Source organism: Chlorocebus sabaeus, chromosome 25 (assembly GCF_047675955.1).
Source record: "Chlorocebus sabaeus isolate Y175 chromosome 25, mChlSab1.0.hap1, whole genome shotgun sequence".
NCBI lineage: Eukaryota > Metazoa > Chordata > Mammalia > Primates > Cercopithecidae > Chlorocebus > Chlorocebus sabaeus.
In genome coordinates this window covers 29,760,838-30,049,195 of record NC_132928.1, presented here as the reverse complement: position 1 = coordinate 30,049,195, position 288,358 = coordinate 29,760,838, and the positions used below count along the sequence as shown (strand labels likewise).

The window sequence follows — 288,358 nt, the reverse complement described above, 5'->3', positions numbered from 1 at the left end:
GGGTACATGTGCATAACGTGCAGGTTTGTTACATATGTATACTTGTGCCATGTTGGTGTGCTGCACCCATCAACTCGTCATTTACATCAGGTATAACTCCCAATGCAATAAATCTCTCTAGTTTACACAATCCTAAAAGTTCTTAAAGGAAGAAACAAAATATTACTATATACATTTAATGTTTCAATAGTGCAGGTTTATTAGGTGTGACTATCTTTAAAGATGTAAACTATTTTCAACCATCTAGTCAGTTCTCCCTACAAATGTTTTAAAGGGTTTTTGACACTGTTGATAATGATTATGAAACCCGAGAAAGACTGAAACATTCCGACAAGCAGGGAGTTACTATTTTACAATTTGTGAAATACATATTATGGTATACAGTTTATAGATTTTTTTCAAAAGCAGTCAAAAATGGTCAAACTCAACCAAGTGTACTAAACACATAATGTTTCCCCAGCAAAAACAATAAGCATATACAATAGAACTCTTTCTGACTGATAAATAGTTTAAGCTAAAACTGAAAAAGAAAAAAATCTAAATTATTTTTAATAACTCTGTACTGAAGGAATTTTTGACAGTCAACATAATCAAAATTAATTGCATATGTTGACATAACTTAAAAGAATTGAGAGCTCTCAACTTTATCCAATCCCATATCTTAAATGATCATCTACTTGAGAAAGTGGAACACATTTTGCTATTTTACTAATTATTGCTCTTGGTTTTCCAAAGCTTGCCATGTCATCAGCATTCAAGTGCTAATTATCTAAAACTAGAAGTTTGTCAAATATATTCTTGCTGTTATGTTAATCTAATATTTTGATTACACTGTTCTTTTGAAGAATAGATTTTAAAGGCAAAATTTTACCCCAAAGTTAAAAAACATGTAAAGAATTGCCAAGTCAGAGATGAAAGTTTCTGTAGTCAACTCTAAATAAGTTACAAAGAAAAATCAATTTCATTTATCAAAATACTTATCACTATAATAAATTGTATTTACTTCTCTAATGTAATTAAATTTCTATAATTATCTTGATATACACTGAAAAATGTAGAAGACAAAATAGTTATGATTTCCAGAAGTTTATAATTTATAATACCTGCTTTTCATTAAAAAAACATAACAGTAATTAAATGAATTATTTTAAGACAAGATGCCAATACTTTTTGCCACAAATATTCCACTCACTGGTCCAATAACATTATCTTCATCCGAGGACATGGCGAAAACTATGAGTCCCCAGTCTCTTATCTGAAACTCTCAGAACCAAATGTTTTTGTATTGTTTTTCATTTTTTAGAGACAAGAGTCTCACTCTGTCGCCCAGGCTGGACTGCGGTGGCACAAGCATAACTCACTGTGGCCTCAAAATCCTGGGCTCAAGTGATCCTCCTGCTTCAGCCTTTCGAATAGCTAGTATTATACAAGCATGCACCACCATGGCTAGTACTGTATTAATTTTTTTGTAGAAATGAGTTCTTACTCAGGCTGGTCTTGAACTCCTGGTCTCAAGTGATTTTCCCATCTCTGCCTCCCGAAGCACAGGAATTATAGGCATGAGCCACCATGCCCTGCCAGGACTGACTGTTTTCAAAATTTAAAATGTTTCTGGGTCAGGCATGGTAGTTTATGCCTGTAATCCCAGTATTTTTGGAGGCCGAGGTGCGTGGATTACTTGAGGTCAGGAGTCTGAGGTCAGCCTGGTCAACATGGTGAAACCTCATCTACAAAAATACAAAAATTAGCCGGGCTTGGTGGAGGGCACCTTTAATCCCAGCTGCTTGGGAGGCTGAGGCAGGAGAATGACTTGAACCTGGGGGGCAGAGGTTGCAGAAAGTAAAACAGTAATATATGATGTAAAACCTACAGAGGGTTCTGGTGCAATATCTTGTAATTAAGCATATTAATATTTTTGCAGTGAAACATCTGAATATTGATAATAAGTGGCCTAAAGACTAGCCACACACAATTTCAGATCAGCATGTACTGCTAAGTGCATTTACTCAAATTTACCTTAAAATGTTCGGTTTTCAATTAAAAGACAATTCACAGACTATAGGGAAACAATATTTGAAATACATGTATCTGACAAAGGACTCATTTCTAAAATGTAAAAGAACGCTAACAAATCAATAATTTTAAAAATGGGCAAAAAAGAAAGCAAAGCCATTTCACAAAACAGAATATACAAATGGCCAGTGAGCAAATATAAAAGCACTCAACATCATTAATCATCAGTAAACACAAATTAAAACCATGATGTGACACCATTTCACATCCATTAGAAGGCCCAAAGTCTGAAAGATCAAGACTGACTGTGCTAAATGTTGATGAGGATGAGTGATCTGAACACTCATACTCTGCTGGTGAGAGTACAAAATGGCATAACTACTTCAGAGAATTATTTTGCACTTCCTTATTAATCTAAATATCTACTCTATGACCCAGTAATTTCATTCCTCGATATGTACCCAAGAAAAATAAAAATATATACTGATCAAAAGACTTAAAATCTCAAAACTTTTTTGAATGAAAGAATTCAGACATAGAAATGAACATGCTATATGGCTGTTTACATGAAATCTAAGAACAGGTAAAACTAATCTCTGATGATAGTAATCAGAAGGTGATTCCTGGGAGAATTGTAGAAAAAAGGGTAATTTAAGGAAACTATGAGGTGATGAAAATGGTTTATATCTTATTTTGAGTGGGAAATAACACAGGTGTATACAGTTGTCAAAGCTCATCTAACTGAACACTTGGGATCTGGTATTTTACATAAATTCTACCTCAATCTTTTTAAAAATCTATTTTCAGAGTTGTTTTTTCACTTTGGAATTGCAGGTCAAGGACTGTGGACCTGTATTAAATGCTTGCTTTTTGACAACTCTTACCTCCAATGGAAGCAGTTAAATACATTCGGCAGCACAGAGGAATTCTGCTCTTAAGGACTGTTGGCCTGAGGATTCAAATCTTAATGATCGTTTAATTTTTCACAGAAAAATCTAACACAGTCTGGTTTGATAAACCAAGGAGGATTACTTCAAAGACAGAAAATACAATTTTGCATTAAAACCTCAAAGTACACCACAGGTTAATAAACCTAGTAGATAATATTTACATCTTAAAGAAAAAACTCCAAATCTTTTCTAACCACCGCATCCCCAAATTGTGTCTTGTTAATTTTCCAGCTGATGGGGAGAGTAAAACAGAGAGATGAGACTTCACTTGTCTCTACTCATTGTTGAGGGGTCCCCAGATGGGGCACCTGCTGTTTATTCACTCCTATCAGGTTTCAACATTCCAATCACATAGCAATGCTAGGACTTGAGGTTCCTTTCAGATTATATTCCATATTGTACAATAAACACACAGCTTCAACAGGAAAATTCCTTCCAGTTGCCAGGTAGAGCACTGGCTACAATTAAGAATCTTTGGGGAAAGACCTGATGAAGACTTCCTAACCAGATGCTGCTGTCTTCATTTAAATGTTGGCTTTAAAAAGGATGAAGCATTCGAAAAGCTAGGATTATCTTTTACGTGATCGTCGATGGCACACACAACTCCAACATTTGCACCTCTGCCTGCTTCTAATCTAGGGAAAATTCAAAACAACTAATATTAAATCTTCAAATTGTGTTATATCTTCCCTCAATTAAAGTTTATTGAGAAAACTCTCCATGTTTACTTCGTATTGTTGTCTTTATTTGGTTGTGATCTACTGGGTGAATGGTAGAAAGCAAGCAAAACTATGCACTTATGAAAAAAACATATTACAAATTATGTTAATTACACAAGTCTTAAGACAATTTACTGTTTTCTCCTGTAAGACAGTGTGGAATAGAAGAAATGACACAAGTTTGGTAGCATGCCAACATGGATTGAAGCAGCCATCTTTCCTAGCCATGGAACCATGGACACTTTCTTGCTACTATTTAAGTCCTAGTTTCCTCATCTGTAAAGTGAGGATGATAATATTAATAATTATTTCAGTAACCACTACAAAGAGTTGCTGAAAGAATTAATGGAGATAATATTTGTAAATGTCTAGTAGAGCAGCCCCATATTTAACTTCTCTAGAAAATTACTGAGCACATTATTTCCATTTGCTTCAATTTTCTATCTGTAAAATGAGGGTAATGGAACCTTCCTGACAGGGTAAAATTAACATGTGTAAAACACTTAACTACTGGCCAATAAAGATACTAATATTAGTACCGATTCTCTCCATTCCTCCCATTTATGATACAAACATTCTTATGTTAGCTCTTGCCGCTTCACTATTGTTGTGAATCTTTACCCATCATTGAGAATTAAGCTCCAGAAATGCTCAAGGTTTGAATCAGTATTGCACTGACTGGCCCCTTAGTCTTCAGAACACAGGAACATGATAATAAAGCTGTTTGATTCAAGAAGGTCAGGGTATAACCAAAATGCAGCAAGGTCTCTACACGAAAGAGTATTTTTTTCCAGGAGAGGGTGGTGAAAGGATGAGGGCTGGGGAGGAACCTGAGAGTAAGGGATCACCTTAACTAGAAGAGAGTCACAGCACTTCTCTGGAGCAGAACTGCCTTTTCCTGATCCCCAATGCCTGAGAGAGTCCTTGGTACATACTACGTGTTCAAGTAATATAAGCTGAACTAAGTATCTTGTTGAAACTTCCCTGATCTGGAAAGAGCTTCCCTGAATCTCCCCAAAAGGCCTAAACATGCCTAAACACCAGTATATTTAGTGATTTGCATTAAGACTCTTAAAGGTATACATACACATTAATCAAGTAATTCTGCTTCTCATAATATACTCTAAGGAGAAAATCAGTTGTGAATGACATTTGTTGTACAAGAATATTTAATGCAGAATTATTTATAATATTACAAAATTAAAAATAAAAATCCAGCGAAAGGAAAGGAGTTACAAAAATTGTGTCAAATGCTCAACATGGAATTTTACAGAAATACCAATAATCATGTTTCCAAAGTTTACTTGATAACTGAAAAATATTTACAGAAACTATTAAGTGAAAAAGCACTTATATATAGAGTTGGTTGTATAAATAACATGACCAGTGTATTTTACCTCCAAAATAAATATGTACATAAATAGATATGTAATTTTACACACAAACATACAAGTATGTAAAGACAGGAATAAATTATTCTAAAATGTGAATGGTGATTAACTCTGGCAAGGCCATGGAAAATTTTTATTTGTTTCTCTTTTAGTTTTATGTATTTTCTAATTTTCTGTAATGACTTCATTTTACTTTTATAAATAAAAACATTCTAAATTGCAATCCATGTTGAAGAGCCAAAAAAAACAACAAACAGCAAATATAAAACCACTTTATAGAATGAAACTTTAGGCCTGGCTTTGCCCTTTTGTACCATGTAACCACAGACTAATTATCTACTGGCTTACAGCTTCCAACTCTGTATTTGTTAAGAAAAATAATTCCTACTATTCAGTATTGTTGATAGGATTAGAGATAACCCATGGAAAAAGTCTAGAATATTACAGTTGTTCAGTGAATAACAGGTATTCTTATTGTCATTTACATTCTGCCTTACATTATTTTAACTTGATTTTTCATATCTATATTAATAAATTATAATCCCCATGAGGACAGCGCTTATCTGTGTTCCCCACAGCACTAGGTATAAAGTTTTATGAAAAGCAAGCTTTCAATTAAGCCCACAAAATTGTAGCAAAATAAAGAACTTGAAATATACTTGAAAAATCCTTCCAGTCAAAGGTGATCATTATCTACAGCCACATAGCATAATACAGGAAGGCTCTCACATACAAAGTTGCAGGTACAGTCACTCACAGTGTTACCTCTTTCTCCAGTGAATTTCAGAATATGATTGATAATGCCAGCCTTGAATTCTTTCTCAAAACCAAACTTGAATAAGTGGCAGGTACTGTACAAAGCCAGCCAGTTCCATCTTTCAAAATATTTACAGTTTAAGACAGAGAAGTTTTAAAATTGGAAGAAAGCATTAAATGCAAATTACATTTAAGTTCTCTCTCCTAAAACCATAAAACACAAATTATTTAGCCTGTGAAAACTAAATGAGATAGTGTATATGGACACATTATAAGTGACATACATGCTATCATTACCAGTGTTTTAAATATATACTCATATCACCCTGTATCTGTTCTTCATAACACTTACTGCTTGTATTTACATATCGTATTAGAAGCCCCTAACCTCAACCCATTCCAGGTGCACGGCATACCAAGCTACACTTGGAGTCTCTGCTCCAGCACTCTGACTTTCATCCCTCCCTTACACTTTCATGCTCTCTCCTACCACAAGGAATGGCCAATACTGTTTTCAGTGCTTCAAATGCTCTTTCCTCTGCCCTTTGTCTTCTTAACTCCTCATTTCTCTGCTCTCGGTTCTTGTGTCACTCTTCAAACAAGTCTTCCTGTATATCTCCAACCTAATGGAATCCCTCTTCTATAATTCAGCAATGCACCAAGTACCTCTCCTTCATTGGCATGGCCAAAGTTATACTTTTTACTAAGAGATGCCTATTAGGCATTCAGCAAACAACTGCAAGAATAATAAATAAGATTTTGACGGGCCTATGTCAAACTAGACTCGGGATCAAGAACAAGATTCAAGTTCTGGCTGACTCAGATACCACTCCTTTTAGCACTATGCTATGTTGTCAGCTATATGATCCTGGGAAAATTATTTAGCTTCCCTTTCTTGTTTTTGGTTATATCAGGAACTATTTTGAAGAGGCTTAAGCCAAATTTATTGGCTCAAGTAACTGGAAAGAGAATGTCTGCAGACTCCAGTCTCCCATATCTAACCTATAACAGCATCTATTTCCATAAACTGCCTTCTTTCCTATTACTATCAATGAACTATATTTTCCCGTTAAGTCTTCCTCCACTAGCACCCTTGATTCCATCCTTCTCTCCCCTATTCAACAAACTTGATCCAGCAATTCTTCCGTGTCCTTATCATCATTTTTTTCCTTCTTTTGAATCATTCCCACTGATGTACAAAAATATGCTATGATTTCTCCTATCTTAAAAAGTAAAATACCTCAAAAAAAATTAATCCATGTCCCCAGTGAAATACCATCTTATTTGCTCCCCTTTGCAGCAAAAAGTTTCCTTTTAAAAAAAAAAAAAAAAAAAAAAAAAAAAAAGGTGTCTATGCTCACTGTCTGCCACTTTCCTCCCACACTCTCTTGAGTGCACTCCAGGCAAGCTTTTGCTCCAGTTAATTCACTGAAACTACCTCTTCAATACTTCTCCTGACAAGGTCATCAGTAGACCCAGGCTGACCCATTTGACATAGTAACCATTCCTTCCTTCTTGATCCATTTTTTTTATCTTGCCTGCCAGGGCATCACCCTCTGCTGGTTTCCCCCCAGCTTTATAGTTCACTCTACTCATCCATGGTCATGTAATCAAATGCCTTCTGCATATGCTGATGAAACTCAAATTTATCTCTCTTAGATCCATTTTCCTAGTTCCAGATTCATATATTTAATTCTTCACCATCATATCTGCTCAGATGACTAACAGCTGTCTTAAACTCAACATGTCCCAAACTGAACTCCTGCTCCACCTACTGCCTTCCCCACCTCAGCTGATAATGATGCCATTCGTCAGTTGCTCCGGGTAAAAAAACTTGATGTCATCATTGATCCTTCTCTTTTGGTCATAATACTATCCAACCCCTCAGGAAATCTTGTTGGCCTGCATTTAAATCCATAAATCCAGTCATTTCTCACATCCTTGTTCAAGTCACCAGTAATTTTCTCTCTCATGAATTATTCAAATAGCCTCCTTACCAGTTTTCCTATTTCTATTGTTGTCCAATCTGATAGTATTTTCCGACAAATCCCTTAAATGTATAAATCAGATCATTTCACTTTACCGCTCAAACCAGACAATGGTTTCACATTTTACAAACATAAAAACAAAAATTCTTACAACGGTTACACAGCCCCACATCATCTGGACCTACCTCCTTTTACCTCTCTGATCTCATCCCCTTCAACTCTTCCCTCAAATAGATTCTGCCACACTGGCCACCTGTCACTAGTATATACCTGGCACACTCAACTGAAGGTCAAGGCACTTGCTGTTTCATCTCCCTGGATCATGATTCTTCCAGATACTCCTTTGCCATACTCCCTCACCGTTTTCAAATATTTGTTCAAAATGCCTACCTTGATTCTCTAATTTAAATTGAAATCTGCCTCCCTCCCTGCTCCCAGCATTGTCTATTTATTTTCTTAACCTGCGCAATTCCCCCTACTCCAAGAGATTTATCATTCTCTAACATACTATGCAATTTACTTAAATATTATGTTTATTGTCTGCCTTTCCCTATTAGAATGTAAGTTCACAAAGCAAACATTTTTAACTGTTTTGAATCCCCAAAACCTAGAACAGTGCCTTGCATTTGAGTTGGCAGGCCCTCAATATCTCTTGAATGAATGGGAATATTAGAGGTGGAATGGGCCTCAGGAATAACTGGCTTCAGAAACAGTACCATACCATCTGTCCAGACTTTCTGCATTCATCATCTCTGTTTTGTTTCCTGTGTCTTTAGCCTCATTCTCTCCTACTACATGTGAATTTCTTCTGCAGTTTGGGGGTGTGAGATGGGGATGAGGCCACAGAGAGCCTCATATTTATAATGTCCCAACTAAAAGTAAAGAGAGAACTTTTCTCTTTTATAGTCAAAAAATCAAATTCCAGGGAAGGCCTCTGACTCACCTGGTCAATGAGCAAAACAATTGGCCAAGTCTGGGTCATAGAGCCACTCTTATTAGGAGTAGAATCTTGTAATTGACAGCCTTATGCATGGGCTAAGTGACATTTCCAAAATGTAACAAAATATTACAAATCTAATGGGCTGGAAATATCAAAAGAGGATTGCTACATTTTCCTATTTCTCTAATTTTTTCTTTTCTATTATCCTTTTCTTAATTCTAGTTTGTTCTCTTTAGTATTAGGGCATATGTTGTTTGTTAAAACCCACGTCTCTAACTGCAATATTAAAAATCTGGAAAACATCACCCCAAGCCTTTAGATGCAGCAAAAAAAAAAAAACAAAAGAGAGAGAGAGAGAGAGTGTGAAGTTGAAAACTGAAGAGAAAACTACCCATGAAAACATTTATTGGTGGTGCATGCCTAGTAAATTCTTCATGACAATCACAAAAATAACATACCTATGAGTCATGTTTACCATGTACAAAATACATGCACATATTAATGATCATACATCCCTTCAAGATAAGTGATTATTAACCACAATTTACAGATGACACATCTGAGAGATAAAATGTTTATTGTCACAGTGTCATGAAGCAATGAAATAATGGATCCTAGATTCAAGCTTTGGTCCTTTGAATACAAATGTCATGAACTTCTTACTATACACCACCACTTGCTCATAAAAATTTTACTAGCAAGTAACATTTCATCTATCACATTAAAGTTTTCACAATGGCCACATTCTTACCCAGCGCCCAACTAGCACCATCAAGAGCAGACAACTCTAGAATTCTCTCCTTGCCAGACTGAGTCCAGTGCTTGGCAAGATGACCAAATGCATGCTTTTATGCCTTCTATAGTAGCTATATGGGAGACATTGATGTGCTAGAAATGAATGGGTATTCTACACTTTCCATCCCATCTTCAAGATCAGTATCCCTAGAAAACATTTTACCTACTGTGCCTGAATCAGTCCAAAATTTATTAAGAAATGAAAATTCTTTCAAAGGTTAAGTAAGGATGGGAATGTTCAGTCATCCTGTCCTATTTTTGTCTTCTTGGCTGCAATGATTCATCATAGTTTTAGGAAAGTGTTTCATGAAAGGTTTTATAAACAGATTCATACTGACTTGGTGTATGAATGAACACCTCCCACTGATTCTGGGCAAGAAAACAAATTTTATACAAAATTATGTACTAGTTTCTAGCTAATGCTTCCCCTTCCTACCCAACAGTGAAAATATAGTCACTAAAGGTGCTGGAAGAAGTATGAGATAGTGATTAGAAACATGGATCCTAAGGTCAGAACACCCCAGTGCAAATTTCAGTTGTCACTTGCTATCTGTACAGCTTTGGACAACTATTTTTCTTGCCACCTCCTCTTTTTTTTAATTTGTAATTTCCATAGGTTTTGGGGGAACAGGTAGTATTTGATTACATAAGTTCTTTAGTGGTGATTTGAGAGATTTTGGTGACCCATCACCTAAGCAGTATACACTGAACCCAATTTGTAATCTTTTATCCCTCACCCCACTCCCACCCTTTCCCCTGAGTCCCCAGAGTCTATTGTATCATTCTTATGCCTTTGCATCCTCATAGCTTAGCTCCCACTTATGAGTGTCTTTAAAACCAGGATTGGTAATAGATCCTACTCCATAGGATTGCTGTGAGTACTCAAAGAATTCTATAAAAAGCACTTAGAACAGTGCCAGGAAAACCATAAATGTTATATAAGACTCTGTTGTTACCATTTTATCTAACTTGTCGTTTTACGGATGAGGAAACTGAGGCAAAACTTGTATAATTCCCCCAAGGTCACAAATCTAGTGTATGAACATCTGACACCTCATTATCCATATGCTTTTTTACACATTATTTTGCCTTTTATATCCTGTCTTTTAATACATGGAAAACCTTCCATTCATTAAGAGTAGATGTTAAAAACAAACTGTACATTACATGAGAACCAACGTGGCTGCCTTGAAGACCTACAATACTTTTGGTAGTAAATAATTCCAGGTGTGTAACTGAAGGACTCTGAGAATGATGCACAAGCCAAGTCATATTTTAAAACTCGCTTATACATCTTGATGAGAGCAATAAGGGACATGTCTTGTTTTTCTGGGATTATGATTTCATTGCTTTGCATGAGTAAAGACCTATTTCTTTCCTTTTCACTTCAGTTAATTTGCTCTGTAAATAGGCATCAGCAGAGCTATACTTAATAAAGTGTGAAACTAAAAATGGAAAACTTCCTATTTGTTTCAACCAAATATATGGGAGAGAAACAGTGCATTCACTAGCACTGGTCATGCATTCGTCAAGGTACAGTGTCAAAGTCAATGTGTGTTACAATGAAGGATGTTGCATTCAAAGGCTGCCCTTGCTATATAAAGCAGGACACATGAAAGCCCAATATACCATCTAGGCTATGAATTACCTTTCCCTTTTCTATTCGCCACCTCCTTCCCTTTTATTTTTAATGATAATGAAACTGAATTAGGTATTACGTGTCAACCTAAGGCATGCATCTTCAGTGTCCTTGCATTTTATCATCAAATACAGTTCATGCCACCTCAGTACACACTTCCAGGCTTGGCTGTTTTCCTGTCTGGTGCAACGCACAAGGACAGAGCAGACATATCAGAGATTGACAATCAGGCACACTGATGCAATGTATATAATGTGTCACATTGACAAGTCACCCCAGGAAACACTAAAGGGCCCAGCCAACACTGTTTTTATTATAGCAATTTTTTTTTTTTTAGAAGAAATCTATGTTCAGACAGATTGATTTGTAGATGATTTGAAGGTAAAATAGTTGCTATCACTTCTGAAGAGATGCCAATACTTGGTCCTTCTATTCTCAAATATTTAGTTATGTATCTAATATATAGCTTATCTTAGAATACTGGCTTAGTCTATCTTAGAATGGTGAATACATTATATGATGGAATGTAAACAATCATAAATCAAGAAAGTTGTCCAGATATCTGTAACCTAAGAACACACTGGAGTTGACCAAAATATTCTTTAGCAACATGTAAGATCTACCTTCATTTTTGTATTCATTCATCTTTTCATCAAGGTTTTCTTTAGACTTCTTTGTCACAATGTGAGGCAGTAGGGATACACTGTCCATCATTCTACCCATGGGGCTCAGTGACTAGTGAAGGGAGTAAATATACTCACAAAATTTCAGTGTAAACATCTTGGAATGTAGTGAGTTCAAACCACATCTCTGAATGACTGGCTAGCTATGAATTACTAACACAGCTTATGTTTTATATAATATAGGCATAAATATAGTATTGAGAGAGTAAAGACTACCTCTGCCTCCAGGAGCATGAGGTGTGAGCGAGGAAAAGACATATGCAATGGGTCTTGAAGGATTATTAGGGAATCAAAAGGAGAAGATAGAAGAAGGGCATTTTAGCACAGGGTTTAGCCTGCGCAAAGGCACAAGAGCCCAAGAAGGTGTGACTTGCTTGGGGCTGAGTGAGAAAATCATGTGTTGCATATCTGCTTATATCGTGGTTAAAAGTTGGTGAAAAAAACACAGCCAAAAGGATAGACGAGGGTCGAAGTTTATTCCATGCAAATCCCTTTTTGCTTTATCTTATGATCATTACAAGATCACCAAAAAGTTGAAGCAAGACTGTGATGTGGCATTTTGGGGAAAGGTAACTGGTAACAGTATAAAGTTTAAACTGAACCAGCGATGGCGTGTTATCAGGAAACCATTTACAAGACAAGTGCAAAAGATGCTTCAAGCCAAAAAAGGGTCAAAGACCAAAAGGAGCAAAGCAGGGCAAACAGAATACAGAGCTGAATTTACAGCGGAAAATAATCTCCTGTTCTCCAAAACACATTTCATTCTTTCACCTAAAAACAACATTATAATAGTGTATTGCCTTGTTCAACCAGTCTTTATTTAGGGATAGAGGAAAAACAGACATAGTTAGAAAGACTGAATGTGAGGATATTTTAGGTAATAGTATTAACCCAGGAAGCATGAAGCAATAGCATCTGATGGAGTGGTATGATAAGATACGTGAATTACACATTTTACAGCAATGTAGTAAAACTAGGGAGAAGGTTAGCAATAACATTCTCACATTTCCAAAATACTTAGTAACAAATATAAGTGGTGGAGGGGGCGGGGCGGTGGAGGGATAACCAGCTTCTGAAGGCTCTGAAAATTGACTCAGGCTAGGCAATGTTGTTTCCTTTGGTTACGGCAAGATTAGAGCAGATCTCACATTCAAACAAGACACGTAGAAGGAGCAACACCCGAAGGGTACCCAATGGCCAGATGTTATCATTAAGTCATTGAGGCAGAGCAGGCAATGACAGGAAAAAGGAGGACTGAAGGAGCCTGCTGTCAGATTGAGAGCTGATTGTCATAGCTTGTCATGGATTAGCCAGGCACTGTTGACCCAGCAGCCATGGTAAATTGAAGTCAGTGCAAAGACCATAAATCTTGCCTTCACATACCATATACGGCATCCTCTTTGCTTCTCAGACCCTTTCAGTTTCTTATGGGTCATAATCAAACTGGAAGGCATTCACTGTAAAAGTGGTTGTGGTGAGTTGAATGGTAGTCCTCCAACAGATATTTCCACTCAGAAGCTGTGAATGTGAGCTTATTTGAAAAAAAAAAAAAAAAAAGAAAAAATAATTTAAAAAAGCCTTTCCACATGTACTTGAGATAACGATCTCAAGATAGGCTCATGATGGATTAAAGTGGGTACTAAATCCAATGACAGTTGTCCTTAGAAGAGAAGAGGAGTACACACACAGTGAAAAGACCCTGTGAAACCAGAGTCAAATATCCAAGTGATGCATTTACAAGGCAAGGAATGCCAACAACTGCAGGCAACCACCAGAAGCTAGGAGAGAGGCATGGAACAGATTCTTCCCCAGAGCCTCTAGAAAAACGACAGCAGCAACAAAACCTTGATTTTGGATTTATGGTCTCTAGAACTATAAGCAAATAAATTTCTGCTGTCTTAAGCCACCCACTATGAGGTTATTTTTTACCTCAGCCACAGAAAACTAATATAATGGCCTTATTCTAATGTTGGAGTTAGCAGTTCCCAGTTGGGCAGTCACAGACATGCTCTGTATTTGGGGTATTCAGATTTGAATCTACCTGACTTGCTCTAAAAGGCAACTGCAGATTTTAATTAGAGGACATAATTAAAAGATTCAAATAGCAGATGGATACTGTAATCCCAGTACTTTGGGGGGCTGAGGTGGGCGGATTATCTGAGGTCAGGAGTTCGAGACCAGCCTGGCCAACATAGTGAAACCCTGTCTCTACTAAAAATACAAAAATTAGCTGGGCGTGGTGGCATGCGCCTGTAATCCCAGCTACTCGGGAGACAGGCAGGAGAATTGCTTGAGCCCGGGAGGCGGAGGTTGCAGTGAGCCGAGATCGTGCCACTGCACTCCAGCCTAGCCAACAGAGTGAGAGTCTGTCTCAAAAAAAAAAAAAAAAAAAAAAAAAAAAAAAAAAAAGAAACTGCTTTTATATAGACATTAGAAAATGCTGCCGGGGGTCCCTTTTGATTTCTTAGAAGTTCTGGTTGAACTAACATTCAGTCTCTAGGGAAGGAGAGACAGAAACGGGAATAAATTCTCGGTCCCATCAGTGCCTGAGCTAGCCACCACAAACCCCTTCTATGACAAGGTTGCCCTCAATTTTACTCTTACATCTATAATGACTCTTATTACCCTTTCCACTTGTGACATTCCTATTTGCCACTAATTGACCAAATTAATCAGTGGGACGGGAAATAATCGCTCACTAGCTGTCAAGCAAACCTTGTCACTTTGTGACTTCCAAGGGCTCAAAGCCATTCAATTCAATTAGCTTCAGTGTTTTACACACAACACTATATAGCCATTTGTAAAATTCCTTCATGTTTTGTTCTTTTTTTCCTGCAACATACAATAACACATCTTTAATAAATACACTAAAAATAGACACAAGAACTGACCATGCTGAAAGCGCTGCTTTTGAAGGATTCAACATCCTCTGCTTTAAAATTATCCACTGTAAAAGTTATATCCTTTCTGAGTGCCCTTTTAATGTCTGGAGGAAAAACCGGATTTTCTGGTTGTCCAAAATGATCAGTAGCTAATTACAGCTAATAGCAGTCAACTTTCACCTCTTCGTGCTAATGGAGGGAAGCACTGATGCAGGCAATCCCCAAATGGCAAATCTTCCATTAAATTTCAGCAAGTAAAAACACAAAAACATTTATACCTCAAGGTTTTTCCCTTAGTTCTTTGAGAAGATGCCTGAAAGTCAGAGGTTGTCTTTTAGATTGTCTAAAGGTAACATAGGTATGTTCCTACCACTCCTTGTACTTCACATTGCAACTATACTTACACCAAAATTAAAATGTAATTCACATCCCTTAGCAGGCACTAGCTGAGAAATGACAGGAGGGAACTCAGAGCGCTGAGATCACCAGGTCATAAAGCCTGTAACCCAAACTTGGATTAACAGTAGTAATCAATAATAACAATAACAACTCCCATTCCTGAGTACGTGTTACGTGCCAAGTACATTACCTGCATTAGTATCTATAATCATGGTAACAACCCTGCAAGGTATGATCTTTTTCATTTTATCAATGGGGAATTGAGACTCAGAGCAGGTATATGACCAACTTTGTGTTATCCAAATAGCAGATGACCTAATATCTTACTCCATTCCGGCTGTTACAACAAAATACCATATACTGAGTGACTTATAAACAATGGACATTTATTTCTCAATTTATCACAGTTCTTAGAGGCTGAAAAAGTTCAAGATCAATGTGCTGGCAAATCTGGTGTCTGGTGAGGGACTATTTCCTGTTTCATAGATGGTGCCTTCCTGCTGTGCCTTCACACGCTGGAAGGGGTAAATGAACTCCCTTGGGCCATTTTTACAAGGGCAATTATGCCATTCATGAAGATTCCACCCTGGTAATATATTCACCTATCAATAGCTCCACCTCCCAATACCATCACATTGAAGGTTAAGATTTCAACATGTGAATTTAGGGGGACAAAAACATTCAGACCATAGCACTGAGGTTATATCCAAATTTAATTTTACTCTAAGGTTTAAATTAAGCTCTTTCACAAGGCTGCTTAAAGAATGGACAACTTTTAGTCATCATTTTCAAATTTCCCTTTTGCAATCACAGCTGTCAGTTGCATGTACCAGTTCTATGGTTTGGATGTTGAACCCCTCCAAACTTCATGCTGAAACTTGATCCCCAATGTTGGAGGTGGGGCCTATTGGGAGGGTTTTGGGTCATGGGAGCAGATCCTTCATGAGTAGATTAATGCCCTGGTAGGGGGTGGTGAGTAAGTTGTTGCTCTGTTAGTTCCCTAGAACTGGTTGTTACAAAGAACCTGGTACCTCCTTCTCTCTCTCTCTCTTGCTTCCTCTCGTGCTGTGATTGCTATATAGTCTGGCTCCCCCCTTTGTCTTCTGTTTTGAGCAGAAGCTACTGGAGGCCCTCACCAAAAGCAGATGCTGGAGTTATGCTTCATGTACAGCCTATAAAACAGCTAGCCAATAAACCTCTGTTCTTTATAAATTATCCACCCTCAGCTACTCCTTCACAGCAACACAAACAAAGATAACTAGTTAAGTCACTTTACAAAATTAGGTGCTTAACAAAAATATCCTAACGTCTCTCCAAAGGACAGAAATTATTGTATGACACATGGCATTTGAGGTTTAGTTACTGAAATGTAAAAGAACCTTGTTAAAGGTTTTTTTGTTTAGAAGTCAACTGACAGGAAAAGATCTGGAAAGACCTATGATGTCATGGCTCTGGTGTCATAATCTTGCTCCTACATCAAACTTACCCACTGCAGGGTTGAGTTCTAAATCAAGATTCTCATCAGACAAGTTTAATTAATGTCTTCTTATTTTGTAGATAATTATTCTCTAGAAATGAACTTGCAAAATAAGTTTAAAAATGTACATTCTGGGGGTAAATAAAGAAAAATTATACTTCCGCAAAATGAAAATTATGATAAAGACATTACGAATTTTTAATATTCCTCAATAAGCTCATTATCCTTGAACAATATTGACACCACTAATAGTTTCATTCCATGATGGTGGTAATAAGATTATTATGAGTAAAGTCCATTCTGATCCCCATACAGATTGAGCCGGAAACTATGCTAAGGGCTGTAATGCAGAAATAGTAGTCAGTGACCACATTCCAATGGAAGAGATATACGCATACACAATAATTATATCCAAAGTATAGTTACTGTTGGCAGCACCACCATTCACCATGTTTCCAACAACAGAAATCTGGAGATATTCTTGACTCTTCCCTCTCTGAAACCTCTACTTTCAGGCCTTCTCAATGTGTTGATAGCTTTACTTCATATATTTTTTTAAAAATTTATCACCTCTCCATCCCACTCTTGTTCCCTTTGGCTACATTCTCATTATCTCTCACTCATATTTCTGTAACAGTTTTCTGTCCAATATTTCTATCTGTAGCATTACTTTTCTCCATAGAATTATGTCTAAAATGAAAATCTATGTGATCCTCATGCTTCTAACTAGTTATGAATGTCTTTGTGATAAGACATTCAGGTGAAAAGAAGTTCAAATGCTGGACCTTTTCATGCATCACATATGCTTGATCTTGGGCATTGCTTATACTCTTTAAGCCTAGTTTCTAATATTTAAACTGTTGCTTTCTTGTCGATCTCAGAGATAAATGAGAATAATGTAAATAAAACAAAAGGCTTATAGCAATCACTCAATAAAAATGAAATCATAATCATCATTTTAAGCTCTTTAGCTTTGCACACACATGCCCTTCAAGGCCAGACTTTCACCTAACTCTACATCCTTATCTCCAACATCTCTTTGCCTTACACTTTATGCTTTAGCAACATAGAAATATCTGTAGTCACCTAAAAATGCCACCATGCCTTTGCCCAGTCTGATGGCTCCACTTGGAATGCTGATTCCATCATCAGAGAATTACCTCACCTGAAGTGACAATCTTCCTGAAGCAACCTATATTTGGTGCCAAAACTATGTGAGAGTATAAAGGCCCTGACCTTTTGGCCCAATGCAAAATAGCTCTAATAAGTAATACTCCAGAGTTCCAAACCAGGGTATTGAAGCTTTGTTGGGTCCACATTTACTCTCACAGATACAGATCCTTAATAACCATCTTGCAACCCAAACTGTCTCAGCATCTTTTCCAGAGAGTCCCACCTGGGATGTTTGGTACTGAAAGTGGAATTTAGGGCCTGGATCCTTCACCACATAGATAACAATGAGTTCCCCAACTCTGATGGTAAGCAGAATATCAGACAGCCCTTAACACAAGTGATGGTCCAGTTGTTAAAACTGAAGATGAATTGGGCTGGTGTATTAGTGGAAAGGAGGTGAGATGGTTTCCAGCATACCTCCATTTAAATCACTAGTCTGGGCCCTGCAGAAACCAATTACTGTAGACTAGAGCTCCACAAACTTTTTTTTAAAGGGCTAATTGTAAATATTTTTTACTTTGTGGATGAAGCAGTGGCACTGAAGATATGTAAGTACTTATATAAACACTTCAAATATAACCATTTTAAAAGGGAAAACCATTCTTAGCTTGCAGGCCATAAAGAAGACTATTAGGTGACCAGATTTGGCCTATGGGCCATGGTTTGCCAACCCCTGCTATAAACTGCTGCAACCAAGTAGAACAAGTAGATGAGTGGGGCCAAAGAAGGATGTGGATACCAGGAGGTAAGAATCACTGGGAGCCAAATGAGGTGCTGACTACAAAATGCTCAAATGTAGCACTTAAATGCAGAAATAAGGAATTTATGTAGAAATATCTTTAGAAAGGGTTTGGCTGACATCATGTTAATTCTAAATATTCATAAATTATATAACTTGAAATTTATGACCACAATGAGATTTTTAACTATTAACAAAACATATAGCATAATTAGAACTTGCATCATTTTAAATCTTGGTTAATGTTTTACATCTTTCCTCTGTAATCCATAGGCCCTGAAGGATTTATAGTATTTTCATGTTTCCTTTTTAAAACAATAACTCATTACTCATTCGTTACCCAACCAACATGGCTGCATATCAGCCATCACTAAGTCCTTTTTTAATTTACATACAATAAAATTCACTTTGTATATTTTATAAACTATTTTGTGAATTCTTAGAAAGGCATAAATTTGTGGAACCACCACCACAATCTGGATGTAGAAGAGGTTTCTCACCTCCAAAATTTCCCTATACTGTCCATTTGTAAAAAAAGTAATTGATTAAAATTAAAGCCACCTTTGACTTCTAGTTATTAACAATGGCTGATTTATTTGCAGCCTCTATAGCTTTGCCTTTTGTGGTATGTCATTCAAATAGAATCATACCATATGAATTGTAGCTTGAATTGTAGTTCCTGTAGTTCCCATGTGTTGTGTGAGGAACCTGGTGGGAGATAATTGAATCACGGGGGTGTTTTCCCCCATACTGTCCTCGTGGTAGTGAATAAATCTCACAAGAGCTGATGATCTGATGGTTTCATAAGGGGAAACCCCTTTCACTTGGCTCTCATTCTGTCTCTTGCCTGCTGCTATGTAAGATGTGCCTTTCACCTCTGCCATGATGAGGCCTCCCCAACCACATGGAACTGTGAGTCCACTAAGCCTCTTTTTCTTTATAAATTACCCAGTCTTGGTTATGTCTTTATCAGCATCATGAAAATGGATGAATACAGTAAATTGGTACTGGTAGAGTAGGATGTTGCTGTAAAGATACCCAAAACTGTGGAAGCAACTTTGGAACTGGGTAACAGGTAGAGGCTGGAACAGTTAGGAGGGCTCAGAAGAAGACAGGAAAATCTGAGAAAGTTTGGAACTCCTAGAGATTTGTTGAATGACTTTGACTAAAATGCTAATAATATGGACAATGAAATCCAGGCTGAGGTGATCTCAGATGGAGATGAGAAACTTGTTGGGAACTGGAGCAAAAGTGGCTCTTGTTATGTTTTAGCAAAGAGACTGGTGGCATTTTGCCCCTGCCCTAGAGATCTGTGGAACTTTGAACTTGAGAGAGATGACATAGGGTACCTGGCAGAAGAAATGTCTAAGTAGCAAAACATTCAAGAGGTAACTTGGCTGCTGCTAAAGCATTCAGTTTTAAAAGGAAAACAGAGCATGAAAGTTTGGAAAATTTGCATGACAATGCAATAGAAATGAAAATCCCATTTTCTGAGGAGAAATTCAAGCTAGCTGCAGAATTTGCATAAGTAACGAGGAGCCAAACATTAATCCCCAAGACAACGGGGAAAATGTCTCCAGGGAATGTCAGAAGTCTTCATGGTAGCCCCTCCCATGGCAGGCCTGGAGGCCTAGGAGGAAAAGATGGTTTTGAGGGCTGGGCCCAGGGTCCCCGTGCTGTGTGCAGCCTAGGGACTTGGTCCCCTGCATTCTAGTCACTCCAGGCATGGCTAAAAGGGGCCAACATACAGCTCAGGCCATGTCCTCTTATTCGTTATAAATGACCCAGTCTCGGCTATGTCTTTATCAGCATCATGAAAATGGGCTAATACAGTATGTAACCTTTCACTGATTTCTTTTACTTTAGCATAACATATTTGAGATTCATCCATGTTGTTCTATGTATCAGTAGTTAATTGCAGTTTTATATTTCACTGTATAAATGTACAATAGCTCTGTTAATAATTTATCAAAGGACATTAATTTCCAGTTTGGGGCAATTATAAATAATGTTGTTACAAATATTCAGGGTCTTGTGTGACCATAAATTTTCTTATCTCTAGCAAAATACCTAGGAGTGAGATTGCTAAATCATATAGTAAGAGTGTATTTGACTTTATTTTTAAAACTACCAAACTGTTTTCCAGAGTGCCTGTACCATTCTGCATTTCCACCAGCAAGGTATGAGACTTCTAGTTTCTCAGTTTGATTTCTAGCCCTTTTTTAAAGCTATGCAAGTAGGTGCTTAGCATTATCATCTTCATGTTTTCATTGATATTTCCCTATTGAAGCTGGTGCTTATTTGCCACCTCTATATCTTCTGTAGTGAAATGCCTTTATCAAAACTTTTATCTATTTTTTAAAATGGATTAGGATTATTTCTATATTCTAAACAAAAATTATTTGTCAAATGTATTATTTATGAATATGTGAATAGCTTGTTATTCTATTATCAGTGTTTTTCAAACAGCAATAGATTTTAGTTTTGATGAGCTCCAATTTATCTATTTGCTTTTTCATTAATCATAATTTCAATATTGTGTCTAAGAACTCTTTACCTAATCCAAGGGCACCAAAATTTTATCCTATATTTTCTTATAAACTCTTTAATAGCTTTAGCTCTATATTTAGGTTTGTGATGTACCTTGAGTTAATTTTTGCATAAGGCATGAGATTCATTTTTTCATTGTATACGTATGGCCTGTTGCAGGAAGTCAGGGACCCCAAACGGAGGGACCAGCTGGAGCTAAGGCAGAAGAACATAAATTGTGAAGATTTCATGGACATTTATCACTTCCCTAATAATACTCTTATAATTTCTTATATCTGTCTTTACTTTAATCTCTTAATCAAGTTATCTTCATAAGCTGAGAATGTACGCCACCTCAGGACCACTATTGTACAAACTGATTGTAAAACATGTGTGTTTGAACAATATGAAATCAGTGCACCCTGAAAAAGAACAGAATAACAGCAATTTTCAGGGAACAAGGGAAGATAACCATAAGGTCTGACTGCCTGTGGGGTCAGGCAGAATAGAGTCATTTTTTCTTCTTGCAGAGAGCCTATAAACAGATGTGTGAGTAGGAGATATTGCCGAATTCTTTTCCCAGCAAGGAATATTAATAATTGATAACCTGGGGAAGGAATGCATTCCTGGGGGGAGGTCTATAAACAGCTGCTCTGGGAGTGTCAGTATTATGCGGTTGAGATAAGGACTGAAATACACCCTGGTCTCCTGCAGTACCCTCAGGCTTACTAGGATTTGGAAAGTCCGGACTGGTAAATTCTAGTCAGACCAGTTCTCTGCTCTCAAACTCTGTTTCCTGTTAAGATGCTTATCAAGACAATGTGTGCACAGCAGGACATAGACCCTCATCAGTAATTCTAATTTTGCCTTCACCTTGTGATCTTTATTGCCCTTTGAAGCATGTGATTCTTGTGACCTACTCCCTGTTTGTACATCCCCTCCCCTTTTAAAATCCCTAATAAAAACTTGCTGGTTTTGCAGCTTGGGGTCATCATCATGGTCCTACCAATATGTGATGTCACCCCCGGAGGCCCAGCTGTAAAATCTCTCTTTGTATTCTTTCTCTTTATTTCTCAGACTGGCTGACACTTAGGGAAAATAGAAAGGACCTATGTTAAAATATTGGGGGATGGTACCAGTATTATTTGTTGAAGAGACTATCCTTTCCTCTTTGTTGTGCCTTCACACTTTTCTCAAAAATTAATTGACCATATTTGTGTAGGTCTATTTCTGGACTCTCTATTCGGTTCCAAAGATATATGTGTCTAGCCTTTCGAAAATACCACATTATCTTGAATACTGTAGATTTATAGTAAGCCAAAATCAAGTAGCATTTCTGGGGAATTGCCTAAACTCTTCTCATGGATATGCAAAGAAATATACAATCCATGAAAAAAAAACTGTGTTTAAAGACACAAACTTTCTTCAACATTTCCTATACTGTAAGTCTGCTTGCCACAGATTCTTTAGTATTTTGTATTCTTTTGCTTTTGCTTTTGACATCTTTTTTTGCTGGGCATAGAATGCTAGGTTGATAATTATTTTTCTTTTGGTACTTTAAAAGTGCCACTTGATTGCTTCAAGTGTGCACTGTTTCTAATGAGAACTCTGCTGTCATCCTTTTCTATTCGTCTTAATTTTTCTTTTTCTGACTGATTTTAAGATTTTCTCTGTATCACTGCACATTTGGGGAAAGTGATACATATTCACTTTAGTATATAGTGATACATACTTCAGATATTTACTCTGAAGTAGTTGTCTTCATGGTTTTATTCTCCTGTTTGCTTGGGGCTAGTTGGGTTCATGGGTTTATAGGTTTTATCAACTTTGGGAAAAATAAAACCATTATTTTTCCAGAAAACACTTCAAAGAAACCATGAGTAAAAGAGGAAGCTTCAGGGCAAATAAATATTTATAACTAAATGAAAATAAAAATAAGATAACAGAACTTGTGGAATGCCACTAAACTAGTGAGAAATTTATATCATTAGATGCCTTTATTGGAAAAGAAAACAGGTATCAGTGAACTCAGCTTTTATATTTAAAATTTTAAAAAGAATAACAATTTAAATGTAAAGGAAGTAGAAGGAAAGAAGTAAATAATGATGAAAATCAAAATGAAAATCATTGAAATTTAAGAAAAAAAGAGTAGAGAAAATCAAGAAAAAAAAGCTGTCCTTTCAGAAGATCAGTAATATTGATAAATCTCCCAGTCAAATAGCAAGAAAAAAGAGAAAATATATAAAGTTATAATATCAGCATGAGAAGAGATATACAAATTCTACAAGTATTGAAATGTTCATAAGGAAAATTATGAACTATTTTATGCAAATACATTTGGCAACTTACTTAAAATAGACAAATACTTTGAAAGACACAAACTATCACAGCTCACTCAAGGAGAAACAGAAAACCTGAAGGTCCCATAGCTATTAAAATTAACTGAATTTATAGTTAAAAATATTTTCACAAAGAAAACCTTAGGTCCAAATGGCTTCATTGATAAAATCTATGAAATATCTAAGGAAAAAGCGATATCAATTCTACATAAACTCTTTCAGAAAACTGAAGAGTATATCTACATTTCAAATTGCTGTAAGAGCACAGCATTAACCTGTTACCAAAGCCAGAAAAGATAGCATAAGACGTTAAAACTACAAACCAATATCTCTAAAGTATCTAAGTTACACAAATTCTTCACAAAATTTTAGGAAATTGACTTCAAGAATATGTAAAAAGAATAATAAATTATAACCAAGTGAGATTTATTCCAGGAATTCAAGGTTAGTTTAATATATTAAAAAATGAACCAAGGTAATGCACAATGTTAACATATTAGAAAAGAAAAGGAAAAAAACATGATCATTTCCAGTAGACATGGAAAAAGATTCGGCAAAATCCAACATGAATTCTTGATTTTTTTAAAAACATCTCTGCAAGTCAAAATAGAAGAAAACTTTCTCAACATGATAAAAACATCTATAATAGCACATATTCCAGGATTACTCAGATCAGAGAATGATGAGATGCCAGGGAAATGAAATATATTCATATATTATCCAGATAATACCACACAAATAGAATATACTTTATGGCATAACAAAGTAGTATAGATACTGCTCATTTAAAATTAGAAGAGAAGTTGCTTTTATTTTTCCCCAAGATGGCAGATTAGAGATTTTTGCATGCCTCAGCCACTTGGAAAGAGAAAGATATGCATAAAGATCAGTTATGTGAGCTTTAATTAGAAAATAAAAATGGGAATCTACTGGATGCATGAATCTACTGGATCCATGAGATCTACTGGATCTCATCCCTGGGACACTGCAGATCCCACAGATGAGAATGGAGACAAAAATTCTCTATGACAGCATCCAGCTGATAAAAGTAAGTAAAGTCCCAATATATGACAGAGGCAGAGAGCCTCCCTCTGTAACTCTTCTTTCCTCTTGGGATCTGAGCAACCCAGGCCAAAAAGAAAGGACTTTGTTTCCCCCTAAGCCCTGGTGCTAACCTGTGAAGAGGCTTCAAAATGCTGAGAAGGAAAGACACTGGGAAAAGCTGCAAGTATTTCCAGACCCAGGACTGAGAGCAGGACACTATTTTTAAATCTATCCACCCACAAAGTCAGTCATTCTTTTGTGACCTGGCAGGTGGCAGCACAGGCATTTTAGTATCAGGCCAAAGACTAGAGTGCTTGCAGTGAAGCAGGGTAGGGACTCCTACAGCCATAATTTTGAATAAAGGACAAAATGGAAATCAATGAAATTTAAGAAAAAAATAGTAGAGAAAATCAAGAAAAAAAGCTGTCCTTTCAGATGATCAACAATATTGATAAATTTCCCAGTCAAATACCCAGGAAGAAAAAAGATATAAATTTAAAATATCAGAATGAGAAGAGACATACAGATTCTACAAATATTGAAATATTAATAAGGAAAATTATGAACAATTTTATGCAAATAAATTTGGCATGTGGAATGTGCCTCAGCAGTAGGCACTGGAATTGTGCTCTCCCTGGTCACAGGTCTCAGTAGATGTAGAGCTGCTACAGCTATGGTTCCTCAAGGACAACAAGACTTACAGCCAAAGCCAGCGTGGCAACCTGGAACTGGTATGCATATGTCATTGCCAGATGCCACAGCCTGTTCTGCTGAAAGTGGGATGCAGTGGGGTCCTCTCCACCCCACACCCAGGCATATCTCCAAACATTTGGAACACCTCCTCACTTGGATCAGCAGCCTGAACTGCCCTCTTTTCCTGTGCAGAGATTGTGGTGCAGTGGGACCCTCTCCATTTTGCACCCAGGCAGATCTCCAGGCATTCAAAGAACCTGCTCACCCAGATTGGCATGCTGAGTCCCCCGACCCTTACTGTGCAAAGATCAAGGTGCAAGGGATGAGGGGCTTCTCAGCTCATACCCAGGCATTTAGAGCACCTGACTACCATTCAGCAGCCTGAGCCACTCCGCCCTTCCTGTGCAGAGATTGTGGTGCAGTAGGCCCTCTACACTCCATACTCGGGTAGATCTCCAGGTATCTGAAGTACTCACTCACCTGAATTAGAAGTTTAGGCTGCCCCAAACCCATGCAGAGAACTTGGGGCTCAGCAAGTCTCCCTCAGGCACACCTCTGGACACTTGGTGGTGTCCCACTGGATTCTCCCTCAGTGCTGGTGTTTGTGCCTGCCATGTGGGCACCTGTAGGTGGGCCTACTCAGTTTGGCTCCGCCAATCTTGCTCCCTGCCCCACAGGGCTGAGCAGGGAGCTCAGACCACTGTGCCCTCCATGGATTAGCCCATTGCCTGAGGCAACAGAGAGCTCCTCTTGGTAAACAAGAATCAAGCATATACCCAACCACATTGGCTGCAGCAGGCTTTTATCCATAAGTACCATCTACTGGCTTGTAGGATGGACTGCACAGCCTAACATAAAACTTGCTGAAAGAAGTGCATAGAGCTGTGGAAGAAAAGCCAAAAGACCTCACCCAACATTCTCTATACTCATACCCCCTAGAGAGTGGGGTAAAGAAAAAGGAAAATTTAAAAAATAATAATAATAATAGTATAGAGAAAGGAAGAAAAAGAAAAAATCCTACCTGCATACAAATATCTTTAAAAATTAGAAGTTCCACTATCTCCAGATGAGAAGAAACCAGTACAGGAATTCTGGCTCCAAGAAAAACCTGAATGTAGTGACACCAAAGGATCGCACTAGCTCTCCAGAAATGGTCCCTAACCGAAATGAAAACTTGGAAATGACAGATAAGGAATTCAAACCATGGATTCCAAGGAATCTCATTGAGATTCAAAATAAGGTTGAAAATCAACACAAAGAAACTTCTAAATCAATCCAGGAAATAAAGAAAGAGGTTAAAAAAAAAAAAAAAAGTCTTAAAAAGAAATAAATCAGAGATTCTGGAATTGAAAGACTCAAAGAAATTTCCAAATACAGTTGAAAGTTTCATCACTAGACTGCACCAAGCAGAAGAAAGAATTTGGGAACTTGAAGACCAGTCTTTCGAACTAACCTAGCCAGACAGAAAAGAAAAATGAATTAAGGAAAATGAACAAAGTCTTTGAAAAGTATGGGATTATGTAAAGCAATCAAACACACAAATAACTGGCATTCCTGAGAAAGAAAGAGAAAAAGTAAACCACCTAGAAAACATATGTGAGGAGACAATTCAAGAAAATTTCCCTAATCTTCCTAGAGAGGTAAACACCCAAATGGAAGAAATCCAGAGAACACCTGCAAGATGCTTTACAAAATGATCAAGGCATATAGTCACCAGACTGCCCAAGATCCATAGTAAAGAAAAAATTCTTAAATCCAGCTAGAGGGAAAAGGCCATATAAACTACAACGGGAAATCCATCAGACTAACAGTAGACTTCTCATCAGAAATTAGGAGACATCGGGGCCTATTTTTAGCATTCTTAAAGAAAACATAGTCCAACCAACAATTTTGTGTCCTATCAAACTAAGCTTCATAAGAGAAGGACAAATAATTTTTTCCAGACAAGCAAGAACTGAGAAAATTAGTTACCACTAGACCAGCCTTACAAGAGATCCTTAAAAGAGTTCTAAATATGAAAATGAAAGATCAATACCTGCTACCACACACAACATACTTAAGTACATAGCACACAGACCCAGTAAAGCAATAACACTACTGAAACTACAAAGAAATCAGCTAACAACTTCATGACAGAATTAAAATCTCATATATCAATATTAATCTTGAAGGGAAATGGTCTAAACATCCCACTTAAAAGGCACAGAGTTGCAAGTTAGATAAAAAATAAATAAATAAATAACACCCATCCATCTGCCACCTTCAAGAAACCCATCTCACACATAACAACACCATCAGTTCAAAGTAAAAGGTTAGAGAAAGATCCTTCATGTAAATAAAAAACAAAAAAGAACAGAGGTCACTATTCTTATATCAAATAAAACAGACTTTCAACCAACAACAGTAAAAAAGGACAAAGAAGATATTACATAATGATAAAGACTTCAATTAAACAAGAAGACTTAACCATCCCAAATATATTAATAAATGGACCCAACATTGGAGCACCCAGATTCATAAAACATCTATATCTAGAACTAGGAAAAGACTCAGATACACACACAATGAATATTGGAGTGCTTCAACATCCCACTAGCAGCATTAGACAGATCATTAAGGCAGAAAACCAACAAAGAAATTCTAGGCTTGAATTCAACCCTTGACCAATTGGACATAACAAATATCTACAGGATACTATACCCATTAACCACAGAATATACATTCTTCTCATCTGCACACAGAACATATTTCAAGAGCAACCACATACTTGGCCATAAAGCAAGACTCAGTAAATTTGTAAAAATAGAAATCATACTAACCATACTCTCAGACCACAGTGGGATAAAAATAAAAATCAATACCAACAAGATCTCCCCAAACCACATAATTGCATGGAAATTAAACAACTTATTCTTTAAGGACTTTTGAGTAAACAACAAAATTTAAAAAGAAATTAATTTCCAAAAATAAATGAAAACGGAGACACAACATACCAAAATCTCTGGGATGCAGCAAAAGCAGTATTAAGAGGAAAGTTTATAGCTCTTAAACACCTACCTCAAAAAGGTTAGAAAGATCTCAAATTAGCAATCTGATATCACATGCCTAGAGGAACTAGAAAAACAAGAACTAACCCCAAAGCTAGCAGATATAAAGAACTAATATCAGAATTGAATAAAATTCAGACCCAAAAATCCATACAAAGAATCAATGAAACAAAAATTGCTTCATTGAAAGGATAAACAAGATCAATAGACTGCTAGCTAAATTAACAAAAAAGAGAGAGAAAATCCAAATAAGTATAATTGGAAATGACAAAGAAGACATTCCAATAGATCCCACAGATATACAAAAGACATTCAGAGACTATTATGAACTGTACACACAAATTGGAAAATCTAGAGAAAATAAATTACTGGAAGCACATAATGTCCCAAGATTGAATCAGGAAGAAATCAAAATCCTGAGCAGATGAATATTGAGTTCCAAAATTGAAGCAGTAATAAACTACCAACCAAAAAAAGCCCAAGACCAGACAAATTCACAGACAAACCCTACCAGACATACAAGGAAAGGTGGTAGAGATTCTACTGAAACTATTCCAATAAGGAAAAGAGAATCTTCACTAACTTATTCTACAAAGCCAATATCACCCTGATACCAAAACCTAGCTAAAGATAGAATGAAAAATGAAAACTACAGGCCAATATCCCTGATGAACACAAATGCAAAAATCCTCAACAAAATACTAGCAAACTGGATCCAGCAGCACATCAAAAAATTAATTTAACACAATAAAATAGGCTTTATTCCCAGGATTTAAGGTTGGTTCAACATATACGAATCAATAAATGTGATTTACCACATAAACAAAATTAAAGACAAAAATCATATGATCATCTCAATAGATGCAGAAAAAGCTTTTGATAAAACTCAGCATCTCTTCATGTTAAAATTCTTTAACAACCTAGGCATCAATGGAACATATTCAAAATAATAAGAGCCATCTATGACAAACCCATAGCCAACATCATATTGAACAGGAAAAATGTGGAAGCATTTCCCTTGAGAACTGAAAAACGGCAAGAATGCTTACTCTCACCACTTCTATTCAACACAGTACTGGAAGTTCTAGCAAGAGCAATCAGTCAAAAGAAAGAAATAAAAGGCATCCAAATAGGAAAAGAAGAAGCCAAACTATCTCTCTTCACTGATAACATGATTCTATACCTGCATAACCCTAAGGACTCCATGGAAAGGCTTCTGGAACTGATAAACGACTTCAGTAAAGTTTCAGGATACAAAATCAATGTACAAAAATCAGTAGCATTTCTGTGCACCAATAATGTTCAATCTGAGAGTCAAATCAAGAACACAATTCCATTTATAATAGTTATGAAAAATACCTAGAAATATACTTATCCAAGGAGGTAAAAGTTCCCTATGAGGAGAACTACAAAACACCACTGAAAGAAATTAGAGGTGACACAAACAAATGGAAAAACATTCCATGCTCATGGATTGGAAGAATCAATATCATTAAAATAGCCATACTGCCCGAAACAACCTATAGATTCAACATTATTACTATCAATCTACCAATATAATTTTTCACAGAGTTAGGAAAACTTATTCTAAAATTCATGTGGAATCAATAAAGAGACCAAAGAGCCAAAGCAATTCTAAGCAAAAAGAACAAAGCCAGAGGAATCTCATTACCTTGACTACAAACTATATACAAGACTACAGTAACCAAAAGAGCATGCTACTGGTACAAAAACGGATAACTAGACCAATGGAAGATAATAGAGAACCCAGAAATAAAGCCACACGCCTACAGCCATCTGATCTTTCACAAAGTTGACAAAAATAAGCAATGGGGAAAAGACCCCCTATTCAACAAATGGTGCTGTGATAACTGGCTAGCCATATGCAGAAGAATAAAACTGGGCCCCTATATTTCACCATATGCAAAAATTAACTTGAGATAGATCAAAGACTTAAGCATAAACGAATCCTAGAAGAAAACCTAGGAAAAACCATTCTGGACACTGGCCTTGGAAAAGAAAGAATTTTTGACTATATACTCAAAAGCAATTGCAACTAAAACAAAAACTAACCAGGGAGACCTAGTTAAACTCAAGAGCTTCTACACAGCAAAAGAAACTATCAACAGAGTAAACAGGCAACCCACTAAATGGGAAAGAATATTAACAAACTATGAATCAAACAAAGATCTAACATCCATAATCCATTAGGAACTTACATTAACAAGCAAAAAACAAACAATTCCCTCAAAATGGGCAACGAACATAAACAGACACTTCCCAAAAGAAGACTACAAGAAGCCAACAAACATATGAATAAATGCTCCACATCATCACTAATCATCAGAGAAATTTAAATCAAAATCACAATGAGATACCATTTCACACCAGTCAGAATGGCTATTAACAGAAAGTCAAAAAACAAATGCTGGCGAGTCTGTGGAGAAAAGAGAACACTTAGACATTGTTGGTAGAATGTAAATGAGGTCAGCCACTGTGGAACACAGTTGAGAGATTTCTCAAATAACTTAGAACTGCCATTCGACCCAGCATTACTGGGTATATTTATTTTTTTAAAAATAAGTTCTACCAAAAAGACACATATGCTCATATGTTCATTGCAGCACTATTCACAGTAGCAAAGACAGAATCAACCTAGGTGTCCATCAACAGTGGATCGTACAAAGAAAATGTGGTACCTATACATCATGCATCATGTAATACTATGTAAGCATAAAAAAGAACAAAATCATGTCCTTTGCAGCCACATGGGTGCAGCTGTAGATCCTTATCCTAAGTGAATTAATTCAAGAACAAAAAAAAACAAATAACACATGTTCTCACTTGTAAGTGGGACTTAAACATTAGGTACTCACGGGCATAAAATTGACAACAATAGACATTGGGAACTGCTAAAAGGGGAAGGCTGGGAGGGGGCAAAAGTTGAAAAACTATTGGGTACTATGCTCACTACCTGGCCGACAGAATCATTTATACACCAAACCTCAGCAGCATGCAATAAACCCATGCAACAAACCTATATGTGTACCTGCTGAATCTAAAATAAAAGTTGAAATTACAAAAACAAATTAATGAAACGTTTAAAGTAAATAAATAGAATTAGAAAAGAGATGGGGCATTTTATATATCTCATTCTATTTTCCTATACTTACATGAGCTGGTCTAGACATATATGAAACATCTTCAGTCCCCTGGATACACATAAGCTAGGGATTTCAATTATCTAGTTAAATGCATGCGCGCGCACACACACACACACACACACACACACACACACCTGGTTCAGATGGTTAGAATCCTTAGGAGAAGGAAGCATCATTGGAGATTAACCTCTAATTTCTACAGCGGGCAGAGAATATTGTTACAGCTGTAACCTTACGGATAGGACTAAGAAAAAAACTTGAGAACCCAACTCAGAAATTATACATATTCTAATACAGTTGAGCCTGAGATCCTGGAACACATTATGTTTTTATTAAGAATTTGGGTAGGATACCTGACTAAATATTTATTTTCTGATGTCTGAAGCATGTAAGAATGAGAACAACATTCAAAACTCAATTAAAATCAAAACAAGACTTAGCCATCAAATCAAAAAAGGTTAATAATGATCACACTGGGGAAGACTAAGTGAAAAACTCTCAAACTCTCTCCCACTCCAGCCAATAAAGTAAATAAAAGATATTACATCTCAGGTGGGATGACAGAGATTACAGCCACCATTAGAGATGCAAAATATGTAAGGATAGCAGTCTTTGTCTTACCTTCACTTATTTCACCAGTCTCTTTCCTACAGAAATCAGATGGCTCTGGGAGAATGACTCTGGACTATTTCCAGCTCAACCCAGTAGTAGTAGCTCCAATCATAGCTGCCATGTCAACCATAGTTATTATTAAAACAGATTTACAAAGCTCCAGGTATTTGATATGAGCCCATTAATTTCACAAATGTATTCTTTTCTATTCCAAATGGAAGAGAGACTCTAAAACGGTTCACATTCACATGGAACAGATAATAATATTCTCTTACGGCTTGGCTCCAAGGCTATGCTAAATCTACTGTCCCTTTTCATAATAAAGTCTTAAGAAATCGGGGCCATCTGGACATCCTGCACAATATCACCTTGATCCCTTATATCAGTGACATCCAGTTGACTGGACAGGATGAGCAAGAGGTGCTAGGCCTCAATAAATTATATGTGGTCCAGAAGGTAGAAAAGAAACCCTGTGACGACTGAGGAAACTATCACTTCAGTGAAGTTTTTAGGGATCTAGTAGTCAGAGTTATACCGGGACATCACCTCCAAAGTGAAGGACAAACAGCTACATTCTACATTCCTATACAAAGAAGGAAGCCTAATGGCTCGTGGATCTCTTCAGACTTTGGAGGTAACATATTTCACTGGAGGAATATACTAATACTCCAGTTCCTAAACCAGTTAACACAGAAGGCTGATCATTTAAGGTGGGACCAGGTTTCAATGGATACAATCTGAGAAATATTGCAACATACAATCGGGAAGATCCAACATTGGGAAAAGATGCAATGTGAGGATTATGGCAAGCATCAGTGACAGAAACACAATGTGTTTCTGGAGCAAGGTACAGCCATCCACAGTGGAGAATTAAATATTTTTTGAGAAACAGTTTCTATCTATTTCTAATCACTGGCAGAAACAGAATATGTGACCGGGGGCACTAAATAACCAAGCCTGTGGAACTTCTCATTGGAAGGTAGATTTTGTTGGACCCAAATAGTCATACAATTGGGTGAACCGAACATTGTAAGAGGGAAGTGTTGCATCAGCAACCCAGCCCAACCACAGCCAGAGGGCACTAGTAAACTGCACAAGCTGTTAGTCCAGTCACCCATGTCACATACCAAAGGTGCACCAGCACCCTCCCTCAGCTCACACTTAAGGCCATATGGGAGTTCCATAAGACCAGCTGAAAAAGGAGGAAGGAGTCAAGCTCTGTTGACATATCAACTGGCCAGATATGTGAGTCAAAGCCAAAAATATATGATGACTTCATTCCAGCCATACTTACAGGTGACCTTGAATGAGAGTGAAGAGAGAAAATTTTCGCAGTAGGTAGACCAGAAAGTGGTGTATTTGTTCATTCATGTGGTGTGGAAGGGAAAGTGGGCCAATGCTAGCATACATGGAGGTTCTTGGCACTGGCCAATAGCCCAATTGTCTTATCAAAGACACAGAAGGAAGAACTGGAAGATCTGCTAGTGGCATATAGAAGTGAAAACAAAGTGTGAAAATCTTTGTGTCATATCTTAATGCCCACCAGAAAACATTCACCAGGGAAGAGGCACTAAATAACTGAGAAGATAACTCATCCAGTTGATATTAGCCAGCTATCATCACTGGCAACCACAGAACAAGGGGCAAATGAAAGTAATAGTCATGGTGATAGACATGAAGGTGATGCATGGGCTTAACAGTATGGACTTCCACTTCCTAAGACTAATCTAACTGCTTCCATCTCTGAACGTCCAACCAGCCAACCATACAGACCAACACTGCATTCTCAGTATGATATTACTTGAGAAAATCAACTGGCCTGTTGGTGGTTAGTGACTGTATTGGTCCTCTTCCATTTTGGGAGTGTCAGAGGTTATTACTCATAGAAACAGATACCTCTACTGGCTATAGCATTGCATTTTTTGCTAACAAAGCCAGAGCCAGCACTATCTTGGGGATCTGGGGTTTTACAGAGTCCATGATTCCCAGCCATGGAATCCCACACAACATAGTGTCTGACAGGGAATCCACTGCACAGTGAAGAAGGTATCAGAGTAGATTCATGATCCTGGTATCGATTGGTCAAATTATTTACTACACCATCTAGAAGTAGTCAAACTCATGTAGCACTGGAACTGTCTGTTGAAAATGTGACTGAAGTGCCAGCTTAGAAGCAATACTTTGTAGGGATTACATTCCAGGATACACTATATACACCAAATTAAAGAACCTCAATATGGTGCTGTTTCCAATAAGAAGAATACGTGACTCAGAGAACCAAAGAGTACAAGCTCAGGTGGCCTCATTTAACATCCCTTCTAAAGACCCATTGATGCACTTTGTGCTTCACATACCCATAACTCTACGTTAGAATTTCTGGTCTTCAAAGGAGCCCACTCTTGCTAAGGTACACACCATGGGTCTCATTGAACTATAAAGCACGACTGCCCCTGAGCACTCTGGACTCATTTAGTCCAGGGACACGCAGGCAGAAAGAGGAATTACCATCATGGTAGGGTGTTTGATTTTGATCATCAGAACACAGTGCTTCTTTCACTCCACAGATAAAGTGAAGAATTCAGGTGGAACCCAAGTGATTCACCGGATTTGCTTAGGACAATCCACTCCCTGCCTATCTAGGACTATGAAAGCGCAACATCCCTGACCTAAGAAACATTATTATTACATAGCATTCAAACCCCTCAGGAATAAGTCTTGGATTATACCATCAACTAAGCCACCAAGACCTACAGACATCAGCCTGATGGCTGAAGTTGGAGAGAAGTTAGAACAGATAGCGGACAAAGGAGGTGGTAAGTACCAATGTCAGCCCTGAGACCAACTACAATGATGGGGGTTGCATTTTCTTATACTCACCTCTCTCCTAGATCTCCCTTCAGGAGGAGAGTCCTACAAGAATCATGTAGGAGCTCCTTTCTCAACTCGGATACAGACATGACACTGTACAGTGGAAATGGTATACGGAGGCAGCCATAGGTAAGCCACTCAGATCTCCCTTCAAGAAAGAAGCTGCTGGGAGGATAGCTAGTTAGTTCCCCAACTCTAGCTGCTGTGCCTTAGGGATCCACCGCAGGATCCACTCCAGGGCCCCACTCTCACTAGGCTGCTCCCAGACAATGCCCGAGCACAGTAGAAGGTGAGGGGAGAACTGGAGTCTGACCACTTCCACCCCTTGGTGGGATTCTTCTAACAAATGATATTGCTCTGGAGCTCCTCATACTCCTGGCCAAGACATTCCTTCTAGAGGTATACTACAGTTTAAGGATCCTCCTATTCCATCCTCCTTTCTTTCCTCCCTCCCTTCACAAGAACTAGGTTTGCATGAAGTTCTGAGGCTCTCCCCTGCTACTCTGCTTCCTCTCCCCTTTATCCTTCATAAGCATTTTCCCCCAATAAACCTCTTGCACTTCTATCTTGACATTGGCTTCAACAAGTACAATAAACATTTTCTATTTCTCAATTCTGGGTCTTGGATACACTGTTTTGTCTCCTAAACATCTATTCTCCCTACCTGACTGGCTTCAACTTTGACCACAGACAACAGATACCACTTCAGGCATCACTTCCTCCAATAAACCTTTCCTGACCTCCCCCACCATCCTCAAATCTATGTTGGATACTCCTGCTAGAGATTCCTTAGTACCATTTACATGCCTGCCTAGCCCTCATCCCTCTGATTTGTAATTTCTTTTTATCTGTCTATATCCCTCCCAAACTATAAATGTCATGATGAAAAGACCTGTATTCTTTCATCATACCTAGTATCTATCACAATGCTTACGATAATTGATTTTTAAGGACTCAATAAATGCTTGTTGAATTAATAACTAGACACAAAACAAGAGAATAAAAACCATGGGGACCAACCAAGAGAGGACCCAGAGATAAAGGACAAAAGCAAAACTTAGAATTCCACTGACTTAAACACACACACAGACACACACACACACACACTCTTTAGACACTTTTAAAAGGCACCCTATAGTTTCAGAAATGAGCAAAGTGAAAGTTATTAAGGGCACTGACCTACTCAGACACAAATCTTCAGAATATTGGAGTTTAGCCATGACATTCCTTTCATTGGCAACAGTTTTTTTTTTGTTTTGTTTTGTTTTGTTTTGTTTTTTGATAAATAGTGATGGCAACAGTTTTTTTTTGTTTGTTTTGTTTTGTTTTTTTTTGAGACGGAATCTCGCTCTATCGCCCAGGCTAGAGCGCAGTGACCAGATCTCAGCTCACTGCAAGCTCCGCCTCCCAGGTTCACGCCATTCTCCTGTCTCAGCCTCCCGAGTAGCTGGGACTATAGGCGCCCGCCATCTCGCCCGGCTAGTTTTTTGTATTTTTTAGTAGAGACGGGGTTTCACCGTGTAGGCCAGGATGGTCTCGATCTCCTGACCTCGTGATCCACCCGTCTCGGCTGGCAACATAGTTCCTGCTGAGGGTGAGACTATCACTGCACAAAGTAACCCAAGCCAGATGATGCCACCAGATATAATCACTCCCTAGAGTCACAGCTTTATTTTGGTCAGTGACAAGAACCACTCTATCTGTGACCAGTTTATGGCACTAACTCAAATGCACAAAGATTTACACCAGCCACCTGAGAACAGCCTAGAAGGTGGTTTCTCTTGGAAGTCGCTCCTCTAGACTTCTCATTTGTCCTTCCAATTTGCTCTTGTATTCATTCCTGTCAACCTGACCCCAGATTCTAAGCTTTATAGCCCACATTTCATACTTGCTTCTAATACTACTGGAATTAATGACTCTCTGACTTCTCTTCTTGACTTTTCTGCCCAGGTTATGTATTCTTCTATGGTCTGGGGCTTTTGTGTTCCAGCTATTTCTGTGTCCATCTCTATTTTGAACAAAGACTCTCCACGGTTGCCCAAAGGAAACACAAAAGACATCCTCATAATTATAGAGAACATTTCATGGGGGGATGGGGGGCAGCAAAAAAAATCATTGTAATAATATTTATTTTAAAAATTTATCATCCAGAAGCCACGGGAATTGCATTCCTTTTTCTGAGTTATAAAGAATTACATGCATGAGTACATAGTAAGGTCTGCTAAGTCAACAATGGTTTGAAGGTAGTTATTATAAAGCCATCAGAAACTGATGTCACTTCAATTGGACACCAAAACTTGACATGCCTGGTAATGTAGCCCATGCAGTAGATTTGGGTCTTAGCGTATCACTCTCAAAAAACCTTAAATTCTCAGGGGAACATGTGTTAAAAAGAGAAAGATTACCTAAATCTATGTAGATTTTCCAGGATACTACACAGCCTGTGGAGCTGAGTAGGCAGCAGAAGCACTTCTTACGTGCAGCTGTGGTACCTCAACATGGAGGGTGAAGTCTGGAAAAGGATATCTAAGTAGAGCTTTCAGGCACACATGGTCTTAAGGAGGTAGGCAAGGCAACTGTATCTGAGGCAGAGATGGAAAACCAAAGATCCAAAGGAAAGGAATAGCAGCTTTATAAAAGTACAAATAAAGGGAAGACCAGGAAAATATTAGACAGTAAATTACAGCCCACAGCCCAATCCAGATGTCAATTTATAGTATTGCAGTAGCCACAGCATAGAGAGGTTAGTGAACTACATTTAACATGTGTGCATTTCATTTTATTTAATGGTTAAGCTCTTTAATTCTTTGTGTCTATGAAAAGTCACAGTCAGAAAATCCAGATAGACTGTATTAATCAGAGCACATAATTCTAGTGGTAGACATGCTTATTCCCAAAGCCTGGATATATTCCTAGAGCTTTTGCAATGCCTCGTTGTCTCGAGGTAAGAAATATGGTTGGCTCAGCAGCATTTGTTAATTTATGTAAGAAGGAAAATGAATCACATATAAACATATGGAAATATCCAAATGCCAATTTTTTTTAGGTTAGTTCTTTGCGTCCTCATTTTCCTTTTAGCCTGGGGTTTACGTTATCAATTTTTAACATTAAACAGACTCCTTGCTCTTAGTTTTCAAATGTGTGTATGTATGTATGTGTGTGTGTGTATGTATATCTATTTCAGACTAAGTAAAATTAGTGTTTTCTTTGGACAAAACACTGACAAAGAACGGGAAATCCTTACTTTAGAATATTGCAGTTAAGGGTCATGAACATTTAAGCAGGAGTTACTGCCATCCAGAGGCAGAAAGCCATGAACAGCCATATCCTATTACAGTTTTACTATAAAGGAAGTAAGCCAAGAAAAATGTGTAGGTTGTTGCAGTTTTGCTCATTAAATCATCAAAGAATGGAAAACTAATACCTAGATTCAAGTGTCACTGGGTTTGTGCTCCTACTGTCATCATGAATGACGGAAAATATTTAGTATTCTTCAAAGCTAGTCATCGTGAAGGAGAATGCAGCTTTCTGTGATCTCAGGCTAACCATTTCCATAGACTCTCCAAGTACAAAAGGGTAAAACATCTTGAAAATAAACTCTTGTATACTTCTTTGAAAATAGTTTTCTTGTTTTGAAGACATATGATACCTCAATGGAGACATTGAAATTAATATTTCTAGTGGCTGATGAAGGCAGCCCATTATCCTTCAGCACAGGTAAAATATCTTATTTCCTGGCTATGAATTTTATGTTAGGACACAAAGATATCCACCATATAAATAGTGCTCAGCAATGAAATGTAGTTTTCAAAAAATATACGCAGTAATTAATTTTAGAAGCATTATCCTGAAAGAGTTTGTGAAAGTGAAAAGAGTTTGTAAAAGAGTTTGCACAGCTGAAAAGTGCGCTGGAATTATACTAAGGGACCTGCTTACTATACAGGCTCAAACTTAGAAAAAATGATGTTTTTCTTCTAACACTCTATCATTTGACATTGCTTTTTGACTGTTTAAGAGTCTGTGTCTACAGCAATCCCAAAGGCCAAATTTCCCCCTGGAAATAAATAAATACACGAATACACAAATACATCAATTACAGAGTCTTTCTGCTTATTTACATTTTTGTGGTAATCCAAACTCAAACCCTGTATCAATTTGAGTTTTCAACAACAGGAAAAAGTAATGACTCCAAACAGGCATTTTACATACCCTTGACAGATATAAGTGTAACTGTTTTGAATACTTTTTAAATTTTGCATACATGTACGCAGACACTTACACACACATAATCACATACACACAGACAATGTGAATGATAAATTCGGTAAAAATATAGTCTGCCTGTTGATCAGTCCTGCTTCAATATTCTAACCAGCTTCTGCCTACCCAAAAGATTTAAGAGTGGAAACCTTTTGAGTAAAATAACTCATAGTGGGATGAGAAAATATTATTAAGTAACTATTTTCATGCTGCCAGAAGTATTTATTGTGCATGTCAGAATATTTTTTGGAAACCTATGTTCAAAGCTGCTAAAGGGGATATGGGTAAAGCTTCACCCATTAATAGTATAAATAATTTTAACTTTAAGGGAAAAAAAAAACAACAACAACAAAGCAAGAAAGCCTACATTTCTGTAGTTGTACTGTGCTATGATCCCTGTCTTAAAATCCTTTTCCACTTTTTGTTTGTCAGTATCTTTCCATTAGACTTCTTGCATGTACAGGGTTCTCAGCGCCCTCTACTGGTTTTCTGCCTCTGGTTAAAACAAAAAGAAGAAAGGGAATAAAGCAGTCATTCAAATCCTGGGCAATTGCACTCCCCTGACTAAACAGAAAGGAAAAAAAGAAAGACTTATCTATGCTGATGTTATTTATCCGATTTCTTGTTGTCTTAATAAATCACTGTCTTTAAATTGTCTATTTATTCCAATGATCAGGTGTGAGGTGGGTTGTTTCCGAGGACTTTCAAATCATTAAGTCTTACTTCAGCTCCATGATAGGAGGTAGCAATGTAAAACAAAGAAAACATATTGAAAACACATTGCAAATAAAATTGACTTATTTTATATAGGCATAAACCATTTATGAGTGGCATAGGACGAGGTTTGATGATACATGCACACTGAATTGTTAACAGTGGTTACCTGTGAAAAGAAGATTGGCATTGGAGGCAAGGGTATGGGGTAAGGGTGGGCATTTTCCCTCCTTACTATACACATGTGCATTGTTTAAAATTTTAACAAAAAGACTGTATTATAATCTCACCACTTCTCACCTCATCTCTTGCTACCATTTCCTTTCAGGCCATTATTACCCCCTCACCAACCTCCTACCTGCTTTCCCAGCATCCTTCTTGATCTCCTACCTGCTTTCCCTGCAGAGAAATCTTCCTAGAACAGTCAGGGTAATTCTTCTGAAATATGATTCACAGTATGCCTTTCCCCGTGCCAAAGCCAGCCAATGGCTCATCATATTTAGAATAAAACCCAGTCTCTTTTGTTCCCCGAATTCCCCCCAGAAGCTACGATAATGCCTGGCCCTCAATAGGTGCTTTTGCAATGAGTATTTTAGTGGATACTAAATAAACAAACAAAACTGTACTAAGGTATTATCGTTACAATCTTTAAAAGAAAAAGTAATGAAATTGGAACAATAGTGAAAACTGGTTGTAAATAGCAGTTCATCTTGAGCAAATTCACTTTACCTTTCTGGATCTTATTTGTCACATGGACTAAATAATGATCCTAGGTCTAAAGTTTGAATGGGCCAAGGTCTCAAGCTGTTACCCCTAGACACAGACATAAACACACTCACACACATGCCAGTTGTGTGCTTATTACAGATGAAATCCTATCTTAAGCTGTCTTCTGATGACATTACACTATACAAATGACAGAATTCTGATATAGGTGACATTGAGCCTTTGCTAAGTGCCAGCATTGTGTTAAGCATTTATAAATTTATTTAGAGCTTAAGATATATGTACTATGCTTCAAATAACCATTGATGTAGGTGCTATTAGTAATTTACAGATTAAGAAAATGAGACATAAAATAATTAAATGTTCCCAAAGTCATATAGTTAGTAAGTTGCACATTGGGATACAAACCTCTTCTGTCTGGTTGCCTCAGCCTAAGTTACCCCAGACCAGTGACAGTCACCAGAGGAATGCCAGATGCTGATAAGCTTTGTCTCACCAGTCTCCATCTGACACTAGGAATGGACACATCTTCCCAAGTTATACAAGAGATGGATGGATATGTGTACAAAACTGGGCTTCTGTTATAAAGGAAAGAGGAAAATGAATGGAGTATGCGCAAACAATAGTGTTTCTTACAAAATGAAAACTTATTAACATCATAAGTATCCACCAGTAACAGAGGGAAAGTGAAGTAAATGATTCTATATCATAAAGATAAAATAGGATGAAGCCACTGAAAATGATAACATTGAACAACAAGAAAAATGCAGATATACAGAAATGCAAAGAGAAAAATCAGAAAGCACTATAATTATAATTATGCAAAATTGTACATGCATATAGACAAGAATGAGAAAAAATGTGTGTTTACTTTTTATTTTTAGACTTCTATTATTCCTGATTTATTATTGTTTGTATAGCAAAGAAGAAGAAATCCAGTAATCAACATGAATTTTGTTGAAAATCTACTCTAGACAAATGATCTAAATATAATACAGCCTTAGCAATAGCCTAAGGAAAAATGTAAAGAATGTTTATCACATACTGAAAATATTGATCCTAACAAAAAGCATATGATTTGTTATATTCCTTTTAATCTTCCCTACCTATCATTTTCTTAGAGTAGAACTTTTCCTTTAACACGTATCATTCCCTTCAATTCCAAAGTCTGTGTCTCATTATGCATTTATCTCATTATACATTTATCTCAAAATTTAACGTTTTTTCTAGTTGAAACCATCCAACAGTTTTTCTCCTGAATTCTATGACTCATTAGCAATTCTGTATATGAGATATTTCACATTCATAGAGTTTATCATTAATGAAGTACTATGAATTTCCAAATATTGTATAGCAATTAAAACTAGATTAAAAGATCACGGGTAATAGAGTTTGACCAGGGGGAGAGGAATAGAAGAAAGTAAGTGGTTTTGGGGTGCAGAACACAGGTGTAAAATTACTTTCCTGGCATTATAGCCTATAAATGTAAAATTTTAATTTTAAAAAATTAAAATCTTCACTAATCTTCACTAAAAATTAAAATGATAGCTGGGCGCGGTGGCTCACGCCTGTAAATCCCAGCGCTTTGGGAGGCCAAGGCAGGCAGATCACGAGGTCAGGAGATCGAGACTATCCTGGCTAACACGGTGAAACCCCATCTCTACTAAAAATACAGAAAACTAGCCGGGTGTGGTGGCGGCGCCTGTGGTCCCAGCTACTCGGGAGGCTGAGGCAGGAGAATGGCGTGAACCCGGGCGGCGGAGCTTGCAGTGAACCGAGATCGCGCCACTGCACTCCAGCCTGGATGACAGAGCGAGACTCCATCTCAAAAACAAATAAATAAATAAATAAATAAATAAATAAATAAATAAATAAATAAAATGACATGATTTTTCTGTAATTGTTAAATTAGATGTGGGTATAGGTGTATGTGAATAGGTGATATGTACTTATCATGTTGTAAATGTTATTTTTGTCTATGTGTGGGTGTCCCACATGCATATCTATCAGGATTTCAATTGATTTAGTTTGGTACTTGGTTGCCATTGTCTCTCTCCAAACCTTAAAATTCAAAACACAGTCAGTAATGTCCACTATTATGTATACACTGATCAGGGTGTAATTTGAATCATATCGATACCAGACAAGTCTTTTCAACTGTACACCGTTTGGTCCAAAGGATTCTAAACCTTTCAATATTGTTGGCAACAAAACAGTGAGAGGATCAAAAACGTTCAACTGGATTTGAAAGAGAAATTCTCCTAACCAGAAAAATCAAATGTTCACATCTCCAATTCAACCATTTGCAAAACACAGTCAATAAAATTAGTCTTTAACAAAATAAGTATTTAAGGAAAAAACTGCTAAATTTAAAATTACATATTGTATATTAAATACATAATATATTAAATATAATTATGTATCATTAACATATTATATATTTAACATTTATAAATTATATATTTTTATATATTAAATATATATTAAATATACTATCATATATAACATTATATATTTAATATTTATAAATTACAGAAACAAAAAATTTAAGTCCTAGAAAAAGAAAATTTTAAGTCAATATAAGAAATAAACAACAGAATTAAACTCCCAAAGATTTTATCATGGATAATCACTATAAAACATAAAATAAATATATTTAAAGTATTTTTCAAACAAAGATCTCTTCAAAAGTACAGAAAGAAATTCCACATGGTCTCACTCATATGTAGAATCGAAAACTGTTGCTCTCATAGAAGCAGAGAGTAGAACAGTGGTTACCAGTGGAATAGTGTGGCTGCAAGGGGATGGAGAGAGGTCGGTCGATGGGTATAAAGTTATGGTTAGAAGGAATAAGTTCGGGTGTTCTATGGCAGAGTACAGTTAATAACCATGTATAATTCAAAATAGCTAGAAGAGAAGGTTTTGAATGCTCTCACTGCAAAGAAATGATAAATGTATGAGGGGATGTATATCCTAATTACCTTGATACATTACACAGTGTACCCATGTATCAAAACAACACACTGTAATCCATAAATATGTACAGTTAAAATATGTCAATTAAAAACAAAATGAAACTTACAAAAATACATAGGTTTATGATACTACTTAGAACACCATACAGGTTATGCAGGGTAGGGGGAAGGGGGCAGGCAGTAAAACAAAATGCAAAAAAAATAATAATAATTATTATCACTGAAATTTAAAATTTGGTGAATGAATTACACAACCAATTGCATACAACTAAGAAAGGAAGCAAGGTCTTGAAAATCAATCTAAATACTAACCCAGAAGACTAGAAACAAAAAGAGTTAAATATAAATAAGAAGTTAATAGACTTGGAGGATAGAACATTACATCTAACTGAGATAACAGAAACAGAATAGAATAAAGGGGCCTTATGAAAAAATATAACTGATAATTTAGATTGAAAAATCACAGTAAATAACGAGAAGAATAAAGAAAAAATCTACACCTAGACAAATCAGGGTGAAACTTCAGCATTGCAAGGACACAAAAGAGAGATTATTAAAGCCCAAAGGTATAACAAATTGACAATAGAAGCCTAAGGACCATAAAAAAATCTTCATACTATTGAAATACAATAGCATAAAATTGCATAACCAGCCAAATTATGATTTAAAAATAAGGATAAAATAAACACTTTTTATTTAATCAACATCTCTAAAGATTTACTTCCAACAGATCTCCCTAAATTGAGTTGCAAAGAAGTACTTCAGAAAAATTGAAAATGATTTTCTTAGAGTAGAACTTTTCCTTTAATACATATCATTCCCCTCAATTCCAAAGTCTGTATCTCATTATGCATTTATCTCCAAATTTAATGTTTTTTCTAGTTGAAACCATCCAACAGCTTTTCTCCTGAATTCTATGCCTCATTAGCAATCCTGTGTATGAGATATTTCACATTCATAGAGTTTTGAGACAGAATGCTTGGGAAGCAAGAAGAAATAAAGCAAAGAAATTAATAATAGTAGATAAGATGGGAAGATGTTGACAATTTAAAGCAATAATACATCAGTTAATTGTGGAGTCTAAAAGAAAGCAGAATTAATACTCAGAACAAAAATGTATACAAAACAATTGGGGCTCAATAAAGTTTAAAAGTTTAAATATCGTATACTGTCCATGAGGAAAGCAGGAAAAATTAACTTCCGATATTGTCAACACATACATACATACTATTAAAAATATAAGAATAAGCACTTTGATAAACCAATTACATGTTAGGTTCATTGACAGTTCTTAATTTTACATAACTCCTTGAATTCATTACTTTGATAATGTTCTCCCATACTTACTTTGTGCTTGCCATGTTACTTTTTGTGGCCAATAGGACAATGGCAAATTTGATGAGAATAGAGCCTTTTAAAGGTAATTGAGTGTTTCTTATTCTTCTTCTCGTCCCCTCCTCCCCCCTCCTGTTCTTCTTCCTCTTCCTCTTCTTTCTCCTCCTCATCCTCCTCCCCCTACTTCCCTCCTCCTCCTCCTTCTTCTCCTCCCTCCTCTCCTCTCCTTCCTCCTCCTCCTCTTCTTCTGCTTCTTCCTCCTCCTCCTCTCTTTCTTTCACTTATCTGCAATTGCTATGAGAACGTGCATGAGTGAGCCTGAAAATATGCCTAGACTAGCTTGCTGGATATAAGATACATGGAGAAGAACAAATTTATTTCAGGTGATATCATCCTAGACCTGTCAGCTCCTTTTCTCTCTCTTCCAAACAGTCTGCCTGTTGACCGTAGACGGATGAGCAAAACTAGCTGAGACTGGCTCAAATCAGCAAATCACTCTGCTTGCTAGAATCATTTAAAAAAAAAGTATCAATAGTAACTAAATTGTATATATTTTAAAATAAAGAAGGTAACTGGATTGTAACTCAAAGGATAAATGCTTGAGGGATGGATCCTATTCTCCATGATGTGCTTATTTCACATTGTATGCCTGTATCAAAATATCTCATGTACATCAAAAATATATATACCTACTATATATCCACAGAAATTAAAAATAATACATAATAAAAGTGTGTTACTTTCATCCACTAAAATTTGGGATAATTTGTTATATAGCAAAAGCTAAGTGATACAACTACAAAAGAGAAAACACTTTCCAAGCTAATAGAGAAAAAAAATTGCTCCTAAAAAAGCAATTTCTGTGAGACAACATCAGAAGTTGTAATGTACATGTAATCTAAAAGAAAAGCATTAAGAGAAAGGAGCCAAAGAAATATTTGAAGTCACAGTGACTGAGAACTTTTCAAAATTAATGACAGAAAACCACAGATCTGGGAAGCTCAGAGAACACCAAGCAGGATGAATACCAAAAATATCACACCTAGTCATAGCATAGTCAAACTTCAGAAAATTTAAAAAGGAAGGAAGGAAGGCAGGAAGGAAGGAAGGAAGGGAGGGAGGGAGGGAGGGAGGGAGGGAAAGAATCTTAAAAACCAGAGCGGGGCCAGGTGCAGTACCTCACACCTATATCCCAGCACTTTGGGAGGCTGAGGTGGGCGGATCACTTGAAGTCGGGAGTTTGAGACCAGCCTGGCCAACACGGTGAAATCCTATCTCTACTAAAAATACAAAAAAATTAGCCGGGAGTTGGGGTGGGCACTTATAATCCCAGCTCGGGAGGTTGAGGCAGGAGAATCGCTTGAACCTGGGAGGCAGAGGTTGGAGTGAGCTGAGATCATGACACTGCACTCCAGCCTGGAGGACAGAGCCAGACTCTGTCTCAAAAAAAAAAAAAAAAAAAAAAAAAAAAAAAAAAAAAAAAAAAAAAAAAAAGATTGAGGGTACAAGGGGACACCAACTAATCTATAGAAGAATACATGTAAGAATTATAGCAGCCTTTTTGTTAGAAATCATGCCATCAAAAAGAAAGTGGGGTAAATTTTTTCAAAGTTTAAAGAGATAAAACATAAGCCTAGAGTTTCATATTTAAGAATTATTTTGGGCCGGGCATGGGGGCTCACACCTGTACTCCCAGCACTTTGGGAGACCAAGGTGGGTGGATCATCTGAGATCAGGAGTTTGAGAGCAGCCTGGCCAACATGGCAAAATCCTGTCTCTACTAAAAATAACAAAAGTCAGCTGGGTGTGGTGGCACACACCTGTAATACCAGCTACTCGAGAGGCTGAGGCAGGAGAATCGCTCGAACCCAGGAGGCAGAGGTTGCAGTGAGCTGAGATTATGCCATTGCACTCCAGCCTGGACAACAAGAGTGAAACTCTATCACACACACACACACACACACACCCCCACACACACACCCACACCCACGCACACAGAATTATTTCTAGATGTCTTAAATCTAAAAATCATCTTTCAAATGTGAAGGAGAAACCAAGATTTTCTCAGACAAACAAAAATTGGATGAATTTATTGCCATCAAATCTTCCCTGCGAGAAATGTTAAAAGTTCTTTAGGCAGAAGAAAAATGATACAGGACAGAAAATTAAATCTACATAAAGAAAGGAAAAATAAACTAACTTATAGAAACCATTTTCTGATTCTAAATTGATCTAAAAGATAAATATTTGTTTAAAGTAATTACAGTAACAATATATTACGTCATTATGAGCATATGGATAAGTGAAATGAAAGAGAGCAATATTATAAGAAGTAGCAAGGAGGAATTGACACTGTTTAGTTATAAGATAGGTGCCCTATACATGAAGTAGTATACTGTTATTTGAAGATGGACTTAGATTAGTTAAAAAGTATATTATAAACTTTAGGACAAGCATCACTTCTTTTTCAAAGAAGTATAATTAATATTGTATAAATAGATAAAATTAATAAAATACATAATAAGAAAAAGAGAAGATTAAAAGGGGGAAGGTAAAAAAACAAGGAGTAAGTGAATGAATAAAAAATAGTTACAAACATGGTTGATATAAACCCAAGCTAATAGTAATATATCATGCTACCAGTAATCAAAGAAAGCTGGAATAGCTATACTAATTTAAGACAAAGCAAACTTTGGACCAGGGAAGATTGCTATAAAGAAGGGCACCGCATGATGATAAAGCAGTCAATTCTCTAAGAAGAAATAAGAATCTTAAATATGTATGCCCCTAACAAGACAACAATAAAATACCTTAGGCAAAAACTGGTAGAACTAAAAAGAGAAATTAGAAAAATCCACTAATATAGTTGGAGACTTCACACACCCTTGTCAATGTTGACAGCTCAAGCAATTGAAATATCAGTAAGGACATAGAAGACCTGAATAGCACTATTAAGCAATTTGATTTAAATATCACTTACAGAATATTCCATCCAAGAACAACAGAATACACATCCTTTTCAAGTTCACATAAAATATTTCCAAGACAGACCACATTCTTGGCCATAAAACACAATGAATTTAGAAGAAAAATCACTCCATAATGAAATTAAATAACCAGTAACAGAAAAATAGAGGGAAATACCCAAATATTTGCAGATTAAACAAAATACTTTTAAATAATGTGTCAATGAAGAATTCTCAAGAGAAACTAAGAAATATTTTAAACTGAGAATATAAACTGTAAGAATTTGTTGAATACAGTGAAAACCGTGCTTTGTGGCAAATTTGCACCATTAATTGCAAAGCTAATGGTAGTGTTATTATTCAATCCAGCAATCATACTCTAAGGTGGGTTTTTTTGTTTATTTGTTTGTTTTCAAGATGCAGTCTTGCTCTGTCACCCAGACTGGAGTACAGTGGCGTGATCTCAGCTCATTGCAATCTTTGCCTCCTGGGTTCAAGCAATTCTCCTGCCTTAGCCTCCTGAGTAGCTGGGATTACAGGTACGTGCCACCATGCCTGGCTAATTTTTGCATTTTTTAGCAGAGACAGGGTTTCACCATGTTGGCCAGGCTAGTCTCAAACTCCTGACCTCGTGATCCACCTGCCTCAGCCTCTCAAAGTGCTGGGATTACAGGTGTGAACCACCACGCCCCGCCTACTCTCTAAGGTTTTTACCTGATTTGAAAGCTTTGGTTCACACAAAAATTTGCATAGAGATGTGCATAAATGTTGTACTCATATGTAAATTATATCTAACTAAATTTAATTTCCAAAATTACTAGATAAAAATTAACTTTATTCCTATACCAGGATCAACTGTCTTTCCAATGGACCTAAATAGAGAAATATACTATGTTCGTGGATTAATATATTCAATATTGTTAAAGGGTCCACAAGCTATCTATAACCCCAAAAAAATGCAATATTAATACAATCTAAAAATACATGAAATGTAGAAAAAATCTAACACAAGATGTGACATATCTTAAGAAATAAATATAAAATTTTATTAAAAGAATTTAAATAAGACAAAGTAAATGATTTATCATGTTCATAGATACAAATATACAATATATTTAAATACCACTTTTCTCAAAATTAACCTATAATTATAATGCAAAAACCCCTACAGAGGTTATTTGAAATTCTGCAAGTCAATTTTAAAATATTCATGTAAGAACTGGGATCAATAGACATAATATTTCTGAAGAAGAAATTGTTAGAATATTAGCCCTTTCGGAAAGCAAACTTTATTATAAAACTAGAACAATTATGATACAGCCACAATGGTATGTGGATGATCAAATCAACGGAACAGATGAAAAATCCAGAAACATCCTTATGCCTATGTATAAAATTGCTCTCCCAATGCAAATTTGTGAAGAAAGGGTAAACTAGTCAATAAATGGAACAAGTATAATTAGTTCTGCTTAAAAAGTTAGATCTCAATGCCCTGGTTACACAAAGATAAATTCCAAAGGTATTAAAGAACTAGATGTGAAAAGTAAAATTTTAACACAAAAAAAAGTTAAAGTCTTTTTGTTCCTAGAGTAAGAAAGGAATTCTTTAAAAAACACAAAGATTATGATCCATAAAGACGACTAATTTGACTGTATTCAAATTTTAAAATGTCTGCTCATCAAATGACACCAAACAAATTGAAGAAATAAGCCATAATCGCGAAGAACATATTTTAAATATATCTAATAAGAAAATAATTTATATTTAGGACAACAAGAGAAAGACAACTTAAAATGATCTTGCAGTAGGAAAATGAACAAAGTGTATCAGTAGGCAATCTACGGTAGAAGAAAGCAAACAGTATACAAATTTAAAAAGATGCCCTCAACCAGTGACAAGGGAAATGTGAACAAAAACCACACTGAGGATTCACTTCACATAGTAAGGTTTACAAAAATAAAGTTTAAAAGTTCAACAATACCAAGGGACATTGGAGAACAACAGGAACAATGCTGGTATGAATGTATATTGATATAAGTACTCAGGAAATGCATTTGGATCTCCTAAATTTGAAGACACATATCCCTTACCAGTGGCTATTCAACTCCTAGGAAATGTTAAGATATGTACAAAGAAAAAGCAGTTCCCAGCAGCATCCAATAAATGGAGACAAAAACATCTACCAATCCATGATCTATTTATTCATAGGTCATGGATAAATGACCTATGCCATACTCTTGCAATGGACTACAATATATAATTGTAAAGGAACTTTAGGATTAACATGAATGAACTTCACAAAAATAATGGAGCAAATTCCAGAAAGACATATATAATCTTTACATAAATTTGTAATGTAGATATATTTTAAATATTTAATTTTAAGCAATCTAACATATTGTTAAGGAATAAGTGGCCATATAAGGGATAAATATACGGGAAAGATACAAAATACTGAGAGTGAATTTCTGGTGGGAAAAGAGGATAATGTGATTGGGTAAGAGATAAGAACACAGAGGGCTTCAATGATATTTGTAGTGTTTTATCTCTTAAGCTGGTATGTGAGTTTATGAGTATATAATGTATTAGTTATATCATTTTTAAAAATATAAGCTTTTTATAAAAATAAAAAGCACAGAATATAGAATCAATGTGTCAATCCCAGCTCCAATGTTACTTAGTTACTTTGAAACAACTTATTAACCTGTCTAAGCCTCAGTGGTCCAATGTAAAATAGTTACAATAATACCTAACTTACAGAGTGATGGTAAGATGTAATGTACTATTGTCACCATATTTAAAGCACATAGCATAAAGCCAAACGCAGAAATCACTTCATAAATGGAAGCTATTATTACCTGCATGTGGCTCATTCCCTGGAGAGTGGTCTCTTGAACCTAATTATCACGGAATCATGTTTATATTGTAATGCACATAGGGTTTTCTCAAGAGGGTACACACTAGTTACCATGTAACTACTTGGGCCTTTAACTCCTTGTCACTCACGTCTTTGGGGAAAAAGTGTACCACATTTAAGCAGTCTAGTGACATCGAGTTAATTTTTGAATATACAACCAAAATTATCAGAGAAATTTCACTTCTTTGTTAATTGCAAAATAAGCAGCTCTCTAGTCAAGAACTAATTCTAAACTAGCATTTAAGCAAAGTAGGTAAATGAGCTATTCATGGAGCCTTAGAGGTTTTTAATAACTTTCCTCTTCTCCAATAAATTAATGTGTGGCTCTTGGGAGTACTTCAGCTTCGCACTGACAGCTTGTAGTTTTTTTTAATTATTGTACCATATTTTCTACAGAAAAGGGACAAACACACCTTCTAAAGATAAGTAAGTCATTAGAGGATATTCTTTTTGCTCTTTTGACCCAATCTAAATTTTTGAGAACCCGATCTGGTTCTCAAAAAACTATCTGATAGTGTAAAAGGAGCAAGGTCCTTTCGCATGATTCATCAGTACTGCCAATTTATGATTTTTTTTGGTACTTGATTTCATTTCTACTTAACGAAGAAAAAAATCTTTTCTTAATATTAGCATGCCAACCACCAAGATATTCTATTTGTTCTTGGTCTATCTAGTCTCAAACAAATATATAAAAATAGTTAAGAAGAAAATGTATTAAAAATGACCCCTAGACACACTACTGTTAAGTCAAACTCCAAACGCAAAAGCAAAGACACTCTTACTGGCCCATGAGTGAACTGCACATGTTCATCTTACCCCTTCCGAATCTACAGGAAATAATAAAAATCTTCAAAAGACCATAAATGTTAACCAGAAAATCTTAATTACTAGTTTCAGTTCCAATATTTTTTTCTTCCCTTCACTTTTCCAATGCTTTGCTCTTCTCAGAAAGAGTGAGACTTTCCGTAGTGAAATTAAGTAGTCTGGCTGGAGCATGAATCCAAACCGACTAAATTAGGAAAAAAAAAATATATACACACACACACACACACACACACAACCTGCACTTCTACTGGCCAAACTGGAAATAATGTCACCTCAGGTGAAGGCCCCTCAGCATGCATATCCCAGGAGGAATGAGACATGAATCCATCCCACCTCACTTCTCACATTCTGCTCTTGATCCAGAGTATCTCTCATTTCAAGGCTGGCTGAGTTCCCTTACAGTCTAATGAGTTTGCCATCGCAGTAGGACAAATATAACAAACAAATATGCACTTAGAAAAAGCAGGCCAGGTGCAGTGGCTCACGCCTGTAATCCCAGCACTTTAGGAGGCTGAGACAGGCGGATTACTTGAGGTCAGTAATTCAAGACCAGCCTGGGCAAAATGATGAAACCCCATCTCTACAAAAAAAATATAAAAATTAGCCAGGCGTGGTGGCACATGCCTGTAATCCCAGCTACTCGGAAGGCTGAGGCAAGAGAATTGCTTGAACATGGGATGCAGGGGTTGCAGTGAGGAGAAATCATGCCTCTGCACTCCAGTTTGAGTGACAGAGTGCGACCCTGTCTCAAAAAAAAAAAAAAAAAAAGAAAAAAGAAAAAGCAGGGATTGTTATATTGGTATTAGAAAGAATACAGACAAGTATATTAAATGTCAAAGGACTCACTATAACATTGAAGATTTTAAAGCTATACTATCTTACTTCGAGGGCTGTATTTGGTCTTTGGGTTGGGGGGAGTACGTAGGATCACTGGAAAAATGAGTGAGTAGAGTATATCTTTATCTCACTCTGGCAAAGATCTTGATGGAGATTAGGTGAACTATAATTACCAAAACTACTCTGCTGAAATGCTCCCCACCCCCAAATTATTCATTCATTGAACAGCTATATGTGCCAGACACAGTCCTAGGACCTGGAGATATGGTAGAGAACAAAAGAGACGCCACCGATCTAATGACATTGTTCTAACCTGCTTAAACTCAGATGTTGAGAAATATACTTCAGGAGTTTACTGCATCCACAGATGGCCTCATGGTGGGATGAGATCAATTTCAGAGTAAGGCCAATGCCTGTGGATAGTAGGAGAGGGCTTTTCTACAAAGGAGTAGAAATTCTGTTAAGAGTTCAGCAAAGTTGTATGCAGATTAGCATAGTTCCAATCAAGAAGTCAACACTCCAAATCTGTTTTTCTAATTTAAAAAAATTAAAGGTCTCTTTACGACGTTTTTTCTGAATGTTGCTGTTTACTACATACTATAAGTTAGCTTGTATTTTGTACATATACCAAAAAAGAATAAGTCAATTCAAAATGTGTGAAATCATTTCATATTCACACGCTATTCTAACAGATAGCTTTCGTTCCTTAGTAGATGCCTTTCGTAACTCAAAATAACCTCTCTCTTTTTTCTGTTTGAAGAATTTTTTTTTGTTAAACATATTGTTAATAGCCAAAGAGCTCAATATTTAATTTCCCATGCTGCTAATGTAATAAAGATGAAACTAAGCAATTTATTTGACGAACAGGATATGTAGAAAATATGTAGCCCTTTGTTAAGGTAACTCATCAGATGTAAGACGTCATGGATTTACTTAATAGCATTACTTTTCACACTGAAAAGAAATAAATGTATGAATTCTCTCTGGGATACTTTGTTATTATGGTAAATCATAAAAAAAGATAAATACAAATATATTTCCCTTTCAGGAGGAAACTGCTATGTTTATTCTGAATTGTTCCTAGGCTAAGTTTCAGATAGTAGTTGACTTCCACTCTCTTTCCTCTTCCTCTTTCCTTGCTATTTTGATATGTCAGAAGATGTTATTCTAAACATTTAGAATAACATTTAGAATAACATCAAAGATGTTATTCTAAAAAGGGGTAGAAGAAAAATAGGCTATTTTGCTACTTGATAGTTGTTCTTACACACACATACACACACACACACAAATCCTTTGGAGACAGGAAAATTGAACATATTGGAGAAAGTACGGTTGATGGATTTATAATAGATTTAATGTTCCCTATCACCTCAGATATATTCCATATTTATGTTGATGTGAACTCAAATATTATTTTACATACTTGATTATACTCAAGGTTACATGATGACTGAATAAGTTTTTTATTGGTCCTCTTTTTGTCTGTTTTTCCTGAACATCCATTATGTAGTAGTTGTGAATTATACACAGACAGATAGATGATAGATACACAGATAGATAAATAAATAGTGTAAACCAAAAATAAAATTCTAAGGCCCTCCAACCCCCTGAATGAACTCCTTCCTTCTTCTCAGCCAGGGCACTCCAAAATTAACCTGAAAGACTGGTTCAGGCCATGACAGGAAGTGGGGTCAGTCATGCCTCACTATGCCCTCCTCCCTTTTGGGATTCAGGATAAGCTGATCAGCATTTAACATCAATGCAGACCTTAAGGCTGATAAGAAACATTTACAATCTATTCTGTCTGAAGTCTGCTACCTGGAGGCTTCATCTACATGATAAAACTTTGGTCTCCACAACTTCTTCTTATAACCCAGACATTCCTTTCTAACGATAATAACTCTTTGAAACTAATTGCCAATCAGAAAATTTTCAAATCTACCCATAGCCTGGAAGGCCCCCCACCTTCAAGTTGTCCTACCTTTCTGGACAGAACCAATGTATATCTTAAATGTATTTGACTGATGTGTCACATCTCCCTAAAATGTATAAAACCAAGCTGTGCCCCGACCACCTTGACTACATGTTCTCAGAATCTCCTGAGGGCTGTGTCATGGGCCATGGTCATTCATATTTGGCTCGGAACAAATCCTCCAAATATTTTACAGAGTATGACTCTTTTGATTGATGATTAGATAAACAGAAGATAGATTTGAACCATGTGAAATCATCATTTTGTAGGTCAAAAAATAGTCAAATGTACATGGAAGTTATCTTATGATTGTTTTTACATGAAAATAAACAGAAATATAGAAGTTCCTTTAGAAACCAGCAAACAGTAAATTCCCAACATCTTTTGAATGAGAAAATTACATAAATAATAGGTGTAAACCCACTCACATTTAGCAAATAAATCAAATAATTTTATCCTAAATTATTTTTAAGACACTAAGCTGAAGGCTATGTTACATACACAACATATTTAAAATCACCTACATTTTCTATACTGTCCAGTTTATATTTGCATTTTAGGGATCCAAAACTATCCTTCAAGTTTAGAAAGCAGTAAGTTTACTACTGCAAATTCCAAAAACATGATGATAGTAAAATGACTGCTCTTCTTTACCTGTTTCCAGTGATAGTAATAATAATATTTTTAATTGAAATTCTAAACTATGCCCCAAATAGGAAAATCAGTTTGCAAAAACAAACAAAAAAAACAGTCTACTATCTAATAATCCTGTGCTTTTTAATCTACTGATTATGGTAGCCTGCATTGTTAAGCCAAAGTTGATTATTGTTCCCAAAGGTAATATATAGACCAGTGTCATATTAGTTTTATAAAGAAAATTTATAGTCAAAGGAGGAGAGTGACTTGTTTCAGATCCTACTTGAATTCTTCACTAACAGTCAGGTTTACTCTCCTGCTTCCAAGAGATTATTTTTTTCACTATGCCACACCAGACAGACAGACTTCTGCAAATGGACTAGAAAAAAATAATGAAGTTCTTTGCTTCTTCAGCTTGTAGAGTAGGTCTAGGAAATCTTAGCTTTTCCTCTAGATTTCCATTTTTAAGCTGCTACATTGTCTTTTTTCAGCCCTGTTTACCTGATTGTGGAATATTAGGCAACATTCATCATGAAAAGAAACTCATAAGTCCTCATTCATCTACTTTGTCTATTAGTTCTTTTCTTTGAAGCAGATGCTGTATGAAGTGGCAATTTGGGAATGTTTTTGAAAATATTTTTTAAGGCAGTGAGATGAATTTTAAGAAAGGATAGATCTCGAGGCCACTTGTTTCATCTACTGTTACTACAAAACTCTTTTGGGTGAATGAAAAAGTGGCCATTGGAAATAATTTCTCTCTCCCCCTCAGTAAGAAGTCCAGTCGAACATCCTATTGATTTCACTGAACTGCCTACCACAAAGATATTTAATGAAGTTGGTAGTCAGAGAGGACAAGCCACAGGATGTGTGCCATAGACCAAATACCTCCAGTGCAACATTGTGTCAGCTCTGTCTCCATCATGAGATGATCTATTTCAATTGCATGTGAGGAACAATGGATCTTGCAGGTAATAGATAACTCCAAAGTAATAACATCCAACAAAAGCAGAACAGAAATCACTTGAGTACCAGCTTCTAGTCCCTGGGATTGAAAATGAGCTTTCATGGGAGCCTAAACCTAAAAAAGGATACATTCTTCTTCTCCAGCATATTTATAAAATTACTATACTTTAAAATGTATGTACGTTGATTCAAGATAGAAAAAGCAATGACTTTTATTATATGTAAACTGTGCAATGCTAAAAGTATACCTGAGATTGATGAGCTGAGTCTCAAAATCCTAGATGTAATTTTCCAGCACATTTGACCAGCTACATACATATATATAAAGAGTTTTAGCAACAGTTTTCACTTCATTGTCAATGATTTTTAAGATATCGACAGAAATAGAGAGGAAATCCTGAAAAGAATGAAATCATTCCAGCAAGTTCTACTTGTATATTTTTAGACAATCAGAACAATTCTTTGAAGGCAGTTTGTGGTAATAATTTTACGCACGTTTCCTATATTGCCTGTGCCTGGAATCCGCCCTGATCTGGCTTCCTGGCTGGCTGCCCTCCTGTAAACACTGTAAAAATGAAATGCTGCCACAAGAAATTGTCTTCAAGGCAGGTCACTCTACTAAAGTCCACGCCACAGTGGCAGTTTGAGTTAGGAAAACAAACCACTTCATCAGATTCTAGAAATTCAAGAAATTACTAGGAAATGAATGTTGAGCCTTTTTTTCCTTTAACTTGGAATAGTAGAAACGATGAGAATGATAAGGATGACTATATATTGAGCACCTACTGTGAACATATTGACAAAAGCATTGAGTTACACATTGAATACATTTAACCTCTTCCTTGTAACTACATTACAGGACTGCTTTATTCTACCAACTTTGCAGGTAAAATTACAAAGTCTGATAGGGGTGAAGATGTTTGCCCAAACTCTGATGTCATGAGGCCTGTCCCCAACCCAGCACATAATTAGCAGAGCTAAAATTCTAACTCATCCAGCAATCAGCTAGCTGACAGGCTCCTAAAGTCAGCAGCAGCAGTCAGCTGAGTCCTGAACAATATAAAGCGTGATAGAATAGTGCTTTCCACGGAGAATGAGTGATTTCTACTGTCATCTATCTTTTAAACCAGTTAGCATGCCTCCCAAGAAGTTGCCTAGGTCTCAACAAAAACTAGAGACAGGATAATAAGAGAAAAGTGTGAAGTGTGTTGACACGAAATCCAAAAAGAATATTTAAATGAATTTTGAAAAATAACCTTTAACCCTATCCAAGTAAATTACATCTATCCTTAGTGAATGTGACTTTTGCTGTCCAGTGACGAGAATAGAAAAAAAAAAAAAAATATATATATATATATATATATATATATATATATATATATATATGACGATTTGAAATAAAGGAAAAAGTGACATGACCATCAGTGCATATAATCTTTGTTTTCAATATAGAATTATGTAATTTTAATCAATGTAAATTTAATCAAAATCAGTTTCTACCAAACACCACCAGTTGAATGATATTTTTTAAATGTCAGTTGAGAGAAGTTCCAAATTATTTGGAAAGCAAATGATAGTTTCAATATCTTGCTTTAGCCATTTATTATTTACTCTTTCATTCCACAAAGAGTTATTGAACAATATCATTATGCTAGCACCTCAGGATAAAATCATGGGCAAACAAGCATTAAACAAGATCTGTGCCTTTAAGGAGCTAAATTACCCGATGATATCCAATTTTTCTTACTTAAAAATGTATATAAAAAGTGTGGGCTGGGCGCCATGGCTTACGCCTGTAATCCCAACACTTTGGGAGGCTGAGGCAGGAGAATTACTTGAGCACAGGAGTTCTAGACTAGTCTGGGTAACACCCAGTCTCTACAAGAAATACAAAATTTAGCTAGGCATAGTGGTGTGTCCCTGTAGTCCCAGCTACTCAGGAGGCTGAGGTCAAAGGATTACCTGAGCCTGGGAGGTGGAGGCTGCAGTGAGCTGTGACTGCACCACTGCACTCCAGCCTGGGCAATGGAGTGAGACCCTGTCTCCAAAAAAAAAAAAAAAAAGTGTGCATTAAGTTCCTTCTATGTGCAAAGTATTTTGTTTTATCCTTAGACCAGGAAGGGGACATATACACAATGCCTATTTGAGATCATATCTGCTAAAGGCATAAAGAAGGAAACCCAGCTGCAGTGAATCAGGAAGAGAAGATGGGGCTGGTATGGAGTACAAATTAAAGTGAGTTATAGACAGTTCAGAGATGGGTTGTAGGCAAGCAAGCCTGTTTGAGACTCTCTACTCTTCATTCTGTTAAATTAAACTAAATTTGGCCTGACACTGCCTCCTTACTTACTTTGAGTTTCTATGTAGCAAACTACAACCTAGTTTAAGAGTATAGTCTTGTAACAAGTAGTTGAGTCTCAGCCAGTCATAAAAGATGAGCTTCAGTCAATCACATGCTGCCAACTATCAGAACGTGTCCATATTGGCCAGCTGCCGTGGTTCACGCCTGTAATCCCAGCACTTTGGGAGGCCAAGGCGGGCGGATCACGAGGTCAGGAGTTCAAGACCAGCCTGACCCAACATGGTGAAACCCCATCTCTACTTAAAAAAAAAAAAAAAAAAAAAAAAAAAAAATTAGCCGGGTGTGGTGGTGCACATCTGTAATCCCAGCTACTCAGGAGGCGGAGGCAGGAGAATCACTTGAACCTGGGAGGCGGAGGTTGCAGAGAGCCAAGATTGTGCCACTGCACTCCAGCCTAGGTGACAGAGCAAAACTCCGCCTCAAAAAAAAAAAGAACGTGTCCATATTAGGCAACTGCCAAGCTGTAAACAATATAGCTGTTTCTGTATGTCACTTGCTCTTTCTGTCTATAGATACTTCCTTCTCATATTGCTGGGTGGAACTCTCTGAACCTCTACTGGTTCTGAGTGTTGCCTGACTCATGAACTATTCTTTGCTCAAATAAATTCTGTGAAATTTACTTTGTCTGAAGATTTTAACAATCCCCGCCTACAATAGTGGTTGATGATGAGCGGCAAAACCAGTTTGTAGAAAAAGTGTAAACGTGGGGTAAGGAAACCTGGGCTTCATCCCACTGCCTCTGCTAATGTACCGTGACATCCAGCATGAGTCCTTTCTCCTCTTTGTGTTCAGTCTCCTCAGATGGAAAGTGAGAGAACTTGGACTAGGTGATCCATGAGTTCCCTTCAATTCATTTAAGCAAGTAAAACTTCATGTTCTATTTTATTCTGAGGAAGAATTACATATGTAAATACACTTTTACTTCTAATGTCAGCGACTTAACTGTCCTTAATAGAAAGATTTAGTAATCTATAAGTGTCATTATCATTTCCAAAGCACCTTTTAATGCTTGTTTGCAAATGGCAAATGAGTTATGTGTGAATAGAGTGTCAATATCAATCATGTAATCTCAGTCTGTATTATGTTGAAAGATGAATGTGAAAGTAAAAGATTCAATTGACTATTCAGGTATTTTATAAATACCATGACTTCCAGAAAGGGCTTTACTCACATGGGGTGACAATGGCAGTCACCTACTTGCTGCAATTTGAGGACTCTCTATTTCTAAATTACATGTGTCACTATATCTGAAATTCTACCTTTGCTGGTTTATTTCTTCCTGTTAAGACTTTGGGATTTCTCATCCAAGACGCAAATGCCCCTAAGAGAGTTCACTGCAACAGGCCATAAGCAGGGAAGACATTAAGGGGAGAAAATATAAAGCATATAAGTTTTGATTACTAGGAGAAAGAAAAAAAAGATGTGAAGTGGGCTGCCTTGGAGACACTTTCTACAGAGAAAATCCTGGGCAATTGGAGGGCCATATGAAAGCATCGGGTATGTCTGAAGGGAGATTTGGCTGTGTCGGGAAAAGAAATGCTGACAGGGTGGGAGAATGCAAAAGACAAATTTTGTCCTCTATCATTTTCCCAGGGGTTAGCCTTGGTGGCAGATGTTTGTCATCTAGTCAATGAAACTAGGGGTGACTGAACTCTTCATAGTTAATCCTGAAACATTTTAATTGTTTAGATATGTTCATGAACATGTCAAGAGTGATTGAAATTAAATGAGATAATGCACATGAAATTATTTGTATCAACTGAAGTATGAAACAGATGTTAGTGTTTTTATTTGATAGGGAAAGCAAGGGCAAGCGGCTTTAGAGGATAAAGGTTAAGGGAAGTAGCTATATAAATATGTAAAATTGTGTCTGCCATCATAGGCTAATTTAGCCCAAAAAGTAATTTTTGCCCTCTCTTAATCATAACATCAATCCCTCTCTTCTCAACAGAAACATGGGATATTTTAGAGAAAACCTTTCCCTGCCTGAACACCGTAGGGAAGTACCACAGAAGACAAGGCTTTTATCAGGAAAAGAGGTTCTAGAAGCCATTAACCCCCAGCATGCCTAGAAGACACTGGGGTTTCACAGGGTAGAATTTCCATTCTATTTCAAGTAGAAAAAAAAAGTGATACAGATTAAGTTTCAAATATCAGCTAGAATTAACCTAATTACCCAGAATCCATTTATACAATGATCTATGAATGACAGCCATTCTGAACTCGCCTTTGAGCTTCCCATTTATGGACAATAAATTGTATGTAAATTTCTATGTGTTTATCCAGCCACGGTGTCAGCAATAATTAGAGAATGATTATAAAACATTACTATTTTCCAAAATTAAGCACGGGATTAATTCTGGCAGTAGTTGAGGACCAATTCTCTATTCTCAACTGTGTGTGATGGTCAGTCTCTGAAGCCCCTTTGGATCTTAAAAGCATAATAAACATAAAGTAGCTCCAGTCTCAAATAGGAAAGAGACATATTCTAATTTATACATGAAAATCTGAATATTTCTCTTCCACGATTTTCTGGTAATCCGAATTTATGCTCATGACAATTGACTCCCCAACATAGTTTCAAGCATCAAATCATATTATTCTAGACTCAACTTCCCTGTTTTTCAAACTTGATTCTCTTTGTTCCTTCTTTTAACATTTTTTTCCGATGATGTAGAAAGAAACCAGGTGTTTGTCCTGATTTCAAAGGAAAAAAAAAAGATAGCAAAAATATTGCACTCCTGCATCCTCATAGAGTCAACACTTTTCACCTGAGGGTGTCTTTAGCACAGAAAATAGCCTGGAGACAGAAGTACCCCTGGGAGCAAAGTTACGGCTGGGGAGGACAGAACACTGAGGTATGTTAGAGAGAGATGCAAGCTCAAAGATCAGGCTTTCTCCGTATTTCTGACTGATTACTACCTAAGTACCCAGAAAATTTCTGACCAGCCATGGACGTTTTATGAAGGTTGAATTACTGGAGTGACATAGCCAAGCAAACATTGTCCCTTGATTGCACAACCACATAGGGTCTAGGTAATCTCTTACCACACCATTTGTGCCATAATAACAAACTAAGCTTGAAGGGATAGGGACCAGAGAAGAAGAATCTTCCCCCAACCATATCCCTCTCTAATGGCCACAGAAGAATGAGAAATGAGAGCCTCATGGAAATTAGAATGAGAGGCAGCTGGTTTAGCTATTGTCATTCCTCTGTCAAGGCTCTTGCTGACCGTGCCTGGTAAAACCAATGCAATAGCCTGTTAAACTGGCAAAAATTAGACAGCTGACAATGCCAAGAAAAGACAGTGATAGGGACGCGTAAGGATCCTTGTGCACTGCTTGGGAAAGTGTAAAATGGTTTGACATTTTTAGAGAGGATTTGGAGCACTTAATCAAAATACACTTTCAAATTCCTCAAGATCCACTGGCTCTGTGTGTGTGTGTGTACATAAACTCTCACATAGGTCCCGAAAAAGGCCTGTATGAGGATGTTTAACTCCAAGGCAACTTGAGTATCCATTATTGGTAGAGTGAATAGGAAAAATATAGTGGATGCCCACACTGATTTAAGCAACAGATTAGATGTACATGTAGTAACATAAATGGATCTTATACATCTAGTTGGGAAAAAATAACAAAATAAAATAAATATTGCAATACCTTATGCATAACTTTAAGATACAGCTACACAAAACCATAATATATATTTAGAAACAAAAATTGCAAATAGATTCATATTTAAACACTCTAGAACAGGGGTCCCCAACCCCCAGGCCATGGACCAGTACTGTTAGGTACCAAGCCACATAGCTGGAGGTAGTGGCAGGTGAGCAAGTGAAGCTTCATCTGTATTTACAGCCACCCCCCATCATTTGCATTACCCTTGAGCTCCACCTCCTGTCAGATCAGCAGAGGCATTAGATTCTCGTAGCAGCACAAACCCTATTGTAAACTGCGCATGCGAGGGATCTAGGTTGCGTGCTCCTTAAGAGAATCTAATGCCTGATGATCTGTCACTGTCTTCCATCACCCCCAGACTGGACTGTCAAGTTGCAAGAAAACAAGCTCAGGGCTCCCACTGATGCTACATTACAGTGAGTTGTATAATTCATTATATATTAAAATGTAATAATAATAATAGAAATCAAGTACACAATAAATGTAATGTGCTTGAATCATCCTGAAACCATCCCGATTCCCCGCCTGGTCTGTGGAAAAACCGTCTTCCACAAAACCAGTCCCTGGTGCCAAAAAGGACTGCTGCTCTAGAAGGCTGCCTGTGGGGGAAGGGAAGAGAATAAAAGTAGGAAATGGGATAAAAGAGAAAAAGGAAGATATGACAATTCTAGAATCATGATAATTTTCCTTGAACTTGGAAATATGTTTAATGTAATCATCTGTATCTGAGTCCAAACAACATTTCATCTATGGAGTTTGACTCATGTATAGTTCTTCTCATTCTTTGTTCTCTTTCTTTATATCGTCTTTTTCTGACATGATATAAAATCACATGCTTGTGACAGGCATTAAAAAGGAGAGGTGCTGGATCCAATATCCTTGGTCTAATGGATCCCCTTGCAGAGATACAGGGCTCCCTACACACACTGGGATATCTAGGTCCAAGCCCAAAATTCGTATAGACTTTCTAAAATCATTGTATTTAAAAGTAGAAAAGTACCAGGTGCAGTGGCTCACATCTGTAATCCCAACACTTTGGGGGGCCAAGATGGGTGGATCACCTGAGGTTTTGAGTTCAAGACCAGCCTGGCCAACATGGTAAAACCCCGTCTCTACTAAATATACAAAAAACAGCTGGGCATGGTGGCAGGTGCCTGTAATCCCAGTTGCTCAGGAGGCCGAGGCAGGAGAATTGCTTGAACCCGGGAGGTGGAGGTTGCAGTGAGCTGCAATTGCGCCACTGCACTCCAGCCTAGGCGACAAGAGCAAAACTCTGTCTCAAAAGAAAAATAAAAGTAAATAAATAAATAAAAACAGAAAAGACTGTAGATATCAATCAAAACCCTCACATCTTATAAATGAGGTAGCTAGAACAACATGACAAGTGATACAGACAGAATGCATAGCACTTAACCCGGTTAGGAGATTCTCCACCATATACTTGTATAACACATTACATATTTGAATTACTCTTGTCTTGTATAATGTGCCACTATTTCATCCTATCTTTTTCAGTGCAGTCACCATATTTCTTTACCTCTCTGTGTCCAACTCAACAAAAATATTTATCAATGAATAGAAGCTAATTCATTCTACAATATTGATTAGGCCACCCTGCTATTGGTAAAGGTATAGGGTCAATAATGGCAAGAACTACTTCCTTCTGCAAATGTGTCTACTGGTCACTGTGAGATCTGGATTCACAGCAGACCTTTACGAAAATTAGGTGAGTCTTGATTACATCAGTGAGTTGGTACCATAATGAAGAAACAAATTATCTAACAGGATTGCTTCACCTCAATTCTCACCCCGAACACAGAAAATTAATTAAACCACAACTCAAGATAGAGTTCAGTATTTTCTACTTGCTAAATCCTTTAATCTAATATGGAATTAACCTCACTGGAGCCTTGTCACACTGATTTCCCTGCAACTAATGTGTCACAATATGACATGCGGGAGGTAGCAAACAAAATTTTGCATACACTCTAGTTATAATAGCACTTGTCATATACCTGCACACCATGTTGGTCCACACCTCTGTGTCTTTGCCGTGTTACCCAGCAGCCAGGAGGTTCCCAAGGCCTGGTTAATTTTTACGCATCTTTTAAGACTCAACTCAAGTATCATTCACCCAGGAAAACTCATTGAGCATGCACTAAATACTCAAGAAGTAATCTGAAGCCAAGCGTGGTGGCTCAGGCCTGTAATCCTAGCACATTGGGAGGCCGAGGCAGGTGAATTGCCTGAGCTCAGGAGTTTGAGGCCAGCCTGGCCAACATGGTGAAATCCCATCTCTACTAAAATACAAAATAATTAGCCTGGCGTGGTGGCCCATGCCTGTAGTCCCAGCTACTCAGGAGGCTGAAGCATAGGAATTGTCTGGATCTGGGAGGCGGAGGTTGCAATGAGCTGAGATGGTGCCACTGTACTCCAGCCTGGGCGACAGAGGGAGACTCGGTCTCAACAACAACAACAAAAAAAAGTAATCTGTATGTTTGTCTCTTATGCTCAGCCCAAAGTTACAAGAATGTAGAAACTGAGTTTTTTTCTATATTCCCTATATTCATCTACCCAATTCCTGACTTATAATAGGGGCTCAATAATTGAACAAAATAGATATAAGAGAACTAAGAAAGTCAAGATCAGGGACCCAACTAGATTTTTCAGATATATCAATCCAGAGGTTACAGTCCAGCCTAGTCCAAGTAGAATGGAGTTTACAACTAATTAATCACAGCCAGTTACAGATTTTTTTCCCTCTCCACTGATACGGTTTAGATCTGTGCCCCCACAAAATCTCACGTTGAATTGTGATCCCCAGTGTTGGAGACGGGCCTGGTGGGATATGATTGCATCATGGGGGTGGAGTTTCCATGAAGAGGTTAGCACCATCCCCTCAGTGCTGTTCTAGTGATAGTGAGTGAATTACCATATCATTTGTTCAAAAGTGTGTAGCACCTCCCCTCTCTCTTCCTCCTGCTCATACCATGTAGGACGCCTGCGCCTGCTTTGCCTTCTGCCATGAGTAAAAGCTCCCTGAGGCCTCCCCAGAAGCAGAAGTTGCCATGCTTCCCGTACAGCCTGCGGAATTATGAGCCAATTAAACCTCTTTTCTTTATAAATTACCCAGTCTCTGGTATTTCTTAATAGCAGTGCAAGGATGAGCTAATACAACCATTCCTACAGCTTTACTTGATTAGTCTTTTTAAAAAGGTTACAGTCTAGGGTAGTATCCTAGGTAGTACCCTAGGATAGGGTAGTACCATAGGTTTAGACAGGCACAAACAGCTCAGTTAAGTCAGTGTAGGGTAGAAGGTAAGCTGTTCTCTCAGGTCAGAATCTGGCAAACGTTCACGGTTCACAAGTGTAAGTTTCAAGCAAGAGGAAGCAGTTACTCAAGTTCTGAACCTAGGCAACAAAGTGTCAAAGACTCAGGCAGGATACCAGATAATAAAGGATCAGAATACCAGGAAATTAGAACTGGCTACAAAGCCAGTAACTCTAGTCAGGACTCTCTATAAGCTTCGGGTCAAGTACAGTCTGGTCTCAGAATATAGGCCAACCCAAGATCCAAGTTGCCAGTAAGTCAAAATAGGTCGCTAGTATGAACAGCAAAGAGATCAAGAACAAACTAGCTTTTCAATAGCTTCCATGTCAATCAACAAGAATTCGTAGGACAAGACTATATCCTAATATCTCTATCTAAAATGCCTAAGATTGGAGCTCTTACAGCAATACAACATAAGCAGAGTATATTCTTATAAAATCTCCCAGTTTGGTTTCAGTGAATGTGTGAAAGTAATGCTATCATTCCAAAACAACTGTATTCACAATCCAGAGAGGGACCGGGCACCGTGGCTCATGCCTATAATCCCAGCACTTTGGGAGACCAAGGCAGGCAATTACCTGAGGTGAGGAGTTCAAGACCAGCCTGGCCAACATGGTAAAAACCTCATCTCTACTAAAAATACAAAAATTAGCCAGGCGTGGTAGCGGGTGCCTGTAGTCGCAGCTATTCAGAAGACTGAGGCAGGAGAATCACTTGAACTCAGGAAGTGGAGGTTGCAGTGAGCTGAGATCATGTCACTGCACTCCAGCCTGGGCAACAAGAGTGAAACTGTTTCAAAAAACAAACAAACAAAGATTTAGAGAGGGCTTTAAGTGCTCCTACTACCAACAACAATGACAAAAATGTAAAGTCACTCATATATTAAGTAGCTTGATGTAGACATTCTACAATGTATATATTTTAAAACATTGTACACAATATTGTACACAATAAGTTCACATGACTTTTGTCAAATAAGTAAATAAATGAGGTCTACAGAGGAAAAATGTTAAATACCTCAGAAGTAGTATTGTCTTATATAAGCCTTCTGATAGAGTTCCAGGAAATAGAATTTTAATTCTCATATGACAAAACTGCTTATTCGACTAAAATGTCAACCTAAAATTTTAAAATGTATAGTTATTGTTATGTGTTAAGATACGACTTTAAATCTTTAGATTTAAAGCTGCAGTTTTATTTATCAGAAAATCAAGTTCAAAAGTAAAATTATAGCTTCCAAAGACGCTAGCTAATAGCCTGAAACGTTGTTATTTTTGCAAAGTCGGTTTTCTCCAGTCACCTCAGTTCGAAACTTGGTTGGAGGATCAGCCCTTTCATCAAAGCCCCATACGGGAAGCTTCTCAGGCGGATGTCAGATGACAGCTTTTCCAGGATGCCAAAGAGTTATATCCTTCCCCGAAAATGTTTTAGGAGAAAAAATTACCTCAATATCAGTGGATAATGTAGTAGCAATGACAAAAAATGATTTAAAAAGTTTTCCAGACTGGGTTTTTTAAAAGAAACTTCCAGAAGCCATCCTTCCCCAATAAAAGTATTCCAATATAAGAGAACTAGCATGGGTATCTCATGCTTTGTTTCATAGAGGAATGGTTTAATGCCCTGTTAGAGCAATCCACTGATACTGCAGCAAGAACATTCTTGAAGACTTCAGATTACAGAGGGTGGGTGATGGGAAAAGAATTTAAGATGTTAGAATGTTTACTGGGTTATCAGAGATGGGAGAAGTGGAATAGGATTTAGGGCAGAGAGTCAGTCAAGTGTGCAGCTTCTTCTTCACTTTTACTTAACTGAATGAAATGAAGAAAGCTAGAGAAAGGCTTTAAAGTTAACTAACAAACAGTAGCAGAACTGGTTTCTTCCAAGGCACCCTTTGAAGTAGACATTTGGGAAGTAGGCATTTAGTCCCAATTCTAAAATTTTGTTTTAATAAAAACATTGTCAAAATGCAATGTGGTGTCCTAGACCAAATCAGGGAATAGGAAAAAAAAAGACATTTGTGGAAAAACTAGAGAAATTTGAGTAAAATCTGAAGTTTAGTCAACAGTAATGTGCAAAAATGCTGGTTTCTTAGCTTTTCTAAACGTACCAGGGTGATATGGGATGTTAACAAGGAAAACTGGGGTATACAGAAACCCTCTGTACAATCTCTGTAAACTTTGTATATCTAAAATTACTTCAAAATAAGAAAGTTTTTTTTAACGCTACGCTACGTTTGTCAATAAGTAGAGGATAGTAAATTTACCATTCTGTATAAAACTTATTTCACCCATGCTACCTTTGAAATGTACATAAAATAAGTTAAATCTCCTAATAGCTAAACTAATAATTCTAACTTGTTTTGGAAGCACAGATGTATAAATGCATCTGGAACTGCTGTAAACTCATTATAAATCAAGTTATAGATGGAAAAGTATTCAAAAATATAAAAATGTAAAGATATAAATTCATATGGCTCTTGAAATAATAATAAATTCAATTAATGAGCATTGTGAATTTCACATTTTAATAGGAAAGTAACTTCTACAAAAGCAATGGAAAAGCTAAGTTATATACTAACTCCATCTGTAGGAATTAGGATTAAAAATGTTGGAAATGCTTAACACAGTATATCATTACTCTATTACCCAAGTGAATGCAGTGGTGCGATTACAGCTAAATATTTTGATGAATGAGATTCACTGATATTTTGTCTATGCATTTCTGTTTATGCATACTAAAGGCACATGTCTATTTATTCACTGTTGTATAATAAAATACATTGAAATATAGATGATCTTCGAATTACAGTGAGGTTATCTCCCAATAAACCTGTTGTAAATTGAAAAACAAAGCAATGAAAACTTCACTATTACTTGCTAAAAAGAACAAATTATTAATTTCAATTTAATAAAATTGTATTAATGGTCAGTGACCCACTGCTCTGATATATTGCGGTAGGGGTGAGAGGTACTGAATAAACATAAAAACATGATACTGAATATTTGTTGATTCACAAAATCTGCAAGAGCTTTTCCTTAATGTATGTCTGTGGCTTGAGTCACTGAAAGAACAAATTTGGTAAGTAAAAATAAATAGCTATATAAAAAATTAATGTGGAAAAGGAAAATCCAATTTTACTTTATAAATTTGCCATTGAAATATTTCTTAAAATGAATTCCTATTCAATCTAAAGGCAAGAAATAAATATGGCAAGATCCAACAGAGTGATGATTAGAAATGCAACAAAAATACAGTAATAGGTATTGACAGACACCACAGGAAATAGTGTCCTCGTAGAGACTCCCCAGGAATCACCATTACAATCCATCCTCCTGTTTGCAATGGGCCTATCTATAATCACTCTAGATAATTAATCTTGTTCCTATTTTTAAAAGATAAATAGAAATGACACTCACACGGACTCCCTCAGTTGTACATTGCAATATTTAGCAAATCTCATTGCTGAAGTTTTTCCTTACTTTAGTTTCCAAGTCACTATGTAATTCTATGAAAGAAAAACAGAGAGGATAGGATTAGGATCTCTAGGAATCTCTTCTGTGTTGGTATAGAGTTATCAGTCCCTCAGAGATTGATGGCTTCTAGATGAATGAATAAAGTAAAGCTTCTGATACTTTGCCCCAGGATATTGACAAACTAAATTCCCCAGTGTGACTCCCATTCTGACCTACCCCAACATATCCCAAACTGGAACAGCAGACCTATGACACTGATGCTGAAACAACCACTGTACTCTTCTTAATGTCACAGTGCTCCCTAATCCAATATACACACTTACAAAATATATAGAAACATCATCAGTAAGGTTGGATATGGCTACCTTTTTGAGATTTGGATTAGAATAGGAATACATTAAGAAAATAAAATCTATTTGTGAGATCTAATATGATATAAACTTTACGTTAGTAAAGTTCCACAATAATACCCCAAGGCAGGTAGCTCATTAAGAAAATATTGTCCCATAAACAATTTATCCATATACCTTATTATTTTTATGTAAGTTTCTTATGGTTTCTTTAAAATATATCTTTCATACTAAGGAAGCTGAGAAATATACTCAGACACTAAAATTAACAAATTACCCTGGATTTGCAATTCAATTAATTGTCCTTTGTGTTTCTTGGCAGGCTCAGAATACTTTGTAAAATTTAGCTCTAACTAATGTTGACAAAATATTTTAGGCCACTGGAAATGTCAGTAATGTCATTTTCCAGGCCAGTTTCAAATTGAAAACATGTTCATACTTTGCACACAGTTTTGTCACACAACTTCTCCTCGGTGAACTCACAGCAATTTAAATATTTTTAAATACAGTTATTTGTGGATACTATATGGCAATTTTTGATCAACTAAGTGAAAATATTTATTCAAAAATGTTTACTTATTTGTATTAAAAATGTTTAAAGCATTAACTTTACGTGGCAAACTGTATAATTTTTTAGACATTACCAAATTATCCTCCCAGTATCCAGGCCAGCCAGTATTTTCTCCATTGTATCCAGAGTTAATAAAAAGCAGAATGGAAAAGTGATCTTGTGCCTTAAATTCTAGCTTAGTGTTATGCCCATAAGATCCTTTTTCATAAGAATAATGTGAATTTTTCATTATAGTGAAACTTGTAGATAGATTGAGCTATCTATAGCTTGAGCCACTTTCTTAAAGAATGAACTTGGTAAGTAAAAATAAATAACTGTATAAAATTCAATACAGCAAGGAAAAATCAAGTTTCATTTAATGAATTTGCCCTTTAAATCTTTACCCAAACAAATTCTTCTTCTATCTAAAGGCAAGAAAAAAATGTATTGAGATCTAAATAGAGTGATTTAGGGGAACAACAGTAAAATAGTAGTAATAGGGACAGAATGGAAGAATGAATTTAGGAATACTTGGCCCCTTGGCAAAACCTGAGTCTTCTTGGTAGATAATATGATTCTAAAATTCTGCCTCTGGATAACAGTTTCTTCCACTCACTCTTTAGTTTTAGTTCTACCTTTGAGAATGACTGAGAAGTTTTTACTAAAATCAAATGCAGTAGCCCCTCCTTATCAGCAGGGGATACATTCCAAGACCCCTAGTGGATGTCCGAAAGCTCAGATAGTACCAAATCCAATTGCCATCAATAGGAACATGTTCCTGTCCATGCCTTTCACCCACAAAGTTGATGCCTTTTCCATCTTAATCACCATGCACTGTGGCTGAAAAGCACAGTTGGACGTGCAACAGCAAAACTAGCACGAACCTCTTTTTCCTTCTTTACAATATCACAGATGGAAGCTCTGTTCTTACCCACAGATCTTGGCTTACTTGATACATATTTGAATAAATTGTTGAATTAAAAATATTAACGAGTGGGAATTGATAGCCAACATGAAAAACTTCAACTGTGGGACACTTGAGTACATATGGAAACTGGGTAGCATAAGAAGGTGTGCTAGGCTTCTCAGGCTACCATGACAAGTTACCACAGACAGGGAGACTCAAACAACAACTGATTTTCTCACAGTTCTGGAAGCTAGAAGTCCCAGATCAAGGTTCTGGCAAATGCAGTTTCTGATGAGTCCCTCTCTCAATGGCTTGTAGATGGCCACCTTCTCGCTGCATCCTCACATAGACTCTTCGTGTGTACACGTGTGGAGAGGGACAGATCTCAGGTATTGCTTCCTCTTCTTATAAGGACACCAGCCCTGTCAGATTAGGACCCTTACAACCTTATTTAACCTTAACTACCTCCCCCTCAAGGCTCTATCTCCAGATATAGTCCCATTGGAGGAGGTTAGGGCTTCAACATATTAATTTTACATGGATACAATTTTGTCCATAATGAAGAAAAGATCTAGATACTAGGGAATAAGATCTTGGATCCTTGCTTGTGTACCTGTGTGGTTGGAAGTTACGGGAATGTTGGAGCAGCAGAGAGTAGTAATGAGAATCTGATAGCACAAGTTATCATGAAAATTAACGTAGGTTTGAGAGAGCAAAAATATGAAAACAATACAAATTTAGGTCTGGATGTGTGAGATGTATCTAATTACAGTAATGTGTATGAGCTATTTATTATTTAGGTAAGTATACAACAATGAAACGATTGTGTATAGTAATAAATCTGTGGCAAATTAACTTTGATATAAATTTCTTTTAATTAAAACCACAGACTATATATGCTCAGTCTTCGTAACTCTACTGTCAAGGAACGCTAGTTATCCGTGTATAGAACAGATACTCAGGATTTATTTTGTTTTATTTGGGTGGTAGGGGAAGAGATCTTGATCTTTAAAATAATCAGAGGAAGTTCTTCATCTCTCTGATGCCAAGTTCTGCCTGGCCACCCTACTGAGCTCCGTGTTTCTGATCAGCTCAGCCTCTGTTTGTTGATCTCATTCACCTGACTGTTCACCAGGCACTGGTAAGGCAACGTTAGAAACCTACTAATTCAATGCACAACTCGATGTTTGAAGTGTCTCTGTTCTATTTGCTCTACTGAGAACTCTTCCACTGACTAAAGCCTACTAATATTTGAAGATTCCATTCAGCTGTTCTCTTATCTAGGAATCTTCACCTGAGCCCCCAGAATAGATCAGATGCCCCCGTTGTGTTCCCTTAGCACTTGATACATAGCTCTTTCAGAATCGATCCCGATATAGTGCAGTCATCTTTATTTTTGTCTACCCCTTACTAGACTGTTTCTTCATTCATTCCACATGTACCCACCAAGCATCTATTACATTCCAGAATTGTTCTGGGTTCTTGGAATGTCTTGGTGAACAAAATATCACAGCTTCCTGACCTAGAGGAACTTACACTCTAGTAGGAAGAGATAAATGTCAAACCACTTTTAAAAATAAGTTAAACACACATTATGATATAGTTTGGATGTTTGTCACCTCAAATCTCATGTTGAAATGTGATGCTCAATGTTGGAGGTGGGGCCTAGTGGGAAGTGTTTGGGTCATGGGGATGGCATGGTGCCCTCTGTACAGTAATGAGTGAGTTTTTACTCTTGGTTCACAGGAGAGCTGACTGTTTAAAAGAGCCTGGCATCTCTCTTGCCATGTGATACACCAGCTCTCCTTTTCTTCTGCCATGAGTAGAAGCTTTTTGATGCCTCACTGTAAGCCTAGCAGATGCTGGTGCCATTCCTGTACAGCCTGTAGAACCATGAGTTAAATACATCTCTTTCCTTTATAAATTACCCATCCTCAGTATTCCTTCATAGCAGCACAAAACAGACTTAACACATATTATCATAAGAGGAAGTTAGAGCAAATAGAGCAGGGAAGGGAATCAGGCACATGTGCAGGAGGTAGGAGTGAAGACAGGGAGCAGTACTGGAGAGTGTGGTTAATGTCAGACATTGATAGGGTGATGTAGGAACACAGACATTAGGACATGAGAGAGTGACCCCAGAGGAAGAGCATTCCAAGCCAAGACAGTAGTCAATGCAAAGTTGTTAAGTAGGAGCTGCCTGATGTTTTCAAGGATCAACAAGTTGGCCAGGGTGGTTGAAGCAAAGGGAGTAAGGGGGGAGTGGTAGGGAAAGGAAATCATGGAAGTGTAATGGGTTTGAAATCATGTGAGGTCTTATAGGTCATTATAAGATTTTGGCTTTTACCCTGAATGAAACAGGCAGCCATCTCAGGACTTTGAGCAGAAACAATGACATGGTAATTTACTTTTTTAAAAAATGAATTCTGGCACCTGATTTGAGGTTAAACTAACAGGATGGAGACAGGAAGCCCTGTTAGAAGACTATTTTAGCAAGAAAAGAGGTGATGGTGACTCAGACCAAGAGTGGTAAGAAGTGGGCAGGTTATACTTTAAGACTTTAAAGACAGAACAGAAAGCATTTCCTAACAGATTGATGGGCAGAGGGAGGAAAAGATAGGAGTCAAGTATAACTGCAAGATTTTTGGATCAAGTAACTGAAGAAAAAAAAAATGAAATTGGCATCAACTGAGATGAGGTCACCAAGAGAGTCCGTGTAAATAAAGAGGTGGGTCAAGGTCTGAGCCCTGCAGCCCTCCAACACAAAATAGCAGGGGAAAAAGAGTAAAAACCGAGGAAAGACCTCAAGAAAGACTGCCAGGAATACAAGAGGAAAAGCAAGAAGGTCTGGCAAAAGCCAAGTCTTAAAAGTCTACTACAGAAGTTCTTCCTGTTGTGTGTATAAGAACATTAACAGGACATAGGAAGAGATTTGAAGTGAAGTGGAGTTGGGAAGGGGAAATGCTTTAGTCTGAATGTTTGTGTCCCTTCAGAATTTATTTGTTAAAACCTAACCCCCGATGTGATGGTATTAAGAGATGAGTCCAGCCAGATGGGGTGGCTCACACCTGTAATCCCAATGCTTTGGGAGGCCAAGGTGGGCAGATTGCTTGAGTCCAGGAGTTTGAGACCAGCCTGGGCAACATGCTGAAATATTGTCTCTAAAAAATACAAACATTAGCAGATTGTGGTGGTGCACGCATGTGGTCCCAGCTACTAGGGAGGCTGAGGTGGGAGAATCACCTGAGCCCAGACAGTAACAGCTGCAGTGAGCTGTGACTGCATCACTGCACTCTAGCCTGGGTGACAGGAGGGAGACCCAGTCTAAAAAAATAATAATAAATAATGACTCCTTTGGAGATGACTAGGTCATGAGGGTGGAACTCCCATGAATGGGATTAGCATTCTTACAAAAGAGGCCCCAAAGAGCTGCCTCGGTCCTTGCACCCTGTGAGGACATGGTAAGAAGTCACCATCAATGATAAACAAGCCCTCACCTGACACCAGATCTCTGGCACCCTGATCGTGAAATTCCCAGTTTCCAGAACTGTGAGAAATAAATGTCGTTGCTTTTAAGTTACCCAGTTTGTGGTACTTTGTTTTACCTGCCTGAATAAATGAACAAAGGAGGAATAGATGGCTTCTCTAACATGGTAAGCTTCTTAGCCTTCTATTTTTCAGCTACTTAACTGATATGTATGCATACGCCTGTGCCACATCTAAATGGTCATAATTAGTATAAAGGCAATTTATTTATGTACTTTACTCTTTTTCTTTTTCTTTTCTTTCTTTGACACAGGTTAAAGTGTCACCCAGGCTAGAGTGCAGTGCTTCAATCACTGCTCACTGCAGCCTTGAACTATCGGGCTCAGCTTCCCAGGTAGCTGCAACTACAGGCGCATGCCTCCATACCTGGTTAATTTTTTGTATTTTTTGTAGAGACAGGGTTTTGCCATGTTTCCCAGTCTGGTCTCATGTAATCCTCCCCAAAGTGCTGGGATTACAGGCGTGAGCCATCATGTCTGGCTGTACTTTACTTTTAGGTTGGCCAGAAAACCTCACTAAATATCTCCCTTATAGATTTTGTAGAGGTCTCCTTAACCCTCATAGATATAATTTTCCTGTCCTTATTCCTTTCAGGTTCTCCAAAAGGAATGAGTTCATCATGTGAAAAATATAATAAGGCCTTGAACAAAGAGAACTCTGAAAAACTAGAAAGCACAGTGAAATTCTAAAATACTAAACAGATACTCACAGATATTTAAGTTAGAAAAAAAGTAATACTGTATCAGTAAATAACAAACTCAGTAGAGGCAATGCACTGAGTTTTGGTGGGACATTTGAAACACTGCATTATAAAGCCCTTCAAGAAAGTGTTTTCAAATTGATTTGGTTAGGCAACCTGTCACTGAGACTGAAATAGCAAATAATAAAAAATAGCAACACCCTGAATTGAGAGACAATATTTAGTGGGATGGCAACAAGGCCAGGAGTGAGTCTTGTTTTATGTAGCATTTTAATTAATTATTGAAAGGAGGAGTGAACATTTACAGATTATATTTTGAGATGGCACTAACTTTGATGATGCTACAAAAATGATTAAGGAGGAAAATAAAATGCAACAGGGCTTGGAAAATTTGGAAGTATTAGCAAGCAAAAGAATAAAGGAGAAGTGAATCAAAAAGAAATTTTAGAAACGTTTGAAGAATAAAACTTTGAAAGCAATAATCCTAGGCATTTTTAACATCTACAGAAGCTAACATAATTTTCTCAGTATAATAAATGTGATGAATACAGAGCTCAGCAGCTCTTGTTTGACCCATTCAAAGATAAAATGTTTATAATTCCTCTTTGGATAAAATAGAATCTAGAAAAAAAAGTTAAAACTTTGCAACACTTTCAACCTTAAACTGATATGTACTTACTAATGTAATAATAGAACTGGGCATGGATTATAAGTATTATGTCAGGTAAAACAAACAGAGAAGTAATGAAATTATCGTGATCATCATGGTGGATGGGAGGCAGGACTAGATTGCAGCTCCAACACAGATGGACAGAGTAGCATGTGGAGATTCACATCGTGAATTTTAGCTCCAAAATGACTGCAAGAACAAACCAGGAAATCCAAGAGGACCCACAGACCCTCTGAAGGAAGCCAACTGCTCCTACAGGACCCAGGACATGCACCAAATACAGTGCTGGTATCCTCGGCTGAGAGACCCATAGATGGTTCACATCACAGGACTCTGTGCAGACAACCCCCAGTACCATCCCGGAGCCAGGTAGACTCCCAGGATGGCTGACCCAGAAAAGAGATAACAATCACTGCAGCTCCGCTCACAGGAAGCCACATCCATAGGAAAAGGGGGAGAGTACTACATCAAGGAAACACCCCGAGAGACTAAAGAACCTGAACAACAGCCTTCGGCCCTAGACCTTCCTTCTGACAGAGGCTACCCAAATTAGGAGGAACCAGAAAACCAACCCTGGAAATAGGATAAAACACAGCTTTTCAACACCTCTAAGAAAATTACACTAGTTCACCAGCAATGGATCCAAACCAAGAAAAAAATCCCTGATTTTCCTGAAAAAGAATTCAGGAGGTTAGTTACTAAGCTAATCAGGGAGGCATCAAAGAAGGGAAAAGCCCAATGCAAGGAAATCCAAAAAACAATACAAAAAATGAAGGAAGAAATACTCAAGGAAATAGATAGCATAAAGAAAAAACAATCAAAGCTTCAGGAAACATTGGACACACTTACAGAAATGCAATGTGCAGCAAACCACATGACACATGTATACCTATGTAACAAACCTGCACGTTCTGCACTTGTATCCCAGAACTTAAAGTGTAATAAAGAAAAAAAAGAAATGCAATATGCTCTGGGAAGTCTCAGCAATAGAACTGAACAAGTAGCAGACAGAAATTCAGAGCCCAAAGACAAGGTCTTTGAATTAACTGAATCCAACAAAGACAAAGAAAAAAGAATAAGAAAATACAAAGCCTCCAAGAAGTCTGAGATTATGTTAAATGACCAAACCCAACAATAATCAATGTTCCTGAGGAAGAAGAGAAATCTAAAGGTTTGTAAAACATATTTGGGGGAGTAATTGAGGAAGACTTCCCCAGCCTTGCTAGAGACCTAGACATCCAAATATGAGAAGCACAAAGAACACCTGGGAAGTTCATCGCAAAAAGATCTTCACCTAGGCACATTGCCATCAGGTTATCCAACATTAAGATGAAGGGAAGAAACTTAAGAGCTGTGAGACAGAAGTGCCAGGTAACCTGTAATGGAAAACCTATCAGATTAACAGTAGACTTCTCAGCAGAAACCCTACAAGCTTGAAGGAATTGGGAACCTATCTTCAGCTTCTTCAAACAAAACAAATTATTAGCCAAGAATTTTGTATCCAGCGAAACTAAGCATCATATATGAAGGAAAGGTGCAGTTGTTTTCAGACAAGCAAATGCTGAGGGAATTTGCCATTACCAAACCACCACTACAAGAACTGCTAAAAGGAGCTCTGAATCTTGAAACAAATCCTGGAAACACATCATAACAGAACCTCTTCAAAGCATAAATCACACAGGACCTACCTATAAAACAAAAATACAAGTTAAAAAGCAAAAACAAAAAACAAACCAACAAAAAAACAAAGCGCACAGGCAACAAAGAGCATGCTGGAATGCAACACTACCTGACATCTCAATACTAACATTGAATGTAAATAGCCTAAATGCTCCACTTAAAAGATACAGAGATACAAATTATTTCATACCCATTCTATTAGCAAAAACTAACCTGCCTACCAATACTTGGCAAGGATGTGAGGACATAGTCTCATATACTTCAAATAGAAACGTAAATCAGTGAAATCATTTTGGAGAACAATCTGGCAATTTCTAATAAAGTTGACAATAGAAATAGTCTATGGCTCAGCAGTTCTAATAATTGATACATATGTTGGAGAAACTCCTATACATGTGTCCCAGACATGAGTCTTTTCCCAACAAGTAAATAATGTTCCCTGCAGCCTTGTTTGTTTGTACAAATTCTGGAAACATTCTAAATATTCATCAATATGGGAATAAATTAATAAACAATTCATAAAAATGAATACTATATATCCAATATAACAAACTAAATGGTGAGGCCAGCTCAGTAGTGGAGACCCTAACCCAGTGGCGCTAGAGGAATTAAAGACACACACATAGAAATATAGAGTGTGGAATGGGAAATCAGGGTGCTGACAGCCTTCAGAACTGAGAGCCACAGAGTTTACCCACATGTTTATTGACAGCAAGCCAGTGATCAGTATTGTTTGTATAGATTACAGATAAACTAAAATGGGAAACAAAGGAATGGGCTGAAACAAAGGGATGGGTTCTGAGTAGTTACCTGCAGCAGGAACATGTCCTTAAGGCACAGATCACTCATGCTATTGTTTGTGGCTTAGGAACACCTTAAGTGGTTTTCTGCCCTCAGTGGGCCAGGTATTCCTTGCCCTCATTCCAGTAACCCACAACCTTCAGCATGGGTGTCATGGCCATCACGAACATGTCACAGTGCTGCAGAGATTTTGTCTATGGCCAGATTTAGGGGCCTGTTCTCAACATATTCCCCCTTTTTGTTTTTGCAAGATGATAAAAGCAAAGGCAGCTTTATCACGGTGAGCTACTTATCACAGGAGTCAGGATCTGCATCTGCAGACTACACAAAGACAAACAACACAGATTAAAAGCACAATCATCATTGAAATCACAGAGCCTCCAAGTGTTTTCATCCATTTTAATGGGTGAACAGCTGTTAATCTGTCTGCAACTCCTTCAAGCACTCCAGTTCCTGGCATTAAGGTCAGTTGTAACTGGGAGGCTTTATATGTTTGTTCTTTTAATTGTGCAATATCCAAAGGCAAGTTTGCAGAGTATCCTTCTAGAAGCTTTTTTATTCTTTCCCAAATTTTGATCTTATTAAGAGCCATTAATAGTTTCCACAAATCCTTATGTTCAGATCCTACAATGGCCCATATCATTTGAGGTTGAGGTGCCACTATACTGCCATGTTTCCAGATAATAGGAACTCTTGCCATACTTCTTATCATTTCTACCATCTGACCGTTTTGTTTAGACCAGCTGAACATAGTGTGGCCATGGCACACAGAATGAGATGTGCAATTTAAGCTAAACATCCCCTTAGGGGACCAATCAATAATGATTCCATAGGAATCGTTGCACAGCACCTTTACCTGTTCTGCAATGCAATCTTCCCAAACAAGTACATTCATTATTTCTGGCCAGGTATACTTCTGTTTACAAATAGGTTTTTGAGGGCTGTATGCCTCAATTATAGGAGATTTAGTATGATAAATACTGAGATCAGAAAGCATGTATAACTGTGTCATAGAGTGACTGCATCCAAGCATTATTGCCAGCCAAGATTGATAAATATGCCCAATAAGTATAAATAAATAAATAAATAAATAAAAGATACAGAGCCACAGACTGGATAAGAACTCACCAACCAACTATCTACTGCCTTCAGGAGACTCACTTAACACATAAGGACTCACATAAACTGAAAGTAAACTAGTGGAAAAAGGCATTTCATGCAAATGGACATCAAAAGTGAGCAGAGGTAGCTATTCTTATATCAGATGAAACAAACTTTAAAGCAACAGCAGTTAAAAGAGACAAAGAGGGATAATATATAATGATAAAAGGGCTTGTCCAACAGGAAAATATGACAATCCTAAACATACATGCACCTAACACTAGAGCTACCAAATTTATGAAACAATTACTAACAGACCTAAGAAATGAGACAGACAGCCACACAATAACAGTGGGGGACTTCAATACTCCACTGACAGCACTAGACAGGTCAAGACAGAAAGTCAACAAAGAAACAATGAATTTAAACTACACCTTAGAACAAATGGGCTTAACAGATATATACAGAACATTTCATCCAACAACCACAGAGTGCACATTCTATTCAATAGCACATGGAACTTTCTCCAACATAGACCATACGATAGGCCATAAAATGAACCTTAATAAATGTAAGAAAATTGAAATTATATCAAGCACTCTCTCAGACCACAGTGGAATAAAACTGGAAATCAACTCCAAAAGGAACCTTCAAAACCATGCAAATACATGGAAATTAAATAACCTGCTCCTGAATGAGCATTGGGTCAAAAACGAAATTAAGATGGAAATTTTAAAAAAGCACATGATCATCTCAATAGATGCAGAAAAAACATTTGACAAAATCCAGCACCCCTTTGTGAGTAAAACTCTCAGCAAAATCGGCATACAATGGACATACCTTAATGTAATAAAAGTCATCATGACAAACCCACAACAAACATAATACTGAATGGGGAAAAGCTGAAAGCATTCCCTCAAAGAATAGGAACAAGACAAGGATGCCCACTCTCACCAATCCTCTTCTACATAGTACTGGAAGTCCTAGCCAGAGCAATCAGACAAGAGAAAGAAATAAAGGACATCCAAATTGGTAAAGAGGATATCAAACTGTCACTGTTTGGGACAATATGATCATTTACCTTGAAAACCCTAAGGATTCCTCCAGAAAGTTCCTACTGATAAAAGAATTCAGCAAAGTTTCCGGATACAAGATTAACATACACAAATCAGTAGCTCTTCTATACACCAACAGCAACCAAGCAGAGAATCAAATCAAGAACTCAATCCCTTTTACAATAGCTGCAAAAATAAAATAAATAAAATAAAATAAAATATAAAATAATATAATATAATATAAAATAAAATACTTAGGAATATACCTAACCAAGGAGGTGAAAATCCTCTGCAAGAAAAACTACAAAACACTGCTGAAAGAAATCATAGATGACACAAACAAATGGAAACACATCCCATGTTCATGGATGGGCAGCACTGATACCGTGAAAATGACCATACTGCCAAAAGCAATCTACAGATTCAACACAGTCCCCATCAAAATTCACAGAATTAGAAAAAAAAAATTCTAAAATTCATATGGAAAAAAAGAGCCCACAGAGACAAAGCCAGACAAAGCAAAAATAACAAATCTGGAGGCATCACACTACCTGATTTCAAACTATACTATAGGCCATAGTCACCAAAATAGCATAGTACTAGTATAAAAATAAGCACATAGACCAATGGAACAGAATAGAGAACCCAGAAATAAACCCAAATACTTACAGTCAACTGATTTTCGACAAAGCAGACAAAAACATAAAGTGGGAAAAGAACACCCTTTTCAACAAATGGTGCTGGATAATTGGCTAGCCACACGTGGGAGAATGAAACTGGATCCTCATCTCTCACCTTATACAGAAATCAACTCAAGATGGAAGAAGGACTTAAACCTAGGACATGAAACTATAAAAATTCTAGAAGAGAACATTGGAAAAACTCTTCTAGACATTGACTTAGGCAAGGAGTTCATGACCAAGAACCCAAAAGCAAATTCAATAAAAACAAAGATAAATAGCTGGAACCTAATTAAACCAAAGAGCTTTCACACAGCAAAAGGGACAGTCAGCAGAGTAAGCAGACAACCCACATAATAAGAGAAAATCTCCACCATCTATACATCTGGCAAAGGACTAATATCCAGCATCTACAAAGAACTCAAATCATTAAGAATAAAACAATCCCATCAAAAAGTGGGCTAACGACATGAATAGATAATTCTCAGAAGAAGAATACAAATGGCCAAGAAACATATGAAAAACTGCTCAACATCACTGACGATCAGGGAAATGCAAATAAAAACCACAGTGTGATATCACTTTACTCCTGCAAGAATGGCCCTTATCAAAAAATGAAAAACAGTTAATGTTGGCATAGATGTGGTGATCAGGGAACATTTCTACATTGCTGGAGGAAATTTAAACTAGCACAGCCACTGTGGAAAACAGTGTGGAGATTCCTTAAAGAACTAAAAGTAGAACTACCATTTGATCCAGCAATCCCACTACTGGGTATCTACCCAGAAGAAAAGAAGTCATTATACAAAAGAGATTCTTGCACACACACGTTTATAAAACAATTCGCAATTGCAAAATCATGGAACGAACCCAAATGCCCATCGATCAACAAGTGGATAAAGAAACTGTGCTATGTGTATGTATACACACACACACACATATATACATATATATGATATATATCCTATACATAGGATATAGGATATATACAGGATATATACAGGTTATAGGATATATATCCTACATAGAATATGTTATATATGTATATATGTGTATATATATCCTGTATATGATATATATAGGATATATAATACACATATTTTATATATATATATCTCATATATATGAGATAGAATACTACCCAGCCATACAAAGGAATGAATAACGGCATTTGCAGTGACCTGGATGACATTGGAGACTATTATTGTAAGTGAAGTAACTCAGGAATGGAAAACCAAACATTATATGTTCTCAATGATATGTGGAAGCTGAGCTATGAGAATGAAAAGAATGATACAATGGACTTTGGGGACTTGGGGGAAAGGGTAGGAGTGGGGTGAGGGATAAAAGACTACAAATATGGTGCAGTTTATACTGATCAGGTGATGGGTGCACCAAAATCTCACAAATCACCACTAAAGAACTTACTCATGTAACCAAATACCACCTGTACCCCAATAATCTATGGGAATAAAAGTAATGAAAGTAAACCTTCAACAACAAAAAACCCTTTATGGTGAAATTCCCCTAGCACTGGAGTTATCAAGAAAGAGAAGTTGGTTAAGTGGTACAAAGATATGGATAGAAAAAATAATTTCTAGTATTCAATAGTACAGTAGGAAAATTACAGTTTACAATAACTTATTATAGATTTCAAAATACCCAAAAGAACTGTAATGTCCCCAACACCCACAAGAAAAGAGAAATGTTTGAGATGATGGATGTAAAAATACCATGATTCGACCACTACGTGCTGTATACATGTATAAAAATATCACCTGTACCCAAAAAATATGTACAACTATGATATATCAATTTAAAAAATTGAAAGAACACTTTATTATAAAATAGGCTTTGCACTGGATTATTTTGCCCAACTATAGTTAATGTAAGTGTTCAGAGCATGTTTAAGGTAGATTAGACTAAGTTATGATGTCTAGTAGATTTGTGTGTTAAATACATTTTTAACATACAACATTTTCTCCCTCCTCCCACCCCCACCAGGGCCCAGTGTGTGTCGTTTCCCCGAAAGGGCCCGTGAGTTCTCATCATTCAGCTCCCACTTATAAATGAGAACATATGGTATTTGGTTTTCTGTTCCTGCATTAGTTTGCTGAGGAAAACTGCTTCCAGCTCCATCCATGTTCCTGCAAAGGACATAATGTCATTCTTTTTATGGCTGCATAGTATTCCATGGCATATAGGTACCACATTTTCTTTATCCAGTCTATTATTGAAGGGCATTTAGGTTGATTCCATATTTTTGCTATTGTGAATAGTGCTGCAGTGAACACACACATGCATGTATCTTTATAACAGAGTTATTTATATTCCTTTGAGTATACCCAGCAACGGGATTATTGGGTCAAACAGTATTTCTGCCTCTAGGTCTTTGAGGGGTCATCACATTGTCTTCCACAATAACTGATAATGGGTTTAATACCTACGTGATAGGATGATCTGTGCAGCAAATTACCATGGCACACATTTACCTATGCAACAAACCTGCACATGTTGCGCAAGTACACCTGAACTTAAAAGCTGGAAATAAAAACAACATACAATATTTTCATCTTTCAGTGGGTTTATTAGGGTGTAACTGCAATGAACGTCAAAAAGCAACTGTTCAATCACATTCTGAGGTACTGGACGTTAAGACTTCAACACATGAATGTGGGGAGGGGCAGAAACACATTTCAGCCCATAACAATGATTACATAGCTAAAGGATAAAAGAATAAGACACTGTAGAAGAAGAAATAGCCATGTAAAAAATAACTAAATATACTCGCGGAAATGAAAATGCAGTCAAGGAAATTTTAAAAACTGTAAATGGAATAGTCATTTAGATACAAAGGAAAAGAAAATTGATGAATTAGAAGACAGATTTGGAAAAATTATCTGGAATGCAGCTAGATATATTTAGAGGAAGAAAAGATAAAAATGAGATTGAGACATCAATGACTGAAGAAGAAATTCTACTATATATATCAGTTAAGTTTCAGGTAGAGTGAATTAAGATAATACAAAGAAATAATAGTTGAAGACATACTGGCTCTGAATTTTTCAAAATTGACAAACAGAAATACTAAGAGTGATGAAGATCAACAGGAACAGAGAAAGAAAAATGAAAAAAAAAATGAATAACTCACAACAAACATTGAAGTGAAAAACAGAAACATTGAAGTGAAAAACAGAAACACTGAAGTGAAATGAAAGAAAGCAATCAGGAAGAAAAACAACCTTAAAATAACCAGCAGAAAAAGACAGATTACCTGCAAAGAAAGAAAAATTCACCTTTCACCTATTAGATTTCCCAAAAGCAATAATGGAAAATGACTTAAAAAGAAAGTCTATCTCCAAAGAGACAAAAGTAACTTTCAATCTAGATTTCTTATACCTAGTTAAATAAGAATTCAAGAGCAAGAGCAAAGTTAAGATATTTTCAGACTACGATAGCATTTCTCACACACAGACTATTCAAAGCTGTACATTAGAAGGAAAATTAATTACTACAGTATAAAGAAACAAAATTAGCAAAGAAATGACTAACTCAAAATGAGTTAAAGACTCAAATGTAAGATGTGTAACTATGAAACTACTAGAAGAAAACACTGAGAAAATGCTATAAGACATTGGTCTGGGCAAAGATTTTTGGGGTAAGACCTCAAAAGCACAGGCAACAAAAGCAAAACTAGACAAATGGGATTTATTTCAAGCTAAAAAGCTTTACAGGGCAAAGGAAACAGTCATCAACAAAGGGAAGAGACAACCCACAGAATGGGAGAAAATATTTGTAAACTATGCATCCGAGAAGGAACTAATAACCAGAACATATTAGAAACTCCAACCATTCAGTAGCAAAAAAGCAAATAACCTGATTTTAAAATGGGCAAAAGATGTGAGTAGATATTTCTCAAACAAAGACATACAAATATCCAACAAGTGTATGAAAAATATCCTCAATATCATTAATAATAGTGGAAATGAAAATAAGAATTATATTGAGATAGCCTCTTACCCAAGTTAAAATGGCTGTTATCCAAAAGACAAAAAATAAATACTGGCAAGGATGTAGAGGAAAGAGAAATGCTATTGATGAGAATGTTAAGCAGGACAGTCATTATGGAAAACAGTATGGAGGTTCCTCAAAAAACTAAAAATAGAACTACCATATAACCCAGCAGTCCCACTGCCATGTATATATAGACAAGAACGGAAATTAGTATACTGAAGAGATATCTGCACTCCCATGTTTATTGCAGCACTGTTCACAAAAGCCAATATATGGAATCAACCTGTGTCCATCAATGGATAAGTAGATAAAGAAAACGTGGTATATATACACAACAGAATATTATTTAGCCATAAACAAGAATGGAATCTTGTCAATTGCAGCAACATGGATGGCACTGGGAGTCATTATGTTAAGTAAAATAATCCAGACACACAAAGACAAATATCACACATTCTCACTCATATGTGGGAGCTAAAAAGTGGATCTCATGAAGATAGACAGCAGTATGGTGGTTATCAGAGGCTGGGAAGGGAGCAGGGGGAACGAAGAGAAATTGGTCAATAAATACAAAAATACAGTTAGATAGAAGGGATAAATTCTTATATTTGATAGACTAGAAAAATTATAGTTAACAATAATTCATTGTATATGTTAAAATAGCTAGAAAAGACTGACGAGATGGCCAAATAGAAACAGTTCTGGTCTGCAGCTCCCAGCAAGATCAACGTAGAAGGTGGGTGATTTCTACATTTCCAACTAAGGTACCCAGCTCATCTCACTGGGACTGATTAGATAGTGGGTACAGCCTAAGGAGAGCGAGCTGAAGCAGGGTGGGACATTGTCTCACCCAGGAAGTACAAGGGGTTGGAGAACTCCCTCCCCTAGCCAAGGGGAGCCCTGAGGGACTGTGCCCTGAGGGTCAGATACTACGCTTTTCCCACAGACTTTGCAACCCACAGACCAGGAGATTCCCCTGGGTGCCTATACCATCAGGGCCCTGGGTTTCAAGTACAAAATTGAGTGGTGGTTTGGATGGACACCAAGCTGGCTGCAGGAGTTTTTTGTTTTATTTGTTTTGTTTTTTTTGTTTTTTTTTTTTTCCATACCCCTTGCTTGGAATGTCAGCAAGACAAAACTATTCACTCCCCTGGAAAGGAGGCTGAAGCCAGGGAGCCAAGTGGTCTAGTTCAGTGGATCCCAACCCCAGGGAGCCCAGCAAGCTAAGATCCATTGGCGTGAAATTCTCGCTGCCAGCACAGCAGTCCGAAGTCCACCTGAGATGCTCAAGCTTGGTGGGGGGAAGGGCATCCGCCATTACTGAGGTTTGAGTAGGTGGTTTTCCCCTCGCAGTGAAAACAAAGTCTCCCAGAAGTTTGAATTAGGTGAAGCCCACCACAGCTCAGCAAAGCTGCTGTAGCCAGACTGCCTCTCTAGATTCCTCCTCTCTGAGCAGGGTATCTCTGAAAGAAAGGCAGTAGCTCCAGTCAGGGGCATATAGATAAAACTCCCTTCTCCCTGGGACAGAACGACTGTAGGAAGGGGCAGCTGTAGGCCCAGCTTGAGCAGACTTAAACATTCCTGCCTGCTGGCTCTGAAGAGAGCAGTAAATCTCCCAGCACAGCACTCAAGTTCTGCTAAGGAACAGACTGCCTCCTCAAGTGGGTCCCTGACCCCTGTGCCTCCTGACTGGGAGATACCTCCCAGCAGGGGTCAACAGGCACCTCATACAGGAGAGCTCCGGTTGGCATCTGGCTGGTGTCCCCTTGGGGCAAAGCTTCCAGAATAAGAAACAGGCAGCAATCTTTGCTGTTCTGCAGCCTCTGCTGGTGATACCCAGGCAAACAGGGTCTGGAGTGGACCTCCAGCAAACTCCAGCAGATCTCCAGCAGAGGGACCTATTAGAAGGAAAACTAACCAACAGAAAGGAATAGCATCAGCATCAATGAAAAGGATGTCCACACAGAAACCCCATCCAAAGGTCATCAACATCAAAGACCAAAGGTATATAAATCCATGAAGATGAGGAAAACCCAAAGCAAAAAGGCTTAAAATACAAAAAAAAAAAAAAAAAAAAAAAAAAAAAACCCAGAATGCCTCTTCTTCTCCAAAGGATCACAACTCCTCACCAGTAAGGACACAAAACTGGATGGAGAATGAGTTTGACGAACTGACAGAAGTAGGCTTCAGAAGGTGGCTAATAACAAACTCCTCCGAGCTAAAGGAGCACGTTCTAACCCAATGCAAGGAAGCTAAGAACCTTGAAAAAAGATTAGAGGAATTGCTAACTAGAATAACCAGTTAAGAGAACATAAATGACATGATGCAGCTGAAAAACACAACACAAGAACTTTGTGAAGCATACACAAGTATCAATAGCCAAATCAATCAAGCAGAAGAAAGGATATCAGAGATTAAAGATCAACTTAATGAAATAAAGCATGAAGACAAAATTAGAAAAAAAAAGAATGAAAAGGAAAGAGCAAAGCCTCCAAGAAATATGGGACTATGTAAAAAGACCAAACCTACATTTGATTGGTGTGCCTGAAAATGATAAGGAGAATGGAACCAATCAGGAAAACGCTCTTCAGTTTATTATCCAGGAGAACTTCCCCAACCTAGCAAGACAGGCCAACATTCAAATCCACAAAATATAGAGAACACCACAAAGATACTCCCAGAGAAGAGCAACCCCAAGACACATAGTCATCAGATTCACCAAGATTGAAATGAAGGAAAAAATGTTAAGGGCAGCCAGAGAGAAAGGTTAGGTTACACACAAAGGGAAGTTCATAAGACTAACAGCAGATCTCTCTGCAGAAATCCTACAAGCTAGGAGAGAGTGGGGGCCAATATTCAACATTCTTAAAGAAAAGAATTTTCAACCCAGAATATCATAGTCAGCCAAACTAAGCTTCATAAGCAAAGAAGAAATAAAATCCTTTAAAAGACAAGCAAATGCTGAGAGATTTTGTCATCACCAGGCCTGCCTTACTGAAGGAAGCACTAAATATGGAAAGGAAAAACCAGTACCAACCACTGCAAAAACATACCAATTTTTTCTTTGTAAAGAACATCAATACAATGAAGAAACTGCATCAACTAATGGGCAAAATAACCAGGTAGCATCATAATGACAGGATCAAATTCACACATAACAATATTAACCTTAAATGAAACAAACTAAATGCCCCAGTTAAAAGACATGGACTGGCAAATTGGATAAAGCGTGAAGATCCATCAGTGTGCTGTATTCAGGAGACCCATCTCACATGCAAAGACACACATAGGCTCAAAATAAACGGATGGAGAAAGATTTACCAAGCAAATGGAAAGCAAAAAAAAAGAAAAAAAAAGCAAGGGTTGCAATCCTAGTCTCTGATAAAACAGATTTTCAACCATCAGAAAAGACAAAGAAGGGCATTACATAATGGTAAAGGGATCAATGCAAATAGAAGAGCTAACTATCCTAAATATATATGAACCCAATATGAGCACCCAGATTCATAAAGCAAGTTTATAGAGACCCACAAAGAGACTTAGACTCCCACACAATAATAGTTGGAGACTTTAAAATTCCACCGTCAATATTAGAAAGATCAATGAGACAGAAAATTAACACGGATATTCAGGACTTGAACTCAGCCCTGGATCAAGTAGACCCAATAGCCATCTACAGAACTCTTCACCCCAAATCAACAGAATATATATTCTTCTCAGCACCACATCACACTTCCTCTAAAATTAACCACATAATTGGAAGTAAAACACTCCTCAGCAAATGCAAAAGAACATAAATAATAACAGTCTCTCAGACCACAGTGCAATCAAATTAGAACTCAGGATTAAGAAACTCACTCAAAAACGCACGACTACATGGAAACTGAACAACCTGATCCTGAATGACTACTAGGTAAATAACGAAATTAAGGCAGAAATAAATAAATTCTTTGAAACCAATGAAAACAAAGACACAAAGTACCAGAATCTCTGGGAGACAGCAAAAGCAGTGTTTAGAGGGAAATTCATGGCACTAAATGCACACAGGAAGGAAAGATCTAAAATCGACACCCTAACATCACAATCAAAAGAACCAGAGAAGCAAGAGCAAACAAATTCAAAAGCTAGCAGAAGACAAGAAATAACTAAGATCAGAACAGCACTGAAGGAGATGGAGCCATGAAAAACCATTAAAAAATTCAGTGGATCCAGGAGTTGGTTTTTTGAAAAGATTAACAAAATAGACAGACTGCTAGCCAGACTAATAAAGAAGAAAAGAGAGAAGAATCAAATAGACACAATAAAACATGATAAAGGGAATATCACCACCAATCCCACAGAAATACAAACTACCATCAGAGAATACTATAAACACCCCTACACAAATAAACTAGAAAATCTAGAAAAATTGGATAAATTCCTGGACACCTACACCCTCCCAAGGCTAAACCAGGAAGAAGTCGAATCCCTGAATAGACCAATAACAAGTTCTGAAACTGGGGCAGTAATTAATAGCCTATCAACCAAAACAAAGCCTGGGACCAGACAGATTCACAGTCAAATTCTACCAGAGGTACAAAGAGGAGCTGGTACCATTCTTTCCGAAACCATTTCAAACAACAGAAAAAGAGGGACTACCCCCTGACTCTTTTTATGAGGCCAGCATCATCCTGATATCAAAACCTGGCAGAGACACAACAAAAAAAGAAAATTTCAGGCCAATATCCCTGATGAACATCGATGCAAAAATCCTCAATAAAATAATGGCAAACTGAATCCAGCAGCCCATCAAAAACTGTATCCACCACCAAGTCAGCTTCATCCTTGGAATTCAAGGCTGGTTCAACAAACACAAATCAATAAACATAACCCATCACATAAACAGAACCAATGACAAAACCACATGATTATCTCAATAGATGCAGAAAAGGCCTTTGATAAAATTCATCACCACTTCATGTTAAAAACTCTCAATAAGCTAGTTATTGATGGAACATATCTCAAAATAAGAGCTATTTATGCCAAACCCACAACCAATATCATACTGTATGGGCAAAAGCTGGAAGCATTCCCTTTGAAAACCGACATAAGACAAGGAAGCCCTCTCTCACCACTCCTATTCAACATAGTATTGGAAGTTCTGGCCAGGGCAATCAGGCAAGAGAAAGAAAGAAAGCATATTCAAAAAGCAAGAGATGAAGTCAAATTGTCTCTGTTTGCAGACGAACTGACTGTATATTTAGAAAACCCATCATCTCAGCCCATAATCTCCTTAAACTGATAAGCAACTTCAGCAAAGTCTCAGGATACAAAATCAATGTGCAAAAATCACAAGCATTTCTATACACCAATAACACACAAACAGAGAGCCAAATCATGAGTGAACTATTCACAATTGCTTCAAAGAGAATAAAATACCTAGTAATCCAACTTACAAGGGATGTGAAGGACCTCTTCAAGGACCTCTACAAACCACTGCTAAAGGAAAAAGGAGAGGACACAAACAAATGGAAAAACATTCCATGCTGATGGATAGGAAGAATCAATATCGTGAAAATGGCCATACTGCCCAAAGTAGTTTATGGATACAAGGCTATCCCCAACAAGTTACCATTGATTTTCTTCACAGAATTAGAAGAAACATTAAATTTCACATGGAACCAAAAAAGAACCCGTAGAGCCAAGACAATCCTAAGCAAAAAGAACAAACCTGGAAACAGCGTGCTACCTGACTTCAATCTACACTACAAGGCTACAATAACCAAAACAAAATGGTACTGGTACCAAAACAGAGATACAGACCAATGGAACAGAACAGAGGCCTCAGAAATAACACCACACATCTACAACCATCTGATCTTTGACAAACCTGACACAAACAAGCAATGGGAAAAGGATTCCCTATTTAATAAATGTTGTTGGGAAAACTGGCTAGCCATATGCAGGAAACGGAAACTGGACTCCTTCCTCACACGTTATACAAAAATTAACGCGAGATAGACTAAAGACTTAAACATACGACCTAAAACCATAAAAAACCTAGAAGAAAACCTAGGCAGTGCCATTCAGGACATAGGCATGGGCAAAGACTTCATGACTAAAACACCAAAAGCAATGGCAACAAAAGCCACAGTTGACAAATGGCACCTAATTAAAGAGCTTCTGCACAGCAAAAGAAACTATCATTAGAGTGAACAGACAACCTACAGAATGAGTGAAAATTTTTGCAATCCATTCATCTGACAAAGGGTTAATATCCAGAATCTACAAGAAACTTAAGCAAATTTACAAGAAAAAAACAACCCCATCAAAAAGTGGACGAACTATATGAACATACACTTCTCAAAAGAAGATTTTTATGCGGCCAACAAACATATGGAAAAAAAAAGGCACCATCACTGGTCATTAGAGAAATGCAAATCAAAACCACAGTGAAATACCGTCTCACACCAGGTAGAATGGTGATCATTAAAATATCAGGAAACAACAGATGCTGGAGAGGATTTGGAGAAATAAGAACACTTTTACACTGTTGGTGGGAGTGTAAATTAGTTCAACCATTGTAGAAGATAGTGTGGCGATTCCTCAAAGATCCAGAACCAGAAATATCATTTGACCCAGCAATCCCATTACTGGGTATATACCCAAAGGATTATAAATCATTCTACTATAAAGACACATACATGCATGTGTTTCCTGTAGCACTACTCACAATGGCAAAGATTTGGAACCAACCTAAATGCCCATCAATGATAGACTGGATGAAGAAAATGTGGCACATATATACCATAGAATACTATGCAGTCACAGAGACGGATGAATTCATGTCCTTTGTAGGGACATGGGTGCAGCTGGAAACCATCATTCTCAGCAAACTTTCGCAAGAACAGAAAACCAAACACCGCATGTTCTCACTCATAGGTGGGAATTGAACAATGAGATCACTTGGACATGGGAAGGGGAACATCACACACCAGGGCCTATTATGGGGAGGGGGGAGGGATGACACTGGGAGTTATAACTGATGTAAATGACGAGTTGATGGGTGCTGACGAGTTGATGGGTGCAGCACACCAACATGGCACATGTATACATATGTAACAAACCTGCACATTGTGCACATGTACCCTAGAACTTAAAGTATAATTAAAAAACAAAAAGAAAATGTAGCACATATATACCATAGAATACTATGCAGCCACAAAGACGGATGAGTTCATGTCCTTTGCAGGGATATGGATGAAGCTGGAAACCATCATTCTCAGCAAACTAACACAGGAACAGAAAAACCAAAGATGCCACATTCTCACTCATAAGTGGGAGTTGAACGATGAGAACACATGGACACAGGGAGGAGAACATCACACACCGGGGCCTGTCGAGGGGTGAGGGGCTAGGGGAGGGATAACATTAAGAGAAATACCTAATGTAGATGACGGATTGATGGGTGCAGCAAACCACCATGGCACGTATATACCCATGTAACAAACCTGCATGTTCTGCACATGTATCCCAGAATTTAAAGTATAATAAAAAAAAAAAAAGTAGCTAAAAGAGAATTGTAATGTTCCCAACACAAATAGACGAAAGTTTGAAGTGATGGATATCCCAATTATACTAATAATTACACATTGTATACATGTATTAAAATATCACATATGCCCCAAAAATGTGTGCAACTTCTATAGATCAACAGAACTTTTAAAGAAAAACATAAAAGTTAAAATGATCATCTTATAAAATGAAAATGAACTCAGTCTGAATTTAACTGACTCTCATACTGTATTTTTAAAATAGATCAAAAAATCTAATTTTATGCAGTTCAGAAGGCATGTACCTAACATAAGCATACAGAGACTTATTCCATATTACACAGTCAAGTTTGTACTGTTTCATATATGTTTTTATTCTTGGTTTGCTGAGCGTAGCGTTTGTATTTATCTAATAGCTTATATATTAGGTCGGTGCAAAAGTCATGATGAAAACCGTGATGACTTTTGCACCGACCTAATATATGTCTAACATTCAGATCTTCTATGTATTATTTTTCCCTTATCTGTTCCAAAAAGTGCTTAAAATTCCAGCTACTTCACCAGTTTTAACAGTTGTTACTTTCCATGTTTTGAAGCTATATTACTAGGTAAATATACAGTCATCATGGTTATATCCTCTTGCTCCAAGAACTACTTAACTGTCTCTCATGTACTCTTTGTCCCTTATGAAATCTTTGTCTTGAATTCCATTTTGTCAGATATTAGGATTGGTACTTCAGCTTTCTTTTGTGTCCTCTATGCTTAGTATATTTTTCTAGTCTTTTATTTTCATTTTTATGTATTTAATAATGTCTCTCATAAACATAATATTCTCAGACATTAATTATTATTCAATCAAAAGGCCTCAGTTTCAATTCATTATTTCAATGTCCTGCCCCCCATATATATAATCTCTGCTGTATTAGGGCTTACTTTTGGCATTTTTTCAAATTTTCATTTACTATACTTATTTTCTCTTTTTTAATCTCAATTTTGTTTTTCTGTCTTCCTCAACACAAAGTTTATGTTTTATGGACTAAGGCGACTGTCTCAGCTCTCATTCTAAAGAGTAGGAAAAAAAGGGGGGGGTGGGGGGGAAGGGAAATGCACGTTCCATGCCTGTTAAAGAAATGACCTGAGAGCTGCACACTTCACTTCCCCTGGCCAGGATTTAGTTGCATGGCCATACCTAGCTCAAGAGAAACTGAGAATTGTAGTTTATAATGAGCATCAATGGCCTAGATAATTGCTCCTTTTCAATAGAGAAAGGGGAAAAGAGATGCTGGCTTAATCACTAAGAGTTGCTGCCACAGCACATCTTGTTAGCTACATAAAAATCCTACTCCCTCCTAGGGAAGAAAAATCCTAGGAACCCATTTAATTACAACATCAAGCTCAAAGCCTAGGATTTCTAGGTAATACACAGTCTGCTTCAACAGGTCCAAATATGATGCTTCATAATCCTGCAAGCTATAAACAAAAACACAAGCTATCTTCCCCCTCTTCTATATCCAATATATAGCAAGATGAAGAAGAAGATGACCACGATAAAATGTTCGTTAGTGAAGGGGAAGAAAGCAGTCACTGGTCCATAGCAATTTTCAAATGTGGAAAGGCAGGAATTTTCAAACTCCCTGACCTGGCAAGAAATTCCTTGGTTAGCCCTTGTGACAGCACATGGTTCCGGTCTCCTGGGGGAATCCCCTGTCCAATGTCTATCATGGCCCCTAGATTTGCCCTCTGGGAGGTTGTTCTTTGTCTACTATGCCCCATGACCACATCTGACATGGGCATTAAAGAGTATGCTCTTGACCAGGCATGATGGCTCACGTCTGTAATCCCAACACTTTGGGAGGCCAAGTCGGGTGGATCACCTGAGACCAAGAGTTCAAAACCAGCCTGGCCAACATGACAAAACTCCAGCTCTACTAAAAATACAAAAATTAGTTGGGCATGGTGGCAAACGCCTGTTATCCCAGCTATGATAACATAGGGAGTCTAAGGCACGAGAATCACTTGAACCTGGGAGGCAGAAGTTGCAGTGAGCTGAGATCATGCCACTGCACTCCAGCCTTTTTTTTTTTTTTTTTTTTTCCTGAGACTCTGTCTCAAAAATAAAAGATAAAATAAAAATTTAAAAAAGAAGAGTATCATCTTGTTAGGGGCTGTGCAGATTTTATAGCCCAATTAAAGCTAGCACAGGAGTGTGTCAGGGATTTCTGTAGGGATTGGGTGGGAAATAATCATAGCTTTGTTGGCCAGGCTTGTGGTTCCTTTGAAAATACAACTTTCTAAAAAACTTAATAGGCTTTCAGTCTACTTTTTTCCACGAGTTCCATATGTAAAGATCTACTGCCAAAAATCTTGCCTAGAGTTAAAAAACAGTCTGCTGTTTACTGGCCTCTAGCCCCTGCCCATCTCCTACCTCTCAGTTTAATGATGACCTTCTTAAGGTCATGTAAAACAGCAAACTTGAGATGATCTTTGCTATTGGAGAGGCTTGACTTGTCTGACCCAGAAATTTTAAACGAAAGGGATTTTTAAAATATGAAATAAGAAGTTATCTGAACATAGTTATCGCCTATATTTCTTGCTACATCCCTAGAGAAATCGTTTCTTTTAAAATTTCTTCCAAAAAACAAGTTTCCAAAATGAACCTTTGTATGGCAAAATAAACTGTCTGAAAATCATTTTTATAATGTCCTCACATTAAATGAAAATGTGATTAGATATAAAATTATAGGAATAATACAGGGTTTTTTCTTTCCTTCATGGCTTTAAAAATATTATTCCTTTTTCTTCTTTCTTTCAATGTTGTCAAGAAATTTGAAGTTAATGTTACTCTTGTTCCTTTGTTCATGATCAGTTATTTCTCTTCAGAACTTAATAGAAGTTTCTTAATGTAATTAGTGTTTTTAAATTTCATTACAATGTGACGAAGTTTGGATTTCTCTTTATTTACCGTCTTTAAAACTTTAAAATCTCTGAAGCCATAAGTCATTCATTTTTTTCTTTCTTTTTTTGAACTTTTAAGTTGAAGTATAACATATTTAATATAAAGTAAACAAGTTGTAAGTATGCAGCTTGATGATATCTTTACATAGTAAATATATCCATGTAATCATCACCCATATCAAGACATAGACTATTCCCAATAACACAGAAGAAAACCTTTCTTTAATTTTTACCATCATTTATTATTGGTCTGTTCTTTATAGAAATGGAACCACACAATATATACCCTTTTGGGTCTGTCATTTTCACTCACCATTATATTATTTCTGAGAAATTTCATTTATCTTGTGAGGGTAACAATAGTTCGTTGTTTTCATTGCTGTTTAACACTTCATTGTATGAATATACTACAATTCATTATACTTTCTTCTTTGATGGAAGTTTGGTACTTTCCAGTTTTAAGCTGTTATGAATATCATTATAAGAATTTTTATACTTATGTGCCAATGCACATATGTGTACATTGTTATGGAGTATGTACCTAGGAGTGGAATTGCTGGGTTGATTGGCTTTACTAAATACTGCCAAACATTTACCAAAATGGCTGTATATGTTTATGCTCCCACTAACCATATATAGCAATTCAATTATAGCAAAATGTTAATATCTACTAATTCTGCATGGTGGATACATAGATGCCTATTAAATTATTGTCCAATACTTGATGTTTGAAAGACTTCACAATTTTAAAAATACGTAAAAACATAAAATTTAAAAGCAATTTCATGAAGAATGTTCAACAGAATAGGGCAATATTATTTTATCCTTGCCCCTCCTCCCACATTCTGGGCCAGGACATAAATAAATGTTAGGGAATAGAAAGAGGTACTAACTAATAAGACTTAGGATTCCTTAACACAATAAGATTCAGGAAATATGTGAAAAGAGCTCAATTTTGACAGAAGGATGAAGTAAAATTTTCTTGTAGATATTCTATCAGTGGGATTTGGAGCTCGTCCCTCAACATCCCACTTTTACCCCAAAGCCTAGAGTCTATTGCAAAAGGCATAGGAGAAAAACCAAAGGGATTCTGGGAGCAACAGGGAAACATGGGGTTAAGGAACCATGCAGGGAAATAAGATGAAAAAAAATTCAAAAGGAAGGGTGTTTTTTAACCCACTGAACACTCAATGAGTGGCTATGAGGGGCTGCCCTAAGGAGCTGATACAAAGATTACAGTGAGGGGTTGAATAAATTAAACTACTATCTAAACCCATTTACCTCTGTGGATCTGCAAAAGGAGTACCTTTGCCTCACAGCTAGAGTAAAGCCCATTTTTGTTTATAATGGTCTCACCATAAGCTTGTCTACAAAAGACTCTTCATTTTTCTAAAGTGGAGTCAAATGGCTACACCTGAGTCAGCACTTCAGCGGGTAAATCCTGGAAATTTGTTCCATAAACAAGCTTCCTTCATGATGCCGGCATGCAACCAAGTTTGGGAACCACTAACATGAAATCTTTTGTATCACTGAATTGGCTCATAGATTTAAATAATTGAAAGTCACTAAACCATGGATATTCCTGGCTCTTTCTTATATATAAAAGGAAAGTTCATTCAGGGGATATGGCTTCATTTGGACCTGAAAACAAAAGGTGATTTTGCTTTATCTACAGTAAGAGAGTGCGAGGGTATTCAGCCCCAGCTTGAGAAAAATAAACTGACCTGGGTCAGCCTGAACAACAGAAGACAGTGCTGCTAAGAGCCTTCAACTACAGAGCACAAGATGTAATGGTTAATCAGAAAAGCTACAGCAAAAGGCTGTATCTTTTCTGCAGTTTTGTCTTCTGTTGACCACTTTATTTTCATAATATTTCCTGGAAAGCTGAAGAGAACATTGAATTTTAAAAATTGACTCTAAAATGGAATGGCTGATTTGTAAAATTGGATACACATTATTTAATATTTCAGAGCATTTGATCTAGTATGGTAAACATTTCCTTCAGTTCCAAAGGTAAGCATTTTATTCCATGTGTTCTCTTTGTTAGGAAATCATTTTCTTTGAGACAAAATTAATTTTTTCTCAAATCAAACCATAATCTCTCTCCCTTCCACAAACTATATTTTTTTCTCTTTTTCCTCTATTTTTCTAAGGATTTAGAAACTACTCTTTTTTATATTTCAAGACATCAGGCTTAGATGCAAATAGTATTTTATGCATACCTTCCCTAGGTGAAGATATTGTATTAGATACTTGTTATTTTGACATATAGTAAAGGATTTAGAAAAAACTAGATGTGTTAAGGGTCATAATCCATATATTATTGATGAAAAAACAAAGATCCAATGAGATTTCATCACATGGCCAAACTCATACAGCTAGTGGAAGAGTCAGGATTCTCAGGCAGGTCTTAGGATGTTCTATCTCTTGCCGTTTTTACAACATGAGGGTTTTTCAAATTGTGTCCTACAGAACCTTAGTATTCCAAAGACATGTTTCAAGGATTCTGCAAATCTTCTATACAAATTTCACATTTAAGTGTTATACATCAAATTTAATATGCCAAAGACTACCACCTATTGACTTGTGCAGTTAGATCCACTCATTTTGTGCCCTACCTAAAATAAAACTTACCCTCATCAGTTTACATTTAATTTTTTTATAAATGTGGTGATCATTAGAAATTTTTTTGATACTGGTATTTCATAAATCCCATAAATAGGACACATGTGCTATATTCAACTAAATGCTAAGCAAAGCTCAGGAACTTCAGCTACATGCATCAGCCTAACGTGAGATGTAGTCTATTGTGAAATAAGAAGTGAATATAGAGCAGGTCTTGTGGTAACTATATATTACGAACAATCAAGGTTTGCCAATTTTAAGTTTATTCTAAATGTCTCTTATTAAAAGAAATTCAATCAGGGGTTAGATATTATTAGTGACTCTTTTTGAGAATTTTGACTCATTTTTTAATACTAAAAGTATCCTATGTCCTTTTCAACCATTCTAAGATTATAAACTGAGCTGTTAAGAAATTATCCTATGCAGCTACTTCTCTGTATGATTCACAATTTTCTTAATATACTTTAATCAGAACAAAACGCAGGAATCAACAGAATGGTGACTCTGATGTTAGGGAATCACTGCTATCCCTAGGCTCCTGAATTCAGCTTCTGTGCTCACAAAAAAAACCTTATTGATTTTTTTATTAAATAAATGTTATTCATTTGAACTCCTAAAAAGACATTTATCCATAAGAAATAGCATTGTTATCTGTCCTGTATATAATAAAGTTTCAGTCAGAGTTTTCTTTTAAAAAGGGCTTCTGCTGCTTTGAAAATTTAAAACTCAGTCTCTTATACAAAGGTGCCATTTGGCAAATAGAACAGTACCCTACCATGAAAAAAAAAATGAACGCTTATTGAATAAAGAGACTACCTTGCAATTTTCAGTTGTAACAAACTGAGGTAAAAATGCATTTTATTCGGTTCCATTATTCTCCAGAGCAAAGTCTTAACAGAAGTAGTATATTCTCAAAGGACATTTTATCTATAGTCTCCTTAAGAGAAAGAGGTAAGAATTTAATTAAAATGAGGATGAATTTATAAAACTGGATCACCTTCGCCAGTATAGCTTTGCATATTTCTTTGTCCACTGGTATTATTTTTCATAGTCAGATATAAAGAAGCTGGTATAATTACCTACGGTGATGCATTTGAGAACAAGGCAGTCAATCCTACTGATGTCCAGAAAATTATTTAGAAATATCTTCTTCCAAAATATAGTATATTATATTTTCTGTATAATGAATAACACAAAATCTACTTATTTCTCAAAGCTCAATCACTGCAGACAAGTCTCATTTTCTTTACCTGTCAAATATATATGATAGCTCCTCTACAGTCAATCTCTTCAATTGTACCCAAATTTCATCCCACCACTTCTCTTAAGGACATCAGACATCACGCATACAATTCTTCATATCCTATCCTATGACATTAGTTACTCCTCTATACTGGATCTTTCTCATCAGGACATAAATATCCTTTTATATTTGTGCTATATTTTTTTTAAAGACCCTTCTCTAATCTTTACTTCCTCCACTCACTATCTAGCTGTCACTTCACATTTCTTTTTCCCCTTTATAGCAAAACTCCTTGAGAGGGCTGTTTGTACCTGCTGTGAAGAGTCATCACTCTTATCAAAGTCGCCATATACCTCCACATCTCAAAATCTCAGTGGTCCATTCTCATCATTTCCTGGATTTCGCAACATCATTTGATACAGCTGATCATCCCTTCTTTCTACACTTGGTTTCCAGGACACTACAGTTCCCTGGATTTCTCCTGTCTCAATGCTTGTTACTTTTCAGTTTGCTTTGCTAGTTCTTCCTTCCTCTCCTTCCTTACTATGTAATGTCAGAGTGCCACAGAAATTTCTACTTTGTCTCCTTTTCTCTATAATCACTCTATTGGAGATCCCATTCAGTCATGGCTCTCATAACAGTCAGAATGGCTATTAATACAAAGTAAAAAAAAACAAAAACAAAAACAAAAACAAAACAAAAAAAAACAAAACCAGATGCTGGCAAAGCTGCAGGGAAATGAGAATGTTTATACCCCCTTAGTGGGAATGAAAGTTAGTTCAGCCCCAGTGAAAAGCAGCTTGGAGATTTCTCAAAGAACTTAAAACAGAGCTACCATTCAACCCAGTAATCCCACTACTGGTTACACACCCAAAGGAAAATAAATTTCAACTAAAAAGACACATGCACTTGCATGTTCAATACAGTACTATTCACAATAGCACATACATGGAATCAACCTAAGTACTCATCAACGGACTGGATGAAGAAAATGTGGTACACCATGGAATACTATGTAGCCATATAAAGGAATGCAATCATTCGTTTGTAGCAACATGGATGCAGCTGGAGGCCATTATCCTATGCAAATCAGCACAGGAACAGAAAACCAAATACTGCATGTTCTTACAAATGAGAACATTAAGTACACATGAACATAAAGATGGGAACAATAGACACTGGGGACTACTATGGAGGGGAGAAGGATGGGAATATGGATTGAAAAACTACCTACTGGGTGCTATGCTCACTATCTAAGGGGATCTATACCCAAACCTCAGAATCACGTAATATACCCATTTAACAAACTTGCACATGTATCCCCTGGATCTAAAATAAAAGTTGAGAATATATATTAATAACGCAAATAATAAAAAGATCAGAAAATTTAAAAATCTAAACACCAATAACTCCCGAATTCATCTCTCCAGCCCTGACCTCCCAAACACAAGACTTAGTTATCCTACCATCTATCTGAAATTTCCATTTGCTTGTTCAATGCACATTTCAACACATCACTCAAGAAACCTACCCCACCTACTATTTTCTTCATTTGCAATGATGGCAACTCCACTGTTTTCAGTTGCTTGCACCAAAAATCTTAGCATCATCCTTGACTTCTCTGTTTCTCTCACATTCTATATCCAATTCTCAGGAAATCATATTGTGTTCCCTTCAAAATATATCCAAAATTCAACCCATTCTTACCACTTCTGGTATTTTTTACCTGACCCAAATTACCATTATCTGTCTCCTGAATTACTGCAATAGACTCCTGACAGGTCTCTCTGACTCTATCCAATGCCACTTCCTCTCCCCACCTGCAACAGACTAGTCTCAGTAGAAGAGCCAGAATGATTATATTTAAAGATATATTAGGTTATGTCATGCCTGTGCTACCAGGCCCTATGTGTTGTGGCCCCATGACCCCTTTGACCTCCCTTCCTACCTCCCTTTATTCACTCAGTTTCAGCCACACTGGCCTTCTTGCTGTTCCTCTGAAGGCCAGACATGCTCCTCTCTCAGAGCCTTTGCATTGGCTGTTTCCTCTTCCTGAAATCCTCTTCCTAGGCTATCACCAACTTCAAGTCTTTGTCCAAATGTCACTATCTTACTTAGTCCTTCTCTTACCTACTCTATTAAAAATTGCAATCAGTAACCCCTCCCTGCCATCCTTCTTATCTAATTTATATAAATACTTTTTTCTCCAGTACTTACCATCTTCTAACATCAACTATAAATACTGAGACTTAATTGTTGTGCTTATGTATTGTCTCTTTATTTTCATTACTGTGTAGGCTCCACAAGGATTATTTTCATCTTGTTTGTTCAAAAGTGCATGGTAAGCACCTAAGACACTGTCTGATTGGCTGGGTGCAGTGGTTCACACCTACAATCCCAGTGCACCGAAAGGCCAACATGGAAGGATCACTTGAGGCCAGGAGGTTGAAACCAGCCTGGCATCATAAGGAGACCACATATAAAAAGTCTGGGTGTGGTGACTCACACCTGTAATTCCCGGCACTTTGGGAGGCTGAGGCAGGAGGATCATTTGAGGTCAGGAGTCCGAGACCAGACCGGCCAACATGGTGAAACCATGTTTTTACTAAAAATACAAAAATTACCTGGGCAGCAGTGGCATGTGCCTGTAATCCTAGCTACTCAGGAGGCTGAGGCAGGTGAATTGCTTGAGCCTGGGGGGACGGAGGTTGCAGTGAGCCGAGCCGAGACGCACCACTGCACTCCAGTCTGGGCAACAGAGTGAGACCATGTGTCAAAAATTTTTTAAAAAAATTAGCCAGGCTTGCTAGAATGCACTTGTAGTGCTGGCTACTATGGAGACTGAGGCAGGAGAATTGCCTGAGCCCAGGAGGTTGAGGCTGCAGTGAGCCATGATCATTCCACTGCACTCCAGCCAGGGTACAGAGAGAGACTCTGTCTCAAAAATAGTGCCTGACTCAAAATAGCTGCTCAATAAATATTTAGTAACAAAATAGGCTCTACTTGCAATAGGCTTAACAACATAATTCTTGATGAATTGAAAAAACAATGAAAATGATCATTAAACCACAGTAAGCAAAGTGGTTCTCAGCCAAGAACGATTTTACCACTCCACTCCTCCCTCTGCCCCTTGCATGGAACATTTGAAAGTGGTCTGAGACTTTTTTGATTGTCACTCCTCAGAGGCTGCTCCCTAGTGAATGTAGGTCAGGGATACTGCTAAACATCCACAATGCACAGAACAGCCCCCACACAACCAAGACTCATTTGGTTCAAAACGTCAATAGTACTGAAGTTGAGAAACCCTGGTTTACATTGAAATTTTGAGAGATTCAAAAAGCAGGAACAGAATATCCAGGAACTAAATATTGCAGAACCACTCTGCTTAGATATCTTATTATGCCGTAAGTTTTATTTTAGTGTCTCCTTCCTTATATTCTAAGTTATAATAGGATCACACACAGTATTGTTCAATCCTGCGATTTGGAGGGTAAACTGCTCAGTTTAACAAGATTAACTGAGTTTCACAGAAATTTGATATATTCACACAGCCAGTTAGCAGAAAGACCTTGATAATGTTTTAAAATCTGAATTAAAAAAAAACCCGTAAATTTTAAGATCTAAAGATAAAATAAGTGTAAGAAAATAATGCTAACAAATAAGATGCCCTACAGCTGGTATGGAGTGAATGTGAGGATGCTGTTTAACAACTCGTTTTCTACAAATTGATCTAGGCCATAAAACTTTTCCAGCATGCCTGCTAGTGGTTTTCAAAGAAATTTAAAAATGAGCATGGCCCCAATCTAATCCAACAATGAACAAAAAAAAAAAGCAATAAAACAGCTGCCAAAAAAACAAACTCCCCTCTATCTCTACCTACTACCCTTTTCCCTTCTCGCCACCACAACTAAGACACTTACATATGACCCACTAATTGTGTACATATGGGAAAAGAATACTCCAAATTTAATAAAAGTACTAACCTAATATATTGTTGGAATAAAAGCGATGATATATTGGAAATGGCTCATGCAGCTAACAAGGGCCAATTGAGCATATTTCTTCCCAAGCTGTGGGCATGGATGGTACGTTGGTAGTTTCCAGTCAGCTATCACAGGAGGATTTATACCATGAAAACTGGCAAATTCTAAAAATCAAGGCCTTTTCTCCCCACAAAGAACTGACTATTAAACATTTCATAGTACACCACTAATTATATTTGATATGATACCATTAGGTTTGCTGAAGCTGTGCTCTCCCAAACTGTAATTCTGAAGGATTCTCTTTAGTCCTGAAGATCACGATTACAAGTAGGAGAATTTTTACTTGAGGGATTCAGCTTGGGTTTCAAAGTTAGATAGCCAGGATTTGAATTCAAGCCTTGAGTAAATTATTTGCTTTCTCTTAGTCCTATTCTCCTCATTTGTAACATGAAGATATTAATATACCCAACAGAGAATGACTTGGGAACATTAAATGAAATACCTTCATGAAGTTCTGAGTTCAGAGGCTGGTAGGTACCTGATGTTCAACCAAATACCTAAGCCCCTGTCAAAAGATGAGAAAGATTGCTGGGGTGTTGATACACACTGATGGCCAACACCATTCATTTCCTCCTCTGTCTGTCTCTAAACCAATCAAATGCAAAAGATGTGGAGACCAAAGAAAAAGTAAATTGTTAAATATAATCGGGGAAATGTTTCAGAATACTAGGGGAACAGTCATTGCACCAAGGACCAAGGGATTCATCTGAACCACAAATGTTACCTCCAGGGCTGGCTGCCGAATTTGTCCAGGGCAAAATGAAAGTGTAGGGCTTATTGTTCAAAAATTATTAAGAATGTTAAGAGAGTTGGGAGAGTTGCAGGGCAGCATTCAGAACACGGGGCACTGTGGGACTACACAGGTTGCATGCTCATAAAGCTAGCCCTGGTTACTTTGTTTCTCATCCTTTCACTGCCCTCACCTCTTCCATCACTTTGCACACACTCCCACACTCATACTTCCTCATTTTTTGTTTTCTGATGCCTGATAAAGATTTTGCAATCTTTCTGCAGCACAGATAGCTTGATATGGCAGTCAATGCTAGGGGAAAAGGACATTCATTTCTGGTTTGTGGTCCTCTCTTCCTTTCTGTTCCTTTTTTATGTTCACTTAAAAACAGTCTTTCAATTGTAAAAGTTCTTACCATCTACTTAACAATATTTTGGCCTATGAATGTAATCTTGAAAACATTTGACATCGCCCATATACAATTTTTGAATGGTGTTTTTAAAATTCATTACATAGCGTGACTTTAACTCAAAAGCAGTATCTGTTTTTTCACTTTTTGTCACTTTTTAGATTCAGGGGCACATGGGCAGGTCTGCTATATAGGTAAATTGCATGTCTCAAGAGTTTAGTCTACAGATTATTTCATCATCCAGGTGATAAAACATAGTGCTTGATGGGTGGTTTTTTGATCCTCTCCCTCCTCTCACTGTCCACCCTCAAAGTAGACCCCGGTGTCTTTCGTTCCCTTCTTTGTCTCCATATGTACTCAATATTTGAGCTCCCACTTATAAGTGAGGACATGCAGTATGTGGTCTTCTGTTCCTACGTGAGTTTGCTTAAGATTATGCCCTCCAGCTCCATCCATACTGCTGTAAAGGCCATGGTCTCATTCATTTTTATGGTTGTGTAGTAGTCTATGGGGCATATATAGCACGTTTTCTTTATCCAGCCTACTGTTGATGGACATTTAGGTTGATTCCCTGACTTCTCTGCTGTGAACAGTGCTGCGATGAACATACATGTGAATGTGTCTTTATGGTAGAATGATTTATATTCCTTTGAGTATATACCCAATCATGGAATTTCTGGGTTGAATAGTACTTCAAATGCAGCATATATTTCAAGAAAAAAATATAAGCTGTGGGGAAAGACAAACTGAGGCTTTGCCAACTATTAGCTGGATGGCAATAATTATAAATTATATTTAAATTACATATAATTTGTTCAAAAATTATAAAGAATTTTAAGACAATGACAGCAGGGCATTGACACAAGCATGGAACCTATTACAACACAAAAAAAATTTCATAAACTACTTGACAATCTGTTTTGTCATTTGTAAAAGTTATGAAAGTTCAGGACATAAAGTTTTTAAAAGTGCCTGGCACATATTTTTTCAAAATTACCTATCACAATAGGTATATAGTCACACTGTTACAACTTAAGGTAACTTTAATATTTTACTTTGGGGTCCCATTGTTTGCAAATAATACTAAAACAACAAGAAATAACACTTTGACTCCTTTAGCATATTTGGAAAGGTGAACATGCTTTCATCTGTGAAACTCTAGCTGTTCATTAAAGAGCAAAAGACAAAGACATATAAACTTACGTCACTAAAGTAACTAAAATTAGTAAGGCTATAAATGGAGCAGCACAATCAGAACTATTTATCTAAGTATCACATCATTTATCTAAGTAAACAACTTGTGGTACCTCTCTGCCTTATTTTCTTCATCTATGCAAGTGAGAAAATTGGACTAAGAAGCTTAAAGCTTTTGCTTTCCCTCAAGGAGCCATATTGAAGAGGGTGAGAACTCAGACAGGGTGTCCCAAATGGGCACTATTAGGTTGGTGTAAAAGTAATTGTGGTTTTTGCCTTTAAAATAAAATGGCAAAACCACAATTACTTTTGCACTAACCTAATACTTCAGTGGAGTTACTGGGTTCCAGGTTCTGGTCCTCATGTTTTTATAATCAGAAACTCTTTTACGAGTATATCCTACCAGTTAACCTCCAAGAGATTTATTCAGGCAAACTAAACTCGAAGAATCTAGTTTTATAAACTAGAACACCAATTATTCAATTACAATAAAATAAGTAATGCCAGATTAACAGTCTTTGATCATTTGCTCAGAGTGTTTCTTCCTGGCCGATCAGTTTACCCAGAGACTAAATTATAGGTGAGAAGTTTGCTTGAAGGGCCCAGAATCAGAATATAAGAGTTCAATTGTCATTAACAAAGGTTACCTATGTGACTTGGATTGCTTCTCTTCACACTGGGGTATGGAAGAGGAAAAAATATTTTCCTCCAATAATTAATGTTAGCTTTTTGGAACTAGAAGGACATCTCTTTTGTGCCTCCCTGAACACTACTTACTATCCTATACATAGCTTTTTCTTTTAACCTCTGCATAGAATGCTGTCCTTCCATTAATAATCCTTTTATCATGCAGTTATATTGTAATGTAATTGATTAAGTCATCTTTTTGTTACATCTCAGGCAGTGAGCTATACTCCAGTCACACGGGTTGACCTGGGCATTTTAATCCCCAAATTTACAGATCATCTTCTGGAGAAAGATAGTGTCATAGAGATGTACAGAAATTCAGAACACTTATGTTGGGATCAAACAGACTTGGCTTAATTACTAAGCAAATTTAGATAAGTTAAGTAATCTCTCCAAACCTCAAAATCCTCATCTGAGGCCGGGCACAGTAGCTCACGTCTGTAATCCAGCACTTTGAGAGGCCGAGGCAGGTGGATCAACTGAGGTCAGGAGTTCGAAACCAGCCTGATCAACATGGAGAAACCCCATCTCTACTAAAAAATACAAAAACTAGCCAGGCGTGGTGGTGGACACCTGTAATCCCAGCTACTCAGGAGATTGAGGCAGGAGAATCGCTTGAACACAGGAGGCGGAGATTGTGGTGAGCTGAGACCATGCTACTGCACTCCAGCCTGGGCACAAGGGCAAAAATCTGTCTAAAAAAAAACAAAAAACAAAAAAAACAAAACAATTTTCTTTTTTTTTGTAAAATAGAAATAATAACACCTACTTTTTGGGTTTGTTGAGAGGATAAATGAGATTATATATATAAAAGTTCAATATCTGGCCCAAAGTAAGGGCTCAACAATGAATATATATAGCCATCAATACTTTCAAACATTTTTCACCGTGTTTTAGCCAACATCCATCTTCCAAGTTGGCCTTTATATTCTTTTGTCTCAAAGCTGGGGGGAGGGGGGCACCTATACACCCTTTATGTCTGGAGCACATTCCAGTATTCACTTTCTTTAAGTCAACACATACAAAGGCAAAGGCAGGTGAACTTTCAAAGGCAATATGCTCTTCATAAACTCAAGCCCAATGAACTATAAACTCACAAGCTAATAACTAATTATAGCTTTTTGTTTTGCCCATTCTGGCAATGCATTTCACTATTTCCTCACACTGCAAATGTTACTCTATTGAACCCATCAGTTCATAAAAACAAGTTCAGCATCCCCTTGTCATATTTAATATAAATCAACTGTACCATGAAATTTTGTTTTGTTTAAGCTCATGATAGTTACCAGTGTAGACCATGCAAACTTTGGCCTTTTAACTCCAAGACCATTTTTCATTCTATTTCTTTGTTAGGAGGATCTGTTTGTGTATAATTAAATGTGGCTTTCTTAAACCTTTGTAGTTGGTAGCTTAATGTATTTTTGTTTTATTTCGAGTACAAAGGCTACATAATGCTTTTGTTGGCATCAATTCTAGTTAGTATGCCAGCTACATAATTTTGTTCTCTGCAATATGTCAGCATTTGAGTGCCTTGGGCTCAACAGGTGGTGCTAGATAAGGTTCTGGCAAATCAAATAAGTAGTGTGGTTATTTCTTTGGTCAAATTATAATTAAAAACAGAGTCTATGTAAAATGAGACTTACATTTTCCTGTTTTTAAAGGGGTTCAACATCCAGCACAAATCATTTTCTATAACAAAGACCCATTAGTAAGGAAGCATATTGTCTGCATAAATATGCAACACCTTCTGATCTGCAGTTTCACTGGTCCCTGTAAAGTTTACTTTGAAACCCTGATGTGTAAGCATTGCTTCATAAGGTACTGACTTTTCCACTCTTCTGTAATTCAGGAGTATGAACTTAAGCCCATGCCAAAAATTTAAGAGGAAATTTAAACATTCTTATCTACTCAGGTATAGAATATTAAGAAACTAACTCTGAACATTTTTACTTAAATCATTTGCTTAAAAAACTTTTCTTTGTGTACTGTGGTATCCTAGTCCTTGATTATAAGAGAGCAGAGGCCAGTGCTTCCATAACCGAAAAACTATACAGACCCTTAGCCAAAAAGTTAGGTTCCTCTCCCATAATTTAATATCCAGCACTGCCAGAGAGCTGAACACTGCCCTATAGTATGATGGGATATAAGAGACTCATTTGCCTGATTATGTCTCTGAAAGTTCTCCCTGTGAAAGTTATTCCTGCAGGGCAGGCATATGTGCTGCTCGGCCACTTGCTTCTGTGCGCTCAACACCATTTCAAAAGACACAAACCAGTTTAGGGTAAAATGTCCCTTACAGTAATAACTTAAAGCATACCCTGAGAATGATCCTGTATGGAAGATACACCTGAACCTGTATTCTGAACTACAGAGTCCAGCAGTGGCCAACAGAGATTCATTCCTTGTCTCTGAGGAACATGTGAGTCCCTAGCCCATTCCATGGAACACAGGGTGTACAGGGCATTGAGGCCTTCAGTTTGGGTTAAATGAAGGTTAACAGGTGGAAGTCATTAAGGGAAGAGTGTTTAGTGAAAATGCTGTATAAACTGCATGTTATTTGCAAGCAATTGCAGTTTTCCTGCCCAGCCCATCACCACTGGACTATAGGTAAGGCAGATATCTTGTCCAGCTCACTGTCATTGGACTCTCCCCGCTGTATGTAGCCCCCTAATAAAACCCCATGTTTCATTTGCTAGCTCTGGGTCTCTTCTTCCACCTATTGAACCTGATGCCTTCCCTATTGAGGGTAATAGGGGTTTGGCACAACACCAGACAGTTGTCATGTGCCTCCTGTTCCCAAAAAGAGGCCAGCATTGCCTTTCTGCAAGCCAGAGTACGTTAATATTCTAGTTTGAGTTTTATTGCGCCAAAATCAAGAAATTTTAGCAAAGGAATCCATTATGTAGTTCTTTTACTTCGAAAACATTCTGATCCAATAGCAGTAATTAATTTTTCTGTCCCCATATAACAGTTATCTGAAGAAAAATCAAAACAAACCAAAAGTATTCATCATGATACGTGGGAACACCAGGATGTCTGGCATATAGAAGATTGAATAAAACTTCTCCAGGTGGTCAGACTTCAACATAAAGTATCTATTTCTCTACTTTCAACTGAATTTTCCTTTATGCCCTGAAGTTAGAGATACCTCCGTTAAATACATTTTTTTTTCCTAAAGATATAAATTTCCTAATGTCTTCATATAACTAAGACTCATGAACTACCGTGTATAAATGTTCCTTAGTTCTAAGATAAAAGACTTGCAGATTTGGCAGACTAAACAGCATCTATATTTTGTGTCTACATTTGGCTTTATTTATAAAAAGTATGGTGTAAGCCTGACTACAGATCAACAGAAAATCAGGTTTCCAGACTGAAAGGCAAGATAATTAAATGTTGTATAGATTTTTAAATTAAAGTTCAAGCAAATTGAATGCATATCACATATGAAACATGAAATCATGCTTCTAGTCTCGAGACTACTGTTGTCAAGCTGGGCAAATGGGAAAATAATTTTTCTGTTGCTTTATGGGTTTCTTCATCTGTAAAAATGAGGACCTGGACTAGAACTAGAGTTGTCCAAACATTTAAAAGCAATATCTCTCTTTCTTCAAGCAAAAAACAGCAAACCATAAACCTAATCTATACAGAAAAATGGGCAAGGTGCCCTGCACTTTTACTTCTCCTCCTGCTTGGGCCCCCAACACCACGCCCAGCCTAGAAAATACCTAAGATTCCAAGGACTCATGAACTAGCTTAATCTCTGAGTTGCTGGCCCAGCTCTACAACTCCCTAACTGCAGGATTGCAAAATACCATGTGTTTTATAAACACTTGACAGAGTACACCGTTTCACTTTGTATTCCTCTCAATCCTCTGAAGTAAGGAGGATGGCTATCATTATTTCTACTTCAGATGTTGAGAAAGCGGAACCTCCGAGGGATTAAGGTAATCTCTAGATAGGCAGTGAATAAGGGCTAAAACTAAAGTTGCAAGCCAGAACCTCTCCGTACTCTGTTTCCCACTTAATACCCTTTCCTATATAGCATAGTCATAGGTTTTATTGCTTTTAATTTTTGCACGTTTCAAATAAGCACCTCCAATTTTGACCATAAGAACGAAGATGAAACTTTACTGAGGTAAGAAACAACAAATAAATTACCAAATTCAATAGGCTGAATGTGGTCATTGAACCTTTCACCATTCAATGCTATGCTAAAAAATAATTGCTAGGATTAGTGACTCTAATCCTCCTAGGGTTTTAATTCTGATATTTGGGCTTTAGCTGTTTCGCATTGAAAGTGTCTAACACCACATTAATACTACTCCATTAAGGAGTCCAATGGGCCAAAATCCTTGTTCTGCTTTCTAAGACACTGGGGTAATATCAAAGAGAGAAATCTACCATTGTAAAGATGTCGATTCTCTCCATATTTCTTTATAAACATATCATTCCAATTAAAATTCTAACAGGATATCTTTTACTCTTAAAATTATTCTAAATTTGCACTGAAAAATAACATGTGAAAATAGCTACAAAACTCTGGGAAAAAGAATAAGGACATTTTAGTATCGAGTGTTAAACATATTGTAAACACACACTAATTAAAACAGTGAAATACTAGTACAGGAAGTAGATAGATGAATAGAAGAAGTGAGTAGAAAAACCTATAAGTAAACTAAAGCAGTTCTCAAAATGTGGTCCAACGACCCCCAGAGGCTCCTGAGACCCTCTCTGATGTCTGCAGGGTCCTCCCTTAGTCAACTATCTATCATCTGTGTGATACCTGATTTTTTTTTAAAGGAAAACGAGATATCACAGCAGACTGAAGAAGAAGATATGAGAATCCAGCTGTCTTCTCCTATGAGACTAGACATTAAAAGATTTGCAAAAACGCTGAAACAATGCCACTTTTCTCATGAGTTTTCTTTGTAGAAAAATAGTTACTTTTCATAAAAATACGCTATTATATTAACATGTAATAGATTTGTTATTGCTCTTTTTAATGAATTGATAACATTTTAAGTATTTCTTAGTTTTAATTTCTAAAGTGATAAATATCAATAGCTGTAACTCACACAAACTAAAGCTCTGTGAGATGCTCAGAAAATATTAAGAGTGCAAAAGCATTTGCAGCCAAAAAGTTGAAGAACTACTGGCCTAAACAATATATCAAAGGCTTAATATTTGGTAAAGGCAACACTTCAAACTAGTGGGAAAAGGATGGAGTATTTAATATTGTTGAAACAAGAATCCAGTTGTCTAGGAGAAATGTACCTCTGCATCTAAGCAGAGCCAAAACAACTTTCTGAAAGGAAACTCCTCAATTTCAGATGAATTTCTACCCCCAAAGGGCTCATAAGAAATTTAATCTTAATCCCAGTTGGGGCTTCCCATTTTTTTCCCCAGGATTATGGCAATATCCAGCAGTATTACTGCCAAAGTATCATCTTTTCACACCGGGTACCATGGTGGCAACCACTGTCTCAACCCGCAAGGTCCCTTCAAGGTCAGTGCCTTTAGACTACACCAATTGCCCAGGGACCTTTGCTGAGGCTGGGAACCACCAACCATTCCTCTCTGATTTTCAGTCACCTTCCCAGGATGCTGCCAGTACAGAGGGTACCTACACCTCACCAGGACCTACAAGTCTGTGGGACCCTTTTCCCTGGCCTAGCCCAGGTGTTTATTTTCTGTACTTGACCATTTGGCATCCTTCCACAGGCCACACTCTAACTGCTGCCCTTGCTCACCACCATGGGCCTAGCTGTGTCACTTCCCTTTTGTGGGAGTGTGCAGTTTTATAGTGTACAATAACCAAGTACATTTAAATCTATCTGTATCTTATGCCTACAACAATGCAGAACTTTTTTCCCTACTTCACGCTGTAACTGCAATAAAGACTTTAGCTCCTAGTTCCTTCCTCCCATTCACTTGGCCTTGGTGTTGCTCATGGGGCCCTGTGTGGATGCCATGACTCTCCACCTCTAGGGAACTGTAAGTATGATTAACTTCTTCCTTCATGACAATCACTTTTGTGTCTGTATGTCGTACCACACCCAACTAAAATAAATCCCAGATACCATGTAAACACACCCGGGAATTTCCTTTTAGTCTAGATGTCTTTCCTCTAGCTTCCTGGTCCCTTTTAATGCATCCAAATGGTTTTTACCATGGGTCTTGTACTGACATGAAGCCAGATTTTGATAACTAATTTCTTTGTCATTCCTGAGCCTGAGTCCAGTGATTCTACTTCCATCTTTTCTGCTTTCATCTTTGGTTTTTGGTATCATGCCTGGAAACCTGAACCTTTCCCAGCTTTAGGTACGGTCTTATTTTTCAGCTCCCTCATCCATCTAATGGGGTCTTATTACCCAAGAAAAAACCTCCCTCACGTCCTGCTGTTCGTATTAGCTGGTTTGCTCACCAGCTTCACCTTGATTCATGCATCAAGAAATATCTGTTGAGCACATATTAATTCCAGGAATTGTGCCAGGCATTGAGTATCTATCAGTGAAACAAAGAGACATGGGCCATGATCTGTAGTAAGATCATGAATTTCCAATTCTTCACTCTCTGCTAGAATCTATCTCTGTCTTCAACCCTACTCGTCACCCCATGACACTCCCTGGTTATTTGCCTGAGCCTGAAGGGATGGTTCAAACTTATGTTTGGGGCTGCCCTGTCATGTTTTCCTACCCATGTAGGTAATTACAGTTTCAGGTCTTGATGGCTTCTGGCTCCCCTCTCCTGAAGATCACTGAGTTGGCCTAGCAGACACCTGAAGGCAGGAAGAGGTGACATTTTGTATTTGAGGAAAGCGAGAAAGGTCTGGAGCAACTACCTTCAAGAATGAAATTAATTACTTTAGAATAGGAAATTAACTGGCTCGGCTCAGGTTAATTAATAGCTCAGTTGGGGTTGCAAATATACACGTTATTAATGTACTTTTTAATAGAATTTGATTTATTCATCTCAGCCTGTTTGTGGCTTAACACAAATTGGGGATAGGGAAGAGGAGGTGTGGAGTAGAGAAAATGAAAGGAAAAACTAACATGTACTGAACTCCAGTTATATTACAAAATATTTATTTTATTTAATACACAACTCCTATGAGATAGTTACTACTATTAACAAGAGAACATAAAAACTAAATAATTTACCCAGGATCACACAGAGATTAACTGGTAGTTTTAGGATTAACTTAAGTCTATATGGTACCAAATTTATAGCTTTTAGGACACTTAGTGGTATTTTAAAATATGTGAGTATTTCTATGTGAAATGTTACATTCCTGAGCTATACATTTTCAGATGTGATGACATGATGACATGCAAGCTCCTACAGCCGATAATCACTATATGAGTCACCCGAGGATTTTATTTAAATGCAGATTCTAATTCAGTAAGCCCAGAGTGACAGCAAAGAATCTGCATTTCTAACAAGCTCCCAGGCGATACTAACACTGCTGGTTTATGGAACACACTTTGAGTAGCAACACCTTAGTCTACTCCCCTAGATTTCACAGAGAAGAAAACCAAGGCTCACATAAGATGAGGAGACTCTGACAGCCAATTAATTAGTGACAGAGCCAAACAAGACCAAAAAGTCCAGTGTTCCTTTCATTATGTTCTTTACATTACATAAAATATTACTTAGGATTACAAAACATATCAAATATATTCATTTGCTGTTTTTGCACTTGACAATAAATTTAAAAACGAGAAAAATGTGTATTAATGATAAAACTTGCTGCTTTATCTTTTTAAGAATTAAAAAATGTTAAGTGTAATTTACAAAACCATAGATACACATCTTCTGGAGAATATATTTATCATGTATTGAATATGCAAAGTAAAATTGCTATTAAGCATGTAATTTACTACACAGCTTGCAAACAAATTACACTTATTTTATGGAAATGCTTTAATTTTTATTTTGTTTCATTTTTACTTAAGACACTATTTCACATGTAAAGGGCTTTTTGCAGTGATCTAAATCTTTCTCTCAACAATAAAACCTTATGTGATTTTTAAAAAATAATTCTCCCAAGTCTCAGATACAGCATGGGTAATGTTAGAAAATGCAGTAAACCAATATAAATATGCATAAACAAATATGTAAATTTAATTGTTTCCCAGCTTTCATGAATGTTACATATGAGAGCATAACAGCTCCATGTTTCTCTTGGCCCCCAGCGGTAATTTTTTTTTAATTATACATGTACATGTCAGCACTGAATATACCAGCTGATGTTTATGAGGAATTGAAAAATTTGAAAAGACAGAAAAGTTGTGGAGATTTTTCAGCTATTTATATTCAAGTGGGTAAGTAAAGGCATCACCTTAATTAGGGCAGTCATCACATTAAGGTATGATTTTTAGACTAAAATTATTTGAAATGATGCACAGCTCAAGCAATTGTGGGATATAATCAAGGCAAAACCTTTTTTATGAATAAATATAATTAGCTATATAATCAAAGACTAAATAGGAAGAGAAAACATTGATTTTACTTGCTTTTTTTTCCTTTTTGGAAACATCAATTATATTTGTCTTTTAGCAGTATGATAACAAGTATCTTGAATACGCATAAATTGCCAGTTGGCCAATACTTTAGTATATCTGTTCTCCAAACCCCTGACCCCCTAACTCCCCTTACCTCGCTTTTTTTTTTTTTTTTTTTTTGGAGATGGAGTCTCATTCTGTCATCCAGGTGGGAGCGCAGTGGCATGATCTCGACTCACTGCAACCTCCGACTCCCAGGTTCAAGCAATTATCTAGCCTCAGCCTCACAAGTAGATGGGATTACAGGTGCTCACCACCATGCCCAACTAATTTTTGTATTTTAGTAGAGAAGGGGTTTCACCATGTTAGCCAGGCTCGTCTCAAACTCCTGACCTCAAGTGATCCGCCTGCTTTGGCCTCCCAAAGTGCTGGGATTACAGACGTGAGCCACTGCGCCCAGCCTCCCCTCAACTCTGGAAAATTTTTGGCCAGGCACGGTGGCTCACGCCTGTAATCCCAGCACTTTGGGAGGCCGAGGCGGGAGGATCACGAGGTCAGGAGATCAAGACCATCCTGGCTAACACGGTGAAACCCCGTCTGTACTAAAAAATACAAAAAAAATTAGCCGGGCGTGGTGGCGGGCGCCTGTAGTCCCAGCTACTCAGGAGGCTGAGGCAGGAGAATGGCATGAACCCGGGAGGCAGAGCATGCAGTGAGCCAAGACTGAGCCACTGCACTCCAGCCTGGGTGACAGAGCGAGACTCTGTCTCAAAAAAAAAAAAAAAAAAGAAAGAAATTTTTTTTTGTTAATCCATTGCTGGTTTAAACGTTAAACAGGATTTGGGACATGGCACATTCCTATTAAATGATTTGTTATTCTTTTGATACTAATTTTTTTTATTTGTTTTTGGTGAAGATCTGTTTGAGGAGTATTTCAAAAGAAGTTGCTAAACCATTGCCTGAAGACATCTCTGGCTGTCAGTTACAATGGTGGACTACAATAACGGTTAAGAGTACACACTCTAAAACAAATGGCTAGGGTTTGAATCCTGGCACTACCAAGGAGCTCTGTGTCCTTGGGAAAACTGGAACTCTTTATGCCTCAATTTCTTTATCTATAAAATGGGGTTAATAATACCACTTACCTAAAGTAGTTATTTTGAGGATCTTAGTACCAGTAAAGCAATTGCCCATTGAAAGCAATTAATAAATGACGATGAAGATGATCATGATCATGATGATGATGAAAAGGAGGAGAAGGAGAACAAAGAAGGTAAGAAAATGAAGAGAAAGATGAAGTAAAGGTGAAAAATGAGGAAGAGAGGAGTAGAGGGAGGAGAAGAAATGAAAAAGTTGTTTCCAGACCAGGCGTGGTGGCTCACACCTGTAATCCCAGCACTTTGGGAGGCTGAGGCAGGTGGATCACGAGGTCAGGAGTTCAAGACCAGCCTGGCCAAGATGGTGAAACCCCGTCTCTACTAAAAATACAAAAATTACAGTGCGCCTGTAATCCCAGCTACTCGGGAGGCTAAGGCAGGATAATCACTTGAACCTGGGGGGTGGAGGTTGCAGTGAGCCAAGATTATGCCACTGCACTCCAGCCTGGGTAACAGAGAGAGACTCCATCTCAAAAAAAAAAAAAAAAAAGAAAAAAAGTTGATTTCTAATTAAAATAACATACTTTCTGAGAAAAGAAAGCTTAAATTTTAGCTTTAACTCTGCCACTTTGTAATCTCAAGCAACTTTTTCTCTAGTTATTTAATTTTTCTCTTGATAACTAAATTTTTTTCATTTTTATCTTGAGAAAATGTAACCAACTCTTTGATGCTCAGTTTTCTCATCTATAATGTTTGCTTCATATTTAAAGGTGTTGTGAGAATAATATAAAATAACATATGTAAAAGTGTATTTCAAAAATTTTAATACTATACAAAATATTATGATATAGTATTATATATACTATGTATGCTATAATATAGTATATTGTATATATACCATATTTTCTATATAATTATACAATAGTTTAAAAACTTGGACTTGAGACTTCTTGTCTTTGGCTATTTAATTAAAATTTCCAGTGAATCCTTGGGATAACTTTTTTCAAATAAAAGGATTAGAATAGGAATAACATCTTACTGTCTGCTATCTAAAGCAGTAACAAGTGCATACTGGGAACCAAAGACTTGAAAAGAAAGTGATGAGGGAAAAATAAACCTTGTCTAGATACATTGGCTGTGTCTTCAGTGCTATCAAACCAACAAATTATTTACTAGCAATTAATTGGCCAAGAAAAAAGCATGTGATGTCCAAAAAAATGAAAAATGGTAAAATTTAAGAATGGTTTGTGTTTCTTTTTATTGTATTGGTAGCCTATAGCCTTAATAAAAGTCATTGGAATTTTCAAATAAGCTCTATATAACACTTAATCTTATAAGTATACAAAGTTTTCAGTAAAAACTGCATTGTGCAGCACAAAGTACATTGAAGGTTCCCAATAAAAATGTTAGTTACATATGTTTATTGCAGCACTATTCAGAATAGCAAAGACTTGGAACCAACCCAAATGCCTACCAATGATAGACTGGATAAAGAAAATATGGCACATACACACCATGGAATACTATGCAGCCATGAAAAAGGATGAGTTCATGTCCTTTGCAGGGAAATGGATGAGGCTGGAAACCATCATTCTCAGCAAACTAACACAGGAACAGAAAACCAAACACTGCATGTTCTCACTCATAAGTGGGAGTTGAATAATGAGAACATATGGACACAGGGAGGGAAACATCACACAGTGGGGCCTGTCAGGGGGTAGGGGGCTAGGGGAGGGATAGCATTAGGAGAAATACCTAATGTAGATGACGGGTTGATGGGTGCAGCAAACCACCATGGCACATGTATACCTATGTAACAAACCTGCATGTTCTGCTCATGTATCTCTCAAAACTTAAAGTATAATTTTTTTTAAAATGCTAGCTCAAAGCACTCAGGTTATCAAAGTGCCATACTTTGGGGTATCATCTTCTGAGCCTCAGCACAAGATAAAGTTATTATTTGGTATTTTAGCCATCCTAACTATTGAAAGACTACTCAAATATCCTCTGACCACAAACTTTTTTTTTTGTTTTGTTTTTTTCTAGTTCTTAAGTTTTCTGCTACCATAACCTAGCTCAGACTACAGTATCTATACTACCCTTATTTTTTCCAAATTAGATACTTTATTATGACTACCTCTAATTCTCACTATAAAAGCTCATTAATTCTTTTAATCATTTATCTTTTAACTAGGTCCTTTTCACTAAATCAAAGCTTTAAAATGTGTTGCCTAGTTTCTTCATGAGATTTTTTTTTCCTATATCACATAGTTTTTAAAAAGTAACAATTTTAATCAAGAAGAAATAGAAAATCTGAAAACTCCTATGTATAGGATAATGTAAGAGCTAAATAAGATTAAAAACTGGAATAGTGATTAAGGCAATTCACTACATTAACAAAATATAGGGGAAAATATGATCATTAAGAATATAAAGGGCATTTTATGAAATTCAGTATCCAATCATGATTTTTTAAAAGGAAAAAAATAGAAATCTCATATAAAGCCAAAAATTGAAAGAAAATCCTCAAACTGAAAAAGGACATCTTCATGACCTTCTTCAAAAAAGGCATTCCACAAACATGATACTCAATGATTGTAAAAGCATGAAAGATGGTTTGTAGAGGGTAAGATTCCTACACAGGAAACCTAAATAATCCACCAATTCAAATTAATAAGAGTTTGGCAAAATTTCTGGTTATAGAGACAATATGCAAAGCTCAATTTAACTTATAGACATCACCAAAAATTAGTTTAAAATGTACATTTAAAAAGATATTCTAAAATTTTTTAATTACCAAGAAATAAATCTAACAAAAAAAGTATGAGATTTCTAAATAGAAAATGACAAAATGTTGTTAAACATTAAAGAACTAGGTAAACTGAAAGATATATGATATTTATAATCACTATTCATAACTGTAAAGGTGTCGATTCTGTTCAAATCAGGTATCAGAATTATACCTGCCTTTTTATTGTCATTCAATCGTTGATTCATTAACACATATTTTACTAGCATACATAAAAATGATGCATTATCTGCCCATACTAGGGCTATTTTAGTTATGAATAAAGAATAAATCAACTCCAACTAGCTTAAGCGATAAAGGGAATGTTCTCGCATCCCTAGAAAGGTCTAGGGACCATTCTAGATTCAGGCCCACTAGATTCGAGAACTCAGTGTCATCATTAGGACTCTATTGGTCTGACTCTCCTCTTCTCTCTCAGCTCTCTTTTCCTTCGTTATGTTCATTCTCAGGGTCTTCCCACCTGGCAGCAAAATAGCTGTCTTCTACCTGCTAGAGGCTGAAAACCTGTTCTCTGCAATCCCAGCAGAAGAGACTTTTCTTAACAGCTGAAACTACATACCAGGAATTTAGCCTGATTAACCTGGTTTGTTTCACATGCTGTATTACTGTGGCCAGTGGGGAGGGAGGTATGAACTGATTGATCAGGCTTGGGTAATGTGCCTCCCTTAGAACTACAATGGAGTCAGCCCACCCCAACCACATGGATTAAGAGTTATAATAACCCCTACCCCCAAATATAAAAGCTGTTACCAGGAAAAGGGTGAACAGATCCTGTGTAGACCAAAAGCAATACATGTCCATGACAAGGGGGACCAAACAGAAAGATCCTTACTTTTTCTAATCAGTAGTCATCCATAGTCATCAACAAACAGTTCATAAATTTATATTTAAAGCTCAGACACTTGCTATGAACTTGTGTCATAAAACAATGGTCAAGAGACGTCTTTAATCAAATGTCTTACACAGATCTCAAACTGTGTCCAAATTTAAACTAGATGTCTTCTCCTCCAAACATATTTGTTCTATACCTCCCCTCTCGTGTCATTATTTCCATACTTCTCAGTGCAGAAAAATAGGAATCATCCTAGACCACTCTCCCCTGTCTTTCATCCCTTTATTCAATTGGCCACTTAATGCTATAGACTCAACCCCCTAAATAGCTTCCAAATGTGTTCTTTCATCAGCATTTCACTGACTGCTTTAGCTCAGGCTCCCCTAATTTCTCATACACATTTGTACAAAGGCTTCCTGATTGGTCTTTGTGCTGCCAATTTCATCCTTTCTGATCCATCCTCTACGTTCATCATAGTGATGTTTCCATGACAAGCCCTGGCTTGTAAGTCCTTAAAATTCATCAGTCATTCACCATCAACTTCCAAATAAGATATGGAACTTCTAAATGTAACATGAAAACCCCTACAGGTTTACAGATGTGGTCTGCACCCTCCCTACTCTGTGTGTGTGTGTGTGTGTGTGTGTGTGTGACACTTCTTCACGCCTACCCTACCCAGCTGCAAAACTAAACAAGGTGCACATCCTAAAATGAGCTATTCCCTCTACCTCCAACTTCATCTTTTGAGATGTAGCTGAAACATACCTCTAGAAATCTATCCTTGAAACCGTCACTGTCCCTCTGCCCCATTCTATTCACATAGCTTCTCATGTTTCCATCAGCACATTTACCTATTGTATTCATATGAAGTTCATTGTCTTCCCCTCTCATCTACAAAATAATTTAGGATAGGAAGTAATAATTTTATTCCTTTATCTGATATCTAGTCAGACACCTGACAAATAGTAGGTCACTTAATCAAAGTATATGAATAAATGTGCAGGTATATATTCCTTATTAAAAGGTGTTGTGAGGATAAGATGAAAAATATATGTAAAAGTATATTTCAAAAATTTTAATACTACATAATATAATATGCTCTAGTATTATATATACTATAATATAGCATATTATGTATAAGCATATTTTCTCTATTATATAACAGTTTAAAAACAGCAAGTTTTTAAACCATTATATAATTTAACTATGCTGTGTCTTAACAAACGACCTAATTCATATAAAACACAAAATAACAGATTGAGCCAATATTCAAGATTTACTTCTTCCCATCAATTCCATTTATTCTAATAAATTCAACCTCTAACATTACTGGTAAATCAGTGTCCCTAAGTACTCTGCATATTGCAGTGAATTTTCATATGTATTTAAATATTTAAGACTGAATGCAATGAACAACATATTGTGTATGTCTATACCAAAATATAGTGACAAATATTTTTTGTCCAATTTGCATTATTACACAATATGGGTATTTCCTAGAACTGTGTTCACTGTATCCTTGCTCCCCGCTGCATAAACAAACGTAGATCTCTAACGGATGGATGGCATATATTTTATTCCTCTATGTTCTTCCTCCAGCTGGGTTTAGTCCTATATCAAAGCCACCTATCTTAAGCTGTAAACTATAGTTGCAAGTTTGGGTATACATTTTCTCTCCTATCTAGGTTATAAATCTCTGGAGATCTCATACTATCTCAACTCAGACTTGTTTCCCTCATCAAGACTCAGTCACGTATCTGTCCAAGAAAAATATACATTAATGTTTTATTAAATTGAATGGTTCAGCTTAGTTCTTTTGATGAGAAGGAACTATGGGCTGCCTCTTTTATTTAACGTGTTTTGTTTTTAGGAATTTTTGAATTGTTATTTAATTTAGGTTCTGAAAGTATGGTAGGATTTTCTCTTAAAAGCATAAAGTAATACTTTACTAAGAAAATCCAAAAGACATTTATCACTGGGACTACAAAAGTGAATTTAACCATCATCCCTACCCATTTCTTCATCCCATTGCCTTGTTCCTTTTTATAAGCACAATGGTTGCATTAAAATGTAAATTGTCTGTAACACCGACTTTCCCTTTCCATCTCTCCTTTATTACTAGTTACTTCATTACTTTATTACTAGTAACTCCCTATTTCATTACTCTCTTCTTCATTACTAGTGTTTCCATGGAATCAGTAATTAATGGTACAAAGAAATTCTTTAACAAACAGAATGTTTATTTTCTGAACATAAGATTTATTAAAAGTTCCTAGCCTTCAATATTCTAATGCTCCAGTATGATTTTTAAGAATAAGGAGATGTATACTATAATTGGCAATGTTGAGTAGACTGGCTTGGGTTGGGTTGACCAGCTTGAGAAGCGAGTTTATGAACTTAGTCACAGACAGACTGCCAGCCGACAATCTGTCAAATTCAGATTACAAAGACTAACAGAAGAAGAAAATAGAAATCATCTGATACTTTCTAGTTAACGTACTGTACACAAAACAACAGAGGAAATGAAGATGATTTTAGGTGGGAAATGGGTCAATCTACCCACAAGTTTTCCATGGAAATTTGTTGCAAACAAACTTTAATTGGGTTCTTTATTTAGTTAGCTGTATTTGAAGATCAGATCGTTGACTCATGTTTTTAGAGGAAGTGATTGGAAAGTAATCCTTAAAAAAAAAAAGGCTCATGAATACAAATGGATTTAAATGGGGGTCTATTATTGCCTCAATGCTTGTATGCAACTCCATTAATATTAATGAGAGTTAGACATAAGCATTTATGCAAGATGAATAGACCCTTATTGTGTTTACTGCAAGATTGTTTTGCTTGTCCAGAAACCTGTAGTGTTGAACTTAACCAGAGTTGCAAACAACAATGAATATATATTAAAAGAAGAAAACTTCAATATTTACAGCTTATATTTTCTCTCTCCCTCTCAAAGATACACCATTTCTTACAAGAAAAGGGAATTAAAAATATATGCGTTTATTGGCTTGTAAAATTTTGCTTCAAGTGACAAGCTCACTTCTTACATAAATATTTATTAAGATAGAAATGAATATATAGTAGGTTCATTTTGTTCCTCTAAGGGTTAAGTTCCATTTCTGTAAATTGGTTTGTACCCTATTTCAGTTCTATCTGTCTTCACATCTGGGAGTTTTCTTTGGTTCTTTCATGGTGCATTGACATCAACAGAGATTTGCTAGTAATTGACCTGTTTGGATTGCACATGAGTGGCGTCTGTTAAAAGATAATGTAGGGATTCCTGGGCAAAATGGCCAAATAGGAACAGCTCCAGTCTGCAGCTCTCAGCGAGAGCAACACACAAGGCGGGTGATTTCTGCATTTCTAACTGAAGTACCCGTCTCATCTCATTGGGACTGGTTAGACAGTGGGTGCAGCCCAAGGAAGGTGAGCAGACCCAGGGTGGGGTGTTGCCTCAACTGGGAAGCGTAAGGGGCCAGGGAACTCCCTCCCCTAGCCAAGGGAAGCTGTGAGGGACTGTGCTATGAGGGTCGGAGCTATCTGGCCCAGATACTACGCTTTTCCCACTGTCTTCACAACCTGCAGACCAGGAGATTCTTTTGGGTGCCCACACAACCAGGGCCCTGGGTTTCAAGCACAAAGCTGGGCGGCTGTTTGGGCAGACATCAAGCTTAGCTGCAGGAGTTTTTTTTCGTACCCCAGTGGCACCTAGAACATCAGTTAGACAGAACTGTTCACTGCCCTGGAAAGAGGGCTGAAGTCAGGGAGCCAAGTCTTACTTAGCAGATTCCAACACCATGGAGCCCAACAAGCTGAGCTCTGCTGGTTTGAAATTCTTGCTGCCAGTACAGCAGTCTGAAGTTAACCTGAGACACTGAAGCTTGGAGTGGGGAGAGGTGTCCACCATTACTGAGGCTTGAGTAGGTGGTTTTCCCCTCACAGTGTAAACAAAGCCTTCAGGAAATTTGAACTGGGCAGAGCCCACCACAGCGTCACAAAGCCACTGTACCCAGACTGCCTCTCTAGATTCCTCCTCTCTGGGCAGGGTATTTCTGAAAGAAAGGCAGGGGCTTAGAGATAAAACTCCCATCTCTCTGGGACAGAGCACCTGGGGGAAGGGGCGGCTGTGGGTGCAGCTTCAGCAGACTTTAACGTTCCCACCTGCTGGATCTGAAGAAAGCAGAGGATCTCCCAGCACAGTGCTTGAGCTCTGCTAAGGGACAGACTACCTCCTCAAGTGGAGCCCTGACCCCTGTACGTCCTGACAGGGAGACATCTCCCAGCAGAGATCAACAGACACCTCATACAGGAGAGCTCCAGTTAGCATCTGGCAGGTGCCCCTGTGGGACAAAGCTTCCAGAGGAAGGAGCAGGCAGCAGTCTTTGCTGTTCTGCAGCCTCTACTGGTGATACCCAGGCAAACAGGGTCTGGAGTGGACCTCCAGCAAACTCCAGCAGACCTGCAGCAGAGGGGCCTGACTGTTAGAAGGAAAACTAACAAACAGGAAGCAATAGCACCAACTTCAACAAAAAGGATGACCACTCAAAAACCCCATCTGAAGATCACCAACATCAAAGACCGAAAGTAGACAAAACCACAAAGATGAGACAAAACCATGAAGATGAGGAAAAAACAGTGCAAAAAGGCTTAAAATTTCAAAAACCAGAATGCCTCTTCTCCAAAGGATCACAACTCCTTTTCATCAAGGGAAGAAAACTGCATGGAGAACAAATTTGATGAATTGACAGAAGTAGGCTTCAGAGAGTGGGTAATAACACACTCCTCCAGGCTAAAGGAGCATGTTCTAAGCCAATGCAAGGAAGCTAAAAACCTTGATAAAAGGTTAGAGGAATTGCTAACTAGAATAACCAGTTTGAAGAAGAACAGAAATGGCCTGATGGAGCTGAAAAATACAGCACGACAATTTCATGAAGCATACACAAGTATCAACAGCCGAATTGATCAAGCAAAAGAAATAATATCAGAGATTCAAGATCAACTTAATGAAATAAAGAGTGAAGACAAGATGAGAGAAAAAAAGAATGAAAGGAATGAACAAAGCCTCCAAGAAATATAGGACTATGTGAAGAGACCAAACCTACATTTGATTAGTGTACCTGAAAGTGACAGGGAGAATGGAACCAACTTGGAAAACACACTTCAAAATATTATCCTGGAGAACTTCCCCAACCTAGCAAAACAGGTCAACATTCAAATTCAGGAAATACAGAAAACACCACAAAGATACTTCTTAAGAAGAGCAAACCCAAGACACATAATCATCAGACTCACTAAGGCTGAAATAAAGGAAAAAATGTTAAGGGCTGCCAGAGAGAAAGGTCAATTACCCACCAAGGGAAGCCCATCAGACTAACAGCAGATTTCTCTGCAAAAGCCCTACAAGCCAGAAGAGAGTGGGGTCCAACACTGAACATTCTTAAAGAGGAGAAATTTCAACCTAGAATTTCATATACAGTAAAATGAAGTTTCGTAAGTGAGGGAGAAATAAAATCCTTTACAGACAAGCAAATGCTGAGAAATTTTGTCACCACCAGGCCTGTCTTACAAGAGTTTCTGAAGGAAGCACCACATATGGAAAGGAAAAACTAGTACCAGCCACTGTAAAAACATACCAAAATGTAAAGACCATCGACACTATGAAGAAACTGCATCAACTAATGGGCAAAATGACAAGCTAGCAAAATGACAGAATCAAATTCACATAAAACAATATTAACATTAAATGTAAATGGGTTAAATGCCCCCATTTAAAGCCACAGACTGGCAAATTGGATAAAGAGTCAAGACCCATCAGTGTGCTGGATTCAGGAAATGCATCTCACATGCAAAGACAAGCATAGGCTCAAAATAAAGGAATGGAGAGAGTTTTGCCAAGCAAATGCAAAGCACATAAAAGCAGGGGTCCTTGTCCAATCCTAGTCCCTGATAAAACAGACTTTAAACCAACAAAGATCAAAAAAGACAAAGAAGGGCATTACATAACAGTAAAGGGATCAATGCAACGAGAAGAGCTAACTATCCTAAATACATATGCACACAATACGGGAGCACCCAGATTTACAAAGCAAGTTCTTAGAGACCTACAAAGAGACTTAGACTCCCACACAATGATAGTGGGAGACTTTAACACCCCACTGTCAATATTAGATCAACGAGACAGAAAATTAACAAGGATATTCAGGACTTGAACTCAGCTCTGGACTAAGTGGACCTAATAGACATCTACAGAACTCGCTACCCTAAATCAACAGAATATACATTCTTCTCAGCACCACATCACACTTATTCTAAAATTGACCACAAATATAGAGGTAAAATTCCTCTCAGCAAATGCAAAAGAATGGAAATCATAGCAAACAGTCTCTCAGACCACAGTGCAATCACATTAGAACTCAGGATTAAGAAACTCACTCAAATATGCACAACTACGTGGAAACTGAACAACCTGCTCCTGAATGACTACAGGGTAAATAACGAAATGAAGGCAGAAATAAAGATGTTCTTTGAAACCAATGAGAACAAAGACACAACATACCAGAATCTCTGGGACACATTTAAAGCAGTGTGTAGAAGGAAATTTATAGCACTAAATGCCCACAGGAGAAAGTGGAAAGATCTAAAATTGAAACCCTAACATCACAATTAAAAGAACTAGAGAAGCAAGAGCAAACAAATTCAAAAGCTAGCAGAAGGCAAGAAATATCTAAGATCAGAGCAGAACTGAAGGAGATAGAAACACGAAAAACCCTTCAAAAAATCAATGAATCCAGGAGCTCATTTTATTGAAAAGACCAACAAAATAGATAGACTGATAGCCAGACTAATAAAGAAGAGAGAAGAATCAAATAGACACAATAAAAAATAATAAAGGAGATATCACCACTGATGCCACAGAAGTACAAACTACCATCAGAGAATACTATAAACACCTCTACACAAATAAACTAGAAAATCTAGAAGAAATGGATAAATTCCTGGACACATACACCCTCCCAAGCTAGGAAGAAGTCAAATCCTTGAATAGACCAATAACAAATTCTGAAACTGAGACAGTAATTAATAGCCTACCAACCAAAAAAGCCCAGGACCAGATGGATTCACAGCCTAATTCTACCAGAGGTACAAAGAGAAGCTGGTACCATTCCTTCTGAAATTATTCCAAGCAACAGAAAAGAGGGACTCCTCTCTAACTCTTTGTATGAGGCCAGCATCATCCTGATATCAAAACCTGGCAGAGACACAACAACAACAAAAAAAGAAAATCTCAGGCCATTATCCCTGATGAATATTGACACAAAAATCCTCAGTAAAATACTGGCAAACCAAATCCAGCAGCACATTTAAAAGCTTATCCATCACGATCAAGTCGGCTTCATCCCTGTGATGCAAGGCTGGTTCAACATAAACAAATCAATAAATGTAATCCATCACATAAACAGAACCAAGGACAAAAACCACATGATTATCTCAATAGACACAGAAAGAGCCCCAACAAAATTCAACAGCCCTTCATGCTAAAAACTCTCAATAAACTAGGTTTTGATGGAATGTATCTCAAATTAATAAGAACTATTTATGACAAGCCCACAGTCGATATCATACTCAATGGGTAAAAGCTGGAAGCATTCCCTTTGAAAACCAGCCCAAGACAAGGATACCCTCTCTCACCACTCCTATTCAACATAGTATTGGAAGTTCTGGCCAGGGCAATCAGGCAAGGGAAAGAAATGAAGAGTATTCAAATAGGAAGAAAGGAAGTCAAATTGTCTCTGTTTGCAAATGACAGGATTGTATCTTTAGAAAACCCCATTGTTTCAGCAAAAAAAACTCCTTAAGCTGATAAACAACCTCAGAATACAAAATCAATGTGCAAAAATCACAAGCATTCCTATACAGCAATAATAGAGAGCCAAATCATGAGTGAACTCCCATTCACAATTGCTACAAAGAGAATAAAATACCCAAGAATACAACTTAGAAGGGATGTGAAGGACCTCCTCAAGGAGAACTACAAACCACTGCTCAAGGAAATCAGAGAGGACACAAACAAATGAAAAAACATTCCATGCTCATGCATAGGAAGAATCAATATTGTGAACATGGCCATACTGCCCAAAGTAATTCATAGATTAAATGCTATCCCCATCAAGCTACCATCGACTTTCTTCACAGAATTTTAAAAACTGCTTTAAATTTCATATGGAACCATAAAAGAGCCCACATAGCCAAGGCAATCCTAAGCAAAAAGAACAAACCTGGAGGCATCATGCTACCTGACTTCAAACTATACTACAAGGCTACAGTAACCAAAACAGCATGGTACTGGTACCAAAACAGAGATATAGACCAATGAAACAGAACAGAGACTTCGGATAGAACACCACACATCTACAACCATCTGATCTTTGACAAACCTGACAAAACAAGCCATGGGGAAAGGATTCCCTATTTAATAAATGGTGTTGAGAAAACTGGCTAGCCATATGCAGAAAACTGAAACTGGACCCCTTCCTTATACCTTATACAAAAATTAACTCAAGGTGGGTTAAAGATTTAAACATAAGAACTAAAAACATGAAAACCCTAGAAGAAAATATAAGAAATACCATTCAGGACATAGGCATGGACAAAGACATCATGACTAAAACACCAAAGACAATTGCAACAAAAGCCAAAATTGACAAATGGGGTCTAATTAAACTAAAGAGCTTCTGCACAGCAAAAGATACTATCATCAGAGTGAACAGGCAACCAACAGAACGGAAGAAAATTTTTGCAATCTATCCATCTGACAAAGGGCTGATATCCAGAATCCACAAGGAACCTAAACAAATTTACAAGAAAAAAACAACTTCATCAAAAAGTGGGCAAAGGATATGAACAGACGCTTTTCAAAAGAAGACATTTATGCTGCCAACAAACATATGAAAAAATGCTCATCATTGCTGGTCATTAGAGAAATGCAAATCAAAACCACAATGAGATACCATCTCATGCCACTTAGAATGACGATCATTAAAAAGTCAGGAAACAACAGATGCTGGAGAGGATGTGGAGAAAGAAGAATGCTTTTACACTGTCGGCAGGAGTGTAAATTAGTTCAACCATTGTGGAAGACAGTGTGACAATTCCTCAAGGATCCAGAACTAGAAATGCCATTTGACCTAGCAATCCCATTACTGTGTATATACCCAAAGGATTATAAATCATTCTACTATAAAGACACATGCACACATAAGTTTATTGCAGCACTATTCACAATAGGAAAGACTTGGAACCAACCCAAATGCCCATCAATGATAGACTGGATAAAGAAAATGTGGCACATATACACCATGGAATACTATGCAGCCATAAAAAAGAATAAGTTCATGTCCTTTGCAGGGACATGGATGAGGCTGGAAACCATCATTCTCAGCAAACTAACACAGGAACAGAAAACCAAACATCATTCTCTCATAAGTGGGAGTTGAACAATGAGAACATATGAGCACAGGGAGGGGAACATCACACACTGGGGCCTGTCATGGGGTGGGGGGCGAAGGGAGGTATAGCATTAGGAGAAAAACCTAACGTAAATGATGGATTGATGGATGAAGCAAACCACCATGGCATATGTATACCTATGTAGCAAACCTGCATGTTCTGCACATGTAACCCAGAACTTAAGTATACTTTAAAAAAAAAAAAAAAAAAAAGAAGAGGAAGAATATAAAATAATGTAGCCCTGCGGTTCACAATTAGGCTGGCCACGTTATTAACTTGTGACCAAACCAGGATAAAGACTCCTGAGGCATCATTTTCCTTTAGACAACTTCATTTTGTTCTTACTGTAATCTCTATTATAAATGAAGCACTTTGGCTAAGAACGATTTGTGTATCATACAGCTTGTCCATCCCATGTCTGCAGTAATTAGCAATCCAGTCCTTGTGGTCTCATTTTCACTCACCCTCTCTCCTTTCAAGCTCCACATCCCAAGAATAACCACCACAAGAAATCAACATCACTGCTTTTCCCAGGAGAGAAAAGATCAATGTAATATGAAAGTCAGAGGAGTTAACCTCTACTACTCACTTAAATGATGAACACCACCACCACTAACATATTATTTCCAGGCTTCAGAATATGCATGGATCTTGCCATTTTATTCCCAATGCCAAGATTTGCCTTATTTGGTAGGAAGTATGTATCAGAGAAATTCTTTCTTTCTTTTTATCACATTAACAGATGCCAATTTGAACTGAGCTAAAATGTGCATGGATAAGCCAGAAATTAGCAAGTAAACATACTCTCTTGGATACAGAATAGAAATATTGCTGACCTATGCATTCATGAATGACAATCCAAATATAATACAATGAGCCCTGCAATAATCAAGAGGCTAATTAACTGTACATGAAGAGAAGGGAAAATACTCTTTTCATATGGGTAAACTAAATTCAGTTCAAGTCCTTTTAGACCAATAAGCATTTTAGACAACCTGACTAAAAAGTATCTTAAAACCAAGTCAACTATGTTTTAGTAAAAAGAGGAAATTGAGCTAGTATCCCTAATATATCAACTGATTATCAGAATGATACAAAGCAAACTATAACTTCTGTTTTATTTCAAATTAAGAGACTAAAGGTGACAGAGAAAAAAAAAAAGGAAATTAGTTAAAAATGACCATGTCTCTAAGGAGGATATGTAAGTATCTAGTGAGCAAATAGTCCATTTATAGCACTATAATAGAACTAATATCAATTATATATAATTACTTGTTTTGAAAAATATCATTTTTAGTTTGAAAAACTATACAGCAGGAAATTTTAAATCACGAAATTTAAAAACACCAGTAACAAAATCATTTTGAATGAAACTGCTCTTTGGGGCTATTTTGATACAATATTTTGTTTAAAAAAACTGAAAGTATAACACTTAAATTATTAATTATTAATTAACAGTAAAAACCCTCAGTGAACTAGATGGTAGGGAAACATTCTTGCCTGAAATCTCACAAGACAGAGGACTAACTTTTCTCTTAAAGGACATGGCAATGGTTAGACCAGTAACAGAGGAACCAAGGAACCTTGGGAAAGGCCAAAGCCCATATCCAGCCAATAAGGGGAGGGAAGAGCCAGGGAAGATAACTTATCACCTTAGAGGTTAGTCCTTGCAAGAAGCCTGAAGTCTGGACTACAACGTCCAAGAAAGATATAGAAATATGGCTGTATTGAGGCTAGTGTCTGCTCAGGATTCTGATAACACTCAGGATTCTGTAGGTTTCCTGAGTGTTATGAGACTCAATTTTTGAAATCTTGAACTCAAGTCATAAAAAAGTAATATTTATGTAGATTCGAATGAATTCAATTTTTTTGAAATATCGAACTCAAGTCATAAAAAAGTAATATTTATGTAGATTCAAATGAATAGAAATAAATATCAAAGTAGAAATCAATAAAATAGAGCTATAATAGAGAAAATTAATAAAACCAAAAGCTGTTCTTTGAAAAAATAAATAAAATATATAAAAATTCCACAAGACTAATGAGGAAATAAAGAGAAAAGATACAAATTACCAGTATCAGGTGTAAGAGAGCTGACATCACTACGATTGTACAGATACAAAATGAACAATAAGAGGATGTTATGAATAACCTTATATCAATAAATTCAACAACTTAAAAGAAAAAGATCATTTTCTTCAAAGATGCAAACAACCAAACCACACTCAAGAAGAACAAATAACCTAAATAACCCCTCATATGCCTTTTAAAGGAATAAATGGAAGGCAGGCTACACTGACAGGATTATCCAGGCAGCGGGTCACTGGAAGTTGCCGCCATGGTTCTGGATGGAGGAGCAGGTCCCTCTGGTTTGAGGCAGGCTCCCAGGCAATGTCTGGGGAATATGGGAACTGATAAAGATTGCTATGTTATAAGAATCTCAGTCAAATTGACTAAAGTTTGGGAAAAAAGACCTACAGGAAAACTGACTACAATGAGGAAACTGAGGCAGAGATTCAGACTCAAGAAATATGTATAGGGTTACTGGTGAGAAGCCATGTAGTTCGGTGAATGAACAAGTTCAAACCCCATGAAGGATCATTCCAGAAACAAGTTAGTGGAGTGCTAGGGCCCTTAACTGCATAACCTAGATTAGTGAATGCTTACCTCAGGCTTCCAGTGGGGCTAACAATGCTAAGGTCAGAGACTAGAGAGTTGCTCACCAGTCTGCTTTCCTTTCTACTTTACCACACAACTGGACCATATGTGCTACAAATCCCTGCCACTATGTAACTTAGTTCTGATCAACAAAGTGGGTTGTTAGTAAAGCTAATGTATATTGCCTTTTAGCTCAGGCCCATAAAATCCCCTTGTACTATCTCACAGGCTCTTTCTTCCTCCTCTCCTGCTGGCTAGATGGAGAGGATCTAGAGGCCCCAGAGAAAAAAATGAAACCACAAGACAGAAAAATCCCAGGTTCCCAAAACAGTGTGGAGCAGAGCTTACATAACTTTGTCCCCATTCCTGATTCCAAGTAAACGCTGCGTGAATGAAGATGTTAGGCCACTATTAAAGGAGCTTACATTTTTTAAAGTGATACAAACATCTTCAGTAACTGCCATTAGACAGGGATGAAAAAATAGCTGAAAATAACACTCAGGATTCTGTAGGTCCATTCAATTATTTTGAAATCTCGAACTCAAGTCATAAAAAAGTAATATTTATGTAGATTCAAATGAATAGAAATAAATATCAAAGTAGAAATCAATAAAATAGAGCTACAATAGAGAAAATTAATAAAACCAAAATCCATTCTTTGAGAAAATAAAATAGATAAAACTTCCACAAGACTAATCAGGAAATAAAGAGAAAAGATACAAATTACCAGAATCAGGGTAAGAGAGCTGACATCACTACGGATTGTACCGAGATATTAAATGAACAATAGGAGAATGTTATGAATAACTTTATGCCAATAAATTCAACAACTTAAAAAGATCACTTTCTTAAAAGATGCAAACAACCAAAGCGCACTCAAGAAGAAACAAATAATCTAAATAACCCCTCATATATTAAAGGAATAAATTTGTGGTTAAAAAAGCTTCCACACACAAAAAAATCCAGAACTTTGCTGGTGAATTCTTCCAAACGTGTAAAAAATAATACCAATTCTCTACAAACTTTTGCATAAAATTGAAGAGAAGGGAATACTTCCAAACTCATTTTATAAGCCCCGCATTACCTGATATGAAAGCCAGACAAACACATTACAAGGAAATAAAACTACAATATGCCTAATAAACACAGATGCAAAAATTATTTATAAAATTTTAGCAAGTCAAATACAATATGTCAAAAGCACAATGCATCATGATTACATGGGGTTTACCACAGGAATGCAGATTTGCTTTAAAATTCTAAAATCAACATGAATTATAAAAATCAATATAATTGATTATTGACTAATGATATTAGGTTGGTGAAAAGTAATTGCGGTGTTTTATTTTTGTTTTTGTATTTGTTTTTATTCAGAGTCTCACTCTGTCGCCTATGCTGGAGTACAGTGGCGCGATCTTGGCTCACTGCAACCTCTGCCTCCCGAGTTCAAGCAATTCTTGTACCTCAGCCTCCTGAGTAGCTGGGATTACAGGCATGCACCACCACGCCCAGCTAATTTTTTGTATTTTTAGTAGAGACAGGGTTTCAACATGTTGGCCAGGCTGGTCTTGAACTCCTGACCTCAGGTGATCCACCCGCTTCAGCCTCCCAAAGTGCTGGGATTACAGGCGTGAGCCACCGCACCCAGCCATAATTGCAGTTTTGCTACTAAACCGCAATTACTTTTGTACCAACCAATAATTGATAATTGACTATATAAACAAACTAAAATAGAAAAATCTGTGTTTTTCTAGATGCAGAAAAATCATTTGACAAAATCTATCATCAATTTCTGCTCAAAAGCCTCAGCAAACTAGGAATAGAAAAGCACTTCCTCAAACTGATAAGGAACATCTACAAAAAGCCTACAGCTAGCTAGCCTTGTATTTAATGATGAAAGACTGAATACTTTCACCCCAAGATTAAAAACAAGACAAAGATAACTGCTTTCACCCCTCCTATTTAATATAGTACTAGAGGTTCCAGTCAGTTCAATATGGCAAGAAAAAGGAATTAAAATTGTACAGTTTTGGCCAGTGTGGTAGCTCATGCCTGTCATTCCAGCAGTTTGGGAGGCCAAGGCAGGCAGATCACAAGGTCAAGAGAGCAAGACCATCCTGGCCAACATGGTGAAACCCTGTCTCTACTAAAAATATAAAAATTAGCTGGGTGTGGTGGCATGTGCCTGTAGTCCCAGCTACTCAGCAGGCTGAGGAGAATCGCTTGAACCCAGGAGGCAGAGGTTGCAGTGAGCCAAATAGCGCCACTGCACTCCAGCCAGGTGACAGAGCAAGACTCCATCTCAAAAACAAAAACATTGTAATTTCAAGGAGAAAACTGTCTTTACTCACAGATGACATAATTGTCTATGTAGAAAAGCTAATTAAATCTACCAAAAAGGCTACTAGAATTAGTAAGTGGTTGCAGTATGCAAATAAAAAAATCAATTGACCTATGTATTCTAGCAATGAAGAGTCAGAAATTAAAATTTGAAAACATCATTTAAAATGGCATAAAAAATATGAACTACTTAGAAATAAATATGATGTGAAATAGCTGTACATTACTAAAAGAAATTAAAGAAGAACAAATATAGAAAATACAATTCAGCCGGGCACGGTGGCTCATGCCTGTAATCCCAGCACTTTGGGAAACCGAGGCGGGTGGATCACCTGAGGTCAGGAGTCTGAGACCAGCCTGACCAACATGGAGAAATGCCATCTCTACTAAAAATACAAAATTATCTGGGTGTGGTGGCACGAGCCTGTAATCCCAGATACTTGGGAGGCTGAGGCAGGAGAATCACTTGATCCCGGGAGGCAGAGGTTGCGGTGAGCCAAGATCATGCCATTGCACTCTAGCCTGGGCAACAAGAACAAAAATCCATCTCGAAAAAAAGAAAGAGAAAACAGTTTATTCAGGGGGTTAGAGGACTTAATATTTCTAAGATGTCAGTTCTTGCCAAATGGATTTATAGATTACACACAAACAAAATCTAAATCCCAGCAGGCTTTGTAGCAGAAATTGAAAAACTGATTTCACAATTTTTATGAAAATGCAAAAGACCTAGAATAGCAAAAGCAATTTTGAAATGAAACAAAACAATGTTGGAAGACTAACACTACCTGATTTCACAACTTACAAAGCTATATAATTAAGACATTAAGACACTGTAGCATTCACATCAACAGACACAGACAGATCCACAGAACAGGATAATAATCCAGAAACAGACCCATATATGTGGATGGCTGATTTTTTTTTATAAAGGCATAAAGACAATTTAATAGAAAAAAGTAAGATTTGTTCAACAAATAGCACTGGAGCAATTGTACATCAAATGCAAAAAACAATTGAACTTCAATATCTATATCACACCATATTCAAAAATTCAGTCAAAATGGATCATACACCTAAATGTGAAACTTAAAACTATAAGCTTGTAAAATAAATCATAGAATAAAATCTTCGCAACTTTGAGTGAGGCAAAGATTTCTTAGATATAATACCAAAAGCATAATTAATTTAAAAAACATACTGATGAATTGGTCTTCCTAAAATTTTAAACTCCTGCTCTTTAAAGGATACTGCTAAGAGAATGAAAAGACAAGCCACCTACTGAGAAAGAGATTTGCAAGTCTTACAGCCAAAAAACAGAATTTCTATCCAGAATATATAAATTCTTAAAAGTCAGTAATAACACAAAAGCAATTTTTTAAATGGGCAAAATATTTTAACATGCCTTTCATCAACAATATATGAATGGTAAATAATTCATAAAAGATGCTTACCTTTAATGTAATTAGTCATCAAGGAAATGCAAATTCAAACCACAATGAATTATGACTAATAATTTTGGAAGTTGGTTTGGTAATAAATATCAACAAATACCTATTTAAACAGCTAAAATAAAATACCAGTTTAAATGGCTAAAATAAAAAAGACTGACTATCCCCGAGTACTGGCAAGAATGTAGAGAAACTGGAATTCTCATACACTGCTGTGGAAATACAAAATGGTACCACCACATTGAAAAACAAGCAACTTCTTAAAAAGTTAAACATGCACAAACCCTATGATCCAACTGTTCCAATTCTACCATTTATGCAAGGGAAAACAAAGTGCATTTCTATACCAAAAAAACTGTATACAAATGTTCTTAGCAGCTTTATTTGTAATGTCCAAAAAGTACAAAGAACACAAATGTCTACCAACAGGTGAATGGATAATCAATCTGTAGTATATCCATTTAATGGAATACTATTCAGCAATAAAACAAAATAAACTACTGATACATACTATCATGTGAATAAATCTCAAAATAATTATGCTGGGTGAAAGAAGACAGATATATTACATATTCTTTAATGTAAAAATCTAGCCAATGTAAAATAATAGCAACAAAAAGTCTATCAGTGGTGGGGAGGGGGACAAAATACAGAGATAGATTATAAAAGAGCACAAAGAAAGTTTTAAGGGTGATGGATATGTTAACCATCTTAATTGTCATGATGGTTTCACAGGTGTATACATGTCAAAACGTATTAATTGTACAAACGTATGCAGTTTTAGTTATACTTCAATAAAGCTGTTAAAAAAGGAATTTAAAAAATTCTATTTTGATAATTTCTAGTTGCCTGAATAATGGATTTATAAAATAGGTTATACTGTATAGTTTACGGGGCACTTACAGAATGTTTGTTTCTAAATCCCTTTCTTCGTAATCAGCTTTCCCTTTGCACATGAGTAGGGGAACAGGTAATACTGCACAAGGAAGATATGAAGAAAGCTTCAGAGCTGGGCACAGTGGTTCACGCCTGTAATCCCAGCACTTTGGGAGGCTGAGGCGGGCGGATCACGAGGTAAGGAGATCGAGACCATCCCGGCTAACAAGGTGAAACCCCGTCTCTACTAAAAATACAAAAAAATTAGCCGGGCATTGTGGTAGAATGAATTGGAATAGCTTTATTTGTAATGCCCATTTGTGTTCTTTGCACTTTTTGGTGGGTGTCTGTAGTCCCAACTACTCAGGAGGCTGAGGCAGGAGAATGGCGTGAACCTGGGAATGTAGGTTGCAGTGAGTTGAGATCGCCCCACTGCACTCCAGCCTGGGGGACAGAGTGAGACTCCGTCTCCAAAAAAAAAAAAAAAAAAAAAAAAAGAAAGCAAGCTTCAAATGATGGCAATTATGTTAGCCAACATGTTTTGAACATTTTTTTATTTTGGTCAGGCAATGTTCTAAGTATGTTAAATCTATTGACTCAGTTAATTTTTGCAGCAAAACTAAGAAATATGTAAAAATGAAAAATTTTAACTCATTTGTAGCTGAGAAAACTGAGGCACAAAGAAAGCTTATGTATCTTGTTCAAGGTCAATTATTTAAGTAGGAGAAAGGCTATATATAAGCTACCTAAAGGCAAACATCATAGGACAGTGGAAGTCAAAAATTAAATCTAGGCTTCTGAACCCCCAAATCAAGTGTCCAATACACAAGCAGATGTGTAGATTGTTACCTATCAATTATTAGGTGTTTGCTCTGTGCCAGACATTATGAAAAGCTTTTCATACTTTCTAAAGATTTTCTCATGTAATTTTCAGAGCAATTTCATTCTACAGATATGGGCAGTTAGGTATAGAATGGATGAGGAACCTGGTCAGGAGACTTGATCATTACATACCAAAGCCTACGTTTGAATCCAGGTCTGTCTGAAACATCATTGCTTTTCATCACTTTTCATGTCTGTTTATGACTGCAGTTGTATCATGGCTGCAAATTTAATTCATACTACAATGCTTATGGTCTCAGCAAAGACTAATTCCCTCATTTTGTCCAATCTGATCCACATAAGATCCATCAGCATTATTACCAGTAATTTCCATTTCTCAGGAAAGAGTTAACCAGCAGTCTAATTCTGTTTAGTCTTTCTTGGTTAGAAATGCTCATCTGTCAGACAGCCTTTCTCCTGCCTCTCACACCCTCAATTTTCTCCCTGCTATCATGTCTGGATTTATGGGAGGAAAAGTGTATATGATATTTTGGCATTGATATTAGGGGCATAGTCCTCTTACTTATGCAATGACCAGATACGATCTTTGATATCTTCCTGTGACTGGACATTCTGCTGACCTCAATTCTAAAGTTTGCAGTTGGCATTTTGCTCTCTCTCAGCTTGGACAAATTCCAGGGCATGCCCTGCCTGACTTGGCTCTCCCTTGGCTACAGCTGTGCACCCTGCTGACGTCTGACTGTAACTTCCATTTGTTCCTGGTCATATCCTAGGTGATCAGTTCCACAGTCCTCATTACAAAGTCACCTTGCCCCACTATAGCCACCTATACCTCTGCCAAGTTTCCCATCCAGAAACACTGATTCTTTCTACACAGAAAATTTGAGGGTAGTGTAGGAAAGACAAAGTTCGCCCCCCACCAACTGACCATGTTACTGTCCTGGCACAAAATTGTATTTTTTTAATAATAGCAGCTAATTACTATCTAATTATTTCTATTTACAATTCTTTTGTAATAAATTTTAATCTACTTCTAGGCAGAAAGATACTTCCAAAAAGCCAAAACTGGGGGGAAGTTCCAAGATGGCCAAATAGGAACAGCTCCAGTCTACAGCTCCCAGTGTGAGCGACACAGAAGACAGGTGATTTCTGCATTTCCAACTGAGGTACCAGGTTCATCTCACTGGGACTTGTCAGACAATGGGTGCAGCCTGTGGAGCAGGGCGGGACATCGTCTCACCCAAGTAGTGCAAGGGATTGGGGAATGCCATTTCCTAGGCAAGGGAAGCCATGACAGACGGTACCTGGAAAATTGGGACACTCCCACCCTAATACTGCACTCTTCCAACAGTCTTAGCAAACGGCACACCAGGAGATTATATCCCACACCTGGCTCAGAGGGTCCCACGCCCACAGAGCCTCTCTCACTGCTAGCATAGCAGTCTGAGATCAAACTGCAAAGTAGCAGCGAGGCTAGGGGAGGGGTGTCCACCATTGCTGAGGCTTGAGTAGATAAACAAAGTGTCTGGGAAGCTCAAACTGGGTGAAGCCCACTGCTGCTCAAGGAGGCCTGTCTGCCTCTGTAGATTCCATCTCTCGGGGCAGGGCATAGCTGAACAAAAGGCAGCAGAAACTTCTGCAGACTTAAACATCCCTGTCTGACAGCTTTGAAGAGAGTAGTGGTTCTCCCAGCAGAGTTTGAGATCCGAGAATGAACAGATTGCTTCCTGAAGTGGGTACCTGACCCCCAAGTAGCCTAACTGGGAGACACCTCCCATTAAGGGCCAACTGACACCTCATACAGCTGGGTGTCCCTCTGAGACAACGCTTCCAGAGGAAGGATCAGGCAGCAACATTTGCCATTCTGCAATATTTGCTATTCTGCAGGATCCACTGGTGATATGCAGGCAAACAGGGTCTGGAGTGGACCCTCCAGCAAACTCCAACAGACCTGCAACTAAGGGTCCTGACTGTTAGAAGGAAAACAAACAGAAAGGACATCCACACCAAAATCCTATCTGTACATCACCATCAAAGACCAAAGGTAGATAAAACCACAAAGATGGGCAGAAACCAGAGCAGAAAAGCTGAAAATTCTAAAAATCAGAGCACCTCTTCTCCTCCAAAGGAACGCAGCTCCTCGCCAGCAATGGAGCAAAGCTGGATGGAGAATGACTTTGACAAGTTGAGAGAAGAAGGCTTCAGATGATCGGTAATAACAAACCTCTCTGAGCTAAAGGAGGATATTCGAACCCATCGCAAAGAAGCTAAAAACCTTGAAAAAAGATTAGACGAATGGCTAACTAGAATCGACAGTGTAGAGAAGACCTTAAATGACCTGATGGACCTGAAAATCATGGCACGAGAACTACATGATGCATGCAGAAGCTTCAGTAGCCAATTTGATCAAGTGGAAGAAAGGGTATCAGTGATTGAAGATCAAATTAATGAAATGAAGTGAGAAGAGAAGTTTAGACAAAAAAGAGTAAAAAGAAACAAACAAAGGCTCCAAGAAATATGGGACTATGTGAAAAGACCAAATCTACATCTGATTGGTGTACCTGAAAATGATGGGGAGAATGGAATCAAGTTGGAAAACACTCTTCAAGATATTATCCAGGAGAACTTCCCCAATCTAGCAAGACAGGCCAACATTCAAATTCAGGAAATACAGAGAACACCACAAAGATACTCCTCAAGACGAGCAACTCCAAGACACATAATTGTCAGATTCACCAAAGTTGAAATGAAGGAAAAAATGTTAAGGGCAACCAGAGAGAAAGGTCAGGTTACCCACCAAGGGAAGCCCATCAGACTAACAGCGGATCTCTTGGCAGAAACTCTACAAGCCAGAAGACAGTGGGGGCCAATATTCAACATCCTTAAAGAATTTTCAACCCAGAATTTCATATCTAGCCAAACTAAGCTTCATAAGTGAAGGAGAAATAAAATCCTTTACAGACAAACAAATGCGGAGAGATTTTGTCACCATCAGGCTTGCCTTACAAGAGCTCTTGAAGGAAGACTAAACACTGAAAGGAAAAACTGGTACCAGTCACTGCAAAAACATGCCAAATTTTAAACACCATTGATGCTAAGAAGAAACTGCATCAACTAAGGAGCAAAATAAGCAGCTAACATCATAATGACAGGATCAAATTCACACATAACAATATTAACCTTAAATGGAAATGCGCTAAATGCTCCAATTAAAAGACACAGACTGGCAAATTGGATAAAGAGTCAAGACCCATCAGTGTGCTGTATTCAGGAGACCCATCTCACGTGCAGAGACATACATAGGCTCAAAATAAAAGGATGGAGAAAGATCTACCAATCAAATGGAAAACAAAAAAAAAGCAGGGGATTGCAATCCTACTCTCTGATAAAACAGACTTTAAACCAACAAAAGGTCAAAAGAGACAAAGAAGGCCATTACATAATGGTAAAGGGATCAATTCAACAAGAAGAACTAACTATCCTAAATATAAATGCTCCCTATACAGGAGAACCCAGATTCATAAAGCAAGCCTTTAGAGACCTACAAAGAGACTTAGACTCCCATACAATAATAATGGGAGACTTTAACACCCCACTGTCAACATTAGACAGATCAATGAGACAGAAAGTTAACAAGGATATCCAGGACTTGAACTCAGCTCTGTACCAAGCGGACCTAATAGTCATCTACAGAACTCTCCACTCCAAATCAACAGAATATACATCTTCTCAGCACCACATCGCACTTATTCCAAAATTGACCACATAATTGGAAGTAAAGCACTCCTCAGCAAATGTAAAAGAACAGAAATTATAACAAACTGTCTCTCAGACCACAGTGCAATCAAACTAGAACTCAGGATTAAGAAACTCACTCAAAATCGCTCAACTACATGGAAATTGAACAACCTGTTCCTGAATGACTACTGGGTACATAATGAAATGAAGGCAGAAATAAAGATGTGCTTTGAAACCAATGAGAACAAAGACACAACATACCAGAATCTCTGGGACACATTTAAAGCAGTATGTAGAAGGAAATTTATAGCACTAAATGCCCACAAGAGAAAGCAGGAAAGATCTAAAATTGACACCCTTACATCACAATTAAAATAACTAGAGAAGCAAGAGCAAACACAGTCAAAAGCTAGCAGAAGGCAAGAAATAACTAAGATCAGAGCAGAAATGAAGGAGATAGAGCCACAAAAACCCTTCAAAAAATCAATGAATCCAGGAGCTGGTTTTTTGAAAAGATCAATAAAATTGATAGACCGCTAGCAAGACTAATGAAGAAAAGAGAGAAGAATCAAATAGATGCAATTAAAAAAAGGGGATATCACCACCAATCCCACAGAAATACAAACTATCATCAAATACTATAAATACCTCTACACAAATAAACTAGAAAATCTAGAAGAAATGGATAAATTCCTGGACACATATACCCTCCCAAGACTAAACCAGGAAGAAGTTGAATCCCTGAATAGATCAATAACAGGCTCTGAAATTGAGGCAATAATTAATATTCTACCAACCAAAAAAAGTCCAGGACCAGACGAATTCACAGCTGAATTCTACCAGAGATATAAAGAGGAACTGGTACCATTCCTTCTGAAACTACTCCAATCAATAGAAAAACAGAGAATCCTCCCTAACTCATTTTATGAGGCCAGTGTCATCCTGATACCAAAGCCTGGCAGAGACACAACAAAAAAAAGAATTTTAGACCAATATCCCTGATGAATATTGATGCGAAAATCCTCAATAAAATACTGGTAAACCGAATCCAGCAGCACATCAAAAAGCTTATCCACCACGATTAAGTTGGCTTCATCCCTGGGATGCAAGGCTGGTTCAACATACACAAATCAATAAACATAATCCAGCATATAAACAGAACCAAAGACAAAAACCACATGATTATCTCAATAGATGCAGAAAAAGCCTTTGACAAAATTCAATAGCCCTTCATGCTGAAAACTCTCAATAAACTAGACATTGATGGGATGTATCCCAAAATAATAAGAGCTAGTTATGACAAACCCACAGCCAATATCATACTGAATGGGCAAAAACCAGAAGCATTCCCTTTGAAAACTGGCACAAGACATGGATGCCCTCTCTCACCACTCCTATGCAACATAGTATTGGAAATTCTGGCCAGGGCAATGAGGCAAGAGAAAGAAATGAAGTGTATTCACCTAGGAAAAGAGGAAGTCAAATTGTCCCTGACTGCAGAAGACATGATTGTATATTTAGAAAATCCCATCGTCTCAGCCAAAATCTCCTTAAGCTGATAAGCAACTTCAGCAAAGTCTCAGGATACAGAATCAAAATGTGCAAAATTCACAAGCATTCTTATACACCAATAACAAACAGAGAGCCAAATCATGAGTGAACTCCCATTCACAATTACTTCAAAGAGAATAAAATACCTAGGAATCCAACTTACAAGGGATGTGAAGGACCTCTTCAAGGAGAGCTACAAACCACTGCTCAATGAAATAAAAGAGGACACAAACAAATGGAAGAACATACCATGCACATGGATAGGAAGAATCAATATCGTGAAAATGGCCCATGGTAATTTATAGATTCAGTACCATCCCCATCAAGCTACCAATGACTATCTTCACAGAATTGGAAAAGACTGCTTTAAAGTTCATATGGAACCAAAAAGAGCCTGCATTGCCAAGACAATCCTAAGCAAAAAGAACAAAGCTGGAGGCATCACATTACCTGACTTTAAACTATACTACAAGGCTACAGTAACCAAAACAGCATGGTACTGGTACCAAAACAGAGCTATAGACCAATGGAACAGAACAGAGCCCTCAGAAATAATACCACACATCTACAACCATCTGATCTTTGACAAATCTGAGAAAAGCAAGAAATGGGAAAAGGATTCCATATTTAATAAATGGTGCTGGGAAAACTGGCTAGCCTTAAGTAGAAAGCTGAAACTGGATCCCTTCCTTACACCTTATACAAAAATTGATTCAAGATGGATTAAAGACTTAAATGTTAGACCTAAAACCACAAAAACCTTAGAAGAAAACCTAGGCAATACCATTCAGGACATAGGCATGGGCAAGGACTTCATGACTAAAACACCAAAAGCAAAGGCAACAAAAGCCAAAATTGACAAATGGGATCTAATTAAACTAAAGAGCTTCTGCACAGCAAAAGAAACTACCATCAGAGTGAACAGCCAACCTACAGAATGGGAGAAAAATTTTACAATCTACCCATCTGACAAAGGGCTAATATCTAGAATCTACAAAGAACTCAAACAAATTTACAAGAAAAAATCAAACAACCCCATCAAAAAGTGGCCAAAGGATATGAACAGACACTTCTCAAAAGAAGACATTTATGCAGCCAACAGACACATGAAAAAATGCTCATCATCACTGGCCATCAGAGAAATGCAAATCAAAATCACAATGAGATACCATCTCACACTAGTTAAAATGGCAATCATTAAAAAGTCAGAAAACAACAGGTGCTAGAGAGGATGTGGAGAAACAGGAATGCTTTTACACTGTTGGCAGGAGTGTAAACTAGTTCAACCATTGTGGAAGACAGTGTGGCAACTGCTCAAGGATCTAGAACTAGAAATACCATTTGACCCAGTTATCCCATGACTAGATATATACCCAAACGATTATAAATTATGCTGCTATGAAGACACATGCACTTGTATGTTTATTGTGGCACTATTCATAATAGCAAAGACTTGGAACCAACCCAAATGTCCATCAGTGATATACTGGATTAAGAAAATGTGGCACATATACACCATGGAATACTGTGCAGCCATAAAAAAGGATGAGTTCATGTCATTTGTAGGGACATGGATGAAGCTGGAAACCATCATTCTGAGCAAACTATCACAAGGACACACCTCATGTTCCCACTCATAGGTGGGAATTGAATAACAAGAACACCTAGACACAGGGTGGGGAACATCACACACCGAAGCCTGTCGTGGGGTGGGGGGAGTGGGGAGGGATAGCATTAGGAGATATACCTAATGTAAACAATGAGTTAATTGGTGCAGCACACCAATGTGGCACATGTATACGTATACAACAAACCTGCACGTTGTGCACATGTACACTAGAACTTAAAGTATAATTTAAAAAAAAAAAAAGAAAAAACATGCTCTAAGAAAAGAGAAGTAAAGGACATATAGTCCTCATCTAAAGAGGAAGAAAGCAGTCCAAAGTTTGTTCAAGCTGAGGGGAATGTTAAGGCCATCTTGGTCATTAGTCATTATTTCTATTATTTTGACATAAATCTACAAAGAAACATCATAGACAATTTAAATCAAATGAAACAAATATGCTTCCGTAATAATTACTGTGCCAAAGAATACTTTTATGTCTCCTATTTAAAAAAGAAAAAGCCAAAACTACATTAATTTAAAATATATATATATGTATATTGTACACAATAGTACAAATGAAGTTTTAATGAAGTATCACTTCATAACATTGTCAATATCTTATTTGATTATAAAGTGTTTTAATTTTAATAAAATATAAGTGGTTATCTAATGATTAATGGAGTTTGAGGATGAGAAAATAATAGCTGATGTTAGTTTTCAATTATTTTAAATGTTGATGGAAATAGTTTTAGTTTTGTCATCAGACTGTTAAAGAAAATCAGGGCCGGATGTGGTGGCTCTTGCCTGTAATCCCAGCACTTTGGGAGGCCGAGGGGGCGGATCACTTGAGGTCAGGAGTTCAAGACCAGCCTGGCCAACATGGTGAAACCCCATCTCTACTACAAACACAAAAATCAGCCAGGCATGGTGGCACGCGCCTGTAATTCCAGATACTGGGGAGGCTGAGACGGAAGAATCGCTTGAACCTGGAAGTGGAGTTTGCAGTGAACCGAGATCATGCCACTGCACTCCAGTCTGGGTGACAGAATGAGACTCCGTCACAAAAAAAAAAAAAAAAAAAAAAAAAAAAAAAAAAAAAAAAAAAAAAAAAAAAACCAAGATCAGCAAACAGCACTTTTAAATGATAAAAATGTAAATTAGGTTTTCTTATGATTGTTTCTACTTTGCTCCAACACGGAATATTCAAATTACTGTGAATCCTTCATTCTTGCATTCTGCAATGACATGATTTGGCCCTCACTTAGCACTAATATAATTGTAAATACAAATGCTAACATATACACTAAACAGCATGCTAATATCAGGTTATACACTATGCCTTTCTAATTCCTGCATATTATCTTTTAAATAAAACACTAAATTTAAAATCCATCACAAAGAGCTCGCAGGTCCCCAGAAACCCTAAGATATTTCTTTTAAAACTGCAATATCAAAAACTACTGATAGTGAGCACATATTATTTACCAGGGACTATACTAGTATTTTAACATGCATAGTTTTAATTACACTCACATGAGTTTGACTGTATTATCTTCATTTTTACAGAGATTCAGAAAATTTAAATAACTTACTAACATAGTGAGTGGTAGAGCTATGAATAAGCACAATCTTTCAGATGCCAAATAACGTACTTTTATCATACCACGATTCTATGAAAATACTAAGATATTCTCTAAGATCTGTATTAAATCATATACCTACATAATATTACTATATATAAAATACAAGAATCTGAGCATGAATAGCTATTTTTTATTGTCTGCATCTAGAAGATATTAGGTTGATGCAAAAATAATTGTGGTTTTTGCCATGACTTTTGCACCAACCTAATATTTATATTGCATTGTTTCTACGAAGACCCAGTGGTTCATAATGTAATGCTAAAATTAATATTATCAACATAGATTTGAAGAGTGTTACCTCCAAATATCAATCATCATCACGTATTTTGTAAATATTCCAACTACACAATCCTAGCCCACTAAATTTGAGCCACAGGCATTCTGCATAGAAGCAGGTTATAAAATATTTAATCTTTTTTACAAGAAACAGAAGACCTAATAAAGGTGTTCTCAGGAACATTTACTGTACAAGAAACAGAACACCTTATAAAGATGTCCTCAGGAACATCTACTGTACACTTCTACCATCTTCCTTAACAAGGCCAATCACAGTTTAATGCCAAATTCTAGCTTTTACAGTTGGGCAGAGACACTGTAATAGGATTGAGATCGATTGAATAAGCTTTTCCTTAAACAGACAAAAATACCTGAAAGTTGGCTTACTAATCATTCAAGAAAAAAGTATTTCTTGAATGATTAGTAAGCCAACTTTCAGGTATTTTTATTTGTTAATTTGTGCACAGCAAATTACTTTTAAAATTATTTACTCAAGATTCCTAGATAAACTGATGGATTTCAAGTTCAGATAAGGGAAAGAATAATTAGCATATTCATAAATACTCTTCCACAGTTTAAAAAAAAAAAAAAAGCACCCTTTGTTGAAGATCTTATTTCTTGACTGTAATAGCAATATACACAATAGTGCTATTATCTATATCCCAGCTATGAAATACAAGAAAACTACAACAAATTTATAAAAAATATAATTTTTACACATAGATGTTATTAGTCTTTATTGAAGAAGAATGTCTTCATTAAAATAAAGAATTTAACAAATAAATGCAATTGAAACCCTAATAAATGAGTCTACGTGCTTTCTTCACTCTTACAGGTAATAGGTACTTATTTATCTCTACTCACCCATGTACCTATTCCTGAGTTCTGGTTTTTGAATCAAATAGGAAATGAAGAAGGCATTTTGCCAAAACAAGAGAAACTTCTATATGTCTCTAGTAAATTTTCTAGGCAACTGAGTTTTAGCATTAGTGAAAAGGAATTTCCATTAGCTCAATACAGATCAATAAAAATTCCAGGCTGAAATGTGACATTCTTTCTTTCAATACTCTGACCTTTAAGAAACTTTTCCTGACTTACATAGTCTCTGCTTATACCTTATTCTGTAATCCCTCTGTATTTATACTTTTACGCACACTATTAATTTGCATTATTTTGATGTGTTTCTCCTATTGCTATTAAATCACCAATGGCTAAATATGTGTTCTCTCCCCAACTATAAAAACCTTCCCTACTTTCTTTTTTCATACTATTGAACACAGAGCCATGACAAGGAACACTTTGAATGTTAAAATCATCACCCTACAGGAAGATACTGCTTGCTACCATCAAAATGACCAAGAGTAGGTAATTTCATTTGTACTGGGAGTCTATACTTCAGCAGAAATTTCTTTAGAATACATACAAACCTTGTAATGCCAGGCTCCACTCCCTATAGCATATAATTAATAGTCTTTTTATTACTGATAAGCCTTATCAAGAAAATACTTCTTCATTTACCGAAATTCAAATAGCTATCTTGGTGGCAAATCCTATTAAGGTTTTCTGAAAAAGATTTCTTAAGTCAAATTACCTTAGAAAAAAGGACAAGCATGAGAATTCATTATGTTAAGAAGGTTGCCGCCAAGAAAAGTTAAGTTGTATTTAGAAACTAGGAAGCCAGAGGTTTCTGATTCATGTTTAAAGCACATGGAAAAATTCATACAGCAAACAAAATATTCCTTAAAGTAACCCCATTTAATAATTTAATCCAATGTAAGTCATCAGCGATTGTCCATGGAAGAATGGGTCTCTACTACTTGCTCAGTTTTTAATAGCTGCATGGAAATATAATTGACATACTTTACAATTCACGCAAGTAAGGGTACAATTCAATGGATGTTAGTATTAATAACTAAGCCCCGATTCCTTGAAATTTGAATAATTTCAAATATTCCTTAGAAATACTTTCACATTCACTCTGGAAGCCAAGTTGATTTCTAGATACTCCTAATGCTTGTAGATTCCAAGCTACAACCACCTGGATGTGTTTTATTTCATCAAGCACAGATAAGTAGATCATCACAAGTAGGATCTGAATTTTATTATCTGCTGTTTTCCTTCCTATAGTTTTCCAAAAGTATCATGATAAAAGCTCCCCACAAAAAAAAGAAAATATAGAGCTAATTTAGAACTTCTAGAGAATATCTAATTCATTTCCTCATTTTTCTCCATCCATCTGAGAAAGAGATCTGTCTATCCCTTTGTCTTACCACTTGTTTAAATTCCCCAGAAGAGACTCCACTCTTGTGCTTACCCTTTGGCTTTGCCATAAAGGACACAACTAGTAACAGACACTTTGACCGCTTAAAACCATTATTTTGATTTCTCTAAACATATAGTTTAGATATACTCTTCAAACAACAAATTATTTGAGAAAATATCTATTCTGCAATTCTGCTTTGTTCTGTCTAACAAGTCAACATTTCTGCTGATGACTCTATTATTGCCAGAACTGTTTCATTTACTGCAAATTGCATAAGGCAGTTTTGGCTCTCAAGATTTTAGACCAGATGCAAGTTTCAAAGAATTTTTTTTTCTGAAGATGTGTTAGCTATTCTGTGATTTAAGAGTCCAGATACATTTGGATATTTCCTACCCTCCAATCTTAAAGCCCGAACAATTGCCTGAAACAGTAGTTTTGAAAATCTCCTGATTTGATGCTTGTCAGTATATTTCTAATTGGAGTGATCAGAGTAGATATCTTGAAATGTTCATTATTGTATTCTGGAACCAATGAAAAACTTATCCATGACACATAAATTATCATTACTATCTACCTAGGGTTTTGGCTCTAATTATCGATTGTTTTAAGATATGGTCTTACATTTAGGTTATGTGATGCTATGCTATTTTCTCTTTTACATGACTCTACTCCTTGCTGCATGCTGCATCTCTTCCATTCATTCTGTGCCTTCAGAAATCACTGGAAACCCTGAAGATAAAGCACAAACTTAGAGAGAAGAACAAAAAGACTTCCGATTTGCAGCAATATCATAGATAAGTGATGTTGAAAGAAATTACATAAGCAGTTATAGGCATGTCTTGCTTAATTGCTATTTCTAGTCAGATGGAACTTTTAAAAATCTAAACTGTCATCAAAGCAATTCTACTCCAGAGAAATTACCTCACAGTCTCTCTATACATCCAGTTTCTCTGTATTCTTCTTTAAACAGAAACAAACATATAGAAAGGTTTGGGGAAAATTTGTTACATGGATTGTACTGATTTTCCACTTTTTTTTATTAGTCATACATGGGTTTCCCCAAACAAAAATATGTCATTCACAGCATATTCCTTTCTGTAACAAAGATATTAATATCTTTAACATGATTTGCCTTCCATGAGGAAGTCCATGATGGAAAACATAATTCAACAGAGAAACTGAGCAAAGAAAGCACTAAGGTAAAAAGGAAGACTACAAGGCTAATTTTTACATAGACATTTTAATTCATCCCCATTCTTCAAAGCAGCAAATAGCTTTGCACTGCACTTAAAATTCCAGGGCAGCTGTACCTGAGCTTATTTGCCCCACGCACAGACTCAGAAGCAAGTAATGCCATAAGAAAGCATGACTGGGTTTATAAGTTGAAGCCGATTCTCTCTACTAACAAAGCATAAGGGATACATTTTTACTGTGTTGCTATCCACCATAAAATGTTATTTGACACATTTTAAGCATGTCATCTTCAAATTAGGGGTGGATTATTTTTTCTTTCTGAAAATAAAGAAATCACCAATTTTTTAAATGACCCTTTTATTCAATCTCTTCCTCCCCTGTTTATGACCTAATTTTGTGCCTTCAATATAGATGAATGTTGTATAAATCTCTTCTTCTGTTCCCATAACCAAACGTGAAGTAAAATCTCATCTAGGGGGAAGGAGACTGGCAAAACAGTCATTAATTCAAGTCATTCTGAGTCTCTCAAGATTTCATTACTAAGCATTCTGTACACTTTGCATAAATCTTATCAAGCATGAAAAATTATTCAGATTTCTTCAGGAGCATGATATTCCCCTAATTTCAACTAAAATATCACTAACAAGAATTTTGTGAACTGCCTTTAATGCCTTTAAATGCAACTTAATTTAAAGTTGTACATTCTATTCCTTAAGCAATGTTTGGGTATTACCAATATACTGAAAGATAGATGAGATGTGCTCATGGCAATACAGCTTTTAACCTTTCCTCTCCTCTACCATGACGGGGGTGAATTACCGTAAATGATGGGTACTCTGTCTGCAGTGTGGACAATTGATTTGACCTGACTGCCTCCAAAGTTCTAATGGACTTTGTGGCCAAATCCCCTGAGATATAAAATACGTTGAAGTGAATTGGGGCAGGTTAAAGAACAGACCTGCTTTTCATTGCAGGCTCTGGCTATAATACATCTCCCAGTTGTTCGGGGCAAAAGATTAAACATGATCAATATCTAAATCATTTTTTTAAAGTGTTGCCCTCAGTAAATCTATTTTTGTTATATTTTTCCCCCTGCCAAGCATGGTTTTACAAACCTTCAAAAGATACTTTTTTTTTTTTTCCAGTGCAGAATTGCATACACAGCTCTGCAGTTTATTTTCATTTAATTTATCCTCCTCTGTTCAGTATATTGATTACTCGGGCTACACAAAATTTCTTTGGATTTAAATAGTGAATTCCCCATTCTTTGAGTTTACACTGAAGTTTCTATTTGAAGAAAAGATTAACAAAGAGGAAGGAAGTATGGTAGGAAATACTACAGGCAAACAAAAGAGAAAATAATAAAATGATTCCCAGATAAAATGTCAGAAAAGTAGACAAATTTGAATTTTAAAACTTGTTGAAAGGGTTGAAATTACATATTTTGCAATTTACATAACAGTTGAGAAGAAAAAATAATGGCTAGGGCATAAAATGCTAAATTGATTGATATTATAGGAAGTGAACAATAACGTAAAGTTAAATCCCAACACTTGACTCTCAAACTACCATTAGAGGAAGCAGCAGACAGACCTCAAGGGGAGATCCTTGAAAAGAGAAAAGAAAAGTTAAAAAGAAAACATCCAGTAAACCAATGAAGGAATCACTTTAATGAGTTGCTGCTTAGAGGAAAGCTGATGTCTGAATAATAATGTTTTCACTCTAGATCTCACTGGATACAGAACTTCTTTGGAGTGAATATTATCAGTCCTGTATTCCGGGAAACAACAATGTACAAGGTAGACTTTGTGTCATAACCTCCTAAGAATCAATTTTCTTTAAAAATACAGAGTTAATCAGGTCATTAATGTTCATTCAACAAATACTGGACAACACTCTGGACAACACATCATGCTAGATAACAAGAGAAAAAAAGTGAGATGAAAGACATCTATTCCTGCTCCCCAAGGAGATAATAATCTAGCTGAGAAAATTAAGTAAGCATCAGCGACAACATTAGTCCAAGGCAAAATAGGGTAAGTACTATAAAAAATATAAAATGCTTCGGGTTTTAGAGTAAGAAGTATCATTCCCTTGTCAAAGCCAAGAATGCTTCATGGAGGTGCTCAAACACTGGCTCAAATGCAATATGTAGCTAGAACAATTTTTAAGCTCTGAACATTTTCATAAACTAGGTAGAGGAGGGAAAATGATTTCCACAAGTGTACTACATTATGAATGTAATCACACTGCCTTTCTATGACCTAAACACTGAGCCTTAAATTAGGGACCAGCAAACTTTTTCTGAAAAGAGCCAGGTAATAAATATTTTGGGCATTGCAGGCCATATGTTCTCTGTTGCAATTACTCCACTACGCCAAAGACAATATATAAACAAATGACCACGACCATGTCCCAGCAAAACTTAACTTACAGACACTGAAATCTGAATTTCATATAATTTTTACAAGAAACAAAGTATATGTTTTCAACCACTTAAAAATGTAAAACACCTTGCTTAGCTCACAGGCTTCCAAAAAAAATAAATAAATAAAACGGGTTGTAGGCTGGATTTAGCCTGCAGGCCGTAGGTAGACAGTCCCTGTTATGGACTAGATAGTCCTAGAATGTTAGCATCTCAACCTAGCTAAACATTTCTTTGTAATTTTCTATCTACCACACCTTCCTCAGACTGCATCTTTCCAAAATAATCTTTATAGAACATCCATAGGGGGATAAAAAACTCTTCCCTTCCTATACACGTTCGTAGTTACACTTTAAAACATTTCAGCTCTTTTCTTATTTTCTTGGAATGAATCAACAAATATGTACTTCGTATGTGCTGTATTATATTTCATAGTTTTCTACAAGTGCAGAGGTACAAGTTTTGTTTGGATTTTATACTCCAGTGCCCTTCCAGGTGATAATATTTTACTGTATTTTTTTAAGCAATAACAACATATGGGTCAAAGATAATGAATATTTAACATAGAGGCACAGGAGGAGATGAAGCACAAATTATGTATTTTATCCTAAAGGGGAATTTTGAAATAAGTTTCTAACACGAATACTCCGCCTACTAGTATTCAAGAGCCCATTGTGATCTTTACGAAAGGACGTTTGCAAGATAGACACCGTGAATCTTATTTCTATGTTGTCTCATTACATCTCATTTGATCTTCACTTTCACCCTGTGGAAGACACGTTATATCATTTCCATTTTTTAAAGTTCGAAGAGATTTGCTGCTCACATCTCCTGATTCGAAGTTAAGCTTTTGTTGGATAAGGTAGAGATGGAGTTGTAGACAAAAATTGTGTGTATGTTTCTGTGAGTTTTCTTAATGTTTCTTAACTGAATGTAGTGAGTCTCTTTAGCAAATCTGGATGTCAAACATATATTTCTTTATAAACCCTTTAACTGAAGTATAAAAATCCATCCAGAAAAGTTATTAATCCTAAGTGTACAGCTTAATGAAAAACAGTTAACACATTCATGTGACATGTGCAGATCAAGAAATACAACATCTACAGCATCCCAGAGAATCCCTCTCCAGTCCCCCACAATCTCTATCCCATCTATCCTCTCTACCAAACAAATATCTTTCATATCAATTTGTTGTTTTGATATTATTTAAAGCTGTGCATCAACACCATATCCTTCTGCCCAGTGCTATCATCTCAACTAAAATGTCTTTATACCTTTATACCTTTTGAGACACAGCATATTAAAATTATTAATAGTAACTTATCCTCCAGTAAGAAAATTCTGGTTACATTACTTACTAGTTTTGTCACTATGAACAAGTTACTTAACCCCTGTAAGCCTTAGTGGTTTCCTCAGTCACAAAATTTAGACAATACTGGTATCTACCTTTGTGAGATTATCACAGGGAAAAATGATAAAATATATGTAAAGTTGTTAACACTCTTATCTAGTAAGAAAACTATATGTAATAATTATCATTATAATTTCAGTATTTACAAGTGTGGCATGATTATAGGCAGTCAATAAATATTTGAGTCCCTATCCTGGGCTCTGGGTAACTCAGCCTGCGTAAACTACATAAAGCTCTACATGTACCTAACCCAATTCCCTCTCTAATTTTAAATACAATCAAGATAACCCTAAAATGAAATACTTTCCACCTGGTTTCTTCTCAAAATCTGGCTATTAAGACCCATCCCAAATACTGCCTCCCACAGTACATCTTTATTAATCTGATTCCAGGTAATCTCTGAAGGGCCAGGTTCTGTTACTTTTCTGAAGCCCTTCCATTGTGTCTCTTGGACAAGAGAAATACATGAGTGACCACACTGCACTTTCTATAGGACAGTCTCCCTGAGCACAGGAACTGTGTCTAGATCCTTTGCAGCCAGCCCAGCATTATATTTTACATATAATAACAATAATATACTAAAAATCATGCTATCAGACAAGTATGTACAAATTTATAGTTTAATTCTTTTATCAACCTTCAAAACATGAGAGCTAAATAAGATAATTATTCTCAGTTTGCAACTGTTTAATTTGACAAGCACAGATATACCACTTACTAGGCCCCAGCAGGACTGGCATGCTTTGCATAGTATAACTCACTTCATCCTACTGGGTGATATAGACATTATCATTGTCCCCACTTTACAGATAAGGAGAATAAGACTTACAAAGTGGTTGAACAAGTAGCCCAAGGTCATCCAGATAGTAAAGCAAATAAATGAGGCTCACCCTCAGGCAGGCCACCTAACTACCACGCCACCATGCACTGCAGCCTGCATCACGAGGCCCATCAATAAGTAGGTGAAGAAATTGATTGAAGATAGGTTTACAATTAAAGCTTTGGTCTATAATTAAATCAGTGTGTAAAAAATACATTTTCTAACTATGGGGGTGGGGGAGATTGATGTTCCTCTTATGCCTCAATCTCTTCATCACCTGCTTCCTTTCCAGCTAAGCACAGCATACTAGAGAGCTTAGCTCATTCACAGGGCTTGTTGCAGGCACAACAAGGAACCGCTGTGGGTTTCTCATGCCCCAGAAGTAGATGTAGCGTAAAAGCATTAATATGTTTTTGAAAAAAAAATTAACAAATTCTTGTTTTCAAAAATCAAAGAACTATTATAGTAGGATAATCTACTTTCATAATCAGTATTAGCTTTTTATATCTGTGACTTTTTTAATGACCAGGCATTTCTTATGTGGACTCGCTTTTCTTATCTTCAACACATGTTTATTAAATATCTGCTCTGTGCATTGCACTGTCCTAAGTATCAGAGATACAAAAATATTAAGACATTATTTCAAATGATTTATCATTTAGTTTTCTCTTTTAAGAAGTATCTTTTTTCCTTCTTTAACTGGTCTTAATTGAGATAACATCTACAGAGTATTTTCTATTTCTTGGAAAGCAGGTGACACCTTATAATGTTTTATGCAAGCATTTCGGTTAACATATGGCAAATTATTCTAGGCAAATGCTGTTTATAGATATTTCAAATGTTTTTCACGTAGATTAAATTTATATTGATCTAACTGCAATTCTTACACTTCTTAAGGAAAAAACTATATTTTTTCCTCTCAGGTAAAATGAATAAAACATCCGGAGAATACTTAGCAGTCTGGGAAGAGTATTTTAAAGATTCTATCCCTATTTGCCTCTTCCCTTTTACTAGCATGAACGCATATTCCTTACATGGCACATTTGTTCTATTTGAATCTGCAGGTGACCTCTCTGGCCTTGTTCTTGTCTCTGGAAGCACAGTCAGTTGTGGCTGGCCTCATGTCCCCTTAAAGGCCAAAGTTGAACACTACACTATCTGGGCAGACAACAGCTTATTCTCATTCCTCTACAATTCTAGCAATTCACAGCCCTTCTCAGTCCCTTTATGAACACAGATGTCATTTTAATGGGGGGAGAGCTGAAGTGACAAGAAGGTGACCTGTGGGTGAACCCAGGAGCAGGTGAGGCCTGTCAGTTTTTAATTTGAAACTGGTGTCAGGTCTGAGGAATGGCTGGTATAATCACATTTGTAACTGATCTCCTATAAACTCTGCAAACATTCACGGGATGGCTGTTGTGGGCAATATGAAATTAACAATTCATGTGCAGGTCTCTGGGCACCTAACTAAATCAAATGTATCTTTGAAAACTGTATAAATACCGCATGTTTTCCAGATGACAAGATTGGCATAACTAAAAAGCACTGATTGTACTCTTAATGAAAGATTTGTTTTTGGCATCAATTTATAAAGACATATTTAAAAGACAATTACAATTTCAAGGCATAATTTATCGCATAGTCCAAGCACAAAAGGCCTAAAATTAAACTCAATGCTACCATCACATAACATTCATCCTTCAAAAGTTATGCCCTAAGGTATACTTTCACAGAATGTTTTCTGCTTAAAATATTTTCTATCCAATCCCTTAAGATTTCATATAGCAAAAATTCACTCTAACATTAGAAGTATTGCTATTCAATAAATATGCCTTAGGCACAACTTCTAAACTTTACAATTGATAGAAAATTATATTACCTGGAACCTGCCTACAAAAGTAAAATTCGAATGTTCTGTAGAATTATAATGGTATCTCTACCAAACCAAGAAGAGTATTTCAAAGCTCTACAAGGTAGAACACGTCTACAGGTTTAGAATATGAAGTGACATTTAGTATCTAGCAATAGCAGTTGACTATTAGAACAAGACTGCCGTGGGACACGAGATTTGTCACTTTTCTTCCACAGATTTAGGATGAGAAATACTAAAAATAATCACTGGTATTTTTAGTGATTATTTGCTGAGTACTGTTCTAAGCACTTCACATGTACTGACTGAGTTTTCACAATCATGTTCTGAGAAAGACCTGCTTATTATCCACATTTTACAGATTAAGAAACCTGAGGAGCAACAAGTTTATGCAACTTACTAAACCAATCAATAGTGGGCTCAGGATTTGAACTCACATCTGATTTCAAAAACCCTTTCTCTTAACTACTCTTTATCACCCCCTGGGACATAAGAATTTTGTCACCTCACTGCTGCTGTGACACTGAAGTACATGAACATGTGGCCTATGCTAAACTATTTTCAACTAAAGGACAAGTGAGACAGACTGACAATGATGTGTTTCCTGTTGGCGAAACAATGGACTGTTCTTACTGCACCTCCTTAGAGCTCGGTCTTCTTAAGAACGATTTCAGGTGCTATCACTCCCTAAATTTTAGACATATGGAATTTCTACACTTTGAATTGGCCGGTCCTATATTATTTCTTCTGCTGAAGCTATTCACATGTGTGATAGGAGAAAACATTGCATAAGGAAAAGAGCTTAGACTGTGAACTCAGAGAACTTGGATACGAATCCCAGGATCTGCAACTCACCATCCAGGCGAACTTGCTCAGATGACTCAGGCTTACTGAATCTTGGTTTCTTTATCCCCGTGATGGTTTCAGGTTCTAACTGAAGTCTGAGGGTGAGTGGCAGACAGCTGGAAAAACACTCAAGCAATCGTAGCCAGTTTCAACATGGCTTTACTCTCTCTTTCTCTGGGCACGAGCGAGCCTCGGTGCGAGTGAGGCATAGGCGCAAGCCGTATGTACAGCATCAGCAGGGTACTTATACCTTTACAGACAACACCTGCTCTGAGCTAGCCACGAGCTCACGTGAGTGGTTACCTAATGTGCTTCACGTGGAGTGGTTACATAATGAGCAGAGTCGTGCGCCTGCGCTTCAAATTCACTGAGTCATACTGGACCGGATGTCTGCCTCAGTCTCTTCTTGAATGCAGCACATGCGTTTTCCTTACAGATGGTTTAAAAAAAAAAAAAAAAAAAAAAAAAAAAAAAAGGTTACTGGCAAATATGTTCTTAGAGGGTAATTTTGAGACTCAGAGGAGACAGTGTAAATAAAAGTACTTTGTAGACAGGGATATACAGGGTTTAGTCCCAAATAAATAACTTAATTGAGCTAGTTGATATCACTTAGAGACAATATAACCTCAGATTTCTTTCTTATCACCCTTTTCTTTCATAGCAGGGAGGCTTTATATAACGAATATTCTCCTCTTTTCCCAAGCAATGTGAGTAAATGTTAATGGTGGCCCTTCCTTAAGATTTCAAGACTGCAGAAATAGATTCAGTAACAAAATAAAAACCTTCACGTGCTAACGAGTTTCCAGTGTCTCAAGTCCAATGTCTCGACGGCTTTCACATGTGCTCTTTCTCTCCTTGTATCACCATTAATACACTTTCTTCAACTGTGTGTGCTCATATAACCCTCCAGAGTCAATTTAAGTCACTCTCTCTCTCTTAAGTCTTCTCTGAATCCCCATATAGATCTAAATTCTATTTCTTGTAACATCCAATAGCATCTGTTTTCTGCTTCTATTGCACTCAGAACATTGTATTTTAACTCCGTACCTGACTTTCTCCTGGCTTAAGTGCAAGACTTTAGAAGGCAGAGAACTTAGCTGAATGAATTATATTTCTGTATGCCTAGTATCTAACACAGTGTCTGGCATAGAGTAGAGGCTCAATAAAGGATTGCTGACTGTAGACTGAGATCCATGGTTCATAGCCTAACAGACATGAGAAATGAACTTTGAAAATAAAGTAATTCTATAACTTAACCAAGAGGGTATTTGTAGTTTACTATTTACCCCAAAACTTTCTGTGTCTGGGTACCCTCTGAGTAGGCCTATAATTCCTGCCTTGACTGTGTGCATCTTTTGTAAGCTAGCATATTTATGTGGTGAAAATGCACAGGAGCTTGGTGTAGGCAGACTGGGTAGGAAAGAGAGAGCTCCTTTTGCCATGTTTTACCAGTCTGCTGTTACAAACTCTTAGGTTATATACTTTAATTTCCAGTCTTTTAGGTTAGTTTCTGTAACAGAGCAAGTGAGTCTTGGATAAAGTCCTCAAAGTACTTCAAATGGTAATTGTTTTGTTTTTGTAATAGCTTAACAAATAAACCTAGGTTTTCTATAAAAAAAAAAGAAAATAAAGTAATTCTATAAATAAAAGGCAACTCAGGTGGGCAATACATTAAACTAATATATAATAGGTAGAGGAAGGCAGGGCAGAATTGCCATGGCCTGTAGAAAGCATGCCATTTATATGGCATTTTCACTTAACATCCTCCCCCAACAACCTCCACCTGGCAACCTTTGTTTAACCCAACACAGAGGGCCTCAGTTGCCTGTACATCCCACGTTCCATGGCACTGGAATGTGGGCTCAGATGTTCTTCACAGATAAGGAATGAATCTCTGGGCTGGCCACTCTCAGATTCCTTAGCTTGGAACTGTGAACACATACTCAGGTGCATCTGCCATACAGAGTCATTTTCAGGGTATGCTTAAGTTTGGTTATTGCTGTCAAGTATATCTACCATACAGCATGCTTTTGTCCTAATCTCTTCTCATAAGGACAACAGCCCTATTGGATTAGGGCCCATGCTAATGACCTCATGTTAACTCAATTAAAACCCCATCTTCAAATACAGTCACATTCTGAGGGATTGGAGGTTAGGACTTCAACATGTGAATTTGGAGGAGTCAGAATTCAGCCTGTAACTATCCCTGTCCCATCTCCTCCTCGCATCAACTGATTTTAAAAACTGCAGCCACAGTGCCACTTCCATCTCTGACCGAGCGTGATTCTACAATCCCAGCTCCATAGAGTTTAGAATAATGAGTTCTTTAAATTAGCTGCACTTTTGGAGCGTCTCCAGAAATTTTAAAGAAAAAAAAAGCCACTGGTACTGGATTTCATATCCAGAGATCTGATTTAATTGGTTCAGGTTATAGTCTGGCCATGGGGATTGTTAAAAGCTCCCCAAAGGGTTTAAATATATAGTCAGGGACCAGAACCAGAGGAAGGACTACTTGAGTTAAGGGTGGTAGGGATATTCAAATATAAATGAGGTTAACTCAGTGAGTTCAGATGAGAAAGTTATTTAAAAATGTTTTATTGTACAACACACTGAAAAAAAAAAATCAAGGCTTGATTGATTTTCTTGCCTCTATAGATGTTTCCCATGACTGATCCTGATTTGATCATTTACTGGTAGTAAGTTAACTAGTAACTGATCAAAGAATAACTGCCAATAATGAACGCTGGGACAGCCAAAGCTCCAGCAGTATTTTCTGCCTTTAAGAACCCAAAGCTTGAGTGGATGGAAAAGGGGAAACTAAATCCACTTTCATGGTCTCCACAACTTCAGAGAAATACCAATGACAAACCCAAAATAAATGATTTTGAGTGAGTTATCTTTTACATTTTCTAATTCCTGAAAGTGCTGTTTTAATAAATACCATAAAGCTAATTTAAGAAGGAAACTTTGGAACTCTGTTGCAATTTATTAAAAGCTAGGTTTATAACTGATCATTTACACTGAAGTCTCATTGTGCTCTCAATTTAGATAATACACATGTGTGGCTAGTTTTCCCAGTCAGCAGATTCTTGTGATGCATGGCCCCGATGCTATATTTGTGTTTGGAGAAAGAAAATACATACCTTATCGCAAAAGAAATTTCAAACTTAAAAAATTAACTACAAAAACTAAAATGCCTGATTTCTAGAAAATCTGACTTTGAAATAATAGTGGAGTTTAGTTTAAAACTTCTCATTTTATTATTCAGACAATTGAAGTCAAAGTAGAAATTAGAGATGTAGAAGAAGAAGACTTATAGAAAAGAAAATGTCTCTTTTACTTAAGCTAAGTGTCTTAGTCCATTTTGTGTTGCTATAAAGGAATACTTGAGGCTGGGTATAAAGTACTTGATACTTGATACTTGAGGCTGGCCCATGGTTCTGCGGGCTGTACAAGAAGCATGGCATCAGCATCTGCTTCTCGTGAGGGCCTTGGAAATCTTCCACTTGTGGTGGAAGGTGGAAGGAAGCCGGCATCACCCACGTGGCAAGAGAGGAGGAAAGAGACAGGAGGATGTGCCAGCCTCTTTTTAACAATCAGTTCTCACAGGAACTAATATAGCAAGAACTCACTCATTACAGCAAGGACAGCACCCACTGTTCTGAGAGTCCACCCTCATTAACCAAACACCTCCTACCTGGATAATATTTCAACATGAGATTCAGAGGGGACAATTATTCAAACTATATCACTCAGTGTCAAAGAAGTATACTTCAAAAATACCAAGCAATGTTTGAAAGTCTTGAAAAGTACCTTTTTGAGCAGTTTTTCTAAAACTTCAAATTTTATGGCTGTAGTGCTATAATTACAAAGGCTACGACATCATACTTCATTTGACGTAATTCATTTTTCTCTTTGAAAAAACTTAAAGAAATATTTCTGACTTCTGAATTCTATATGCTTCTTCCTTATATTACATACGAATTGCGATTCTCAAACACGATCTTCTTCACTGGTAATTTTCGTTTTCTGTTTCATTTGCTTCCGTATTTCTCCACATATGCCTACATACACACTCACTGTTGAATGAAATGGGAATGATGTCTATACTCTGGTAGAAATCCACTGACACCAGCCAATGAAGTCAGTCCTCAACTACCAAACTAGTTTTGCTCCAAGATCCATGTGTGATATGTTTATAACTTGAAAAATATTTTCCTCCATAAAGAATTACAATTAGTGGCTGTAATTGTAATTATATAACAAAGGCCAGTCAACAAAAAACATGATAGATACCTGTACTTTACTTACTATATATTAGCATATTAGTGTGTACTCAGTTGGCATACAGTGGTGTCTAGGGCCAGGCTATACAAGAGAAATGAAGAAGGGATTTGCTTCCTCTTTCTGTGCTTTCAAAATCACCCACCTATTCTCTCTCTCAGTCAAAACCCACATTTGTCAGTGTAGTCTGCCTTATTTAAAAAGCATAGGTTACTTCCCTCCATCCTGTCAACACCACAATAAGGATTTCTTTCAGTTTTACACCCAAGAAAACTATGCATCAGAAAGCTCGAAAAGCTTGCCTAAGATAAAACTATCAGACGCGGTAGAGTAGAGATTCAAATTCACATTTGTCTGACTTTCAACCAAATAAAAGAAACATACTGGTCACCACCAGTATTTGGTCTGACTCTCAACCAAATAAAAGAAACATACAAGGTCACCACCATGCCATTCCCAAGAGATTGTCCTCATTATCCAAATATCCCCACCAGGCCCCACCTCTAACACTGAAGTTAAAATTTCAACATGAGATTTAGAGGGGACAAATCTTGAAACTGTATCACACAGTGTCAACGAAATCTACTTCGAAAATACCAAGCAATGTTTAACATACTTACGTACACTAATGTGTGAATGAGATGGTCTTTCAGCCTCTGGAATTCCCAACTATGATATCCAGAAACTCTTTCTTGGTCCTTATCTGAAGTATTTGATACTGTTTATTAATCCCTCCTTCTTGGCTATCATAACCAGACTTGGCATTTTCCTTCTGTTTTTTTGTTTTTTGTTTTGTTTTGTTTTCCATCTTTTCTTTAATCTGATAACCTCCCTAGCCTTTCTACTTTTATTAAGCCAGAATCTATTTTTTATTTTCCCTGAGGTTAAATTTGCCACATTCTTCCTTTCTCATGCTATATATTTCCTCTTAAGAACCTCAGTCATTCCCCTATTTCAGCTATTATCCATGGGTTGATTATTACAAATCGTATCTCCAGCTTATATTTATCAGTTCTAGAACTTTCATTCTAACAACTTACTAGAAGTTTCCACCTGAATAAACCATAATTACCCCAAATTCAACATATTCAAAACAACCATTATCTTCTTCTAACTACATCCCTGCTTCAGGAGTCCCAGTTTTATTTATTGGCATTGTAATGATCTGTCTAGCCTTCTAAGATACAAATCTGAGTCATTCTTGACTTCACATCCTCCCCATCAACCAGTTAACAAGTTCTACCAATTCTGCTTCCTAAACAAACATCTCCTGAATGTATTTCCTCCTGCTTATTCCCATTGACTACATTTCTCATTAAGACTACCTAAATATTTTTAAGTAGTGTTCCTGCTTCTAATCTCACTGCAAACTTCTTCACCATTCTTATATTAACATTTTTCAAATACTGTTCAACAAATACTCATTAAGCACCTATTACATGCCAGCAGTGTGCTGGATCCTAAGGATGTAATGCAAAAGAAGACACAGGAAAGTCTCTCAGAAAGTTCACAGATTCTAAAGGAAAAAAAAAAATAGCAAAATAGAATATATTTTAAGAAATATTAAAATAGGAGTAAGCACAGGTTTCAAGAGGTTCAGAAAGAGGAGGCATTGAACCTAAATAGGAAGTTGGTTTTCTTTTTTATGCTCTCAACACTTTGCACATATTTCTATTTGTGTTATTTCAACAAAGTCATTGTTAGAAGAGCATAAAAGCTGTGGCCAATAATCAGAAGTAAAAAGAATCAAACAATAAATAGACTAGAAGAATCCAATCAAGTGGTGACTAAGCATGGTCAGCAGAATCACATCCATGAAAGTGATTAAAGTTAGAATAGATTAGGAAATGTTGGGTAAGGGAATAAAACCCAGGGCATATCGATTACAAAAGTACTCTCATCCTGAAAGTTATAGACTTGGAGTTTCCCATTGTCTTAGTGACTCCAAAGTTTCTCAGTATTTCCATTGACACTCGGGATAAATCAACAGCCATATCATCCTGCTCAAACTCAAATCGCAAATCCAGAAACATTAGCTCACCCAACGTGGCAACCATATGATAGTCATGAAATGTTGACCTAGCAATGCTAGCTTACCTAAGGCAACATATAAATAAGTCTATTACTTTTAATGAGTAAATGTTTGGGAATATTTGGAAATAAACGCATCAATTATACCACAGATGGCTCTCAAATTGCTAATTATTTCATGTTAAATTGAGGATAATCTATGTATGTTTGTTAAAGTATTTGTAATATTTTTAAAAGACCTACCCAACGCTTTGAAAGATTAATCCTTTGATTCCAATTTAAATATATAATTGACTTTAAAGTAACAATTTTTAAGCTAAAAGTATGAAAGAATTTGGTTACATTTGCTAATAGTGTCAAATCCTTTTTAAATTTAAATTTGATTTTCTAACTTTTATTTATTAGAATTTAGGAATTGTTTAAAGTACTTGAGAAGGTTTTCATTATTTGAATTCTATATCTTCCCAATTATACATTTGAAGTATTAAAAGTACATCAACTTTATAAGTTATTTTAAATAAGAAAATGTCATTTAATTTATAAAGGAGATCTATTTTTAAGGAGATTTAATCTGTTTAACTTAAGAAAATCAAATAGACACAAAGAAAAAGTAAAGAAGATTATAAAATAATGACCAAGCTTTGTAAGTTAAATGTAAACTCTCAAGAAAAATTATTTTAATAAAAATTTAAATTAATTTAAATAATTATAAGTAGTTTCTCTGCACACAAAAGCTAGCCTCTAACATAACTTATTTTGATAATTATAAAGATTTGTTATATGTCCGTCTTTCCAATAGACTATAAGTTCCTTGGAGACCAGACTGAGACCAGAAACCTACAGATTGCCTGGCGCAGTCAATACTCAGCAAACGTTCAAGAAAGGAAACGTTCCTTGGCCCTACCTTGTAGTATGTTCAGGCTCCATGCTTTGTCACACCGGTCTTCTTATTTATTTTTGTACATTTTACTCTCTTATCAGTCTTTCTGCTCATGCTGGTATATTCACCTGGACTGTTATTTCTACTTACTCGCCACCTCTCTACTTCATCTCTGTCTACATACTATGCTCCAAATCAATAGACTACATAGCCCTAGATATAACCGTACAGACTTAGACAAAACCAACCAAAGCAGAAAAAATTACCTATATATGTAATGCTCATAAGTGACAAAAAAATTCCTTGATTGTTTAAATCTTATTTCCACCCAAACATTTGTTTGCTTTTAAAAAAGAAAATCTTTGAGTTGTTATTAGCCACATATTTTCAAAAATAAAAAGCATTCATGACACTGAATTCCTACTAAAACAAGCACATGACTAGGAAACATTTCAGACTGTGGCACAAAGAAATGGAGACCACCAGAGCACGGTAGCTTTGCTAAATGGAGGAGGCAGAAACCAGAGTCAGGGCTACTGTTCAGAGTAGAATTTGCAAAGCATGGTACCAGAGGCGCAAGATCTGGCAAAGAAAGAATTCCAGAAATTTGCAATCATGTTGTAATCATGTTTACAAGGTTTGCATCATATTTAACCATCTTACTTTTATTTTCTTATCTTTACAGATATTTTAAAGATTTTCACAATATTATATCTAATCTTATAATTATGTCAGAAGTTGTGTGAAGAGGAAATACCAGGTTAACAATATCTCACCATGAAATAGCTTTGTTTTTCAATAAAAAATTTAAGTTCCACTTTTGTCAGTTTCTAGGTATATACATCTATATGTGTGTATATATATGCACACATGTGTATGTGTATATATGTATGTATGGCAAGTACTTAGTTATTTGGAAATTTGAAACCTCTGTACTCCCAGTGTTTACTTCTGTTATCAAATAAAACTATGCATAAAAAGGTTATAGCAGGCAATATACAAATATTATTAGTTAATAAAAAATTCTAATGATATGGAAATTGCTTAATTGAAAATAGTGACTTGACTAGTGGCCAGACATGATAGCTCATGCCTGTAATCCCAGCACTTTGGGAGGCCGAGGTGGGCAGACTGCCTGAGCTCAGGAGTTCAAGACCAGACTGGGTAACACGGTCAAACCCCATCTGTACTAAAATACAAAAAAAGTTGTTGGGTGTGGTAGTGCACATCTGTAATCCCAGGTACTTGGGAGGCTAAGGCGCGAGAATTTCTTGAACCCGGGAGGCGGAGGTAGCAATAAGCCAAGATCATGCCACTGTACTACAGCCTTGGCAACAGACCGAGACTCCGTTTCAAAATATATATATATATATTCAAAATATATATATATACTGGTCTATATATATATATATATAGACTAGTAACTTCTACTTCTAGCCATGATGGAGTAACTAGGAACAGACTAGCCTTCCTGCTATAAACAACTATAGAACTCATCAAAATAAGTGAAGCAACACTTTTCAGATATTGGCCACCCAGTAGCATAGGACTGTGATCTCCAAAAGAAGGAAAACTCACACATGAGGTAAACCCACATTTTCCCAGAATTTCTGCCTGAAGAAACATTTCAGACTATGGCACAAAGAGGTAGAGACTACCAAAACATGGAAGTTTTGCTAAACTGAGGAGGCAGAAACCAGGGTCAGGGACACTGTTTAGGGTTGAATTTGTAGAGCACAGTACCACAAAGGAGAGATCTGGACAAAGAAGGAATTCCAGAACTCTGTAAGATCAAGAAGAAAAAATGATAGAAGCTGTGAGCAGAATGGTACTTGTGAAGGGTGTATCGTACCAGGAGACAAAGGACTTCTGAGAAGTCAAATTGTTGAGATCTCAATGGATAGCCCAGGCATTCAAATGAAACTCCCAAAGTCCCAGACATTAGGGTTAGATCCTCTCAAAAGGATCATGCTGATATACCAGTAGATTAACTACCTATCAGAACAGAAATCAACACTATTTAGGTGTATACTATAAAATTCAGACTCTTGACAATGCAGTATCCTTGCTTCCCAGCACCATTAAAAATGACTGGACATGTAAAAAGGCAAAAACAGATGGCTCATACTAGGAAAGGAGGGTATTCTTCAATAGAAACAGACCGACAGATAACAAAAATGTTGAATTTGCAGATAAGAAATTTTTAGAAGCTATTATGAATATGTTTAAGGATTTAAGGGAAATGTAGACACACTGGGTAAAGTTATTTCTCAGTAGAGAAATGAAAACTTTTTTAGATATTAAATTATAATTCTAGATCTGACAAAAATTGGTATGAAAAATTCACTAGTTGCACTCCACAGCAGATTGGAAACTTCAGTAGAAGATAGCTGGTAGAGCTAGAACACAGAGCAATACAAACTATCAACACTAACAACACCGAACAAAAGGCTAAAATGATAAGCAAAGCCTCAGTGACTGGTAGGAAAATATCTAACAGTCTAACATACATATAATTAGATTTCCAGAAGCAGAGAAGAGAAATACTGGGGTGGAAAAATATTTGAAGATATAATAGCTAAAGTGTTCTCAGATATCATAAAAATATTAATCCACAGATTCAAGAATCTTAAAAAAAGGCCCAAGAATAATCAAAATGCTAAAAATCAAAAGGAAAAAGTAGTAAAACACACAGAGAATTTTTTTTTTAAAGTTATAAAAATATCACTGATTTCACATCAACAATGTATACCAGAAGACCGTGGAAGAACTTATCTAATCAGCTTAATTTTTTAAAAATGTGAAATTCTATATCCAGTGAAAATATCATTGAAAAATGATGACGAAATAGGGAAATTTTCGAATAGACAATATCTGAGAGAAATTGTAACTAGCAGGTCTGTACTACAAGAAATGTTAAAGAAAGTTTGTTAGGCTAAAAAGAAATGAAAGCAGGTAAAAATGTGGGCATGTATGATGGAATGAAGAATGCTAGAAATAAAATACATACATACATATAAAAGATTTTGTTTTTTAAAAAATATGACTTTAAAGAAAAAAACAAGAGTAACTTATAACATATGTAGAAATCAAATAAATGACAACAAAAACATAAATGGGAGGTTGAAAAAAATATAATATAGTTTGGATTTGTGTCTTTGGCCAAATCTCACATCAAATTGTAATCCCCAGTGTTGGAGGAGGGGCCTCCTGGGAGGTGATTGGATCATAAGGGCAGTTTTCCCCCTTGCTGTTCTCCTGATAGTAAGTGAGTTCTCAAGAGATCTGGTTGCTTAAAAGTGTGTAGCACCTCTGCTTTGCTCTCTTCCTCCTGCTTCGGCCATGTAAGAAGTGCCTGCTTCCCCTTCTGCCATGATTATAAGTTTCCTGAGGCCTCCACAGCCATACTTCCTGTACAGCCTGCAGAAATGTGAGCCAATTAAACCTCTTTTCTTTATAAATTACCCAGTGTCAGGTATTTCTTTATAGCAGTGTGAGAATGGACTAATAAAATATACAATTCCAATTTTCTTAAATTATACTTAAAATGATATAGCTCATTTGAAAATTGAGTGTAATAAGTTAAAGAGGAATATTTTAAGCCCTAGGGAAACAACTAAAAACAATTAAATATAAAGCCAATAAAGGATATAAAATGGAATACAGACATGCACACAAAAGAGAAAGGAAGAAAGCAAAAAGAGTAACATCAGCAATATCAAAATGAGAAAAATTTTTAAAAATAGCACACAATAGATTTTATTTAGCCATATTGATATTTAAATTACACATAAGTGGTCTTGAACATTCCAGTTAAAAGGCAGGCATTAACAAACTGGATAAAATAACAAAATCCAACTCTATTTTTTTAAGAATGAACTTTATTTTTTAATGTTTTAATGACATGGGAAGTACTTTATTTTATCATGTGACATCATATAACAGCAGTCTTCTTTACAGCTGCCTAACCACACAATGTAGATTTGAATTTGAATAGAGCTGGTTCAGAAACAGCAATACTACTGACTCAAGAATTGACGTTGACATGATGACGTTTTGACTGATTCACAGGAGTTTTAAAATGCAAGTTTATACTGATTAGAATTCTTTCATGGTTTCATAAAAGAACTACTATATTAAACCAAAAATAAACTAGGTATAGTTTATTCACATAATGAAGCTGCAATTGAAAAACAAGCTTACAAATTTTCCATCTCAGGTCTTTTTTCTGTTCTCAGCATTACTATAAATGCCTCCTTCCATCATCATGTTGAATTCCTCAGCATCTTCTATATCATTTCCAGCGGAATCTCTGGAAAGTAGTGATGCTTATCTTCCCTCAGAAGCAAACTGATCATGCCAATATCCCCACAACTCATGCTTTTTGCCTTTTTGATATGTGCTTCTTTTTGGTATAACAGAAGAAACACACCACTAGGATTCTGAAAACCTAAACTCTGGGCCTGTTGGTTATAAACTACAGAATCTTAGAGCGTGTATCCTCCCCCAGTGCTTCTTTCTCAACTGCAAAAAATAATAATAATTTGTATTTGTTTGGTCCTTTGTACTCTTTGTATTACTTATCTTCATATTAATCCTTGAATTTGAAGTAAGGCAATATTATCCCCAGTTTATAGAAGAAATTCAATTTCAAATGAGTTACAAAATCTACCCAAGATCCCACAGGTAGTAATATATCAAATGGCAGAGCGAAACTCACACAAGCTCACACAAGATCCTAGTACTGGAACATGTTGTGCCCTAAGTTTGCTAAATGGATGAAGCAGGAATTTCCCAGGTCCCTTCCAATGATCACATTCTCTGCTTCTACTTGCTATTTTTCTCTTCTCTCAACTAGCATTAAAATCAGAAAATATGTATATTTAATCACCAAATTTCATCTGTCATGGATCTTTGATGTAACTGTTGTTTTAAGGTTTTTTTGTATTTCTATATCAAATCTAGAAAAAAAAATTTTTTTTTTCAAATAGTTCCTACTGCTCCCTGCCTCTCCAAAAGCTTTTGGACTTACCTATTTGTCAAGGCAAAAATTGATAACATTTTATAAACATCACTAGTCACTTTTTATAACTTTGAAGACAATTATTCCATACTTAAAACCAATTCAAAAGAAAAGAAATCCTCGTTAATTCTTATTCTCTGGAGTACTAATAAAAATGTATTTTCTACTGATTTTGTATCCAAGGACTAAATTTTAAATGCAAAATTATTAAAAGTACAAAATACACAAAAGATTAAAGTACAACATGGCTAAAAGTGAAAAGGATGAAATCATACCACATACCTATTAATCACAAGAAAGCTGGAGTACCTATATTAATATCAAAGTATACTTCAAGATAAGTATTGCTGGCCGGGCGCAGTGGCTCATGCCTGTAATCCTAGCACTTTAGGAAGCTGAGGCAGGCGGATCACTTGAGGTCAGGAGTTTGAGACCTTCCTGGCCAACATGGTGAAACTCTGTCTCTACTAAAAATACAAAAATTAGCCAGGAGTAGTGGTATGTGCCTGTAGTCCCAGCTACTAGGGAGGCTGAGGTCAGAGAATTGCTTGAACCTGGAGACAGAGGTTGCGGTGAGCCGAGATTGTACCACTGCACTCCTGCCTGGGTGACAGAGCAAGACTCTATCTCAAAAAAAAAAAAAAAAAAAGTTAAGTATTGCCATGAATTGAAAAAAACATTTCATAATAATCAGGAGTCAATTAATCAAGAAACACTAACAATCCTAAATGTAAATAAACCTAATAATATCATGGATCTAATAAAACTTCAAAATGCATAAAGCAAAAACTAAAGAAATAGAGGAAGAAATAGACAAATTCACAATTACATTTGGAGATGCTATCTCTTATCTTTCTAGAATTGTTAGAAAAACTAGCAAAAAATATCAATAATTATATTAAAGATATCAGTTAAACAACTGAACCTAGTTAACAAATGTCAGTGGTACACTATACCCAATAATGGCAGAATGCATATTCTGTTCAGTAGCACATGGGGTATTCACCTACGTAAATTATATGCCGGGCCACAAAAAGCTTCAAAAATTTGAAAAGATTGCAATCATGCAGTGTATGTTTTATGACTAAAAAGATCAAATCAGCAATCAATAGCAAAAAGACATCTAGGAGTTTCTAAGCCTTTAGGATGGTGCCATTCACTTGATTCCAAGTCTCCACACACACTATCCCCCCCCCGCCGGAAACATCAAATCGCCAAATAGTATAAATAAAACCACACAAGACTAAGAGATTTAAAAAATCATGAATTTCAATAACCTATAAGTATACTAAAAAAAAAAACAAAAACAAAAAAAAAAAACAAAAAAAACAAAAAATTCCAACAGAGCTCTCATTACTAACTGCAAACTTTTGAGTGGGCAGAGTGGGAAAAAGAACTAAAATGACACCAAAAAATACTCTCCCATAAAGAGAAAAAGAGAAAGTCTAACACTAAATGATAAAAACTGAACAAAAGTTTGAAACTTGGTCATTCCCAACACTGTCTTTGGAAAAGGGGTTATAAAGTGATCACGATTAGAAGTGATAATCTCAAAGAATCATTGCTTCTTGGGAAAATCAGATTAATCGTGAAAAGGTGGTACCTCTTGGAGATAGGGCAGTGCAAAGAAGTAGAAAATCTTCTCCCTTCCCACCACCAATATCATACATTAAATACACTGCATTTCACTGAACTGACAGAAAAAGGGCTCCTGTCCTAGGACTCTGTCCACAGTGCACAGATATAGAAAAAAAAAAAAAAAAATTTCGTGCATAACTACTAAACATAGGAAACATAAAATATGACCCAAAAGAATGAGTTGATGACAATTCTTCCCTAAATACAACAGTTACACAGAAGAAATGGTAATATAACAATTCATACTAAATTATATATCCTTAAACAAGTATTTGGGGATATAAAAAATAATTTGGAACCATAAATTCTAAAGTTAAAAACAAAAAGGGACAAAGGAGAGTATAATGTATAATTGAATAGACTGAATTTAAGATAAAAATAGAATAAAACAAAATAATATTAGAAATTAAGATGAAATTATAAGATGCTAAATGGATAACAGATTCAAATTTAAATAGTAATGAGTATTGAATAAAAAAAGGGAAGACATCCAAGAAAATAAAACTGATATTTTCTTCTAAACAGAGAAAAAAAAATTCAGAAAGTGGTTACAGTGTAATTCAGGTAAAGAAGAGCCAACTTAAATGTTATTGAGAAAGGAAGGAAGGAAGGAAGGAAGGAAGGAAGGAAGGAAGGAAGGAAGGAAGGAAGGAAGGAAGGAAGAGAGGGAGGGAGGGAGGGAATTTTAAAAACTGTAAACAAAAAAAAACTTTCCAGAAATAAAAGAGAAAGTGAATCTATACATTGAAAAGTTATAGCAGATACCTAGGAAAAGGCCTAACAATAAGCATCGTATTTATTTGTAGATCTAAGAACAAAACAAGAATGAGGCTCTGAATATTGTCATATGTAAGTATGGTTTGTTCTCACAAAAGAGAAAGAATGCAACTAAAAAAATATTGGCTGTCTCACTTGTATATTTATTAGACAGGAGTCAAAATACATCATTTAAAACGACAGCTCTCATAGCAAATGGTAAAAATATTAAGTAAAAAGTTAACCACTGGAACAAAAGTTCCAAATCCTAAGAATTGAAGAAAATTTTAAATAGCAAAGACAAAACAAATACTAAACAATATCCACAGAAGTTATATTATAACAAAAGTTGAAAACACATCAGTTGAAGTAACAAATGTGAATTTATTTAATTGATTTAATAAGAAAAATATCCTCAAGTTTGTTCATAAAGCAAAATCCAACCCTGTGCTGAATACATGATACTGTTAAAGTTCTATATATATTTAAAGCAACTGTTGAAAAGACAAAACTAAAACTAGATTCAAACAAACAATTAAACTCAACTGAACTCTATTTCAATTGAATAACAATCACACTTGAGAAAATTAATTTAAGTAATTTTTGAACACAGTATTTTGACTTTTACATTCAAAATATTCACAGTAGTTTGACATTATACATACAAAAAAGACTTCAGGTCTGTTTGCAATTGTACCCAACCCCAACTCTGGGGTGTAGAATTGCAAACAGATCTGAAGTCTTTTTTGTAAGTTTAATATGTGTGTGTGTGTGTGAGAGAGAGAGAGAGAGAGAGAGTGTGTGTGTGTTGTCCTGGTTGTGACAATTCTAAAACTACTTCATGTGCTTTGTTTTACAATGTTGATATTCTGGGGGCGGACGGGTGGGCAGCACTCTCACTGAGGAAGAAAGGAATATTATTTGGCAATAAAAAGGTTAATGCATGTCACGTAACACAGATGAGCATCAGATTCCATTTATATGAAATTCTGAAACAGGCAACATTAATACATGATGAAAGAAACCAGAACAGTGGTTTACTTGGGGGAGCTGGGGCAGAGGTGGTGATGGGGAGTAGGACCTTGTAATTTAAGTATGATCATAATCAGCCTTATTTATAATAATCACATCATCACAAGGAAGCTTTTCTCAGTATCAATGCATAAATATATGTAAAAACACAGTTAGAAAACTTCCAGTCTTTTCCTTCCCAGCCAGTGTGAAATTGCTTATAAAATTTCTGTTGACTTCTGTCATTTATTTACATCTACTGGCAGAAGGTCCACCAGGACCAACTTGACTCTGACCATTCCTAAAGTAAAGACTCACCTAAAAGATCCAGAATAAGGTCTATCTGATATTCAAAAAGAGAAGCATAAGCTGTCTGCCGCGAGTCATAAGCAGCATGACTTTTCCTTATTATACAGTACTGTTATACTGTGCAAGGGTGTCCCATACAATGCAATGTATACAGCTGTCCTGCTCTCACTGGGAAGATGCCCTTTAAAACAATGCTGTATTTCTGCTTGAAATTTTACATACTTTAAGAGAAAGAATGGACTGGGGAACGTAATTTATACTAAAGAAAACGTCCATAAGAAAACATACAATTTTTAAAAATCCATGAGATGGCATTTCGAAGCGTCTTTTATTATTGGCAACTAAAAATTACTTTCTCCAAGAATGGCAATCTATGAAACAAACTGCTGTATTTTCACATTGTCCCATCTGTTGTTTCTCTATAGCTAATAACTTCTTGAATAAGTGCCCAGACTTTTTCCTAAAATTCAGATTTTGACACTATAATCTACATTATATTTATATAATCATCTGAATTCCAGTACCTCAGTTACAATAAAACATGCACTTTTTAAAAAAACATTTTGTGCCTAAAATTTCTTATTGGTATGATCAACCCTTTTGTCTATTTTTGATAGTAATAATAAAATTTCCCAGTAGGTAAAAGAAACATACAAATTATGTAAAATTTATTCTAATTGTTGATTCTCAATATTTGATTCTCAGAATAGTAGCAGTTTTAACACTTTTACTACAATCACAAGTGCTAGTTCATATCAATAAGTAGACTAAACCCTTTTCTGTGTATCTCTCAAGCACATAAGTTAATGTCAAAAAAAAAAGATAATATATAATACTAAGCATTTCAATTCTTGTGGATATTTGTATATTACACAAGCTTTTACATGTCAATGTATTTCAATTCTTTCCAACAAACAAAACAAACTAAATTTTGATATCTGGCCTTTTTTTTTTTTTTTTTTTTTTTTTTTTTAACTCCAAGCTACTGCATATTCTTTCAAATCTCTGTAAATATTCTGTACTTGCAGGTTTTTTGTCCTATTATTTTAGTAATATATAATGACATAACTCTGTATTTAAGACAATGATTTCTTCCAATGTGATTTTTTTTCCCCCGTATGAATATGCTGAAGGGCCATTATACAGCATGCTTTCCAGGGCAGGTTGAGGGGAGGAAGGAAGCATGGTTATAAACAGCACCACTGGCATATATCCACTAGATGTCAGTCATGCAGTTAGCATCAATTTACATTCTTAATCCTGATGGTTGTAAACAGAAATTTTATTAAAGCTAACCCTGATTCAGTATGCATATACCACAGAGACTCCTAGAATTTTATGCAATGTGGAATAAAGTCTTGTGACTAGAAGAGCTACTGTTTTGCACTAGTGAGGACATTAGCCATCAATGAAACACAGGCTTTTCCAAGTGCCATTGTTAGTTGAGGACAACTGTGTTGGGGGCAGTTGCGATGATTCTAATCAGTTTAGATTGATATGGTATCTAAATGAGAGAATGATAAGATATCATTTCAGAGAGTTCTTTTGAAAGATTTAGCTTATGGAAACAGGGAAACACAATGCAAAAATATTTCTTGTATATTTAACATTTAGAATATTTCAGAGAATATCCCCTCCCCAAATGCTGATTATATTGAGAATAAAATAGTCTTGGGGAAATTGACTTAAGAACACAAGACATCTTGGGTTGTTGCTACCAAAATCAAAAATTAGTTCTGTTCTTTCAGACACCTGATTTATTCTTCTCAGTAAAACAACGTGTGAGTTTTATAGGAGAGGTTCTTAAGGATTATTTTAGAAAAGTGTCCTATAAGGTGCTTACTGTTTCTGGGAAGGCAGTAAAATGACTGTCTACTCAGATATCAGATTGTTTCAATCCAGTTCAATGTGTTAACTGTCACCGTGGACTGTGTTTGAACTCCTCCCTGTATGACTAATCATAAGTATTAGTCACCGTAATCCCAAGCATTCCACACAATTTCCAAATAAATATGGGAGGCAAAATAGAAATAAGGTCCATAAAGATCTTTAGCAAATGCTTGGTTCCTTCAACAATAAAATTAACGAACCAAATTAAGTGGTCTCAAATTTTCTTTCCAGCTCTGCTGTTTTGTGATTCTATAATGCAACATGTTGTTTTCCTTAAAATAATGGAAACTTTTTATGATGACTAGTTGTAACATGTAAGTTGTTCTTAAAGATAGAAAAATATAAATATGTGTTATCAATTACATTACTCCTCAACCCTGATCCCTGCTTTTATGGTCTAAAAGTTTATCATTTTTCTCCCTTCTCACACCCAGTGCAAGTCAAGGATTTCTTTTCCAGAATTATCTTTATGTTGCTCCTATTCCCATTTCTCATTTTCCAATCCCAACTCATCCACTCCCCAGCCCTACACTCCCACTTAACATGAGATCGTCTTTGAAGAAATATTAGTTTGGAGATTTAGTTTTACCCTACTTAAATTCTGCTGCAGATAAATTCGTAGTCAGGCGAGAAACTATAGTCATGATGCTTCCAAGGGATGAGGAGCAGCCTATAATACTCTCAGTACTTTTGACACCATTGTGACAATGAGATTTCATAACTGAGAATCAGATAAGCATACAATCTATATCATGCTTGTTGAGAAGATCAAAAAAGTGGAACTTGGAATTCTAAGATGTGCAGATACATCTGCCCTCAGAGTATCATCCAGTTTCTATGCATCCTTTTACTAAAACCTTGCATTTACTCAGCTTCTCAACAAATATTTATTGGCCAACTCTACGCCAAGCACTGTGCTGAGCCTTGGAAATGAAGCTGTGAAATAGGCAAAGGCACTCTGTTGTCAAAGGATTTAAAGTCTAGTAGAGAATGGTGATGAATTAAAGTCCATAGGTTCTAATGGGAAATAAAAATCACTGGGTTATTCTTACATAATACAGCACTAGTATGGTTACCAGTATAAATAAACCATAATGCCGTGCAGAGCAGACATGTAGATTCTCCCAAGCAATGTGTCCTAAATTGCAGGATGATTTCCATGGAAATTGCAGAGCTATAGTCCCAGGGAGTCTTAGATGCATGAACTGAGACACTTCTAAAGAATCCCTTCATTCAGTCACTACTTTAGAATTCTGGAGGCCTGTATGAACCTAAGAAAAACATTGCTCAGAGATCAGACTCTAGCCCACTGTTTTCATTAATTTTATTTTTATTTCCTCAAAAACCTTATCGAAGTGTGATGCCTTTGAAATGAAAAGCTATTCCCTCCTTCCTTTACACTTTTGATGTTAGGCTCCCTAGGAAAGACTTTAAGTAGAAAACCCTTGGAAGGCCTCAAAGTCAATCCTGCTGTCACTTTGCACAACTTATAAAGGACAAACTAGCTAATAGACTACTGGAAAGGAGAAGTTTATTAAACCAAGCAATTAGCTCTTTACTTTAAAGGGATTTGGTGAGACTAAATGAAGTAAAATATGCAAGGTAACTTAAGTTTTTTTGAAAGGGAAGATAAATTGTTCAGGGCTCTAGGAATAAAGGTACAAAGATTTAATGAATATTTGTCCAGCACTTTACACTTTATAAGTGGTTTTCACTTATTTTATGGGCTCCTCACAATAGTTGTTAAATAGGCAGGGCAGATACAGAGCTTTCTGTGGTCCCTCAGTATGGGTCATCAAAGTCACAGTGAAACACATAACACATACCTTGCAAGTTTATATAAACTTCACTGAGTGTGAGGGGCGGAATGCTGCTGGGGCTGGCCGGCAAGATCTCACTACACCACAGCATTAGCAACCATGTACAGGCTTGCAAGAAGAAGCGGAGAGGAACTGCTGTGTGAGGGTGACTCCCAGAAGACAGATGGAGGGCCTATTAGACACAATTGAGCCAAGTCTCAGAAAGGCTAAAATGAGGTGTTGAAGATTGCATAGTTTGATGACACACCACTCATTAGTCACCCAGTTTAGTAACAGTCCTTCTAATATGCCATATTTTCTCTTAAACACTTGTTAAAGCAAGGGACAGGGTGGTCGGTCTTCCCGGGTTGAAGGCTTACTATATGCAAGATGAATTTGAGGTACTGGGTGTACATTACCTCTGTAGTAAAGGTGTGTGGATATTAACTTTTCTTAAAATGTAAATTATATTTTCAGTGTTCTAAAGAAAAAATTCTACCCTAAGCTCTCCTGGAAAATGAGAAATTGGGTTATAAAGCCAACGTTCTACTCCTTATCCCAATTTACCTTCCGTAGTCTTAAAGCCAAAACCTCAGGTACTGGTCATATCCTGGCATGAAAAATAATCAGACTGCACTTATATAAAGGAGGTTATAAACTGAGCCTTTTCAGACTCCAAAATGTTCTAGACAAAAGCAAACAAGCTAAGGGTTTGTTCCTCATCAAGAAAATTGTTCATCCATATCCCCTCCCATTTCCTCAATATTTTGACCTTACCCCAGCTGGTCAGCCAGCCCCACAATCCATTTAGACTCTAGAATAGAAATAAAATGCATACATACATACTGTAGCTGTAATTCAATTAATCTTCTCCTTGGGTTTCCTCTGCTCTGTGTCAGAGTCATTTGTAAGGCCATCACTCAGTTCAAACTGTTGCACCTGTGCTGCTATTGAAACACCCCTTCCTCCCTTTCACCCCTCCCTTACCTCTATTCTCCCAGGCACGGTGCCCTAATCACCTTTTTCCCAGGCACAAAAGCTTTCCTTTGCTAGAAGGAATGTCAGAATTCCCCCAAGCACTGGCAAGGAAATATTTAAATGTAATCAGAAGATCTTCCTTTGTTTTCTTTTTTTTTTCCTGGGGAAATTAATCTCTCTAAGGTATTGGAATGTATTCTTTTGCTCTTCCGTGAGGCAACATCATCATACAGTGCTGAAGTGGTCACAGCTTGCAAAGGCTAAATATTTTCTTCTCCTTTGCTGCTGACACAGATGATACGTGCCTGGTTTCCTCAAGCATCTCTAATTGAATACTTTGCTTCATTTAAATTGTTTTAAACTTGGCTGTGAGAAATGTGTGTAAGTATGTCCCATCCCTCCCCCACCTAGAGTATGAATGCAGATTGGCAGCTGTGGCTCCCCTAATAGCTGCCCCCTCCCAGCTGTAGTCCCTTTAACTCTAACGAGCTTGAGAAACTTCCCAGTTCAGTTCTCGCCAGTCATTGCTAGCCTTCGAGTTTCATATAGTTCCTAGGAGAAAAACTAGACTCTGCCAGATAGCTTTATAAGTTGGAAGAGCTTTTAAAGTCAAACTAGTCTTACTTAAATCTCTGCTCCACCACTTGCAGCTGTGTGAGCTTAGACAAATTACTTGACCTCTCTGAACTTCAGTTTTATTATTTGTGGTAGGACAAAACCAACTGCATAGGGCTGTTATGAGAATGGGATTTTGATATGAAATGGGATTTTATATATAGACACACATACATAATATATTTTTATTATATATACACATTTTTATATATATATGGTGGAGCAGAGATTTAAGTAAGACTAGTTTGACTTTAAAAGCTCTTCCAACTTATAAAGCTATATAGCAGGGTCTAGTTTTTCTCCTAGGAACTATATGAAACTTGAAGGCTGGCAATGACTGGAGAGAACTGAACTGGGAAGTTTCTCAAGCTCATTAGAGTTAAAGGGACTACACCTGGGAGGGGGCAGCTATTAGGGGAGCCACAGCTGCTAATCCTCATTCATACTCTGGGGGGGAGGGATGGGATATACATACACACATTTCTCACAGCCAAGTTTGAATTGATTAAATAGATTTTTTATATATATGTGTATATATATATACACATTTATCCAGCAGAAGTAAAGTGCTCTATAGTCTGCTTTGGTGATAAACGGAGGCCAGTGATGACTTAAATTATCTCCTAACATGGTTGTGCGGCCACAATGGGTGGCGTGAGGAGACCTCATCCAGTCCATACATAAAATATACAAAATCTATTTTTGTATATATATAAAATATATAAAATCTATTTTATATATATAAAAAATAGATAAAATATATAAAATCTATTTTATATATATAAAATAGATAAAATATATAAAATCTATTTTATATATATAAAATATATAAAATATATAAAATCTATTTTACATATATATAAAATATATAAAATATATAAAATCTATTTTATATATATAAAATATATAAAATATATAAAATCTATTTTATATATATAAAATATATAAAATCTATTTTATATATATATAAAATATATAAAATCTATTTATATACATAATTTTATATATATATAAAATATATAAAATCTATTATAAATATATAAAATATATAAAATCTATTATATATATAAAATATATAAAATCTATTTTATATATATAAAATCTATTTTATATATAATCTATTTTATATATATAAAATATATAAAATCCATTATATATATAAAAATCTAGCCGGGCGAGGTGGCGGGCGCCTGTAGTCCCAGCTACTCGGGAGGCTGAGGCAGGAGAATGGCGTGAACCCGGGAGGCGGAGCTTGCAGTGAGCTGAGATCCGGCCACTGCACTCCAGCCTGGGCGACAGAGCGAAACTCCGCCTCAAAAAAAAAAAAAAAAAAAAAAAAAAATATATATATATATATAAAATCTATTTTATATATAGAAAATCTATTTTTTATATATAATCTATTTTATATATATAACATATATATAATCTATTTTGTATATAACATATATAAAATCTATTTTGTATATAAAATATATAAAATCTACTTTGTATATAAAATATATAAAATATACAAAATCCATTTTATATATAAAATATATAAAATATACAAATCTATTTTATATATAATCTATTTTATATATATAAAATGTTATATATAATCTATTTTATATATATAAAATCTATTATATATAATCTATTTTATATATAATCTATTTTATGTATAATCTTTTTATATATATAAAATCTTATATATAATCTATTTTATATATCAAATCTATTTATATATAAAATCTATTTATATATATAAAATCTATTTTATATATAAAACCTATTTATGTATATAAAATCTATTTTATACATAAAATCTATTTATGTATATAAAATCTATTTATATAATCTATTTTTTATATAATCTATTTTATATATATAAAAAATCGATTTTATATATAATCTATTTTATATATATTTATATTTGTATATATTTATATATAATATATAAATATATATTATATAATCTATTTTATATATATTTATAATTATATATAAATATATAAATATAAATATATATTATATATAAATATATAAATATAAATATATATTATATATAAATATATAAATATATATTATATATAAAATAGATTATATATATTATATATATAATCTATTTTAAAAAGATTATTTTTTTTTTTTTCTAGTATAATCCCTGGCACATACTTGTTTTAAGCATGTTTTTTATTTTCTGTATTTTATGATGTTCTAATATCTCAGAAAGTTTGCTGGCCAGAGAGAGACTTCACCTCACAGGAGTAGCCAATTCTGATACAAAACAGAGGTCTCCAGAGAGCACCAACCAATCCCAAGTCTACCGCCTCAACCATTTCCTTGTCTAGCTCTCACACAAAAAGCCAGTATTTCCGCACCCCTAAATCACTCCAAGGACAGATCCATGCAACTAAAGACCACCTCTATGCCCCGAAGCCCCCTATAATTACTGAAACTGCCAGCCTTAAGCTCTTCACCCTGCCCTGCCTTGCCTTTCCTGCAGAAACCCCAATAAAGGCTCTAGCCTCAACTTTCCCCTCACTCCCACTTCTGCTTCCTGGCACTGGAACCTCCTCCGTGGTCCTGAGTTGCATGCCTTGCCTCTCATTTCTTGGGGAGCTGTGAGCAGCAGTGAGCCTTTCTTTTAATGGCATTACCTCTCTATGTCGTCACACAGTCATACTTCTCTCAGTTACATTCCGGGTATAATTTTAGAACAGTATTTAATGAATGTGAACGTCTCCCCTTCCCATATTGTCATTTAACGATTCCCGAGCGCCCGTAAGTTGTAATTAGATATAGTGGACCCAAACACAGAGAGTTTCACTCCATTGCTATCAACCAACAAGATGTAGACAGACCTGAAGACTTGGGAGGTAAAGTTCTGCAGCAGCGGTTCTCAGGCTTTAGCCAGCATCAGAGTCACCAGGAGAGCTGTGAAAACACAGATTACTGAACCCAGCATCCAGTTTCTGATTCAGGAGGTCTGCGTTGGCCTTCCAGAATTTGCATTTGTAAGAAGTTCCCAGGTGCTGTTGCTACTGGCTCAGGGACAATATTTTGAGAACCATGGCTTTAGAGGATGTGAAAATGAGCAGTTTGGGGAAAATAACTGGCGTGATAGGATAAACAAGTATCTCAAGTTGAATAGAATCAAAGTTTTGGAGTTTGGGGGAAACATCAACAAAGGAGATCCCTGCTTCACAAAAGGTGCCTAGATTACTTAGGCAGAGTTCCCAGAGTGAAACACGCTCTCTGTCTCAGAGAAAGAGCCACTCGGAGAATTTTCTGTTGTTTGTTTGGTTTCTGGACTTTTTTAGACGTCCATTGTTTATTTCCCTTTCCCCACATTTTTGGCTAGCAGGGTCAAATATGAAAGCTTATCATTTATCCAGCAGAAGTAAAGTGCTCTATAGTCTGCTTTGGTGATAGACGGAGGCCAGTGATGACTTAAATTATCTGCTAACATTGTTGTGCGGCCACAATGGGTGGCCTGAGGAGACCTCATCCAGGCCATGCAGCTGACCAGCCTGTTGGGGAGAGAGCCCCATAGCAACTTGCATTGACACCCTGGAAAGCAGTTCAGGAGGCGTTAGCATTGACTCATTTAATCCTCACTAGAATTCTTTGAGGTAAGCATTTCAATCTCCCCTCTACCAGAAGTAGAAAACTGAAGCTCAGGGAAGCATTCAGCCATTTCCCCCAATTATTAAATGATATCACCTGGATTTTTCAGGTCTGACTCCAAGACTATTTCGACTCTGTTATTTCAGTTCCCATTTCTGTAAAATGAGGAAGCCTGAACTAGGAATCTTTAGTTCCTGCTGGCTCATTCATTCTGTGATTTACCAGGTTTTCTCTTCTAAATGTAGAGTGATTTGTTGTGTTGTTGTTTTTTTTTTAAATAGTCCACATGTTCCCAACACAGGCACATAAATAGTGTCACTCTTTTAAACTATCACATCAGCACAGAATATTTAATAACAACAGCATTTTTTCTCCCTCAGCGTTGTTTTAAGCCTCTATTCTTTGGCAGGTCTGTCTTGTCCCCAGCTTTCTAGGAATGAACTAAAAGAACTTTTGCATCTGCATGAACTAATAGCCTCTTGTGAAGCAATGTGGGCTGTAAGTAGAGTTGCCAGAGTGAGTCAATAAAAAGACAACTAAAGTTTGAATTTCAGACAAATAACAATTTCTTATATGTTTACCTCACGCAATATTTGGAACATAATTACACTAAAAAGTTTTTCACTATTTATCTGAAATTTATTTATTTATTTATTTATTTATTTATTTATTTTTGAGATGAGGTCTCGCTTTGTCACCCTGGCTGGAGCCGGGTGGTGCAATCAGAGCTCACTGTGGCCTCCACCTCCTAGGCTAAAGCAGTCCTCCAGCCTCAGCCTCCCGAGTAGCTGGCACTACAGACTCACACCACCACACCCAGCTACATTTTTTTTTATTTTTTGTAGAGACGGGATCTCCGCATTTTGCCTTGGCTGGTCTCAAATTCCTGGGTTCAAGCCATCTGCCTGCCTTGCTTTCCCAAAGCTCTGGGATTACAGGCATGAGCCACCTCGCCCAGCAGAAATTCCAATTTAACTGAGCATCCTAGATTTTATCTGACAACCTGCTACAAAGCCTTCCTCAGAGGTCATCCCTAGGCTCTGTATTGTCAGGAAAAATAAGGAATGGGGAGGGAGCTTAGAAGCTGAACAATGCATGAGGTAGGAACAATGAAGAAAAAAGCCTTTTCCCTCCTCCATGAGCTGTAACTGCTGCTTCCTTCTGCACATTGCACTGTGGTCAGGGAGCCTTGTTAACTACAGCTCCAACACCACTTTATAAATCATTACTCACTTCCTGTCCATTAACATTACCAAACAGCAGGGGACAACTTGTAAGCTATTATCCTGTAGTCAAGCCCTTGCATCAAAAACATTAGCTCACCATGTATTTTTGTACATTTTAGTAAGGATTGCTCTTTCCTAAGTCAAGTTTTAAATCTCCCCCGCCAACACACACAGTATTACCACCTCTTTACAACTATATACATGTAAATACTCTGACTCAGCTTTTTCTTTTACTACATCATTATCAAATAACCAAATTTCCCTATTCTTACCATTATCATCAATAGAACAAAGGCATTACTAAACACCAGAAACTATCAGATAACGCAAAAAGGCAATTCAAACCATGAGGTCTGTCTCCTGGGAATTTCTCTAGGTGCTATGGATACAAAGATGAACAAGACACTCTTTTGTGAATCCATTTAAAATATTTGGGAAATTTGACCAGGTGCAGTGTCTTACGCCTGTAATCCCAACACTTTGGGAGGCCAAGGCGGGTGGATCACTAGAAGCCAGGAGTTTGAGACCAGCCTGGCCAATATGGCGAAACCCCATTTCTACTAAAAATACAAAAATTAGCCAGATGTGGTGGCGTGGGCTTCTAATCCCAGCTTGGGAGACAGAGGCTAGAGAATTGCTCCACCTGGGAGGAGGAGGCTGCAGTGAGCCAAGATCTTGCCATTGTACTCCAGCCTGGACAACAACAGAGTGAGAGTTTGTTTCAAATAAATACATACATAAAGTATTTGGGAAATTTAAATGATTTGGAAAGGATTCCTCAGGCCTCTTGAACTACTGTGAATACCTGGTGCCCACTCAATGCACAGCTATCCTTTTCCTGGAGTTACTTCCTCCTCCCTGCCAAGTAGATGCTGGCAACAATCTCAGTGGATGATTTGTGTCTCCGATCCCTTGGCCACGGCAGATTGTACCAGGACATAGGCCTGATAAAAACAGTGTCCATTTTATTTCTCACCTGGGAATTTGAGATTCAGACTGAGAAACAGCTACTCAGCCTCTGAGCATGGTTGGAACTAGGACTTGGAAACTGTAGAGCTGTGAAGAACGGGTTCTGTGTATGGATTCAAGACGTGGAAAAAGCCAGTGAAGGGAGAAAAGGAGGAAGCAGACAGAATGAAGACAGAGTGACTTTTTCTCCCATTCATTCCAAAAACATTTGTTAATGGCCTTCCATGCATGTGTCAAACACAGTTCTGAACTCTAGAAACAGAGGAGTGAAGAGGTAAAAGCCCTGCCTAAGAATGACAATAAACAAATGAGAAGATAAATAATTGATAATACGATATATCAGATCAGTGTTAAAAAGAAAAATTTTAAATGTAACCTTTATTATCTAGAAATAAGAAGTTCTACAAAGGTGTAGGGTAATTTCAAATGGAGTAGTCAGGAAGACCTCACTGAGAATAAGACATTTGAGAAAAGAACCGAGGGAGGTGAAGCAGTGAACATCTTAAGGGGAGATATGTTGGCACTTTGGAGGTACCTTGAACTTAAACAACTAACTTCACAACCTAAAATTTAAAGAACATTTGCATAACATCCTCTAAGATTTATATCTCTCTCCTTTGCCTTTGACAAGTATTACTCAAGCACTCATTGTATGTCTACTGTGTGGAGTCAGGACAGACAAGTGAATGGAGTGAGTAGTGGCCTGGGAGTGCTGATATCAGCAAAAGAAACAGGCAGAGTGCAATGCAGGGTATCACATGCCAGGATGAAGGGCTTCAGGTTTACAGTACTGGGTCACAGGTCTACTTGGATTATAATGTTTACAGCCATTTCCATGCTCCACTCCAGAACTATGCAGAACGAAATAAGAGGAGCTACTACCACTCAAGCCGGCCCCCCAATTCCCAGAAAGGAGGTAACCTAAGGAAATGTCAATATTCAGTTAAAACATGGAAGCAGTAGTCTGGAATCTAGGTCAGAAAAAGCTACCATGTTTAAAGACCTTGTGCGAATAGGAAGCTGAGAATGTTTCATGCTTATTGAGGATCTAAAGATAAAATGTCTTAAAAGAAGGGCTTCTGTATTTATGGGAAATTAGACTATATTCCAACTGCAAATCTATATTTTTATGATGCTATGATGTCACCATAAACAGCAAGTGACATTCCCATTGGGTGAAAGAATAAGACGTGGCAAACTCAAGTTTTCACAAGCTAATAGGCAAACTACTCTCATGGTAAGATAACTGAGACCAAAGAGAAGGGAGGCATAAAGAAGTTAAAGAAAATAACAAGAAAGAACGAATCATTTAGATGGAAGGGGCGATGGAGGGAAGGGACCTGAAATTGAGGCACTAGAGCAACTGCTGGCAGCCCAGCATCCAGTGTATGATGAGGAGAGGCTGAAGATCAGAAAGGTTTTCTTTTCTAGTCTTCAGGTACTACCATAAACAAGCGATATATCTGAATTATTATAAGCATGTGATATTTTGAATGACTTCAGGCTTCATTAGGTTACAGTACCACATAAGTCATGTCACACTGTGCTTGGATGAGCTGGCACATATTTGTTCATTTCCTAGGGGTTAAAATATGTTTTATTTTCTTCAGCTTCTTTTAAATCTGTAAATAGCAAGGCTCAGAAGACTTCACTTTGTTCAATGTATCAAAATAAACCTTGGCCGCAGCTATCATTGTATCACAGCAGGGTCAATATGAACCAGTAATATAATCCTTCAAATCATAATTTGGTTCCAAATCATTTTAGGTTTAGGATTCAGTGGGAGAGTGGAGGGGAAGGTTGCAGTACAGAATGAAAGGAGAATACATTATAGAATGAAGGAGAAAACCAAGATGGGGATGGCAGAAGTGGGAGGAAGGCAGGGGCAGGGACCATCATCATGCCAAGGGCATGACTCCAGCATGACCCCTTCTAATGCAGCCTGCTCCAACTCACCTCTCTCCTGAGCTCTAGAGAGAATGATCTACTTGCAGATGCCATCACACCTGCTATTTCAAAATATTTCCCACATCCATACAGTTGATCTTCCAGCTTTATTTCTCAAGCATCCTGCCCTGTTGTACACCCACGAGCACTGTCTTTCAAGATACAGTTCCATCTACACCATCTAGAATTTTCTGAAATATTTGCCTCCCATTCTAGAAATGGGGAATTGACCACATCCTTCTTTGCCTCTCTTTCCCCACTCTCCCAATCACATAGTCTTAACAGAACAATTATATTTTATTAAGCTTAGATGTCAGATCTCTTCCTATCAGACTTAAAGCTCCTTGAGGGCAAGAATGATGTCTTTTTCATTGTTACTTACCAGGGTCTAGCAGTTAAAAGTCAAGCAATCCAGTTATATACAACTTTAATTCTCATGACATCAACTAATATATTATAGATAATTATCTGATCAATTGGGAAATTCAGGCTAAAGTAGATGATGTCTTCTTTCCAAGTCCACAAACTGAACTTTAACCTCTGACTGTGATTCCAAGTACAATGTGTTTGGAAGATGCTAAGAAGCCAGATTCCAGCTGACACAGGGTCACGTGGGCTGCTTCAGCTCTTATTGGAAGAAAGGGAGTAAAGTGAAGAATGTTCAATTGTCAGTTATTTACTCAAAAGACTGGAGGAAGGACTGTGTGTGGTCAGAAAATTAATCCTTAGCCCTTCTCAGAGGAAATTTATTTCAAATCTTGATCTCCTTAATTCTAATTTAGTTGTACCCACTAATTATTGGATAGTTCAATGCAGAAGTTCCGTAGTTACTTCAAATACAACAGTAACAAATTTGAATCCATCATTATCTCATTTAATAATCTCTTCCTGTCAATAACCCCTCACTCCCTGGGCTGCATGGCTCAACTATTGAGATACTGTTAATTCTTCCCCCTTTTTCACATCTCACACATTATAATGATTATCTTACATTTGCAATCAGGCTTTAGAGTTTTAAAAATACCATCATATATAAATTGTCTCATTTAATCTTTGCAGTAAACCTGTTCAAGATTTTTTTTTTAAATGAACATTGTAAAAATTGGCCAGGTCACTAAGTTAATAATAATGATACATCCGAGACTCAGATCTCAGTCTTCTGACTCCAAATTTAGGTCTCACCTTCAAGCACTTATAAAGCCTACTTCATTTTCTTTGAAACGTTGATCCTTCTTTTCACTACTGCTGCTACCCAACTATCTTGGTGCTGACCCTCAGTTATTTAAGCCTGAATAACTACATTTGTCTCCATGCATCTAAATTCACTAATCTCCATCCATCCTCTTGATGATAATGCCAAGTTAATATGCCTCAAACACTGTGTTCTTCATACCCATAACAATATAATAGATTTCAACAGCATTCACTGCCCCAAGAATAAGCTACACAAGAATATGTTTGAAAGCAGCATGGAAAAGGAAAAGACACTCTCATAAATTTCTGGTGGTGATGGCGGTGATGGCTATTGGTGTAACTTTTCTGAGGATAAATTTGGAAATATCTACCGATATTCAAAATATGCATGCCCTATGCCTTAGCAAGTTTACTTTAAGAGTTTATATTGTGAAAAACTTACTTAAGATTACAAATACATATTACAATTCAGGATGATTGTGACATTGTTTTTAATAGTTATAAATCGAAACACTTTAAATGTTTATCAATAGTGAGTTTGTTAATTAAACAAAGTTTAATTCATACAATGAAATGCAATGTAGTTATTTAAAAGACTGATGTAGATCTACGTGCATCAACATGATAAGATGGCCTATAAAAAGTGAAATAAACAATAAGAGAAATATATTATTATTCATACCATGGTGTTAAAAATATATGTATGTATGTTTGAATAGGAAATCTATTTGTGTTTGAATAAGAAAAAGACTGAAAGAACATATACGATACTCTTAAAAGGGTTTTTTTTAGTCTCAACATTATAGAAAATCTTTTAGTTTTTTTTAATCATTTGAAATTTAAAGCTATGTTTTTTAATGTCAGAAAAAAATCAATAAATAAATATATAGGAAATTGACTGCAAACACTGAATGTGAGGCTTTTTTAAAGGTATATTTATAAAACAGTCTAGTGTATGTATTAATATAATTGGAATTCCTTAGAAAGTAGAGAGAATGGAGCAGAAAAGTATTTTACAAAACAATGGCTAGTAATTTTCTATAGGTACTGACAGGCAATAAAGCACAGATCCAAGAAGCTCATAGTACACCAAGCAAAATAACAACAAAGAACACCTCTCCATGCCATACAGCATATTCAGATTGCTAAAAACAAAAAAGAAGGAGAATATCGTGAAGGCCGCCTGAGAAAAAATACACGTTACATACAGAGGAACAAAGATAAGAATTACACCAAACTTCTTGTCAGAAACAGTGCAAGCTGAAAAAAAAAAAGAAAAAGAAAAAAAGAAAAAAAAGTGACTTTTTTCATGCTGAAAGAAAAAGCTTAAAACCTAAATTCTATACCCAGCCAAAATATTTTTTCAGAAATGAAGTATAAAAGTCTTTTCAAACAAATGAAAGCTTAACAGAATGCACTGCCTAGAAACCGACAGTACAAGAAAAGTTACAGAACATTCTTCAGGAAGAAAGAATAGGATAGCAGATAGAAACTGACAGGAAAAGATATACCATGTAAATGTTAACAAAAGAAAACTGGAGTATCTATATTAATATCACACAAAATATATTTCAGAACAAAGAATACTATCAGAAATAAAGAGGTAAATTACCTGACAAAAGGGTAAACCCTTCAAAATGACATAACAATTCTAAATGTGTATGTGCCTAACAAAAGCGTCAAAATGTATAAAACAAAAAGTCATAAAACTGAAGAGAGAAATATACAAATCTACAATTAGAGTTGGAGACTTCAATACATCTCTCAGCAATTGATAGAACAAGGAGGCATAAAATGAGTACCAATATGTACCTTAACACAATATTATTCAATTTGCCCTAATCAACATTTGTAGACCCTCTGAGTGACAACAGTATAATATATATTATTCTCAAGTGCTCATGGAATATTCACCAATATAGACCATATTCTGGATTATAAAAAAAGCTCAGCAAATTTAAAAAATAGAAACCCCATAATATATGTTCTCTGACAATTATGGAATTAAACTAAAAATTAATAACAAAAACATCTGGAAAAGATCCCCAAAAGTTTGGAAATTAATAACCCACGGGTCAAAGAGAAAATCTTAAGGGAAATAAAAATATGTTGAACTAAATGAAAATAAAAATATAACTTATCAAAATGTGTAGGATGAAACTAAAGCAGTGATTAGAGAGAATTTTATAGTGTTAAATACTTGTGTTAGAAAAAATAAGAGCTTCAAATCAGTTGCTAATCTCCCTTAAGAAAGTACAGAAAGGAGAGAAAATTCATTCCAAGGAAAGAAAACAATATAGAAAGAAATACAAATCAATAAAATCAAAAACAGGAAAACAGTACAGAAAACCAATTGAACCAAAAGTTGATTCTTTGAAATGATTAATAAAATTGATAAACTTCTAGACAAACTGGCAACAGAAAACAGAGAAGAACCAAATTACCAATACCAAGAATGAAAGAGGATGTCATCACAACAGACCTTGTAGACATTCAAAGGTTAATAAGGGAATACTACAAAAACAAACTCTATGCCTACAAATTCAACAACTTTAATAAAAAAGGACCAATTCTTTGAAAGTCATGAACTACTAAAATCACTCAAGAAGAAATCATTAATCTGAATATTCCTATATCTATTTAATAAAATAAATTTGTAATTTAAAACTTTCCTAAAAAGAAATTTCCAGGACAAGTTCACCGATGAATTGTACCAAACATTTAGGAAAAGAATAATATTAATTCTGTATAAACATTTTGCAGAAAAAGAAAGAGACTTCCCAAATTATTTTATGAGGCCATCATTAGCCTAATACCAAAACCAGACCAAATCATTATAATAAACAGAAAACTACAGATGAATGTTCTTCATGAACATACATGCAAAATAGTCAACAAAATATTAGCAAATCGAAACCAGAAACATATAAAAAGGATAATAAATGTCAACCAAACAAGTTATCCCAGGAATACAAGACTTCTTCAACATTCTAAAATTAATCCATGTAATTCACCATATTAGTAGAACAAAGAAGAAAAAAATAGCCAGGCGCAGTGGCTCACATCTGTAATCCCAGCACTTTGGGAGGCAGAGGCAGGCTGATGGCTTGAGCTCAGGAGTTCAAGACAAGCATAGGCAATATGGTGAAACCATGTCTTTACCAAAAATTCAAAAAAAAAAAAAAATTAGCTGGGCATGGTAGTGGGTGCCTATGGGCTCAGCCACTCAGGAGGCTGAGATGGGAGGATCGCTTGAGCCTGGGAGGCAGAGGTTGCGGTAAGCCACGTTGGTGTCATTGCACTCCAGCCTAAGCAACAAAGAGAGACACTGTCCCAAAAAAATAATAATAATAATAAAAAGAGAGAGCGAAGAAGAAAAAACTGATTATCTCACTCAGCATATACAAGAAAAGCATTTGACAAAACTCAATATCCATCTATTATAAAAACTCTCAGAAAACTAGAAAAGAAGGGAATTTCCTAAATTTGATCAAAGGAATCTACAAAAATCTATAGCTAACATTATACTTAATGGAAAAAGACTAAAATCTTCCCCCTACCCACGGTAAAGAACAAGGCAAGAATGTTCTTTCTCACCACTTCTATAAAAACTTGTACTAGAAGTGCTAGCCAGTACAATTTTAAAAAAGAATGAAAGATAAGCCTATCAGATAATAAAAGAAGGAATAAAACTGTTTGCTTTCACAGACAACATGACTGTCTACAGAAAATCCCACATAATCTGTAAAGCCTACTAGAACTCATAAAACTTTATCTAAGTCACAGGATATAAGACCAAAATACAAAATTGTATTTCTATATAATAGCAATAAATAATTAGAGCTCAAATTAGTTTTTAAAATATCATTTATAATAGCACCTCTAAAAAATGAAAAGAAATACTAAAGTACAGATCTAACAAAATATGGGCAGGATCTGTATTCTGGATACTATAAAATATTAATAAAATAAATCAAAGAAGACCCAAATAAGTGAAGAAATGTAGCTGTTCATGGACTGGAAGACTCAGTATTGTAATATTATATTGAAATATTATACAATATTATAATGTCATAATTGTATTACAAGTGCATTGCATTATATTGCAAGTGTATTATAATCTTACAGTAATTATACAATACTTTAATATTGTACAATATTGTGTTTTAATGTTGGATAATATTATAAAGAAAAGACTATAAAGACTCAAAATTGATCTATAGATTCATTGCAATTCCAGTGAAAATCCAAACTGCCTACGTAGTTTGTTTATTTGTTCATTTTTGGAGGAAGGGTAAATATTGGCAAGCTGTCTAATGTAATGGAAAGACAAAGGAACTAGAATGGCCAAAATAATTTTGAAAAAGAAAAACAAAGTTAAGGACTCACAATACCTACTTTCAAGACTTACTATAAGTCAAGAGTAATAAAGATAATGTGCTATTGGTGAAAAGACATACACAATGGTCAGCAGTAAAGAAGTCTAGAGATAAACCCACATGTATATAGTCAACTGGCTTTTTAGAAAAGGACAAAGGCAATTCCATGATGTTAGAAAAGCTACATGTCCTAATGAAAAGGATATAAGCCTGGACATAAACCTGTATGCAAATGTTTATAGCAGCTTTATTAAGAAATGAACAAAAACAGACGTTCTTCAGCTTGTGAATGAATAAACAAACCACGTGACATCTATATAATGGAACAGTGTTTGGCAATAAAATGGGACAAACTTGATTCACACAAAAGCATGAATGAATCTTAAATGCATTTTCTAAGGCAAAACAACAGAAACTGAAAGCAAATTCGTGGTTGGCAACGTGGGATGTGGAGAGGGGCCGATTGCAAAGAGGCAGAATGAGAGATGGTGATGGTGAAAACGTTGCGAATTATGACTGTGGTGATGGAAACACCACTCTACAGATTTACCAAAAACCACAGAACTATTATATTGAAATATTATACAATATTAGAATATTATACAATATCACATATTATACATGTGTAACATTATACAGTATCACAAACAGTGAATTTTTTACCATATGTTAGTTAGAAAAAATCAACAGGAAATGGGTTGAATCCAAAATGGAATAACCATAACAATTGAACATCACCAGTAATGTTATCAACACAGCCTGTTTTTCCTGATAGATTCACTGCGAAGCACACACTGTATCTGTGGTATTCTTACCAAAAATGCATAACCTCAATCAAATCATGGGAAGATATCAGGTAAACCCAAAACGACATTAGGTTTTACATAATATCTGACCAGTGCTTTTCAAAAGTGTCAAGATCACAAAACACAAAGACTAACAAGCTCTCACAGATTATTTGAGACTAAGGAGAAAAAACAACTAACTACAATGTGAGATCCTGGGTTGGATATCAGAAAACTAGAAACAAGGATGATACTGGGAAAACTGATGAAATCTGAATAAAGTCCACAGTTTAGTTAATAGCTTTGTTGCTAATTATAATTTCTTTATTTTGATAATTTTTCTAAGTTTATATGAAAGGTTAAAATCAGACGAATCTGAGCAAAAGGTATACAGAAACTTTCTGTACTATTTTTGCAAACCTATAAGACTATAATTATTTTAAATTATTAATTTTTTATTTAAGCAATTTAAATATATTCAGAAACTGTACTTAGTTTCACTTTAATGTTCACTAGACTTCAATACCAACACAATTGGCATATTGATATATATATAATTGTTCTGAGGAAAGCTTGTTTGATTTGGTGATTTTCTGTATTTTTACTAAGAAATGGATTTCCATTTCAAGTACATTGACACAAGAGCCAAATTCAGTGAGAATGATATTAATTTTCCCCCAGAAACCACCAGAGCCTCAGAAGAGTAGACAAAATCTTGGGAAGTCTTTTGAGAGTTTCCTAAAATCAGACTTTTATAATGGCACAAATGCTTTGGATAAGGATTCTTTGTGTCCTTTCTCAAAGGACTTTTTGCTTATTGAATTAGGGAAGTGAGGGTAAGGTTTTTTTTGGAGAAGTCACACTGTACATTTACAACACACCTTTCAACATCATTGGTAGGAATTTGTAATCTTGAAAAATGCGTGGAAGTCTCAATGCACTTGATAAAGGTCTTTGGGAGACAATGTAATGGAATTATTAACACAGTCCAATCAGAGTCTATCGCTTACTTACAGGCATGTATGTGTACTGTGGCAAATATTTTGGTGTCCTGGGTATCTTTAGTTCAATCCCCAGAATATTAAACAATTCCCAGGCTGCGGTTTTCTGTAAATGTTCAAGATCATCTAACAGCAATGATGTGAACTGCTATGACAGACAGGTAATAGAAATTATGCTAATGAATTTGTAGTATAAAATCTCTCTAGGTGGTCTTTATTCTTGTTGAATCTTTAACTCATTTTCCTAAGCATTTAAACAAGTCATTTTTATAACTCTACAAACCCTACTAAGAAACTGGCATCTCTGACTTGATCTGCAGATATTCTTGAGCTTGTTTCTCTGTATTGGGTTGGCCTGTTATATTATGTTATGCAGAAATGATCAGTATTTCTGTTAACAGCGACTCCTTTAATTACTCTCCCAAGTATTGACGAAGGTCACTAGTGAAATCTTTCTGTGGCCTTCAAAGTGTTATATTTGGTTCTGTGTAGAAAGATTGTTGAAGAGTATCAATTTCAAGTTCACATTATAATGATCGGGCCAAGTAGTTCTTTTTTAAATCTCCAAAATTAGAAATGCCCATCTCTAACATTACAAGCAGCCACATTCTCATAAGGCTCTTAAGATCAACAATGAGATATGAACAAGGAGAGGTAATGCTGCTGACACATATTATTTTGATTATATCAGAACTGTTTTAATGCCTTAGCTTTAAGGCCCCCCAATCAGCGAGCACCACAACATGAGTCTTTTTGGTGACTCCTATTTTATCTCCTTTGCCTAGAAGGGATATCTACATAGGAATTTAGAAAACAGGATAGGCTTCAATCACTTCAGCTACACAAAAACCAAATTCTTTTAAGCACAGGGTTTCAAAAGTTTCTGAGTGGAGATTTTATGCAACTGTTGGTTTAAAATGCACTAAAGAATTTATACTTTCATTTTCTGGAGCTTTCTTTTTAATCGAGATCTTATGCTTGATACTAGAATACCTACTGGGATAGAAAAAAAAGTAGATTGAAAAGCAAACATTGAATCACTATACTTTTTTATATGAAATACACATCAAAATTAATTATAACTTAAAAACTTCGCCTGCAACTGCAGCAACTCAGAGAAACAGGATACTAACAGCATCACTGATTCCAGCATAGACAGCATAACAATAATTCTAGAGAAAATCGAGTGCGGTAGAAGGCAATCCTCAGTAGCTGTTCATCATGGCAGGTTACATCCCATGCTGTCATGTCTCCTTGAATACTCACTTACAATTGAAACCCAGAAGTTACCCAGCAAAAGGGAGCTGTGTTTGGCTTTGTAAAGGTAACTTCCATTTGCAAACAATAAACCCCAATCATATAATACAAAGCAGGATTTTACTATAAATTCAATTCTAATTATAGTCAATACAAGATCCAATTTTGTTTCATATTCCATGTTGTTTGTTTTTTACCTAAATTAGAGCCTCTGTTCCCAAGGGTGTTATATCTTCAGTAACCTCATACCTCAAAATGGCTACCTCTGACCATCTCAGCTTCAGTAAATCTCTTGAACTCTTTCTTGAATGATCTATCTTCAGCAAATGCGTAACACCTGCTAAGAAGACTTTTTTCTTCTAATATTTAAATCCAAATATTCCATTTATTAAAAAGAGAACTTTATATGTGCCTAATTGTTTACCTTCAAATTACCAAAGAGAAAAAAATGGTAAAGGTTATTTACTCATCAGGAAGGCTTTTGAGTCACTGGCATATTTTCAGAAAACTTTTAAAGATGTTTAATACAGGAAGTTGCTTTTTTTCTGAAACTTCAAAACCCAGTTTACGTGAAACTACCCTATGAGTAAAATAATCTCTAAACTTGTAAGCAAGAATCTATTTAACCCACAAGTCTATTTCTTTTCTCCCTATTTTCTAATCAAATTCTAAAGTGTTGTGCAACGATACAGTGGAAATATCTGTCTACTGTTTTGAGAGCAGTCTCGTTCAATAACATGCAGACCTACAATACCCCTCTCGTATGCATTTTAAACTTAGAAAAATCTGACTTCTGAACTAACAGTTCCAGTTTGAATTTTGAGATAAACAATACTAGTCCCTAGACTTTAAAACCTAGTATTTAGGAAACGTGGGTGAGCTAATGGAATTAGCCCAATATGATGATGGAGACCCCTAAAGCAGAGGGCACTACGTATGCAGGCACTCCATTTCTGAGCCTTCTTAATTCATCTATTTTCTCCAGAGCTGGGATTTTCTACTTTTAATGCAATAGCAAAACAACAATTCAGCATGTTCCCAGAGTACAAACAAGGATTGTGCTGATGTAATATTTACAACTGCATCTTCTCCGTGTTCTTCTTTTATCTCTTCCTCTGCTCTGGGTCCTTTATCAGTCAGTCAGCTAAGGTCAGACTCACCTCAGTGGCTCAGCACACCACTCTTGTTTCCATTACATTTGGAGGCAGAAAATCTGAATCTTTACAATGCTGACCTTATTGTTTTACAAGCTATTGATTATGGCTATCAAATTTCAACAGTTCACTGGGGTCAGTCTCTGGAAAAAGAAAAGGCAGAGAGAGAAGCCACATTCCTCTCCCTCTTCTGACTGCACTGACTTCTCCATTAGTTAGATTTTGGTGTAATTAGAATGAATCACTGCCAGACGCAGCTCCTGTCTATTCTAGACTGCCACTCTTGATTCACCTAGATTTTTGGCCATACATCAGAGAACACATCTGGTATGTAATGAGGAATGTACAGAGTGGAAAGGGGAGGTCAGCGAGAAGCGAATGGGCCCTCTCTAGGAATGATTATAGAGTCACTGACACACAAATAAATGGCATGTATCACAATCCACAACTCTTAGGAAGTGTAAATCTCATATTTGACATACCCTTTGGCAAGAGATAGACTTTATGAATCTTTTTCACATCACTAGAGCAGTTTTATACAAGGATACCCTGTCCTGACATAATTCTCAACCTCAAATGCTTTTCTTATCTATCAGGAATATATTTTTTCACTGTAATTTTTTTCAATACATTAGGCCTTCAATATAATAATCATTAAACCACAGTACTTTTGCCTCAGATATTATTTTCTCCCCTGGACTACTTTCTTTCTAATCTTGTGATTCCTTTAATATTATTACCATTTATTGAATGCTTACAATATTCCGGCACTGTGCTAAGTGATTTATTTAGTTAATCTCATTTAAACCTCAACAGTACTGAGGTAGTTCTGTTATTGTTTCTACTTTGTGGATGAGAAGGCTGAGATAAAGCAAGCTTCAGTGATTTTGATGATGATCACATAAAAATTAAGTGGTAAAAATCAGACTTGAACCCAGGAAATATGTTTCTGAACCTATAAGCTTAACCACTGCACCAGATTGGCTCCTTTTCATTAAAGGAACAGGTTAATGAACTAGCCAACTACCCACCCACCAACTCTGTGCCTGTCTCTTTGCTTGATACTGAGAATACAAAGGTGACTCTCTCATTGTCCCAATTCTTAAGTACATCACAGAATAACAGCATGTGCCAAAATAGCTTCATTACAAGACTATAACTAGAATAAAATAGCTAACATTTGTCGCTCATTATGTGCCAGATACTGTTTGAAATACTTGACCTACCTTATCTAATATAAACCTGATAACTCCAAGGTAGGTACTACTGTGATCCCCATTTTATCGATAAGAAAAGCCAAACACAGGAAAGTGTGGATGCTTGGAAAAGACAGCCAGCTATGATGGGGTAGATCTGAGATACAAAGTCACGTGGAAAGAGTCACAAGATATGCAGATAGTAGGCTAGATTTTGTAAAGGAAAATGTGTCTCTTCAGTGAAAAAAAAAATCAGGGAAATCTTCGTGGCAGAGATGGCATTTGATCAAGACTTTGAATCATAAGGAAGGCAATAAAATGAGCTAAGACATTAATGTAGAAAAACCTAGGGCAAATAATGAGAATAGTAAATAGTTCAGAGGAAACCATGACTGAGTGTATGATTAATAAAGACCATACTATATATATTTCCATCCTCATAGTATCCCTGAATCATTGCTACCATGTAACATAATGGTAAGTGGGCTACAGAATTTAAGTTGTATAACTCACCTACAAAAACAGAGGGAAACATGCTTTTAAAAAACTACTAAACACTTTTGTCACATTAGAGCTTGATTCTAACGTGCATTTTAGTGACATGGCTGTCCAGTGTCTTCCAGTCATTGTCATTGTCACTGGCATACTCTTGGGACAGATTTTCTTGCCTCAGTTTTTATTATGCACCATATCAGTCAAGGCCCCAACAAAAAACAAACGGCACAGTCAAAATGGGATGTCTTGAGAAGAGTTTTTTTTCATAAATCTATTATAAAGTTGTGGGTAGAGTGTGGAGGAACCACTAGAGACAGTGCAGGAACCTGGAACTAACAGCAATGGAGTATTTCATCTCCCCCTTGCATAAAGGTGTGAGGAAAGGGAGAGGTGAAGAACCCAAAAATGAAGAAGAGCCAGTACAGGAGGTGACACTGAGGACAACAGTGACCTTCAGTGGAAGGAAACAGACACTTAAAAGGAGCCAAGGGAATAAGGAAACACCTGATTTTTCCCCCACCTTTAAACCTAGGTGTTGGGGACAGGACTTTCTATTGGCCTAAGCGAACCAGAAACCATATGGCATAAGCACCATGGTGGTTGTCTCTGTAAGTCAGCAGGTCAGGAGGGCAGAAGGAAGATATTAGTACATCTACGCACAATTTTGTTCTGTACATTGTCAACTTTTCAGGAATAAATGATTTAAATCATCATTAAAATATGCCCCTGGCTTATATGGAATCTTTTAGATTGTTATAGAAGATCACTTGAACTTAGTAAATACACCTTAACAAATGACTTTGTATACTTTCAGAGTAAATATACATGCCAGGTACTAGGATATTCAAGTAATTATGTTGTAACTCCTGATTCAGACAAAAGAAACTCCAAGAAAAGTCATTTGATATTTATTTTAATGGTTTGAAGGATTTTTGAAATAGGTTGAAATAGAGTTTTACATGAAAACTTCCATTTAGGTCAGTGAATTATAAACTTGGTTACACATTGAAATCACCTGGGGAGCTCTGACAATTACTGATGCCTGGGACCCAGGCCTGGAGAGTCTGTTCTAACTGGTCTGAATTCCAGCCTGGGCAACAGAAGTTCTAGATGTTCCCCAGTAGAGTCTAATGTGCAATCAAGTCTGAGAGTCACTGAGTTAGTCCATAATGATAACTAACAGGTGGTCTTTTTATCAGCCTTTTACAATATGATCTTATTGTTCCTGTTTACTCAGTAAGACATTTGTCCTCTTCAAAATTAATCAGAAGGCAATTAACTGTATGGCTAGTTAACTGAACATTTAATAAATTAAAATCACTACATGAACCTTGCCAGTTCCCCTTTATTTACTCTCCATGTCAACATCATCTGAATCAAGCCATTATATTGTACATGGATAGCCTATACTTTATCTTAAAGTTGCTAAGGAAACAAGTCATGCATTTATATAATGCTAATCTGAAGAGGAACAAGTAAATGGTAATGCAAGTACTAACATTTATTTTGTAGTTTTTTTCTTTTGGAAAACTCAGCAGCAAGCAGATCTCACAAAAGGTTTTATTGACTGTAGGAGCATTTTTCCTGCATTGACAATGCAGTCCCATCTAGCACACTTCATCACTGCTAGATAAGGTTCCATATATGAGAAAAAGAAGCAGCCCAGCATAGGAGTTAGAAGCTGGACTCTGAGTCTGAGTCTGACTCCATCACTTTATAGCCATGCAAATTTTTGCCAAGTCACTTTTCTGCTTCTGTAAAGCTAAAATAATAATGCTCACCTCACAGGGTTATTAAGAGAATTACCAGAGTTAATATGGATAAAAGCACACAGGACAGTATCTAGCCCATAGGAAGAGTTATATGTGTTAGCCATTATTAACAGCCATGCAACCTGGGGTGACTTATGTGCTAGGAAAATGTCTTTTTCTCCAGTAGAAATTTCCTCTCAGTGATACATCAGTTTACCAATTAGGCTTTAGTTAACATGCAAAGGTCATTCATACAGCTAATTCTTGGCTTTAGAAAGCATATGAAAACAATCAATAAATACACAATTAAAAAGAAAAGGAATTAGAGTTTTCATATTTCCATTTCCATCTCTCTTAGGAACCTTCTTGATAAATACTCATTGATACTGCAATCAATAAAGGGAAGGATTTGGAGATCACACCTGCCAAAAAAAGGCAGAAAATGGGGAGAAAGTTCACTTAGGTTCTCTACAATGTAAAAGAATAAAGTTAATTTCTAATCGAATATTTAGTTGAATGAGGGTGATTCAAAAATTGCCTTGGTTATAACGAGCTGAAGGTTTTCTCTTTGACAGAGGACAAGTTCCTGTCCCATCTGCATTCAGGTGGTTTATACTGTTCTTACCTAATGAGATATAAAATATCTCCTAAATATTGACACATTAGAGGCATGCTTCACTCAGCATGAAGGTTTGAGACATCAAGGATACCTTGAGCATCCTCAGATTCCAACAACTTGTCAGACAAATTAGCACCTTTTCAATCAAGGGTAAAATTAAGTTTCACATTTCTTCCTGGTGGGGGGAAAATAACGAAGGAGAAAATCACTCTGGTTTAATACTTTCTTTGTTAAGACAAATACAGAGAGCTTTATCATCTCTGTACAGCTCTCCCTAACCTCCTGATTTTTAATTCATTGGTTTTAAATGATCCTTGACAGTTAAGATCCTTTTGTCAACGCCTCTGTGCTTACTGCAGAAGACAGACACTGTGTCTTTTATTAGTCAAGCTATTTCTCTTTTTATGAATTTAACAAACTAATCCTAAAGAAAAATTAACATTTTGTTAATAGATGCTGAAAATAGATTTTTAAATTTTTTTAAATTTCATAGGCATTTAAAAAATTTACTTGAGTCCAGTTTATGAGCTGAGTTAACCACTTTAAGAAGTGAGAGGGTGACACTAACAGCTTTAAAATTCCTCTGGGGAAGCTTCAAAAAAATGCTATTGTGTAATTCTGAATAAATGTACCATGTTCTTTCTTCCTTTCTTTTTCCTATAAGTAACTTTTAGTTTCATAAGGTGGAAAGAAGTACATGAAAAATGCCTTGAAAACGTATTGTTATTGGCATTGTTGTAAAACCATATCTTTATCTTTCTAGAGCTTAATATTATTGAACCCCCAAGCTCCAGAAGAACTTGAAAAAAATTTTCCCCAGAAAAAGAATCTCTTTGTGGCAAATTAACCCCAAAACATCCAACAATTAATGAACTTTAAAAAATCCAACTACTGGGTATCTACCCAAAGGAAAAGAAATGATTATATCAAAAAGATATTTGTACTTGTATGTTTATTGCAGTACTATTTGCAATAGTAAAGACGTGGAACCAACCTAACATTAACAGATGATTGGGTTTTTAAAATGTGGTATACATACACAAAGGAATTGTAGTCAGCCATAAAAAAGAATGTGATCAGTCTTTGGCAGCAACAGGGACAGAACTGGAGGTCATTAAGTGAAATAGGTCAGAAACAGAAAGTCAAATACCGCATGTTCTTATTTGTAAGTGGGAACTAAATAATGTGTACACATGAATATAGAGTGTGGAATAATAGACATTGGAAACACAGAAGAGTGGAGAGGAGGGCTGAGAAATTACCTAAAGGGTACAATGTACACTGGTCAGATGATGGTTACACGAAAAGCCCAGACTTCACCACTATTCGATATACCTATGGAACAAAACTGCAGTTGTACCCCCTAAATCCATACAAATTTTTTAAAACCTGGCATATACAGGGAGGACATGACAGGAGGTGTTTCTCTGACACAGAGTTTGGTCAGTTTGCTCTGGGGGAAGAAGAATGAGTTGTCATGACAACCAGTACGTATTGTCACGAAAACAATTTTTTCAGTGGGACCCAAAACTACCAAAGCTAGTAGGATAATGGACAAAACACAGAAGAGGCCAAAGAGATGAGAGAAGAAAAATCACAGAATTCGAGAACTAGAATTCTGAGACTTCATCTGAGAGATCATCTCCTCTAGTTCCCTCATTTTTCAGACAACAGGAAACTAGATCCATTTAGTGGCTTTCCCATAGTCACATTCTTACTTCAGCTGCCAAAACAGTATCATTTCATTTATCAGCAATGCTTCTGGGATTGGCAGCAACAACAAGGACACCACTAGTTGCAGTAAAACAGTATATGTACATCAGTAGTGGGTGTTCCAAACCACAGACACTGGCAGAGAAGACAAGCAGTGTCTTGCTCTGACACAAGCAGTGTCAGAGCACCAGAACATGCAACAGCTCTGTGGAGGAGAGCTCCTCAGTGAAGGAGGAGGATGGAGGGCCACTTCGCTGCCTGCAGTTTCTGGAGTCTCCATGAGCTACTTTAAAGACCTATATTATTTAGAAGGCAGCTACTTCATTACCCAGGAAATTTAACTGGTCTCTGCTAGTATTCTTGCCATCTTTCTGCCCTACTACTGAGTTCCCTGATTGATTCAACCTGTGAACCCAGGTGTTATTCAGATGATAAAATACAGCATTAGGAGAGATCACTTGAGAAATTTAATTCATCACACAGATGCTGGAAATGATTGACTTTATTATACTCTTAAAAAGGAATTTTATATAGAAAGACCATTACCAATCACTACGAAAACACACTTAAGTACACAGACCAATGACACTATAAAGCAACCACACAAACAATAACCAGCAATAACCAAAATATGATTACAATAATATGCAACTAACAAAATATGTTAGCTGCATAATAACCAGCTAACGCACAACAACGGGATGAAATCCACACATATCAATACTAACCTTGAATGTAAATGGCTAAATGCCCTATTTAAAAGGCACAGAGTTGCAAGCTGGATAAAGAAGCAAGACCAAATGGTATGCTGCCTGTAAGAAACCCATCTTGCATGCAATGATGCCCATCGGCTCAAAATAAAGGGGTGGAGAAAAATCTACCAAGCAAATGGAAAACAGAAAAAAGCAAGGGTTGCAATCTTAATGTCAGACAAAACAGACTTTACATCGAAAAAGATTAAACAATACAATGCATTACACAATGGTAAAGGGTTCAATTCTACAAGAAGACCTGACTATCCTAAATATATATGCACCCAACACAGGAGCACCCAGATTCATAAAGCAAGTTCTTAGAGACCTTCAAAAAGACTTAGACTCCTATACAATAATAGAGGGAGACTTCAATGCCCTACAGAGAGTATTAGACAGACTGTCAAAACAGAATATTAACAAAGATATTCAAGACCTAAATTCAGTACTGTATCAAATGGACCTGATAGACACCTAGAGAACTCTCCACCCAAAATCTTCTGACCTCATGATCCGCCCACCTCAGCCTCCCAAAGTGCTGGGATTACAGGCATGAATGACTGCACCCAACCAACTTAAAAGTTTTAAAATTAACTCTCTTCTAACAGACAGTCTTAAAATGGAAAAAAAAAAAAAATCCGATTCTTAACACTTACCAAAAGATGGAAGCAGGACAGAAGACTGTGTCTAAGTTGACAGAGAGGTGGTGAAATTGAAACTATTTAGCTACTAATTTGGTTATTCCAGATAGCATTTGAAAAGATCCTAACAAACAAGAAATTTATAGCAAAATTAAGGATGATTTCTAGGCACTGGAAAAAGAAATTAGAACAAAGGGGCTTAAGCAATCAACTCATAAAATCATTGAACATAAGGGTGTAATATTGACCAACACACTCACCATTCATTCAGTCATTCATTCATCAACAATACTAATTAATCTAAGTCCAACCCTACTTTACATGACGCTGTTAGAACCTGAAAATGCATTATGAAAAACACAGTTCTCTTGTTAAATCATCTGGTAATCCAATAAGAGAGACAAGGAGCCAACAACACCTCAGCCAGCTGGAAAAATGCAAGAAAGCTACCCCAGAGAAAGCAATGTACATACTAAATTTTGAAAGATAAGTAACTTTTCAAGGGAACAAACTAGGAGTTTGCATGCTGGCAAAGAAATACATTATGAGAAGTCAGCCTGTGCATACAACTACAAATAAGTCCAAAGGCTGAAAGCTAACATTGGAGGAACTACTGGACAGAGATGAATTTAACTAGTTATACAAGGTCTACACATAAACAGATGAGTCTATGGATATGGCTCATCTATATTAAGGAGGTAGTGTGCTGTACTCAGTCTACCAAACTAAATGTTAATCTCAACCACAAACACCCTCAGAGACACACCCAGAATAATGTTAGATTAAATGCGTGATCACTCTGTGGTCCCGTTAAGGTAACACATAAGAGACAGATCAATGTGGATTGGAATAGTGAACTTAACCCAAACCTTAAATAGTGGGCAGTATTAGGATAGGAGTGGAGCTGCTTAGAGAGAACAGAAGGGATTGAGCCAAGATAGAAGAGATCAACAACAGCAGCAAAACTCTAGAGGCTAAAGCAGAAGGTTTGAGATGAGCAGTGTTGACACACAGCAATTGGTGGGGTGATATCATCCATTAGAAAGTGAAATTTTAGAGTGATAGGCTGTGTGCCATCCTCTATAGATTTTACTCTGCCGAGATGTGGGATACTTGACAAAGATTATTGTGATGACTAATTCAGGTTAAAGTTTTAGCACTTCCCTAGTACACAGTAAGAAATATATAAATGATTTGGATTAGGATTTTTGGCCCCTTTCTTTTCTTCATCTCCTTTATTCCATCAGCTACCTAGCAACAGTCATTTTTCTTGGATTTTTCCTCTTTTTCTTAACCACTTTCTTTCCTTCTAAGATATTACTTCTTGTCTGAATTACTGTTAATATTGTCTTTAACCAGTTTCCATTTCTTAATCCACTCAAATTCATACTATCACCAGATTGACCTTCAAAATAATCACTCATTTTGAGTCATTTTTAAAACTGCTAACATTAAATCCCATTGCTTTTCACATCATTACATCACATTTCAGCTCACTACTCTACAATTTCACTCTCTAATGGGTGATACTACACTATCTCTTGCTGTGTGCCAACACTGCTCATCTCAAACCATCTGCTTTAGCCTTTAGAGTTTTGCTGCTGTTGTTGATCTCTTCTACCTTGACTCAATTCCTACTCTTCTCTCGAAGCACCTCCATTCCTGTTCTAATATTGCCCACTCTTTAAGGCTCAGGTCAGGTTCACTATTCCAATCCACATTGGTCTGCCTCTTATGTGTTAACTTGACCAGACCACATGGTGCCCACACATTTGATCTAACATTATTCTGGGTGTGTCTCTGAGGGGGATGAGATTAACATTTGGATTGGTAGACTAAGTACAGCAGATTGCCTTCCTAATTACTGGTGAGCCTTATCCATTCAATTGAAGGCCCTAGAAAAAAAAGGTGAATAAGAAAGAATTCCTCCTGCCTGACTTGCTGGAGTTACGAATTGGCCTTTTCTAGCTTGTAGAGTTGGACAGAAACATTGGCTCTCCTTGGATCTTGAGTTTGCCAGCTTTCAGCTCTCCTGGTTCTTCAGACTCTGACTGGAACTTTTACCATTGGCTCTCCTCCTGCGTGTCCAGCTTGCCAACTGCAGATCTTTTTGATTGTTGTTAGAGTCAACAGACTGGTCTTGAATGCCTGAGCTCAAGTGATCCTCTTGCCTCAGCCTCCTGAGTAGGTGTGCATCACTGCCCCTAGCCCTAAACTGTAGCTCTTAAAGCCTCCATAATCATGTGAGCCAATTACTTATCATAAATGTGTGTATATATATATATACACACACATATATATGTATACACACGCAGGCATGCACACACACACATTCTGTTGGTTCTGCTTCCCTTGGAAAACCCTAATATACATACCTTAATTAACTTTTAGCAAAATGTATGTACTACTTCTCCAATAAGGTTATAAGCCCTTTGAGGCTGGAACCATTCTTACGCTTCTTAGGATATTAATTAGCTCAGTGTTATTCATACATTTGGCACCAAAAAAAAAAAAAAAAATCCACTACATTGACTTACAATGAGAATTTCAACAATTGATATGTCAAAATAAAAGGGATTAAAAAGCTTTTAGATGGGATAAAGCAAAGGCTAATTTTAGATAAAGCTGGCAGTTGATATTAGAATTCTATCAAGAGGGGTTAAAAATATTCTAATTTGGCTTCTGACCCAGTTAACCATGAGAAGTGTTATCCTAGTAAAATGCTTCTAAGACTATAATAACATTTCCTATTTGAAATGGGTAAGAAGTAAATGTGCCTAGCAAAAGTTTGACCCTTTTACTTTCTATTATACCTAGAATAAGTACATCAAGCAGTTACAGACATACCTCAAAGATATTACAGGTTCAGTTCTACATCACCATAATAAAGTGAACATTGGGTAATAAAGTGAGTCACACAATTTTTTTGTTGTTGTTTCCCAGTGCATATAAAATGACGTTTACACATACTGTATTCTATTAAGTGTGCATTTTTACTGGGCTAATCTTATAATTATGGCATCATTATACTCAAGGTTGCTAATTGTTAAAAAAAAAAAAAAAAGAAAGGAAAGGAAAAGAAAGGAGAGGAGAGAGGAGGGGAGGGGAGGGGAAGGGAAAGGGTTTAAGGAAAGGAAGAAGGAAGGAAGGAAGGAAGGAAAGAAGGAAGGAAGGAAGGAAGGAAGGGAGGGAGGGAGGGAGGGAGGGAGGAAGGAAGGAAGGAAGGAAGGAAGGAAGGAAGGAAGGCAGGCAGGCAGGCAGCAAAAACAAAAACAAATAACAAAACAAAAACAAAAAACAAACAAACAGAAAACAGATGGTATACTATGTCTTACTCTGCTGCCCAGGCTGGAGTGCAGTCACGCAATCTCGGCTCACTGCAACCTCCACCTCCTGGGCTCAAGAGGGTCTCCTGTCTCAGCCTCCTTGGTAGCTGGGATTACAGGCACCCACCACCATGCCCAGCTAATTGTTTTATTTTTAGTAGAGTTGAGGTTTCACCATGTTGGCCAGGCTGGTCTTGAACTCCTGACCTCAAGTGATCTGCAAAAGCCTCAGCCTCCCAAAGTGCTGAGATTACAGGTGTAAGCCACCACGTCTGGCCTGGTACAGCAATGTTCAAAACTCATTATCCAACAAGTAAATGTAAGGTGTCTTGGGCTTGATCCTGGACCTGAAAGTAGACATTAGTGAGACAAGCAGCAAATTTAACTGAGATCTGACGATGAGCCATAGAATTAAATCAGTGTGAATTCCCTGATTTTGATAATTGTACTAGGCTTAAGATGTTAACATCCGGAAAAGCTAGGTAAAGGGTATATGAGAATACTTTGCACCATTTTTGCAACATTTGTATAAGTCTAAAATTATTTCAGACTTCAAAATGAAAAGTCAAAATTGTAAAACAATGAAATCACAGAAAAAGCCATAGATATTTTAAGTGATCATATTAGACATTGTATAATTTAGACCACTCAATCCAGAGTTGCCCATTTCAGGGAGGTTAACCTCAGCTGAGTAAGTTCATTAATGTTTTTTCCCTTAATTTGCCACATCCTACTTGCTGAGTCTGAAGTAATTGAGTTGAGTTCACTTCCAATCCCATAAAAAGGGAAGAGGAAACCTGTTTAAAGTGGGAAGCAGTTGTGTTCTAACTGGCTGCTGGCGGAGTGCTACCTCCAGGAAACAGAAAGCCCCACCCCTTTCTATTTACACATCCTAAGCACTTGCAAATAAAAAGCCACAGCAGTGTGAAAATTCCTGAGGAATTCCAAAATGTCATTATTGATAGGAAACCAAATAAAGAGAGTCATATCAGAAACATAGAAGTTCTTTTCCTATTGCCCTTCTTTGGTATCAACGCCTTTTAGCCATGCTACTTCTGGCTAGAACATTTATAGCCAAAACCAGGATGTTCATCTTCTCTTGGTTTCAGGTAACACAATCAGACTCCCAAAATATCACATCATCTTGTCCCTTATGTTCTACAAACCAACAGTCAAACAGTTGGAATTTTTGTCCATCATTTTGTAGCATACAAAGTTTTCACAAGTTTTTTTGCATGTTGTTGGAATTAAATCAATGGTGGCACTAGAGAACTTCTCAACTTCCCCATCCGCTGCTCCTGCTCCTCTGTTTTACAAGGCAGTACGTGTTGTTTTATGACGTCTGCACTATCGACATTACAGCTCATCAACCCTCTGTCGGATCCTAACATTAGCCAGAAACTTTTGGGTAGTGTTATATGTTTTAAAGAACAACATGAGATGATTCTTTAACTAGATCAAGAAATACAACCTCTTAAACAGTGGGTTCATACTTCTGCTATTTTGACACAACCAATGCTACAAATTTCTATCCTGTGACAGAGTGCACTAGCTAATGGTTGATCTTAGAAAAATAAAGCATCAAGGGGAGTCTTCTAAGTGAAACCTCAGCAAAGGTAAATTATCTTTACGGTCATCTGTCTTACCATGATTTAAATGTGCTGGGTGGAGCTGGGGAAGATTACATTTTGAGAAAATAAAGGAAAAGTCTCAAAGGTACATTTTGAAAGATGGCAAAATGCTAAGGGTGTTACAAAATTCTTCATGGTTCTCACCTAGGTGTGGGTATTGAGTAAGGTCAAGAGCTGTAAAACCTTTGCACACAGCTTTATTTGTCTGCACTCAGATGAAGATAGTTAGAACAGCTCCAAGCAAATCATAAAATAAGGGAATTGGTCTTTGATGGCCTTGTCTTACTCCTGCTCCACACTTCCCAGAATGGCATCTCCTCCTCTCACTGCAGAAGAGCTGTGCCTGTCTGTTCCCAGAGCCTTGCCCCTATCAAAAGCAGGACGAATCTGATATCTGTATTTACTTTCCCACACATATCCCTTTATACTAAGATGTTAAACTCTTCTAGGTGTGTTAAGACTCTTAATTCTGTGGAATAAAAAGCTTTGCTTTCTTTTAAAAGGATGCCAGTATTTAGAGAGGAAAAACAAACAAACAGTAGTTCTGCTGAGAAATCAAGCATTCCTTTCTGACTCCAGAAAGCAAAGTAGACATACGTTGCTTCTTTTAGGGAACTAGAGGAGCCAGATCTTAAAGAGGGTCCCCTAAATACTTTGATGAAGCAAATCTTAACCCTTCCCTTTCCCCGTTTTTCCCCAGCCAGCTTCCTCATGCTAACTCGCCTCTCCAGGGACCATCCAGACAGGGGTCTTGCTTCTCCTACAGCAGAGTCTGCACTTTGTAACTCTCAGCTTCACCTTCATATTTTATCATGCGGCTTTCCTTCTCTTTCGAATGCTCTAGAGCTCAATGAATCTGTAGATCAAGGTAGGGAAAAAAGAAAGGAACAACCTGGGGTCTGCTCAAAAGCTTCTCATTTGTGGGCAGAGGCGCCTAGGAAAAGATTTGTAAGATGGAGGCAGACAAGTTCACACCTCAGATCATAAAAAGGTATTTGAGGTCAAAGTAGCCCCTGTTGTGAAAGAGTAATATAAAAATTATACCCCAAAAAGTACACCAAAATATGCCTGAGTGGCAGTCATGGTGGAAGTGAGGATGAAATAGAACAGGTTATTTGGAAAATGTTCTTGGATTATGAAGAAAAAGCTACATAGTGACAGTATGACTGTGTAAAATTTTCACAATTTCATTTTTTTTATTTTGAAAAATTGTAGAAATTATCTAATTCAGCTTCCCACACAAAGTGGAGTGGGGAATCTTATATTTTAATTAAAAACATTTACTTCAGAACTTTATATTTTACCACATATAAAGAACAACAAGAGGTGGTTTGTTGGAGGAGAGGAGGTGGAAGCCTTTTAGTAGCTGTGCGTTCTCAGGCAAAATTTTATCTTCTCTGGGACTCCAAGAAAATGAGAGTTATTTGAACCCAGCTAGCCTCTAAGATTCTGTGGTAATTCCCACCAAATAGTGTTTAATTTACACTAATTTAAAAGTTATTACAATGGCATTTATAAATTTCATTAAGTATATGCTAGACAATGTACATTTTAGTTCTATATGAAAACACCTTCATAGTTTCAGGTTCATTACTTTGAGTATCATTGTCTACTTATATTGCAAAATCCACAATCAAAACAAACATAATCTATATTGTAATGCTGTCTTATTGACACGTTAATGACGTTGTGTCCATGACAATAAACGATGCCGTTCACATTTCCAAGAGACTCTTGGAGACCCCTCCTGTGAGTTTGTGAATTTTCACCCAGCATTGTGATACCACCGAAGTGGAGTCTCTCCTATTCTGTCTCCACTCTGCCCTTTATCAAAGGGGCCACAGATCAACCGAAAAAGAAAAAAAAGAAAAAAGCCACACTTAGCTACAGAATGTCTCCTTTATTGAATATATATCCTTTGTTGAAGAATGAAAAGCAGAAAGTTGCTCAGACAGATAAACTGGAAGAGAGAATAAAAAATCTACATGAGTATGATATCGGACTTCCATTTTCACAGGATACTGACTGTAATTCACTCTCAAAATAGCCTCTCCAATTCTAACTGAGCAAGTCTAGTCAAACATGACAATTTTAAAGCTTTTTAAGGAGCTAATTCATTCGTTTGTTGATTAAATACAAGGTCCACTTTTATTTTCTTAGCCTCAGGCCTGGGCTCTCAGAAGGCTGTTAAGCCTGCATAATAACTTCATCTGAATTTAATTTTTTCAGGCTACTTTGAAACAGTTACATAACTAATTCATATTAGTCGTCTCGGAGAAATCTCAGACCAAGTTTTCATGTATAAAGAGGTACCCCTGCTAATCCTGCTTTCCTCTGGATCACAGTCTATGTGAAGGAGTTGAGAATTCTGCCATTATAGGTTGATGCTTGACCTTTGGGATTTTTCTGTGGATCTGCTACTGGTAAGTTAATATAAATTAGTGCACAACGAAGTCTCAGAAATTTGAGTGCATTTATAAATTTAAAATTAAATTTAGTCTATAGAGAAAAATGAAGCTGATTTTGACATAGGTCACATTTGGAAATGGCCTAATACCCTAGCAACCTCCTTCTGACTATCCTGCTTTCCCCTGATGCAGCCTGAGTTAACTCCAATCGGGGAGTAGCAATTGGCCTTTCACACTATAGTTGCTATATTGGGAAACTCAAAGAAGTCACGTTATTTGGTCAGTAAGTTGCCTTTGTCAATGAATAATTCTATAAGCATTGTAGACAACAGTACAAAATGGCTTAGATATTAACCTAGAATTCACCTGACTCAGCATAATCAGTGTAGCTTTTGAAAGGGAGAAATTGCTTTTACAAGCTCTATTACATTGAGAAAATGAGTCTTTGGGACTTCCTTCACTCTATCCTAAGCCAATCTTACTCTCTTATTTTCCCTTTTCTTTACTGCCCTGCTTTCTGTTCAGCCACTATCCAGGCCTATCTCCATGAATAGCAAAGCTCTAAATGGGCAGAGAACAATGAACGTACTTTGTAAGCCAACCAAACTGGGAAATAACCTTATTCATTAGGTAAAAGCACTTACCTTTCCCCCTTGGAGAAAATTGTGCCGTGACTCTTCATTATTCCAGTCTGCATTTCTAGAAAATATCTAAATCTAAAGCAATGTTCCTTCTCTGTGAGTTCTATGAATAAAAATATTTATTCTTTTTTTATACTATGACTAAAGAGTCTACGAGTTTAGTTTCAAATCACCTAGAATGTTCAGTGTTTTACACTGCATGAGAGGAGAATTTATTTAATATGTTTACAGCTGGGTAATAGTTTACAGCATAAAATGGAAATAGAAAATTCTATCCTATGCTTTTAGACAAGCACTTTGAAGCCAGAATCCATCCATTCAAGCACTGTAAAATGATAAACCACATATATCAACACATCTTAGAGATGGATGGTGGGAGCTCCATATCCTGGGAGTATCCTGAGCTCCTGGAGAGATTCAGATGTGTTCCCATCTGCAGCCAACTTTCAAATACCTGGAGCAGACATCTCAGCCACTTTATTTATTAAGGTGTAACCGATCTGGACTAAGGAACCAAAACAGGCCTCCCTGAAGAAGTGATATTCACGATCTGAACAATAAGCAGGAATTTAAAGTAAAAGATGACAGAGGAGTGGTGGGGATTTCCAGATATAGAGAACAAGATCTGCAATAGTCCCGTAGTGAGCAGGAACATGGTACATTCTTAGAGTCTGAGAGGAAGTCAGACCACAAAGAACAAAAGTGAAAGTTTCAAGAGGACACTAGAGATACAGGTAGTGGCCAGTGCATGATTTTGTGGGCCATCTGCTCCCTGGGAATGAGGACACACTTGACTTATATCTTGTCTCTCCCTTATCATTGTGTTCCTTTGGACTTAGCAACCCAGCCATGAGCTGTTTTCATTGTAAATGATTAGAAATTCCAAAGGTCACTGCAGTAGTATTTGCCTTAGGTACCAAATGTGACAGCTGAGGCTAAAAGGTGCTGGGCATCTGTATCCAGAAATGTTGCTGGATGCCTCCAACTAATCCTTGGGCTTTAGTGCCATCTAAGAAGGCAAATCAGACACCAGCTAATGGGGGATAAGATTTCTGAGCTATTGGCTCATGTTTTTTCCCCCAGCAGTTTCTCTTTTACCTCCAAGCAGTTTGAGCTCTGTGCTCTTTGCCTCAGGGAAGGGATGTGACAAGCAGGAGAAAAAAATAAAACCTAGGAAGGAATATGCCATATATATGTGTGTGTGTGTGTGTGTGTGTATATATATGTGTGTGTGTGTATATCTTTAGGGAGACCTAAAGAACTAGATTTAGGCTAGTTAAATTTGATTTTAAGTAAATTAACTTGGATAAAGTTTAAAATGTAGTCTTCAGCCACACTAGCCACATTCCAAGTGTTCAATAGTCACTTGTGGCTATTGGCTACTCCTGTATCAATCAGCACAGATACAGAACACGTTCATCATCATATATGCTGTATTGGACAGTGCTGGACTATAGCAGAGACAAAATATTTGTGAGAAGAAGAGAGGCAAGAGGAACACTTCTCTTCCAATAAACTATCAACTTGTATATTTAAGACAGCAGGAAAAAGACATTTATGCTCTCTTCTCTCAGTAATCATTCTTAAAACAATGCCAAAAATGAGAAACTGAAATGTAAATTCCATCATTGGTAAAACTATGAGCTGCCATATCCCCAAACCACAATACATGAGGAAAGTCAGCAAGGATCTATTGTGTATGTGGGAAGACACCAAGAGAGGACATCTGTGGCTGCAGATGTCAAAGAAAGCCTATAGAGCCTAGTGCTCAAAGTAGGTGATCTACGCTGAAGGATGAATCCAATAAGCCCTGTCTTTGAACGAGAATTTGCAGAGACTGGTGGAGAGAACTTCTTCGGATCAATTTGGCAACGTGAAGAAGCTGAGAGTGTGGAGCTGAACAGGAAACACACAGATGCTTTTCTTTGCTGAAGGGCACCCGCCACTAGGCAGGGTATGAGGTTAGGGACTCTTTATAGAAAGCCTCCATGTAAGTGTAGATCTCCTTCAATGGTGGGAAAATCAGTTTAAGAACTCACTCAACCACATAAACTTGTGCCATAAGAAAATTTCTTAAGAGCATGGAGAGTACTGCTAGCTTAGGACACTGCCCCAGACCGTTCCCCACAAATCTAAAAAGAGTTGAATCAGGAAGGATTCTTTTCATTTAAATATTAATGAAAAGAATGGGACAGGCACAGATCTGTCTTCGTCCTTTCAGCCTGCTATAACAAAAATATCTTAGACGGGATAATGTACAAACAACAAAATTTATTGCTCACAGTTCTGGAGTGTGAAAAGTCCAAGATGAAGGCATTGGTGGATTCAGTGTCTGGTGAGGGCTCACTCACTTCTTGAATGACTGCTCTCTTGAGGCTCTTTTATAAGGGTACTAATTCCATTTATCAGGGTGGAACCCCCATGACTTAATCACTTCCGAAAGGCCCTACCGTTAATACTATCACAGTAGGTATTAGGTTCCAACATATGAATTTTAGGGTGACACCAACATCCAGACCATAGCAATATCTGCACACAGATAATACAAGGAAAAAAAAGGTAAAAAAGGAGCAGAAAAAATAAATAGTGAAGAAAGAAAATACACCAGAAAAATGTTGCCATGTCACAGATGAAAATTGAGACCCAGTGTATTTCTAGTCACTAAGAACGAAAGAAAAAAAATACTTCTGGAAAACAAGAACTAAAGCAGGGTTCAGAAAAGACACATCAAGAAGATGAAAGATGAGCACTTAGAGCACTCAGGGAAAATTGGAAGGAAAACATTCATTACATAAATGAAAGTCATGATGGAAACAAAAGATAGAAGAATATGCACTACATAGAACATGGTAGGGCCCGTGGGGTCCCAAATGTTTTTCTTGAGGAGTCTTGCTCTGTGGCCCAGGCTGGAGTGCAGTGGCATGATCTCGGCTCACTGCAACCTCCTCCTGGGTTCAAGCGATTCTTCTGGCTCAGCCTCCCAAGTAGCTGGGACCACAGGCGTGAACCACCATGCCCAATTGTGCATGCCTAATTTTTCATTTTTAGTAGAAACGGGGTTTCACCATGTTGGCCAGGCTGGTCTCAAACTCCTGACCTCAGGTGATCCGCCTGACTCGGCCTCCCAAAGTGCTGGGTGAGCCACCACACCTGGCCACCAAATATTCCTTAAGTGTGCAAAATCAAATGGAAATAAAGACATCGGTTTTAAAAAATGAAGAGAAACAATCACTATGAGAGACAGAAGAGATAAATTATACATAATTGGTGTCACCAACAGAGAATAAAACAAATAGAAAAAGATACAGAAAATATAATTTGAGGAAAAATTTCTATGCTCAGGAAAATTATTAATCAGAATTATTAATATTATTGTTTATTAATAATTATTTTATTTATTAATACAAATGAAAGATGCTAAGTAACTTTTTTTTTGAGAAGGAGTCTCTCTCCATCGCCCATGCTGGAGTGTAGTGGTGCAGCCTCAGCTCACTGCAACCTCCACCTCCCGGGTTCAAGCAATTCTCCTATCTCAGCCTCTTGAGTAGCCTCTTGAGTGGGATTACAGGTGTACATCACCATGCCCAACTAATTTTTGTAGTTTCAGTAGAGATGGGGTTTCACCATGTTGACCCAGCTGGTCTCAAACTCCTGACCTCAAGTGAACCGCGCGCCTTAACGCATGTACAGTGTAGCAGATACTATCCTGTCCCCTCTCATGTTCCTTGGGCCTCTCAGTGTTCTCTGACTTCCAACTGCCAGTGCCTGTCACATCTTCATGCCTGATGGTATCCCTCCAACACTGGAAGGCTGCTCTGCTCATGTACAAGGCAGGTCTAAAGTGCCAGGGAATTCATATTAATTATTAATAAAATATTGTATTATATCTTAATAATGCTTCATAGAACCAAATTAATCACCTCCCAAAGGCCCTACCTGTTACTACTATCACATTAGGTATTAGGTTCCAACATATGAATTTTGAGTGGGATACAAACACGGTGACCATAGTTAATAATAATGTCCTGTATTCTTAAAAATTGCTAAGATGGTAGATTTTTAAAGCACTTTCACCATAAAATAAATAATAAGCATTTGAGGTTATATATGTTAATTAGCTTAATTTAACCATCTCACAATGAATACATATTTTAAAATGTCATGTTGGTGGGCGCTGTGGCTCACGCCTATAATCCCAGCACTTTGGGAGGCTGAGGCGGGCGGATCACGAGGTCAGGAGATCCAGACCATCCTGGCTAACAAGGTGAAGCCCCATCTCTACTAAAAATACAAAAAAAATTAGCCGGGCGAGGTGGCGGGCGCCTGTAGTCCCCGCTACTTGGGAGGCTGAGGCAGGAGAATGGCATGAACCCGGGAGGCGGAGCTTGCAGTGAGCCGAGATCACGCCACTGCACTCCAGCCTGGGCCACAGAGCGAGACTTCGTCTCAAAAAAACAAACAAACAAAAAAAGCATCGTGTTGTATATCATAAATACATACCATTTTTATTTGTCAACTTAAAAAATAATTTTTCAAAGACTTATGCAGTAATAATATGAAGGCAGTGTGATATTAGAGCAAGGATAGCCAAAAAAACAAAACAAAACAAAACAAAACAATGAAACAGACAAGAGAAACCAGAGACAGACTAACACGTATGCTGTAGCTGCTTAATTTATTATAAAATTAGCACTGCAGAGCAGCATGGAAAGAATGATGTCTTCAATTCATGGTGCTGGGTCAATTAGGTGTTCATATGGAAAACAATTAAAACTTGACAGCCAGCTTAACAGCTAACCATATATTTTTAAAAAGTGATTTCAAATGGATTACAGACATGAATATGAAGAGCAAAATAATAAAGTGTATAAAACAAAATGTAGGATATTTTCAAGATTTTGGAGCAGAGAAATATTTATTTTAAATGGAACACAAAAAAAGGAAATTTAATAAATGACACCAATTAAATAAGGAACATTTATTCATTTTAAAAAAACAGTAAAAGAGTGTAAAAGACGCCACAAAGTTGGAGAAGGTATTTATAACACGAATAACTTTTAAAAGTTCCTATCCAGAATATTTAAACAAATTTTATAAATTAATAAGAAAATAACAGACAACTTAATAGAAAAATTCTCCCCTCAACCCTCCACCAAAAAAAAAAAAAAAAAAGAAAAAAGAAAAAAACCTTGTCAGGTACTTCTCAAAAGAAAAATATCCCACTGCTCAATTGACATGAAAACTTCGTAACTGAGCACTGATTTGAGACTTAAAAATAAGATAACACTGCAGGTCCACCAGAATAGCTAAAATTAAAATGGCTGATAATACCCAGAGCTGAAGTAGAAGGTATAGAGTAATAATTAATCTCATACAATACCTAGAGCTGAAGTAGAAGATATAGAGTAATAATTAATCTCATATAATACCCAGAGCTGAAGTAGAAGATATAGAGTAATAATTAATCTCATACTTTGCTTGTGGTACTTTGAACACCAGTTAGGTTTTATTGAAAATATACTTACCTTATAATCAACAATTCCATTCCTAGCAGATTCCCTAAAAATAAGAGTTAGCAAACTAAAGCCTTCAGGCCAAATCCAGCTTACAGTCTGTTTTAGTAAATAAAGTTTTATTGGAACAGCCTTGCCTATTCACTTAGGTATGGGTGCTTCTTCACAAATTTGGGTAGTTGTGACCAAAAAAAAAAAAAAAAAAAAAAAACAGAAAACAAAAAAAAACACCATAGGACCTGCAAAGCCTAAAATATTTACTCTCTGGGGCCCTCTACAGAAAAAGGTTGCCAACCCATGCCCTAAAGAAATGCATGTGTATATATATGCAACAGAAGATTGTTCAAACATGTCACAGCAACATTTTTCTTAATAGCCCCAAACTAGAAGCAACTCCAGCATCCATTATCCAAGAGTATAATGGATAAATAAATCGTGGGATACTCATGTAAATATTAGAATACTATACAGCAATAATAATGTACAAACTTCAGCTATTCCTAACAATATATATGAGTAAATCACATAACTAAATTTAAACACAAAGTAGTTCATACTTTATGAGTCCATTTATATAAAGTCCAAAGGCAGATAACACTGAATCAGTTGTTTTTTTTGTTTTGTCTATTCTTGTTCTAATACCACACTGCCTTCCTATGATTACTTTATAAGGCTTCGAAAAATTATTTTTACATTGACAAAAACTGCATATATTTATGGTATACATCATGACATTTTAAAATAAGTATTCATTGTGGGATGGTTAAATCAAACTAATTAACATATATATCAGTATTTAGGCATCTTCATTTCATTGGCAAAGAAAAGCATATAAGCAAGTACCATAAAAGTTGGAATCACTGGTTTCCTTTAGTGGAAAGGAATGTATTGGGATTAGGAAGGGACACGCAGGGAGCTTCCAAGTGCTGGCAATTTTCTGATAATTGTCTGTTTTATAATTGTTTCAGCTGTTTATTTATAATATATACTGTATACTGTTATGTAATTTTCACAGTAAAATAAGGTTTAAAAAAAGTGTGGAGACTTACTAAGCACTGTTCGATGGTGCCACTTGTCATTTATGAGCTTTACTCTGGGGTGATTTGCTGGTCCATTTTAGAGACACCCTGTTACGTAGGATCTTTAGGTCTTTCCTCTCGGGCTGCTCTGGTTCTCCAGCAAAGACTCTTCCAACCTCCTGCCTGAGGGGTGACACCTAGGCTACCAGGATTCTGGGATCCCAAGCAAGCTAAGGAGAGCTGAAGACCGTCAGCATTCAGAGCGCATAGGGTTACTAAATACCAGGCGATGGTGGAGTATTCACTTTCACAGATGCACCTGGAGTCCTCCTGCCCAGGCACGGTGTCATCCTCTTTAGAGGATAAGCCAAATAAGAGTATCTGTGGGAGCTGAAAATGGACAGTTACCCAGCAGCAAAGGGCGGAGAAAGGCATCTTCGAACCTACCTCTTAAACAGTTTTCAGTACATTCTTACTTTAGCTCTCTGCGCCCTTTTATTTCCACCTTATACCCAGTACTGAGCATTTCTGAGCCTTTTGAGAATTCTACCTGTGACTGGGTCTGAGCGTCCATGTTTTGAGTAAGATGTGGCTTTGTCCGGTATAAGTCAGTTGTCCCTCATCTGTTTGCTTTCTAACATTCACGCAGACTCTGCCTACTCTAATCCTCTCCATCTTGTTGCTTATATTTTTTACAAATCTCTGTATTGTATTTTTCACTGAGGTTTCAAAAGAAATAAAATTAGATGTATGTATTCAATCTACCATCTTTCCACAGATGGAGTTTGATTTGTTAATTTCTAAAATGAACATCAAAATAACTATCTTATGGGGTTGGCATGACTATTAAAAGTGATTTATGTATTTAAAGCAAACAGCTTCTTTCCTGTGGCTATTAAAATAGAAGGTCTTAAATACAGATAAAACCACGCCATCTATACATACACACCACACACACACACACACACACACACACCCTCATCTCCTCCTCCTCCTCCCCAGGAAGATCATGTAAATTAAATCAAAGGTAGAATTCAGATGTGGATTATTCAGATATGAAGCTTACTCTAAGGGTGGGCATTCTTAGTCCATGATGAGAAAATATAATTGACTACAGGAACCCTGAGGATATTTAGATAAGAAGCATCAAACTTTCTCTTGAAAGATACTATTAAAACAGGACACACATTCATAATCAGTTGTGTATCTGGGGAGATATTGGGATTTGAATAGGACGATATTAGTAGGCATTAATAGAATGTGCTCTACTGCCTGACTTGTAAAATCTCATCGTAAAAGAAGATCACAGTTTCCTGTTAATTAGGACCACCTACAGTGTTGGAAACCTTTTTGGATGATCAAAGAGGTGGCATACTTAACCCAGGAGATGTTGACAAGCTCTTCAGCTAGTTAGCATAATGTAACTTTCGACTAAGTGCTTGATGTACAAGCTCTTTTATACTCTGCCATCGTTTGGGTTTAATAGTTTGTGAAGTGATATTCCTTGCATAAACAACGACAGTTACATGGAAATGTCATTTGAACTAGTGCCGTGTCCCTGTGTCAATTACTTTGCAATACACTTTTGTAATATTTCTTTCAATTATAAAATGATAAAATACTTAAGATATTAAGAATGTTATTTTCATTTTTGAGTCTGCAACACAATATATAAAGATCTTGAAGGGGACGGGCTCAGATTACATAGGAAACCATCTATTTCCCCCTTGCCCACTTCACAACAACTGAAATAGTGGTCCTTAATGTTAAACTTCAGGGAATTGAGAAAAATGCCTTCTTGGTAAGGGGCCTCAGATCAATGACTTCCTGAGCTTGAGACAATTTTTTTTAAAGCCTCTGGTCTATATAAATAGGAAGCATAATAGAAAGATGATTTCCTTTGGATCAGATAAACACGAGCTCAAATCCCCACTCTGTCACTTATATATCTGCGTGCTTTGAGAGATTTTACTTCATCCCTCTGTGTGTACACATATGGTTCATAATATCAACTTCCAGGGTTGTGTGGAGGCATCAAGAAGAAAATGCCCGTAAACGACCCAACACATTCAGGCCCTTAAGAATTTGTAGCTCCTACTAGTAAACAGGTGCTCAATCTGCATTTTTTTTTTCACTTAAACTAAAAACAAAATTTCTTATCAAGGAAAGTGTTGGTGTATTGGTAGAAAAAGAAATATAGTCTCTGCAATAAATTTATATATAGTATCCTTAAGATGATTCTCCTTTCTTCAACTTACTAACATCTATCAGTCAATTAAACTCATTTTACTAGCAAACATCTATTGAGCACTTAGGTGCCTAACTCAGCTCAAGAAGCTGGAGCTGTGCTTGGAGACCCTTGAACAATCCTGACTCAGCAGATCGAGGCGGCTTTCTGGACATTTTCTTCGTGGCGATGTGTCCTTTTTCCACTTCCATAGGGAATTGGTATCTGTCACTTTCCCTACCCATGAGGTAATTTACAGCAAGAGAAGGGAGCGAGAGTAAATGTTCTCCTTATATTTTGCACTATATTGTGAGAATGTTTTGATTTCTTGTTGCTCTGTCATTTCTCTGCAGGAGTATAGGGAATGGGCCAAATGAAGAAGTAAAAGGGTAAAGAGTGGATAACGAAACTGCAGACCATTCTGGGTATTAAAAAGAGGGCAAGGCACCCCAAAGAGAGAAGCACTGCTCAGGTGGTGTTCATGAAACTTCTTCCCTGCCTCCTCGGCCCTGCCCGCCCTACTCTGCCCTGCTGCTGCAGTTCAGGGACCAGAGGTTAAGGTGTGCGGAGGAGTTTGTCAGGAAATGAGGCCGGAGGAGCAGGCTCCGGCCAGGCTGGGGAGATTAGCCTTCATCCTCTGGGCATCAGAGAGCCAGCAGAGGTCTTTAAGCAGGGAAGGCACGTGATCAGATCAGCTTTTCAGGATGATAACTCTTTATTGTGGAAAATGGACTGTGGGGGGAGAGACGTGTTAAGAGAACCAATTAGGAGGCCGTTGCCTTATTGGGCTTTCTTTTACAATAACTATATGTTATTCTGTAAAGTGTCTCTAAGGACCACAAAGTGTTGTAACTTTTAATGTTTATTTAATATTTAACACAATTTTACTCCTAAACATTTTTCTTCACTCCTCATTAGTATATGTTTAAATGCTATCCTAATAAAAATAATTTTTTCAACATAAACTTTAAGATATTTATGGTGCTCTCAACTATTCTAAAGTAATTAAATGAATAAAATATGCACGTTTACTTTGCATATGTATAGGGAAGTCTTGATTTTGAATTTAAAAGATATATAAACACTTGTTTGCTTCCTGTTCCATAGTATAATTTATTTTCCAATATAAAACTAATATCATAGGTTTAGATATTGACTAGGATCTTCATTAAGTTGTACAGTATCAAATTATCTTACACTAGTTATCTTCATTGATAGCACTCTATAACCAGTTTAAATAAATGTATTTGTATATATATGTACACATCTTTGAGAATCCCTTTGGAATTTGAATAGGATGATATTAGTAAGCATTAATAGAATGTGCTCTATTGCTTGACTTGTAAAATCTAGTCACAAAACAACCTGAACCATCTAAATAAGATTACTAGCAGACTTAGCTCAAGTTGCACTTTGGAAATTCATCCTTTTTAGAATTTGTATTCATAAAAGCTGAAAAAAAATGTGCAGAAATTTGCATTGATGGATGTTTTCTTATCCTCCATCAGGAAATGATGTACTTGAAACTCATTATAGATCTTCATAGAAATTCGACTGAACGTGCCTTGGGCTTTGTGCTCATCAGCACATACCGAGTTGACTGCATAATTCATATCTCTTGTGTCACATTTAATGTATAACATGTATTTCCTGTTAATTATGAAAATAAAAACACATCATATATTCTAAGAGCATAATTACAAAAACACTGCAAAAAGTTATGTTTGAAGTCTATTAGCCAGTTTCTCTTTAGAAGATATGAAATGGAAGAGTTATTTTCTCTTGCTTTTTGAAAATCAGTTTAACAATGCTTCCCTTTTTTCTTCCACCTGACTTTACAGAATGATATAGAGGCTCCATAACATAGGAAACAGGAAATAATAGAGACAGAGGAGTTACCAACTCTATCATCTCGAAACATTTAGACAAATAAATAAAATGAACTCAGGACTTTCCAGGACAGAACCAAGATTGTTCTGTGGATATGAAGACCAAAGCAATTCACTGATTAGTGATTAATTATATTTTCTCTTTTAGAGGCATTTTTTAAATATGTTTGTAGTACATGGAAAAACAAAATTCCATAAAGGCTCTGATCCTATTAGCCTCCCAAAGCCAAAATTATCTTAGATAACATCTCCCTTTATAAAGAGGAAATATATTATGTAATTAAAATTCTAACTACTTAATAATCATAATCTGGCTTGAGAAAACTTTTAAAGTATCATGTAGGCCTCATAAATCTTGAACTGCATGTGAAGTTATCAAGCATAGTGCAGTTTAAGCTTTCACACCTGCAAAATATACAAGCTAAGCTCTAACTGTATGAGGCAGCCATCATTCTTTGACTCTTTGGTTACTAATTAAACAGGCATGATATTAAAAATTAATTAGCTACATAATTAATATTGCATACTAGTCACAGGTAGTTATTATGCATCTTTTCCCCGGACTCACAGGAGAGAAAGTTTTTGGCATTAAACTTTGGTAGGTTAATTTGATTCACTGCTTAATAACATAAACTGGATTGTTAGATTGGCTGTCATCAAATATGAAATTTTTTGCCTAGAAGCTGATGAGACAGACTTTGAGTTTTCTAAAGTGACTCACTTTTGCTACCAAAAATCCTATCTAAGAAAATGATGTGACTTGTTTATTAATGCATACAACGTTTATACATTTATTTATTGATTGATTCATTAATTTATCTACAAGTGCCACGATAAATTGACATGGTTTATTAAAATGAATATAAAAATTTCTATTTGCAGGAATGGTTTATAGGTTTTATCTGGTCAACAGCTTCCAATCTGTTGGCATTAGCTGCCTACCATACTCATACATGTTCAGCAAATAATACTATTAACAATGGCTATTATTATTATTATTATAGTAATAAGTTCCCAAAAGTGAAGAGTGGGGAGGGTAGTCTGTGTGCCCAGTATTTGAAGACCTTGAATAAGTGATTACAGAAAGACCTTGAATAAACTATTACAGACAGTGTTACAGAAGCTTGCACAAGGAACAGTGGAGGCACCAAAAAAAGAGGAACCCATTCTCTTTGTGGGGGAGCCATGGAAGGAATATTACGTGATGAGTCAAGATGTCCCAGAAGAATTCCTGTAGCTATGGTTAGTGAGCAGTGGGATACCTGACCTAGGATCTGAAGGACAGAGGTCTGGGCTTGAGATATAGATTTATGAGTCACCAAATTATTCTTGAAAGAGTGGAATATTGTCTAGGTTGACTAAGATGGAAGGGCATCCCAGGCAAAGACATCAATTTGACCAAAAGAACATCCTTGTTGACTTATTTTAGATTTCATCATGATAGAAGCATTAGATGTATTTCCTAGGTGAAGAGAAGAAATAACAAAGCATTAGAAACCTGATTAGCTTGAATAAAACATTAAATTATGATTTTATTTATCTATTTTTTTAATTGAGACAGAGTCTTACTCTGTTGCGCAAGCTGGAGTCCAGTGGTGCCATCTCAGCTCACTGCCAACCTCCACCGTCTGGGTTCAAGCAATTCTCATGCCTAAGCCTCCCATGTAGCTGGGACTATAGGCATGCGCCACCACGTCCAGCTAATTTTTTGTATTTTTAGTAGAGATGAGGTTTCGCCATGTTGGCCATGCTGTTCTCAAACTCTTGATCTCTGGTGATCCACCCGCCTCGGCCTCCCAAAGTGCTGGGATTACAAGCAAGAGCCACCGTGCCTGGCAATTTTATGTTGTATTAATTTATTTCTCAGAGATAAAGTATGTCACCAAACTTACATATTTCATATTTGTATTGCACATTTACATATTTTAGTTATCCTAGTTAACTTAAACAGCTCTAAAATTCTATTACTCAGTAAATGATCTGAAACAGATATTTCCTTAATTCAATGATAACTGCTACTTTGTGATCATTATAAATTTGATGTACATTTGAAGTAATAACTCTACTGTGTCACTTTTGTTTAATAATGAAAAAATCAGAATGGTGTTTTAATAAAGATTTTCAAATCCACTTATATATTTAGATGTTCCCAATTAATGGCATTCTTAAATATTTGTGTAGCACAAATACACAAGCTTTTAGGGTTTCCTTAAGTATATTAATGCATAGTAAAAAAAAAAAAAAAAAAAAAAAAAACTTAGGCACTTTTATTAGACAAAATTGCGTTTCTGAGCCTGGGTGAACTGCTTAAAATTTCATATAAATTCTACTTCTTTTCAACTGAAAAAAACATATTCTCCCATAGGGATGTGGTAAGAATAAAATGGAGATAAAGCAAGTACAACATATAAGTGCTAATAAGTCATGACTGTACCATTATTAGAGTATACTATTATGGAATGGTGTATATGCTCTATACAAGAAGACAAAAATGTGATGAAATCATGCAATTACATTCTCAAATTTAAATGCAACACACATTAGTTGAGGAGCTATAGTTCTTGCTTTTAAGGAATTTATAATTGAGTGATGTAATAAATAAAATATGTCAAAGTTCATTTGCATTAGGAAAACAATTAATGTACATGGTATTGGCTAATTGAAATCTGGTCTATCTGCATTTTACAAATGATGGCTTTTGTAACACAGAGAAAATATTAATAAAATCTAATTTAAATTTCTTTAAAGAGCAACTTTTAAAAATAATTTTAAAATTATGGAATTAATTATTTGATTGGATCAAGTAGTACATTTTAAAGGGTTTATCATATCTCTTTATACATCTTTAATTATCTCTTTAACTCAAAAAGTTTCATATTTTAAAGCTCCAATTGAGACTGTCACTCTCATTCGTCAAATGAGAGAGAGATTGCAGTTAGAAATATTCTCATTTGTTTCCGAATGAAATCCTCTAGCCCATTTTTTCCTTTTTCATCCTTCTTCCTGCAAAGATTTATTTTCTAATTTGTTTCCTCTTTTTCCCATGATTGATCATTTAGGGCCTGTTATTTCACACTCATTAAGACCTAGCTGAGTGCAGAGTGTACCCTGCAGAGGACATTGCGGAATTTGGCTCAGTAGCTACTGGTTGAAGTGGGCTTTATTTTGCTGTTGTTCTGCTGTTCTGGGATTAAAAGGTTTATTTCACTTATCACTTTTCTCTGTCTTGTCTGTTAACATGTTGGTAAACTTTCACAAATGCTTTGAGTATTCCCTTTACCAAGGATTAGGCAGACAGTAAGAGACAACCATTATAAAGCATGAGATAAAGAATTATTCCCAAGCACAGGATGATAAAGCATAGAAGATGGGCTCAACCCACCTGGAGACAAGCTGAGGGGAAGGTATTTTGAAGGACATGACACTTAGGGTCTTAGAAATGAATAGGTATTACCTAGAAGTGTGAAGTGTATGTGTGTGTTTGTGTGGATATAAACTGAGATTGGGGGCAGGGTGGGCTTTTCCACAGAGTAGAAATGCTTGAGCAAAAGGCACATACAGACATGAAACAGCACAGTGCTTTTGCTGTTTGGTGGAACTGAAACTGGAGAAGTGAGTAGCTATGCATCAGATTATGAAAAGCATTGTATGAAATGTTGGGATGTATAAATCATGTCATGTATTTTTAGAGAAAGAGAGAAATGGCAGGAACCTACACTCACAAATGCCCAATCCCACCTCCAGAGGTTCAACAAACTATGTCCAAAAGTTCAAGAACAGAAACATGCCATATTTATTTTTCCTCTATATATATTTATTCCCTAGGTGACTGTGTTTAATCTTATGGCTTTAAACACCATATGTATGGTCTTAACTCCCACATATTCATCTACAGCCTCACCCTGTTCCCTGAACTCCAAACACATCCAACTGCCTACTTGATATTCCCAATCAGATGTCGAATGAAGACCTTAAACTTAAGTCCAATACAGAAATCCCACCACCACCTTCCAAACTGTTCCTCCTATTGTTCTACTCATCTCATTAAATTAAAACTCCAACCTTCTAGTTGCTCAAGACAAAACATTGCCTCTCACCTCCTCACCTGAGCTATCAGGATATCCTGCTGACTCCTTTCTGAAACATAACAAGAAACCAAAGTTTCTCACCTCCATTGCTACCAACCCAGTTAGAGCAACTATCATCTCTCACCTAGATTACTCCAGCAGTCTCCCAACTGAGCCCCCTGCTTGTAGGCTTACCCTTCTAGAGCTGATTCTGCCCACACAGCTCCTCCCAGAGGCTGCCCACCACACTTAAAGCCCAGAGTCCTTACCAAGGCCTGACACAACTCTTGCACTGGCCCCTGCTACCTCTCTGACCTTATCACCTTCCCCCCTACCCATTGCTGACTCCACTCCAGCCTCACCAGCCCTCCCTTGCTGTTCCTCAGACACACCTCTCACACCACTGCCTCCAGATGCGTTCACTTGCTATTCTCTCTGCCCAGAGAGCTCTTCCCATCATGCATCTTTCTAATTTCTTTCAGGCACCTTTTGAAATGTCATCTTATTGTTGGCTTCTTCTTGTCCATTCTGTATAAAAGAGAAATAGCTCCCTGCAGGTGTACGCAGGCACACGGGAACACATACAGACACACACGAACACACACATACAGAGAAAGAAAAGAAACAGCTGACTATCTACTGTAACCTGCTTTATTTTACTCCACAGTTTTCACCATCATCTGCCCGTGTGTGTATGTGTATGTATACATCTATATCTATACTCATAGTTTATCTACTGTCTGTTTCTCACCACTAGAATAAAAGCGCCATGTATACTGGCATTTGGAGCTATTTTGTTTGCTGCCACAGCTCTTAAAATAATATAGTACTCAACAAATATTTGTTAAATGAATGAATGCCACTGGGCGCAATGGCTTGCACCCATAATCCCAGCACTTTATGAGGCTGCAGTGGGCAGAACACTTGAGCTCAGGAGTTCAAGACCAGGCTGGCCAACATGGCGAAATCCTGTCTCTACATAAAAGACAAAAATCAGCAGGGCATGGTGGTACACACCTATAGTCCCAGCTACTCAGGATGTTGAAGTGGGAGGATCGCTTGAGCCCAAGGAGGTGGAGGTTGCAATGAACTGAGATCATGCCACAGCACTTCAGCCTAGGTGACAAAGCAAGACCCTTTCTCAAAAAAAAAAAAAAAAAAAAAAAAAAAGAATGAATGTGAGGTTCTATCCCAAATGGATGCTCTGTGTTCCTTCTTCCTCTGTCCTCCTACCTCCAACCCTTCCATCTCCAACTTAAAGGCTTTCTAACAGCAGAAACCAAGTTTCATTTGTCATTCATTCTTCATCTGTATATCTCAAGCATCCAGCACAGTCTCTGGTAAATCTTGCCATTCAAAAAGAGACAAAAGTGGTTTCACTGAGGTGTATACACTTCTGAAACACAGTAACAATACGGTCTTCATTACTTTAGCCAGAAATAACTTCTTTTTATTTTAAACCCACTCCCTAATCGCAACTCTCTCTCTAGCTTACCATTCTAATGATGATGACAGCATGACTCAAGGCGATCCATGCAGGAAGATGATCATAGCCTCTTGCCCAACACAGCAGCCCAAAGCCCACCTCTTCTCCTCCATCACATGAGGCATGATTCTGCAAAGGGGACCAGAGTTAGATTTACTGTGAGGCTAACAAAGTTTAAGTAACAGGGCTCCTCAATTTCAGACATCTTCTAAAGCTCCATGCTTAACCGTCTATCCACAATTACTAAATCTAGTCATCTTAAAACTCTACAAACCTGGTTGAAGTGGGAATTTTCCTAATACAAACTGAAAAAAGTAAATGTCACCCATCCGCTGTGGAACATGCCTGTACCTGTCACCTTCTGACCTCTTACCCGCTTGGCCACATCTGTGTTCATTCTTCTAATTCAATTCCACCTTGTTTAGAAAGGTCTGACCTTGACATTTTTTAAACTTAGATTGGTTTTCACCTCTTTTCTTATGATTACATATAATAATTCATTTTCATTTTTCTTCAGAACTGGTTAACAAACTTATTTCTAAAAGATTTTGCTTCATACAATAATCAGATAATTTTTATTCTGCCAGATTTCCTTGTGATTCATTTTTCTCATTCACTGAGTCATAGTGAGTTTCATACTGTTTTCTTTTCCTCCTTCTACATTTCTTTTTCTAATGTATAGGCTCGACTGTCAACTTCTCTCAATGGAATCTCTGATTTATGGAGGAGGCTACCACTTGTCAACTTTATCGTTCTTTCTCTGGACTACTATTCACTGTTACGTTTCCTTTCAAGACCTGACACAGCACTTGGCATTAGAGGCGCAAGATGAGTAAATGAAATGTAAATCTAAGGGAAATTACCTTTGAATGGCATATGGTGCCTGCTCCCAGAAGGAGTTCAAAGCTGCCTGTTCATTCATAAATTCAGAATCCCCAAATTGTATTATTCATAGACTCACCCACAACATAAAGTTGGTATAAATTTAACATGTATAGAGTGAAAGTTAGAACCTGGCTTGCCCTGTGGACTTCATGGAGAGTCAAGAAACTCAGGGAATTCTCAGTTTCTTTAAAAGATTTTTAAAAAGAAGAACTTCAGGTCTTCAGAGTAAAGAGCACTTAAATTTATAAGGTTACACATTCAGTCAGCCAGGATTTTATTTATTGATGTCCAAGGCTTAACAGGAATGAATCAAATGCCCTGACATTTAAAATGTGGGATTTCTGGTTGTCTCAGCATTTTACATCCCTATAAACTTCCTTCTAGAACATGATCTGTATTTTAAACAACTGATTTTTATAGAATTTCAGGAGGGAAAAATGGTTTTACCTTAATAACTTACAAATCAACACAAAGAACTTTGCACAGAGCTGCACTCACAATTTTCTCTGAAGGAACCCGTGTTTAATGTGTTAATAACACATGTGTTAATAACATGTGTTAATAACACATTTCCTTGTGTTAAGTAGAATGCGACATTCACGCTGTTCCATATTTCCTTGCCAGCCCTTTTCCACAGAGCCTCTAATTTGCTCAGAAATCAATGAAATAATAGACACAAATGAATGAGAGCGCCACTTCCTTCTGGGTCTTCTTTCCAACTGGACCTGGGCCTAACGTAAAGGAGTGACATCCTTTCTCACCAAGACACTTGAGATTTTTTTTTCTCCTTTCACTTCTGACTTAAAGTTCATATCATTTAGAGTCTTGTCTTGAGCTGGGTCAGAGTGAGTGGGACAGGTTGTACCAACAATAGGGCTTTGAGCCTGAGGTCTACTTTTTGCATTAAAAAGAGATATTAGTAAGAGTAAGGGAAGACTTAAAGTCATATTAACACCAAACTGAAAATTTCTCTTTGATTTAACCATAAAGAGTAGAAGAGACTTAAAAAGGGAATACTTCTCTCTGTATAATATCTGTGTTGTTCAATTTTGTGTCCATTAATTATTAAATATTCCTAACCAGAAATAAAAAATGGCCTTTGTAGTTACCCCCAATTTTCCTGACAATGTGAATTACTTTTTCAAGTAGCAAATGAAGAGATAGACTTCCTTTTTTAAAGGAAAGCAAAAGTGTCATCCCCATAAATATTGAAGTGGAGGGGAGGTTCTTGGGTTGTGGTTGATGAAGAGGCAGGGCACAATGAGCAGCCCTGGGGTCCAGTGAACAGAAGCAATGAAAGAACCAAAATGGGAAGAAGAATCTTGTGTCTCACTCTGCCGGGTCATGTGCTGAGCCACCTGTGAGTGGAGTAGGCTGTTGGGGAATAGAGATCCCAAGGTAGACACCTAGAAGTCAGAGTATCCCGGTGGTAGAAAGACTTGGAAATAGAAAGATGCCCATCTTCATGGGAGAGAACAAGAAACAGCAGCAATCAAGATAACTTCTAATTCACTCCCTACTCTCAACTATTCATTTCTTAACTCTCAGTCATCTTTGCATACCCTAGATGTCTCAATAACTCTCTTCCTGATGGCCTGCGTCACATAGATGGACCAGGAAACCCCAGTTTTTGTATTTCTCTACTCCATTCCAGGAAACTTCCTGAGAATATAAAAATGATTAGTGACTATTCTTTTTTTACATCCTCCTTTCTCAGCATTATCCCATACACAGTATTCAAACAATACAGAGCCTCCCCAACCCCACCCTACGAGATTACCGTAGACTTCCTTTAGGGGGAAAAAACTGTGGACACAAATTTAGCCAAGCTACTACTCTGTGACAACCAAACATAAGTTGGTGAAGTTTTCACAAAAAGGAAACCAGCGGTTTGCCCAATGTCTAAAGTTTGGAGATGAAGAACAGAACTTAAAACTGGGACCTAGAGCTGCTGGAAGGAAGCAGGAACAAAATTTTAAACGAGTTAGAAGGTTTATTGAGACCTCTAGGCATCAGTTAGTCTTTTTTCTTATCTGGGAGTGTGTTTAGGATACAATTCAACCATCTGGGAGTTGCTTCAGTGAGCTTTGCACTCCAACACCTAAAGAAAAAAAATACCGGTTACTAATTGGAAGTGTTATTTGAGCACTCTTTAAAATTCTTTCCGAAATTAATGAGGACATATAGTACATAAAGATGCACACAGGGAGGCAGGCAGCATCAGGAGACATCTGAGCATCTCACATAAATGCAGCTGGTAAACAAGTTCACAACATGCATAAAAATGGCAATGGGGTTATACCTGCGAGAACACCTCCGAGGGGCTTTAAACCCTCGAGCAAAACTTAAAAATTTTGCCTCAGACTTTCTGGTCTCTTGTAATATTAAACAAACTCTTTGTGCCTGCATAAACAGTTCATTTCATTTTTCTCTTTAATTATATATTGTGACTGCTGAATATTAATCTCACCCTTTTTAAAAGGAAAATGTATATTTTTGTCTGTCATTCAGGGTTTTCATAAATCTTCAAGTTTGAAGCAGATTCATCCAATAATGCATCACTAGTCCAGCTACCTCTGGTTGCCAACAGTCTATATGAATAGGAAGCAGAATGAGAACAAGGAGACCTTGAACTCATTAAATGGTTTATGAATGGTTCCCATTTCCAGAAAAAGTATAAATTTGTTTTCCAGATCCACTCTCTCTCTCTACATGTATCCATGATGAGAGAGGCAGGCATTCTTTTATCTTACAGAGATTTTTGTTTTATAGAAGATATTTGAAAACAGAAGACAATTTGTAACAGTGAATTTAATGCTTCCAATATTAAGCTACAGTGTAAATTCCAGCATTAATCTAAAACCATATAAAATTAATGCAACTATGAAGATAGCTATGACAACGTCCTACACTAACTCATGCCTGACCGGAAGTTATCCAAACATGTAATGAAGCAGTTTTTTCCATCCATTTATAACTGAATAATTTACTTTTTCATTTAGAGTACACTTAAGTCTGTGGAGTTCAGCTACCTTTTAGTCAACAAGTTTACCCCCGCTTTTCACCATGGCTGCATACAGAAATACTACCTGTCTCCAGACCCAGCAAAGATGGAAGGAAGGACGAGGGATGCAGCAAGAAAATATTCTAGGAGAGCACACAAAAAGAGGTAAGTTTGTAGAGTATCGCAGAGTCAGACAGTTAGGCATGACGGAAAGAATGGTTTAAAGACGTAACTTTGGCTTTGGACCCAAGCCATAAATCAGGAAAGAAGAAAACTCTTCTCCTACAACTTAGAATATGCAGAGCACTTTTCAAATGCATGGTCAAGTTCTTTGCCAGTCTTTAAGGATTTGCCGACTTAGTGCTTTCATGACTAACAAATGGTTTGTATAATTAAAACAGTTTTTTGAAAGCCCTTTGAATTTCAAAGCACACAGAATTATCCTTCGCATAGCACTGCATCAGAACAATTAAGTAGAATCAGGCTGCATGTCAGTGCACAGATGATTTGTTTTATGATTAACTTAATTCACCATAATATTTACTTCCACTACTTACTCCCAAACAATATTGATCTGCTCTTTCCCAAAGCAGGTTATCCTGGTCTGGATCAAACCTGTCTCTGCTAGTAACAGTTTCTCTAGGAGACAGTTGTATTTTAAATGTTTCATAGGCCAACTAGTTATTTGTTCATTGTTAGGGATGGTGGGAGAGCTATAATAGGCAAGCAGCCTCAGCTGGCCGCTGGATGTAAGACTAGATCTGGCATTATTAAAAGGATAGATGGTATATTCTATGCCCTATGGAAAATAGTTTGATAATACATCTTGACCCAGAACTTATTAAAAAATCCATTACCTTTTTAATTCAAGTTCATAATACCCTTTGGAATTTCAATTTAGGCATTTCTTACCAAAATAATAGGTAGCTTTATTCTGAACATGGGAGATAGAGTCTCTCATATTGACAACTCTCTTATATGAGGGTTATTAATTTATTATTGACAAATTCATGTTCTTACTCTTAAAAAAAAATTAAAAAGGGGGGGTGCACATCTTTGCCTTCCAAGAAGATCTTCGATCAACTCTGCCATTGCCTTGTGTTAATCTTATGGTGGTGCACCGATTCTATTTATCGGGCTGTTAATCTTTACCTAACAAGACCTGGCTCCATCCCTAAGATTACTCATGAAATCCGCACCCTGAGGCCAGTTTGCTTTAAAAACAACTGTACAAACGCACCAAGACGGGATAGCGTTATACTCTCCATTTGGACGATTACATCCCATTTGCAAAATCAAAGATCTGTGAGGCCATGGGAAATCCAACCTCGGCCTCTTATCCTGCATCAGAAGCACTGGTCAGGAACCCGACACCTGCTCCCCTCCTTCTGACACACTTGCAAGACAAACACATGCTCCGTTAAAAATAACACCACTCTGCTCTGACATGTTTTCTTCCCAGGGGCCTGGCTTTAGAATGTGCTTGTGTTTGTCACAGTGGGCGGGTGAGGATCTCCGGTTACTGCGCCGCAATGAGCTCCCGGAAGACAGACTGGCGCAATGGTCACTGCGCGCCACCACTCAGCACTTCTCTCGCCTTCTAAGGCCTTCATCCCACCAGTAGCAGGTCCTCATGCCTTTTAGATTCCTTTGATATGCTAGCACAACAGAAAGCAGTGGGAGGCAATGCTGCACCTTACCCGGTACTGGAAACTCACTAGAGAACGCGGTGCTTGGTTGCAGGCCTTTTCAAACAGATTCTCTAGCATTCTTTTAAAATCATCTGCTAGCAGAAATGTGTCTGACCACTGGGTGTTTTAATAATTTCTCTAGCTGACCTGGGAACTGGGGGATCTGGTAAAGAGACAGCATGACAACACAGCGTTTGCTGATTATTTCATGCTAATTTGGACCATAAATTCCTCGAATGTATCCAGTCGGCCAACACATGATTTTTAGCACAGGCTGAGGTTCTTCAAAGGGCTTCCATATATCACAAGGTATTGCTATTAAAAAGAAAGGATCAAAACAGCAGGTACATCTCTTTGGGAATTTAGTAAATATATAAATTATTATTTAAATCACTGTAGCTGGCTGTGGGAGGAAAAAAATCAGTTTGTATCTTATAGATACAATGTGAACTTCACTTTCATTTCTGTTTTTTTTTTTTTTTTTTCCTGAATGGTCAGGTCACTTTTCTTCATGTTTTAACACACTTTTCTCAGGAGGGTTACATTAAAGAGACTCTGTCCACCAAAATTTCCATTTGGCATGAGTACCCTAGAGAAAGGATCTATGTCTTTTGGGGAAGAAGGGAGTGCTTTAAACTATTAGCACTTAGAAATACATCAGCTTATCTTAACCATTCATCATTAAAATGGTTGAAAAAACAAAGTACCTTTTGCCTTTTGCCGTAATTTTTTTCTTCATTAGTGTTCCTATGACATGTTACTATTACCATGATTATTTCCTGGAGAATGTAGTTTTCAATAAGTTTTCAGCCTTCTCCTTTTTTTCACCCTACAGTGTCCTTTTCGTGTTATAGAAGTGCTGTCACCTATTCCACTTCCAAGAAAAATAACTTTAAAAAATGGGATTATTTATGCTTTCCCATTGTTAATTTAGAGGACAAGATAGAAATATTCCAGTAGCTACAGAGAAGGTCAGAAACAGGTGTGGTGCATTGGAGGTGAATCTTAAGCCTCTTTAAAGAAGGCTTAAGGAAATATTAAAAGTATGGGAAATGGCATAGGGAAGAGGAAATTGGCAAGGACCAAGCCACCAGGGGTGGGCTGAGGTGATGTGTTAGGAAAGATGGGAGAAGTTCCAGAACCAGGAGGTCAGCTTTCATTATTAAGTAAATATGTAAGACTAACACTACAGTATAAGAGACAAAAAGCTTCTTTGGCTTTAGATATCTTTGGCTTTCTAATTTAATGGGTATGCTTTAAGATTCAGAAAGTTAATTAAAAGGTAAATAAGCATCATTGAATATAATGCTGTAAGTTGTTTAAAAAAATGAATTCTTGTTTTACCAATATAGCTGATCAACATAAACAGCGAAACTGGTAATTGATAAATGCTGTGAAAGTCAGAAATACTCATATCTTGACAAAGAATATTGGAAAAGGAAAATATAATCCGAAGATATTTCGTTAACATATTTTCAAAAAGCATTCAACAATACCAGGTCTTCTGACAAGCCCAATCAAAACATTCCCATCAGAGTAGTGATTTATCGTAAGTCCTGCTACTGAAGGCAGTATTCTAGGGTCTTCTGCAGCCATGATGCGGAGCACTGGCCCCCAGTCCCTGCATATCCTGATGCTCTGAGGATCATGGTATAGGAAATTATTTCTATGTGAAGTGGCTAAGAGGATAGCAATAGCAATCGTTAACACTTGTATGATATTACTGTGTACCAGGAGGTTGTTCAAGCATTTCATGTATATTACTTCATGTACCCACAAACCCTGCCAACAATTCTATGTAGTATATACTTCCATTGTCCCCATTTTCTGGATAAGGAGATGAGCCTCCAATAGCTTAAGGGGCTTGCCCACATTCACACAAGTAAAGTACCAAAGCTGGGATTCAAACCGAGGAATGCTGGATCTAGAATCTGTGACCTTTCCCACTATCCTATGTTGTTTTTGAAATCTGGCATAACCTTTAAATGTAGCAATTTGTCTTTAGAAGCTAAAGAATCATGAAGATAGTATTTTTGGTCTCATTGACTTGTCCACAATGCTATTTTTATCCAAACTAAAATTGTTTAGTGCATTGGCAAATATTTACTAAGCATTAATGAAAAGTCATATTGCTAACTTTTTCCTCCAAAATAAATGTTAAGGCCGGGCGCGGTGGCTCAAGCCTGTAATCCCAGCACTTTGGGAGGCCAAGGCGGGCGGATCAGGAGGTCAGGAGATCCAGACCATCCTGGCTAACACAGTGAAACCCCGTCTCTAGTAAAAATACAAAAAAAATTAGCCGGGCGTGGTGGCGGGCTCCGTAGTCCCAGCTACACGGGAGGCTGAGGCAGGAGAATGGCGTGAACCCGGGAGGCGGAGCTTGCAGTGAGACGAGATCGCGCCACTGCACTCCAGCCTGGGCGACAGAGCAAGACTCCGTCTCAAAAATAAATAAATAAATAAATAAATAAATAAATAAATAAATAAAATAAAAGTATTGTATAAAACGTATGTAAGGTGAGTTAACCCATGCAATCGATGTATAAGTTGAAGTAAATTAAGTGATGTTTTATTCGTTTTTTGGGTCAATATGCACTGCTGTATTTTGTACCAAAATTATTAGGGGAATGGAAAAGAAAATAGAAAAGCAAAATTATCTTTATACTAATGGAACATTATGTTTTCCTCTTTCCTGTAATCAAATCTAAGCTTATGTACCAAGCATCCACCATACTTTATAATAAACGTCTTTACTGATCCTCAAAACTATTCTAATATACAGTTTATAGGAAATTTACATCACAGAAGGCTAAACATTGTGGCCCAAGTTTCTGTGAAGGCGAATGGTCATCTGGAATAAGTAATGTCACTTGCCTCCATGTCACTGTCATAATAATAGTAATAAAAACTAATAATGAGATCAATAAATGTGATTTTTATTACTATTTGTCGGGCATTATGCAGATATTATTTCATTTCATCCTGATAACTACCTTACCTAGTAGGTACTGTTATTATTCCCATTTTTTATATAAAGGATTTTATTCAAAATCAAACAGATAATAAATGGCAAAGGCAGATTTGGGAGTTTTGTCTGCTTGTTGTTGTTGTTTTGGGATGGGGTCTCACTCTGTCACCCAGGCTGGAGTGCAGTGACTCCACTGGCTCACTTCATCCTCCATCTCCCTGGGCTCAGTAGATCCTCCCAATTCAGCCTCCCAAGTAGATGGGACTACAGAGGCAAACCACCAAGCCTGGCTAATTTTTGTAGAGACAGGGTTACTCCATGTTGCCCAAGCTGGTCTCAAACTCCTGGCCTTAAGCAATCTCCCCTCCTTGGCTTCCCAGAGTGCTGGGATTACAAGCATGAAGCCACCGCACCTGCAGAGGTGGATTCTGAATGAGGAAATTCAACTGGGAAGTAGAGAGACTTCACCCCTAAAGTCTACTGGGTAGTACATGATGTGAACTTTGACACAGACTGAACTGTGTTAGAATTGTGGCTCTACTGCTTATTAGCTGGTAACTTCAGACAAATCTCTGAGTCTCCATTTCCTAATTTATAAAATGAAGATCATATTACAGTGTTGTTATAAGGATTAAATTTAAAAGCAGAGTCTATGACACCTATGATAGTAAACAAACCTATCTACCCTTTATTGAATGCTTATTGTATCTAGACTTTATGCTAAGTATTTTACAAATGTTATTTATTTAATCTTCCAATAACTCCATCAGGCAGGTTTTATTATTCCCAGTTTGTAAGAAACAGATTTAGAGAATCTATGCAATAGTCCAAGTGACACAGACAGTGAGACACAGAGTGGAAAAGTGAATCCTGATCCACATTGTTATGATCCACATTGCTCACACGGCACTGGGTCGGTCCACCAGGTAATATGGAGTTCATGCTCTTTCACAAGACTGCAGACACTGATACTGGGAACCAGCATCGCTGATGTAAATCACAAGTCAAAACTGAGATTTGCCTGAGTTCAGTACACTTCATGCTTCACATAAATATTTCAGTATAAATATGACCATCTCCTCTCTGTCCACTGTCAGAGGGTCTCTCATGTTTCTGCACATCTTGCAAGCAGAGCCACTACAGTCTTTTCAGAACAGTGAATAGGCCAGTCAGGCGAGAAGCAAGCAGGAGTGGTGCAGGGGGTTCTCCTGGACGGGCCACAAGAGAGAAGGGTTAGCCAGGTTATCCTTAATCAGAAAGGCAATCAGCACCACGAAAGCCCTAGGGGCCACTGGACCCTACAGTAAAGCTGTGTTAGTCAGGACAGACTTACATTTCAGGACAGATACGCATGGACCCTTCAAGTGGACAGCTTGTTTAGCAAAAGAAGCTAAGCAAGAATGTGAGTAAAATTCTGAAAGCTGCAGGCTGTGACTTCACTAATGAAGTAAAAACAACTGTTTTGTTGGTTGACATAAATGACTTCCCTACTGTCAATGAAATCAAGAGTAGTTTTCATGCAAGTGCTGTTTACCTGGTTGCTGCTTTGCTCAAAGGAGGCTGAGTTGAAATTGAGGAAGTAACTGTCAAAGGACCTCTCACAACAGCAAGACTATAAGTGACCCACTATTATTTAGTCTGAAATTTTTCACATCTTAATTTTTACAACTGATGAAAATGTGAGTTTGACTAAAATGTCTGAAGTTATTATGGAAATACCATAGAATATGGAGAGCTAAGCATGAATTAAAGATTAGATGATTAATTCAATTACTGATATAATAAATTATTATTATTTACACCCATATTACTGAATGTAGAAAAGAGATACTTATTATTCAAGAGTGACTCAAATAAATACAAGGAAAATAACAGGTAGGAAAGATGAATCATTGTTTCTAAGAAATAATCAAGAGCACACATAATTCAAACTAATTTAATGATATGAAACATTTTGTTCTCATGTCAGATACGCAATTCTGCTTTTATTTGAGTAAAATTAAAGTATTTAAGTTGGAATGTTAGAGGCCAAGAAGAAAGTGGATAGATAATTGTAGACAGATAATATTTTTCTAATGGAAATAAAATAGATGTGCAGATTTAAAAAAAAATAGTGAATAAATTTTGAAATTAGAAACAGGGTCCCCCTGCAGGGCAAAGGTCAGATTTACTTATAAACAGGAAGAGAGAACACGTGTCTCCCTAAAAGGAAAGGACATGCATAGTTACTGCCCATTATAAAACATTAGGGTTCCTTAAGCTTAAAATCAGTCCTGTAATATAACTCACTGCAGGTGTAGGTGTTTACTGGCCCTCTTCACATTGCCCTGTGAGTATTGGGGTTCACAGAACCAGCATAAGGAAAATAATGGCTACTTGGTGCTGCATGGCTGTGAATAATGAACTATACTTTGTCACTAATCCAGAGGTCATGAAACTGTAGCTGGCCTATTTATTAGCTTGCAAGTATGGCAAAATCTCAGACTCTTCACAGTTCTTCGCAACCTTCTCCCTACCTCAACACACACATTTGGAATATAAGCTCAGTTAAAGCAGAATCCTTGTCTATCTTGTTCATGGTTTTATCTACAGTATGTAAAACATTTTCTGTTCACAGTAGATACTCAATAAATGTTTGTTAAATGACTAGAAGAGAATAAAGTATTCCTATTTATTCACTGAAAACTAAGCAATGACCAACTGTATCTGTAGACCTCTGTGCAAACAACTTATTAGACTGTTTTGACTGCTTTTATTTTATGTTACTTCTAAACTCTATATCCTAATGATTATGTCTGATCACCTGTAAAAAAATATATGTAAGAATGTGTAATTCTTGCCACATAACTCATTATTTAAAACTTGAAAACACCCAAGAAGTAATCTCTTAGATATCACTATGTGTAGATCTACTCACAGATCTAGGAAATACTGCTTTGTACTATTGTCACTTGCACCCTTGCAGTAACTGCTGAGTCTCCACAACAAGAACTCAAGAAGCCCCAGTATCACCACAGAGCTCCCTGGCTCCTCTTTAGGGATTAACAACATTCTTCTCCTTTCCACTGGTCACCTTGATCAGACTTTTCCAGTTCTTATCCTGTTCTCCATGGAGAACTTGGAATATAGGAGACACCCAACATGGAATATGAAATATGGAAACCACTTGTCAAGAGTTTGCTAAGTAGTAGAGATATGCTTCGCTCTAAGCAGTGTTGGTAAATGAATCATGTTCGCAGATGCTTCACACACATCAGAGCATGCAGACAGCTTTACTAACTGTATCACAGCAGGTAGGCATGAGCCTGTACAGGAAAGGAAGTGGGGCAAAAAGAGATGTGAAAAAGAGGAAAGACAAAAAAAAATGAAGGAGGGAGAGCTTAAAGGGGGAGCCTACAGTAGTACGGTAATAAGTCAAAGAGTTTAATTTCACATTTCTCAGAGGTACCCGTTTAAATTCAGTCTCCTCTAAATGCTTTTAAAATTGATAGGCACTTTTAAACATGAAAACAGCCAAAATGGGCCATTTTCTTACTGAGCTGCACGGACCATTTCTCACCAGGCTCCTCCAGCTGCCTCCAACAATGTTCCCCATCAGCAAGCAGCTCCTGGGATTGGGTTACAGACAGGTCTGCAGCACCTGCCATAGCCTGCCATTTAAAACTACTGCAAAAGAATGTTTTTTTCTCTCTGGTCTTAGTCTGCAAGCCAAAGAAAAGCAAAAAATTCAACTTAAAAAAATTAATAGGTAGATATAGCTGAATTTATTTTAATATTTCAACTATTTTATCTTTTTCCTATTTTGAACCAAAATTTATAGGCCAGGAATCTTTCTTAGAACCTTAGTCCTTTAACAAACAAGCTTCCATCACTGCAAATATCACTGATGTTTCCCTAAATATAAACTTAAGTTACCTATGTATTTTATTTATGGCTCTCTTCTAAAGCATTTTGGACAGCATATGGTTCATGAGATACAGTGTAAGAAACATTGTAAAATGAAATTTCCCTGTCTTAATTAATGAAGCATCCTGGTAGGATACTTTAGATTTATTAACAATTAAACAACCTCATCGAGATATTTCATAAAATTGAAGATATGGAGACCCAGCTATAGTGGTGCTATCATTTGCTATTACTGTTAGAACAGAACTTAGGAAAGCAGAGCCTTTGTTTAAAAACAGCTTGCAGTTACATGTACCATTTAATGTAGACTTATGGTCAGGTAATGAATTTCCCAGTGCATACACACATTTTTACTAGACTGCCTTCATCTGGGAAGGCATGGATAAAAAAAGGAAATATTGATTTTTTTCTCTTCATGTAACATAAAGTATAGATGAGTTATTTTAAGGCATGAGTATATTACACTCTATATTTTCTGTGATGTAAATTAATAATATAAAGTTCCTAAAGGAATTACTTTGATATATTTAATAATACTGCATCTTGCAATACTAAGTAGTTAAAGAAGGGGAAGAGAGAGGAAAGGGAGTATGAAGAATTGTATAATGTCTTAATTCCACGTAAGCAATCATATAAAACAGAAAAAAGGGGGAGAATGCAGGATAAATAGAGAAAAAAACATATTGAATATTTCAGTGAGAAAAGTACTTGATAAGCAGTGCATTCGTTTGTATTTTTCAAATCTATCTTTAGCCTAATGTTAAGACTCCTTAGAAAACAGCAGAATAATAGGAAACTCTAATTTTCATATTAGACAAATAATTGCTATTATAACAGATTCTCTTGAAATTAATTTTCTCCTAAATAGTTAATATGTTCTGTTATACGAATTTCTACTGCATTTGTAAATAACTGCTTTATTTGCAAGGGTTGGGGTAATTTGGAAAAGTTCCAAGACATTTTAAGCCTCTGCCCTTGGGAAGCCCACAGCCTCATGGTCTCTAGAATTGGCTAATTTCCCCTCCATCTTGCCCCATAACATATCTTGTATGTGTTATGTGCCTGTCCTCTTCCCTCAAATCCTACCTCCCTGCCCTCAAGAGGGTATTAGAAAAAGAGTACTTTGTGCTCCTATCCTAAAGGTATAACCAATGCATTTTGAAATAGAAGTTCTTCATAGATGCTGTAGGTATCTATGAAGATACTTACATAGAAGAGAAGAGCTCTTCTCTTCTACGGATAGAGAAGAGCTCCCACCATCTTAGACTACTGCCTTCTCACCATTCCTGCTGGGGTCCTTCCCAAGCATTGACTGCGCTTCTGAAGAAAACTGCCTTTCTATTTCAGTTTTTAAAAATCAAAGGTTTCAGAAACAGATTCCCTCCTGAATTCCTGTTCCACCACTGGTCACAATCTTTCAATTATTAGGCACTGGCCATCTCATGTCTGCACTCTTGAGTTTCTGCCTTCTTTCTCCTGTTTTGCTTGCTACTGATGCATTGGCCCGAATCACCATCACAATCAGAGTTAGTGTAAGGAAAATAAACCAACAACTGCGTTCAAAATCATAAGAACAGTAGCCAAACTATCATTTATGTTTCACAAACACACTCCTTCTTAGAACCAGTTGCTATTCTTCACAAAACTTCAGTAATTTTCTTCTTCCTTTTACATCATCTCAGAACCCACCTTCTCATCTCCTGTCATTCCTGATAACCACACCATGCAACCAGTCTGCCCACTGGTTTCTGTCTCAAAGTAAATCCTTCTTTTATTCTTTTATTGCATGTTTTCTTTATTTGAAGCATCTTGCTTGTGACATAATATGTCACAATAAATTTCATCATCAAGAAAGCATCTTAAATGTAAGGACAACATTAACACATAAAGAAAAAATTAAATATATAGAAAAAAACTTATTTGAACCATCCATAAAAGCTCCTTTTTCCTCTCCAGGCCATTTTAACACATTTTTATTTGCATTTTGCATTTTACGTAGTTGCCAACTTAAGCCAAGCATACCCAGGAAAAGTTAGATTTCAGTGGGTTCAAATGGGAAATATCTATTTCAGCTATTAAACCCTGCACACTCCGCGTGGGGATGCCAGACTCACACAAACCAACAAGCAGCCACATGGTGACCAAATGGACCCTGCTTCTCAGCATCATTTCAAGATGGCACAAGGTGGGGTGTAAGATAGAGAGTAATGTTGAAGGAATTGTGTTCTTTTCTCAAAGGTAAAACCAATGTTTTTTGAAATAAAAGTTCTTAGTAGGTGGTATAGGTAACAGGCAGAGAAGAACTCCTACCATCTTAGACTGTTGCTTTATTCTCACCATTCCTGCTAGGGTCCTTCCCAAGCACTGGTTACTCTTTTGAAGAACACTGCCTTTCTAATCCAGTCTTTAAAAATCAAAGATGTTCACCTTCTTGCCCAGGTAATTCATGCCTAATCGTAATGCCAAAGAGAGTCTCAATTCAGGCATTTTGTGTTCTTCTCTAGCATTGGTGCTATTGTCCTGTGTTGTATGTATTGGGTGAAGAAAAAAGGCCCTCCACACGGAAGCAAGTTTGTCGGAAACTTGTTCAGAGTTGGTAATTGAGGATGAGGAGGCCTTCCTTTGGAGCCATGACCCTTTCCTCTCACTATAAGGATGCATTCAGTGTAAAATTGGTTCATCTGTAACCAAATCCACAAGGCTTAGTTATCGAACTAAATGATTTATTGAAAAGTGATCCATGTCAATATTGAATTGACAGCACAGTGCTGCAGAAGCCCTCCCAGATCACACAACATTGAAGTAGCCTGTCCTACAGTGAAGAACTGGTTGGAGCTGGAAGGGGCCGGTGTTGTCATCCCATGTCTATATCTGAAAAATGATTGACCTTAGATAAGTCAGTCACTCAGGACCAAGCCTCTCCTTTAAAATGCTGACAATAATGGATGCTGACTTCTAGCCTTCTCACAGTGGTGTTTTATGTAAAACACAATGACCTTTTGAGAAAATAAGATTCTAGGAAAGAAAAGAGCTCTGTAAACTCAGGATTCAAATACAATTAACAAGTATTCATTGATGTTATTAAAAACAGGTTAGATCAATAATGTATCTAGCACCATCCAGGCTAATTTATGAAAAGTAGTATATGGAGTCCCTTTATCTCAAGACAAGTTGAAATTACTTAAAAGTGTCTTGATAGAGGTTTAAATTTTTAGGATAGGCTGGATTGCAATATGTTTGAAAGGATCCCTAAGGGGCACAAATTCTAGATTCCCAGTAGAAACCATACTCTAACTTCTTTATCAAACAAGGAATTTCCAAACCTACAGGGGAATAGAAAGGAAGTCCAGTACAGACTTTATTGCTTTGTGCCCTTTATGTGATATTATTTAGTTGCCACACTGATGTGTTTAAGATGTACTAGGTACAGTTCTGTGCCTTTTGGGGGTTTGAGGGAGGACTCTTTAAAGCGAATGTATCACCACATTTGATCAATTCACGGCAAGAGTGGACCATACACATGATGGCTTTGGATATATTCTTAAATGAGATAGTACACTATAATGCAGTCTGGGATTGTGCAAGATTTGGCAATCTTTCAGAAGAGAGGAGTGAGAAATTGCTGAGTACTGGCCTTGGGGGAAAGGAGTTTAACTAGAGAAAGGAAGAGGCACAAAGAAGGTCCCTTTGCTAAGAAACACCTCTCTGATTTGAGTTTCATTTGCATTAAACATTCTCCTTGTAAAATACAAATATTCCTTGAGGAGGAGTTACTTTGATCAGCTCAATTTCTGGCTTGATATGGATGGGTCGGAAACTGAGAGGAGTTTTGCTATGGGACTGGTGGAGTGATGGGAGGAAAGATCATTTGGAATGTGAGTCACTTTAAAGGCAGCCAGATCTGATGGATGTAATGCTTAAGGGACCATAAACAGCTCAGGGCAGCAATGAGAGGAGGCACCAGGAAGAGGAAGGGGAGTCAAACCATGGGAGATGTACTTTATCAACCAGCCAATATTTTCTAGTACAACTGGCCAGGGGCATCGAACATTATTCTCCGTGATTCCTTGGTCTCCATTGTGGTAGGATACTGACTCTTACTCTGTTTGAAAGAACACAAAGTTAAGAGTTCAAAGACTTGGGCTTGACTTTCTCAGTGTGAGTAGTCCATTTGCCACATTTCTTTTGCCTGCCTCATCCTGTACCTCTGCCAGGTAGAATGATTGAGACCTGCTCCTGCCACTCTTACCAGGGCATTTTGAGAACAAATGAGTAAATTTCTTGTTAAGCAAATTTGATGCCCAAATCTGAGGAATGCTAGGATTTAAAATAATAAGTGAAAACCTCATGGGACTGATGTTCTTGTAGCCTCTTCAGGCTAATAAGAGCAGGCTGGTTACATGTATATGTTTAAGAAATTAGAGTCTTGGTATTGTTAAAGCAAACTAAATACGGCCTGAGAAGGACTCTGTGGACGAACCATAACCTAGCTTAATAAGCAGACAAAATTGAAAATCTAACATAGTAGTATGCACCTGTAAGAATAGCTGAGTGTTGGCCAATCCCAGCAGCCATACTTCACTCCTACACTGTTGAGTGTTCAAACTGTGTTCAAATAAGGCAAAACCCGAGCTGTAACCAATCCAGCTGTTCTGTACCTCACTTCCAATTTCCGTATATCATTTCCCCTTTTTGTCTATAAATCTTCTTCCACCTAGTGGCTGTGCTGCAGTCTCTGGGAATCTGCTGTGATTCTGGGGGGGCTGCCCGATGTGCAAATTGTTCATTGCTCAATAAAACTCCTTTATTCAGCTCCTTTCATTCAGCTGAAGTTTTTCTTTTATCAGTACCTACAAATAATATTCTTAGAAAAAAATAAAGTTGTCTTCTGCATAACAGAAAGCAAACATAATTACTAGGGATCTAGAACCCTTTCTGGGAAGTCACCGAGTATGGGATCAGCAGAAGAGGACTGACACTTCATGCCAGCTAGACTCCTAAGATCATATACATTATCTCATGTAATCTTCACTGTAATCTAAAACAAATGCTATTAGTGTACCTATTTAATAGATTAGGAAACTGAGACATAATGAATATGGCCCAGATACCATAGCCTGTAAATGCTGAAGCCAGAATTCAAATACAGATACTGTGACTTTTTCGTTAAAGGGCTAGATCATAAATACTTTTAGCTTTGCAGGTCATACAGCCTGCAGATCACAATCATTCAATTCTGCCATGGCAGTGAGAAAGTAGACAGACAATATGGCAATGAATGAGCATAGCTATGTCCATAAAACTTCATTTACAAAAACAGGTAGGTGGTTACCTGGATTTGGCTCCTGGCCCTAATGCGTCAACCCCAGCTATTGATCATTATTACATGATACTACCTCTTACTATATATAATTTCAAGCTGAAATTATTTGGTTGCTTCTGTACATTGGTTGTTATTTAGTACACACTGACCTCTTTGTTATTCTGTTAAGTAGACCAAGACGATGATGTATTGAAAATGTATGGCTTCCTTTTATGAAAGCTTAGGTTTTACCAATCATCTGTTGGTGCATCTCATCACTTATCTCTTAGAAATAGAAGCACAGAGGCTATATTTTATACCTGCTCAGTCATCTAAGGCTCTTGACTAGCAAGAAAACACACTCTATTGACTCAAAATCCTGTCCCACATGGTGCATCCAGCTTGGTTGTTAGGGTATTTGTTTCTAAAGATCAAGCAACAATATAATACACTCTGATGATCCAGAACAGATGTGGGGATAAAGTCTAAGCTGAAAATATTCCTGGGGAACTTAAACTAGGAACAGAGGCATTTCCACCGGGCATGTGGCAAGCTGGAGTTTGGAAAATGTGCTCTGTCTTGTATGATTTCAGTGTCCCACTGAGCTCCCCACCTTTGACATAGTTGCAATGAGAGAAGGTTGGATTTGCAAGTGGTGTTGACCTCGTTGCCAAGGGAAATAAAGTAGATTTGGTATTTGGTTCCACTCTCCATCCCTAAATGTGACAGCAGGGAAAGGGCCCCTGAAAAAAAAAAAAAAAAAAAAAGATTATGAAGCTGACCCCAGTATGCTTGCTGCAATTTGGTGCTTGTGTATTTGTATCTCTTTTCTTCACTACCTCTACTTTGAAGATGATTGTATTCATTTTGTTTGGGTGTTATATTCTCTGCCCATCCCAGAGAAGGCATTAACAAGAAAGTGTTCGTACTGACAAACTGACAAAGATGTTGGCCAATTCACCAGTCCCTAAATCATATGAGCATTTAACTGTTACAGTTAGGTTTGTGGGTTCTCTTTTCTCTATTCATATTCTATTTCTCTCTCCCTCCCTCTGTCCCCCTTTCTCTCTTAGTCACTACCTAGTTACCTTGTTTCTATAGCTACTAATAGCAGAGCTACCCTCGAAACTATAATGGAGTTTGCCTCTCCTATTCTTATTTTAAAGAAAATAGAAAATTGAGTACTTTAAAACTTAGTGAATTTCTGCTTTTTAATTGCTCTGCTTCTGATGGAAAACCCACTTTACCCTACCTGATTTTATATCACTGGAAATAGGACTGGCATCATATCTACATTTAGATTATGGGACAGATAGAGTTCTCTTTTTTGAACTGAATTCTAGAAAATAAACCGTTGTTCTCATTTCCAAAAGGAAGTAGTAGATAATAAAACCTACATGTATTTGCACAAGTTATTTTAGATACTCTGAATTAAGAGAAAATGCATTATTCACTTTGGCAATTCCAAATTTCAATTAAATTTCCCTTTAAAAAATAGTGCCACTGAATGTATTACAAGTAAAAGTATCCCCATTTTTTGCCTGGAGGCAGAAAATGTTTAACAAATTTATGATAAAGCAATTTTTTTTCTATCAATCAATCCCCCTAGAGGGCATTAACTGCTCTTAGGGAGTTTATTGCAGAAGATGACACAACCGACGTGCACAAAAAACAGTAAGCATGCTGTGAAGTGGAGGAGGAAAGGGAACACTCTAACATCACATCCCGGTCATACCAAGGTCCATTGACCCTGTATTCATTCCAGATAATTAATTTACCACACATTAAACCTCGATGTGAAGAAGGCTGTTGTGCATCAATTGTGTCGGAATAAAAAGTGTTATTGATTTAGGATTTCTATTGTATCATGTGCTGACAGAAAAAACAACAACAATCAAGTTATATCTCAAAGATGGAACAAACCTGTGCTGAAGGACAAAATTGCTAAATAAGTGCACTCTGGAATACACTTAGCTGAAGCGGCTCTGCCTGAAAGGGGTTCTGCAGGGTGAACTAGGAGGCATAATTAGAACCAACTGAAGTGTCTAAGAAATATTGATAGATAAGCACTCTAGAAATCAAATTTGGGGATGTGCTAATGATCCTCTTTACAGTAAAGGTCTAAAATAGCCCACTGTCCTCTGCCAAATCCAACCATTAATATTTATTAAATAAAATATGAGTGTACCATTAATTTTAAACAACTGACATGAATCGAAGCTTTCTCCCATTTGAAGCACAAAAATTATAAGGATGAGGCCACACAAGATTGAAGTCATGATGTTTTATAGATACCGAAAGAACTGGTTATCGATTTTAAAAATCAAGTGGCCTCATTAACTAATATAACTTGCATATGGCAAGAAAGAAAAGACAACGAACAAAAATGTTCGGGTTCAAATCCTCAGTAACCAAGAGCAAGTCACTTAACTTCTCTGAAGGCACAACAGCCACATCTGTAAAGCAGAAATAGCAACACCCACTCTATTTACCCATAGGGCTAATACAGTAAATGAGATAATACATGAAAGTGATTGAAAATATTATTCAATTCTATTCACACACGTTATTGAAATTATTTTACTTCAATAACATAATTTTTGCTGTTACTTTCAGTGGCAAAAACCACAATTACTTTTGCATCAACCTAATGTTTGAAAAAATGATTTTTAAAAAGAATGCAATGACAAGGAGGACCTTTTTCCCTTGGGTGACACATTCTAGACTTTTTTTTAGCATATCACAAATCTTCTCCATTTTTCCTAGGCGGTTAACAATAACTTAATTTAGCCTGAAAATACTTATTTGAGGTCTAAAAAAAGGTAGGATAAGATGGAGGTACAAAAATCAGTGACACAGTACAAAATAATCCTTAGAAGGCATTAACTACTCTTAAAAATATGAACACCCATAGTTTCATGAGACAAAGCAATATGACCTGAATTCTTTCTCTAATTCAAGGCACTCTGTATGTATTAATAGGACTTCCTCCTATTTTTCCTTTGGAAAATATATCCGAAATGTTTTTTCTTGTTTTATATACCATCCAAATACCTTTTTCACATGTAACATTTTCAAATCTACAGTACAAAGTCGATGATGGGACAGACCATCAATAGGTAGTTATATTGATCCTTCACAAGTTATTCCTATAATAAGAATAGAATTTCTATAAGCTTCATTGTTCAATGTGATATCCACTAGCCACATGTGGATATATAAATGTAAGTTAATTAAAATTATAAAACTGAAAATTTAGTTTCTCAGCCTAGCAATATTTTAAGTGCTCAGTAGCCACCCTAGTCACACAATAGCTGACTAGTGCCTTCTGCATTGGACAGTGCAAATATAGAATGTGTCTGTCCTCACAGAAAGTTCCAGTAGACTGCACTATTATTGAGGGTCTTTGAAATCAGAGACCCAGCTCACATCTCTGGGTATGAAACCTCATGTTTTTCTTTTTGTTTTGTTTTGTTTTTTTGGTATAAGCCATGCTCACTCTTAACCAAGGAACACTGTGTAGTTCTGCTTTTCCAGCTCCTTGAAGCCTGAGTTTCTTGCAGGGTGTGAAACAGTTAAATTGTTTTGCTTTGTTATTTTACCACCAATCTCAGCATGTAGTTCGAGAACCATACTTATGAGGGTAGTAGAATTTATGCAATGCAAAAAAAAAAAAAAAAAAAAAAAAAAAGGTAGAAATAAAAGAGAAAAACTGAGTGAACAAAGGGTCTGCCTAGGTTTTCTGGGGTCCAGCTTCCAAATGGGATCCAAAAACTTGGGTGACTTTTCTTTTGGAAATGTAAATAGACTTCACTTAATGGTAAATTGTTATGTCTACCATATTAACAGACTCAATGGAATCACAGAGAAATTTTAAAACTTGCAGAAGAGTAAGAATCAGTATATGATCAAAGTAGCTAAGAAGACCTACGCACCTATTAGCCCATAAGGTTGGAGAAAGTATACCTGTTGGCATAACCAGATGTACAATTTAAGGGGAAGCAGAAGAGAACTAGCATTTATTAAACATCTAGTATGTATTCACAGTAACCTTATGAAGTGGGTAGAATAAATACCATTTAACAGAGTAGAAAACTGATGTTTAGAGTATAATTCTCCAAAAGTCACACAGCTATTAAGTGATGTATATATAATTGAAACCAACATCTATCCAGCTTCAGTGCTCTTGTTTTTTCCCATTATACTTTGAAGACCTTCAAAGAGAATAATATTAGTAGTAAAGGCTGAGGCTCCTGCCTTCTGATCATGGATGGAATCAAAACTTAAGACTCCTCAGAGGGCAGTCAGCCAAGAACAAAATATAGCATAAGGTGAAAACTTAAGGACAATCAAACCTAGTATGCAGAAAGCACACACATATGTGTAGAATGCTAAATGGCAGTACACTTCAATGGCAAAGGAGTTTACATAACAAAGGTTGTCGAATAATATTCACATGCTATTCAAATACAGAAGAGAACTTTTATTGCAGCTAAATATGAAGATTAACACAGAGCCCAAGAAAATCTAATCAGGAAGAAAGGTGGAAGATAAGAAGCTGGAATGAATACCTGATTCTACATGCATATAGAAAGACAATGTAATCCCTAGTTAGTGGACATAGAAATGTATAAAACAAAAACAGTAATTTATATGTCTAAAATAATTCTTCAATATGCAGATTAACCACAGCAGTTTGAGGATCTTCTCAAGTAATTTATGTTTTCCAAATTGAAAATTCCTTTTCTGCTTCAAGTCATGACAGAGTAACTGGAACAGGAGTTACCTTTCCACTGTAAAAAACAACAACAACAAAAAAAATAGAAAATTGCACAAAATACACGAGACAACTGTTTTCAGACATTGAACAGCAAAAAAACATAAGGCTGTGTCCCTAAGAGAAGAGACACAAAAATGATAAGCCCTATGATTGCCCAAGATTTCTATCTAGGTATTCTTTTTGAATTGTAATGCAGAAAGGGGGAACTCAAGCAGATCATAGTGGTATTGCAGAGTTGAGGTGACAGAAAATAGAGTTCAGAAAGGCTGATGTGGCTGGAGTTTTAAGGGCATAGAACCAGACAGCAAAAGAATCAAGCTGAACTGTGATAATCTGCCAAAGCAAAATTTAACATTCTTTAAAACAAGACACAAAATTAAATAAACAACATTTATTGTGTCCAGCATTTTAAGAAATAACTAGAGATATAATGATGCAAAAAGTTATAATCTATAACCAGGAGAGATATCAGTCATAAAAGCAGACCCTCAAATGACAGAGATGATGAAATCAGCAGACAAGGACATTAAAGCAAACTATTATAAATATGTCCTAGGATTTAAAAGAAAACATGTTTAAAACAACATGTTTAAAAGTATATAATTAAGAGAGAAATGGAAGATATAAGAGAGAACTAAATAAACCTTAAAGTGCTGAAAATTAAAATATCTAAATTGAAAAATTACATAAACTAAACAGAAGATTAAACACTGCAGAAGAAAAGATTAATGAATTTAAAGATATAGAGGTAAATTCTATCCAAACTATGCCACAGAAAAAAAAAAAGACTGGAGAAATACTTAACTATGCCTCAATGACCTGTGGAATCGTATTATATTAAGTCGTCTAACGTATTTAGGCATAACTCATTTTGTTGTACTTTTTTGTGCTTTGCAAATATTATGTTTTTTACAAATTGAAGATCTGTGGCAACCCCTTGTCAAGTATGTCTATTGGAGGTCATACTTGAGGTCAAGTTTGCGGTAAAAAGTGTCATAGGAGGTCAAAAGTGACCCCATACTTTTCCAAAGGCATGTGCTCACATCTTGTCTCTATGTCACATTTTGATACACCTCACAATATTTCAGATGTTTTCATTATTATTATATCTGTTACAATTTGTGATCAGTGATTATTTTATGTTACTTTTCTAAGTGGTTTGTGCACCACAAACTGCACCCATATAAGACATCAAATTTAATTGATAAATGTGTGTGTTCTGACTGTTTCACAGACAAGCTATTCTCCATCTCTCCCTCTTTTTAGACTTTCCCGTTCCCTGAGACAAAACAATATTGAAACTAGGCCAACTGATATCCCTACAATGATGTCTAAATGTTCAGTTGAAAAGAAGAGCCCCATACCTCCCACTTTAAATCAAAAGCTAGAAATGATTAAGCTTAGTGAGGAAGGCATGTTGAAAACCAGAATAGGCCAAAAGCTAAACCTATTATGCCAGTTAGCCAAGTTGTGAATGCAAAGGAAAAGTCCTTGAAGGAAATTAAAAGTGCTACGCCAGTAACACATGAATGATAAGAAAGCAAAACAGCCTCATTGCTGAGATGGATAAAGTTTGAGTGGTCTGGAGAGATGATTCATCGACCCAAAAAAAATCCCACTAAGCCAAAACCTAATCCAGAGCAAGGCCCTAACTCTCTTCAATTCTGTGAAGGCTGAGAGAGGTGAGGAAGCTGCAGAAGAAATGTTTGAAGCTAGCAGAGGTTGGTTCATAAAGTTTAAGGAAAGAAGGTGCCTCTATAACATAAAACAAGCAGCAAGTGCTGATGTATAAGCTACAGCAAGTTATCCATAAGATCTAGCTAAGATACTTGATGAAGGTGGTCACACTAAACAACAGATTTTTAACATAAACAAAACAGCCTTCTCTTGAAGAAAGATATCGTCTAGGACTTTCATAACTATAGAGGAGAAGTCAATGTTTGGCTTCAAAGCTTCAAAGGACAATCTGACTCTCTTGTTCAGGGCTAATGCAGCTGGTGACTGTAAAGTGAAGCCAGTTCTCATTTACCATTCCGAAAATCCCAGGGCTCTTAAGAACTATGCTAAATCTACTCCGCCTGTGCTCTATAAATGGAACAACAAAGTCTGGATGACAGCACATCTGTTTACAGCTTGGTTTACTGAATATCTTAAGCCCACTGTTGAGACCTACTTCTCAGAAAAAAAGTATTCTTTCAAAATATTACTGCTCCTTAACCATGCACCTGGACATCCAAGAGCTTTGATGGAGATTAGTGTTGTTTTCGTGCCTGCGAACACAAAATCCATTCTGTAACCCATGAATCAAGGAGTAATTTCAACTATCAAATCTTATTATTTAGGAAATACACTTTGTAAGACTATAGTTGCCATAGTGATTTGTCTGATGGATCTAGGCAAAGTTAATTGAAAACCTTCTAGAAAGAATTCATCATTCTAGATGTCATTAAGAACATCTGTGATTCATAGGAGGTCAAAAGATCAACAGTAACGGGAGTTTGAAAGAAGTTGATTCCAATCCTCATGGATGACTTTGAGGAGTTCAAGACTTCAGTGTAGGAAGTCACTGCAAATGTGGTGGAAACAGCAAGAGAACTAGAAGTAGAGCCTGAAGATGAGACTGAATTGCCGCAATCTCATGATAAAATTTGAATGGATGAGGAATTGTTTCTTATGGGATCTTATGGAGCAAAGTGTCTTAGAGTTTCTTGTGAAGGAAACTACTCCTGGTGAAAAGGCTGTGAACATTGTTGAAATAACAACAAAGGGTTTAGAAGATTCCATACACTTAGTTGATAAAGCAGCAGCAGGGTTTGAGAAGATTGACTCCAATAATGAAAGAAGTTCTACTATGAGTAAAATGTTATAAAACAGCATTGCATGCTACAGAGAAATCTATGGTGAAAGAAGGAGTCAACAGTGTGGAAAACTTCATTTTTGTCTTATTTTTAAAAATTGCCACAGTCACCCAAACCTTCAGGAGCCACTACCCTGATCAGTCAGTTGCTATGAACATCGAAGCAAGACTCTCCACCAGCAAAAAGATTATGACTTTCTGAAGGCTTGGATAATTCTTAGCATATTTTAGCAATAAAGTATTTTTTCATTTAGATAGATATATCATTTTTAGACACAATACTATTATATACTTAATAGACTATATTATGGTATAAACATAACTTTTATATGCACTGGGAAACCAAAAAGTTTGTGTGATTTGCTTTATTGGAATATCAACTTTATTGCAGTGGTCTTGAATCAAATCCACAATATCTCCTGCGGTATGCCCATATACAATTAGAAAAGGAAGGAAAGACACAGAAAATGTATGAGGGAATAATGGAAGAAATTTTTCCAAATTTGATGAATACTGTAAATCCACAGGCTCAAAAATCTCAATGAACCTCAAGCAAGGTAAATAAACAAACACACAAAGGTATATCATAATCAAATTGCTGAAAGCCAGTGATAAGGGAATATCTTAAAAGCAGAGACAAAGACATATTACACATAGGGGAATAAAGATAAAAATAATCTCACTCTTCTCATTATAAATAATGCAAGCTAGAGGACAATGGAAAAATGTATTTACAGTAGTGGATTTTTTTTTTCAGGAAGACAACCTAAAATTCAATATCCAGAAAAAAAAACTTTAAAAAATTAAGGCTATGGGGAAAATCTTTATGACATTGAATTTGGCAATAATTTCATGAATCTGACACCAAAAGTAGAGGCAACAAAAGGAAAAAATAGATACATTGGACTTCATCAAAATTAAGAACTTTTGTGCATAAATGAGCACTATCAAGAAAGAGAAAAAAAACCTAATGAATAGGTAAAAATATTTGCAAATCACATGTTTCATGAGGGATTAATATCAATATATAAAGAACTTCTAAAACTCAACAAAAAAAACAAACAATAAAGAAGAACATGAAAAAATGAAACAATTTAGATAAGCAATACAAAGTAAAAAATTAGCCATAATTCTCTCATCTAAAGATAACTACAATTATATTTTTATATAAAATCTTTTTCTGCACACTTGTAGGTTTAATAACAATAATGGAAACATATTTTAATAGTCTATAATTTTTTATTAAACCATAAACATATTTTCCTATTATTAAAAAAGGCTAAATTATGATGTAGGCTGGGCACAGTCGCTTATGCTTGTAATCCCAGCACTTTGGGAGGCTGAGGTGGGTGGATCACCTGAGGTCAGGAGTTCAAGATCAGTCTCAGCATGGTGAAATCCCGTATCTATTAAAAATATGAAAAGTAGCTGGGTGTGATGGTGGGTGCCTGCAATCCCAGCTACTCAGGAAGCTGAGGCAAGAGAATCGCTGGAACCCAGAAAGCAGAGGTCACAGTGAGCCGAGATCGCGCCACTGCACTCCAGCCTGGGCGACAAGAGCAAAACTCCATCTCAAAAATAAATAAATAAATATGTATTGAGATAAGCAATAGCTGAGAAAATTTTATATCAGCAGACCTGCATTGTCAGAAATGTTAAAGGAAGTTGTTCAGGTAGAAAGAAAATGATGGAAACTTAGCTTTACACAAAGGAATAAAGAGTGTCAAAAAAACTAAATATATAGGTAAAAATGAATGATGGTTCCTCCCAGTTTTGATTGGCTTTACATTGAAGAACTCACTTTGAATATGTTAGATCAAAAATACATAAACTTGTGTTACTCCATCTGACTATGTGTTATTTATTTATTTATTTATTCATTCATTCATTCATTCATTCATTTAATAAGTACTATTCTGGGAGGTCCACTATTTTTGGCACTGGCTTTCAACAGAGAATAACAAGACAAGGTCCCTGCATTCACAGAGCTTCTAATCTTCATGGTCTGGCAACATCAATCGGCTTTGTAGTTCTATCACATTCTCTAGAGTTTCTCGTTCACCTATTTTTGCTCTTCTCAAATAATTTGTGTCCTCTAGCTGTCTCCATTTCCTCACTTTCACTTTAGGATTCACTCCTCACTCTCTTAATTAGATTTCTACCCTACCAAAAGTATTCCAAATAAGATGATGTCTTGGATGGATTCCCTCTGGAAGTAGAGCCTGAGTTGAGTATTTTTCTACAAATGATTTATTCATGGAATGCTCTCAAGAGAAGGGAGCGAGAGAAACACAATAGGGCAGAGAAGAAAATAATCTAAGCAAGAATGTCTTATCAACTGGAGACGAGCTTCAGCCAAATCCACAGAGAGTTCTATGAATCACCATACAGAAGCAAGAGAGGCAAAATTTTCTACCCATAAAAGTCATGCATTGGCTGTAGAAAACAGAGAGAATGGAATGGACAAGAGTAGTATACTGAAACTGACTTGTACTGCCAACAAGAGCCAATTTTTAAATTTCTCAGAATTTTGCAAGCTGGCTGTTAAATATAGCCATTATTAGAAATTAAATTACAGGTACATAAATGTACAACTAAATAAAGTATATAAAAACTTAGGTAATAGATACTCAAAACTCGTCACTTCCCATTTTATTATATTTTACTCATGTTCTTGAGGTTAATTACATCTATTGTATTCTGTAGGTAAAAATTCCATATAATGGTGTGTCATGCACCAGTGAGTTTCTCTAACTCCAGATTTAGTGATACCACATTGGTAGCTTGAAATTAAACATAATGAGGGTATTTATTCTACAAACATTGACAAACACTACAAATTGGGGTTTTGTTTATTGTTTTATTATTCATCTATCTAGTCTTTAAAAGGTGATGGAGAAAATGTTACTAAACTACATTGTGGATAGCACAAAAAAATTAAGGAAATACTCTCGTAGGTATTTAAAAATATTATCTGGTTCAGCAAAGTTATTCAGATCATTAATGAATGAGTAAAATTCTGACATATACCTTGTTGTTTCATTTTATACTACTCATTAACATAAACAAAAGTATCAACCAGGATTTGTGTAAGAACTTTGTTCACCAATTGAATATATCAGTAGGCTATGAACATAAGAGTTTGGGAGAAGGGGAGAGCATTCTATGCGAATCAACTGGCTATATATAATTTCGATAAAGTATTTGATAATTTATTATTATTGGTAAATTGTATACTATACAACCTTTATACCAGTAACATTTATAATAAAAGGAAGAAGGGAGGGAAGAAGGGAGGAAGGGAAGAAGGAAAGAAGGGAATAAGGGAAGGGGAAGGGGAAAAGGAAGGGGAAGGGAATGGAAGAAGGAAATAAATAGATAGAAACAAAATAACTTTTTCCCAGAAAGCTAGTTTTTAAACATTTACCAGTACACTGTGCAGGTGGGGGTGGGAACGCACTTCCCTCATTTGGATGAGGACAGTTGTTTAGAAAAGACAGTTATTGTGAGCCTTTCACAAACAACATTCAAAGTATCCGAAGCATAGATGTAACTGCCTGGTAAAGGGAATCTGCGTGGGGCACAACAGCATCCTCTGGATGGCTAATGACCTCCACGTTGTTAAATGCTACGGGCTCATGATTCCCAACCTTTTTAACAGTAATTGATAGTTGACCACTTCCTCCTCTTTTAAACAGTCTTCTTTTGGATTTCTCGACATCCCATCCTCTTAGCTTTTCTCCTAACCCTTTGGCCTTTTCCCCTCACACTGCTTTGCTTTCTCTCATTAATTTAACGGTTGGAGTTTCTCCAGATTCAGTTCTAAGGCTTCTTCTTCTCATTCTCCATTCTCTTTCTAGACCTTCTAATCTACTTCCTTGCCATTATGTATTAAACATATGTCAATATCTTCTAAATGTGTAAATGCAGTGCAAATTTATCTTCTGAGGCCCACATTCATGTATCCTATTGCTTATTTAACACCTCTACTTGGATATTTCATTGGCACTTCATACTCCTTATGCCCACAAATCAGTTCTTTATTCCAATCTTCTAAAATTTTTTCTCTTCTTGTTGACTGATGTGCCAAAGAAAGGCAAAATAAAACAAGAAAACTACTTTTTCCCTATCAAAATAGTAAATTAGTTTTATTTGAAAATAATTAGAATGAAATTAAATGAATATTTTCATGTAGCGTGGATAGGAGAGTAATCTGATACAATCTCTTTGGGAGAAAAAACCTGGCAAATATATCATTCACTCAAATTCAGTAGTTCTACAAATACATTGTTTTTAAAACTAAAATACACAAGTGAAAGTTTATGAATGAGACTCATAACAATGTCATTGACAAAATCCATAATTTTAAATGGCTTAAATTCTAATCAATAGAGATTGGTAGTATATAGCCTACAGTATATCCATATGAGAGAATATTATGCTTTCAACAAAGTTCAATAATTTTAGAACTGCTTAAAATATTCAGCTGAAAAAATAGAACCATACTTTGTTCAATTTTTTTTGTTTGTTTTGTTTTGTTTTTTGAGATGGAGTCTCACTCTGTCGCCCAGTCCAGAGGTGCAGTGTCATGATCTCGGCTCACTGCAAGCTCTGCCTCCTGGGTTCATGCCATTCTCCTGTGTCAGCCTCCCAAGAAGCTGAGACTACAGGTGCCCATCACCACGCCCAGCTAAGTTTTTTTTTTTTTTTTTTTTTTTTTTTTTGTATTTTTAGTAGGAACAGGTTTCACCGTGTTCGCCAGGATGGTCTCCATCTCCTGACCTCGTGATCCGCCCGCCTCGGCCCAAAATTTTTATATGCTACATGATCTCAACTAAGTGAAAACTATATCTCTAAAACCATTAAAAGTCAATCTAACAAACTGTTACTTATGAGATGTAAAATTGAGTTCTTTCTTCTACATCATACTTTCTACATTTTTCATATTTCCTGCCTTTTATTTATCCATTCAACACACTATGAGCATTATTTTTGCCATTCATTGTTCTAGACACTGGGGATACAGCAATGGGAAAAATAAAACAGATAAAATTTCTACTTTCATGGAGCTTCAGCCTCACTGAGAAGATAAACAATAAACAAATTTAAAAATTAGAATATGTAGTATGAGAGAAAGTAATTACATGTCGTAGAGAAAAAGACAGCAAAAAAAGAGGATTCAGGACTGCCAATGAGAGAAGAGTACGACTTTAAATGGGGGAGTCAGAGAGGCCTTGCTCAGATGGTGACATTTGAATAGATTCCATTAGGAGTTTAACAGGGTGCCATGTGGAGATCTGGGGACACACTGCAGACAGAGGGGACAGCAGGAGCAAAGGCTCTGACCTCAGATGTGCCTGAGTATCCATAAAACAACAAAGAGGTCAATGAGCCTAGAGCAAATGGTCATGTCATTTTTTCATGAGTCAAAGACAAGCATTTTAAAAGAAAGAATAGGAAAAGACATACCTGTTTCAGTACAGATGCATGAGAGAAGCAGAATTAAAAACCTACATTTGATTTTAAAAAGACCATACAGAAGTTCCGTTTAATTTTTTCTGATTAATTCCCAGCGATTCTATTTGAAAATTTAAATTGCATTTATTATTAATTTTAAACACAGTATAGTGACTTTGCTTGAAAAAGCAGATTTCTATAAAATCTTTACATACAAAGAAGTGATTGTGTCCATCAAAAGATAAAGAAATGTAGTGAATTAATTCAATTAAATATTATATTGAAGTTAAAAGGAATCAAAATGGATAGAACACTAAAGCACAGTGTTAACTGAAAAATACATGTTGGACAATGTGTACAGCAAGATACCATTAATGTAGCTTATTCAACACACACATAAAGCAGTGACATATATAGTTAGCAGATGTATATGGGTGTGTAAAGTTATAGGAAAAAGCAGGAAGGATACATTGTAAAGTGATGACAATGGTTGCCTAGAAGACAGGGTGTGACAAAAATGATGGGGGAGGTGAAAGGAGGAAGATATTTTAAAGTTGGAAACAAACAGGGCAAAACATTATTGTTAATGTGAGGTGGATATATAGGTGCCTATTATATAAAGCTTTGTACTTTTTCAGATTTTTTAATTTTTCCTCAAAAAAGGAAGGAAGGAAGGAAGGGAGGAAGGAAGGAAGGAAGGAAGGAAGGAAGGAAGGAAGGAAGGAAGGAAGGAAGGAAGGAAGGAAGGAAGGAAGGAAGGAAGGAAGGCGGGCCAGCCAGCCTGTCCTCCACCTATGAGGTAAGCAAGTCAGTTAAAATCAACAAGTGTTCAGTAACCACCTGTGATATGGCAGACACTGTGACCAGAGCTAGATGTATTGAAGTAAGACGCAGTCCCTTCCCTAAAGCAGCTTCCCAGGAGAAATCTGGTAAGCACATGAGTATGTGTTTTAATGTGGTTTTTTTTTTTAAGCTACACAATCTAATTGTTAATACCTTATTCTAGACAAATCATCACTGATAATAGCTTAATTTTATTTTCATTAAGGATTCTAACTCTAATTTAACTTGAAAGAGGATACTTGCTAAAGATAGATTTATTAATTAACATTAAATGGGGAGAGGTCAAACAGTCCCATAATCAATAAGCATTTGTGTGGGGTGGGGTCAATTGCTGCTAATACTCTATTATAAATTACCCTAATGAAATCACAAGTGGTTGGAACTCTTTCATTTGTAAATCATTTTAAAAAACTAGTTTAATCAGAGTTCACAGATTGAAAAGTACAAAGATGATTCTAGCCTCTAGCTCTAGCTTCAGTAAGGACTGGATCTAGGTGCTCAATGTCACCTAGATTGTAAAATCTCTCTCTACAACAGTTGGTTCTGCTATCTTTGTAACGGCAAATTTCTAAGGGCAGATCCTCTGTATGAAGTGAAAAAGAAATGGTCATCAGTGGCTCCAGCTAAAGGGAACACTTCACACACGCAAGTCCCGGACAGATACTGTGTTCACTCGCAATAGGTTGGCTTTGTGATGTGTTCACCATGGTGGCCAAGGGACATATCAGCTCCAGTGAGCTGAGAATGGAAGACACATGCTTCTTCAAAGGAAAATGAACACTGTAAGCAAAAACAAAAGTATATACAGCATATGAGAAAAGTTATGTACAAAATATTTTGTCATTAAGCTGTGATAATAATTCTGATACCAAGCTCTGCTAAGCATACTACCAACATCATCTCATCCAGACCACATGACAACATCTGAGGTAGATACTCTTATGCCTATTTTAGAGTTCAGTAACTCCCAAAGGAGTGAAATTGTCCAATTATGTAGCAGAGATGGGATTAGCAATCAGGTGGTAGATTAATTATTACTTTGAAAGGATCAGCTTATTCTATCAAAATGAATCCTATTTGCTTTTAAAGATTATTATAATCCAACCAAAAAAAAAGATACTCTTAAAATTCTTAAACAATAAATCCAGTTCCTGTTAGTAACTATCTGAAATGTGAACCCAGTCTAATGAATGTCATCCTCTTAAGATAACCAATTCATATCTTACATATATTTCATCACATCCAGTTGCTTTTCAGAATTTGGTTCTCCATTTTTTTATGGATGGTCTTCTTTGATTTAAAAAAAATGTAATTTATGTCTCTAGAAAACAACCTGTAAGAAATAATGACAGTTTTCTACAAAACTACAGCAATTCTTGGCACTCACTGCAGTGTTGTGAGGCCACTCAGCTCAGTCTTTCAGCCCTGGCTGGATTTTCCACACAAACCTTTCTCCATTTTCCAACTACCCTCCTCCTTTGTGATTCTCTCCACTTTCAGTCCCCTGCTACATATAAAGCAACCTGACACAATCTCTTAATATCAATAATTCAATTCAGTAAATATGTGTAAAGTGCTACTATGTGTTAGGCACTCTACTAGGCTGTAGGGACTCAAACAGACAGTCTTTGCCCTTGAGGAGTCCATAGTCTAGGAGTAAAGATAGTACTATCTCCCTCTCTCTCACCATCTGTCTCTTCCTTCCTCCCTCTTTATTTCTTTCTTTCTCAGCATTAAGAGAAAAAAAGCAGGGACTGAAATCCAACCACATTTCCATTAGCCAAACCTGCACCCTGGCAAGGCTCCATTGGTCTAGAGAAAGGGGTATCTTTCTCTCAGGCAGTAGCTTTGCACAAAGGTGCCATATGTGATTAGAAAGTTCTGCCTGTCTGCCTTCTTTCTTTCCTTCCTTCCTTCCTGCCTTCTTTCCTTCCTCCCATCCTCCCTCCCTTCCTTCCTTTCTTCCTCCCTTCCTCTCTTCCATTCCTACTTCCCTTCTTCCTTCTATCTTTCCATCTATCACCATTGGTCACTGTCTGTGCTACAACAGATGTTGAATATCCAACTGTAACCAAGACAGAGTTTCTGTACTTTACACGTATTTACTGAATTGAATTATTGATATTTGTGTCAGGTTGCTTTATATGTAGCAGGGAACTGAAAGTGGAGACAATCACAAAGAAGGAGGATAGTTGGAAAATGGAGAAAGATTTGTGTGGAAAATCCAGCCTGGACTAGAAGGCTGAGCTGAGCGGCCTCACAACACTGCAGTGAGTGCAAGAATTATTGTAGTTTTGTGGAAAACTGTTATTATTTCTTACAGGTTGTTTTCTAGAGACATAAATTACATTTTTTTTAAAATCAAAGAAGACCATCCATTAAAAAAATGGAGAACCAAATTCTGAAAAGCAACTGAATGTGATGAAATATACATGAATCTTACAGCATAGCTGGAAATATAAATAGATAAATTATAAGAAAAGAATGCATTATTACAAACATGAAAAACAAGTAACATGAAAGAATAACTCAATCTGAAGAGGGAGAAGAAGAAAATGGTCAGAAGAGTCCACCTCTAAGCTGGGTTTGAAGTGTCAGTTGGAGTTTGCTGAATGGACAAAAAAGAAGAGCAGCCAGCCGGAGTAAACAGAATATCAAAGCTCAGAGGTGTAAAACACCATTGTACTTACAACGGTGTTTTTGCTTCAGTATTAAAGGAATTTGCTACTTGCCACTCTGCAAAAAATCTCAAAGTAGTCCCACAAACTATAATCAGCTTTGAATAAAGGGTCTAGGCAGGCACAATGGCATATCCCTATAGTCCCAGCTACTTGGGAGGCTGAGATGGGCAGATCACTTGAGCCGAGAAGTCTGAGACTAGCCTGGGCAACATAGTGAGATCCCAACTCAAAAGAAAAGATCCAAAACTATATTATTTTCCAAAACCAGGGGGAAAACTCATTTGGGTAGCATCAATAAACTATATTTTCATCTAGAATTAATCTCAACAGAAGCAAAATTACATGTCATTAGAATTTCTTCATAATCCCAGACCAGGCAGGGGTCAAGTAAAAAGATGAAACATTTTTATTTCAAAGCAGAGGCAAAGGCAGAAAAAAACAATATATCATTTAAATTAAAAAAGAAAAAAAGAAGAAGAAAGCAGTTCCTTTCCTTTTTCACTCTCAGCCTGTACCTGTAATTATCTAGACATTTGCAGCAACTCTTCCTGCCCTCCTGCTGTGTGGAGACCACTTGGTGAACAGATCTCTGTGCATCTTACTAAAGCATGGATAGAGGTTATTGCCCACATTTGTTTATGGATCTACTCCACATTACAGAGAAACGTTTACTTAAGAAAAAGCTAAGGGCCAGGCACAGAAGCTCACGCCTGTAATCCCAGCACTTTGGGAGGCCAAGGCAGGCGGATCACCTGAGGTCAGCAGTTTGAGACCAGCCTGGACAACATGGCAAAACCCTGTCTCTATTAAAAATACAAAAATTATCCAGACGTGGTGATGCATGCCTGTAATCCCAGCTGCTTGGGAGGCTGAGGCAGGAGAATCGCTTGAACCCAGGAGGCAGAGGTCGCAGTGAGCCGAGATCGCTGGCAACAGAGTGAGACTCTGTCTCAAAAAAAAAAAAAAAGAAAAGAAAAGAAAAGGGAGCTAGGGAGGTGCCAACACAAAAGCTAACCCACCCATTTCTTCACAGGACATGTTGGTCCTCTTGAAGTGAGGTCTGAGGTCATTTGTGGGGCACCAGAGAGGATGAACGCATGGCTGATTTTATGAGGCTTACTGAGAGATAAGGTGCAGACTGCAGCTTTAACTGCTACAAGGTCAAATACTTGACCAAAAGTGAAAACAAAAATGAAGGAAGCAGAATGTTGCAAATGACAGAAAGGAGAAAAAAAAAAAAAAAAGACAATCTCTTAAAAGACTAAGTAAAAGATGCACTGAAAAATAATTGTACTAAGGCAGCTGTATTAATCTCTCTATCGTTTCTGTTCTGTGTTTTTATGATCAGCTCAAGTAACTAAGTACATATGGCATGTTTGTAAGTAAAGCAGTCAATGAAGTTAGTTACACCTCTGCATTTATTACCATGCCCCTGAGTATTATTAACTTTTACACTCCCCATAAAATATAATTTATCACTTAAATAATTTGCTTTGTGTCAGGGTTCAGTGTGCTCCAGTGCCTTCCTGCTCATTAAATGAGATATTTTTACTTAATGAGCCAAGAATGTCCTTTGTATTTAACATTTGAATTGATTTCTAACACTTCACTTTTATAATAGTTTGGTGTGTAATTCCAAAAAATGTGGGTTTTATTTCACAATGTCGAAGAAAAACAGTTGAGATTGTTAGATATATGTGGCATTTTAAGTGATAAGAAATGGTTTTATCCCTAACTAACCATAAAGATGGAGCGAACAAAAACCATGAAAGTATGCCACCATAAAATAATTATTTCTTAGCACTAGGAAGCAAATAATGGAATTTGGGAATTAACATATCTATTGATTGTTCAAAACAAAAGTTCAATTCTAAGCCACTCTGAAAAAAAGTTATGATCTAATGCAAAAATACAAAGTCAACGCTGCCATGGTTAGCTGAACATCTGGGGATTTTTTCAACATGTATAACCACTAGCTTCTGGGTCAGCAGTGTCCACTTGATGAAAATGACTGGCTGTTTGGAACTTTCTTTCCATTTAACAAACCAAAGCTTAAGAATTGAAATCCCATATTTTCTAAATTATTTTTCAATCCTTTGGTATTCTAAACAGTTGAAGATACTTACTGTCACCAGACAGGGAAAGAGAGGAGAAACCTGGCCCAGAAACAAGGAATAAAGGTATCTTTGAGCTGACCCCAGTGACTCATGCCTATAATCCCAGCACTTTGGGAGGCCAAGGTGGGCAGATCACTTGAGGTCGGGAGTTCGAGACCAGCTTTTGGCCAATATAGTGAAACCTTGTCTCCACTAAAAATACAAAAATTAGCCGAGCACGGTGGTGCATGCCTATAGTCCTAGCTACTTGGGAGGCTGAGACAGGAGAATCACTTGAACCCAGGAAGTGGAGGTTGCAGTTAGCCGAGATCATGCAACTGCTCTCCACCCTGGGTGACAGAATAAGACTCTGTGTCAAAAAAAAAAATATATATATATATATACACACACACACATATATATATCTTTGATATGAGAACTATAGGCAAAAATGTTATATTAATCCAAATTATTCATAATTCACAATGTATACATATATGTGTATGTGGATATATCTTAATGTAAAGTTTCTATCTTGAATAACAGCACACTGGATTGATCATTTATTAAGCATTTTTTTATTCTACTTCAAATATGTATAAATAAGCATATCATTATAGTACAATATAAAATCATTAAGAAAAGCAGGATTTAAAAGATTTGGGAATAAAATAGTTGAATGCTTATTTTGGTTTTATGTACTCTAGAGAATTTGAGTACTTTTCCCTTCCTTCTTACTCAGAATTGTCTCCCATTCTATATCCCCTGCCTAGTCTTTCAGATCCATGAAAATAGACCATTATTTCGATCGTCTGTGATGACAGAGGAACTAGACCAATAAGACCTTGAAACATTAGTACTGCAAAGTTGGTCAAAAACCATTTCCTTGGTTGAATAAGCTTAGAATGTAATGCCTAGCATAGTCTTCACATACAGTTTCACAATGCACATTTGCATTTTTTAAACTATGGAAAATTCTACAAAAAGAAAACTTGTTTATCCCAGGGTTTCCACATGTATATGACTACAGAAACTTTTACTTCAGTAACATCTGTGGATACCCATTAACACTATGGTTTTCTCAAAAAGAGTTTCAGAAATGGTTTAACAATTAAATAAATGTAATTAAATAATCAAGTGAGGGTATTGGAGTGATGATTGAGTGAGGGCATTTATATTTTAGAAAATACCCGTTTCTAGCCAGGCCACAGTAGCTCACGCCTATAATCCCAGCACTTTGAGAGTCTGAGGCAGGAGGACTGCTTGAGGCCTGGAGCCCAAGAGAAATGAACAAAGTATTAATAAATTGAAAGGTACATTTGAGTTAGAGAAAAGTTTAAATTAAGAAATAGTTCAATAATGCACATTTAGTATTTGGAAGAAACTAGTTTGTGTATTTGAGATTCATGCCCTGGAGGATCTAACTTTAATATATGAAATTGTAATTATTTTAAATTAATTAAAATAAATCATTTTCAATGAATTTATCATTAATACTATTATTCATTTTTTTAAAATTGCCCCAAGTACTAATGTAGTATTAATTCAAAATTAACATAATTAAAAATAATAAAAATTTAGTAAATTCTCATAACTGGTTCAAAATATATATTGAAGAAAAACAGCATTTCTACGTGCATTGATTTTGTTTAATTGATTCTCCAAGCATAGCTACATTTTTTAAAAAGAAAAAAAAAATGACTCACACACCCTGGATTCCTTTGATTGTTGAATCACTTTTCTAACATAAACAGAAGCAGTGAGTAATAATCTAAATGGTATACAGCAATGTTGTTCTACAAAATGAAGATTAATACCGAAAGAAACTTTCAGTTACCTTATATATTTGGATTTCAATTCTGTCAAACAATCCTAACTTTTTCCTTTCATTGTAACATGTATATAATCCTTAAAATGTATTTGCATTTTAGTTTTATGTCTATAAAAATCTCTATAAATGGATGCCATTAAAAAAGCTCATACACTGATATATGGCCATGCCCACAAAAGCAGCCTTATTTCTTTTCACCCCTTAATCCATTTGTCCTCCAGCAAAACTGACAATCTCCCAGGAAGACTTCCTTGAGACTTCTGCTCCAAACCGGTTTAGATATGTGATCTCTAACTCTCAGTGATATCTCATGCCTACCGCTTTTACTTCCCACATTTTATAATAATTATCTGTTCATCTGTTCATCTGTGGAAGCTCAAAAGTTGAACAAATAAGTGATTTAAAAGATGGCCAATTATTAAAAAGTCAAAAAACAATAGATGTTGGCGTGGATGTAGTGAAAAAGGAAAACTTATACATTGCTGGTGGGAATGTAAATTAGTATAACCTCTATGGAAACAGTATGGGGATTTCTCAAAGAATTCAAAGTAGATCTACCATTTGATCCAGCGATCCCACTACTGGGTATCTACCCAAGGGAAAAGAAGCGATTATATCAAAAAGACACCCGTACGCATATTTTATCACAGCACAATTCACAATTGCAGAGATATAGAGCCAACCTAAGTGCCCATTAACTGATGATAGCATTAAAAACATGTGCTATATAGACACCCTGGAATACTACTCAGCCAGAAAAAAACAATGCAATGTTGTCTTTTGCAGCAACCTGGATGGAGCTGGAGGCCATTATTCTAAGTGAAGTAATTCAGGTATAGAAAACCAAATACCATATGTTCTCACTTTTAAGTGGGAGCTAAACTATGGGTTCACAAAGGCGTACAGAGTGGTATGATGGATGTTGGAGACTGAGAAGAGGGTGGAAAGTGAGGGATAAAAAACTACATATTGGGCACTATATACACTTCTTGGGTGATGGGTGAACTAAAATCTCAGACTTCATCACTATATAATTCATCCATGTAACCAAAACCACTTGTACCACTAAAGCTATTGAAATTAAAAACAAAATTTTAAAGATGGCAAAACTCTTAGAAATGAAATTATCATGTAATACTTATAAGACAATCAAAGGAATTGAGTGATGATGATGTTTTAAGGAACACGATGGCCTGCTAGGAAGAATGTGGAGAGAGTTATTGTTTCTCTGAAGGATTTTGTCTTTTATTTTTTAAGTAAATTCTATACCCATTTTTTCCAGAATTTTTTTTTTTTTTAGTTTTACTTTAAGTCAATGGCATGAATTAGATAGAATTCTAAGTAAATGCTATATGCATTTTTTCCAGAATGGTATTTTTTGTTTTACTTTAAGTCAATGACATGAATTAGATAAAATTATCAAGCGTTCATTAAAACTTTAAGAGGCTACCACATGCCTCCATGGACATTTAGCATTTCACAGACTTCCTTGCATTACCATAATAAAATGTTCTCATGAGGAAGCAGTTAGTGCTGATTTATATTATCTATCCTGTTTTTAAAATTGAGACCCCATATGATATTCTTCACTGACCCTAGATCTTCTTGCACGAGTCCTTGTGAGAAGGCCCAGCATATTCAGTATCTTGAACTGAAAAAAGAAAAATCTCTACAAACTTGCTTGGTTAAGACAGTGTAGCCAAGTTAGGCCCTTGGAGAGTAGAGTTCTAGAAAGCAGAACATATCTGATACTCTTTCTCTGTGCTAGAGTTCCCTCCTTTCTAGAGATGGCTATTTTCCTGAAGTCTCAGCAGAAGTACTGGGCACAGAACCCAGATTTACTAACTCTGCCATGGTCTCTTTCCATAAGCCCTCATTTCAGCAGAACCAAAAAAAACGACAGAGATTTTTAAAATCACAGGCCTCTTTCCATTATAACTATCATCAGCTTTGATATTACCGGATACATCCTCTAGTATTTTATTAAAAAATACTCAGTCTCTGTGACATCTCCTATTCCATGAAAATGTAGCTTGCAATTTGCGTAGTCTCACACCTGGGAAGAGGCAAGGGCATTTTATTGTGTCAGAGCAAACATTCCTTGTAAAAAGCAGGAGAAAACAGTCAGACCTTTCATTTTTAACCACGAGCCAAGTTCTCACTCTCCCTGTGCATCTAGCTTTCAGGTGAAGATGAGTTGACCGAAGAGGATGTGGCTGATCCAGCTGTTGCACCCTCCATCCAGCATAACTTTTGTGCTGTTGCCTTTGGCGCAACCTCTTGACATGAAACCACAGTTCTTCCTATACACAGAGTGAATGTGGACACATGTTGGCAGAACTGTGCCATTTACAAAGGAGGTGGTGAGATATTACTGAGGAAAAGCTAGACAGTGTTACACCAGCAATCTCATCTTGCTCATTCTTTCTCCAAAATGTAGTTTTCAACTCTGCAGGAGTAGCAGCTGTGAAATACATGGGAGAGAGTTTGAAAAGTATATATCCCACATTTCACAGTACTTTCCAGGATTTTATATTTCAGCATAGACAAAAGTGAAGTGTATAATGCTTGTAAATAAAATTTACAAACCAAACAGAATGTTGCCAAACAAAAAAGTTGTTTCCCTTACAACAGCCCAACTAGTGATTCCATTAACAAAATTGATATGTTAGTTCAAATCAAATATCTCATATCATTAAACCATCCACAAGCAAATTTGTTTTACATTAACAGTTGAGTAACCCTGCAGAGAGTGCAAGCTCAGGGGAATAGAAAGTGAAAATATAGTCTTATCAGCATGATTTAAATTAATTAAACAAGCATTAGTACCTTCAAGCAGTTACACACTATTACTTTAAGTTTTTGGTGGGGAAAGCTATGATTTATATGTTCAATCATTTTAATACTTTCTATGAACCAGATATTACAGTAGCTTTGTTAGCTGATGCTATAAACAAAAGATAGAGTTGAAAACACATGCTATAATAATTAAAATGTTATTATGCTGACACCATCTTTCTTCTAGGGTCTTGTAACATCTGTATTGACTGTGATAAGCATTGATTATCTGGAATGATGTAAATATTTGGGGAGTTAATAACAATCAGGAATTCAGTACATTCTAAGACAGCAAAGATAAATCACAGGAAATCCAGATCAAAGCGGGTTTGTGAATAAGCTTGTTTTTATAGTTAATGACTCACTATAAAGTGCATATACACATTTCTTTTCTCCAATGAGATGCACAAGGAAATGCCATAAAGAAACATCCCGTCCTGTGTAGCATTTCTGTACATCTGTCGAATTTCCATATGTAGAGAGGAGGATGTCAACACACAGCACTACAAAGACTGAATTGATCCAATCCATCAAGTACTTAACATGCACTTTTAAAATCATTAAAAAGTTCTTTGAATTATTAAGACCTATTTCAAAAGAAAAAAAAAAAAAGCCCACAACTTATAAATCTTGCATTTCCTGAGAGGTTAGTGTAAGGATGCTAGGGTCAGCAGTTACCCAGTTCTAGCAAAGATTCTGAAATTTTCCTTCACATGTGGCCTGAGAGTGAGTCATTTTCTTTTTTCTTTTTTTTTTTTTTAAGAAAATCTTGCCCAGCATCACCAAGGGGATGCCTTACCCTCTTTGTGAACCTTATTTGAAGAATAAACTGCTCAAGGCACTAAACTGGGGCTCTTTTCAGTTTATCAAACTAGATACAGAAATAACTGACAGTCTGTGACCTATTTCTCGTGTGTATACATATAGGTGCACAGAAACTTTGTATAATGTAGAGTAAACCCTTCAACTTAATCTAAAAGCTCATCACCATCAGCCTCCCACTTCTCTAGCCTCACCTATCACCACCTGAGCATCTTTCCCAGCTACTTCCCACCTCCTTCCTGCTGCACTTCACCGTAGCCCTTATACCCACAACATACTTCCCTCTCCTGTCTGCCTACTTAACTCCTCCTGGGTCCATTCCAACGTGATTTAGTCTTCATATCCCCTGGAAAGTCTTGTGTGATGCCCTCCACTTTGGGTCAAGTGCTCCCACAGCACCCTATACTTACATCTTCCAAAATATTTATCACATTGTATCAAAATGGCCATTTGTCTCGTCTATTTCCCCACAAGTCTATGAAGTCTTTGAAAGCAGGGGTCACATTTTATACATCTTTGTATTTTCAGGAAAAGCATATAGCATCTACTAAATACATGCTCAGTGAATGGAAAAATAAGTCAATGCCACATTCATTCACATGGTATAATCTGACTCTGAGAAAGATCCTATCAGAGATGTCTTACATCCAGAATACAATGAGGAATTATTCTAAGCATGTTCTAGGGATGCAGAGTGTCCTAGACTGGTTCTAACACTTTAGAGAGGATTTGGATCCTGTGAGTTCTGAGAACAAAATGAGAAGAAGCCAAGAGAAAAACTAAAATCAGTCTAGATTTGTACCCTAGAACAAAACTAGATAGGTAGGTTGATATGATAATCAATACATTCCAAATAACATAAACTAGTAAAATGTTTCCCGAACCTGGCTGACTCCACCCTGAGTGGTTACTCTAGAGGTGGGGATTGGAGGGAGGGGACAGAAAAAAAGGAGTAGAGGAGGGTAGGGGAAGACACATGTCCATGGTAAGACAGATAATAGAATGTTCATAGCAGCTTTATTTAAAATAGTCAAACATTGGAAACATCTCAAGCATTCCTCAACAGGTGAATGGCTAGACATTTTGTGGTATATTTATAAAATTAAATACTATTCAGCAATCAAAAGAAAGAAACTACTGATGCACACTACATGGATGAATCTCAAAAACATGATGCTGAGTAAAAGAAGGCTTATGCAAGAGTACATATTGTGTGATTCCATTTCTATGCAGATCAGAATAGGCAAAACTATGGTGGAAAAGAAAAGTAGAATAGTAGTTGCCTATTCTGGAATAGGCCACAAGGACACTTTCTGGGGTGATGATAATGTTCTATATCTACGTGGATATAATCTGTGTAATCTGTAAGTTACACAGGTATATGTGTATATATACATAAACATATACATATATATTTGTCAAAATGTACCAAATGGCACACTTATGATTTGTACTTTTCACTGTGTGTAATTTTCACCTTAAAACTCACAAATAATTCTTGAGTTCTAACTAATGATATACCTGCTGAAATGTTTAGGAGTGAAGTGTACTGACGTGTTTAACTTATTTTTAAATGTATCAAAGATGGGACTGATGGATGGATAAAAGGATGGAAAGATGGAAAGTTACGTGATAAACTAAATGTAGCAAAATGTTAGTTGTAGCCTCTAGGTGGCCAGTATATGAGTGTTCCTTACATGATTCTCTCAACTTTGTTGTATTTGAAAATGTTATATGACAAAATAGCAAGGGTAGAGTATATATTCTAACCCTTCATCCCAAGTTACTCGGGAGCAGGGAACTGAGTTACAAACATGTTATTTATCTACATTTTGTTAAGCTTGCCAAGTGACTTTGTATGCAGCAATAAGCTACAGGTTGATGCAATTAATACTTAGGACCTACTGGAATTTGTCCCAATTTAATAACATTGTGAGAACCCACATTTCAACATCCAATTTTTTCTCTCACCTATCACAAATTATGCCTGAAATTCCACCAATCTAGATTCACTTCACAAGTGAGAAGTAAATAAGCCAGTAAATAGACAATCAACCCACAATGAGAAAATAAGGTAATGGAGCCTTTCCAACTGGGTGTTATCTGAGTAAGTATTTTCGTGAAAGATATGGCAGGTCAAGCAGAAAACTGTGGGGAAAATGTCTTCTCAGAGAGAACAAGAACATCTGAAAGTGCCCTTGACAATCTTGCCTCCTCTCAGCTGTGCCTGAGAAGTACCATACAGTAAAATAACCAAAACACAGCAGTTCATTGAAATACTGAAGAAAAGCTTTTTTTACCCTTTTGGGCTTCAATTACTTTAGCTGTTTCTTTCCTGTTATCCATAATGGTTCCAAGATAGGATTGCCAGATGAAATACAGGATGCCTAGTTAAATTTGAATTTTGGATAAACTGAATATTTTTAGTATATCTATGTTTCCACTATTGTATGGTACACACTAACACTAAAAAATATATATTATTTACCCAGTGTTCAGATTTAACTGCACATTTTGTTTTCTTATTGTTTTGTATTTGTTTTTCTGTCTGTCTGTTGCTAAATCTGGCAACTCTACTCCAAGGGGACATGAATATTGGCCTTCAGCTCAGATTCAATGCTATTTTTATGAAAAATTCCTTATGACTGAGAAACCATAGAGACTCACTTTGAAAAGTGTAAGTATTATGTATAAAAAGGTTTTAATTGCATGATACAAATGGAGCTTTTTTTTTTTTTGAGATGGAGTCTTACTTTGTTGCCCAGGCTGGATGCAGTGGTGCAATCTCGGCTCACTATAACTTCCGCCTCCCAGGTTCAAGTGATTCTCCTGCCTCAGCTTCTCAAGTAGCTGGGACTACAGGTGCCTGCCACCATGCCTGGCTAATTTTTTTGTTTGTTTGTTTTTCCAGTAGAGATAGGTTTTCCCCATATTGGCCAGGCTGGTCTCGAACTCCTGACCTTGTGATCCACCCACCTCGGCCCTGCAAAGTACTGGGATTACAGGCATGAGCCACTGCGCCTAGCCGCAAAGGGAGTTTTCAAACTGTAAATCATTCAGATGAAGCATCCTTGTTTGCAGTAAGACCAATGTCTGATTCTGCAGAGGCTCTATAATTTCACCACTGTGCCCAGCCTAAAAGGAATCTTGGAGGATTCTATGACCTTTATGCAGATAAATAAGGAAAGAAATGCCACAAGATATGTGAATCAATGCAACTATTTCCATGTGTAAAACATTGCACATGATTGGGGTGAGAATGGGGAAAGATACTTGACTTGGATGAATACATGTATTTCATACAAATTGAAGAATTGTTTTAGCCATGTTCAGCTCCAACGAATGCCTCCACCCTAACTTAGGGAAGCACGAGATGTTTCTTACTCAACTGAAGTCAGAGTGGGTTCAAATAACAGACATTAAATATCCACCCTGGAATCTGGAAGAGGTCACTGGGGCTAACTGAATACTCCATTGTTTTATTTTAAAATTCTGTGTGAAATGGCCACTGATAAAAAATGAGTTTTTCCTTAAAATGCTGACTGAATCTGTTTTGCAGGAAAAGGAGTAGGCAGCAGACACAGTTGAAATCTCTCTGCTTGGGCATTCAGCTTCAGAGTGGAGAAGTTGAATATTTCATATTTAAAAGTTGAAATTAAACTTCCAACATCAGGTATCATATTTTAGAAGCCACCAGGGTAAGAGTCAGTCCCAGAAAAGTCTTGTTTATTATTGTTTATTCTCATAAACATAGATCATTGTGAAGGAAATGTGAAAGAGCCGAAAGTAATAAGAAGCTGCTGCCAGATAAAAGCTGACCTTCAGAGTCTACACAAGCAGTTTCTTCCAGGTTTCTTGTAACGTGCAGCTCCTTTACATGGTGGGCGAAAATTTTGAGTTAGGAACATGTCACATTTTGCACAAGCTTTTGAAATCTGAACTAAACACTAACTGAGGTCACCCCTAAAGAAACAAAAGTGTTTACCTAAATGCAATCTCACCTTTATATACACATCACACATTTGATTTCGTATTTTCTACACACATTTTAAATTCATTTGCCCTTTCTTTATACCATAATGTCTTTTCTTATGCTATTTTAGTTTCTCAACTATTGTTTATTCCACCCATTCAGCACTCTACATTTAAGCTTTTTATTTTTTTTAAAGACTATGCATTAACTTTTCTTTTTATAACCCCTGCACAGCTTTTTTTTTAAAAAAAATTGTTGTAACAGTTTGTACTATGCCATGGCACCAGGATTAATTGTGTCTTCAGTCATTATCTTGTCCTTGTTTTTTTCAGACCTGTGGCCTCTGAAATTTTTCAAAACAGCTCAGGGACTAAAAAGACATCTTCTTCACAATAGCATAAACTAATGCTCTGTAGACCCAACAATGGATGTTTATTGCACCTTACAAAACTACTTTAATTACCTTCAGATTACTGGTTTTATTCAAATACATTCATTCTCATCTAAGGACGCCTGTGGACATTTACAAAAAGTCTTTACAATGTAGTATTCTATGAAGAGCTATTATAATATTGTCCCTGGCTTATATTTTAAAAATGAAAAGGAGATGGATTCATATTAAATTTTTTAAAACCTTTAGGTATTAATATACCAGGGAGGTTTTGTCACTGTATATTATATGAGTTGAAAGCCTGGCACCTTAAGATTTAATTTTCTCTCAGTGAGTCCTGGACTTGTGCCAGCACAGTAACTACATCGTCATAATCAGGTTAATACATATCAGTCCGTTAAACATAACCAAGCCTCTAGTTCATACTGACACATTTATTTAGGCATACCGTACTTTGAAATAGGCACCAATTAAAAAAGATAAAGCATTTGAGTCTATCTCCAAATTACTTTCCCATATACTTCATTACTTGAGTACTCCACATTATCTCAAAAAAAAGATTTCTTATTTTTAGTATATAAATAAAAATCATAATTTAGATAATATGTATTAAATACGTATAGTGTCAGATACTGTGCTAAGTGCTTCACTCGTATTATGTTATTTAATCTTTATAACATCTCTAGGAAGTGTTGATATTGTTTCCATTCTACAGATAAGAAAATTGAGTCATAAAAAAGTTAAGTAACATGTTGATATTCCAAAGCACGTGGCACAGCCAGGATTCAGACCCAGAACTCCAAAACCCTCTACGCACTCGACCATTTTTAAATTTTTAAATTTTTTATACACAAATTCAATTATAATCTAATTTTATTATATTCAATATTAATATATTTAAATGACACCCAATATATGATGTAATTTTACAATTGCACATTTCTATTTTATAAAAATAAGAAATATTGATAATGCTAACAAATAGCTAACTTTCCTTATACCTCTAAAACTCTCTGAGTTTAATATTGTAGCCAAAAATAACTTTATGTGTGACCCAGTTCACTTAAGAGAATCTCTAGAGATATGTGGATCTGATGGTCTTTTTTGGTCACCACTCACTGTACCATGAACTAGAATAAATTTCACCATAGGCTTAGCCATTGAGAACCTATGCTTGCCTTCAAAGCAGTATCTGTGTACACATATGCTATATGGCATACATTTTTCATACAAACAATAAAAATGGCTGTTCAAATAACTAGAAGGAGGATATTGAATGTTCCCAGCACAAAGAAATGATAAATGTTCAAGATGATGGATATGCTAATTACTTTGATCTGATCACTATATATTGTATGTATCAAAGCATCGCAACACATCCCATAAATCTGTACCATTATTATATGTCAATTTTTTAAAATTAGGATTTATAAAAAAAAAAGAAGAAGAAGAAGATTGGGACACGTGAAAATGTGCCCCTCAGAGCAAAATTATTGTTAAAGATTGTCATCTTGCACTGGCTTTCTACCTTTTAAAAAGGTGGCAAATCAATGGAGATGGGAAGCTCTTAAGGTCAAATGGTGAATTTGGTTTTGTCTCTAACCGCAATCCACACAGTTCCCTTTCAAAGGTTTCATTATAAAACATAAGGAATTCAAGACATTGTTAATGTATTAAAATATAAAACTGTTCAAATATGTTGACATAAAAGCTTATCTGAATTTGGTTTTCAGGTATTTGGAGTCACATCCAAAATTTCCTGGGGTGTTTAATTAATTGTCTCTTACTTTCCCTCTGCATTATCCTCCCCCTTAGAAATTTGACTCTAAAACTAGGCCTTTTCATTGCTAATAAATGGTTTCAAAGTTAGTTTGAGGCAAATCATGAAGTCAGGTTGCTTTGTGTTTGGCCTCCCCTCCCTTCTTAAACTTTCCAGCTACATTTGCTCTAAGCTTCTCTCTTCCTTCAGCACTTTTTTCACACCTGGCTGTCCTGGATTATTTTAACCCCATCCCTTCGTTGGTAGAGAAAGGCAACATAGCAAACAAACTCATAACGCGATTGCTAGTCTAAGAAGATGTGTCAATTTGGGGAGAATTTTAGTCACCAAGGCTCTGAACAGGGAGGTATTTGGGGTTAAAGGAGCCTCAAATCAAGATAGTCTCTACTAACCTCTTAATATTATTCCTGCTGAGATTAATCTACTGATGAATAAGTTGAATCCATATCTATTGCCCTCCCTTAAAGTAGAAGAGGAAAACAAACTTGCCTTCGATATTTCAACTACAAATCGAAGTCAAGGGAATTTGCAGAAAGTATAAGTAGTCCTTAGTTGGCCTTCATTCTAAAGTAAGAAACTCACCAAAAGTAAAAGCAAAACTAACGAATCCCATTGCAATGTTTGGCAGCCTTCAAGAAGGCATCAGGAGAACCAGATGTCTCCCTAGGTATAGCTCACATTTCTACCATGAACTTCTAAGATGGAAGTCTTCAAATAGGAGTACAAGTACTCCCCAGTGGAAGGCACTTTTATTGCAGTGATTAATAAAAAGCTTTCAAACATAAAGGATCAAAGATGAATTTAAGTGAAAAGAGAAATAATGATGTTTCAACTATAAAAGAAGAGCTTTTTCATGAATTTTTTTAAATGGATATTAATGATTAACAAATTGCTTTGATATTTAGATTCCGCAGGACATGTTTAGAAGAATAATGTTGCAGTTTCTCTTAGTTTTAAGGTAGTCAGTTCCCAGACCCACATATTTCACACATACTCTCCGAAACTGCTCTGCTTAAGAGCAAGCCATGGCCAGTGTATCACACCTATTCTCATTTCCCACTTCCTTGTATTAGGTTGGTGCAAATTGTAATTGCTGTTTTTGTCATTAAAATGCCATTACTTTTAATGGCAAAAACTGCAATTACGTTTGCATCAACCTAATACAATTGTCTTTTGCCCTCTTTACAAAAGAAAGGCCTACCTCTTACCCATTCTGAATCTAAATATGGTGCATTGCCTTTAAAAAATGTAATCTTTGCTGTGGTAGAGGGACAATTTGAGATATTGGTGTCTAGTAAATTTCTGTTTCTGTTAATCAAGATATTGGTCTGCTTTACAGTTGATGTTTTGCATGTTTTCAAAGTGGTGAAAAGTTTCACAATGACCTCTGACAGTTTAACATTACATCTTGCATAGAAAAAACACATGTCAGGATTCCATTTTCTTGCAGTGTATTCAAATTCATGAAGCACTGTCATTACCTTTCCAAATGAATGTTGAACAGCATAGAGGTATACTCAACTTTTTCTAAGACATGTCTCCAGCTTGTTCTCAACCATTTCTCTAATCATATATTTATTCCCCCAATGCAGTTGCTTAATTTAAATTAACTCAACAGGAAGATGTTGTGGATCCAAATACAAAAGCACTGATTAACACAGCTTTTTAAAACTCTGCACCAAAAACTTCTCTTTCTTTAATGTTAATTTTGCTTGAATCTTGTCTCATTCAGCAAATGTGACATTTATCCATAGACCCATGAACTAATTGAAGGAAAAACAGGGACATATATCTTCTGAAGAGATATAATTTCAATAAAAATTTGCTCTTCATAATTAATAATTATCAAAATGTGAGATGTATTTAGACTGTTTTCTTCACAATACTCATTTTATTTGTTAAATTTGTATGAATACATAATAGTTGTACATATTTGTCAGGTACCTGTGATATTTTGATACATACACACAACATGTAATTATTAAATCTGGGTAATTGGAATATCCATCACATCAAACATTTACCATTTCTTTGTGTTGGGAACATTTCAAGATTTTGCTTCTAGCTATTGTGAAATACACAATAAGTTATTGTTAACTATAGTTGCTTTGTTGTGCTGCCAAACACTAGATCTTATTCTATTTAACTTTTGTTGATCAATTTGATCAATGATGCACCAATAATAGTGTAGTGATAATTCAAACCAAAGAATGCCTTTAACATCAGCCTTTTAAAATATTTACCATTTTTAAAATTCAAGGAAAATTTTTAAGTATTCATTCATTTAAAAATAACAAACCATTCATATTAATATAAATTTTGTTCTATGAAAAATAATGACATTTTTAAAACCAAAACAAGTTAGAAAGAAGAGTGACAATATTTTAAATCTTTTGTGAATGTCTTTAATGCATCTGGCTTAGAAGATTGCTACATTCTCATATCTGCTTCTGCATTTAACCCATTGTTATAAGCCATTTGGTTGAAGTATATAAAGAAAATCTAGTTCCTCAAAAATATTAATAAATAGCTGGAAAAGGGAGGAGCATTTTAATAGCCTTTTCATATCATTGCAGATATTCTTCTTTGACACAACACCAAAACTCAACAAGTGGTAAGAAAGTAGAATATTAGACATTGGAGACTACAAAAGGTGGGTGGGTTGAGGGTGGCTGAGGGTTGAAAAATTACCTGTTGGGTACAATGTTCACTATTCAGGCAATGGATACACTAAAGGTCCAGACTTCACCACTACACCATGTATGCATGTAAGAAATGTGCACTTGTACCCTCTAAATATATAAAAAATAAAATAAAAAATAAGTAATATCCTAAAGGTTATTTGTAATGTGGAATCTGAAGCCATATCAATGAAGGTTTTATGCTCTGTTACATTAAAATCCATTAATCTAACTTGTGCTTTGTGTTGTTTGTTTTTTTGTTTTGAGACAGGGTCTTACTTTGTCACCGAGGTTGGAGTGCAGTGGTGTACTCTCAGCTCACTGCAGCCTTGAGCCCCCAGGCTCAACACCTGCCTCAGCTCCCCAAGCAGCTGGGACTACAGGCACACACTACCACACCCAGCTAATTTTTTGTAGAGATGAGGTCTCACCATACTGTTTAGGCTAATCTTGAACTCCTGAGCTCAGGGATCTGCCCGCCTTGGCCTCCCAAAGTGCTAGGATTACAGGCATGAGCCGCTGTGCCCCGGCCTGTCTTGTGCTTTAAATGAATGTTTTGAAAAGTCTATGCATAATTTTGTAACATCATGTACTGACCATTCGGAAAATATGAGTTCACTCAGTTAAGTAGATCTTCCAAATGTTGACACATTTCATTACACAATATCAAAAATTCACATTTGTTATCACCACTAATTTCATCAGAAAAGTCTTGAAGTATTGGGAAACTGCCATGTTTCCAGTGACAAATACAAATTCTCCATACTTTAAGTTTTATATGAAAGCTTGAATTGTACTGCCAATAACAAATACTGTCAGTTGTTTTTCTTAACAGATTCACTTGGTTCATTTTTGAAAAAATTTTCACGAAAGTCCAAGTCTAAATAATTGTAGTTTGTCTGTCAATAGTTTCTTCAGGTAAAGATGGGGCTCCATGACGAAAAAAAAAAAAAACTAGTTAGTTCAGCTTTAACTGAAACAATTGCACAAATACTTTTTCTGAAAATAACTATGTGTATTTCCCATGTTATCACAAAGAATATCTGAAAGATATATACTCGAGGGCCAAGATTTAATAAAATTAAAGAATGTTCTTTAGTGCAACTGGCTTTAAAAAATTAAATAACCATTGCTCAGTAGTGAAGTATATATTGATTAATAACTGGCACAGTTGAGTGCCACTGTCTTGATTCATGTAAAGCCAGCAGCAGTTTTATTCGCCATTGCTTTTGCATCATCAGTACAAATACCAATCCCATGAAAAAAAGGCAAATAGCTACCTAGCTTATTACTACTACAAAAATAACATTAACCTGAAAGATAACCTGAGGGGGTCTCAAGAATCCCAGGGGTCCATGGACCACATTTCAAGAACCACTTGGACTAAGCTATTTGGGGGTATTTTTCTTTGACAAATTATAATCGTATATAATTGTGAGGTACACAGTAAAGTTATGATATATATATATATACAGTGTGGAATGATTGAATAAAGCTAACTAACACATTCATCACCTTAAGTATTTATCATTTATTTCTCCTATCTGACTGAAATTTTGTAGCCTTTGACAAACGTCTCCCTATTTCTCCCATCCCCCAGCCTCTGGTAACCACCATTCTACCCTCTGCTTCCATGAATTCAATTGTTTTAGATTCTACATATAAGTAAAAACATGTGTTTTTTGTTTATCTGTGCCTGGCTTATTTCACATAGCATGATGTCCTCCAGGTTGGTCTGTGTTGTAAATGATAGGATGTCCTTCTTTTTTAAGGCTGAATAGTATTCCATTTTGTATTTATACCATCCATTTTTATCCATCCATCCTTTGATGGACACTTAGATTGATTCCATATTTTGGCTATTATAAATAATGCAATCAATGGGAGAGTACAGATGTCTTTTCAATATACTGATTTCAAGCCCTTAGGATATACGCCCAGAAGTGGAATTGCTGGATTGAGCTAAACTATTTTGATTCCACTGGATTACATTTAAGAAAATCTAACCCATTTACTTTAAAATTGTTAACATTTATAATGAATCAGAAATTACAACTATTCTACTTTTTACATTAATAAAAAACAAAATTATAGATTTCAACCTAAATAATATGTATAATGGACTACCTAGTTTTTCAATGTTGTTTTTTTTTTCATGGAAGATATAAACTAAATTTTTGAAACCCATTGCTCCAAACCCAGACAAGTAAAGTATAGGAAATGGAGCTTTGTTGATTTTACTCTCACCTGGCTTTTATCTCAATGATAGTTTTCCAACCAAAAAAAAAAAAAAGTTCATCAGAGAATTCAGAAATATGAAAGTGTCTTTGTCTTCAACTCTCTGTAAATTCCCATTCTTTTAAATTTAAAAATAGCACATTGAAATTCTTTAAAACAGCAATAAATCTCATAACTCTACTGCCTTTAATACAACCCTTATTTTCATACATTATTCACAATAAGCACCCACATTTTACTTAGATGAAATCATTATCAGTCACGGAAATTAGATTCTCATAGGAGGACGAACCCTATTGTGAACTGAGCATGTGAGGGATTTAGGGTGCATGCTCCTTATGAGAATCTAGTGTCTGGTGATCTGAGGTGAAACAGATTCATCCCAAAACCATCTCTGCCCCATCTCCGCCAACCCCTGTCAGTGGAAAAATTGTCTTCCACAAAACCGGTCCCTGTTGCCAAAAACGTTGGGGAATGCTGTTTTAAAATATTCCCTGGATACTTAAAAGAAAGTATATTCTCTATTGGTAGTATTTTTTCTAAAGTTCACCTTAGTTCAATTGTAGTGATTATATCTACTTGAGTTATCTAAAGCTGAGAGAAGTAAAGCCTCCAAAACTAATGTTTCTTATACTTAATTTTTCCTGTATTTTGAACCCCAAAATGTATCTTGCTTGTGAAATTTCTCTTTTAGTAATAAATACCGATCTTCCTTGTTCTACTCAATTCTACTTGTCTTGTATTTTAATAAATTCAAAGTTATCACTGCCACCTCTTTCTTTTTGTAATCTTTTTTTTTCATCCTTTACTTAAAACCTCTTTGGAGGGTTTACAAGTAATGTATTCTTAGATCTAGTGTTTTAACACAATCTGAAAAAATTTTACCTATTCATTTGAAATTATAATTGATCTATTTTATTACCATAATACTTGCTTTTGCATCTATATTTTTTTAACGTGACATTTTTCCCTAACTTTTGCATCTCCCTCAAATAAGATTTTAACGTGCTTTTACCAGTAGCCTCATTTCTTCCATCTCACACCTCCACCAGTTACCAGATTACTGCCATGGAATAATCTTTACATTTTATATCTTTTTTAAAAGTTAGATTTGTATTGGCCTTGAGCTTTATCCCAAAATTTAAAAGTACTTATTCCAAATTCTATATCTAAATATCTTAGAGATTCACTGCCTTCCTTTTTTTATAGCACAAAGTCTCCATCTTTAAAGTCTTCATTTTGCTTCATCTCGTGACTGATGTAAGCAGTTGTTTTCAAGATAGGCAAATGAGTAGTAAAATTTGGAGCACTTAAGCATGTATACTTGTCTGGGTATAAAATTCGAGCATCAAAGTGTTTTTCCCTCAAAACTGTGGATGCTATTACACTGTCTTCTGATCTTTGATATTAAAGAAAAGAAGACTGGTATCACTCTGATTTTTATACTTCACCTTTTTCTCCTTATATACATATAAAGTACTTTTTGTTTAATCTTTTAATGAAAGAAAAAGTTATTTGCCGAAATATGTTCATATAACTGGTCTGTCTTAGTACGTCTTAGACATACTTAAATAATCTCACTGTTTTCATTGGAAATACTTCTTGGCTTTCATTTCTAGACATCGCCCTTCAAACCTCTTTTCTCTCTCATCATTTTCAACCCTTTGCCTCTTACCCCATATTATGGGCATTCACTCTGTTCATCATCAATGAAGTTTTCACCTGCATCCTTCTAATATCTATCATATACACCTTGAATAGTAATCACGTGATAGAGACTTTAAATTGATGCACTTTCTTTCTCTTACCTGGCTGCTTTTTACTTTCCACTGTCTCTTACCTAGCTTCTTTCTACTACATTTTTGGTATTCCATTTCTGCTTCTTTTTTCCTTAAGCTTTCTGCTATAGTTTCACAGAGTTCATGCCTAATTGAATTTTAGTGAAGACGCCCCAGGATTTAAAATTGTTTTCTTCTGATTAACTCTTCCTTTTAGTCATTGATATTTTATGCATACATTTAGATATAGATATACTCATAGAGATACAGATATATATATACACACATGCTCATATGTGTATATATTTATGTATCCCTTCTCAATACTAGGTACATGTATACACCTATATCTATAGTTTTGCGACCTATATGAGGTAAAAATTTATCAAATTTTGATTTTTTTAATAAGTGACAAAACTTTATTAAAGATACTGTTTTTATAAGTTCATAGTTATTTTCAATTATACTTATCAGAAGTTTATTTGATAAATATTTTACTATAAATATCTTTGTTTCTAATAGTTTCCTATTTTAATGTCTTGTACCTTTAGGGAAATCCTTAAGTTCTCCAAATAGATAATTCTATTTATTTTGCACACTCTGTATTGCTTATCACAACACCTTGCATATAGCAAGTATTTAACAAATATTTATTATTTGTTAATATAAAATGAAATAGATGAAAGAAAATCCTCTTACAGAGTTAATTGCATCTAGAGTTACAATAAAATGAAAATTAGATAGTTTAAACAAATTTTAAGCATGTCTAAATAAAAGCTTAAATAATCCTACTACTTAAATCACTTATCACTTTGAACTTTATTTTTATTTAAAACAACACTTTTTTACTGTACATCAAATTTTCAATAAGAAACAATTATTTCATTATGATCTTGTAGCACTGAAGTGGTTAAAAACCAAAGTAATATGAGCCCAAGAGATGTTTTTTCCTCACATCGTTTACATTTTTATCCCAGGATATTGAGCAATTTCAGAGTCTGACTTGCTCAATTTGTGAGAAATTTTGTTTTCAGGGAAATCATACCAACTTTGGCTTCTAGTAAATTAAGAGTTCAGAAAAATTCCAATTCTAAAGATGTTTTGAAATAAAGATTACTTTTGTTGTTCAGATTAAATTGACAAGTTTTGAAGATTCTTTTAACCAGAAATTTAAACATGGCTTACCTATACTGAGAAAGCATATTTTCCTCAAAAGAGGATATGGGAGTATATCCCCTATATTCTACATAAACCTACAAAACATACTAATGTGGGGTGTTATAAAAATGTAATAAGTAAGGCTGTGTGTACCTGGAAAACCTTCGCTAGCCTGAAACATACAAGCAATTCACTCAAGACTCAGAAGTCTTCATTTTGCACCTTTCACTGAGTTTTAATGTTTATCCACAACCGTTTTATTTTAAAGGAATTGCTTTCCTACAGTGGGTTAGCACTATGATCAGAAAGAATATTTTCTTTTTTGCTTTTTTTAAACAGAATTCAAAATCTAGCAGATCAACTGAAAGAAAAGAAAAAATGTACAATAACCTTCTCAACATCCTCCCCTTCTTTTCTATACAGTTGCCTTTACAAGAAAGTAATTCATAAACATAATCTTTTGAGATCCCCTAAGTGTTAAACTATGCAAAATTCTACTGACACACAATCTTCCAATCATCAACAGCACTGAACTTTCATGATGCTATATAAATTTGTTTTATATTTCATCCTGAATGTTCAGCTGTTTGAAAGTTGAAATTACTTCTTCTCTGATAACCTTCTCCCACCAAAAAAAAAAAAAAAAAAAAAAAAAAGGATGATTTAAAAAGCAATACAGAATTCTGAGATGCGAATCATGGGATAAAGTTTCTATTTCCAAACACTTGTTGCAAAAAAAAAAGTACATACTAATATCTGTCCTTAGTTCACACATGTCAAAAAGCAAGCAACTCATGGATACATTTTTTTGGTTTGGATGAAAAAGGCATTTTATAAATAGAGGATAGTATATTACTTTTCAATATCCTTAATATAATTTCGTTGAATATAAGAATCACTCAACATCTGCATCTGTCAATTTTTTTCTCATTTTTTCTGCATATATTCTATTCTCTAAAAATTACGTAAAACAATGATAAGCGAAGGAGAAGAAAAAGACTAGAAGGAAGCTCACTAGACATTAAGTGACATTGCTACTGCATAGTAAGGTTATAAATAATTTTCTTTATGCTTTCCTTGATTTTTCCAAATTTAAAACAATGAATTCATTTTTTATAATCAGAAGAAATTTTGAATTGTTTAAATTATATTCTTTCTGCCTCAAGAAGCACAATGACTAACTTTTCCATGCAATGGAAACACTGATTGCCGAACTTTCCACCGTCTCATCTGCTGACATCCTCACCCCCTACCAACCCAGACGGTCAGGCTGGCCCCCAGGATCCTTGAATGAGCATTTGATCTCTCTCACTGAGTGCTTGATACAAAGACAAGACCAAGGCTTAGAGATAGAAACTCTGGAAAATGTCCTTTTTCAGCGCAAGTATTTGGAGCCTTGCAGACCACCAACCAGACTCAGTTCAACAAGGGCTTTCTAGAGGCATGGTCTTCCCCTTGGATGCCTGCAGAAGGCTTTCTTTTCTCTATGAATTTGCCAGAGTTGTCAACATGCCCTTCAGGACAAGAACTCTAAATCAATATTCAATTACTTATGACTTTCAATTTTTAATTAACATGTGTCTCAACTGGATGGCTGAATGGTCCTTTGTACTTTGAGAAGTCATTATCAGGAGTGTTATTTTCAGCTCCTTTAAAGACATGTACTTAATTATTTATTACATGTATGGTTTACATTGTGTCAGACCTCCAGGCACTCGGGGGGAGAGATTATTAAGCAGATTAGAACCAGTGTCTAAAATTTTTCCACAGTGAGTTTAACTGAAGCATAGCCAGGTAAGAACAAAAACACTTAAACATAATATAAGAAGAGCTGGTTGGAAGTCACACACACACACACACACACACACACACACAGAGTATACTCTAAAACTGTATCTTTCTGTAGCTCTTTGATGCCACATCTTCAAAAAAACTGGAATTTTTGAGAGACTAAATTCTTCACTTTAAAAAAAATATTTAATAATTGGACACTTGCAAGAAGCTAGATACCCTATTATACCAAAATGCAACTTTTAAAGACCTGACAGAATAATTATATGTACAGAACAAGTGTAATTTATTATTTTCACCTCTAAAACTCACAAGCAAAAGTACTGTCAGTAGTTACAAAACACCTACCATTTAACAAGCAGATTGCCATCCGCCAAACACGCTAAGAGCCTCTATAAACTTTATCGTATTTAATCTTCACAGTCACGCAGGAAGGTAGATGCCATTATCTCAATTCTATGGACAGGAAATTAAGTCTCCAAAGGTATTATGCCCAGAATCACCCAGGTAGTAAGTGATGAGTGGGAATTCAAATGCAGGTGTGTTGTACCCCAAAACCAGGCTCTAAGATCTGGCCACATTTTCAGGCTCAGAAAGGGATTTAGGATTACAAATACAAGTGGGATTTTTTTTCCCCTTAATTTCATGGTAGTACACATTTTTTAAATATTTGTGTATGACCAACATTTATCATAACAAAATATGTCAAGTGACTAGCATAATTATGTTGATATAGACAAGTGTGGCAGATGGAGGGCTCCAGTTTCTCTTTATTTTCAAATTACACAAAGACATTTACATAAGGAACAAGGTCTCACTACATCCACGCCGAAGGAATTCTTAATGTCTTAGCTCTCGTGTTAATGCTTTCTATCATTTGAAAATGGCTTTTGTAATTGCCAAAATGTCTGCACACATTTGTTTCTAAATCGCGGAAAGATTGTGAAGGAAGTTAAATAGAAAATTAAGCAAGAGGCAAAACACAACAGCCTCTATACTGTCGACCTTGATTCAGAGCAAATTATGTAGCTGTAAGCAAGAATTACTCAGCCCTTCTTCCAGGGCAGTCTTTGTTTAGTACACTCTGCTCAGCTCTAACAAAGGGAAATTGGTAAGAAGATAATTAGATCTTCTTTTTAAAAATGACCTACCAGTAGCGTCTTTAAAACCACCTGCATCTTTCCAGAAAATGAAATAATACGTAAATATAAATGTTTCATGCTGTTATCAAACATTGATAATAAAGGTTTTAATATTTATTGTTACCTTTGGCCAATGCCTGAGTTTACTCTTTAGCAGGAGAGGCGCAGCGAGGTAAGGATAGCCTTTGGGTACTACTGATTGGGATGGTGTCAGTATTAGAATATCCCTGTGGAAAAGGGGGCTTCGACATGGCATCCTTAATCTTCTTAACATTCCCTTCCCTGCATTCATCTGTAATCAGCTTTCTCTCAAATTCTAATAAATTCCTCTTCTTTTTAAATATAAGGCTCTGTGCTTCTTCACAATCAGAGATATTTAAATAATCCCAGGTCCTTCTGTAGTCTACAGAAGGTATTTTCCTAGCTGTGCCCTAGAGATTTCCTTGCCCCAACATTAGCAATGACTTGAGGCAAAATGTTTTCCTGTGAACATCAAAGTATTCTGAGCAGTTATCCAGACACCTTACAAATGTGAAGTTCAAACTTTGTTATCTGCGCCTCTCTCCACCTGCTGGTAGTTAAAGCAAGGTGGGGCCTGGAAGTCATGCCCAAAAATTGGACTGAATGCAGTCTGCACATTAGGACCTTGCGGTTGGTTAAATGATGCTTACTTTGTGCCACGCTCCGTTCTGAATGCTTTATTTTGTAAGCAGTAACTCACTCCTCACAACAATCTTATGAGGTAGGTACAAATCATTATCCCCATTTTAGAGATGGTAAAATTGTGGCACAGATGTTAAAAAAAAAAAAAAAAAAAAGCTTGCTTATCGGTAAATGGCAGAGCTGGGACTTGAGCCCAGTCAGCCTCCAGAACCCAAGGCTCTATGCTATGCCATCCTGGCGCCTGACATCAAAGCCAGGAGGAAAAGGAAGTTTCCCATCTCATGATCACCTCAGCATAACCCACTGCCACCTGAAATCCTACAACATGTTATTTTTCTCCTCTGATAGGGCAGCACCACAACACACCAGCTCATGGCCGAGCTGCGTCTCCTGGGAGATCCCACTTCTGCCCTAAATCTCAGAAGTGAACTCTCACTGAGCCCCTCATCACATGTTCATCCTGGGGCAGTTGAACAAACTCAATGTCTTCACCCTCTTCACCCTCTTTAACCCTTCTTGGTCTTTCATACTCTTTTAAAGAATCTTTTATATTAGCCAGGCGCGGTGGCTCAAGCCTGTAATCCCAGCACCTTGGGAGGCCGAGGTGGGCGGATCACTAGGTCAGGAGTCCGAGACCACCACGGAGAAACCCCGTCTGTACAAAAAGTATAAAAATTAGCCATGCGTGGTGGTGCCTGCCTGTAATCCCAGCTACTCAGGGGGCTGAGGCAGGAGAATCGCTTGAACCCAGGAGGTGGAGGTTTCAATAAGCTGAGATAGTGCCACTACACTCCAGCCTGGGTGACAGAGTGAGACTTCATCTCAAAAAAAAAAAAAAAAAAAAAAAAAAAACTTTTATATTAAAACTCTCTTCACAAACAACAATTGCCACCCAATGCCTTCTTCATCTGTGGGAGGAAGAAGTCTACAGCATTCTGGCTGCCATTATTTTTTCTTTTCTGTAGGCTGGCAAACAGCATTATGAGTCTCCTGTCACGCACTTTTGGCCTTGTATTAGATTATTTAGGTTTGTACCTGATTTTTCCTACTCGTTGGTAAACAGGGAAGAAACATCTTTTTTTCTCCTTCTTTGTCTTTCCCAGAGCACCTTTGTTATTTGGGGACTATACCTTCTTTCTCATGCTCAGTAATAACCAAATAAAGAAAAGGGTGTCCATGCCAGCAACTAACAAGGGACTATATTTCCAACCATATTTTGCACTGCAAAATTCAGCTTTTTGAAATACTGCCTCAATTTATTTTCAAAAAATATTTTCCTTTAAAGTAATGCTTATTGTTCTTTGACACTGGTGGAATTGCAAAGGATGATGTAGTGTCATGATATCTTCTGTTATACCCTGATGGTGTTTGATTTACAGACACTATAATGGTAGAAAAAATATCTATCACAGTGACATCGATCGGTATTTTGGCTGGCTGAGGTTAAGCCATAGAGAGGGACCGTCAAGAGGGAAAACGTAGGGAAACCCCTGGGTCCTAACAGAGAATGTGTTTGATAGCTTCTAGCCTGGAGAGCCATTTCCAGACAGATATTTATAAATAAAGAATGTGGCATTCACTGAAATCATGTTACATAGTGTCTCATCACAACAGTCTACCAGCACCATGATTGCACCAACCCAGTTAAATATCAGGAGTTTTAGTTCCCAACCCCCTCCCCTCTAATGAATTAGAAAGCAAATAACTCACAGACAAATAAAGTTATTCAAAACAACCGAAGCAGTTGTGTGTAGACAGTCTCAGTTATTCAGGAGTTTTCAGTTTTGTAAATTGTTTTGTCTTCGAACGTCTTGTTTCGCTATCTAGTAGATACTAAAATCT

The 288,358-nt window shown here is 36.6% G+C and overlaps 1 pseudogene; it reads left to right on the top strand.

Moving 5' to 3' along the window:
• The first annotated feature begins 230,911 nt into the window (after window positions 1-230,911).
• Window positions 230,912-237,126, top strand: LOC103231027 (2-iminobutanoate/2-iminopropanoate deaminase pseudogene; annotated as a pseudogene).
• The last annotated feature ends 51,232 nt before the right edge of the window (window positions 237,127-288,358 follow it).